The sequence below is a fragment of the Myotis yumanensis genome, unplaced genomic scaffold, assembly GCF_028538775.1.
Source record: "Myotis yumanensis isolate MYYU_CA2020_CCGP unplaced genomic scaffold, mMyoYum1.0.hap1 SCAF_4, whole genome shotgun sequence".
Taxonomy (NCBI): domain Eukaryota; kingdom Metazoa; phylum Chordata; class Mammalia; order Chiroptera; family Vespertilionidae; genus Myotis; species Myotis yumanensis.
The window spans coordinates 82636230-82887700 of NW_027223755.1; the positions used below are offsets into that span (position 1 = coordinate 82636230).

Consider the following 251471-nt stretch of genomic DNA (forward strand, 5'->3'; position numbering starts at 1 on the left):
ACCACACACAAAAATCACAAAACACTTTCAAAAAAGTACTAAATGAGGCATGTGCGGAAGGAGTGTGAGGAGCTGCATCTTAAACATTCTAATTGCTGGGGGAATGTATTCTGGTGGGTACATAATCATTTTATATACAAATCTTTGTATAAAAATCTGGTATCAATGAAAAGACCGAGATTATAGAAAATGCCAGAATTATATCCGACTGAAAACAGTAATAAAGCAATAATCTGCAGAGGGACAAAGCCAGGGTGAGGCTCCTGGGGAGGGGGAGGCGGGAGGGAGGGGAGACGATAGAGGGCTGGCAGCTCTCGCTGCACCTGCTCCCGTCCCAAAGCCTCCCTCCTGCCCAGGTGCCTCCCTTCTGCAAAAATGAAGTGGGCAACGAAGCGCCAGTGGCTGGAGCTTCATAACAACCCTGTGAGATACCTTTTTATTTTTTGAAAGAGGTCAACATTTCATTCATGATGGTCTACTGCCCCAAATGTGGAGGGCTCCCTCGCTCTCACCTGGCCCAGGCAAAGAAGGAGAACGAAGAGACAAGACAGAGAGCAATGATAGCCCCTCTTTTAAGCCTCGTGTTGTGGTTCAATGAAAGGCGCGTGCTTTGGGGAAAATGACATTAAGGATTTTTCCGTGGAGAAACGGAGACATGAAGACAGTGAAGGAACAGGACTGGAGGCTGTGGTCTCCGGGCAGACAGCTCGTAGGGTGCAAGCCTGGCTCTTGCTGGCAACGTGCTGGGTGACTGAGGTCTGAGGATACAGACGTGGGAATGCGAAGAAGCCGAGGTGTGGAGTGAAGCAGGACTCCAACCACCCCAGACTCTGCATGATTTGGCCCCTGCCCCATGCTTCTCTGGTCTCCTTGTGTGCTGTCTCCACAGCTCCACCTTCCTGCCACTCGGGGTTGGGGGTCCTTCTCTTATTTCCTCAAAACGGCCTCCCCTTCCCAACTCATATGGCTGCTCTTTCCTCTTTTACTTCCACTGAAATATCATTGAATACCCTCTCCTCCCAGAGACCTTTCCAGAGCACCTAGTCTAAAGTGGACACCTCATCTCATGGTTTTCCAATTTCATGTCCTCTTTAAAATATGTTATTACTACCATGTGTAATACTGTCTTCTGTGCAGTTGTTTTCTGGCTGTCGGCCTTGCTTTATTTAGCTTTATGATGGCTGGCACGGTGTCCCTCTGCTCACTGTTACAGCCTAACTGCCCTAACACCTACCACAGACAGGGGATACGGGAGTCACTCCCTAACTGTGAGCCAGCCACACAGATGCCTGAATCCGCTACACCTGTGTCCACAGAGAACAGAAAATCAGTACTCCCTTCACTGTACATCCTCCTTCCAATGTCTTCCTCTTTCCAGATCTTGCGTTCGCTGCATCCCACCCCCACGAACTGCTTTCAGGGCAGAAGCAAATGCAGTCCAGCAGGAAGAGACTTTTTACCTAAAACTCATCTCATAGATATGAGATGATAGAAATAGCAGTGGGAATGTCATGGGCAGAAATAGAATAGTGGGGACTAACGTTATTGTAAGAAATATTAATCTTGCTCTGTTCATTGTGACTGCTCTGTTCTCGTTAGAGAAAGCACATTCTAACCTGGCTGAGCGTTATAGGCCCCGGGACCTGGGAGCTAACCTCAGAATGCAGTCCATTCTCCTCTTCCGAGAACTGCCCATCATCTTGGAACAATTAACAACCTTGTTGCTGAAACTATCTTGTCCCTGAGGTTCCTGCCCTTTGTGACCCCCCCAGCCCGCATGGCCTGTGACCTGTAGCCATTGTACCTTGCCTACTTCCCCATGCCTGTAAGTCCTACTTTCCCATGTAATCTGTGTCCTTCTACCCAATATAATCAGCTAGTTTATGGAGGGGGAGGGGAGAGTAAGAGCAGATTTCTGTAGATGACCTGCTGCTCTCCCAAGCTGCCGGCATTATTAGAATAAACACTCATACATGATTCAACCTTGTCTCTGTTTAATTGGCTCAAGTAGTGACAGGCAGCCCAGGCCCGTTCATTGTCCGGTTTCACAATGATTCCAGACACCTTGCCCCCACCCCACCCCCAGGATCCATGTATAAGGAAACCATGACTGGTGCCTCTGCCTATATTTCCACCATTAAACTTGCTTTCTTTATTTCTGGTTAAGTGTTTGGACTCCAGAAGCTCTAGATTTCAACATCAATGTCCCCGAGACAGCCCAGGTAAGATGCAGGAAATGGGACCCAGGATACATTCTAGGGGCTGGAAGAGGCAGAGTAGGCCACTACTGGAGGTACCAAAAACATTCTGTCTTGCTTACACGTTTGCAGTTAATAGTAAAAACAACTGCTGTATACTTAATGTCTACAATGTCACAGCCATTAGGCAAGACTTTTGTGTGCAATATTAATCCTCAAGCCCTGCAAAGTAAATATTATTTCTTCCATTAACAGATGAAGAATCTGAGGTTCAGAAAGATCAAGGGCCATATCCAAGGTTACACAGCCAGGAAAAATGAAGCGTCAAGCCAGGATTCAAGGCTAGGGCCCCTGACTCAGAGATTCAAGTCACCAAGTCCCTCCCAGAATGGATTCTGCCTGCAACTTCCCTTCCCAGCAGAGATGGAAAAGCAGTGGCAACTTCAGTCTGGGGGAGAGTTTCTCTTCTGGTTTCCCCCTTTTTAAAGAAGAGAGGTACATTTAAAAAGAAGAAGAAGAAGAAAAAAAAACCCTGGCCAGGTAGCTCAGTTGGTTAGAACATCATCCCAATACACCAAGGTTATGGGTTCTTTCCCCAGTCAAGGCACATACAAGAATCAGCCAATGTGGGGGTGGGGGGTGCGGGAAGAGATTAACCAAATATCTTACCTCAGGACACAGACAGTAGGGTGGTGAAGGTCTGAGGCAGGGTGGGAACCAGGTGGAGAGGGGTCATGGGGGGAAAAGGGGGAACCAAGTGGAGGGGGGACATCTGTAGTACTCTCAACAATAAAGATAAAAAAAAAAAGAATCAGCCAATGAATTCATAAGTAGATGGATAAATGGAACAACAAATCTCTCTCTCTCCCTCTCTCCCTCTCTCTCTCTTTCTCTAGCATCAATACATAAAAAAGAAAAGAAAAACAAACAAACAAATGGGTGCCAGTCAGTTCAGGTTTTGTTCAGACCAGACACTACTTTCAATCCACAGAGAAGGGATCTCAGCAGAGGCCACAGCTGGAAGGACCGGAGGAACACACACACACACACACACACACACACACACACTCTCACACACACACATACACTCACTCATACACACCCACACACACTCTTACACACACACACTCACACACACACGCTCACACACACTCACACACACTCACTCACACACTCTCACACACACACACACTCACACACACTCTTACACACACACACTCACACACACTCACTCATACACACACTCACACACACACACACACACACTCACACACACTCTTACACACACACACTCACATACACTCACTCACACACACACACCACATTTAAAAACTGTTCATTAGAGCTGTTGCCACAATCCCCAATTACAGTACAGTGCTTGGCGCACACATATGAAGAAACTGGCACCTGAAAAAGAGCCCTGCTTGCCCACAGCTCTGACATGCCCCGACCCGGCGTAAGCCTGGCTCTGCTGGCCTCCGCTGTCCCAGGAGGAAATCCACAAGCCTCGCTCTGGCATCCAAGGCCCAGCCCCCAACAACTCACGCCTGCATCTCCCAGTGTGCCTTGGAGCCCAGCCAAACCATGTCCTCACTGTTCTCAGAACATTCTGGAGCCTCTCCTACTTCCATGCCACTGCCCACACCTTTGCCTGCCTGTCCCTACCACACACACACACACACACACACACACACACACACCGTTGTTGTTGTCTTGTTTGTTTGTTTGCTTGGCCAGGGTCTGCTCTGCTTACGATCCAGTGCTGGGTCCTCTCTGTGCTGCCTCCCCAGGTGGGGTGGCCCAGCAGGTGCTCTCAGAGCACTTAACACAATGTGCTCTTGTCCCCTGAAAAATCGCTTATTGAACATATGGCCTGAAACACAGCTCCTAATATCTCCTAAGTATCCCCAGAAAAAGGAAGGTTCTTTTCTTTCTCTTCTGCAGCCTTCCAGACCTCATGCTTCATGAGCGCTGAGACACAGGCCTTCTCTGCGCTGGAAATCTGCCGTTCCCCTCGAAGCCTCTCTTGCTCACCAGGCTGCACATTGCGCCCCCAGGACTTGCTTACTTTATAAGCGTAAGTCCGGTACCTTCTGACCGCCTTCAGCCATTTCTCACACACACCGCCACCGCCTCTGGCAACCACCAATCTGTTCTCTGTATCTGTGAGTTTGGTTTTTCTGGGGTTTGTTTGGGGCTTTTTTTAGATTCCACATATAAGTGAAAGCATATGTCTTTCTCTAACTTGTTCTTAGCATAATGCCCTCAAGGTCCATCCTTGTTCTCACAAATGGCAGGATCTCCTTTCTTTATTTCATGCCTTAATAATATTCCATCGTGGATATCACTTTTTCTTGACCATTTGTCCATTTAGAGACACTTAATGGCTTCCATTATCTTGGCCATTGTAAACATGTTGGAATGGTCCTGGTCAGTGTGGCTCAGTTGGCTGGGTGTCGTCCAGGGCACCAAAAGGTTGCCAGTTTGATTCTGGTCAGGGGTCAATCCCCAGGAAGGAGGGTGCAGAAAGCAGCCGACCAACCGATGTTAGGCTCTCGCATCGTTGTTTCTCTCTCTCTCCCTTTCCCTTCCTCTCTCTAAAAATTGTGGATGAAAAGGGGCCACGTGCTAACCTGCCAAGCTCAGGGAAGGCCTGTGTGGTGGCCTTTGAAACTCAGAGGCCTAAAGTAACCACAAAGGATGGTCTGAAATGAAAACTTTTAAAAATACATTTTTTAGCCCTAACTGGTTTGGCTCAGTGGATAGAGCGTCGGCCTGCGGACTGAAGGGTCCCAGGTTCGATTCCGGTCAAGGGCATGTACCTTGGTTGCAAGCACATATCCAGTGGGGAGTGTACAGGAGGCAGCTGAATCGATGTTTCTCTCTCATCGATGTTTCTAACTCTCTATCCCTCTCCCTTCCTCTCTGTAAAAAATCAATAAAATATATTTTTTTTAAAAAAGACTCTACCAAAAACCTCTTAGAATTAGTAAACAAGATCAGTAAAGTTGCAGGATGCAATATCAATATGCAAAAATATGGTGCATTTCAATACACTAATTATGAACTATCAGAAATTTTAAAAGAAACCCATTTATAATTGCATCAAAAAGAATAAAATACCTCAGAATAAATTTAACCAAGGAGGAGAAAGACCTGTACACTGAAAACTATGTAAGATATTAATGAAAGATAATCCATGCTCATGGGTTGGAAGAATCTATACTAATAAAAGGGTAATATGCTAATTAGACCAGACATCTTCTGGATGTCCTTCTGGACGTCCTTCCGGACAAAACCATGGTGGTGGGGCTGAGACAGAGGCAGTTAGGGGTAATCAGGCTGTCAGGGGAGAGCAGTTAGGGGTAATCAGGCTGGCAGAGGAGAGCAGTTAGGGAGATCAGGCCAGCAGGGGAGGGCAGTTAGGGGTGACCAGGCCAGCAGGGGAGGGCAGTTAGGGGTGACGAGGCCAGCAGGGGAGGGCAGTTAGGGGTGACTAGGGTGGCAGGCAGAGAGGTTAGGGGCGATCAGGCAGGCAAGTGAGCAGTTAGGAGCCAGTGGTCCCGATAGAGAGATCAAAAGAGGTTCTCTCTGATAATCTCTTATTATGGACAAGCCCCCAATTCAAGTTCTTTCAGCGGTTCTCAACTTGTGGGTCGAGAACAATGAAAATACATCCTGTATATCAGATATTTACATTACGATTCATAACAGTAGCAAAATTACAGTTATGAAGTAGCAAAGAAAATAATTTTATGGTTGGGTCACAACATGAGGAACTGTATTAAAGGGTCGTGGCATTAGGAAGGTTGAGAACCACTGTAGGTGGTGAAAGGCAGGGCAGAGTTTCTCTTGACCCTACAGCTAAAGTTGCATTTATTTATTTACTTCTAGAACAGTGGTTCTCAACCTTGGCTGCACATTAGAATCACCTGGGAATCTTTTTAAAATCCTGATTTCTGGGCCTCATCCTCCGGAAATTCTGTTTCTTTGTTATGGGGTGGGGCCACAACATTAGTAACAAAGAAACAGAATTTCCGGAGGATGAGGCTCAGAAATCAGGATTTTAAAAAGATTCCCAGGTGATTCTAATGTGCAGCCAAGGTTGAGAACCACTGACCTAGAACGATAAGACACCTTTATCACATGAGCTACGATGGGCGGGAGGAGGACTTACTTGCCTTTCTGGGCCTTGATTTTCCTCGGGTAGAACTCCAGCCCCTTGCCCTCTAGTTGAAGTTGCCTTTAACTCAAAACCACTGCACACCACAGAGGCATAGCTCCAGGTGACTAGCGCAGAACTACCACAGAGCGAAGGGGAGGAATGGGTAGTTACTGTTTAATTGTTACAGAGTCTCTGTTTGGGATGATGAAAAAGTTCTGGAAATAGTAGTGATGGCTACACAACATTGTGAATGTCCTGAATGCCACTGAGCTGTACACCTAAATAGTAAATGTTAACCATATATATATATTTATCACAATAAAAACATTTTTATAAAAAGTACTCTGACTGCTGTGTGGAGAATGGTGGCTTCTAGATTATTCCCTTGGTCATCAAAATCAAATTCCCTCCTTCCATTTTTCCTGCCATCCATATAGCTGGGTCAAGCAGGTGGTATTGACCATCCTCTCTGCCTGCCATTCAAAGACTCCCACCTACACCAGGCGATCCCAAGACCCTGGACACTTGTCTGTGGGTGTCTAGGAGACACAAACCGGCTTCAGCACAACCCGGTCCAGCTGGTCCAGGGAAAGCAAGTCCCTCCAGAACCCCTTCCTGCTCAGCAAGCTCACGGCCGCCGTCCTGGGGGCTGCGGGAGAAAGAATGGCTGCACGGGTGATTTTTTGTTGGTGTGGCAGTGCCACCGCTGGGTACTGTGAGAGGTGCCACCAAAGCAGATGCTCCCGGTCGGCAGCCCCTGCAGATTCCTGAGTGGCCACTGGCACCAGGCAGAGGGCAGGTGCAAGGCCTAGTGGGGGCCAAGGAACTCCCGGCTGAAAGAGAGAAGTAGAAATCCTATCTTCCTGGATCGTGTCTGTACCATCCACAGGCCAACTGCTGGCCAGCTGCTCAAGGGCCTGGATGTCCCACTCCTCTCTTGGGCTGAGTCTGGCACAGGGAGGGGGTTTTCGGGACAAGAGTGATGAATGAATGAGTGCTGGAGGCCAAAGGCGCCAGCCTACGAGCCAGGAAGCCCAGCCATATCCAGGGTGACCCACAAGAAGTTGGTGAAAGAGTCAGGATTGGCACCCAGTGCCTCCCCATCCCCCAGCCTGGTCCTCTCTCCAGGGGCACCTGACTCTGGGCACACAGGTGTTCTCTCAGCCCTCAGCCCTCCAAGGGGCAGCTGTGAGTCACAAGGCCTGCTCCCTTTGGGGGATTTTTTTCTCCCCCCCACCCCCCACCCCCCCACCCTACCCCTGTACCCTCTTTCCTTCCTGGGAAACCCGATTAGAACTTTGAAAGCTGAGCCATCTTAGGATCAGGTTGCCAGATTTAGCAAATAAAAACATCGGATGCTCAGTGAAATGTGAACTTCAGATAAATAACAAATAATTCTTTAGTATAAGCATGTTCCATGCATTAAGTGGGACATAACATACTCAAAAAAGTTATTTGTTGTTGTTCATCTGAAATTCAAATTGAACTAGGCTTCCTGTATTTTCCTGGCAACCCTCCCTTAGGAGCCAGACTCTCTTATCTGCAAACAGAAGGCCTTTGAGTGGGGGAGGCGGAGCAGCAGCAGAGCAGTCCGGCCTCAGGAAGATGGCTCCCGCACCGGCTCTGCGGAGCTCAGCTGGGCCCTGCCAGGCTGGGTTCCTTCCGTGGGTTCCTTTGAACAATCCCAGGGGCTCTCTGCTTGGTCCCAGCCAGACTTTCCAAGAGCAGAAGCCATCCAGACACGTGGGGCAAGATGTTGGGAGAGAAATGAGGAAGCTGCTGAGCCAGCCGGGAGGACAGGAAGCCCCCAGCTGCCACCAGAGAGGAAACAGGAGCAAGCGGGCTCTGGTGGGGAAGGCGGTCCGGGTCCAGGACCACAGCACTGGCGCCCCCACCCCCAACCGCTCGGCTGCACAGAGAGGTGTCATGCAGGTCCCGGGAAGCAAAGAGCTGCTGACAAATAGCGAGCGGATCGGCTGCCCGACTGTTTTGTGACTTGGGTGAGACACCTGTCTCCTGTGTGCTCCGGACCTGCTCAGCTGTGTGAGCAGTGGGGCCTGACTGTAAGCCCAGGCCTGTGCAGCAGGGAGGGGAACAGCCCTGCTCCTGAAAGCAAGAACCCAGCTCTGGGGAGCTTGGGGCCAGTCTTATATGCCACAGCTGTGCTGGGCCACAGATCAGGCCCCTGCATTGCATCCCCTCACCCGCCCGAATCCCAGCTTCCCCTGGTCCAGCCGTGGGCAAACTACGGCCCGCGGGCCGGATCTGGCCCGTTTGAAATGAATAAAACTAAAAAAAAAAAAGACCGTACCCTTTTATGTAATGATGTTTACTTTGAATTTATATTAGTTCACACAAACACTCCATCCATGCTTTTGTTCCGGCCCTCCGGTCCAGTTTAAGAACCCATTGTGGCCCTCGAGTCAAAAAGTTTGCCCACCCCTGCCCTGGTCACTGCTCTCCTCTGCCAGGCTGCACCTGCCCCTTGCGCCTCCTGCCCAGGTGGGACTCTGATAGTCTTCTGGAGGCCTGCAGTGTTCAGCTGATGGGCTGGGGCCTGAACCTCACACCAAGGCCGGCAGATCAACTCTGAAGCTGGTGCTGGTGGTTCCAACTACAGGGCTCTGCCAAACCTTCCATCCCTACCTGGCTCTCCCCACACTCAGCCCAGTACCCACCCAGTCACTGGGGCACAGCTTGCCTTGAGCCTGAGCTGGCTGAGTGATAACAGGTAATTCCAGAATGCTGTGAGACCCTTTTTTCTTCCTCCCTCTGTTGTTTAAAAATATATTTTTTTATTGATTTCAGAGAACAAGGGAGAGGGAGAGAGAGAAATAGAAACATCAATGATGAACGAGAATCATTCAATGGCTCCCTCCTGCATTGCATACCCTTCAGTGGGGTTCAAGCCTGCATCCCGGGCATGTGCCCTGACCGGGAATCAAACCATGACCTCCTGGTTCAAAGGTCAATGCTCAACCACTGAGCCACACCAGCTGGGTTGTCTTTTCACTTTCTTTATGGTATCTGTTAAAGTATAATTTTAAAAAATTAATGATGTCCAATTTATCTATTGTTGCTCATGCTTTAGTTGTCATATCTAAGAAATCACTGCCTAATCCAAGGTCACAAAGATTTACTCTGTTTTCTTCTAAGATTATTATTTTCCTTCTTACATTTAAGTCAATGTCCCATTTTGACTTAATTTTAAAAATATATATATTTTATTGATTTTTTACAGAGAGGAAGGGAGAGGGATAGAGAGTTAGAAACATCGATGAGAGAGAAACATCGATCAGCTGCCTCCCGCACACCTCCCACTGGGGATGTGCCCGCAACCAAGGTACATGCCCTTGACCGGAATTAAACCTGGGACCCTTCAGTCTGCAGGACAACGCTCCATCCACTGAGCCAAACCGGTTAGGGCTGACTTGATTTTAGGATATGGTATACTACAGGGGTCTAATTTTATTCTTTTGCATGTATATATACATACAATTGTACCAGCCCCATTTGTTGAAAAGACTTTTTCCCCATTGAATGATCTTGGCACTTTTGTTGAAGATCAATTGATCAGAAAAGTGTTTATTATTTCTGGATGAGCACGTGATACTTTTACTTTAATTGAGGTTTTCCTTAATTTTTTAAAAATATATTTTATTGATTTTTTACAGAGAGGAAGAGAGAGGGATAGAGAGTTAGAAACATCGATGAGAGAGAAACATCGATCAGCTGCCTCCTGCACGCTCCCTACTAGGGATTGAGCCTGCAACCTGGGTATGTGACCTTGACTGGAATCGAACCTGGGACCCTTGAGTCCGCAGGCCGATGCTCTATCCACTGAACCAAACTGGTTAGGCCTAATTTTTTTTCTTTATTGTTATTGAGAGAAAATTATTGGACAGGCTTTTTTTTTTAATGCCACATTTCTTAAACCTGAATTTTTGTATCCTTCTTTTATAAATATACTAGAGGCCTGGTGCATGAAAATCATGCACTGGAGGGGGCGTCCCTCAGCTCGACCTGCACCCTCTCGCAGTCTGGGAGCCCTTGGGGTATGTCTGACTTACAGCTTAGGCCCGCTCCCCATGGGGGCGGGCCTAAGCCATCAGTCAGACATCCTTAGCGCTGCCATGGAAGCGGGAGAAGCTCCCGCCACCACCGCTGCACTTGCCAGCAGTGAGCCCATCTCAGGGCTTCTGGCTGAGGGGTGCTCCCCCCAGTGGGAGTGCACTGACCACCAGGGGGCAGCTCCTGCATTGAGCGTCTGCTCCCTGGTGGTCACTGTGTGTCATAGTGACCGGTCATTCCACCATTTGGTCTATTTGCATATTAGCCTTTTATTATATAGGATGTAAAATGATTTTTTATATTTAAATATTTTATTTTGAAACTCCTCATTATTATATAGATAACCTTAGTTATATCATTCTAGACAGCTTGCTGTGCAGCAGATAGATAATATTTTAAATACTATTGTTATTGTAAGCCTATCTGGGCCTGCATCTCAGTAACTGAATAGAATTGCTTGTGTCTATATGTGCATGCCAACTCTGACATCTTAACAGGAAGAACTCTTTAATTTCTTTAATGGATGTATTGTAGTCCTCAGTATAACACTCTTACATTTCTTTATAAAAATTTATTCCTAAATATTTTATTCTTTTTGGTGCTATAATAAGTAGAATTATTTTCTTGATTTTATTTTTAGATTGAAATACAATTGATTTTTTTGGTATATTACTCTTGTATCCTGCAACCTTGCTAAGCTCATTTATTAGCTGTAATAGAGGTGTGTGTGTGTGTGTGTGTTTATGGGCTCCTTAGAATTTAGATATATATATGATCATGACATCTGCAAGTAGAAGTAACCTAATTCTTTCTTTCCAATCTGATGTCTTTCATTTCTCCTTCTTCCCTAATTGCCCTGGCTAGGACATCCAGTAAGAGGTTAAATAATAATGGCAAGAATGGATATCCTTGTCTTGTTCCTGATTTTAGGGGAAAAGCTTTTAGTCTTTCACCATTAAGTATGATGTTAGATGTGGGGGTTCTGTAGATGCATTTTGTAAGGCTGGTAAATTATAACTTATTCTTAAATGATAATTTTCAGATAAAGTCATTGGCACAGTTTGTTATCATCATCATCATCATCATCATCTTCATCATCATCATCCACTTAACCATTCTCCTTCTGCGGGACATTTAGATCTCTTCTATTTGACCATTATAAATAACCCAGCAGTGAACATCTCTGCTGATCCCTATGCCCTTTTAAAACCAAACAGTATTTCACAATATGTGTAAGTCAAGTCATTATGCTGTACACCTTAAACTTATACAGTGTTACAATTTACAATAGCTAAAATCTGGAAACAACCCAAGTACCCATCAGAAGATGAGTGGATAAAAAAGCTGTAGTACATTTATACCATGGAATACTATACAGCAGTAAAGAAGAAGAATCTCTTACCCTTTGAGAAAGCATGGAGGGACCTGGAGAAATCATGCTAAGTGAAATAAGTCAGTCAGAGAAAGACAAGTACCACATGATCCCACTCATATGTGGAATCTAAGAAAATAAACTGATGAATGGAATAGATCCAGAGGTATGGAAGCATAGAACAGAGTGTGAAATCTCAGAGGGAAGGCAGGGGATGGGGGTGGCAGGGAGAGTGGGGGAGAAGGGTGGGTGAGTGGGAGGTAATTAACCAAAGACCTTGTATGCATATATGCATGACCCATGGCCACAGACAATGGGGTGGGGAAGGCCTGGGGCAGGTGAGGGGGGTCAATGGGAGAAAAAAGGATACATGTAATACTTTCAACAGTAAAGAATTATATATATACTAGAGGCCCGATGTGTGCAAGAGTAGGCCTTCCTTCCTCTGGCTGCCAGCACCGGCTTCCCTCTGGCACCCAGGACCTGGGCTTCCCTCACAGACCCGGCTTCCTCTGGAAGGTCCTCCAGAAGGATGTCTGGTCTAATCAGCATATTACGCTTTTATTATTATAGATATACTTACATATCAATTACACCTCAATAAAACTGGGAAAAAATAGTAGCCCCCAATCTGAAATACTCTATCACATCAGCTACAACTTCACTCATGAAGCTTAAGAATGTGACATTTCTGCCAATCCTCCAGCAGTAATATCTCCAAATCTTCTCTAAACTCTTATGGGTTCACTTGTGTTGTCCCCAGAAAAGACACATTGAAGCCCTAACCCCTAGTTCCTCAGAATGTGACCTTTTTGGGGAATAGGGTCCTCATAGAGATAATTAAGTTAACATGATGTCATTACCATGGGCCTTAATCCAATATGGCTTGTGTTCTTATAAAAAAAGGAAATTTAGAGAGAGGCAGACCCACAGAAGGGTGAGGCCATGTGAAGCGACATGGGAGAATGCCACGTGAAAGCAAGGGAATGCCTAAGATTGCTGGGACACCACCAGAAGCTGGGAGAGAGGCCTCGAACAGAGCCTCCCCCTCCCCCCTCAGAAGGAACAACCCTGCTGACATGTTGACCTTGGACTGCCAGTCTCTGGAACTATGAGACAATAAGTTTCTGATCACTTTAAGTCATCTAGTTTATGGTCCCATGTCATGGCAGCCCTAGGACATTAACATAATAACGGAGACAGGGAAAATGGAGAAATTGGGAGGCACCTGGCAGTGTCTGTGGCTCGGGGTTTGTAAGGCAACCTCACTTCCCATGTCGGACTTCTGACACAGATGCATTCCCATCAGGTGCACATTACCGGTTCTGCCCTGCCTTACAGATTAGCCATTGTCAACTCGGCATGCCTGAGGTGCCTCCTCAGCCTAGTACAATGCACACATGTTGGGGCTGGACTTGGCATGTGGAGCTAGAACATGCTAGGGCAGTGGTGAGAGAGCTATGGCTCCAGCACACACACACACACACACACACACACTCTCTCTCTCTCTCTCTCTCTCACTCCGAGATCATCATTGTGGTAATATTTGTGTGGGAAATGAGGTTTTAAATGTCTCATTTGTGCACACCTGCATCCATCACACACAAGGGAGCACTGCTTGACACTGTTCAGCACGGGGGCATTAACGATGAACAAAGCCCCTCCTTCTCTGCAGGAGCCCGTCTGAGGGGAGAGACAGCCCGGCTCACGGGCAGTTACAGCGTGGGCAGTAGCAGCGAGAGTTCACACCTCCACAGTGCTCCCTCTGTGCCAGGCCCTGCTCTCAGCACCTGGTGGATGCTAACTCATTTAAGGGTCACTACAAACAGCCCTTTGAGGTGATACTACTATCTCCCTTCTGCAGCAAATAAAACTTGCCAAGGTTACACAGCTAGTAATAGGAGAGTCAGGATTTGGAGTGGGAGCTCTTAGCTTTCTTGTTATTCATTCCCTCCACAAAACTACCACAATAAAATGCTTTCAGCGCTCTGGCGGTAAATATGACAACAGTAAATACGACCCTGGCGATGGGCAGAAAGTTTTGCAGGAACCCACTCCACCAGGATAAGTTGAGGATGTTCCCACGGGGGAGCCCTTCCTTAGCTGACCCTTGAAAAAAGAATTCACTCGAAGCCAACAGTGCAAAGGTCATTTCAGGTCTGCGTGAATGCAACAGGCATGAAGGGGCTCGCTGTGTCCAGCTAGCATCGGTGTGTTTGTTACAGAAGTGTTCTCCTTAAAATAACAGGGATGAAGAGAGATAGAGAGCAGGGTTCTTAATCATTATGTCCTCTCTGCACATTTCAACGGCAACTGAAATGATAGTTCTTTGAAAAATAAATATTTAGGGGGGGTCAATTGGGGAAAAAGGAGACATATGTAAAACTCTAGACAATAATATATATATATATATATATATATATATATATATATTTAAATTTTCAATTAAAAATATCAACATTTAACATATTTTTAAAAGAAATATTATTTCTTGATTTCTAATCACATTGTTTCTCTGATATTCTAACCACTTTCAAACTGGCCCACAGAACATAAAAAGCTGCCCTTTGCAGACCAAAGACGCTCAGAGGTTTTGGTCTGAGAGACCATCACACAGGAACAGGACTAGAGGAAGACGGGAAGACAGCAAACATGGATTCTTGGCTAAACTGGAAGTTTCTAAAATGTTTCCATGAGGTGGCAGCAGTTCTTCAAGTAGTTGTGGAAAACGTGACCTTACTCGAGATTTCCTTTTTCTTTTTCCGCCACTAAAGAGATCACTTTCCTACATTTGACCTTTGCTTGTTTTGAAGGAAAATCTATTCTTTAAAATCCCCTGGTTTAAAAACGGAAACTGTTTTCAAGTGTCACTATTTTCTTGATATTTTCCACCAACTAATACAAACTGAGTTTCCTCTGTCTTTCAAGGTCATTTCCAACCGGTCTAATGAAGATACAAAATTCAATTCCCCCCACAGCTACCGGAGAGCAGGGTTTAATCTGAGCCCTGCCAGGCAAAGTGAAGCTAGCAGTAAGTGATTCTGGCATCTGGAAGTGTTTCATGCTTCAAGGCCCATTGAGTGTGTCCCTGACTTTCCACTCCCAGGCTGGCTGCCCTGTTAATTTCTATTTTCTCAGAAATTACACTGATCTCAATTTACACTGCGAGTAAAAAAAAAGAGTGAAAAGAATCAAGCTAGCTGAATGGCCGCAGAGAACAAAAAGCAGAATGGATAGGCCCTTACAGAAGAGAATTGTTTCAGACCGAACAAAGGGGCAGATGGATTAGGCCAAGTCTGAGCTTTGGCTCCGCCTCTTACCAGCTGGGCCCCTCACCTGATCGCCCTAAACCAGTTTTTTTCAACCGTCAACATAATGACAATACCTATTCACAGGACTGTAGAGTGCCAAGGGGAGAATGTCCTTGAAAACACTTTTAAAACTCTTATGTTTGGTTGGAGTTACAGCAAATATTTATCAGGTCACTAAAAGATTTTTACCCACCCGCTTTTCTTCCCCTTTGCCTGTGTCCCATACAAGAAAGACTTACATGGAAATAAAATCAAAGTTATCATCCTCTTGTCAATCAAGTCTTGGCTGGTTCTCAAACCTGCCTGGCTGCACATCAGAATCACCAGGGAGCCCTCACCCCACCAGGGGGCAAGGGACACAGTCCGTCTGGGCTGGGGTGATCTTGACGCAGCCACTTGGTAAATCCCCTGGACGTCCTTGGAGGGACTCTGCCTTACGCTGAGTGGTCACATGGTTTCCTTGCTGAGGACACTGCCAGCCGTGAAACCAAAGCTTTCGCTTAAATGAATCTGTTAAACAGCTGCTTCAGATTCCACCTAACAGATCCCCTGGGGTACAAGGCTGGCCGGACCTCACTGAGTTAAATGGGCATGCTCTCATTCTGGGATTCGAGCAGCTTTTTAACTAGCATCTTCGTAGAATTGTCCAACATTGAAAGTGGTTATCTGTGGCCTATAATTTGAGAGATCGCTAATATAATTATAAGGACACTTCTGGAATTAATGTCCAAATAGCCAAAGGCACCAGATGACTATGCCAGTACACGATTTTAACACCTTCCTTCTTTTCCTCTTCCAAATCTACCCCAGCTCTTCCCCAAAATGATGCTTAAATTCAGAGGGTTTTTTTAGTAACATAAGTAATTTATTTGTTTCAACTGAGTTTATTAAGCCTCTCTAATGAAAATATTAGCAAATTTTAGTTCATTTTAAGTCAAGGGCATTCATTATAAGGAATCTCCAAATGTGAATATTGCACAAATTTCCTCCATTCCATCTGATCAGGAGTAATTTGCTATAATAGTACCTTTCTCTGGAAGGTATCTGCCTACGTTTGAAAATAAGCCCTACATAAAACAAACAAAAAACTATTCTCGATGAAAGCCCAAACAATTTTCATAAATCTTTCCTTTCCAGGAATAATAGCAAATGAAACAAGGTCTTCTTGTAAAACGTGGTCCTAACATGTCTTGGCAGAAAATAAATGTGCACTGAACTTCCTCTCTTCAAAACAGAGTCACTCTCTGTCCTGCAGCCTTAGAACCGAGAGGAAGGGCAGTCCATGGCAGCAACCTCTGGCCCAAAGCGAAACTCAGGCTGCTGGAGTCTAGGTGTGTCTGTTAGAGGCCCCGTATCCACTGGGATGTGCCACACTGCGTGTCTGTAACACCTTTGTTACATCGCCCTGACCACATCGATGGCCCATCCCAACTTCTGATTATATTCTGTCCCTGCAAAGAGCTTGTATTTGATGACTATCCTTAGACACAAACTTGTCCACTCTTAGGTCTTACAAAGCCACAAAATATTTACCATCTTCTATAGACCAAGCAAATTGTTGTTGAATTTTTTAATAAGAATATTCATTCATATGTGTGCTTGCATTTTTCTTTTTTAAATATATTTTTATTGATTTCTGAGAAGGAAGAGGGAGAGAGATATAGAAATATCAACGATGAGAGAGGATCATTGATGGCTGCCTCCTGCATGCCACACACTGGGGAGCAAGCCTGCAACCCAGGCATGTGCCCTGACTGGGAATCGAACCGTGACCTCCTGGTTCATAGGTTGATGCTCAACCACTGAGCCACGTTGGCCGGGCTAAAATTGATTTTAGAGAGAGGAGGGAGAGGGAAAGAGAGAGAAATATCAATGTGAAAGTGAAATATCCATCAGCTACCTCCTGTACACCCCCAACTGGGGATCAAGCCCACAACCTGGACATGTGCCCTGACTGGGAATCAAACCGGCACCTTTTAGTGCACAGGACAATGCCCAACCAATTGAGCCACACCAGCTCAGGGCACAAATTGTTTTTTTTGTTGTGTTTTTTTAAAAATATATTTTATTGATTTTTTACAGAGAGGAAGGGAGAGGGATAGAGAGTTAGAAACATCGATGAGAGAGAAACATCAATCAGCTGCCTCCTGCACACCCCCTACTGAGGATGTGCCTGCAACCAAGGTACATGCCCTTGACCGGAATGGAAACTGGGACCCTTCAGTCCACAGGCTGACGCTCTATCCCCTGAGCCAAACCGGTTAGGGCACAAATTGGTTTTTTGTTGTTGTTTTTTTAATGGTACTAGATTTATTATTATTTTTTATTTTTGTTTAATGTATTACATAAGTCTCCTTTTTCCCCCATTGACCTCTCCCCGGCCACCCCCTACCCCCAGCACATCCCCCTCGCCCCCCAGTCTGTGTCCATTGGTTATGCTCATATGACAAATTTTTTAATTGTGGTAAAATGCATGTAACATAAAATGTACCATGTTATCCTTTTGTTGTTGTTGTCAATCCTCACTCAAAGATATTTTTTTCCATTGATTTTTTTGAGAGATTGGAAGGGAGGGATGGAGGGGGAGATAGAGAAAGAGAGAGAGAGAAAGGGGAACTTCAATGTGAGAGAGACACATTGAATGTTGCCTCCGGCACATGCCCCGACTGGGCCAGGGAATAAACCTGCAACCCAGGTATGTGCCCTTGACCAGGAATCAAACCCAAGACCCTTCGGTGCATGGGCCAATGCTCTAACCACTGAGTAACACTGGCCAAGGCACCATTTTACCTATTTTTAAGGTATAGTTCAGTAGTGTTACATGCATTCATATTATTGTACAACAATCTCCAGAACTCCTTTCATCTTGCAAACCTGAAACTCTATGTTCATTAAACAACAACACCCCATCCCTCCCACCCCCCAGTCCCTAGAAACTACCCTTAAATTTTCTGTCTCAATGAATTTAACTACTCTAAGTACTGCATATAAGGGAAACCATAGTGTTTGTCTTTTTGTGCGAGCAAACGTTTTTAACTAAAGTTGTGTCACATCAAGTTCACAGTCAGAAAGCAGACCTGAAAACTTGAACTTTGTGAACAAGTATGTAAAACGCACCCATACACCCTCTCATGCATGCACATATACTCCCTTAAACACACGCTTTACAGAACGAAGTCCATCTGTGGGAGCCATGGCAGCCTGTTCTGTGAAACTGCTGCTCCAGGTGTTTATCTGGATGAGCAGAAAAGAAAAGTGTGCATGTGGCAACTGGGAAAGGTCAGGGTCTTTCAAGTCATACAAGAATGGACCTGCAGAGAGAGAGGGCTCTCGGGATGCAACCTGGAGCTGAAACCTGACATGAAACCAGTTGCAAAAGGGAACAGCAACCACCTCAGAGATCAAACCAGGGCCAGGTGCGCCGAGAGGCCTGGGGGCTCAGAGCTCTGGCCTGGGAATTTCACAAAAGACTCAGTCTGGTTCTGCAGGTTTGCCTTTGAGGATTTGTTCCTAAGCCTCCCAATGTTATCTGCGCCTCCGGTGCCAACTTGGCTCAGGGTCAAGGCAGGCGGGATCCAGGAGGAACTTGCAGGGAGCAGGTGTCCTGAGGACTGGGACAGGAAGCCCATTAACAACAGCTTCTTAATGTCTCCACGCGGAAAGCATTCTTATTTTACAAAATGTTTTGGAAACTTTGTTCCTGGGTGGAAGGTGTTCCTGGCAGAATGGGGCCCAGCACAGGCCTGCAGCCTGAATGCCCTGAATGCGCAGGACTGCCAGGGGCCCCGGGACAGCAGCACAACCTCCGGCTTCTCCCACATTTCTAAAGCATCAGGAATGTGGTGGGGAGGGGCCTCACTGAAGCCTCTGCACTGTTATTCTTTCCCGCTCCCTTTGCTTTTGTTACTGTGCAATTTATTCGGATAGTTCCACCCTCCCTTTTGCAACTCAAAGGTCTGCAAGGAACGGGCTGCCTGTGCAGGGCTGTGAGTATCCTGGGGCTGCACCAACAGGCCTCTTTCGGAGCCTGGCAGGGGGCTCACCAGGGCGGTGCCTCCAATCAGAGCCCAGGGCCCTGCGAGCTCCCACCCTGTCCCACCTCCGGCCTTCCCTAGGACTTATTCCCTGGAGGCCCCAGACTGTCTGTCCCTAGGCCTCCGAGGATTCCTAGCCCTACCTGCCCTGGCATTTTCATGAGGGGTCCTTGGGTCCTATGTACAATTCTGCGTGGCTTATGCGTTAGGAGAGGTGGTTTGCTCAGGTTGGTGGCCTGTGCTAGAATGGAGGTGTGGGTGCATGGGTGAGTGATGAGGGAATGCCCACGTCTCCGCCCCTCACCTAGATAACCTGGCTGCTTTCCTCCCACCTTAACTCCCCTCATTGGCCCTACGAACTGAATGTCACTGAATGTCGGCTGCTGGCGTGTGCTCTCCCTCCTCCTCCTCCTCTTCCTTATCTTCTCTCCTCTCTATCTCTCTATCTCCTCCCTCGCTCCTCCCCCCACTCTCTCTCAGTTTGGCAGTTTTTTTAAAGTTAAGTGTACATTTACCCTAAGAGAAGTGGACAATTCCACTTCCAGCTATTTACCCAAGAGAAGTGAAAGCATAGCCACACAAAGACTTACATAAGAACATTCATAGCAGCTTTACCCATAACAACCCCACTGGGCACAAGCTGATGTTTATCATGGTTGAACAAATTGTGACACATCCATGCAAAGGAATACCACTCCAGTGGTAAAAAGGATCCGGTTACTGATACATATGCATACCATAACAAAAATTAATCTCCAGAACAGTAGGCCGAGGGAGTGACTAAGGCCGACACGAAAGCTACAGACTGGATGAGTCCACTTATATGACATTCTGGGGCAGGCAAACTAGTGAAAGCAGATCAGGGATTGCAGGGCCCAGAATGTAGGCGAGGGGCTCACCGAATATAAAGGGGCACAAGGGAACTTTCTAGAGTGATGGAAATGTCCTATATCGTGATTGTGGTGGAGGGAAATACATTTGTCAAAACTCATTTAAAGGAAACACAGCTGTAACCGGTTTGGCTCAGTGAATAGAGCATCGGCCTCCGGACTGAAGGGTCCCAGGTTCGATTCCGGTCAAGGGCATGTACTTTGGTTGCCGGCACATCCCCAGTGGGAGGTGTGCAGGAGGCGGCTGATCGATGTTTCTAACTATCTCCCTCCCTTCCTCTCTGTAAAAAAATCAATTTAAAAAAATATGTAAAGGAAACACATAAAATTGCATCATTTTATTCTATGTAAATAAAATACTTGAATATAAGTGTGTTTGTGTGTGTGTGTTTAAATAAGCTTATTCCAGCTTCCCTGAGTGGGTGAAACAATTTCTCCTGGAAATGGAGGCTGGAATGATAGGCATCCCGACTAACATGTTCAGCACAAACTACTGCAGTGGCACAGAAGGCTCATTGTGATCAGACCAAAGTCTTTCTCCAGCCCTGAGCCCTGATCTGCTCCTGGCTCCGAGCCCCAGCCAGCCCAAACTCTGCCATTCCCTCTGTGAGCTGAGCATTTTGACATTTCCATTTCTTTGACATGCTCTTCTCTTTGACTTCAAGACCCCCGACCCCACCTCCTTTGCTAGGTAAGTTCCATGCATTTTTCAAAACCTGACTCAAATGTTTCTCCCTGGGCTCCCATTACAGTTGCACTGGTCCTACTGTATTTTAACCTGTTTACTGCTCTGTCCACCCACAGGTCTGTAATCTCCTTGAGGCCAAGGACAGTGCCATATTTCTCTCTGCACCCCCCACAATACATAGCACGTCTCCCAAAAATAGCAACGAAGTGTTCCTTGAATGCCTGTTAAGCAATATGGTAGGCCGAAATAAATTTGCTAAATAAATTCTCACAGCCTCCCTAAGAAATAAATGTTCCTCCCAACTTGTAGGTGAGAAGAATGTGACTCAGAGAGTTTAGGCTGAAGATCTTAAAGGCAGGATGTGGCAGAGTCAAATCTAAGGTTTCAAAGCCTATGCTCTTGGCCTTCATTTACTCAGCCAACAAACACTCAGTGATACTGTGCACCAGGTACTGTCCTAGGCTCACAGGGAAGGACAATGAATGAAGCTTGGTCCCTCTCTTCAGGGAGCTCATATAGGAGAAAAGCTCCCAAACAGTGTGAAACATATACTGGATGGGAACATGAATGAATGAATGAATGAATACAAACTGCCTTTCTCTTTGCCCTCAATACCTCTACCCACACCTCCTTTGCAAGGAAAGTTCCACTCATCCTTCAAAGCCTGACAAGTGTTTCTCCCTTGGCTCTCATTAAAAAAGCCCCTCCCCTTTACCCCAGAGGGACCTAGTCCATGGAACCTTAGTATACCCCTTTTCAGAGGAGCCAGCCAGCTATGGATCGAAGGGAATAGTTTGGCCAATGAATTTATAGTCCCTTGGTGGGCTTTCAGTCACAGCTGTGTTTTGTATTTTATCATAAGCCCTAGTCGGTTTGGCTCAGTGGATAGAGTGTAGGCCTGGAGACCAAAGGGTCCCAGGTTCATTGCTGGTCAAGGGCACGTACCTTGGTTGCAGGCTCCTCCCCAGCCTGGGCCCTGGTCGGGGCTCATGCAAGAGGCAACCAACCGATGTGCTTCTCTCACATTGATGTTTCTCTCTGTCTTTCCCTCTCTCTTCCAAGCCCTAAAAACCAATGGAAAAATATCCTTGGGTGAGGATTAACAACAACAACAGAAATCTGGTTGGTTTCCTGAACTAGGTGCATGCCAGCACGGCTTGCACTTTCACTAGAACCTGAGTCTGCTAGACCACGTGGCCATCATGTATGTAAGGAGCTAACCACAAAGTTCTCTGTCAGTTTATAAACGTAATGTCTCTGCTGGTCCCTAGAACACAGCCGGACTGTAGTAAATGTCCGGATCTGGGTGGTGACTAAGGTTTGTCCGTTTTGTTTTCTGAAACCTGGTTTTGAGAGTGAACTTTCCTAGTCATACTTAAAAAAAAAAATCTTTAACTTACCATGTCTGTCCTCAATCTGTCAGGAAGCAGATTATAGGTCATTTCACCTCACTTGAAAACAAAGTAAACCTTTTATTTGCAGCCAAGTGTTACTTGTTTTCTCCTCCTTTCCAAGTGAGTAGTAGAGCAGATAAAAATTGTGCTCTCTATTTTACTTCATGGTACCACCCAGAATAATACAATTTAGAAATTAGAACCTATATTTTACCTTATGTTTTTTAAAATATATTTTATTGATTTTTATAGAGAAGAAGGGAGAGGGATAGAGAGTTAGAAACATTGATGAGAGAGAGACATCGATCAGCTGCCTCCTGCACACTCCCTACTGGGGATGTGCCCGCAACCAAGGTACATGCCCTTGACCAGAATCGAACCCGGGACGCTTCAATCCTCAGGCCAACGCTCTATCCACTGAGCCAAACAAGTTAGGGCTACCTTATGTTTTTTTTATTGTCTAAAGTTTTACATATGTCTCCTTTTTCTCCGATTGACACCCCCCCCACCAGCCATTCTCACCCGGGCAAGTCCCCACTGCCCCTGTGTCTGTGTCCATTGGTTATGCTAATATGCCCTTTGGTGGCTCTCTAACCCCCCCTCCCCTGCCATTTGTCTCGGGATCTATTCTTGTTCATCAAATTACGTTGATCATTATATTGACATGTGAGTGAGATCATGTGATATTTATCTTTCTCTGACTGGCTTATTTCGCTTAGCATAATGCTCCCCAGTTCCATCCATGCTGTTGCAAATGGTAAAAGTTCCTTCTTTTTTATAGCGGCGTAAATGGGGAGGGTAACTCCTGAGCAAGTCACAAAGACTCAACTATAAAGTCAGAATATCTATTCACAGTTTATACTGAGGAATAGAGTTGCCGGAAGGTCCAACCTGGCTTTTGTTCAAAGCTGTATGAAAATGCCTAAGTAGGCATTTCCCCACTAGTTGGCTAGGTGCCTGAGATTGCCACAGGATTCAGGAGGATCGTGGGTCCTTTTCCCCACTCCCCTCAACCAGTACATAAGTACTCACCAAAACACTCCACTGGCCATGTGCCTGTGCCTGGGATTTCTTGGGCTTCCCAGAGCCACTGCAATCCCAGGCATCGAAGAAGTGACAAGTTGGTGTTGGGAGCCTGTGGGAAGCGTGGAGTTCCAGGTGCAGGGTAGAGGAGGACTTTCACTCTGGGTTGGGAAACGATGGCCCCGAGGCAGCCAGGGAAGTGATGAGCTTGCGGGTTCTGTGCTGGAAAGCAAGCAAGTCATAGGCAGCTGCCCCGCTCCAGGAGGGGACGCAGAAAGGATGCCCCGGGAGCAGGAGTGCATGGCTTTCCTCAAGTCAGAGCCTTAAAGGGCCCCTGAAATGGAAAGTCCCAGACAGCTCACCCAAACAAGGAAGATGCTAGAGATAGAGAAATGTAGAAATCTTGCTGTGAAAAGAATATGTATGTATATTATATACATACATATAATATACTAGAGGCCCGATGCACGAAATTAGTGAAGGGAGGGAGGTCCCTCAGCCCAGCCTGCACCTCTCGCAATCCAGGACCCCTCGCTCTTAATTACCTGCCTGCTCACTCCTCACCGCTTGGCTCACTGCTCCTTAGTGCTGCCGCAGAGGCAGGAGAGAGAGGCTCCTGCTGCCACCACTGCGCTCGCCAGCCGTGAGCCCGGCTTCTGGCTGAACCGCTCTCCCCCTGTGGGAGTGCACTGACCACCAGGGGGCAGCTCCTGTGTTGAGTGTTTGCCCCTGGTGGTCAGTGCGCGTCAAAGCGACTGGTCAGTCGTTCCACCGGTTGTTCCGCCATTTGGTCAATTTGCATATTAGGGTTTTATTATATAGGATATGTCTGTCTCTATCTCTTTATCTATCTTGATGTAAGGTAGGCTTTTCTCACCATTGATTTTACAATACTGAAGACTTAAAAAAAAAAAATTGATAACTTTGACTATGTAAAAATGAAACCAGTATAACAATAACATAAAAAAGATGTCACAGCCCTAGCTGGTTTGGTTCAGTGGACAGAGCATTAGCCTGTGGACTGAAGGGTCCCAGGTTTGATTCTAGTCAAGGGCACATACCCAGGTTGCAGGCTCAATGCCCAGTAGGGAGCGTGCAGGAGGCAGCCAATCAATAATTCTCTCTTATCATTGATGTTTCTCTTTCTCCCTCTCCCTTCCTCTCTGAAGTCAATAAAAATATATTTAAAAAAAAAGATGTCACAGTCAAAAGGCAAACCAGGGAAATCTTTGTAACAAACATAACAAACAAAAGGCGATTTTCTTTCATTTATAAAGGACTTATACAAGAGAACAAGGGAAAACCACATAGGATCTAATTGTGAAAATGAAATATTGTTTGCAGAAACATAAATGCAAATGGATAATAAAAATGTGAAAAGATACCTAATTTTTCATAACTAATACGTATATCAAAACTGCTAAAAAATGCTGCTTTCCACCAGAATTAACAGTGGTGCAATTTTTTGGAGGGTAAATTGGCAATGTGCATCAACATTTTAGGTGCACAGATGCTTTGTGATAATTTTACTAAGAATTTACTTTAAAAATAATACTCATAAAAATATGCCAAGCAATAATGTAGCAAAAATAGAAGAAACTGTTGTAGGCAGTTAGACAGATATGAGCAGAGCAAGAATGATGGGCCAGGCACAGAAGGTCACCAGGATGGAAAGCCTCAGGTGCCTAGCAATGGACAATCAATTGTAGGGGGGGACCTTGCCCTCAGGGTAACTTTTCCTCCCCTAGCATATCCCTGGTCATGAGGTTTGGACCCCCTGGCCTTTCCTTCCTAGAGATAACACCTAGGCCTCAAGGTGTATTTCAGCTCCAGGCCCCGATAAGCAAACAACATCAGCCATGGCAGAGGTCAGGACCAGCTGCATGGAATAATGACCTCCTCCAAGGTCATTTTTATGAGTATATTTTTAAATCCATCAGTGGAGACCACAACCCTAAATGGACACACCTGGAAAGCTACTGAATATTCTATTGAGATCTTCCCCTGGGACCTCCCCTAAAATCTCCACCCTTAAAACCCGTAGAAGGAAGGACCCACTGCACTCTCCCTCCACGGAGCACACCAGTGCCTTTCTTTTCCCTTCCCTTCTCCCCTTCCCTGCCCCAGGCAACTTACCATTAGCTTCCTCACTTCCAAGCTCCAAGGACCCTTCCTTTACCTCTATAACTTGTTTCCTAAACCAATTTCTCCTGTGAATTACTTTTTCTACCTCTGTAATTTACCCAATAAATGCTCTCTTACACTTGGGGTCTGGACTCTGAATTCTTTCTTAGCCAGAACCCAAGTACCAAGGTTGTTAAACCCAGATTTGGTCTGACCCCACTGGTCTAACACCTGGCGCCATTCCTGCTGCCTACAGCAAAACAACCTAAATATTCATCATTAGGAAACTGATAAGTATAATATGCATAGCCCGGCCAGTATAGCTCAGTGGTTGAGCATCGACCCATGCACCAGCAGGTCACCAGTTAGATTCCCAGTCAGTGTACATGCCTGGGTTGCTGGCTCCATCCCCAGTGGGGGGCATCCAGGAGGCAGCTGATAGATGTTGATGTTTCTCTCTCATCCGTATTTCTCTCCCCCTCTCTCTAAAATCAATAAAAACATATTTTAAAAAAAGAATAATATGCATAGCATGAACTCATTTCTATGATTTCAGAGAGGAAGGGATGAGGGAAAATCATTGATTGGCTGCCTCCTGCATGCCCCACACTGGGGACCGAGTCCGCAACCTGGGTGTGTGCCCTGACTGGGAATCAAACCCTGACCTCCTGGTTCATAGGTAGATGCTCAACCACCGAGCCACACACTGGTTGGGTGTCTGTCTTCCTCACTCTTAAAAACAAAACAAAACAAAACAAAACAAGAAACCTACTGGAAATATTGAGGGGCACACTTTGTAAAGTATATGATTGCCTAACCACTATGCTGTACACCTGAAACTAATACAAAGTAATTTTGAAGTGAAAATTGTAATTGGGAAAAATTTTTAATTAAAAAAAAAAAGAATAAAGAAACAGAACTTTGCCCCTGCAGGGTGGCTCAGTGGGTTGGAGCATTGTCCCTTACACTAAGAAAGTTGCGGGTTCATTTCCCTGTCAGGGAGGCAACAATTGATATTTCTCTCTCACATCAATGTTACTCTCCCTCTCCCTTCTCCCTAAAATCAATAAACATATCCTTGGTTGAGGATTTTTAAAAAAAGAAAAGAAAAGAAATAGAACGTTAAGTTTATATTGGAAATAATAAAAGAAAAATGTTTAAAGTAAAATTTTAAAATGAGCAAGATATTTTTTTAGTTAGAAATGAGACATGGAGCCCTAGCTGGTTTGGCTCCGTGGATAGAGTGTCGGCCTGTGGACTGAAGGGTCCCAGGTTCCATTCCAGCCAAGGGCACATGCCCAGGTTGTGGGCTCGATCCCCAGTGCAGGAGGCAGCCAAACGATAGATGATTCTCTCTCATCGTTGATGTTTCTATCTCTCTCCCCCTCTCCCTTCCTCTCTGAAATAATAAAAATATATTTTTAAAAAAGAAATGAGACATGGAGCCCTGGCTGGTGTGGCTCAGTGGCTTGGGTTTGATTACAGGTCAAGGGCAGGAACCTGGGTTGCAGGTTTTATTTCCAGCCCAGTAGGGGTGAGTTTGGGAGGCAACCAATCCATGAGTCTCTCTCACATCGATGTTTTTCTCTCTCTCGCTCCCACTTCCTCCCTTCCACTCTCTCTCTAAAAAAAAAAAAAAAAAAAAAAAAAAAAAAAAAAATCAATGCAAAAAATATCCTTGGGTAAGGATTAACAAAAAAAGAAAAAAGGAGAAGAAGGAGAAGAAAAAGAAACAAAACATGGACATTTTGTTCATAAGATATTTGTAAATAATGTTTTGAATGTTAACTTATTACACCTAATATTTATATAACATTTAATTAAGAGTTTATAAAGTACTTTAATTTGCATATCATCTGATCCCCCAAATCCTTGAGGGAGGCAGAGAGAATATACTACAGAGATTTTACTTTTTAAAAATTAAGTTACAGAACAATCACAAAAATATAATCATAATACTAAATAGGAAATAATGTTCATCTAAATCTGGTTAACTCAACAAATAAAACTATTTCAACTGGTGTTAAATGATTAGGTTTACTGCATAGGGCAGATATTTGCACAAAAGGCATAGTAAGAGCCGGAAGGTCTATTTAGATCACTTCTACATTATTAATTATTATGAATAAATTATAAGTTGGATTTATTTTCTCTCTACCTTTGGAAGAGGTCATTTATCCAGGATTCTAAATATGATCTGAATATTATTATCCAAACAAAAACTGTTCAAAAACAGTGTTTTGTAATCGGTTAAAAAAGCATCCTTGTAATAATAACAAAGATGTTACCTCCTGGAGTCCAGACACTATTTAACAGCCAAAGATGTTACTGTAACCTTACCCATGTGATGGAAATTAGGCATACAAATCCTAACTGGGAACATTGATCTAAAAGATCAAACTGCTATCTTACAAATGATATATATTTTATATCACATTATATATATTATAAAGAAAAACCAATAAATTGAACGCAGGACATATTGGGACTGCATTAGGAAGTGTTGGAAAAAGAGTTCTGTTTAGTATTTATCAAAATACTGATGTGTTGCAAAAAATAATTGTGCCAAGAGCTTCTCAACTATGGTTTTGGGCAATTTAAACTATATGGCAGAGTGGCAAAAAGATTATTCAGTTTGGATTTGCAAGAGCATCTTTAAAAGGAGCACTGCCATAAATGATCTCAACAGCAATGACCTTGGCCAAGTGGTGTAGGTGTAGTTCTGTCAGAATGGGTGGTCAGGGGTTCCTATTCTGGGTGGGTCACATGATAATGGAGAAGGTCCATTCCTGACACCAAGTATTGAAAACCCAAGGAGAGGATAATTATTCTTCAGGACCCTTGGTTTTTATTGTCGCTGTTTTTTAGTTTAAATTTTATTTATTGATGAGAGAGGGGGAGTGTGGGGGCGAGAGAGAGAGAGAGAGAGAGAGAGAGAGCCAGAGATACATTGGTTAGTTGTTTTACTTATTATTATTTTTTAATTTAAATTCTTTATTGTTTAAAGTACAACATAAGTCTTCTTTTCCCCCCCATTGACCTCTCCCTAGCCGCTCCCACACCCTAGCACATGCCCTCACCCCCCCTACTGTCTGTGTCCATTGGTTATGCTCATATGCATGTATGCAAGTTCTTTGGTTGAGCTCTTACCCCCTCTTCGCGCCCCCCCCCCCCCCCCCCCGCCCCGCACCTTCCCTCTTAGGTTGGACAGTCTGTTTGATACTTCTGGCTCTATTTTTGTTCATCAGTTTATGTTGTTCATCATATTCCACAAATGAATGGGATCCTGTGATATTTATCTTTCTCCTACTGGCTTATTTCGCTTAGCATAATGCTCTCCAGGTCCATCCATGCTGTTGCAAATGGTAAGAGTTCCTTCTTTTTTACAGCAGCATAGTATTCCATTGTGTAGATGAAGCATGTCAAACTTGTGGTCCACAATGAATATTTTTGTGGCCCAGCCAATATAACGGTATGCAAGAAACATTTTAATAATAATTTTGTAACTTGCCCTGGCTGGTTTGGCTCATTGGATAGAGCATTGGCCTGCGGACTAAAGAGTCCTGCGTTCGATTCTGATCGAGGGCGCATGCCTGGGTGCAGGCTCAATCCCCAGTGGGGAGCGTGCAGGAGGCAGCCAATCAATGATTCTCTCTCATCATTGATGTTTCTATCTCTCTCTTCCTCTCCCTTTCTCCCTGAAATCAATAAAAATATATTTTAAAAAATTTTCATAACTTAATTTTTACAATATCCTGGTATACATATTCTATATATATAAAAGGCTAATATGCTAAGTGTCCAACTGTTTGATCGGTCGCTATGATGTGCACTGACCACCAAGGGACAGACGCTCAACGCAGGAGCTGCCATGATGCGCACTGGCCATTTACAGAGAAATGGCACTGTTGACCTGGTGCCCACAAAGCAACACTCGGCTTCCCCCAAGTGGGACACAGGCCCTGCCACCACCCTGGGGCAACACCCCACCAAATCGCAGCCGAAGCTGCCGAGACCCCATGGCACAAAATGTGGCCCATAGCCCAGTCCCGCCTGGAAACGGTCGCTGTGGGCGTCGGCTAATGATGTCACGCAGCAACGCCTGGCTTCCTCTCCCTAGCAACGACTAGCCTCGTTGGAATTTCTTCAGCCCAGGAACATGACTTGCTTTATAGCCAGGTGCAAACATTTTACACTGTAACCAAATGTCTGTGAAGCGTTTATCTGTGCCTCATCTCATTTGATCCTCACAGAAGTCCTGGAGTAGGTAGATAGGAGACTCTGTGGAATCCTATTTTCTTTTCATTCGTCGGAAAATGGAGATTTAGAAAGCTTAGAAACTTGACCTGACTGAAAAGAAGAAATGGTAGACCTTGAAAATGACTTCAGGTTTTCTCACTGCGCAAAATATAGTCAAACACTGCTGCAGTTAAGTATTTTACCCTTTGTTCTCCCTGCATGATCTACAATAATAATGTGCTTTGTGTTGATATTTACTGCTGTGTTCCTGACAATTACGTGAAAGAGAAGTTGGGGTGCTTCACTGGGCTGGAAAAAGTTTAGCTACATCAGAAAGCAGGTCTAATTAAGCAAGGTTATCTATATATATAAAGCTTTCGCTGGCACCAATCGCATGCGTTGTTTCTGTCATTGTCGATCATGAATTTGGTTGACACTTCTATTATAGAGAAAGGGCGAATAGCGATATTAAAATATTTCTTCTAATTAATATCCTTTCAATGTACACGAATTCATGCACCAGGCTACTAGTTATTAATAATGAACTACAATGTTCGCTAATGACTGATTACTATAATCATGTTGCATTCATTTTCCTTACTCGCCTTATGCACAGGCTCACTACTTCTCTTCACTAATACTAGCAGCAAATATTTTAGCAGCCAATTGCCATGTCATTAGTCTTGTACTGACCTGTTTAGTGTGCGCAATGGGAAATATTTCACTTTCAGAGAAAAAGAAAAATAGGTTTACTTGCATTGCACTTATTAATTTGTACAGTTATTCAGTGTCTGGTAATTTAATGTTCAAGAAAAAATATTAATTTTTATTAAAATGTTCTATTATTTTGTTAACAATTACTCATTTATTTCAGCCCTTTGTATTCAGCATGTCTCTATTGAAATAAACTTACGTTTATATGAATATTGAAGCTTTTGTTTTTTTGCAGCTCACATAAACTTAAATCTTGTTTATTTGGCCCATGTTAGTCATTGAGTTTGACATGCTTGGTATAGATGTACCACTGTTTTTTAATCCACTCATCTACTGATGGGCACTTAGGCTGTTTGCAAATCTTAGCTATTATAAATTGTGCTGCTATGAACATAGAGGTGCATATATCCTTTCTGATTGGTGTTTCTGGCTTCTTGGGATATATTCCTAGAAGTGGGATCACTGGGTCAAATGAGAGTTCTATTTTTAATTTTTTGAGGAAACTCCAAACTGTTTACCATAGTGGCTGCACCAGTCTTCATTCCCACCAGCAGTGTTTAAGGGTTCCTTTTTCTCCGCATCCTCTCCAGCACTTGTCATTTGTTGTTCTGTTGATGATAGCCATTCTGACAGGTGTGAGATGGTATCTCATTGTCATTTTGATTTGTTTCTCTCGGATAATTAGTGACTTTGAGCATGTTTTCATATGTCTCTTGGCCTTTTATATGTCCTCTTTCAAAAAGTGTCTATTTAGGTCCTTTGCCCATTTTTTAATTGGATTGTTTATCTTCCTTTTGTTAAGTTATATGAGTTCCCTGTAAATTTTGGAGATTAAATCCTTATCGGAGATAACATTTTCAAATATGTTCTCCCATGCAGTTGTTTTGTTGATGGTTTCTTTTGCTATGCAGAAGCTTTTTATTTTGATGTAGTCTCATTTATTTTCTTCTTAGTTTCCATTGTCCTAGGAGTTGTACAGGTGAAGATATTTCTATAACATATGTCTGATATTTTGTTGCCTATGGATTCTTCTAAGATTTTTATGGTTTCCCGTCTTACATTTAAGTCCTTTATCCATTTTGAGTTTATTTATTTATTTTTTTAAAATCTTTATTGTTCAGATTATTACATTTGTTCCTCTTTTTCCCCCCCATAACTCCCCTCCTTCCAGCTCCCACCCCACCCTCCACCCTCACTCCCCACCCACTGTGTTCATCCATAGGTGCATGATTTTTGTCCAGTCACTTCCCGCATCTCCCACACCCCTTTTCCCCCCAAGAATAGTCAGTCTATTCCCTTTCTATGTCCCTGATTCTATTATAATCACCAGTTCATTCTGTACATCAGGTTATTTATTCACTTGATTCTTAGATTCATTTGTTGATAGATGCATGTTTGTTGTTCATAATTTGTATCTTTACCTTTTTCTTCTTCTTCCTCTTCTTAAAGGATACCTTTCAGCATTTCATATAATACTGGTTTGGCGGTGATGAACTCCTTTAGCTTTTCCTTATCTGTGAAGCTCTTTATCTGACCTTCAATTCTGAATGATAGCTTTGCTGGATAAAGTAATCTTGGTTGTAGGTTCTTGGTATTCAGCACTTTGAATATTTCTTGCCATTCCCTTCTGGCCTGCAAAGTTTCTGTTGAGAAATCAGCTGACAGTCGTATGGGTATTCCCTTGTAGGTAATTGAGCCTCTTTCTCTTGCTGCTTTTAAGATTTTCTCTTTGTCTTTTGCTCTTGGCATTTTAATGATGATGTGTCTTGGTGTGGTCCTCTTTGGATTCCTTTTGTTTGGGGTTCTCTGCGCTTCTTGGACCTGTAAGTCCATTTCTTTCTCCAGATGGGGGAAGTTTTCTGCCATTATTTCTTGAAATAGGTTTTCAATATCTTGCTGTCTCTCATCTTCTGGCACTCCAATAATTCTGATATTAGTCCGCTTAAAGCTGTCCCAGAGGCTCCTTACACTATCTTCACACTTTCGGATTCTTTTTTCATTTTGCTTTTCCAATTGGGTGTTTTTTGTCGAATCTTTGGTTTGATTATTGTGCTCCTCTGGTCTGCTATTGGGTATAATATTCTTTATTTCAGTCCGTGTATGCTTACTTTCTAATTTCTTTATTGTAGCATCGAGGGTCTCATTAGTTTTCGTGAGGCTCTGCACAAATTTATGGCAAGCCCTCAAAATTGCGATTCTTAGCTCCATATCCTCCATTTCTGTCATGTTTTTTTGTCTCCGCATCTTTTATGCTTTCTTGGTGCACCCCCTTGTGGTCTCTGTGCGCAGTCTTGTTCTAGCCAAGCCTTAATTGTTGTAGTTAACACTAGAGGGATTTGACCACCAGGCCGACTGGCTGTAGGAAACAGCCGTGTGGAAAACTTCAGTCCTCTGGGGAGGCGCTAGTCCAGCCCTTGCCTGAGGCGATTGGCAAATGGCTGTGCGCAGGGCCTGGGCGGGGCGGGATCCACAGGGCGGGGGGAGGGAGCAGTTATGGCCGCTCTCAGTCCGTCCCCAGGGGCTCTGCCTCTCTGTCCCCACAACCGCTGCAAACCTCGGAGGGACCGTAGCCAGACAGTCCCGCTTCTCCCGTTTGAGTCTGGGTCCCTAGAGACTCGCCCGGATCTGTAGCACAGAGTCTGAGACTCACTCCTGAGTGAAAACGACAACCGAGCCCTCAGCCACCAGCCCGCTTTGCGCGCGCACCGCTGCACCACCGTACCTTTAAATTTTCCACACTGCGCCTCCTCTGTGCGTCGGAATGCTGTTGTTTTTGCTTCTAGTTGAAGAGTCTCTCCTCAGCCAGCCTTCCTGTGGTTCTGGTTGATGTCCATTCCGACTTTTAGTTGTATTTTTGAAGTCCATTTTGAGTTTATTTTTGTGTATGGTGTAAGTTGGTGTTCTAGTTTCATTTTTTTTGCATATATCTGTCCAATTTTCCCAATACCATTTTTTGATGAGATTGTCTTGACTCCATTGTATGTTCTTGCCTTCTTTGTCAAATATTGAGCATAATGGCTTGGGTTGATTTCTGGGTTCTCTGTTCTGTTCCATTGGTCTATGTCTGTTCTTGTGCCAGTACCAGGCAGTTTTGAGAATAGTGGCTTTGTAATATAGTTTGATATCTGGTATTGTGATCCCTCCAACTTTTTTCTTCTTTCTCAGGATTGTTGCTGCTATTCGGGGTCTTTTTTTATTCCATATGAATTTTTGGAGAGTTTGTTCTAGGTCTGTGAAATATGCTGTTGGTATTTTAATGTTCCACTTATTTATGGATTCATTGGTTGCTTCTTATATGTGTCCTGACTGGGGATTGAACCCAAAACCTTAGTGTATTGGAAGGATCCCAATTGAGCTACCCAACCAGGGCCCAGATCCCTTGTTTTTTAAAAGCAGTCAACAAGACTGTAAATTCAGAGTCTATGTGAAGATGAATTTGAATTGGTGGGAGAGCTCACATTTGATTTAAGTTCATCTCTAGCCTGGTCTAGACTAGTTGGACTTGGCTTTTGATTCCCAAGTATACAATAGAATGGAAGTGTCATATTATACGGACACTTATCTGCAGGATTACATACACTAGGTTAAACATAAGCAACAGAGCCCAGCAAGCATGGCTCAGTGGTTGAATGTCGACCTATGAATCAGGAGGTCACAGTTTGATTCTCTGTGAGTGCACATGCCAGGATTGTGGGCTCAATTCCCAGTGGGGGGCATTCAGGAGGTAGCCAATCAATGATTCTCTCATCACTGATGTTTCTATCTCTCTTTCTCCCTTCCTCTCTGAAATCAATAAAGATATAATAAATAAAAAATAAACATAAACAACAGAAATATTTGGAATAATTTGAAATAAATAACACGCAAGATTCTGCCACCTGTTGTTATCTGTGCACTGAGGTGAGAATGAATAAAGAGCTGCGAACTTGCTCTTCCTACAATCTTAGTCATGGTACACATATCTTGTTATGTTGAATGGTATTCTAAAGAAGTGGTTCTCAACCTTCCTAATGCCGTAACCCTTTAATACAGTTCTTCATGTTGTGGTGACCCCCAATTTCATTGTTACAAATTGAACATAATTAAAGCATAGTGATTAATCACAAAAACAATAGGTTATTATATATGTGTTTTCCGATGGTCTTAGGCGACCCCTGTGAAAGGGTCTTTGACCCCCAAAGGGATTGCGACCCACAAGTTGAGAACCGCTGCTCTAAAGTAAGTTGAATATGATTTAAACAAAGGAGGATTCCATACTATACCATTCTTAAACACAAATCAATAATTTTCCTTTTCATTTGTTGCTCAACCCAAAAGACATCAATTCAATCTGTGCGGGGGGGGGGGGGGGGGGGGGGAATAAGTGGCTGTGCTGAGAGATGGTATCCAAAGTGGCTTATAACATGATCACAATGAACAAAGTATCCGTACCAATGAGGTGAGGGAGAAACTGGCTAACAAATAGCAACAAGTATACCAATAACAGCCAGGATGGTGAGCCAGGCCTTAGGGAAGACTGAAAAGCATATTTAATGACTAGAGACTAGCAATTTTCAACTGGTGTGCTATGTCACACTAGTGTGCCAATTTTTAAAACATGTTAATACCTGACTATTTAGCCAGGGAACTTTTCCCTTAGATTGTCAAATTAAAAAATGACAACAGCCAACACCATCATAGCCATCCAGCGTGACTGAATCAAATTATATCTATTTTTTTTGGGTCAGATTAACCAAAAAAAAAAAAAGTATGCTTTTTTTTGGTGTGCTGCAGAATTTTGGTAATTAATTTATATATGTGATGAGATGAAAAAGGTTGTAAATCACTGTTATGGACATAAATTTGAGGGTTACACCCATCAACATCAATCAGTACACTGAGAAAAAGGCTTGGCTTTCACTTGCTATTTAAACCACACACCATTCTATATACAGTACTGTTCATTGTCCCCAAAGGGCCAGGTTTATGTCTAGAGGCAATTCAAAACCAGCTAAAGTTTTAGAAACTGCTTCGGATTTAAGAGTTTTAGAAACTTGTTTCAACATCAAAGAAGTTGGAGTCGTTCATGAAGAAGGAGCACAGTTCCATTCTGAAGCCTTAAACAAATTCACAGAAGCAGAGAACTATCTCCCAAACAAAATTTTTTTTTAATGATGACAAGGGTAATCGTGACTAAATGAACTTTTGTCTAACAACTCACTTTCTAATGCTTTGTCTAGCGTCTCCACGCTAGAGGCTCCCGCCCATGAGTCACTTTGTAGCGGTCTCCCTTATCAGATCGACGGTCTCGGTATCTCAGTGCTGGTGTTCAAGTAACCTTTTCTTTCTTTCTTTTTTTTTTTATATACTTACTAATGGCCCCAAGGCGCAAGAGTAGTGATGCTGGCAATTCAGAGATGCCAAAGAGAAGCCGCCAAGTGCTCCCTTTAAGCGAAAAGGTGAAAATTCTTGACTTGATAAGGAAAGGAAAAAAATCCTATGCCGAGGTGGCTAAGATCTACAGTAAGAACGAGTCTTCTATCCGTGAAATCGTGAAGAAGGAAAGAGAAATCCGTGCTAGCTTTGCGGTTGCACCTCAGACTGCAAAAGTTACGGCCACCGTGCGCGACAAGGGCTTAGTTAAGATGGAAAAGGCATTGAGTGTGTGGGTGGAAGACATGAACAGAAAACGCGTTCCGGTTGACAGCACGGTGCTGCGCCAGAAGGCACTGAGCCTGTACGAAGACTTGAGCGAGGGACCCTCTGAGAGGAGGGACACCAAGCCATTTACTGCAAGTAAGGGCTGGTTGCACAGATTCAGGAATAGGTTTGGGCTGAGAAATGTAGGAGCTCCTGCAGGGGCTGTGCCTGCTGTTGAAGAAGCTGCTGCCACATCTCCCGCAGAGGTGCAGTGGGTTAAGGAGGAAGGTATGTATGCAGAGGAGAAAACCGTCCGTCTCCAGAGCTTGGTACTATCTGGGGTTTTAGGCGCCCATCGGGGGGTCTGGAAAGGTGTTTCCCGCGGATAAGGGGGACCGCTGTACACCAAAAGAATGGCTGTTTGCAAAGTTTTCTTGCCAGCGACGGAGGCTGGAAAAGACGATGTGGTCGCCGCCTACCGAGGAGGGGGAGGGGAAGGATGGCCGGCGTGGCTTGAATCCCCCATGGGGAGGGAAATCACAAAACCACTCGACTTTGCGCTTTACATTCACGTCTGAAATCTCAAAGTTTCTAAACTTTAAGTGTACAGTAATGTCTCAGCCTTCTGGAAATTCATGAGCTAATGAAAGTTGAGAAGCAAAAGAAAAAACTGGGGGGGCGGGGGTGATGGATGTGAGTCGAAAGCCTTAGTGGTTGACAGAACGAACCTGGCTACAAATCAGGTTATCTGCTCCCGCTCCATGGCTTTTTCTCAACTTTTCTTTCTAAATGTCGAGTGTACACACGTGAGCAAAGCCTCTGGGGGGCACCGAAGAGTCCCACCCCCTCCCCCGTCCAAAGTCCGGGCACACCGTCTCCTCGGAGGCTCGCTCTCAAAAAACTCAGTTCTTTGTGTCCCCGCGGGCGGTGCAGGGCGGAGGAAATCCCTCGGCGAGCATGGAGGCCCGCGGGCCGCTCGGGGGCTCCCCGGCCTTCGCCGTGTTCCCGTCTCGCAATTTTCAGGGAATCTGGGGTACAGGAGCAAGCGCGAGCCTCGCACGGCGGCTGAGGCCGGCTGGTGCTCCGCAGAGAGGAAGCTGGAGCCCCCCGCGACCTCGATTTTCGCCCCTGCACCCCAGCTCCCCTCCCCCACCGGGCGGCCGCACAGGCCCCAGGTGCAGCCATGTTCTCGATCCCACCACCCCGCGCCTCCATTGACAGTCCTTGCAGGAGAGGGCCGGGCGTCGCGCTCTCGGCGTCCCCCGGGCTCGGGGTTCGCGGGCGCGATGCTTCCTGGGACTCGTAGTCCACCGCCCCCGTTAGCGCTTTAATGGGGAAGAGTCAGAAACTACAACTCCCGCTGGGCGGCATTGCGGGTGCGCAAGCGCAGCAAGCCTTCGAGGAACAAAAAAAAAAAAAAAAAAAAAAGGAGAAAAAAAAAAGGAGGAGGGTGAGAGAGAAGCTCAGAGAGCAGAGAAAAGGGGCCACCGATCGCCCCCCCGCTTCCCCGCACGCGTTCTCTAGCCGCGGCCGCCCGCCTGCTGCGGTCACCCCGGCCTCTCTCTCGGTCCCTGGCCATTGGATCTAGGCGCTGAGCGGGGCCCGGCTGGGCGGCCATGCGGCGGTGACAGAAGCTCGGCGGAGACGCACGGGCCCCTCGCCCTCTCACCTCCTGCCCGCTACCAGCTCGCCTCGCCCCGAGGCGGCTCCTCCGCGGCCGCAGCTCGCGCACAGCCCACTCTCGCTTCCCTTCGGCACCCCTACCCCGGCGCTGCCTGGAGGCGGCTGCACTTGGGTGAGTCCCTGTCGCTTCATCCCCTGTCCCTCGCCCCAGTTGCCATTGGAGCCGAGCCTTTATTTGAGACGACCCCTCCGGGCCTGCACGGTCGGAAGTCTGGGGACCGTGGGCGGCCGTGTTGGGGTACCCCGGGCCGCCGGCGTTGGGGGTGGGGCAGGAACAGACGCGGTCGCGGGGGACGACAGTTGCACGCGCGCGCCTGGGTACTCATGGGGGAGGGGCGCGCGCGCTGGCGCCGCGAGACGGGGGGGGTCTCACGCGTGAGGCCCGCGCGCGAGCGAGCCTGCGGCTGCGCATGCCCGGACGCTGATTGGCCGGCTCGGGCGTTGCGGGTGCGCGCGCGGTGCCAGGCCCGAACGGTGGGGTCGCGCTCTGCTTGGTGTCTCCGGGGCTGGTGCGCCTGGGCAGCAGACTCGCCGGATTGGCCCGCGGGCGGCGGGGGCGGGGTCGGCGCCACGCTGCTCGGTAACTTCGGCCGGCGGGCGGGCGGGCTGGGGAGCGCCGCCCCTCCTCCTCTGCGTCCCGGTCCTTCCCTGCCTTCCCTCAGGTGGAACTGGGAGCGGGCTTTGTCCCGGCCCGGCGGGCGCGCCAGGCCCGCGGGGCCGGTTTTTGTGGTGGAAATAAACACAATGACCGGAAGGAAAACCTCTGCCTCCAGGCCGCGAAAATAAGCCGTCAGGATTGGGCCGGCACCCAGATGGGTTTCAGGGGAGGAAGAGGACAAAAAACTGCCTTTTTTCCCCTTCCCTCCCCCTTCCACTTTTGCTTATGCAAGTTTTTCCTTTAGTAAAGCGAGATTTTTTTTTTTAAGTGTTATGGTTTTGCGCTGATTTGCGGCGGAGCGTGTTCAGATGTCGGGTCCTGTGCAAGTCGTGCTCGCTCCTGCGACTGCTAGTCAACCTCTCTGCATTCAACTTCGCTGCAGACTATGGCTTGGTAGCCCACAGTGCCTAAGAGCAATCTCTGGGTGCTGAGGAAACAAAAGGGGGAGTTTGCAAGTCAGAATGTGCGTTGGAGTGCCCGGAGGAGGCAGGGCTTCCCCTCCCTCTCTCCCTCTAAAGCAGCGGTTCTCAACCTGTGGGTCGCGACCCCTTTGGGGGTCCAACGACCCTTTCACAGGGGTCGCCTAAGGCCATCGGAAAACACATATATAATTACATATTGTTTTTGTGATTCATCACTATGCTTTACTTATGTTTAATTTGTAACAATGAAAATACATCCTGCATATCAGACATTTACATTACGATTCATCACAGTAGCAAACTTACAGTTATGAAATAGCAACGAAAATAATGTTATGGTTGGGGGTCACCACAGCATGAGGAACTGAATTAAAGGGTCGTGGTGCCCTAGCCGGTTTGGTTCGGTGGATGGGGCGTCGGCCTGCGGACTGAGGGGTCCCAGGTTCGATTCTGGTCAGGGGCATGTACCTTGGTTGCCCCCACGTCCCCAGTGGGGGGTGTGCAGGAGGCAGCTTATGGATGTTTCTAGCTCTCTGTCCCTCTCCCTTCCTCTCTGTAGAAAATCAATAAAATATATTTTTAAAAAAGGGTCGCGGCATTAGGAAGTTGAGAACCACTGCTCTAAAGCCTATGATTTGGGATGACTGATTTAATTTTCTACCACAAGTAGGCCCCGCCTCCTTATCCACGGTTTCACTTCCCGCGGTTCCAGTTCGAGGTCAGAAACTATTGGGTGGAAAATTCCCAGAAATAAAAAATTCATAAGTTTTAAATTTCTCGCGCCGTTTGGAGTAACATGATGAGGTCCTGTTCTGTCCCGCCCTGGATGTGAATCATTCCTTTGTCCAGAGTATCCACGCTGTGTAAGCTACCAGCCCATAGTCACTTTGTTGCCATCTCGGTTTTGATACTGCAGTGCTGGTGTTCGAGTAACACCTGTTTTCCTTCATGGCCCCGAGGCGCAAGAGTAGTGATGCTGGCAATTCAGAGATGCCAAAGAGAAGCCGCCAAGTGCTCCCTTTAAGCGAAAAGGTGAAAATTCTTGACTTGATAAGGAAAGAAAAAAAATCCTATGCCGAGGTGGCTAAGATCTACAGTAAGAACGAGTCTTCTATCCGTGAAATCGTGAAGAAGGAAAGAGAAATCCGTGCTAGCTTTGCGGTTGCACCTCAGACTGCAAAAGTTACGGCCACCGTGCGCGACAAGGGCTTAGTTAAGATGGAAAAGGCATTGAGTGTATGGGTGGAAGACATGAACAGAAAATGTGTTCCAGTGGATGGCAGTATGCTGCGCCAGAAAGCACTGAGCCTGTACAAAGACTTAAGCGAGGGATCCTCTGAGAGGAGGGACACCAAGCCATTTACTGCAAGTAAGGGCTGGTTGCACAGATTCAGGAATAGGTTTGGGCTGAGAAATGTAGGAGCTCCTGCAGGGGCTGCGCCTGCTGTTGAAGAAGCTGCTGCCACATCTCCCGCAGAGGTGAAGGAGTTGATTCAGCAGGAAGGTATGTCTGTATAGAAAAAAACATGGTATGTGCAGGGCTTGGTACTATCTGTGGTTTCAGGCATCCACTGGTGGTCTTGGAACATAACCTGCTGTGGATAAGGGGGGGACTACTGTACATGTTTTTGTTTTGTCCATTCTTTAGCCACTGTAGTCTGCTGCCTGTGCTTTCCTTTGGCCTGCCTCTGGGATCTTGTAGGCTGGAATGATTTTTTTCTTTTCTTCAGGCTCTTCTTGCTTAAAGCCTGTATTGTTCGGTCAGAATTTGCTGTTCTTACAGTATCCCAGTCAACTTGATTGCCCCGCCTAGGAGGGCATCTTTATTTCCTCTAAGAGTGTGTTTGTTTCTGTTTACATGTGTCTGGCCTCGTCACTAGGTATTAAACGCCTAGATGGGTAAGGATTAGGCTTTTCTGCCTTTCTTCCCCTTCCAGTCTACAACTGTCAAGGTGCTTTGACTATAGCTAACATTTGAATATTTTTTTATGTGCCTGGAATTGCTCTTAAGCTTTTTTTTTTAAAAAAAATATTTTATTGATTTTTTACAGAGAGGAAGGGAGAGGGATAGAGAGTTAGAAACATCTATGAGAGAGAAACATCGATCAGCTGCCTCCTGCACACTCCCTACTGGGGATGTGCCTGCAACCAAGGTACATGCCCTTGACCGGAATCGAACCTGGGACCCTTCAGTTCGCAGGTTGATACTCTAGCCACTGAGCCAAACCAGTGAGGGCTGCTCTTAAGCTTTTACTGTATATTTTCTTATTTAATCTTCAGAACCACCCCATAATTCCATTCTATAGATGAGGAACAAGCAGAGAGAAGCTGATTAATTTACTCTTGATTACCCAGTCAAGTAACTCTTGATCCAAGATTTGAATCTAGGGGCAGGGGTCCTCAGACTTTTTAAACAGGGGGCCAGTTCACTGTCCCTCAGACCATTGGAGGGCCGGAGTATAGTTTAAAAAAAAACTATGAACAAATTCCTATGCACACTGCACATATCTTATTTTGAAGTAAAAAACCAAAACGGGAACAAATACAATATTTGTATTTGCATGTGGCCCACGGGCCATAGTTTGAGGACCCCTGACTAGGCAGCCGGAATTTTAACCTCGAAGCCAGTGGTTCTCAAACTCCTGTAAGCATCAGCATCCTCCGGAGGGCCAGTTGCTTGGCCCCTCCTTCTGATTCTGCAGGTCTCGGGTGGGGCCTGTTATTAGCATTTCTACCCGGTTTCCTGGGAGTGTTGATGCTTGAGAACTATTCACAATGGCAAATTAAGGTTTTTTTGGGGTATGTATATATTTATTTATTTTTATTTTTGAGAGAGAGAGGAAGGGAGAGATAGAAACATCGATGAGAGACATTGATCTCCCTCCTGCATACTGGGTATCGAGCCCTGATCAGGAATTGAACTGATGAACTCTTGGTTCATGGGTCGATACTCAAGCACTGAGCCACACCTGCCAGACAGCAAGTTAAAGTTTTAAGTGAGGAAAATTTATTGTAGATATTTGCTTTTCATTACTTTAAAAATATATCTCTAAAAAAATCAAAAACAATTTGAGCTGTTTACTGTAGTTTGGTTGGAAAACTGAGAGTTAAGAATTTTTATTAGCCATGATTAGAAAATTAAGAGTTTAAGAAATAAAGTCTCCAGTTTAAAAAAGAGTCAAGGATATTTAAGTACAGAATAAAATTAGAAATCTAATAATTTTGGCTTTTCCCCCACTCTCATTCAATTATTAATTTGTTCACGGCACAGGCATTTATCTCCTTCCAGGCATGTCTAAAGCATCCCATCTACACCTTTGAGTATAAAGTCTGGGACCCCAGAATAGGTGGGGGTCATAGGGCCTGAGCATGGCACTGAGATAGGTTGGGCCAGGCTGACGCTGGGAAGCTCTGGGCTCCTGCCCTACTTCCCCCAGACGCTTGCACATCCAAGGATTTGGTTTACTATTTTGTTTGTTTTAATTGTTGACAATATTACAGATGTCTCCCATTTTCTCCCTTTTTGCTCCCCTCCACCCAACCCCCACCCCAGGCCTTCCCCATACTATTGTCTGTGTCCGTGGGTTATACATATATGCATATATGTTCTTTGATTAACCTCTTCCTGTCCCCCTGTTGTACCCTCTCCCCCCAACCGCTTATTGGGCCACAAGTCTTGTTGAGAAAGATTTTGTTTTTTAAAATTATAATAGATTTCTTTAAAAAATATATTTTAAATATATTTTTATTGATTTCAGAGAAGAAGGGAGAGGAGAGAGAGAGAAACATCGATGATGAGAGAGAATCACTGACTCGCTGCCTCCTGTACACTGGGGATCAAGTCTGCAACCCAAGCATGTGCCCTGACCGGGAATCAAACTGTGACCTCCTGGTTCATAGGTCAATGCTCAAGCACTGAGTGACATGGGCCAGGTTCTTTTTTTTTTTTAATATGCTTTTATTGATTTCTTTTTTTTTAAGTACATTTTTATTGATTTCAGACCGAGGGAGAGGGAGAGAAAGATAGAAACAACAATGAGAAGAGAGAATCATTGATTGGCTGCCTCCTGCATGCCCCACACTGGGGATCAAGCCTGCAACCCAGGCATGTACGTACCCTGACCAGGAATCAAACCGTGATCTCCTGGTTCATAGGTCGACGCTCAAGCACTGAGCCACGTGGGCCGGGCTGCTTTTATTGATTTCAAAGTGAGGAATGGAGAGGGAGAGAGAGAAACATCAGTGATGAGAGAGAATCATTGATCGGCTGCCTTCTGCACTGCCTCCCACTACTGGCAGAGCCCAAAACTTGGGCATGTGCTCTGACCAGGAATTGAACCTCACTGAGTGGAATCAGCTGGGCTGGATTTCTTAATGGGGAAAGTAATCTCAAATTAGGCAGGAGGGATGGGATTAATGGACAATTATGCTCTGTCATTTTTGATGATCCATAGGTTGATGATGTAAATAAAACACTGAAAAATCACTAACCACAACCTTTTCTCTTATTACTGGTGACTAGCTATTTGCATTGCATTCCACCTAATTCAGTTCTTCTATTGTTTTACTCTTCATTGAAAACATGAGTTTTTATTTTTTTTATTTTTATTTTTTAATATATTTTATTGATTTTTTACAGAGAGGAAGGGAGAGAGATAGAGAGTTAGAAACATCAATGAGAGAGAAACATCGATCAGCTGCCTCCTGCACACTCCCCACTGGGGATGTGCCCACAACCAAGGTACATGCCCTGGACCGGAATTGAACCTGGGACCTTTCAGGCCGCAGGCCGATGCTCTATTCACTGAGCCAAACTGGTTTCGGCAAAACATGAGTTTTTAAATATTGCAATCCCTTTCTAAACGATTGTGGTTACAATTAGCATGAAATTGTCTTAACCTTTGGGTTCAGCAGATGCTAATCAAGTAATTTTTATGTAGGTCTGGGGAAAGCATTTTATTGAAGAATAAGTTTGAGAATACTTTGCGAATGGTATTTCACTTTTCAGATATGCATTAGAAGCAATTTATTTAAAAGATAATTCCAAGAATTTTATTAACAACAATCTATTAAAGCTCATTCATAGCATTTTCTTTAAAAGGTGTATACATTTATTTGAGCTTAAACTTATTCATTGTTACTAACTGAAAGAACATAAGAAATTCAATTAATCAGTTGTAATTGTAGAGTTGGAATTTGTTTAAAATGGTCTAAAGGGGTAAAAGGAGATTTATTAGTTCCGTTTTTTCTTCTCGTTCTTTTTCTTTCTGATGTGCCATTTTAGGTATTTTTAAACATTTTTAATTCACTGGCATTAATTACATTCACAGTGTCAAAACCATCACAACTACTTCTAAAATTTCATCACTCCAAATAAAAACTCTGTACCCATTAAGCAATAACTCTTCATTCCTCCCTCCCCCTAGTCCCTGGTAACCTCTAATCTATTTTCTGTCTCAGAATTTGCCTATGTTAGATATTTCATATAAGAGGAATCATACAGTATTTGTCGTTTTGTGTCTGGCTTATTTCACTTACAGTGGTTCTCAACCTTCTGGCCCTTTAAATACAGTATCTCATGTTGTAACCCAACCATAAAATTATTTTCGTTGCTACTTCATAACTGTAATGTTGCTACTGTTAGGAATCGTAATGTAAATATCTGATATGCAGGATGGTCTTAGGTGACCCCTGTGAAAGGGTAGTCGGACCGCCAAAGGGGTTGCGACCCACAGGTTGAGAACCGCTGACTTAGTATAGTTTCAAGGTTCATTTGTATCATAGCATGTATTGGAACTTCATTCTTTTTTATAACTGAACTAGAGGTCCGGTGCATGAATTTGTGCATGGGTGGGGTCCCTCAGCCTGGCCGGCAATTGAGCCAATTGGGGCCCCGCAGGCCAGGGGGCAGGGACCACTGGAGGTTGGCTGTGGAAGTACACTGACCACCAGGGGGCAGCTCCTGCGTTGAGCATCTGCCCCCTGGTGGTCAGCGCACGTCATAGCTACCAGCTGGTCTTCTGGTTGTAACGATTGCTTAGGCTTTTATATATATAGATAGATAAGGTTCCTTTGTATGACATACCACATTTTATTTATCCATTCATCAGTTGAAGACATTTAAGTTGTTTCTACTTTTTGGCTGTTGTGAATATTGCAGTTATGAACATTGGTGAACAAGTGTATTTTGAATCCCTGCTTTCAAATTCTTTGTGTATATACTTAGAAGTGGAATTGCTGCATTGTTGTTTTTTTCCTTTTTAATGCTTTTCTTGGGGCAGATGAATTTGGATGGATCTGGAGAAATCTCTCAGTAGTATAAAAATCTTGACATTCATTTCACTTAGCATAATGTGCATGTTGTAGGATGTGTCCACATTTCCTTTTTAATCCTCATTATGATTTTGGGTTTTTGAAGTTTTTGTTTTTATTGTATGGCAAAGGAAATAATTATTTTTTAAAAGATTCTAAGAATTGATTTAGAGAGAGAGGGAGAGGAAGAGAGAAACAGCAATATGAGAGTGGAACATCAATTGCTGCCTCCTGCAAGCTCCCTACTAGGGATGGAGCCTGAAACCCAGGCATGTGCCCTGACCAATAATTGAACTGGCAACCCTTCAGTACATGGGACGATGGCCAACCAATTGAGCCACACTGGCCAGGGCAGGAAATAATGTTTGAAAAAAATTACTGTATAAGATTATATTATAATTGTAGAAGTGGAGAGTAGTGAAGAGTTGGTTAAGATGAGTCGTGATTATGCCCACCTGGTATGGCTCAGTGGCCCTATGAACCATGGTTCGATTACTGGTCGGGGTACATGCTGGGGTTGCAGGCTCTATCCAGTGAGGGAGGGGCATGCACTAGACAGCAGATCAATGATTTTTCTCTCATCGATGTTTCTATCTCTCCCTCTCCTGTCCTTTCTGAAATCAATAAAAATATATTTTTAAAAAATGAATCCTGCCCTAGCCAGTTTGGCTCAGTGGATAGAGTGTCGGCATGCGGACTGAGGGGTCCCAGGTTCGATTCCGGCCAAGGGCACATGCCCAGGTTGCGGGCTCGATCCCCAGTCGGGGGCGTGCAGGAGGCAGTCAATCAATGATTCTCTCTCATCATTGATGTTTCTATCTCTCTCTCCCTCTTCCTTCCTCTCTGAAATCAATAAAGAAATATTAAAAAAAAAATTGAATCCTGGTTAGACAGCTTGTGAAGATTTCTGATTGTATAAGTTCCATACTTTTGAGAATTACTGTGTGTTTTTATTGCATTTGCATACATAGGCCTTAGTATTTTTATAGTAAGTTAATTATTTTCTGATTATATATTTTTGTCAGGTTAATTGTTTGTAGCTTTTAGAGAAATTTATAAGAGTATGTTGTAAAACAGTGAGGTAGTTAGTTACTTTACCCAACTAAATACTCACTTTTTGAAAATATTTCATAATTTTATCTTTCATTTGTAGCCTTATCTACAGAAAAAAATAGCAAAATGAGTAGTTGAGCTATTGTTCACTATTCATCTTTATTTTAAGATTTGAAAAAGAAGGGATCCTTTTTTACATCTGGAACAGTATTCATTTATCCATTTACCTAACATATTGAGGGCCTTTGGGATAGGTATTCTGTTAGGCCCCAGAACACAATCTGTTTCTTGAACATAATGGTGAGGACAAATTATATAATATTTTTTTGTTGAGAGCTTCAGGATAAAGACTAGTTTAGTTTATATATTCAGTCTAGTTAACTTGTTTAGATATTTGGAGTAAGATAACTTTATTTTTTTATATATTTTTAAATATATTTTATTGATTTTTTTTACAGAGAGGAAGGGAGAGGGATAGAGAATTAGAAACATTGATGAGAGAGAAACATCGATCAGCTGCCTCCTGCACACCCCCTACTGGGGATGTGCCCGCAACCAAGGTACATGCCCTTGACCTGAATCGAACCTGGGACCCCTCAGTCCGAAGGCCGACGTTCTATCCACTGAGCCAAACCGGTTAGGGCAAGGTGACTTTAACTTAAATTTTAAAACATAATCTCGAGTATATTAGATGTAAGCAAATTTTCATGGTTGCACATGCATTCTTCAGTCCACAGGCTGACGCTCTATCCACCGAGCTAAACCGGCTAGGGCTCACATGCATTCTTTAGAAGGTGTACGTGCCCTAACCGGTTTGGCTCAGTGGATAGAGCGTCGGCCTGTGGACTGAAGGGTCCCAGGTTCGATTCCGGTCAGGGGCATGTGCCTTGGTTGCGGGCACATCACCGGTGGGGGTTGTGCAGGAGGCAGCTGATCGATGTTTCTCTCTCATCAATGTTTCTAACTCTCTATCCCTCTCCCTTCCTCTCTGTAAAAAAATCAATAAAATATATATTTTTTTAAAAAAGGTGTACGTGCTTTTTATTTCAAAGCAGTGATTTATTGTATACCTTAAACTTACACAACATTGTGTCAACTATATCTCAATAAAGTTGTGAAAAATAAATAAGTAAAAATAAATATGAAAAACCCCCACTGATTTATTTTAACATTTTACTGATTAATTTTCCTGCCCCATCAGAAAATAAGTTATTTTATTTTGTAGTGATAATTAAAGCAGTTAGTTGGGAAATTTTCATTTTATTAAACTTGGATTTAGGGAGTTTATATGTAAATCAATAGATAAATATAAATGTGTTCTTAAAATAGCCATTTTAATAAAATTTTAAATTTTAAATGCTTTCTGAATTTTAAAAATTTATTGAATGCTTGTGTGAAGTACTCAGCACTAAATACATTCTGAATATCTCCTCCTAATCATGTCAGTGTACATCTCCAAAAAATAAACACATTTTTAATATATTCACAAGAATGTTATCACAACTAACAAAATTAATAATATCTTAATGTCTTCTAATACCCAGTTTATTTTTTTGTTAAAATATATTTTTATTGATTTCAGAGAGGAAGGAGAGGGAGAGAGAGATGGAAACATCAATGATGAGAGAGAATCGTTGATTGGCTGCCTCCTTCACGCACCACACTGGGGATTGAGCCTGCAACCTGGGCATGTCCTCTAACTGGGAATCAAGCCATGACCTTCTGGTTCGTAGGTTGATGCTCAACCACTGAGCCATGCTGGCTGGGCCTAATGCCCAGTTTATAATAAAGTTGTCTTTATTGTCTCCCTACCCCCCACCCCCCAAAAAAGTAAATAAATACATTCTGATAACAACCTTGTGAGGTAAGTATACATATTACTGTCTTTTTCTAGACTGGTAAACTTAGGATTAAAGAATCCCAAGGTGAGCCCTGACCCATGAAGTTCAGTTGGAGTATCATCCCATGCACCGAAAAATTGCCAGTTGATTCTCAGCCAGGGCACATATCTAGGTTTTGGGTTCCCAGTTGGAGTGTGTATGGGGGGCAGCCAATTGATTTTTTTTTTCTCTCTCTCTCTCTCTCCACTTCCTCTTTCCCTAAAATCAATAGAAACAATAAAAAATAAAAAATAAAAGAATCCCAAGGTCAGCCATATCTCGTATTGCAGATCGAACTTGAATTCAGAACTTTGGCCTGATTCCAAAATTGGTGTTCATAATAGCTTTGCTCTGTTGCCTGCCTTCTGGGAACAGTACATTTGAAAAAATAAAGATGGACTTCTAAACCATAATTACTTGATTTTCATTTCTGCTTCCAATTCATACAGTTAGAAAAAGAACAAGTGATCCAGCTTTTCTAATACCAAATGATTTTTAAACTTGGAGTAAGGTCAAATGGACATACTCTTTGTCTATTGGCAGGACAAGCTACTGCTTTTTAAAAATCCGGATTGTCAATTTAAATGTATAATTTACAATAATTTGCAATTCAAAGATTTTCTCTTAAACTGTAATGCCAAGAAAAGTGTGGGTGTTCCTGAATAGCTGATAAGGTTTTTTAATTTGTCTTTCAAGGACATTGTTTTGGCTACTGTGAAACTCAGAATTGAACATGTGATCCTCGAATTGGGCAAATCCTCTTTCCCTGGCCTCATTTATTTTGTCATTCTTCCCTTCACCAGGCTTACATTTTTTAGAAATCTATTGCTGTTAGCTCTTTCAAAATTTTTGGAAATGGGTTGGAAAAGGGTATAAATTTTTAAGTATTAATACTTTCAAATCTTAACCTTTTAAGTATATTTTGTTTCTTTTTGAGGGAACACTTGGTTTTTATTGATATAATTACCAGCTTTATTTCAGCAGATAGAATTTAAGAATTTAGTATCTTAAAATAAATGTAAGCATAGCCTGCTATAAAAACTTAAAATTCTTGACTTAAAAAATCAATCTTGCCCTACCGGCATGGCTCAGTGGTTGAACATTGATCTTAAACCAGGAAGTCTGGGTTTGATTCCCAGTCAGGGCACATGCCTGGGTAGCGGGCTCGATCCCCAGTGTGGGGTGTGCAGGAGGCAGCTGATTGATGATTCTCTCTCATCATTGATGTTTCTGTCTCACTCTTTCTCTCTCCCTTCTTCTCTGAAATCAATAAAAAAAAAATAAAAAAATAATCTTGCCCTGGCTGATTTTCTCAGTGGTTAGAGCATTGGCCTTCAGACTGTAGGGTCAAGGGTTCGATTTCTGGTCAAAGGCACATACCTGGTTGGGGCACATTCGGGAGGCAACCAATTGATGTGTCTCTCTCATATTGATGTTTCTGTCTCTGTCTTCCTACCTCCTCCCTCCCTTCCACTCTCTAAAAATCAATGGAAAAGGTATCCTCTGGTGAGGCTTAACAAACAAAATGAAACAAAAATCAGTCTTGATGAGTTTTGTCTTAGGGATTTCTAATTTTATTTTTAAGTACTTGCCATCCTATATAATAAAACCCTAATATGCAAATTGACCGGATGGCAGAGTGACCAGTGGAACAACCAGTTGCTATGACGTGCACTGACCATCAGGGGGCAGACGCTCAATGCAGGAGCTGACCCCGGTCAGGGGCAGCTCCTGTGTTGAGCGTATGCCCCCTGAGAGGGAGGTGGCTGGTGGTGGCGATCAGGGTCGGGGGGGCAGGGGGGGCCCAGGGCGGGCTGGCGAGCGCCCTGCTGGTCACCTCCCGCAGAGGGAGGCAACTGGCGGTGGTGGTTGGGGGGTGGGGCCGGCCAGGGCAGCACCAGGCTGCCAGCCAAGGTGGGGGGCCCCCCCCCCCCAATCTCTCCGCCTGCTGGTTGCCCCACAGATGGCCCTGATCACTGGCCAGGCATAGGGACCCTACCGTATATATTGGGAACAGTCTCTTGCTGGTAGATTTAAAACTTAAAACTTGGCAAGGCTACTCTAACACTGAAAAAACAGGATGATGCAGCGATGACAGGCATGGACTCTGGCTTGCACATTTTGTGGTCAGCCCTGATTCTGACACTTACAACTGTGTGACAAAGCCAATTACTTAACTTCTCTCTGCTTCAGTTTTTCCACCCATAAGATGGGGGAAATGGTACTACTGCCTCAGAAGGATCATGTTATGTACTATGTTTTATAATTAGGGCAAAAAAATCTAGCTGCCTATACAACAGCAAGGTGCCTTTCACCTGTATGAAAAGTATGGTCACTGCAGTGTCCTGGATTGCAAGAGGGATGTCAGACTGCCAGTTTAGGCCTGACATCCCTGAGGGGTCCTGGATTGTGAGAGGGTGCAGGCCGGGGCTGAGGGACACCCCCTTCCCCCGTGCATGAATTTCGTGCACTGAGCCTCTCGTTATATATAATTTCTAAAAGTGAATGAAAGTTAAATGAACTAAAATGGGCTATATGGCTCTATTTTTCCTGTTTGCTGAAGTGTATATGTTAAATATGTATGTTAACATATAATTAACACATTATATGTTAATATAAATGACACATTATATTCCGTTACTGTTTTGTTTTCTGTTTTAATCCTTACCTAAGGATGTTTTTCCATTGGTTTTTTAGAGTGGAAAAGAGAGGGAAAGACAGAAATATTGGTGTGAGAGAAACACATCTATTGGTTGCCTCCTGCACACTTCCTGACCAGGGCCCAGGCCGGGGAGGAGCCTGCAACTGAGGTATGTGCCCTTGACAGGAATCAAACCCGGGACCCTTTGGTCCACAGAACCAAACTGGCTAGGGCTATGTTCTGTTATTAAATACTGTACTGGAGGCCCGGTGCACGGATTCATGCACTGGTGGGGTCCCTCAGCCTGGCCTATGCCCTCTTGCAATCCGGGACCCCTTGGGGATGTCAGACTGCCAGTTTCTGCCCGACATTCCCCGAGGGATGTAGTAGTGCTCGAAGTGGCAAGCGGCCGGGGAGGAGCCCGAGCCTGGGCCTGGCGCCGCAATGCTCCCGCTCATCCCAGCCCTGCTGCACCTGCCTGTGCCCAGTCAGTCCCGATTTGGAGAGGCGAGCACCACTGCAGCCGTGAGCCCGACATCTGGCACCCATCGGTTAGCTGAGCGGCACTCCCCCTGTGGGAAAGCACTGACCACCAGGGGGCAGCTCCTGCATTGAGCGTCTGCCCCCTGGTGGTCAGTGTGCATTATAGCAACTGGTTGACCAGTTGTTTTGTTGTTCAATTGACTGGTCGCTTAGGCTTTTATATATATAGATTTATAAAATGGAACATCTCAATGAAACACCAGCCTAATTTATTTCCCTTTGGAAAGTATTTATTAAGTCTATGGAGATAATCTCTTAGAAATGTGAATTAAAATGTTTTTCTGTGTTAATCGGAACAAGGAAAGTATGGGAGTTACAAGTCCTAGTGTAGTCTCTGGTGAACTGATCTTATCCAAAATGTTATGTCCACTTCTGGGACACTGGACAAAATAGAGAATATTTTGATGCTATTGTGGCTGAGAAATGTTTTGGAAATCATGTTACAGGGAAAGCACAAGACAAACTGGGCATGCGTAATTTAGAGAACAGAATTGTGAAGGGAACACAGTGCATTGAAAGGCCTTTTTTGTACAAGAAGGTTCTTCTCATTACAGGGACTAATTTTAAACTAGTCCAGTAATTGCAAATTGTTACTTTAAAAATAGCAAGCTCTCTACTGGAGGACATGTCAAAACTGGGGATGGTGGTGGGAGAATTAGGCAATAAAACCAGTGACAAATATTTACATTTTTTGAGAGCTCATAATGAGTTTACTGTTCAAGGTGCTGCCTACATTACTTCATTTAATCTTCACAGCAATCCTGTGTCCTAAAGCAGATGACTGTTAGGATTACCATTTTAAAGTTGAAATAAATGAGGATTTGAGATACTAATTAATCCAGAAGAACTATTGTGAAGGATAGTTTTAATATAAACCTAGGCAGTTAGAACCCATGCTTTTAACCAAGTTATACTAACTTCCAGTTCTGATACTAATGTTTATATTAGATAATGATATTAACTAAATAAATTGGAGGAGCATCGTCTTTATTAATTTTAACCTTTTGTTGTTTAATCTTCATTGAGGATATTTTTCCATTGATTTTTTTTTTCTAGAGAGAGAGTGGGAGGGAGGAAGGGAGAGGGAGAAAGAGAGAGAGAGAGAGAAACATTGATGTGAGAGTGACACATGTATTGATTGCCTCCCGCATGTGCCCCCACCAAGGCTTGGGATCAACCAGGGCTGAGGATCGAACTTGCAACGCGGGTATGTGCTCTTGATCAGGAATCGAGCCCTCAATCTTTTGGTGCTCCGGCGGATGCTCTAACCATTAAGCACACCAGCCAGCTGGTGGCTGTCAGCAGCATTTTGTGAAGTAAGTTATGTGTTCATCTAGATCAGTGGTTCTCAACCTTGGCTGCACATTAGAATCACCTGGGAATCTTTTTAAAATCCTGATTTCTGGGCCTCATCCTCCGGATTCTGTTTCTTACTAATGTTGTGGCCCCACCCATAACAAAGAAACAGAAGTTAACTGTATGACCTAAGCAGGATGGCTAATCTTCCTGGGTTGGGCTTCTCATTTCTAAAATAATAGAATAAAGTGATTGCACTAAAATATCTTTTTTTTTTAATATTTTGATTTAAGATTGCATGTTGTAAGATTGAAATGGAAAGATGTTTGTTGAAAACAACATAATAGCACAAGAAAGAAATAGGACATGAATATAATAAAAAAACAAGATCATGGTGATGGTGTCTCCTCTACTTACCAGTCTTACCTGAAGCTTACTTGGAAGCAGATATATGTTGAAAATTTAGTAATATTTTAGAGATTAGCATAATAAAAAATATTAAGAACATCGTTTTTTTTTGTTAGAGTGATGATGGTGTGTGTGAAAATCCTCAAGAGTTCTCTTTCACTCACTATAATTGTTGTTATTTTGCTGTGCAGTATTAACAACAAGGATCAGTAAATTCAAAGCAGAAGTATGGGGAAATGAAAAAAATTATGTGGAATTAATTATTGGTATATTTTGAGGTAGAACAAAATAGTAAAGACACAGATAAACCCAATCCCTGAAATGGATCTCCAACAAGAAACTCAAGGAGATTTTAAAGAATGGCTGGAGTCCGTTTTCAGAAAGATAAATGAAGGCCATCGCATCTATGAAACAATAGTTGACAAAGATAAAAGATAAGGAAATGAAACAGGAACAGTCCAATTTGTTCATATTTGAAACTCACAAAAGTATTAAAATCAAAGTTAGGGTCACAAAAGATAAAAAAACATTCAGAAAGGAAGAATTAAGGGAATTGAAAGATGATATGGCAGGCTCAGGTAGCTGTTATGTTTTGTGTTCCTGGCATGCTTTTCTCATCTCTTTCCTCCAGATAAGTGTCCTGCTTTGCCTTTTGAGTAGCTGCCTATCTTCCTATTTCATGTGGTTCTAGCTGTAGTGCTAATCACAGTGTATCCCAGGTAATCTTTTTCTGACTAGTCATAGTTAATTGGGTTTGGGTAGGATAAGCTTGTGACGCAGACCCCTAAAACGTTTGTGCAAACAGTAGCAGGAAGATATGATAGTCTGTTGCCTCTGGATTATATAGTACAGGTGTGTGGTAAACTTAAAGAAACATGGGTCTGTATCTCTGTTTTAGGGAAGAAACCCATCTGCTCAAGAAGTGAGGCAGGTCCACAGGGAGGGAAGGGAATAGAGATAACTCTAGTGATGTCTTATGTTCCTGGGTCTAGCAGTGCAACTTTTAAAGTGAAATGAATAATAAACAGACCAATAAATATTCCCTTCTTTACTTGAGATGGTCTGAATTGAGAATTTGTAACCTTGTAATCTACTAGTTCTGGCTAATTCATAACTTGTTCTTGAGAATAAATAATGTAAGGTGTGGTTCCTGGAGTTGGTGGAACTCATAAGCATGTTATAAAATTATAAAGCAAAATGTTGGTAAAAATACCAGAAAGTTGATAAAATAGAGATACATTTTGGAGGGATAATGTGAAAAGGCTAATATTAAAAGAAAAGTGGGAATTCCGATACTAGAATTCAGAATTACCTTTGTCCTGTGGGCGTTTGCCAGTTTCACCACATGAACTTGAGTGGTTTTGTTTTTGTTTTTTAAAATATATTTTTATTGATTTCAGAGAGGAAGGGAGAGGGAGAGAGACATAGAAACATCAATGATAAGAGAGAATCATCGATTGCCTGCTTCCTGCATGCCCCACACCCATACCCACACTGGGGATTGAGTCTGCAACCCGGGCATGTGCCCTAACCGGGAATCAAGCCATGACCTCCTGGCTCATAGGTCGATGCTCAGCCATTGAGCCACACTGGCCAGACATGAACTTGAGTTTTGAAAACATTGTGAGATGAGAGTCTTAGAAATCAAAGTTCAGAACTTGTACAAAATTCAGGGGTCATATAGGGACCCTTCTCTTCAATAAACTGGGAGTGCAAAAAAGGAGTAATTGAGAATTAAACCAGCCTACATCCCCATTTGTGTTCTGGGTTAACATTTCCTTGGTGGTCCAAGGAACCTGAATCCTTGAACTGGGATTGTGGTGATCCCAGGCAGGTAGTATTCCCAGATACCTAGAAGAAGCTGTTTTTAGCATGGGCCTCACATTTAAAATAATTAAAAAAAATATTTTTATTGATTTCAGAGAGGAAGGGAGAGGGAGAGAGAGATAGAAACATCAATGATGAGAGGGAATCATTGATTGGCTGCCTCCTGCACGCTCCCTATTGGGGGTTGAGCCTGCAACCCGGGCATGTGCCTTTGACTGGAAGTGAACCCAGGACCCTTCAGTCACCAGGCTGACGCTCTATCCACTGAGCCAACCTGCTAGGGCAATGACCTTGACAAGTCATTGCATTTGTAAAATGAGAACACATTTCCTTTTTCTTTTGCTGGAGAATTAAAGGAAAAGTTAGATTATTAAGAAATACAGCCCTGGCCGGTGTTGTTCAATTTGTTGGGCGTTGTCCTGTGCACCTAGGAGAGCGAGACAAACATCAATTTGAGAGAGAAACATGCCTCCTACTTGTCCCCTACTGGGGATCAAACCTGAAACCTGACTGGGAATTGAACCAGGGATCTTTGGTGCATGAGACAATGCTCAACCAACTGAGCCATACTGGCCAGGGCTATTATTAACTTTTATTTCCTCAGTATATATACTTTATTATATGTTGATGCCTAATTCTAGTCTAGCAGTTGATTCACGTGGTAGCAGATGGGAAATAGATCAGAGTTTTTAATAATAAGGAAATAGATCATCCTGTTTAAAAATAGGGAAAAGATTCAGGTACATTTTTAACCAAGATGATTTTCATGTTAACAGCTCTGTATGTTTCCTGGAATATTGAGCTTCAGTTAAGGGATACCCAAGTATTCAGTAAATTAAATATATATAGATGTGTTTTTTAGAATTCCCATTTATACTTCTAGTCCTTAATTTTTAAAAAGTTGATTTTAGAGAGAGAGGAAGGGAGAGGTAGAGAGAAAGAGAGAAACATTGATGTGAGAAACATCGATCAGTTGCAGCTTGAACATATCCTGAATGTGGACTGAACATGCATCTTAGGTATGTGCCCTGACTAGGTATCGAACCTGAGACCATTTGGTGCATGGACGATGCTCCAACTAACTGAGTCACACCTGCCAGGGCTAGTATGAGAATTTTTAAAAATTTGCTTTAGATTTTTGCCTTAGAGTGTCTTATGTGGTATGTTTTTGCTTTTTAATTTGATATCAAAATTTACAATTTTAACCATTTTAAAATATTCTATTCCTCGCATTAAGTACATTCTCATTATTATACAATCATCACCATTATCTCCAGAACTTTTTTACCATCCCAAATTGAAACTATATGCATTAAATAGTAACTCCCCATTACCACCTCCCCTTAGTCCTTGACAACTACCATTCTACTCTCTGTCTCTTTGAATTTGACTGTTACAGATGTCTCATGTGAGAAAAGTTATACAATATTTGTCCTTTTGTGTCTGGCTTATTTCACTTAGAATAATGTTCTTATTTTTTATTCATTTATTTTTAAAAATAGAATATTTTCAATATTCATCCATGTCCTATAGCATGTATCAGAACTTCATTCCTTGTTAAGGTTGAATTATATTCCATTGCATCTATAGATCACATTTTGTTTATCCATTTACCTGACAGTGGACATTTGGGATGTTCCCATCTTTCGGCTATTGTGAATAATGCTGTTATGAAGATGGGTATGCAAATGTCTGTTCATGTCCCTGCTTTCAGTTCTTTTGGGTATACACACAGAAGTGGGATTTTTGCAGCATGTTAATTTTGTGTGTGTGTTTTTTAAATTTACCATTATTATTATTATTATTAATCCTTATCCTAGGACAGGGGTGGGCAACCGCGTGCCAAACATGGCACACCAGTAACTTTTGCTGGTACGTGAAACCCTCTCTTATAATCTTCCATTTACAATTTTTTTCTTAATATCGACTTTTTTATTTTTCAGATAAATTCAGTGTAGGTGCATCTTAGATAAATAATTTTACATAACAAGTTATCTTAAAGACCATAGACATGGATTGACGAGAGAGGGGAAGAGCAATCTCTATGCCTCTGCCTTAACTCTCCCTGCCTTCCTAGATCCGACCAGTGTTTTGGTTTCATCCACATACGCTTGTGAATCTTTGTTCTCAGTGATGAATTTTGTTAAGTCTCGTAATAGGAGTAGCCTGACGGATGAAAGTAGTAGCTCGTGCATATCTCTGAAGGTCACGAAATATAAACCTGATATAAAATTAAGATTTCTGTCATCAGTGATGCAGCAGCAAAAGTCCCACTGATAATATCAAATGGAGTCATAAAGCTTTCTGTCGGATTATCAGTGTACATGTATACATTAAAAAATAAATGTATTTTTCATCATCATATACTGTGTTTTTGTCGCTCGAATGAATTTGATTATTTCTTCAAGGTTCTTCACATATGTACACCTTAAGAGATATCAAGTAGGCGTAACATTTTCTCAAAAAATTAGGGTTGGCACGCAGAAGAATTTTGAGTCAGAGATTTTGCTGGTTTTGGCACGCACTCACAAAAAGGTTGCCCACCCCTGTCCTAGGACAAGCTTAGAAGGGAGAAGGGAGAGAGGGTCAAAATCACAACCCAGTCATGTTCCTTGACCAGGAATTGAACTGTCAACCTTTCGATGTACAGGACAATGCTCAACCCACTGAGCCACTCTAACAGGGTGGTAATTTTGTTTAAATTTTTTAGAAACTGCTAAATGGTTTTCTACAGTGGATGCACCATTTTACATTCCTAACAGCAGTGCACAGGGGTCAAATTTTCCCACATCCTTGTCAGCACTTACTATTTGATATTTATGTGTTATATTTTTACAGTGCTTGAAATTCAGTTGAGGCTTTTTGCTGATATCAGAGTATCAGAAATGTTTTCTAAAGAGAATAATATGCAGTATTGTAAAGGAATCTTAGATGGCATTTGTTCTGCAACCTATTTCCTCTTTAATAAGAAAGAAGAAATAATCTTCATCCAGCTTCAGTCTACTTTACCCCCTCTTTTCTATAATCAGTGTGTATATGGGACAAAGGGAATTTTGCATCTGTTTTCTATGATGTAATTTGATAAACTACAGCTCGGCTGTGACGTGTATCTTTGTTTTACTTGGGAGAAATTTTAACTGGTTCGGAATTTATTTTGGGGGATGATGCTAAACTAATTTTATGGAAATAAAACTAGATGGAAAGTTATGAGATAGAAGCTCTATTTTATGAAGTAGGAGTTTTTGGCAAATAATACTTGGTTTTTGAGCCTTATTTTTCTCTTATGCGATATAAATGAAAGCAGTTTGTGGAAGACCTTACATCTATTACCTTACATTTAGCAGAACACTGTATTTCAGTTACTCACTTTCTTCTTAATTATCTTGCACAGGGATCATGGCACAAGTAGCAATGTCTGCCCTGCCGGTTGAAGATGAAGAGTCTTCAGAGAGCAGAATGGTGGTGACGTTTCTCATGTCTGCTCTTGAGTCCATGGTGAGATGGCTTTACACTTCTGTAAACTTTCCATGTTTGGATAAGATTGGATTTGTGGATGAGATTGATTTGTTCTTAAAAACATATACTAGTAATATGTTTCTAGTTTTTCTTTTTTAAAAAACACACGTTTTTGTTTTTTAATAGATTTTCGTTGATTTCAGAGAGGAAGGGAGAGGGAGAGAGAGATAGAAACATCAATGATGGGAGAGAATCATTGATTGGCTGCCTCCTGCATGCCCCACACTGGGAATCTAGCCAGCAACCTGGGCATGTGCATTGATGACCTCTTTGTTCATAGGTCGATGCTCGGCCCTTGAGCCATGCCGCTGGGCCAGGATATTCTTAACTTCTCTAAATGTTTAATATTTTACATTTAATTTTAACTGTTTACCTATAAATATCTTAGGCAATCCCTTGTTTTACAGTGATTAACTTTGAATTTATGTGTAATATTTGAAGTTTCTCAGAATGAGTTGGTATATTATAATGTGGTACTGTTGTTTATAGTATCTGTATAAAAAACATCAGAATTTTGGGTCACAAGAGCATATTCAGTATTTTATACCCTTTATTTTATTGTGCTATGCATTAATAATTGTCCTTACCCTGCCACCTGATACCTAAATATGTAGTGTGTTAGCTCTTTATTTTCCAAAGACCTATATCTTATATAACTATAGCAAACTATTAGTATAATTTACTTATCATGTTTTTATGGATATGTAGCTTGAAACCTATTATTTGAGCTCATCCTGTATAATAAAAGGCTAATATGCAAGTCGACCTAACAGTGGAACGACCAGTTGCTATGACACACACTGACCATCAGAGGGCAGATGCTCAATGCTGGAGCTGCCCCCTGGTGTTCAATGTGCTCCCATAGGGGAGCGCCGCTCAGCCAGAAGCCGGGTTCACGGCTGATGAGTGCAGCAGAGTGGTGGGAGCCTCTCCTGCCTCCACGTCAGTCGGACATCCCCCCCCCCCCCCCCCAAGTGCACGGATTTCTTGCACCGGGCCTCTAGTAGATTTATAAAACATCAGATTTAGGTATTTTTTGACACATTGAAATTAAATATTGTAAGTAGGAGGAAGCTATGCATTTTCTTCTTTTTAAAAAAATATTTTTATTGATTTCAGAGAGGAAGGGAGAGGGAGAGACAGAAACATCAATGATGAGAGAATCATTGATGGGCTATTTCATGCATGCCTCCTACTAGGGATCGAGCATGCGATCTGGGCTTGTGCCCTGCTGGGAATCAAACCATGATCTCATGGTTCATAGGTTGTAGCTCAACCACTGAGCCACGCTGGTAGGGCAGAAGCTATGTATTTTCTGTATTAAGTGTTAACTGGTATTAGATAGTGTTTAACTTCACAGGTCTCAGTATGACATAGTTTGTAGATTCTTTTTTGTTTTCCCCTTAGGGCAATTCTTTTTTCTGCTATTTAAGAATTTAAAAAAGTATCTCCTCAAAGAAAGAAATTTCAGAATGGTTAGTGGCTATTTACTGTTATTTTCTGAGAGTCACTATTTCTGCCTTGTGATCATAAAATCAGCCAAATTTGGCCCGTAATGTTAAATATTAATTTAGAGATTAAATCCTATTCTGTTGATACTAAAATATTTTCTTTCCTACTAATCTCTACATAGAATAATATAGGGTCACATAGGATCCATTCTCTTCCGTCGAATATCTTTATAGCTTTCTCATCTTTGGCAGTCACTTTATTATTCTTAGCTTTTTTTTAATCCACATCAGCAGGGTAAAAGTATCTCTCCTTATGTTCCTAGTTGTATATTATGAAGTATATTTATAGGTGTTTAGGTTGACTTCATTCTTTGCTTTGCCTATAGGTTTTTTTTTGGTAATCCTTAGATAGTACATGAACTTTGCTTTGCTGTTTAGTAAATACTGCCTTTGGTGACAGGGCTGTCCAACTAAGAGGGTGAATAATGCAATAAAAATGCACTCTTATTTATCACAAAGTAAGTAATATACTATTACAGTGAGCAGCTTAAGTACATCTGATATAAATGTAGTGTAACAAAATTATAGTACAGCATGATTCTTCCTACTAGAAACAACTTTTGTTTCACCTCTAGGTAGGAAGTTCTCTACTATGGCTTTATAATACTTCAAAAGATTTCTGATCATTGCACTTAGTGTAACATTTATTTAAGATGATGTTTTATTATTTATTTATTTTAAAATATTTTTATTTTTATATATATTTTTAGACTTTATAGTTCTTTTAAAAATTTCACACATTGGTAATTCTTACTACTAATTAATTAAGGGAAAGATAAAATGAGCAGATTTTTTTTTTACATTCAATTTTGAATATTTAGTGTTTTTCAGTTTTTTATTTCATGAAAAACTTTTAAATATGTTAAATGCAGTAAACCTTAATATTTCAAGAAAAACGATCTTAAATATAATGTTACATGCAATAAACATTAATATCTCAAGGAAAACGATTTTAAAGATGATGTTACAACATGCAATAAACACAAATTATTCAATGAAAATGATCTTACATACAATAATATTACATGGACTAAACATTAATATTTTAAGAATAAAAGGATTTTAAGTATAATATTATTACCAAAACTGTACTAACATAGTATGATATCACAAAAGTTGTAGGAAATATTAAAAATCTGCAAATAAAAGGATTACTTCTGTGATATTCTAGAATATTTTCCCCCCCACCCCCGGCTCTATTTTTGTTCATCAGTTTGTGTTGTTCATTATATTCCACAAATGAGTCAGATCATATGATATTTATTTTTCTCCGACTTGCTTATTTCACTTAGCATGATGCTTTTAAAGTCTATTTTGTCAGGTAAGAGTATTGCTACTCCAGCTTTTTTTTTTTTCTTTTCCATTTGCATGGAAAAATTTTTCCATCCCTTCACTTTCATCCTGTGTGTGTCTTTTGTTTTGAGGTGGGTCTCTTACAAACAGCATATAGTTGGGTCATGTTTTTATATCCATTCAGCTACCCTACACCTTTTGATTGGAGCATTTAATCCATTTACATTTAGGGTTATTATTGAGAGGAACTTATTTATAGCCATTTTAATTCTGTATGGCTAGGTTTCTGTCTCTGTTTCTTCTTTTCAGCAATCCCTTTAGCATTTCTTGTAATGCTGGCTTGGTGGTGATGAACTCCTTTAGCCTTTTTTTTTTGTCTGGGAAACTGTTTATTTGACTGTCTATTTTGACGGATAGCCTTGCTGGATAGAGTAATCTTGGTCTCAGATCCATGCTTTCCATTACCTTTGAGTACTTGATGCCATTCCCTTCTGGCCTGTAGAGTTTCTGATGAGAAATCATTGGCCTGTAGACTGAAGGGTCCTGGGTTCGATTCCCATCAAGGACACATGCCTGGATTGTGGGCTCCATCCCCAAGAAGGGGGCATGTAGGAGGCAGCCGATCAATGATTCTCTTCATTGATGTTTCTATCTCTCTCTCCCTCTCTCTTTCTCTCTGAAATCAATAAAAATGTATTTTTAAAAATACACATAAAGATTTTGATTATTGGTTCATTGTTATTTTTAGGAGTGCTAATTGGAATCAGGAACATTTTCAATAAGGTTAACATGAAATGAATTATTGTATATCCATAAAATGGAATATTATGTTATATACTCTAAGATTTTAAATAATATTTAATCTCTTAGGAATATACTTAGTAAACATCATTCTTAGTAATAAGTATCGCACCTAAAAGTTATTCCAGTTGTGTATATATATGGAGAAACTTCTAGAGGTAGGATTAAGTAGTGGGTGTTATGCTATGGCTTCCAGACCCTTCTAAAGGCACCAATCACCCCAGCTGCGTGCATGTTAGAAGATCCCTTCACCAAGATCTCTCCCCTTCTTTGGGAAGGACCATTCCAGCTCCAGAGCTCCCCTGATGCAGGTGCCCAGTCCTGCTCCCCTCACACTTCACAGATGTTATTATTATTGAGAGTACTCTCCAGTAAGTCTGTGTGCATATCTGAGTCCTTTTTTGGGGGGTGGGGGTGGGGATTCGGCCTTTAACAGATTACAAGAGGTCTTTGCCCTTTGTCTAATAAATTTTGTGTTTTCTTCTGTTTAAAATCAGGGTAAAAACTATTAAAAAAGAGAAGTACCTTAAAAAAATTGGGACTTGTTTTTGTGTATAACTTTAAGGCCAGAAGCTAGGAACTTTATGTTTCCAGATTATATATTAAGAGAGATTAAGTGATAAGGTGTTTTTTTTAGAATATATTTTTTATTGATGATTATAAAGAGGAAGGGAGAGGGAGAGAAAGACAGAAACATCAATGATGAGAATCATTGACCAGCTGCCTCCTGCATGCCCCCTACAGGGCATCAAGGCTGCAACCTGGGCATATGCTCTTACTGGGAATTGAACCATGACCTTCTGGTTCATAGGTCCACACACCTGAACCCTGAGCCAAGCCAGCCGGGTGATGAGATTTTTTATTCATCCAGCAGAAACAATGTTTTTAACTTATATCTGTATATAACACTTTATTGTTTCTATCTCAGTGTAAAGAACTGGCCAAGTCCAAGGCAGAAGTGGCCTGCATTGCAGTGTACGAAACAGATGTGTTTGTCGTTGGAACGGAGAGAGGACGTGCTTTTGTCAACACCAGAAAGGATTTTCAGAAAGATTTTGTGAAATACTGTGAGTATTGTATTTTCATCTTTTGTATTTCATAAATATTAAACCTAAATATTTATGCATTAACACATGTGGTATTTTAAAGCAGAATGAGATTTATACTAAAAAAAATACTTTCTGAAATGTCCATAGAGACATTTCAAAAGGCTCAAAACAAATCACTGACATGGAAATATATAAGGGTAAATACTGAAGCGTTTAAGAAAATGGTTAATTATACTCTGCTCCTTGCTAGGCATTACTCTGAATTGGTGAAACAGATTAAAGAGAAGGTAAATTTCAAATTGAGTGAAAGTTCTTACTCACATAAGGAGTTCTTTTCTTGATAGATAATAGGTGTGTTGAAAACAAGTCTGTGCATTAATTTTTTCTAAGCATGATGGAAAGTTAAACAGGTCACCTCAACTCCCTCAATGGAATCAACTTGTCAGTCTTCATTGAGTTCTGTGATCCTCCAATTGGGAGTTCATCCAGTTGGTAAACTTACTTGACACTGGAACCAGTGCAGTAGAGAAATTCACTGTAGGGTATTTATACCTATGGCCTTTTACAGTATGACAATTTTGTATCTGTGTTTAACCTAGCACTGTCCATAGATTTTATATTAATTCTGTGATATAGCATTTTTTTTTAAACACAGAAAGAAAACAACAATGGTTGGTATATCTATCTATATTGGCATCTAAGATATATGTTTTTAAGATCCAAATTTAAATTTCTATTATCAACTTAGATTAGGTTTCTTAATTCATTAATTTCATTTCTTGTGTTTTTAGTCCTTTTTAAAAAAATGTATCTTTTCCCCTTCGCTATATGCCTTCCTCCCTACCCAGCTATGATCATTTAAATTTAATGGTAGTAATTTTTTTTTTCAATGACTCAAGAATAGTGGTGTAATTTGGCAACACTGCTAACAGAATACAAATTTTGTGATAATGTTCATTACAACAATATAACTCATAATTCTGCTGAAATGAAAGCAAGAAAAAGAAACTATGGAATAAACGTGATAATTTATAAATTACATATGTTTTTATTTTATTACTCTTCCAAACATAACTAATCCATCATTATAACATCCAGATGTGCAATAATAACAACTGAATTTAGTTGTCTTTGATATTTTGCTGACTTCAGCTATATAAAAATCAGAGTTTTACATGTTTTTTCCTGTTTTTTTTTTTTATTTCAAGAAAAATGATTTAAAATATAATGTTACCTGCAATAAGCCTTAATATTTCAAGGAAAACGATCTTAAATATAATAATGGTTCATGCAATAAACATTAATATCTCAAGAAAAATGATTTTAAATATGATGTTACATGCAATAAACACCAGTTATTCAAGAAAAATGATCTTACATACAATAATATTACATGGACTAAACATTAATATTTCAAGAATAAAAGGATTTTAAGTATATTATTATTACCAAAACTGTACTAACATAGTATGATATCACAAAAGTTGTAGGAAATATTAAAAATCTGCAAATAAAAGGATTACTTCTATGATATTCTAGAATATTTTCCCCCCCACCCCCGGCTCTATTTTTGTTCATCAGTTTGTGTTGTTCATTATATTCCACAAATGAGTCAGATCATATGATATTTTATCTTTCTCCGACTTGCTTATTTCGCTTAGCATGATGCTTTTAAAGTCTATTTTGTCAGATATGAGTATTGCTACTCCAGCTTTTTTTTTCTTTTCCATTTGCATGGAAAAATTTTTCCATCCCTTCACTTTCATCCTGTGTGTGTCTTTTGTTTTGAGGTGGGTCTCTTACAGACAGCATATAGTTGGGTCATGTTTTTATATCCATTCAGCTACCCTACACCTTTTGATTGGAGCATTTAATCCATTTATATTTAGGGTTATTATTGAGATGAACTTATTTATAGCCATTTTAATTCTGTATGGCTAGGTTTCTGTCTCTGTTTCTACTTCTCAGCAATCCCTTTAGCATTTCTTGTAATGCTGGCTTGGTGGTGATGAACTCCTTTAGCCTTTTTTTTTTGTCTGGGAAACTGTTTATTTGACTGTCTATTTTGACGGATAGCCTTGCTGGATAGAGTAATCTTGGTCTCAGATCCATGCTTTCCATTACCTTTGAGTACTTGATGCCATTCCCTTCTGGCCTGTAGAGTTTCTGATGAGAAATCAGTGTCAGCCTTATGGGAACTCCTTTGTAGGTAACATTTTTCTTTTCTCTTGCTGCCTTTAAGATTCTCTCTTTGTTTTTAATTTTTGGCATTTTAATTATGATGTGTCTGGGCGTGGGTCTGTTTAGGTTCTTCTTGTTTGGGGTTCTCTGTGCCTCCTGAACTTGTGTGACTTTTTCCTTTACCAGGTAAGGGAAGTTTTCTACCATTATTTCTTCAAACACCTTCTCTATTCCTTTCTCCCTTTCTACTTCTTCTGGCACACCTCTTATTCTAATATTGTTACGTTTCACATTGTCCCACAGTTCCCTTAAGCTGTCCTCCTGTTTTTTAATTGTTTTTTCTTTTTGGTTCTCTGAGTGATATTTTCAACTCTGTCTTCTCATTCACTGATTCGATCCTCAGCTTCCCCTAATCTGCTGTGCATTCCTCCCAATGTGTTCTTTATATGTGTTATGTCATTCTTTATCTCAGACTGTTCTTTTTTCATAGTTCCTATATCTTTTTTTCATGCTGTTGAGCGTTTTTAACATCATTACTCTGAACTCTGTTTCAGATAAATTTCTTATCTCTGCTTTATTTATCTCTTCTGGAGAATTCGCTAGTTCTTTGATTTGGGGTTTGTTTCCTCATTTTGGTTGTCTGTTTGAGTTTGTGACTGTTTTAGGTAGTTCCTCTACACCTCTCAAGTCACACAGTGGTTCTCAACCTTCCTAATGCCGTGACCCTTTAATACAGTTCCTCATGTTGTGGTGAACCCCAACCATAAAATTATTTTCGTTGCTACTTCATAACTGTAATTTTGCTACTGTTATGAATCGTAATGTAAATATCTGATATACAGGAAGTATTTTCATTGTTCGTGACCAGAGGTTGAGAACCACTGTGTCTAGTGCAGGACAGTGTTAAAGGCTGTTTCTGACTAATTGGATCAGGGAAAGACTCAAAACCCCCAGAGACTGCTTCTGTCTACGGACTTCTAGGATTCCGACTTGAATTGCCCCCAGCCAGTCATCCTCAGGTGTGGCATGAGTTTTTTCAACAGGGTGGGGCAGTTGTTTCTGTCTGGAGGCTAATTGTTACTTTTAATCTCTTAAGTGGCCTCAGGGCAAGGTGTTTTCCAATAGGGTGTGTTGACTGTCTTCCCCCTCAGGCAAGGCAGATGTCTATGTGGGAAAGATGTCCTCTGCTGTGTGAGGGAATGACTCAGTCCAGGAAACTTGGGGTGTCTGCTTTCTGAGCTCTATCCCCGAGTCCCCAATCCTGGGTTCTGCTCTCACAGCTCCAGTCCACTTCACTCTCCCTCTGCCAGAGCACAAGGTAGGTGGCTCCACAGGGAATTTTTGTGTGTTGGCCCTTTAAGAGGGTGCCCAAACTTTCAGCTGCCACTCCCTGGCAGACAGCACCCCACTGCTTTTCATAGCCAGATGTTATGTGGGTACCCTCCTCAGTTTGGTGCTCTCAGCTTCGGGATAGATCCCAGGGTTCTCAGTGGAAGCCTCGGACAGCTGAGACATCTCTCTGGAACTTCAGTTGCTGTCTGTGGGTGCCCCTCCAGCCCTTTCGTGCCTCCGCTTCTCCTCCCAGTCTCTATGCCGTCTCCACCTTTGGTCCTTGGGTATCCGGGTTCTCTCCTGTGTGTTTTTCATTGATTATTCAGGAAGCCTTTCTGTATTTCAGTTGTAATTCCAGCTTTCCAGTAATCTATTTTTTATTTTTTTATTTAGTATCATTTTGAGAAAAAAAATCATTTTTGAGAAAAAAATTTTCTGTTGTTAATCCTCAACTGATCATATTTTTTTTAAAAAAAAGAAAATATTTTTATTGCCCTAGCTGGTTTGGTTCAGTGGATAGAGCGTCTGCCTGCAGACCAAAGGGTCCCGGGTTCAGTTCTGGTCAAAGACACGTACCTTGGTTGCAGGCTTCTCCTCGGGACCGAAGCCTGGTCAGGGCTTGTGTAGGAGGCAACCAGTCTATGTGTTTCTCTCACATCGATGTTTCTGTCTTTCCCTCTCTCTTCCACTCTCCCTAAAAATCAATGGGAAAAATATCCTTGAGTAAGGATTAAAAAAAATACACACAACACACACACACACACACACACACACACACACACACACACATACATATACTAGAGGCCCAGTGCGCGACATACGTGCACTCCGTGGGTGGGTGGGGGGGGTCCCTCAATCCAGCCTGCACCCTCTCGCAGTCTAGGAGGCCGTGGGGGGATGTCTGACTGACAGCTTAGGCCCGCTCCCCATGGGGGCGGGCCTAAGCCGGCAGTCGGACATTCTTAGCGCTGCCGTGGAGGCGGGAGAGGCTCATGCCACCGCTGCTGCGCTTGCCAGCCATGAGCCCAGCCTAGGGCTTCTGGCTGAGTGGTGCTCCCACTGTGGGAGTGCACTGATCATCAGGAGGCAGCTCCTGCATTGAATGCCTGCCCCCTGGTGGTCAGTGTGCATCATAGCGACCAGTCGTTCAGCTGTTTGGTCAATTTGCATATTAGTCTTTTACTATATAGGATATTGATTTCAAAGAGGAAGGGAGAGGGAGACAGAGATAGAAGTATCATTGATAAGAGAGAATCATTGACCAGCTGCCTCCTGCATGCCCCACACTGGGGATCGAGCCTGCAACCCGGGCATGTGCCTTGACCGATAATCGAACTGTGACGTCCTGTTTCATAGGTCAATGCAGGTTGGACCGAGGATATTTTTTCCATTGATTTCTAGAGAGAGTGTAAGAGAGGGAGAGAGGCACAGAGAAAGAAACATGACTGGTTCCCTCTTGCATGCACCCCGACCAGGGCCAGGGATCGAACCTGCATGCACCCCAACCAGGGCCAGGGTATGTGCCCTTGACTGTAATCAAACCCGAGACCCTTCAGGCTAAGGGCCAACAATCCAACCACTGAGCCAAATCAGCTAGGACTCATTTTGATAATTTTTAAGAATATGATTATGTTTGTGTATTTAAATTTATACTAATGTTGCTTTGATTATGTTTATATCAGCTGCCATCTGTCCCATGAATACCATAATTCCACTGGCAGCTGTATTTATATTCTTGTTTCCTTTATTGCCTTGCTTATGTGGTTCTCCAGTGGTTAGAACTAAGAATTAGGAGAATTGTCCTCAGTTGTAAATAGTAGTCCCTCCCTATTAGTATTCATATTTTCTTTTAAAGATCCTTTTTTCTTTATTAATAGAGAGAGAAAGGGAGGGAGAGGGAGAAATATCAATGAGAGAGAACCATGGATCAGCTACCTCCTACACACCCCATACTGGAAATCGAGCCTGCAACCTGGGCATATGCCCTGATGGGGAATTGAACTGATGACCTCTTGGTGCATGGGAGGCTAGCTTTTATTTATGTATGTATATATGTATGTATGTTAATCCTCACCCAAGGATATTTTCCCATTGATTTTTAGAGAGTGGAAGAGAAGGGGAGAGATAGAGAGAAACATCAATGTGAGACACACATTGATTGGTTGCCTCCCACATGGTCCTGACTGGGTCCAGGGATTGAAGCTGCAACTGAGATACGTGCCCTTGACTGGGAATTGAACCAGAGACTCTTCAGTCTGCAAGCCAATGCTCTACCAGTGAGCCAAACCTCTTAGGGCCTAGTTTTTTAAAAATATATGTTTATTGATTTCAGAGATGAAGGGAAAGGGAGAGAGAGAAACATCAATGATGAGAGAGAATCATTGATTGGCTGCCTCCAGCAAGTCCCACACTGGGGATTGAGCCCGCATCGTGGGCATGTGCCCTGACCAGGAATCGAACCATGACCTTCTGGTTCATATGTTGATGTTCAACCACTGAACCACACTGGCTGGGCAGCTTTTTATTTTTAAAGATTCCTTTCTTCCCCTTTTTTCCCTGTCTTTATGTAATACATAATTAATGTTAGAATATAGGAAAAATATTCTTACTAAAAGCAAGATATTAAAGTAATGGATACAGGCCCTTGTATATCATTAATTATTTTACAGGTGTTGAAGAAGAAGAAAAGGCTGCAGAGATGCATAAAATGAAATCTACAACCCAGGCAAATCGGATGAATGTAGATGCTGTAGAGATTGAAACGCTGAGAAAAACAGTTGAGGACTATTTCTGCTTTTGCTATGGTGAGGTTATACACTTGAATTTTCTAAAAGATACATTATTTAATTGAGTTTTCTAAGAACATACAATACACTTTCACAAATTGAATGAATGAATTTCTAAATATTGGATTAACATTAGGATCAGCCTTATTTTCTATTTTCAGTTTGAAAGAACTCAGAAATAAATATAGCTATTAGAGCTGCGCTTTTTTTTTTTTTAAGAGCAGGTTTAGATTTATATCCAAATTAAGAGGCAGGCACAGAGATTTCTCATATACCCCTTGCCCTCACACATGCATAGCTGTGTACTATCACTATCCCCCATCAGAGAACCTGCATGAGCACATCATAATCATCCAAAGAGAATTGTTTACTTTTATTTTTTATTTTTTTATTTCTTAAAGTATTACAAAGAGTATTACACATGTCTCCTTTTTTCTCCCCCTTGACATTCCCCCGGCTTCCCCCACCCCCCGAATGTCTTGTGTCCATTAGTTATTCTCATATGCATGCATGTAAGTCTTTCGGTTGATCTCCTACGCCCCCAACCCTCCCCAGGGTTCCCACTGTAGTGTGACATTCTGCTCACTGCTGCTCTGCCTCTGTATCCATTTTTGTTCATCAGTCTATAATGTTTCGAGAATTGTTTATTTATTTTATTTTATTTTATTTTTTTTTTAAAATATATTTTATTGATTTTTTACAGAGAGGAAGAGAGAGAGATAGAGAGTTAGAAACATTGAGGAGAGAGAAACATCGATCAGCTGCCTCCTGCACATCTCCCACTGGGGATGTGCCTGCAACCCAGGTACATGCCCTTGACCAGAATCAAACCCGGGACCTTTCAGTCCGCAGGCCGACGCTCTATCCACTGAGCCAAACTGGTTTCGGCGAGAATTGTTTATTTTTGACATGGGCGCCAATTTCCTGAAAAACCACCTTTTGTTAATCCAATTATGTGATAAACAAAGCTCTTCTAAGAAAACAAAAATGGGCAGAGGGCGAATATATAGGTTATACTGGATTTTATGTAAAATTCTACTCTGTGTAATGGAGTTTCTATCATCTATGGCAGTGGTTCTCAATCGGTGGGTTGCGACCCCTTTGGCGGTCGAACGACCCTTTCACAGGGGTCGCCTAAGACCATCCTGCATGTCAGATATTTACATTACGATTCATAACAGTAGCAACATTACAGTTATGAAGTAGCAATGAAAATAATTTTATGGTTGGGTCACAACATGAGGAACTATATTTAAAGGGCCAGAAGGTTGAGAACCACTGATTTATGGACTCACTGCCTTGTACTCACTGGCAGCCTGACAGAATACAGTTCATTAGTAAACGTACGTTGTGTTCATCTAATAAATTTTCAGTAAGAATATTAGCCCCAAATTGCCTAGTTTATGGTAACAGTTGTATTTGTTGAACTTCCATGTTCTGGGGCTGAATTGATATGGAAAGATTGTGTTATGCCAGAGTGAGGCTATTGTGAAGAAAGAGAATAATGCAAGAAATCAGCCATTGATTGTTCCTATCCTTTTGTGTAGGTTTTATTTTTTTATTTTTTTATTTTTTTAAATATATTTTATTGATTTTTTACAGAGAGGAAGAGAGAGAGATAGAGAGCTAGAAACATCGATGAGAGAGAAACATCGATTCAGCTGCCTCCTGCACATCTCCCACTGGGGATGTGCCCGCAACCCAAGTACATGCCCTTGACCGGAATCGAACCCGGGACCCTTCAGTCCGCAGGCCGACGCTCTATCCACTGAGCCAAACCGGTTTTGGCTGTGTAGGTTTTATATAAATATCTTATGTACTTTCATTTTGGCCCTTTGGATTTCTTTCAGGTTTAGAATTTCTGCTAACAAGAGAGCAGAGCCGAAACCGGTTTGGCTCAGTGGATAGAGCATTGGCCTGCGGACTGAAAGGTCCCAGGTTCGATTCCGGTCAAGGGCATGTACCTCAGTTGCGGGCACATCCCCAGTAGATGTGCAGGAGGCAGGAGGCAGCTGATCGATGTTTCTCTCTCATCGATGTTTCTAACTCTCTATCTCTCTCCCTTCCTCTCTGTAAAAAATCAATAAAATATATATATATAAAAAAAAAGAGAGTAGAGCCCTATAGTTTTTCAAAGTAGTTTGGAAATCAGGTATTACAAGATAGCATGAATGCCATTTATTGAGTCAAGATAAACTGATGGTTTAGTTATTTATATCTTAACATTTAATGATTTTTATCTTCTTTCCCTCTCACCTCACCACTGTCCCTCACCCCAGGGAAAGCTTTAGGAAAATCAACAGTGGTGCCTGTTCCATACGAGAAGATGCTGCGAGATCAGTCGGCTGTGGTAGTGCAGGGGCTTCCAGAAGGAGTTGCCTTTAAACACCCTGAGAACTATGATCTTGCAACTCTGAAATGGATTTTGGAGAACAAAGCAGGGATTTCATTTACCATTAAGAGGTAAAGTACTATTCTCCCTTGCCCACCAACAGTTTATTTATATAAAATGGAATATTCAGCTTATTTTAATATATTTTAACAGTTCATGTTTACTGTAGAAGTCATTTAAATTTATGCTTCACAATAATTTTTGTTTGTGTATTCATCTATCATTTTTTTTGTTTTGTTTTAATGCAGACCTTTCCTAGAGCCAAAGAAGCACCTAGGTAAGTGATTGCTTTACTTACCCAATAGCTGGATGGGTTCCTAAACCTGTTTTTGCCAAATTTAATACCTTATAATGATTTCTCTTTTACTTTGTTTGAGAATATGATGTAAGACATTTTGGAGTGGGGTATTCTGATATTTATATAAACCAGTGAAAAGTCTTTGAGCTGAAAAAGTAGAATTGATTCAGTTCTGCTTCTTGCTTTATGATGTGTATTCAAGGTTTTATGTTTGTAATATATAAGATCATATACTGGCATGTGCCCTCATTTCTAAGAATTATGAGTATGATTTAATTTACCTAATGTTTATAGACCAGGCATGGAATTATTAGGCACAATATTGGATGGGGAGGGAATACACAACTCTGTGTAAGCGTTAAAGCTTTTAAGGTCTGGTAGTCTAATGGAAAAGATAAAAAGTCCATAAAGTCATCATAGCAAGAACATAAGGTACACACCACAGGAATGGTTAGAGAAGGTACTGTGGAAGTGTGTTGGAGAAAGGATTCTTTCATAGCCCCAGAAGGCTTTCATGAGAAAGGGCATTAAGAGGGGCCCTTCAAACCCTGGCTGTTGTGGCTCAGTTAGTTGGGGGGTATTCTCTGCAGGCACTTAAAGGCTCCTAGTTTGATGCCAATCAACGTTAGGCTTTTACATTGATGTGTCTTTCCTCTCTCTCTCTCTCTCTCAAAATCAATAAACAAGAGAGAGAGAGAGAGAGAGAGAGAGAAAGAAAAGATAGGCTCTTGAAGAAATGAGGATGGCTTTTTTTTTTGGGCGGGGGGCGGGGAGGGTGGGGGGGAGTGGAAGTCCAGCCATTCCATTTGAAGGGAAAAGTGATATTTAGAAGACTGACATTCTCTGGAGCCAGGCTTATTTGAGACTTTTGAAAGGAAATAACCATTATTATTGACAACTTCTTACTGATGTAAGGATGAAAGGACAATAATGTATAGATACCCAAACATATTTTGTTTTCTCTTAAATAATCTTTATTTTGTTTTCACCATGATGAAAAGATTATCTTTTTAGAAGCTTTATTGAGGTATAATTGACATGCCAAAAAATTCACCTGTTTTAAGTACATAATTCAATGAATTTTGGAAAATGTACAATTAAAAAAGTTAAAAAAAGAGATTTCTAACCATTGTCACAATCTAATTTTAGAATATTTTCATCATCCCATCTCTTATTTCATGAATGTTATATAAATGAAATATACAATGTTTCCTTTTGTTAAAAAATATATTTTTACTATTGATTTCAGAGAGGAAGGAAGAGGGAGAGATAGAAACATCAATGATGAGAATCATTGATCGGCTGGCTGCCTCCTGCATGCCCCCTCCTGGGGATCGAGCCCACAACTAGGCATGTGCCCTTAATTGGAATCAAACCCAGAACCATTCAATCCCCAGACTGACACTCTATCCACTGAGCCAAAGCAGCTAGGGCAGTATGTTTCCTTTAGAAATTGGCTTTTTCACCCAACATAATTAATTCATTAGCAATTCATCCAGGTTGTTGGGTATATCAAATAGTTCTTTCCTTTTTATTGCTGAATATTAAGTACTAGAGGTCCAGTGCACAAAATTCATGCAAGGGGCTCAGCCCTCGCAGCCCCAGCTGCCTTGGCCAGCCCTTGCAGCCCCTCACAGCCCCATCCGGCCCTCGCAGCCCCGGCTTCGTCCAGAAGGTCTTCCAGATGGTCCTCTGAACAGTTGTTTGGCTGTTCGATCTAATTAGCATATTAGCTCTTTATTATATAAGATTCCAGCATATAAATATACCACCCATTTATCCATTCATCAATTGGTAGACATTTAAATTTTTCCCACTTAGCTATTATTAACAACTAGAGTCCCAGTGCACAAAATTCGTGCACTGGTATGGTCCTGAGCGGCTGCCAGCTGGGTACTCCCTTCCCCTGGCTGCCTGCCACTGCCACCACCAGCCGGGGCCTCCCTCCCTTCCCCTGGCCGGCTCCGCCCCCTGGTCAAACTCCTGGACCAACTCCAGGTCGAGGGGACAATTTGCATACTATGCTTTTATTATATAGGATAATACTATTCATGTAATTAAACAAGTTTTTATCTGCATGTGTACTTGAATTTCTCTTGGATATGTATACTTAGGAGTAGAAGTGCTGGGTCATAGTGTAATTTTTTCATTTAACTAAGAAACTGCTAAACTGTTTTCCACAGTGACTGTACCTCTTTATGTTCTTACTAGCATCATTTGAGGGTTGAAGTTTCTCTACATTCCTTTGGTTTTTGCCATCCTCATGGGTGTGAAATGGTATTTCATTGTGGTTTTGGTTTGTGTAGCCCTAATTACTAAAGTTGAGTATCTTTTCACGTGCTTATTGGCCATGTATGTATATTCTTTGGAGAAATGTCTATTTATATTCTTTCTCCATGTTTTAATTGGTTTATTTGTATTTTTATTATTGAATTGTAAGAGTTCTTTATATATTCTTCCTATAAATATTTTCTCTAATTCTACAAGTTGCCGTTTTACTTGCTTGATAATGTTCTTTGAGGAAGAAAAGTTATTAATTTTTATGAAGTTCATTTTACTCTTATATCACTTGTGCTTTTGACATCAATATCTAAGAAACTGTTGCCTAAACCAAGGTCATGGAGATTTCTTATGTTTTCTTCTGTTAAGTTTTATAGCTTTAGTTCTTACATTTAGATCTCCTTTTAGTTTTGGGATAATTTTGTTATATGGTACCTGGTAAGGGTATACATTCATATTTCAATTGTGCTAGCGTAATTTGCTAAAAAGACTATCCTTTCCTCCAGAATTGCTTTGGCATCTTTGGTAAAAGTTAGTTGACCATAACTGTTTATTTCTGGACTTTCTACATGGTGAATCGTACTATATGTGACTCAAGACAGTTTATTTATTTGCAATCTGCATGTTTTTAAAAAATAATTTATCTTTAATATTGAAATTATTGCAGTGTTCCTTTTTTTCCTCCGTTGACCCCCTCCCTCCCAGTCCCTATCCTCCCTTCCCCCCAGGCCTTCACCACACTATTGTCTGTGTCCATGGGTTATGCATATAAGTTCTTTGGTTAATCTGAATACTTTTTATTTTTTAATTCTGTTGCTTGGGCTAGAATAGCCAATACAATATTTTGCCTTGTCCTAGATACTGGCTGGAATACATTCAGGCTTTCACCATGATGATGTAGTTGTTGTTTTTTTGTATGTGACTTTTTTTAAGACTGAGAAAGAAAAGTTTTCTTTGTCACGTTTAAAATTAAAATTCAGATGTTTTCATCATCAGTATTTTTTTTCCTTTAAGTTTTCTAGGTTAGCCTTAGTCTGCCATTTGTATTCTGTGAAATTTTTTATTCTAGAAACTTGTTTTGAAACGTTGGGGCCTGGTCATTAATTAAAGATTATTTCTATAAGGTGTTTTATAATGAGTAGTCCGAGTGGATGGGTCTGTATGGTTCGGCTTCTTTGCCATACCAACTGTCAAAGTAATTGAAAAGTTGCGATTGGTATTGTTCAGTGGTTAGAAGGTTGGCCTGTGCACTGAAGGGTCTTGGGTTTGATTCCCGGTCAAGGGCACGTACCTGGGTTGCAGATTCGCTCCCCAGCCCTGGTTGGGGCTCGTGTGGGAGGCAACCACTAGATGTGTCTCTCTCACATCAATGTTTGTTTCTCTCACTCTTTCTTTCTCCCTCCTTCTTTTCCCTCCCTCCCTTCTGCTCTCCCTAAAAATCAATGGCAAAAAAATATCCTTGGGTGAGGATTTAAAAAAAAAGTTGTGATTGTAATGGGATTATATTTTCTACTTTAATATAATTTATGTCCAATAAGCCACACACATTTAAAGTGTACAGCTTGATAAGTTTTGACACTGTGAAACTATCACTACAATCAAGATAGTGAACATACCTTTCATCCCAAAGTTTTCTTACACCCCTTAGTAATTCCTCCATCTGCTCCTACCCTTGTCCCCAGGCAACCACTGTGCGGAAATTCTAGATTTGTTTGCATTTTCTAGATATTTTAATATAAATGGAGTCATATAGTATGTACTCTTTTCTTGTTTGATTTCTTATTTTGAGATTTATCCAGGTTGTTTAATGTATCAATAGTTATTATTTTTCTATTGCTGAGTAGTATTCCATTGTATATACACTACAATCTGTTTACTTATTCACCTGTTCATGAAAATTTGAGTTTCATTACTTAGCTATTATAAAGAAAGTGCTATGAATATTTGATTTCAGATATTCATGTGGAAATATATCTATCTATCATCCATCTATCTATCTATCTATCTATCTATCTATCTATCTATCTATCTATATATATCTCTATCTATCTCTATATCTAGAGGCCCGGTGCATGAGAATCGTGCACTGGGGGGGGGGGGGGGGGGGGCGGGGGGGTCGTCCCTCAGCCCCCAGCCTGCACCCTCTTGTAGTACTGGAGCCCTGGGGCATTATTCAACAGAGCCAAATATCAACAGTACAATGATTGAAATTTCTTTTGAGAGCCAAAGTTTTTAAACTTAAACTATATAGGTAGGTACATTGTTATTAACTTAATTAGGGTACTCCTAAGCTGGCCTTTGCTAAAAACATCCTCAATCTGATTGAGGTGCGTTCGCTGAGGTCGACCCCTTCCAACTCTCCCATCCACACTCGTCTTGTATATCTTTTGTCACCCGTGCGCGAGTTGCAGATGCGACTAGCTCTAACCACTGCACAATGAGACTGCTGACTGACTGGCTCACTCAACTCGAGCATGAATCGTGCGCACCTCCCCCATGCTGCATATCCCGCAGCCTGCCTACGCCGCGTCTCCCGTCGCCCGACTGACCGACACCCACCACTTCTTCTAACGCCACTTCTTCAAAATAGACTTGCCTAGGCCGAAAACCGACTTCTGCGCATGGGCCAAGTAGTTTCAATCGCACTGTACGTGCGCACCCACATGTGGTATTTTGTGGAAGAGCCACACTCAAGGGGCCAAAGAGCCGCATGTGGCTCGCGAGCCGCGGTTTGCCGACCACTGCCCTGGGGGGTGGGAGGGATGTCCGACTGATGGACAGTCAGTCAGACATTCTTAGCGCCGCTGTGGAGGCTGCTCCCACCTGCGCCGCTATGCGCTGACCACCAGGGGGCAGCTCCTGCATTGAACGTTTGCCCCCTGTTGGTCATTGTGCATCATAGCAACCAGTCATTCCCCATGTGGTCAATTTGCATATTAGCCCTTTATTATATAGGAGATATATATATATATATATATATATATATATATATATATATATTCATATTCCCCCCCCCCCAATGTAATTAAAATAATATTGTTGAGGGTATTACAGATGTTCCTTTTTCCTTTCCCTTCCCTCTTACCCCACTCTACCATGTTCCCACCCGAACCCAGGCCTTCACCACCCTATTGTCTGTATCCACAGGTAATGCATATATGCATATAAGATTTTTGGTTAATCTCTTCCTGCCCCCACCTTTCCCCTGAGATTTGTCAGTTTGTTCCATGTTTTCATGCCTCTGATTCTATTTTATTCATCAGTTTCTTTTGTTCATTAGATTTCTTGTTCATTTACTTTGATTTTTAGATTCAACTGTTGATAGATATGTATTTATTGCCATTTTATTGTTCCTAGTTTTTATTTTTTCTCTTCCTCTTTCCTTCATTTCCTGTATTACTGGTTTGGTGATGATGAACTCTTTTTTAGCTTTTTCTTGTTTTTACCTGACTTTTAATTCTAAATGATAGATTTGCTGGATAGAGTAATCTTCAATGTATGTCTTTGTTATTCATTACTTTGAATATTTCTTGCCACTCCCTTCTGGCCTACAAAGTTTCTGTTGAGAAATCAGCTGACAGTCTTATGGGCTCTCCGCTGTAAGTCACTACCTGCTTTTATTCTCTCTTTGTCTTTAAACCTTGGCATTTTAATTATGATATGTCTTGATGTACTTTCTTTACTTCTCTAGTTGTAGGACATTCAGCCAGTTCTGAATGATGGTGGTTCTGTATTTTAGTTGTAATTTTGATGTAGTTGTAAGAGGTGGCAAGTACCAGCATTTATCGACGCTGCCATCCTGGGCATACATACATTTTCGTTCTCTTTGGTAAATATATAATGTTTGAATGCTTAGCTCATGTGGTAGTTTTACATTAAACTTTTTAAGAAACTGCCAGACTTTTTTTTGCATAATTTGTTTCATTCTCACTAGCAGTATATAAGGCTACATTTTCATCAGTATTTGAAGAAGTCAGTCTTTTTCATTTTTTTTTTAAAACTTAAAGTTCACAGTGTTAAAATGTACAATTCATTGAGTTTTAGTATATTTACAAGATGTACAACTATCACTGCTATAGAAAATAAGAACATCTTCATCACTCTTAAAAGAAACCATGTACTTGTCAGCAGTCCCTGTTTTTCAGTTCTTCAGAGCCAGATCTACACTTAATAGAAATCTTTATCTTTTATACATCAGTAGAGTCTTATTCTCATTATTAGAGTAATAGTATATTGCTGTATTTGTTTCATTCATTGATAAAAATAAGATTATTTTTATTAAAGGGAGGCTGCTGTGGGTGAGGGGATAAAAACTGTTAGATGATTGTCATCTCTAATTATCTTCCTTATAAAGGAGAACAAAGGACACTTCTATAAGCTAAAGCAATATTCAGTCTAGTATGACCCAGAGCTGTGAACTCGCCCTTTCCCACTGCATTCTATATTTAGGTCCTTTGGGAATATTAGTCATATTTAAAGTGTTGGAAGAACCTAAATCTAATTTTTTTTTTGTATATATAGGTGGTCGAGTGATGGGAACAGATGCTGAAAGGTCAATGCTATCTCCAAGTGGAAGGTAAAACATTTCACCAAGTTTTAGTTTTTAGATTAATGAGGTATTAGAATATTAAAAAGGCCCATGTCACACATCTTAAAGTTTAATACGTAGTTGAATCATTTGGGAATCCTGTGAAAATAGCAGCTTTTGACTTACTAGTTCTGAATGACAGTAGTAACTGGGGGAAACTGATGTGATAGTAAGGCCTTATAGTAAAGTAGAATTTGAAAGTTAATTGCTACTCCATATTTTTTTAATTACCCCCCCCAAAAAAATTCGATTGGTATTAAAATACTAAATTCAGTTGACAAGTCATGTTTATGCAAGAAATAAAAATGTAAATTTTAAAGTTGAGCCTTTTTTTTTCAGCTTGGTCAGGTGGGTGATTTTATACAGAGATTCAGTGCATTTGAATGCTGTGTGAGTGGCCCTCACCAGTTATAGCTTCATCAGGGTTTCCTTTTCCTTTCAGTTGTGGCCCCATCAAAGTGAAAACTGAACCCACAGAAGATTCTGGTATGTACTAGTTCTTTTATTTTTATTTTCTTTTTTTCTCTTAATAGTGGTAGGTTTTTATTTAATTTTAATTTTTTAAAATATATTTTTATTGATTTCAGAGAAGAAGAGAGAGGGAGAGAGAGATAGAAACATCAATGATGAGAATCATTGATTGGCTGCCTCCTGCATGCCCCCCACTGGGGATGGAGCTTGCAACCCAGGCATGTGCCCTTGACTGGAATTGAACCCGGGCCCCTTCAGTCCACAGGCTGACACTCTATCCAGTGAGCCAAACCAACCAAGCTGTACTACTGCTTTTAAAAATAATTATGAAATTTAAGTAAGAAATCCTTTAATTTAGTAGGTTATATTTTGACTCATTACTTACTGTTTTGATGAGAAGTGGACAAATTTATTTCAGTGGTGACATTATTTGTTATATGATAGAAAACCTTAAAAGATAACGTGTTTGATAAATAGTAGCTAGGAATTTGTTGCTAATTACACATTTGTAGACAACATTTATTAATAGTTTTTTTCCCAGTTATAGAGGAATAATAGTGTAAAATGTCAGCTAATTCTATTGTCCTTTTTACAAAACTCAATATAATACTCTCTTATTCTCCTTTTCTCTTTGCACACCCATTTTCTACTTAGCAAGGAAACTTTTTAAGTCTAATCTTTGTTTTGTTATTCAATTCCTTATTTTTAAATGTTATGTTTATAATGTTATTTCATATAGGTTTTGTTGGATAGCTTTATTGAGATATAATTTATATGCCACAAAATTTACCTGTCTTAAGTATATAATTCAATGATGTTGTGTAAGTATACAAAGTTTTGCAATATTCACCACAATCTACTTCTAGAACATTTCCATCACTGCTTCTAGAAACCTAGTTCCAATTTTCAGTCACTCCCTATACCCACCCTATTATAGACATTTAATACAGGTGAAATCAAATAACACATTATTTTTTACATTTTGCTTCTTTTAAAAAAAATATTTTTATTGATTTCAGAGAGGGAGAGAGAGATAGAGACATCAATAATGAGAGAATCATTGATCGGCTGCCTACTGCACTCCCCCAACTAGGGATCGAGCCTGCAACCTGGGCATGTGCCCTTGACCTGAATCGAACCTGGGACCCTTCAGCCCACAGGCCGTTGCTCTATCCACTGAACCAAACCAGCTAGGGCACATTTTGCTTCTTTTACTCTGTATCGTGTTTGAGGCTCATCTTTAAAACATGTTGTAGTGTGTTTAAGTAGTTCAGACCTGAATGTTATTCCATTGTATGGATATATACCTTTTTAGAATCCTTGGACTGTTTGGTAGACATCTGAGTTGTTTCCACTTTTGGGTTGTTTTGACTACCACTGCTGTGTACATCCACATATGTGTCTTTGTATGGAAATACATCTTCATTTCTCTTGGGTAGATACCTAGGAATGAATTGCTGTTTTATGGTCATTCTCTGCTTAATTTGAGCTACTGACAAACTGTTTTACCAAGTGGCTGCACCATTTTTTTATGTTCTTAGCAGCAGTGTATGAGGGTTTCAGTTTCTCCATATCTTGGTTAGCACTTGTTGTTCTCTTTCTTTTTTTATTATAGTTGTCCTAGTGGGTTTTTCTTTCTTTTCTTTTTTTGCTTTTAAATAGACATTTTATTTTTAGCGTAGTTTTAGTTTCACAGTAAAATTGGATAGAAAGTACAGAGTGTTCCTATATACTTTCTTTATTTATATATTTTTTATTGATTTCAGAGAGGAAGGGAGAGGAAGAGAGAGATAGCAACATCAATGATGAGAATCATTGATCGGCTGCCTCCTGCACACCCCCTACTGGGTATTGAGCTCGAAACCTGGGCATGTGCCGTTGGCCAGAATCAAACTCAGGACCCTTCAGTCTGCAGGCTGATGCTCTGTCCCAGGGGTCCTCAAACTTTTTAAACAGGGGGCCAGTTCACTGTCCCTCAGACCGTTGGAGGGCCGGACTATAGTTTAAAAATAAACTATGAACAAATTCAGCAACAGGCAGCGGCGGCAAAAACACCCGGCGGGCCGGATAAATGTTTTCAGCGGGCCGCATGTGGCCCGCGGGCCGTAGTTTAAGGACCCCTGCCAATGAGCCAAACCGGCTAGCCCGTGTACTTTCTACCTCCACACATGCTCTGCCTCCCCTGGTATTAGCAGCCCACCTCGGAATGGTAAATTTGTGCACATTGATGAATCTACTTTGACACATCATGATCTCCCAAAGGCCATATCTATTTTTAAATTGGATTGTTTGTTTTCTTGCCTTATTTTTTTTTTTTTTTGAGTTAATGGTTTCCTTTGAAGCCTAAAGATTTAAAATTTTGGTGCAACCTAGTTTTCCGTGTGTGTGTGTGTGTGTGTGTGTGTGTGTGTACTGTTTTCTCAGCACCATTTATTTTTTAAAATATATTTTTATTGATTTCAGAGAGCAAGGGAGAGGGAGAGAGAGAAACGTCAATGATGAGAATCATTGATCGGCTGCCTCCTGCACGCTCCCTAATGGGGATCGAGCCCACAACCTGGGCATGTGTGCCCTTGACCGGAATCAAACCCGGGACCCTTCAGTCCACAGGCCAACGCTCTACCAGCTGAGCCAAACCAGCTAGGGCTCAGCACCATTTATTGAAACGATTTCCTTTCTTCTATGATTGCCTGCTTTGTCAAAGATCAATTAGCTACATTTGCTTTCATTTCTATTCCCTTGAACTCTAGTACTTATTTTTATGACAATACCACATTGTATTTTGTGTAGTTTAAAGTTTGTTTTTGTTGCCTGTGAATATAGGGAAAATGAGGATATCATTATTATACTATTTACTTTCAATCCTTCTTTTCTCACTTTTACTATATAGTTTAAATGTTGTTTTTGAAAATTTTTTGTTAATTCTCACCCAAGGATATTTTTTCCATTGATTTTTAGAGACTGGAAGGGTGGGTGGTGGCAGGGTGGGGTAGAGAGAAAGAGAAACAAGCATGGATGTGAGAGAGACACATTGATTGGTTGCATCCTGCATGCTTCCTGACGGGGTAGGGATACCCAGGTACAGGGATACCCAGGTACATGCTCTTGACCAGGAACCCGCAACCCTTTGGTGTGTGATCCACATCGGCAGGGTTATAGTTAAAATGATTTTTACTGTTCAAGTTCTTTCAGATATGAGTGTGATCTGTGAAATTTTACTTAATGTTTGCTTTCTTGCAATGTTCCATTTCTAGGGCACAAGTGTTTTTGCTTATTTAAAGAGGACATAGCTCTTCCTAACTTGATTATAAATTTTATTTTTACAATTTTTTCTTATCCTGCTTTTATGATAAAACTCAGAATGAAAGCAATTTCATCCTTTAAAAATAATACATAATTTTAAAAGATCATCTATATATACAAAAGCCCAGCGACCGGAATGGCAGAACAACCGGTGGCTATGACGTGTACTGCAGCAGCCAACCAGCCTGATCTGGGCCCCGATCGCGCCCCTGGCCCCCCCACCAGCCACTCCGGCCCCCAACACCCCGATTAGGGTGGGGCCGGCTGGCCAACTCCTGCGGCCCCTCCTGCCCCCTGCTTGTTGGGCCCCCATCAGGGCTGGTCAGCTGAACCCCACCCGTGCACAAATTCATACACCAGGTTTCTAGTCTATATATTTGAAAGCCTAAGTGACTGAATGACCAGTTGACTGGTTGGTATGACGTGCACTGACCACTAGGGGGCAGAGGCTCAACACAGGAGCTGCCCCTGGTGGTCAGTGAGCTCCCACAGCCAACCTCTCGTGAGTGGCCAACCTTCCACAGTCCCTCCCCCCGGCTGGCCAAACTCCCTCAGTCCCTCCCCCTGGCTGGCCAACCTCCCACGGTCCCTCCCCCTGGCCGGCCAGCCCCTCCAATCGTTCCTGACCACCAGCCAAGCCGAGGGAACCCACCCATGCACAGATTTGTGCACTGGGCCTCTATTTGTATGTATTTTACAATTAGCCTCTGATTGGCAAAGAAAAATGGATATTTACAGTATTTCGTTATTACAGGAATATATATTTTTAAATCATTATTGTTGAGAGTATTACAGATGTCCCCACCCTCCCCCCTAATACCCCCCCTCTACCTGGTTCCTGCCCTGCCCCAGGCTTTCACCACTTTATTGTCTGTGTCCATAGGTAATGCATATATGCATGTAAGATCTTTTGTTAATCTCTCTCAGCTCCCCTTCACTCCTCCCCCTTCCCTCTTGCCCTCCTTCCCTCTGAGATTTGTCAGTCTGTTCCATGTTTCCATGCCTCTGGTTCAATTTTTTATTCATCAGTTCCTTTTTTTTTTTAATATATTTTATTGATTTTTTTACAGAGAGGAGGGGAGAGGGATAGAGACTTACAAACATCCATGAGAGAGAAACATCGATCAGCTGCTTCCTGCACACCCCCTACTGGGGATGTGCCCACAACCAAGGTACATGCTCTTGACTGGAAGCGAACCTGGGACTCTTCAGTCCACAGGCCGACGCTCTAGCCACTGAGCCAAACTGGTCAGGGCTCATTAGTTCCTTTTGTTCATTAGATTCTTTGTTCGTTTATTTTGATTTTTAGATACAATTGTTGATAGTTATGTATTTATTGCCATTTTATTGTTCATATATTTGATCTTCTCCTCCCTTTTCTCCTCCCCCTCCTCCTCCTTTCTTCTCCTCCTCTTCTTAAAGAATACCCTCAACATTTCATGTAATATTGGTTTGGTGGTGATACATCATTGGCTGCTACCTACACACCCCTTAGCGGGGATCAAGCCTCCAGCCCAGGTATTTGCCTTGACCGGGAATGGAACCAGCTACAGGACGATTCTCAACAAACTGAGCCACATCAGCCAGGGCCATATGTTTCTATTTTATTCAATGCATTCCAATCCATTATCATTATTATTTATTTTGATTTGCAAATAATCCTCATTCTGGCTATTGGGAGCCATTTCAGGATGTCCTCTGTGTCCATTCCTGATCTTTATGTCATTTGAAAATATCACCATCAGCTATATAGAACTTTTCATTTTTAATTTCTTGGAAAACAGGGTGGTCAGGGTTTATCTTATTCTTTCTCTAATTCAGCCCTGGAGCCATCTGTTTCATAAGAAGCCCCAATTTCTTTCTGAGGACAGTGGTATTAAGGAATCAGTATCTTGGTGCTGGATGTGCTGTTGCAATTGGGATGTCACTGCTTCTAAGTGGACAAGACAAAGCTAGGGAATCTGTGTATGTACGTGTTTACATACACATACATACATTTACATGTATATTTTTTCAGCCTATAACTTCAGTTTCTCTCTTACCTCTCAGGACTGCTTTTGCTGTGTCCCAGAGATTTTGGGTTGTTGTGTGTTCATTTTCGTTTGTTTCCAGGAAGTTTTTTATTTCTTTCTTGATCCCGTTAGTAACCCATTCATTGTTTAATAACATGCTATTTAGCCTCCATGTGTTTAAATGTTTTTGGGTGTTTTTACTATAGTTGATTTCTAATTTCATCCCACTCTGATCTAAGAAGATGCTTGATATGATTTCAATCTTTTGAACTTGTAGAGATTTGTTTTGTGTCCTAATACGTGGTCTATCTTTTGAATGACCCATGCATACTTGAAAAGAATGTATATTCTGCAGCTTTGAGGTGAAATGTTCTATAAATGTCAATTGAATTCATCTGATCCAGCGTGTCCTTTAGAGTCACTGTTTCTTGGTTAATTTTTGTCTGGAAGATCTATCCAGTGAAGTCAGAGGGGTGTTAAAGTATCCTACTATGACTGTATTGTCAATTTCTCCCTTAAAGTCCTCTAGAAGTTTTTTATATATATATTTAGGTACTCCTATGTTGGGTGCATATATGTTTATCAGGGTTATATCCTCTTGTTGGATCGATCCCTTTAGTATTATGTAGTGACCTTTGTTGTCTCTTGTCATGGCCTTTATTTTGAAGTATGTTTGTTGGATATGAGTATTGCTACTCCAGCTTTTTTTTTTTTTTAATCTATTTGCATGAAAAATTTTCTTCCATCCCTTCACTTTTATCCTATGTGTGTCTTTTGTTTTGAGGTGGGACTCTTGTAGACAGCATATGGTTGGGTCAAGTTTTTGTATCTGTTCAGCTATGCTGTCTTTTGATTGGAGCATTTAATCCATTTACATTTAAGATGATTATTGATCGGTATTGTTTGTTGCCATTTTAATTCTGTATACCTAGGTTTTTCTCTCTCTTCTCATTACAGCAATCTCTTTAATATTGCTTGTAATGCTGATTGGTGGTGATGTACACCTTTAGCCTTTTTGGGGGGAAACTCTTTATTTGACCTTCTGTTTTGAATGATAGCTTTGCTGGATATAGTAATCTTGGTTTCAGATCCTTGCTTCCCATTACCTTGAGTACTTCATGCCATTCCCTCTGGCCTGTACAGTTTCTGATGAGTAATCAGGTGTCAGCCTTATGGGAGCTCCTTTGTAGGTAACAGTTTGCTTTTCTTTTGCTGCCTTTAAGATTCTCTCTTTGTCTTTAATTGTTGGCATTTTAATTATGATGTGTCTGGGCATGGGTCTGTTTGGATTCTTTTTGTTTGGGGTTCTCTGTGCCTCCTGAACTTGTGTGACTTTTTCCTTTAACAGGTTAGGGAAGCTTTCTGCCATTATTTCTTCAACACCTTCTCTGTCTCTTTCTCTTTTTCTGCCTCTTCTGGCACACCTGCTATTCGAATATTGTTAAGTTTAATGTCCCAAAGCTCCCTTAAGATGTTCTTCTGTTTTTTAATTGTTTTTTCTTTTTGGTTCTCTGAGTGATTTTTTTTTCAACGCTGTCTTCTAATTTGCTGATTTGATCTTCAACTTCCCCTAATCTGTGTATTCCTTCCAATGTGTTCTTTATTTGTGCTGTGCCATTCTTTATTTGTTTTCATAGTTACTGTATCTTTTCTCATGCTGTTGAGCATCTTTACCATCATTATTCTGAACTTTATATTAGATAAATCTTTTTTATTAAATATATTTTATTGATTTCAGAGAGGAAGGGAGAGGGAAAGATAGAAGCATCAATGATGAGAGAGAATCATTGATTGGCTGCCTCCTGCATGCCCCCTACTGGAATTCAAGCCTGCAACCCATCATGTGTCCTTGACCAGAATCAAACCCAGGTCCCTTCAGCCCCCAGGCCAATGCTCTGTCCACTGAGTCATGCTCTTTCCACTGAGTCAAACCAGCTAGGGCACAGATCAATTTCTTATCTCCATTTCATTTATCTCTTCTTCTGGAGAATTCTCTTGTTCTTTCATTTGGGTGTTGTTTCTATGTCTCCTCATTTTGGCTGCCTGTTTGGGTTTGTGACTGTGTATTAGGTAGATCTGCTATGCCTCTCAGTCTCTAGTGCAGACAGTGTCAAACACTGTTTCTGTCTAATTAGATTAGGCAAAGACTCAATACCTCCAGAGATCGCCTCTGTCTACGCAGTGGTTCTCAACCTTCCTAATGCTGCGACCCTTTAATACAGTTCCTCATGTTGTGGTGACCCCCAATTTCATTGTTACAAATTGAACATAATTAAAGCATAGTGATTAACCACAAAAACAATATGTAATTATATATGTGTTTTCTGATGGTCTAAGGCAGTGATGGCGAACCTTTTGAGCTTGGCATGTCAGCATTTTGAAAAACCCTAATTTAACTCTGGTGCCGTGTCACATATAGAAATTTTTTGATATTTGCAACCATAGTAAAACAAAGATTTATATTTTTGATATTTATTTTATATATTTAAATGCCATTTAACAAAGAAAAATCAACCAAAAAAATGAGTTTGCTTGTCACCTCTGACACGCGTGTCATAGGTTCGCCATCACTGGTCTAAGGCGACCCCTGTGAAAGGGTCATTTGACCCACAAAGGGGTCTTGACCCACAGGTTGAGAACCGCTGGTCTACAAACTGATAGGATTCTGTCTTGAATTGCCTTCAGGCCAACATCCACAGAGGTACTTCGATTTTTTTCTACAGGGTGGGGCAGTTACTTCTGCCTAGACGCCAATTGTTATTCTCAGTCTCTTATTGGGCCTCAGAAACTTTTTTTTACCGTGGGGCTAGGTGTTTTCTAGTATGGTGGGTCAAAGGTCTTCACCTCAGGCAAAGCCACCTGTGTAGCAAATGTCTGTGTGAGAAAGATGACCTCTGCACAAGAAACCAGGGTGTCTGCCTTCTGAGCTCTTACCCCAGAGCCCCCAATTCTGGCTTCTGCTCACACAACTCCAGTCCACTCTGCCCTCCCTCTGCCGGAGCACAAGGTGAGTGGCTTCACAGGGAATTTTGTGTCCTGGCACTTTAAGAGGGTGCCTTCCAGCCATCTCTCCCTATCAGACAGCAACCCCACTGCTTTTCCCAGCCGTATGTTATGTGGGTACCCTTCTCAGTTCTGGTGCCTCTGCTGGGGGGCTTAGCTTGGCGATTAGATCCAGAGTTCTCAGTGGCAACCCCCCACAGCTATCTCTCTGGAACATCAGCTGCCGTCTGCGGGCGCCCGATCAGCCCTCTCGTACTTCCACCCATCTAATCTCTATGCGGTGTCCACTTCCCATCTTGGTTATCAGAGTTCTCTCCAGTGAGTCTTTTGTTGATTATTTAGGAAGTTTTTCTGTATTTTACTTGTAATTCCAGTTTGGTCCTGGGAGCGGTGCCACACCCACTTACTCTGCCGCCATTTTTAATCTCTCCTTGTTCATTTCTTAAAGATGTTTGAGAGTATTATCTACTCCCGCATATGCAATCATATGATGAAATCTTCCTTTCTTGAAAGCTCCTGTAGTCTAGCCCTGTGAGACTGCTTAGCAAGGGATACTTATTTGTTTTTATTAAACATTTTTTTCAATTACAATTGACATTCAACATTGTATTCGTTCAGGTGTATAGCATAGTGGTTAGACATTTACATACCTCATGAAGTGATCCTTCCCATAAATACGTCTAGAACCCTCCTGACAGCAGACCTAATTATTACAATACTAGAGACCCGGTGCACGAAATTCTTGCATGGGTAGGGTCCCTAGGCCTGGCCGGTGATCAGGGCTAATCGGGGCCTTCTGGCTGCCGGCCGGGGCCTGCCTTTCCCCGGCTGCTGGCTGCTGGCTGGGGCCTTCCTTTGTTCTGCACCACCCCCTGGTGATTTTATAAAATATAAAATCAATATTTTTATATTGACTTTACTCTCATTACTCTTCCCAAAGTCAGCCACTTGCTTGAGTATTTTTAGCCAGAGTTTTGTGCATTTTAGTTTATTTTTTCTTCAATTTTATTGAGGTATAATTGACATTACTTGAGTTTTAATCACAAAGATTTCTTTTCTGTAATTCTGACCTTTTTATGCGTGGAATTGTATACTATGCACTCGTTTACAACTGGCTACAAAGGTGCACTTCAAATTATCTGTCCTGATTGTGGGCAAAGGATTATGCAGAAAAGTGTGCTTTGTACCTGTTAACAAAGGGATTTTTTAGGAGGAAAAAAACATTAGTGTATCTCATTATAATATGGGTAAAAATTATGCCATCTTTACTCTGAAACATTGAGTTTTTAAAACTAATGTTTATGAGTAATTTCCATTGGCTGGCAAAGTATTTTTAATAGTGAATGAATATAGAGTTTGATTAATGTTCTTTAAATCCAAAGGTAAGCACTGTCAGAGAAAAAATCTGGCAGTAAATGATCCCAGAATATTAATGGTGGCTAAAACTTTGTCTTGGTTGGTTGGGTTTTAGGTGATTCATACCTCTCCCCTGCCTCCCCTGCTACCTAGCATACTTTTGTCCTTTCAAAGTCTTTAAATTATATATGTGTTATACGCATTATTAGGAGGGCAGAATAGATTTCCCTGCACCATTTAGCTGAGTGCCCTGAAGTATAATTGTGTAATTTTATTTTCTTTTACAGGTATTTCTTTGGAAATGGCAGCTGTGACAGTAAAGGAAGAATCAGAAGATCCCGATTACTATCAATATAACATTCAAGGTAATACTATCTAATAGTTTTTCTTTCCAAAAGTTATTAGTGGTGAAAATTTAAATTTATCAGTTGCCTGAGTTCTTGAAATGCTTTTTATTTATTGTTCCTTGATTGGCATGTATACTTGTAATTTAGCACTAGAATAAAACAGATTTTAAAAACAGGACAATATAATAAACTTAAACAATTACAGAGGAAATGTAAAGTAGCCATTAAATTTATATGAAGGGAGAGGGATAGAGAGTTAGGAACATCGATGAGAGAGAAACATCGATTAGCTGCCTCCTGCACACCCCCTACTGGGGATGTGTCCGCAACCAAGGTACATGCCCTTGACCGGAATCGAACCTGGGACCCTTGAGTCCGTAGGCTGATGCTCTGTCCACTGAGCCAAACCGGTTAGGGCGAGCATATTTTTTCTTATTGCTTTTCAGAGAGAGTGGAAGGGAGGGAGGAAAGTGGGGAGGGAGAGAGAGAAACATCTATGTGAGAGAGACACATTGACTGGTTGCCTCCCACACATGCCTGGACTGGGAGCAAGGAGCCAACCTGCAACCCTTTGGTGCACTGGCCGATGCTCTAACCATTGAGCACACTGGCCAGGACTAATATTCTTAAAAGAACAAAAGTGGCACAATTTAGAATTCAACTCCAGTTTCTAACATTATTTAAGGCATAAATGGTCTTCTGAAACTTTAATGGTTCTATTTGTGCAATAAAAATAACTATCATCATCTTAGAAATCTATAAAAGGTGAGACAAATTTTAGCTGTTTTTTATTTTGTTACCTTTTGCTCAATTATGAGGAAGGAATTAAAGGTTATAATTTCACAATGGAGTTCTCTTTTATGCATCAATGGATTTTAGTTTAGAATATTTTCTAGATTTAATAATAAGTTTAATTTTTATAGATGCATAAGGTACATCAAAACATTTAAAGAGTGAAATCTAATTAGTTTTTTATATATGCTTATCATGCTATTTTCACTGCAATCGAGATAATGAAATGTCCCTAACCTCCAAGTTTCCTTGTGTCCCATTGTCATTCACTGCTCTCTCTAACCAATCATTGCTCTGTTTTCTATTACTTTAAATTAGTTTCCATTTTTAAGAAATTTATATAAATGGAATCATCATCAAGAATGTACTATTTCTTGGGGTAGGGTGATGTGAATTCCTTCATCCCACATAATTGTTTTGAAATTCATCCATGATGTTGCATATATCACTAGCTAATTCCATTTTATTATTGAGTGTTATTCCATTGTATGGCTATACAGCAATTTGTTTATCCCTTTCTATTTGTTTATCCCTTTCTATTTATTGACATTTGGTTGATTTCCAGTTTGGGGCTATTAAAAAATAAAGCTGCTATTAATTTTTGTGTGTAAATTTTTGTGTGGAATATGCCTTCATTTCTCTTGAGTAGATTCCTAAAAATGGAATAGCTGGGACATATGGTAGGTATTCAACTTTTTAAGAAATTGCCAAACTACTTTACACAGAGCATATAGTATTAACATTTCCTTCCCCAGGGTATGGGAGTTCTAGTTGCTTCACATCTTTGTCAACACTTATACAGTCAGTCTTGTTCTTTTTAGCCATTTTAGTGAGTGTCTTAATGAAACCTCATTTTGTTTTTAATATGCATTTGTTTAATAGGTTTAGTTCATTTAAGAAGATAAGCGTTGCTCTAGCCAGTTTGGCTCAATGGATAGAGCGTCGGCCTGCGAACTGAAAGGTCCCAGGTTCGATTCTGGTCAAGGGCACATGCCCAGGTTGTGGGCTCGATCCCCAGTGGGGGACTAGCAGGAGGCAGCCGATCCATGATTCTCTCTCATCATGGATGTTTCTATCTCTCTCTCCTTCCTCCTTCCCCTCTAAAATCAATAAAACTATATTAAAAAAAAAAAAGATAAGCCTTTATCAGTTCTGTAACATAAAAATATTATGAATAAATTTATTCTGGTTTGTAATCATGTGAATGAATAACTGATATATATATTAAACCATTTCATAGTGAATTTTATCTGTCAGTTTTGAACATTTTATGTGACATTTGGAATTGCATAGTTGAAAGGTTGAGATAATTTTGAGGATTTTTAATTAAAAAGTTAAAATTTTAGAAAATATTTAGCCTTTAAGCAGTTGTTGGTACCCTAATAACATTTGTATACATTTAATATTGTTTAATATTCACTTTTTTATGATTAATTTTTAAAATAGGTTTATTTTTGTTTTTGATATTGCCATTTTAAAAAAAATTGATTTTGCCCTAACTGGTTTGACTCAGTGGATAGAGCATCGGCCTGTGGACTCACGGTCCCGGGTTTGATTCCGGTCAAGGGCATGTACCTGGGTTGCGGGCACATCCCCAGTGGGGAGTGTGCAGGAGGCAGCTGATCGATGTTTCTCTCTCATCGATGTTTCTAACTATCCCTCTCCCTTCCTCTCTGTAAAAAATCAATAAAATATAGTTTTTTAAAAATTGATTTCAGAGAGGAAGGGAGAGGGAAAGAGAGATAGAAACATCAATGAGAGAGAATAATTGATTGGCCGCCTCCCACATGCCGCATACTGGGAATCAAGTCCGCAACCCGGATATATGTCCTGACCGGGAATCCTCATCGCTCAACCACTGAACCACTCTGGCTGGGCGTTACTGCCTTTTTAACATTTCCATTATGTCATCCATGATTATAGAAGCTTTTTTTCTGTCCCCTTTTGAAATTGGGAGTGATGATGACTGAATAGTTAAGAGTTGGAAGTCAGGGACAGCCGCTTGTGACATGCGCAGACTGCGGGGACTCGGGCGCTGCAGCAGCTGCAGAGCCAGCGCCTCCAGCTCTGGCTCCCGGGCATGTAAAGGGGACGCGTGGTGGCCCGGGCAAGGGGATGGAAGGCAGGTGGAGGGGACGGCCCAGACGCACATCATCCACGGCCCCTCCAGACCGGAGGCACTCATGAGCCGGAGCCCCGAAATCCGAGGGAGGGTAAGATACCTCGTCCCCTCCAATTCCCGTAAGCACCCAGGCTTCATCCTGCGCCCGAATACCTCCGCGAGCCCCTCTCTCCACTCTGCACTTCAGACTCAGCCGGGACAGACTTCTGCAGCCGCCGCTCCGCACCCTGATGGAGAAGCTCAGAGAATCCTGTGCCCCTTTTATTTGAGGAATTCTTTTGGACGACACAGAATGATTTGATCATTCTGCACAAAACTGCCCTACAGGAGCTCTGGATGAGGGCTGGAGACCAACAGTCCCTACAGGTAGTACTCGGGGTGATGTACCAACCATGACTGGGTGTTTTCCGTTGCTGGCCTCTGATGCCCGTCTAGGGCATGTCGGGGTCTGGCGTGGGAGGCTCCTACCTCCCCAAGCTCCATTGCTTCTGCTGCTCGCTTGCTTCGGACTCTGGCACAAACTCCACCCGCTGACACGGTCCTTCCGGGGAATTGGACGGCGGGATGGCGGTGCGGGGCACGCTGCGCGCTTCCTCCTGACCTTCGAGTTTGACGAGACTATCGTGGACAAAAACAGCGGCGACTTGATAGTGCGCGCCACGCCGGTCCAGAGGCTGCTGGAGGGCCGGTGCGCCACCCACCGCGAGAACTTCTATGAGTACATGCAGCGGGTCTTCAAGTACCTGGGTGAGCAGGGCGTGCAACTGCGGGACCTGCGTGCCGTCTATTAAGCCCTCCCCCTCTCCCCGGGCATGGACGACATGCTATACAGTTTGTGGCCCAGTAGGGAGCCTGCTTCGAGGTGATTCTCATCTCAGATGCCAACACCTTCGGCGTGGAAAGCGCTCTGGGTGTGTTCCGCCGCATCCTCAGCAACCTGTCGGGGCCCGATGCACGGGGCTGCTGCCGCTGCGGCCCTTCCACACGCACCAACATGGTGCAAGCACAAGGTGCTCAGCGACTACCTGTGCGAGCGGACCCAAGACGTGCACTTCGAGCGCCTCGCCAATGATTTCTGCCCCTTGGGGCTGCTGACCAGCGGTGACGTGGCCTTCCCGCATCGCGGCTATCCCAGGCACCTCCTTATCCAGGAGGCACAGAAGGTCAAGCCCAGCTCGTTAAGTGCTATGGTGGTGCCCGTGGTGTTGGGGAGACCGCCCACGACGTGCGCCTCCATCTGCAGCAGCAACCCCAAAGGAAGAAAAGCCAGATGGAACAGTCGCTTCCTGGTGGTGGAACGAGGAAGCACACTGTCCGGTTTGGGTCGGACCAGCCAGGAACCTCGCAGCTGGGCCTCGGTGTCTTCTTGTACTCCAGCCTCGTCTATGCAGCAAGACCAGGGACTTAACCAGTCACCCCCCTGGGCTGGGCCCTCTGCGGTCCCCTCCTCTCTTATGGAACAGAAAGCCATGATGTTTTTAAAGCAGAGCCAGTGAAACCCAAGCCCCTGTTCTTCGGTGTTTAGAGCTATTTAAGCAAGTGAAGGGGGAGAGGAGGAAAGGGTTGGAAATCAGATATTTTGAGAGGGTAAAAGATTATATGAAATGATATTTTAAGTGCAATTGAAGAAGATGAGAGCTTGACAACTAGTTTTTTACCTAGTAAAGATATAGTTTGCATCTTACCTGAGATATAGTTTGCATCTTTTTCCCAATAATTGAATTGACAATTCTTTGTATATTCTGAGTAAAAGTTCTTTGTGGTGTGATTTGCAAATAGTTTCATTTGAAGTCAAATGTATGTATTTTCTGCCTGGCTGCCATGGCTCAGTGGTTGAGCATTGACCTATGAACCAAGAAGTCACAGTTCGATTCCCAGCCAGGGCACATGCCCAGGTTGCAGGCTCAATTCCCAGTGGGAGGAGGCAGCTGATTGATGATATTCTCTCATCATTGATGTTTCTATCCCTCTCCCTTCCTCTCTGAAATTAATAAAAATATGTTTAAAAAAATTTTAATGTATGTTCTTCCCCTTGTATGGATTGTGCTTAAGTATCATAGCTAAGAAATCTTGGCCTGACCCAATGTCACAGAGATTTTCTTCCATATTTCATAAATGTTTTTATAGCTTTACACTTAGGTCTGTGATTAATTAGACCTGGGTTTTGTATAGTGTTCAAGATACTGAGCTGACACTTAATGCCTTTGGATGTTCAGGTTTTCCAGTATCATCTGTTGAAAAAATTGTCCCTTTTCCAATGCATTACCTTTACATCTCTCTGTTTCTTGAGTATATTCTCTTACATTGATCTGTGTCTGTCCTTTTGCAAAAATTACATTGAGTACTGTAACTTATAGTAAGTCTTGAAGTTAGACTGTGAGAGTCCTTCAAATTTGTTCTTTTTAAAAATTATTTTGCCTATTTTAGCTCCTTTTCATATGAATTTTTAAAATCAGCTTGTTGATTGGTTAAAAAGTCCTTTGGGGATCTTAATGACAATTTTGCTGAATCTATAGACAAACTTGGCTTGAATATCTTAATGCGGACTAGTAGTTTTATTGCTAGCTTTACCCAGTGGCCAGATAAGTTTCTATTGAACGAGTATTAAAAAAAAGTTTTGCATAAGTATTAAAGGCATGCCTTAAAATTAAATACCCATTGCATTTTATAGTTATTTATTACATGTTCTTACAACTAATATCTTTTTAAAGTATGATACTTTGTAAAACACTGTAATATGAAAACACAAGAATTCTCGTGATCCATCCTCAGTGTGTTAATATAGACTCTAATTAATGAGCATGGCATATATATCATTTTAGCTCTTCCTTGATTTCCATTATCATTGCATTATTTTCAGTATAGAGATCTTGTACATACTTTGTTAGATTTATATCTAAGTAGTTAATGTTTATTGTGTTGCCTTAAGTGGTACTGTTCTTTTACATTTCAGCTTCCAACTGTTTATTGCTAATATATAGAATTACAATAGGTTTTTTTATGTGCTGACCTTGTATCTTGTGACCTAGTTAAAATTCACTTATTATTCTAGCAACTTTTTGTAAAATCTTGGGGATTTTCTTAGTAGATACTGTTATTTTTCCTTTTTTTTAATATATATTAATTGTACTGGCTCGATCATCTAGTGTTATGGTGAATTGGAGTAGTGAGAGCAGACATCCCTACCTTGTTCACACTTTTATAAGGAAATCTTTCAGTATAATAGCTGTGGGTTTTTTGTTGATGTTCTTCATCAGTTTCAGGAAGTTCCCTGTGTCAGTTTGTGAAGAATTTTTATGCTGGGTATTTGTAAATGTCCTTTATTGTATCTGAGGTGATTAAATAATTTTTCTTGTTTAGAATATTCAAATGGTAATTGATATTAATTTTCAAATGTTGAATCATCTAGGTATCCCTGGGATAATAAACCCTACTTGGTTATTTTTAAATTTCTTTTAATCGATTTAGGACTGTTTATAAATTTCTTCTTGATTGATTTGACAAATTGTATCTTTTAAGGAACTTGTCTACTTTGTCTTGTTTTCTTTTTTATTTTAATATTTGTAAAGTTTATCATTGATCTCCCATTTCCAATTTTGTAATTTGTGTCTTTTTTTTTTCCTTGGTAGGCCTAGCTCATGTTTTGTCAAGCTTGGCAATATTGATATTTAGATCAAACAGTTCATTGTTGTGGGTATGTGTTGTATGCTATGCATCATAGGATGTTTAGTAGCCTCCGTGATCTCTAACCACCAGGTATCAGTAGCAGTTTCTAGTTGTGATAATTAAAACTATCTCTAGAGACCATTGGTCCAGCTCTATAGTTTTCTCAAACAATTTTTTTCCTCAATGACCCAGCTTTTACTTTGTGATTTTTGCTCTTAATGTTTTTTTTTTTCTGCTTGCCTTAATTTTATCTGTTTTTATTTTATTTCTTAAGATAGAAGCTTAAATCATTGATTTGAGATTTTTTTTCTAATACAAGCATTTAATGCCATAAACTTCCCTCTTAAGCATTACTTTTGCACTATCCCATAAACTTTGATTTGTATTTTCATTCCATTCAAAATATTTTCTACTTTCTCTTGTGATTTCCTCTTTGTTCTGTGATTTATAAAGAAGTGTGTAGTTTTAATTTCCCTATACTTGTGGACTTTTCAGATATGGTTCTGTTACCAATTTTTAGTTTATTTCCATTGTGTTTAGAGAACATTCTTTGTATAATTTTGGTTATTTTAACTTTGTTAAGGTTGGTTGATACAGTGGTACGGATCTGCTGTATCCTTACTGATATTTCTGTCTACTTGTTCTATAAATTGCAAGAGTATTAAAATGTCAAATGGTCTCTGTGGGTTTATCTGTTTCTCCTTTCAGATTTGTCACTTGTGCTTTATGCCTCTTAAGTGTATCTTAGAAGTTCTTTCCCTTGGACTACTTTCCTGGCAACCAACTCTTGTCCTGACTTGTAACAGCCTAGATTAGTTTTTCTGTTTTGTATTTCATATAAATAGAATCCTTCAGCGTGTACTCTTTGTTTTAGGCTTCTTTTGTGAGACAATTTGTGAGACATATTGTTAGGTATACTTCATTTATTTGCATTGCTGTATTATAATTTCTAAAGTGCTTTTTAAAATGAAATGTCTAAAATCTACAAGCAAAATGTACATCTGCTCAGGTTTACTGAATCTTAATATTTTCTTGTCCCCATTCCCACATGACATAACATGCCAAAAATGTAATTGACACCCTTCTTTGAGCTCTCCCGAATTCTCACTTTCTCCCCTGTTCCTCCTGAGTTAGCCATTGTCATTGAAATGATGGTCATCCTTCCTCATAATGATTTTATACTTTTACTGTGTATATATCCCCAGAGAAGTATCTATCTATCTATATCCATTATATGTATAATATTTTCTGTTTTTAAGCTTGATACAAATGGTATCATACTATATATGTTGTGTATATGTTCTCTTTTCTTTTTGAAACACCTCAAGTTTATTAATTTATTAGTAGTATATATCTGATTCTTAGCCAGAATGTGAAGCTGGAGGGTTGCTCTCGTATACTGGGAAATCAACTATATAATACAGTACAGTATGTGCAAATGTGTACATTGAAGAACTTTGCAAAAGTTTAATCAAGAGTATCTTTGCTGGAGGACAGCAACCTCATGACCAAGTCACAGATCTCTTCAGAATTAATTCTTATAAAGGCAGTTTTGATTACGTTGATCCAAGTTATGGGGGTGTGGCAGGATGGGTAAAGGTAAAGTTTTATTTTTAGTCTTCCTAAATGCTGTTTCATTTGATTTAGGAGGGCTTGGGAGTACCCAAGAATTATTTTCCAGAGAATTTCTGTCATACGAGTAGTGTTCCTGAAAGTTTGAATAGTCATGAGGAATGGGTCTCTCGTTATCTGTCCATGATTGCAGAATTGCTTTCTCTGATAAAATCTTTACAGCAAAGAGTTTTACCATTTGGTGAGAGAGGGGGTGTCTTTTGTTTTTTTGTGTTTTTTTTTTTAATATATTTTATTGATTTTTTACAGAGAGGAAGGGAGAGAGACAGAGAGCCAGAAACATCGATGAGAGAGAAACATCGATCAGCTGCCTCCTGCACATCTCCTACTGGGGATGTGCCCGCAACCAAGGTACATGCCCCTGACAGGAATCGAACCCGGGACCCTTTATTCCGCAGGCCGATGCTCTATCCACTGAGCCAAACCGGTTTCGGCAGGGGGTGTCTTTTGTATGTTGCAGTGAAATTCATCAAGAGCAGTTTTGTGCTGTCTTTCCCAAGGTCTTCCATAAATCCTACAGGAGTGCAGGCTTTCTTGATCGCAGTTGGGGTTTTCAGTTTTCTCAGTAGTTCAACTTGTACTTGAGTCCCCAGATGTAAATTAGACATTTCTCTCTTCAGCTCCCAGTATACATTTTGCATATCATCATTTGAAATGCTTAGTCTTTGGAGAGCTCTGCTCTGCAGATTGTCTTCCTGAGATGGATGCGTTTGTTTGGCTTTTTGTAGCTCTATTCTGAGATTGTTAAATTCTTTCTTCATCGGTTCTAGTTCTTGTTCCAAGCCATGGATCTTCAGGTCACAACTCAACTTTTCCACCTCCCAGTTTGATGAAGGTGGATTTAAATTCCTTATCACCTGTTGAGTTTCCACCTCTGTTCTTAGCTGGAGGAGTTCTACTTCTTTAGATTGCAACTGTTCATTCAGTACTTTCAAAGTTTCAGAGTTGTCTGTTCATTTTATCCAATTTGCTCTTTTAATTAGCTCTATCGGTGCAAACCTCTTGATATGCATATAGGCCTTATTTACTTGTTCTCGTCCCACAGAACTTGTTTCTTCATCTAATAGAACGCCTGTAAGCCTGTCAGGCTACATAGGGCCTCTGAGTTTGGATTCCCCAGCTCCCCAGCGTTCCAAACGGGTCGCCAGGGGTCAGCACCGGCTTCCGGTTTCCTCCAAAACACCGCTGCCTCCCCAGCAAAGGCCGACTCTCGGGGTACATCGCGGTGGGGAGCAGGCCCGTTACCCAGCAACATGCCCGAGGCTGGGCCTGGCCCCCTCAGCGCCCGCACAGGCTCTCCCCGCTGGAAGGGGGCTGCCGCCGCCCCCGCTTGGCGCCCAGGCCACCTGTATATGTTCTTATGTATCAGTCCTTCAATATATGTTCCCAAGGTATATGTATTTTGTCACATGTAGATTTAATATTCTTATTGTGGTGGTTATATTGTGTGGTCATATGTTCATTCTTCTACATAAGGACATTTATGTTTTCCTCCAAAACTTTCCGTATTCCCATGTCAGTCTTCTTCTAAGGTAGTGGTCCTCAGATGTGACTGTTGGTAACACTCGATTTTCACAATGCCTGGTAGACACTACTAGCATTTTGAGCGTGAGGATCAAATTCCAAATGTATGCCGGTAAAAGATACAGAGTAAGCCCTGGCCCTGTGGCTCTGTTGGTTGGGTGGTTCCATTCCAGGTCAGGCTCAATCCCCAGTTGGGAGTGTGCAGGAGGCAGCCACTCTCACATTGATGTTTTTGTCTCTCCCTCTCCCTTCCTTTCTCTCTTAAAAAAAAAAAAAATCAATGAATACATTTGTTAAAAACCCACCTTTATAGCTAAAATGAAACATCATAGATAATTAGAAATTTTAATGACCTATGTCAGTATGCTAAAGGAAATTGAAAAGAAAAAGTAACAGGTATAAAGAGTAAGACTACAGAATATATATAGTAGCTAGAGGCTTGGTGCACGTGTACCCATAGGGGTCCCGTGGCCAGCCCCAGTTGGCCAGATGGGTGGGGGGCCACTAGCCGTTGGTTGGCCAACCCCATCCCCAGGTCGAACTCCCCTTCGAGGGGACAATTTGCATATTAGCCTTTTATTCTACATAATAAAAGGCTAATATGCAAATTGACTGAACAGCAGAACAACCAGCTGAACCAGGTTGCTATGATGCACACTGATCACCAGAGAGCAGACCCTCAGCGCAGGAGCTTCCCCCAGCCTCAGGCCCCAGGCCAGCCAAGGCGGGTGCCAGTGGGAGCACCCTGATCGCCCTGCCGGTTGCCCTGAAGAGGGAGGTGACCAGTGGGAGGGGGAGCGGGGCCAGCCAACAGGCAGTGCCAAGCCAGCCAAGGTGGGTGCCAGCGGTGCCCTCCTCCCCCCCCCCCCCCCCCCCATCACCATGCCAGTCACCCCACAGGTCGGCCCTGATGGTCGGCCAGGCCTAGGGACCCTACCCGTGCAGGAATTTCGTGTACCGGGCCTCTAGATAGGATAAGTCACTAAGTTGATAAAGTCATCATTAATTTTATATACCTAACAATGTAGCATCATAATACAAATAGAAATAAAGAATTGACAGAATTAGGATATATTTACAGATCTCTAGTCATTGAGTTACTTATAAATGATAGAATATTTGAACTGTACAATTTAAAAACATGAGCTAATTGATGTATATCTAGAACTCTAGCAAATAAGTGTTTACAAAGCATGGATCTTTCACAAAAATTGACTTTATACTTGCTCACAGATAGCCTTTAAAAATTCCCTGAACATAATGTAATTTAGAAGTCAGTAATAAACAGGAATTCTGTATAATGGAAATCCTAAGAAATATACTTTGGGAAGAACCAAGATGGCGGCGTAAGGTACAGACCTGTGCGTGCTGCCTCCCACAACAACATTGAAAATACCAACTATAAGACAAACAGCTATCATTCAGAACCATGGGGAAGTTGGCCCAGTGGAAGCTCTACAACTGGAAGGAAAGAAAGAAGCACATTGAGACTGAGTAGGATATGCAGAGGCGCCAAGAACAGAGGTACGGAGTCATGCGCCAGGCAGGCTGCAACTGGATGCGCGGTTTTTTTCAATCGAAAGGGGTTACAAACTCTCGAATCCACTGAGCTTGTTTGGGGCAGGATTCTGAGGTCCCAGACCCCTACGGGGAGAGGTGGGACAGCCTTGCAGTGGGTTGGAAAGCGAGGGCGGCTTTCTCACAGAGCTGCTCGCTGGCACTCGGGGACACGGAGACGTGGAGTCGAGGAGAGTCCAGGAGTCACGGAGACGCCATTGCTGTTTGCTCCGCCCTGGTGATTCCCTGAGACCCCGCCCTACTCAATTTACATCACCACCCAAGCTGTGCCAGTGGCACAAAAGGAACCACCGGCGCTTTTACAGCGTAACCCAACAAACTGCAGATTTCAACTCCTTGCATCCATAAGGGACACACTCAAGAAGCGGTTTTTTTTTCAATCAGAAGGGGTTACAAACTCTCAAATCCACTGAGCTTGTTTGGGGTGGAATTCTGAGGTCCCAGACCCCTATGGGGAGAGGCGGGACTGCCTTGCAGCAGGTCGGAAAGCGAGGACGGCTTTCTTTTGGAGCTGCTTGCTGGCACTCAGGGACGCGGAGACACGGAGTCACTGAGACATGGAGTCACTGAGAGGTGAGGAGTCTCGGAGACGCCATTGCTGTTTGCTCCGCCCTGGTGACTCCCTGAGACCCCGTCCTACTCAATTTACATCACCACCCAAGCTGTGCCAGTGGCACAAAAGGAACCACCTGCGCTTTTGCAGTTTAACCCAACAAACTGCAGATTTCAACTCCTTGCACCCATAAGGGACACACTCAAGAAGCAGAATCAGCCGAAACCAGTTTGGCTCAGTGGATAGAGCATCAGCCTGTGGACTGAAGGGTCCCAGGTTTGATTCCGGTCAAGGGCATGTACCTTGGTTGCGGGCATATCCCCAGTGGGAGATGTGCAAGAGGCAGCTGATCGATGTTTCTCTCTCATCGAGGTTTCTAACTCTCTATCTCTCTCCCTTCCTCTCTGTAAAAAATCAATAAAATATATTTTAAAAAAAAAAAAAAGCAGAATCAGGTTCGGAGGAAGCCGGAACTGGACCCGGCTGGGCCAGCAACATGGAACCGCTGTACCAGCAAACGCACAAACAGGTCCACCAGATCCAGTCTCACATGGGACGCCGGGAGACGGCATATAAGCAGTCTGTGCACTTAGTAGAAAACGAAATCCAAGCAAGCATACCAGATATTCAGCCAGCAAGAACGCCTGGAGATTTTGTCCAGCAAGGAGCCGCCCAACAAAAGACAAAATACCAAACTTCGTGTTGACCAGTTAAAGTATGATGTCTAGCACCTGCAGACTGCTCTCAGAAACTTCCATCATCGGCGATACGCAAGGGAGCAGCAGGAGAGACAGCGAGAGGAGCTTCTGTCTCGCACCTTCACCCCCAACGTGGGATGCGGCGCCCCCTGTGAGGCTGCGACGGCCCCTGCGAGGATGCGCCAGCCCCTACGAGGCCAAGACGGCCCCTGTGAGGCCGTGGCGGTCCCTGTGAGGCTGCGGCGGTCCCTGTGTGGCCGAACACAGGGACATGTCACGGATGGAAATAGCTACATTTTCCATGTGTATGACCCGGCAACAAAAAGCGTACACCTATAGATGAGGACAGTGAGGGGGAGGGGTAAGGGCAGAGGGTGGTGTGGGAACTGGGTGGAGGGGAGCTATGGGGGGAAAAAAGGGGAACAACTGTAATAATCTGAACAATAAAGATTTATTTAAAAAAAAAAGAAATATACTTTGACTTAGAGAGGACCTCATGAAAAAGAATTTAGGAACAGATCAATATTGGAAATAGCACATAGCTCAGCGGTTCTCAACCTGTGGGTAGCGACCCCTTTGGGGGTCGAACGACCCTTTCATAGGGGTTGCCTAAGACCATCGGAAAACACATATATAATTACATATTGCTTTTGTGATTAATCACTGTGCTTTAATTATGTTCAATTTGTAACAATGAAAATATATCCTGCATATCAGATATTTACATTATGATTCATAACAGTAGCAAAATTGCGGTTATGAAGTAGGAACGAAAATAATTTTATGGTTGGGGGTCACCACAACATGAGGAACTGTATTAAAGGGTCGCTGCATTAGGAAGGTTGAGAACCACTGACATAGCTAAACTTACGAAAAAGTGACTAAGCAGTATTTAGAAGTTAGTTACTATCCTTAGCTATAATTTAATTAATTTTGTTCTCTATATCTTTGCCCAGGAACCCATGGCTAGGAAGCAGTGAATCTGGCATTTGAATTCAAGTCTCTTTCATTCAGTTTCTTGCTCGTAGTTGAGATTCCAAATATAAATAATTTTGTATTTTCTATGAAATTGTGTTCCTCTATGATGTATTCTTTGCTTAATAATGTGTGGGTTTGTGCCTCTGAAATTCCTTACGCATTCCAAACCTTTTAAGAGTCTTAGGATATTTTCCAAATAATATTCAGATAGTGAGATGGTTTGTATTCATATTCATGCAAGAACATGTTTTATGTTAATCATTGAACACACTTTTTTTTCTGTTTTAAATATGTTTCATTACTAAAATGCTTGAATAATACATGCAAATGTGTTACCTTAATTTCTATAGCATTTTGTGAAGGCTTAATGAGTCCAAAATATTTTATATGTTAATATTGGGAAGAACCATGTTAAGTTATTAAAAGGTGCTTATGAATCTGCAGGAAAGGGAGATTCTGAATTAACTGTTAGTTTGTCATGTTTCAATTTCAAAGGAGATTCAGGTGTACTCATAGTTTAATTACATGATTCTAGAGATCCTAAGAAAGGTTTAACAATTTGACTCTGCACTTTTCTTCAGTATGACAAAAAATTAAACAAATATTTGTCAAGGAAGAAACAAATATGCCTTGTAAGATAAACCTGCACTTATAATCTGTATAACATAAAAGTTGCAGTTTGCTGTTATGAACCTGTTAATGTTTTAAAAAGCCACATTCACCATTTTAGACATATCATTCCCATTCAATTCATATGTCTAGTCATTTTCAAAATGTCTTTTCACTGTCTAGATATGAATTTGCCTGAGCCCACTTTTCCCACTCACTGAGACCATAAATTGGCACCACTCATTTTGTCAGTCTTTTTTTTTTTAATTGTGCCTTTTTTCCCCCCCTTCTTCATGAAAAGGCTGTGTTATTCCATATCTTTCACCCAAATTTCTTTACTAAAGTGACCCAAAATACATTTTTGGGATTACTGTTGAAGTTCTATCTTTGTATTCCAAAGCAGGCCCTTCTGAAACTGATGATGTTGATGACAAACTCCCCCTTTCGAAGTCTTTGCAAGGTATATATAACTTTTCACTTCCATTTTTCCACATACTGTTTTTATTTGTTTCTTTATATTGAACAGACTGTATTTTAGTATTTATATCTGTATTATTACTTTTCTAAATGGAAAAGGAAAAAAATGTATTGGCCTTTTTTTTTTTTTTTTGAAAAACATATAAATGAACTTCACAAGCAACAATTTTTCAAAACCAATTTTCCCTTTTGTGAATCTAGTAATGAATCTCGAAATGGGTACATGACACACTTTCATATTTAAGGTAAAGTACACATTTATACCTTATATCAGAATAGTCAGAAGTAAGGTTCTTATTGTATAGTGAGTAATGTAAATATTGATAAGGTCATGTTGATACTTAGCTTTTTAAAAAATTGTAAAATTTCACTTGTAAGTCGCTAAGTTTATAAATTGAATACTTCTTGAGAATTTTTGTATCGTGTTCCCTGACGTGATGGTCATAGGCTATTTGGGATGGCTTTTGATTCTGTCTGTTCTGGCTTTGAGCGCATAAGTTTTACTTTCTTTAGTTTATTTTTTAATGTAAATATAATTGCTTATTTCAGATTTAAAAAGAACAAAAAGGACACAAAGAATCATTGTTTACATGTAATACTGTGAAAGTGGAACAACCACCTTAAGTGTTCTTATTTTTTACCTAATGTTTCCTTTTTTAAGTACTGGTTTCTTACTCATTACCTCTCATTACTTTGACCTCACATCTTTGTTTTCTTCGACATTGGAGTCAAGGAACCTAATACTTCATAAATCCAAATGTTGACGTTTTAAAAACTGAGGGAAGGGACTGTGTGTTGAGAAAGTATATTGAAAAGTTAATTAAAGAATAATTCATGGCTCTAGATTTATAGGTTTATCTAGTCTTTTGAGTTCAGGTGAGTTTTCATAATATGAAGTGGAAAAAAATCCCAAGATAATTATGGCATTTTAAATTCAAAAGTACTAGACACTGAGTGAGAGTTTTTGAAACTGTAATCAATGCTTTTTAAAAATCAAGATAAAATATATTTAAAACTAATGTCTCAGTGTTGTATGTTTAGTTGTATGTATAGTTTCTGAAATTAGTTATCAGTGGATGATAAATTCAATTTTGTTTCCCTTTCCCCCATGGGATTTACTCATAGGTAATATATTTATACACAAAGGCGGTGACTTTCAACCTTTTTCATGTTGGTAACTCAGACCTTTTAAGAGCAGAGGATGAGTATTTGGGGGCAGTTTGGGTACTTAATCCTAAGTGGCTCTCTAATATTTTAGTGGACTATTTTCCTATTTGTGCGTAAAGCTTCTGCTCTATTAGGGTGAGCCTATTTACCTTGTGACTGCCTAACTTGATACATTGCTTTATGTTCCAGTTTTTAGAAGCAGGCAGAGTATATTACCTGAATTAAAATGCTTTTGAGACTAAAGGTAGTATCTTAAATTTTAACTTACAAATGTCCTTTAAATACAACTTGACTAAATAATGAGGATTGAGTTTCCATAGCTCCCACAATAGTAAAAATGCAAAGTAGGAAACATTTCACAGCAAAACCTGAACTTGTTTATCTATATTTAATAGTCTATGAGCAAAGAAAGACTTTACTCTGATTTGTGTGTTTCTGTGTGTGTGTGTCATTGGCGGATGAGCATGGTACTTTGAAACATAATTGTTTTATTTCTCAAATTCTAACATCTATTAGTAATTATATTGTGTAGTTATAGTAACTAACTATAAATCCCCAAGCCTACTTAGGTGGACACTATATGTTTTACATTTTAAAATAATTTTTTGAGTTTTCAAGTGAAGTGTTAAATGTTATCTGAATTAGATTGCATTGTTTGAAATAACTACTCAGGAGTTAAAGAATTAGTTTGTATATGTTGTGTTATATGTTTTAAATTTTTTGCACTGTTACCTAGTTTCTCTTCTTTCTATGTCAGTTTTTATTGCTTTATTATATGTGGTTTATTTTCATTTTAGGAAGCCATCATTCTTCAGAGGGCAATGAAGGAACAGAAGTGGAAGTACCAGCAGAAGGTTAGAAATAAAGGGATTTTTATTTTGCTGTATTTATCTTATGTTTGTTTTATATTATAGAGATACTGTCTTTTTAAAAAATATATTCTTAATAATTTCAGACAGGAAGAGAGAGGGAGAGATAGAAACATCAATGATGAGAGAGAATCATTGATCGCCTGCCTCCTGCATGCCCCCTGCTGGGGATCGAGCTTGCAACCCAGGCATGTGCCCTTGACCGGAATCGAACCTGGGACCCTTCATTCCATAGGCCGACTGCTCTATCCATTGAGCCAAACAACCTAGGGCTAGAGCTACTATCCTTAAAACACCTTATTTGGAAGAAAAAATATGATTATTTTGGTATGCTTTCTTAGCCAACAGGTTTTTTTTCTTAGTCCTAAGATGTAATATACCTCTTTTATTGTACTGAATAATAAAGCATATGAGATGAAAACTTAGGTAAGTAAAACTTCCTGATGCAAAATGCTGACTTTTTTTTTTTCTGATCATCTTGTGCCATATTAACATTTTTTAAAGAAGGAAAGGTTTCAATATTTTAGAATTACAATTATTACTGGCTCGGTTCATATTTCCTTTTTAAACATACTACTTAATGATGCCACTAAAACAAATATATTTTTATTGATTTTAAAGATAGAGAAAGGGAAAGGGAGAGAAAGAAACATTCATGAGATGGAGAGACATCGATCAGCTGCCTCCTTCATGTGCCCTATTGGGCCTCAAGCCTGCAACCCAGGCTTGAGCCCTGACGAGGAATTGACTTATCCGTGCATGGGACGATGCTCTACCAACTGAGCCACATTGGCCAGGGCTAATGGTGCCATTTTTTAGAGTAGAGTAATGTATTCTATATAAGATTAATAAAAGAAAGATTTCCTCTGCTTATTTTTACACCCACAACTACCCCATGAACTACTTTTTCTATTTACTAGCCATCCTCCTTTGCTCTCAGGATTGAATGAATATTTAACTATGGTACAGATTTTTAAGTTACTGGACTCTTGAGTTAAACTGTTAGCATGTAAAATGGGTTCCTATTTCTAAGTGGTTTATATAGTTTGAAAAAAGTTTTTGTAGGTTGTTCCCAAGGAAAATGACTGGTAATGTAACTGAGTCTTATTTTAGAATTATTATTTCTCTCATAAACTAATTGTATTGTACTTTATTTTCTGGATAAAAATTGAGTCTATTTTGTAACTTTTTACTCCGTATATTTGCTTTTTCATTTAATTTTTAAAAATTATTACTCTGATATTTTACCCTGTCTGAGTGGAGGGAGTTCTTAAGGTCTCTCAAATGTTAGCTAATCTTTCTAAATTCAATTTTAGAATTAGGGTTTCTAAATGGAATACATTTCTTGCAGAAATATTAAGATGCTCATTTTAAACAATACTTTAGTGGGGTTTTTTTAAAAGATCTATTTATAGAAGATAATGTGCATGAATTTTTTTTTTTTATGTTTTACTGTGTGAAGGTAATTATGTGCTTCTCTGTAACAAAATCTTCTATTTTGAATAGGTAGTATTTACCATGAAATACCTGTATATAAGATACATGGGACAGGGTTCATCAGGCAGTATGAATTACTTCATAATTTACAATTCTGTCATTAGATACTAGGCTTTTGAAATACTGTATTTTTGAGGAGATTTTTATTGTATTGCAATGTTAATAGAGTTAAATCAAACCTGGGTTCTGGTCTTTATTCTTTTACTAACCAATAAACATAATCTTTGGCAAATCAATTAATCTCTCAACCTTTGCAAAATCAAAGAGAGTTGATAAAAATACTTTCTAGCTTCTAGCACTAACATTCTGATGTACATATATTTGTTTTGTGCAGTAACAACAAATATTAATAAAATATTTTATTTTAGAAAGTATCTTGCATATAAAATTAGAGGATATAGTCCTATATGCATTTTTATAGTCATTTTCTTGGTCTGAAGGGCCCCACTACAAAAAATTGTGGTTTTATTTAAAAATATAAACCACTCAGATTTCTGAAAGCAGAGGAGAAATAGGTTTTTTTTTAAGCCTTAGTTTTTATTCTAGCATTTTCTAGTTACAGCAGGAAAATAACTGTGACTTCATTATAACCTTACTCCTAAAAATGCAAGGTTTTTTTTAGTCCATTAATGCAGTTAACTTGGTATTATGTAATAGTTTTCCAGAATTTTTCTATTTTTATCCCTATTTATAATTGAAGGGATCATATATCTTAATAAATATGAGATGAATTAAAATGCCAGTAAAATCTTTTAGTAGGCTGCTTTTTGAGTATCAGATCAATAAAATGTTGGAACATATAGAAAGTGCTTTATAAAGAATGTCATTTTAGAATTTTATTTTTTTCAAGATTCTACTCAACATGTCCCTTCAGAAACAAGTGAGGACCCTGAAGTTGAGGTGACTATTGAAGGTTAGTTATTGAAAAGCCTTGATTCCAAAAGTTTACTTCTGGTCATAAAAACACTTGTCTCATTCACATTTCTAAGTATGCATTTCATTCATTCTTAAAGGAAACATGTGATAAAAATTGAAGTATATATGTGTATGTGTGACCAAAGCAGCCCACTTCTCAACAGTGCACCCAGTGCTTTGGGAGTTTTAGACAAGAAAAGTAAGCCATGAAAATGAGCGGTGGACCAGACTATACTTCCTATCATTGAGAATTGAGAATAAAAAACCAAAACTATGACCAGACTAGATGCACATGAAACCAGATTCTGTAATCTGTTATCAGGCTGTGATAGCTAGATCTAATATCAGTAACACTGATATTTACTTGAGTAAAGTAGAGGAAGAGAGTGTTGATAGTTCAGTCAGTTTTTAAAGCAAGTTTTCCCCTTAAAATACTATTAGAGGCTAACATATAACCTGCTCTTAAAAACTGTTTTTGAATCAGTAGCTATAATATAGTCTAAACTAATCTCTTTAGCTCAGGTTGCTTTAAACCTAGTTTTTTCTTCTTCATAATGCATGAATGCAGATGAGCCAGTTTGTCCTGAATTATTTAAAAATTCAGCTAATAGAATTATTAACAGTATCATTTCATAATTATTAAGTGCATATTGATTTTTTTCCTTTTAAATTGTCTCGCACTACTCTATAAATTTTTCCCCTCAAAATAAGTTCTTCTTAAGGAAAAATATTGAAACAATAAAACAAATGAAACTGTACTAAGTTATATTTACACCTGCCCTGCTCTAAAGCCCCTGTACTCATTTCATTGTGTATTAATCTAAAAATAATTTGATGTATGTATACACATGTATATGAGTGTGTATATACGTACATATAGTTTTATAAAAATGATGTGCAACATTATAATGAACATTTAAAATACACATATATCACATTTCTCATAGGTTTGGCTTTTTTCCATAATACATCTTGGTACTTCATCTTTTTTTTTTTTTCTTTTTTTTTAATGCTGCATAACCTTCCTTGGTTTTATTTCTCTCTTTAACACCCTGTCTTCTCCTGGTGTCACTTGGTTATGGTGTTTGGCTACTTACAGCTAACTATTCAAAATGTGTGTCTTCATTGCTTCTAAAATATAAGTTGATTGGTAGCTTTCACATAACAGAATTTTTCTCATCTTTCATGTCTCAAAATAATAAATACATATTTTTTATCATTAATATAATTTTACTAATCTAAAAACAATTTTGAATTGTTTCTAGTTTAGCATTAAATGATTGTATTTAATTGTGTGTGTTTTTAGTTATAAACCTCATTAACTATCAAAGAAGAAAAATCTTAAGAAGTTATAAATATTATAAATACTGAGAACTTTGTTCCTTCTATACAGATAGAAAAAATATAGATTATTATTTAAATTTATTAGGACAAAACTTTAGGAAAATAACCAGGTTATTTTTATCAAATTTTAGAGGAGATAAAAACTGTATTAAACTTGTTTAGAAAGTAAATATATACTTTCATAGTATAAGACCTTTAAAGAGATGTTAATGATAAAATAAATGGCTCATGAACCTGAAATGTGTCTATACTTTCAATTTTAAGACTTCGGAGGGAGTGATGTCTTTTTTTTTTTAACTAAAACAGACTATAAAAAGCTTTATTATCTAAATTTGTCAACAAGTAATATGATTTTGCTATAGGTGGCTATATGTTCAGAAGAGCAGTGAAATACAGGTCTGTATAAGTAATTACTTTACAGCGTAGCATTTTCTATGGCATGTATGTTTGTGAACAAACTATAATGAGCCTCAATTAAATTGCTAATTGTTTTTTATCCATACATTAAGGAGGATAAAGTTAAGTCTGATATTAACAAGGAAGGTCAAATGAGAACTTGCACATCTATTTGATAAAAATTGTTATTGTTTTCTGGAAAGATTATTGTAAAATAGTAGAAACTCATTTAATATTTATTAGTATATCCTTATAATAGAAAAAAACATACAGGCACTGACAGTGTGGTTTTAAAAAAATATATAAGTGATCCAGAAAAAGACCCCTATTGTCATTTGTTTAATTGGAGGAAAAGTTCCTGCCCTTCATGAACAAGGCAAGTTTAAAACAAAAAGTGTATATAGAGAATGATGTCAGTTTTGTTCAGAAAAATACTGGAAGAAGATAAATGAAGATAATCCTGCATGCCCATGGATGACTTTTATTTTCTCCTGTTGTATCTTTCTGCATTTTGCAAATAGTTTGTAGAAAAGATAAAAAAGAACTTGATCATCACCTAAGTTTGTCAGATTTTTCACAGTACTTGAACTCTGATATCTTTATTTGAAACTAGTGACCTGTCGTGCGAAATTGCGTGAGACCCGGGACACACCCCCTCCCACCACCAACTCCCCCCTGCGCGCCAGGGACCGCCCCGAGTCCTGGAGTGCCACCCTGATGCCCTGCCTCCGGGCCTCGTGGAGTGGCCGCCGGGCCCTGCCCCCACGGCGGGCACACGGGGCCACGGAAACCCCGGCAGAAGTTGCGCAGAGCAGCCGCCAGCCCCGCCCCTGCTGGGCCCGCCACCATCTTGTGACAGTATTACGATGTGAGGGTCAATTTGCATATTACCTCTTTATTATATAGGCTCATGTGGAGTTATGGCATTGAGCAGATGCATTATCTCTGCAGGATAATATTCCTTATCCATTGCCGGTGGTGTGCTCTTCCATTTGTAGTGGTCCACTTGTACTTAAATTAGTGGTACACATTTATAACTTGTGCAACTTAGGTTTGAGAAAGAGCCCTTGGAATAATACCACTGTGCAAGCCTTCATTTCATAAACATCATGACTATATTAGGGTAAATTCAAGTTGCTGTCAAATCTTTGATGCATGCAGAGAAAACCTTACCTCACATTTGTTTGAGGTTTAGCTATTTTGGGCAAGCTAGTAATGGGAAGTCTTTTGCTTTCAAAGAGGTTTTTGAATCATGCAGTTCTCTTAGGGCAGTGGTCGGCAAACTCATTAGTCAGCAGAGCCAAATATCAACAGTACTTCTTCAAAATAGACTCGCCCCAGGCTGAAAACCGACTTCTACACATGGGCCACGAAGTTTCAATCGCATTGTACGCGCACCGCACATGGTATTTTGTGGAAGAGCCACACTCAAGGGGCCAAAGAGCCGCATGTGGCTCGCGAGCCGCAGTTTGCCGACCGCGGTCTTAGGGCATTGTTTCCCAAACCTGAGTCATTCACATATGTTCATTCTGCTGTGGCCAAACCTTATCCTGCTCATTACTTGAAGGTTTTTCTTTCAGTGGATTTTAAATGGATTCATTTAAAAATTAATTTTGCATCTTCCAAAGTGAAACTGTCTTTGAAATTTTAAATTGTACTTCTTTTTTATATACATTGAAAAATATACGTAAATATTTCAACAAAATATTGCATATAGTTGGTTCACATTACCATATATGGTACATGGACTGCCGTTTAGATAATTTCTGATTTAGAGTTTCAGTGGTTGTTTACCTGTCATCTTCTGGTGGTATCCTTTTGTGTGAAATTCATGTTAAGACCTTGGTAAATATTTGGCTCTTGCATATAATTAAAAATTTTACTATTCAAATGTTCATTTATTTATTTATTTTTTAATATTTTTATTGATTTCAGAGAGGAAGGGAGAGGGAGAGAGAGATAGAAACATAAATGATGAGAGAGAATCATTGATTGGCTGTCTCCTACACACCCCCTACTGGGAATTGAGCCTGCAACCTGGGCATGTGCCCTTGACCTGAATCGAACTTGGGACTCTTCAGTTCGCAGGCTGCCACCCTATCCACTGAGCCAAACCAGCTAGAGATCAAGTGTTCATTTAATCATTATGCAAATAGCCAGCAATTTGTATGTACTTGGGAGGTACTAGGTGACAGAGATTTAGGAGTGATCAAGGTAGGCAAGGACCATTGCAGAGTTTTAAACAAAGGAGCAACAGGTTCTGTCCTTTACCTTGGAGAAGCAAGGCTGCTATCTTGCAAAAGTTTGAGAGGAGAGCATAATGGCAGCAAGAAATCCAGCTTGCAAGGCTATTCCAATTGTCTAGGGCAGATAACATGGTGCTTTAGAGGAGGCCGGTGGAGTGGACATAAGGAGTTGAATTCTGGGTATGTTCTGAAGATAGAGCCCATAAGCTTTGCTGTTTATGTCATTGTTTAATTATTGTACGTATCTTATAAATGTAACTGGACAGTTCATAGAATCTGTAGTGGAGTAGGTTCGCATTTGAATGTTTTTTAAAAATATATTTTTTATTGAACTTAGAGAAAAAGGAGGGAGATGGGGGGAGAGAAACATCCATCTGGTACCTCCTGCACACCTCCTACTGGGGCTCAAGCCCACAACCCGGGCGTGTGCCCTGACCGAGAATCAACCCAAACGGTGACTTCTCAGTGTATGGGATGACACTCAACCAGCCAAGCCTCATGGGCCCATTTGAAGATTTTGTGTTTAGAAGAGTTATGACCTGGATTAATTTGAAATGTGTAGGGAAACTAATAGCTTTGAGTAATTTTAAAGGAAATACAGTGTCTGGCTGATTTTAATTTATTTTTTTTGTTTACTTGGAATAAGTGTCAGATTATCTGATAAAACATTACCAATTTGATTATATTGAAAACTAGAGTATCAGAAAATGTTTTATATTCTATTAACGCACTCACCAATAAGATTGCAGTAATAAATTTTAGCTCCGAAGTCTGTTTCATTGATAAGTGTATTTGTAAATACGATGCTAAAAGAAAAACAGATTTATTTCTAAATACAAATGTCGAATTAGGAATTGTTGCTGCCACTTTTTGAGGTGTGGAGTCACTTGTGTTAGTACTGGCAGAATAACTGTTATATAGTCCTGAATAACAGTTTCTGCATATTTAAGTATTTTGAAACTTGTTTTATAAGCTTTTAATTTTGATGCTATAAATAGTTTGGGCTAAATTTTGAAGCATCCTGAAATAGTGTCTTTTTACACAAAAGTGGTTCATAATGTTAAAACACCACTCATTTAGAAAACAGTATTATCGCTGGACCCAATTATTAGAAGTAACTCTTGGAGCTTTATTTGATATTCTCTGATACAGAGAAATGATTTTGATTTTGAGGTCAATAAACACATTTTCTCCTTTCTCAACACCAATTATAGTTGTTTTTTAGCAGAAAGTGGAGAAAAAAATGGAAGGTGTGGCTAAGTTCATTGCTATTATGACTTAATTCCATGTTTCATATGATGTGTGGTGTGATATTTTATCAGCACGAATAATTAAATTCATCTCTTTGTATTTGTTCCCATTTAGTAGATTGAACTTCATTACTTATCACTTTTTCATGTTTTATAATATTGATTAAAGATTGTAAATCTTATGTTGTCTTGTTAAATACTCTTCCAGGTTTGCCTTTTTCCTGTTTATGATCACTGAGGTTACTTTTGTAAATATATTTATAATTTTAAATTCTTTCTCTTGTAAAATAGACTGAAGAAGTGAGGTATTGACACTAAAGAAAAGCACTCTTGGCCTTTCATCTTGGCCTCAATTTTAAACAGTTTAGATTATAATTGAGATTAATAACTGCAATTCTTCATTACCATCCTACAGCTATATTTTTATTTTATATGCTTTCAGCTTTCATTTTATGTAATTCAATTAACAACCTGTTTAAGTGATGATCTATAGATATTTTAGATGACATTATCCTATAGGGAAAATACTTTTATTTTAAATATCATTGCTTAATGTTTGGGCAGAAATACTGATATTGAATGTTTAAAATACTTTGATAATATTCGTAGGTGAAATGTATATTTCATTTTATCTTTGGAAACTAGCATATAAATACTCTTAAGCCTCTAAAAATCTGGACAATGGAAAAAGGTTTATTTTTCTCATCATGTTTTCAGAATTGAAGGCCAAATGTTTTATTTATTTGCTTGTTTATTTATTTATTTATAAGTGTTTTTATTGATTTCAGAGAGGAAGGAGGAGGGAGGGAAAGAAAGATAGAAACATCAATGATGAGAGAGGATCATTGATCGGCTGCCTCCTGCATGCCCCACACTGGGATCGGGCCCACAACCTGGGCATGTACCCTGACCTGGAATTGAACCGTGACCTCTGGTTCATAGGCTGATGCTCAACCACTGAGCCACGCCAGCCAGGCGAAGGCCAAATGTTTTAAAGATACCTAATGTTTTCTCAAATGTTTCTATTTAGGGTTTGAATCTAATTACTTAATAATCTATTATAGATCTTTTGACCACTTTTAATTCTTGTAGTAATTTAATAATTATAGGCCCAGGTGACAGAAAAAAGTTTTATTTTACTATTTGTCATTTTTATTTTTATTTTTAAAAAAAGATTTTTATTGATTTCAGAGAGGAAGGGAGAAGGGAGAGAGAGAGATAGAAACATCAATGATGAGAAAAAATCATTGACTGGCTGCCTCCTACATGCCCTCAACTAGGGATCAAGCCTGCAATCCGGACATGTGCCCCTGACCGGAATCTAACCTGGGACCCTTCAGTCCACAGTCTGACGCTCTATCCACTGAGCCAAACCAGCTAGTACAGTTTGTCCTTTTTAAATAGTTTTCTACCATAGATGGTTTTTTTTTTCCTTCTAAATTTGAGCATGCATTTCTACAGTGGTATTCAACACATAAAAAACAATTTTTTAAAATATTTTTTATTGATTTCAGAGAGGAAGGGGGAGGAAGAAATAGAAACATCAGTGATGTGAGAGAATCATTGATTGGCTGCCTCCTACATGTCCCCTGCTGGGGAGCAAGCCCACAACCCAGGCATGTGCCCTGACCAGGAATCAAACTGTGAGCTCCTGGTTCATAGGTTGGCACTCAACCACTGAGCCACGCCGGCTGGGCAACACATGAAAATTTTTATAGTGTCATAAGTTGTCTATATGATGTTTTCCTGAAATTGGCATCTTTGTCTTTCCTAGCACATAGATGAGTCATAATAACACCTTATCTGGTATTGGTGACTTTGGTACCTTTTTCTTCTGTTGGTTAGAATAGTCAGTAAATAATTACAGGTTCCCAGAATATCTGTTGGCATTATAGGAAGAACCCAAAGTCAGGGCTCCAGGGCAACAATGTCGGTTACTCTGATGCAATGATAGCAATGAAATACAAGTATTTTAGGCATTAGTCAGATTTTTTCCTTGATTAGTATCTATTGCTCTCTCAGGCAACATTGTATATTAGGCTGATTTTGGATTTCATGTTATCTGTTTGATAGTTTACCTGTTAGTTTAGGAAGAAAAGTTTTGCTCATAATCTAATCTCAGGTACACTATCTAATGATGTGACATGGTTAAGTCACATAACATTCTGAGCCTATTTCTTTACCTATAAAATGAGAATGAAAGTTATACTGATCTAAAAGGGTAGTTTGTATTTTAATGGTATCTTTTTGTTATTGCTAGTGTCTAACACAGTAATTATGTTCTTCTCTGTCATTTATTTTTAAGTACAGATATCTTAAATTATATTTTCAATAATTTATACATGGTGTTTAAGCAGAAATCTTAGTAGTGTGCCCCTTGACATTTTCAGAGACTATACGATGGCAGTGATAACTCTTCTTATTTGAGCCAAATGTCCTTAATTCTAGCTTTAGCTATATTAAGGTATCATAGCAGTGTTGAGTTACAGACATATCCATGAGGAAATTAGTGTGAACTCTTACTACAAATGTCTTGAAAAGTCTGTATTCTGTGCTTAAATATCTGATTGCTCATTTCTACATAGGTTTTATATTGACCAAATCAATATTACCTGTTTCACAAATAATGTAGTACTATTTCTTTAATTCTATACATTTTGTGTGTAAGTTGTTTGATATATAGTTACTCAACCTCCCTTGTTTATATATGCTTGAATTTTATATATAAGTTTAAATATTTTCCGCTCAAGCTGTATTTTCTCTCCCCAGCTAGCTGTCTCCATTAAAATCCTTTTTCTTGACAGATAAATTGAATATAATTCTAGCAGCTATCTCAGAGCAGCTATGAGAGGAAAAGGGGAAGTTTATAATGACAATTCAAATGAAGCAAAGTAAAAAAATGAAGACAACAGGGAAAATGAGATATATTCACTTGAGCACATCTCAAAAGAGTAGGAAAACTTCAAATGTAACTGGGAAAAATATGATGAAAATGACAACAGTAAAATATTTAATGTCCCCTCATATCTTTCGATTGTTGAGGATTTAATAGGTGGTGGCTGTCAATCATTTAGTCTGTTCCTCCAGTGATGACAGTTTTCTTTTTCAAGATGATGATTATTCTCCACCGACCAAGAGACCAAAGAGCAACGAGCCACCCCAGCCGCCAGCCGCCGAACCTGCCAACGCCGGAAAAAGGAAAGTGAGGGAGTTCAACTTTGGTAAGTTCTTGGTTAAATACAGGCCTGTTTTCTTTGATTCTGAACTCTTTCTGTTAGTGATAAAAGTTATAGCATTCTTTAGGGGCATGCTTTAAAATGCATTACTGTCTTGTAATCTAATCTGAGGAAAACTACAGGCAGTTTGAAGTAACTTAACATTGTTTAAACATAGTTTGGGTTTACCAAAGCATGAGACATTGTATCTTATGATGTTATAGGTAGACTTTAAATCAGTATTAATGAGTTAGTAATTCAATTATTTTTTTAGCTTTAAAACCTTCTTTAAGATATATTTTAATATCTTCATTTTTCTTATTCTGTGTAACTGCCAGCAGCTAATATAACCAAACTCCAATGGATGATGTATGTAGCCTTTTGAAGGGACTAAATAAAATATTAGTGGTGAATTGTGCTGTGATCTCTATTTTGAATAGATAAAACATTTAGCTTATGTACATTTTTAAGATAACATGTTAATATTTTAACTTGTCATAAAGTCTCATTTCCATACTACTTAGAGTTTCCTGAATGACCTTGGAGACCTCCCCTTTTTTGGCCTCCATTTTGTAGTATTGTATTATATTGGTCTTTTCTGCTCTTCTACTTTTCAGAAATATTAGGCTAAAAAGATGTACTTGGTATGAAATGTTTAAAACCTTCCCTATAATCTCCTATTGAACCAATTCTAAGAACTACCAGATTGGAAAAGTTCTTAGGAAAGCAGTAAAATTATATAGATGAAGATGGATTATTAAAAATTAGGATATATTATGTAGAAAACATCATTAAATGTTGGGTTATCTTAAGAACTTATTAGTGCCCCCAAACAGGGATTTATTATTGAGATTTAACTTTCAATTTTCAGAGAAATGGAATGCTCGAATTACTGATCTACGTAAACAAGTTGAAGAGTTGTTTGAAAGAAAATATGGTAAGTCTAAACTCAAAAATTCTTGTAATATTTTGTTTATAAGCTTTTTAACAATGGAGTTACTGTTCCTCTAACATGAGTAAGCAAGTCCAGCTCTATTAGTGAATTGTGCCTTACTTGTATATCTGTCCCTGGAAAGATCGTTGGATAGTATCTGTCCAAATATTTGAATCTTTGTTTAAACTTTCAGCATGTATATTTGGGGGGTTATTTATATACAGGCTAGGGCAAAAGTAGACTTACATTTGTGAGTATGTGAAACAGTTTATTCTTGTATTATTTATTAAGTATTGTATTATTTTCTATACGAATAACTGTAAACCTACTTTTGCCTTACCCTGTATTTGTTGCGAAGTCCTGGTTCTTGGAGATTTAATGGAAGATTATTTTCTTAAATAATAGTCTATCTTAACAATTATTTTATTTTATTTTGTTTTTTAAAATATATTTTTATTTTTTTCAGAGAGGAAGGGAGAGGGAGAGGGAGAAACATCCATGATGAGAGAGAATCATTGATTGACTGCCTCCTCCACACCCCAACTGGGGATCAAGCCCGCAACCCAGGCATGTGCCCTGACCAGGAATCAAACTGTGACCTCCTGGTTCATAGGTTGATACTCAACCACTGAGCAACACTGACTGGGTGCAACAATTACTAGTATTTTAAAAGATCATGTTTTGCTGGGGGGTTTTTGTTGTTGTCATTTGGAGGATTCTTTGCAGTCAGTTGTGAAATTGTATAATGTTCTGAATTTTAACTTGACAATCTCGTTTCTGTGGTGCTCTCCTGTATCACTGAATTTTCTAAGAGAAGTTTTTAACTGATAAGTCACAATGGCATTATGTACTTTAATAAACTTAAAGTGAACATTTCTCTCTTTATCACAGATGATTACTTAACCATCAATGAAGATTTAGAGCAAATTTAATAATAAATTAAATAGCTTTTCCTTAATATTTTCAGTCATTTTTAAAAGTTTTTTTTAGTAGTTATCCCATTTTTCAATAGTCAGAGCCTTTGCCAGTGATTTTAATTGGTCCACTTGAAAGCAACAACAGATAACATATTCTACACCGGAAGCACCACAACATGGGGATTGCCTTAGGGCAGCGGTTCTCAACCTGTGGGTTGCGACCATTGGAAAACACATATAGCATATCAGATATTTACATTACGATTCATAACAGTAGCAAAATTACAGTTATGAGGTAGCAACGAAAATAATTTTATGGTTGGGGGTCACCACAACATGAGGAACTGTATTAAAGGGTCGCAGCATTAGGAAGGTTGAGAACCACTGCCTTAGGGGAAGCTATTTTCATTGTTATATGTGACATGATTTTCAGATGTATATCAACAAAGGATGTTAAATCTATCTCATTGTTAATGTGTAATATGGTATACTCGAAACTATAGTACAAATATTAATGTTTAGCAAATAGACTTTTACGTAAAGTACCAGCAAAATAAAGTGGGGCTGTTCGGATGGCAACTCCTGAGGGAGGAGAGGTTGAAGGGAATCCATAGGAGTCACTTTAGCTTTGGGACCTTGTTGGCAGTGTCATTAGCACCTCTGCTGTTCTTTTAGCGTACTTAGCATTTTAGGTAACTGCTGTGTGGATTAAAATATAGAGAAGTCTTTGAAAGAATAATGGGATGTGTCTGATATGTGTCTGTAGTCATAGAAAATGTGGCATTGCTTTCGTTAGTGACAAAAGGCTTACCTGTGAAAATTTCAGTACTAAGTGTAAATGTGCCTGTGTTATAGATGAACATAATTGATATTCTTAATACCTTTTTATCATGAAAATTTCCAAACAAAAACAAAAGTAAAGAATCAAAGACCCTCTAAGTATCCATTACTCAAGATCAACAACCTTTAACATTTTACAGTATTTTCTTTCTTGTTCTTTTCTGTCCCATCTCTTTTTGATGTAAGAATATTTTAAAACTCCGGTATCCTAGCGTCATGTCATTTCACCTCTCAAAAGGATTTTGTGTTTAATCCTTGTCATTTCAAATGGGGAGTTGGGTGAGAGGAAGCCATTGTCTTAATCTCAGTTCCACTATAACAAATAAAAACATTTAATACTCAGTGATATTTAAATGTCTCCTGTTGTTCAGAAAAACTGACCCTTCAGAGTTTGTTTAATAAAATCAATGTCTACTCATTATAGTTTATTCTTTTCTTAAAGTATAGTTGACATACATCATTATTAGTTTCAGGTGTACAACGTAATGATTTGACATTTATATCTTTCAAAGTGATCATCATCATAAGTCTAGTAACTATCACCATATAAAGATATTACAATATTGAGTATATTTAATTCTTAACACTCCCCATGCTTTCCACTTTTTTGCAGCTGTTGCATTATTTTCTTCTTGGATAAATAAATCTAGCAGAATTTTTAGGTAAATCTTCTGCTTCAGTTTTTTAAAAGGAAGTCCTTTTACACTAATGTTTTAAATGTTTAAAAATACTGCTCTCATTGCATATTGTGTTAGCTGTTATCAACTGATTTGTTTTTCTGGGTTCATTTATGTTCAGATTTCAAGAGAAAGTCTAGCTAGGTCTACATTACTTCAAAATATACATTAGTTCATTGCAGATTTGGTTAAATAGACCATTGGCATCTTTGGTGTTCTTTTCTTTTTAGTTCTTTTGTACTGTTTTATTGATTCAATTATAATAAACGAAAGTAAAAATCAATTATATAAGTTACAGAGCAATACATATTCAGCTATTTTGTGCTGAATCCTTATCATTTAATGATTTTTCTCTTTCTCTTTTCATCCTTAAAGCTCAAGCTATAAAAGCCAAAGGTCCTGTGACGATCCCATACCCTCTTTTCCAGTCACATGTTGAAGACCTTTATGTAGAAGGACTTCCGGAAGGAATTCCTTTCAGAAGGCCATCCACTTATGGAATTCCTCGCCTGGAAAGGATATTACTTGCAAAGGAAAGAATTCGTTTTGTGATTAAGAAGTAAGACTCTTGCACTCTTCTTTGTTCATGATTAGTGCATTTTTTAATATTGTTGACAACTATTAACCACTAGGCTATATTTATATTAAGTTTTAATTATTATATATATTATTTTATTTTCCACTTGTCAGTGTGTCTGTCAGTCATGTCAGAGTTGGCTTTCAGAACATAAACACCTGCTCATATATGATTGCATACAAATATAATTTTCTTTTCCAGTTTTCTGCTAAGTATGCTAAAGAAGGTAGTAACAAAGTATTAATGTCTTGTTTTTTTTAGCGCTCTCTCTCTCTCTCTCTCTCTCTCTCGCTCTCTCTCTCTCTTTCTCAAATCAATAAATATCCTCAGGTGAGAATTGAAAAAAATTAGTGCAGCTATTGAATTGGAAGTGTAAATGCTTCCATTTAAAAATGGCAGCCAGATCACCCATTTTTATATTTTCTACTCTCTTACATTCTATGAAGAATACAATAAAAGTTTAAAAACTAAGAGGGCATTTATTAACATATTTTTGCAATGTTAATTTCCTATTATACCCATGAAATGAGTACTAGATATATTTGTAAAGGAGAACAATTGGAGAATAGTTTGGAAATGATAAAATGTAATTGCTAAACAAAAATTTTCAATGACAGGGCTAGAGGGTTGGTAGTCCTCATCTAGTAACATCTGACTTAGAACGGAAAGAGACGTATCAAAAATGAGTCACCTCATAAAATTTCAGTGCTCTAACTAAGGATAGGGGAAAAAAATCATTTGGTTCTAGGGAGTAAAACCAGGTCATCCACAAGGAGGAACTTGTTGCTAATAGTTTATTTCCCCCCAATATATTGTGATTTAAAGATTTAGTAGTCTTGCCCTAGCCAGTTTGGCTTAGTGGATAGAGTGTCAGCTTACAGACGGAAGGGTCCCAGGTTCGATTCCGGACAAGGGCACATGCCTGAGTTACAGGCTCAGTCCAACGTGCAGGAGGCAGCCAGTCAGTGATTCCCTCTCATCATTGATGTTTCTGTCTATCTCTTCCTCTCCCTTCCTCTCTGAAATCCATAAAAATATATTTTTTAAAAAAGATTTAGTAGTCTCTTATGAAATCGAATGGTAAACAAAATGGCTTGTTCTAAAATCCTGACACTAGCCAAGAGCCATAAATAAGAATCAACCTCCCCCCTACATATTGATGTATTAATAAGTTTATTGTTTTAAGAACTCTTTTGTATTGTCATTTTATTAAATTGTTTTAACTTATTTGAAGTTTATTTTTAATAACAAAATAAATGTATAACTTATTTTAACAGGTTTTGCTTATGTTTGCTAATCTTAAAGCATGTAAAACCCTGTTTGGATGTTTAAATGTTTATGCAAGCTTATCACAAGTTCCTTTATGCTTTGTACATCCTGTTTCAAGGCCTTTCAATTTACTCAGTTATGGGAAACCATCTTCCACATTTGGAAAGGACTTTGTAAAGCCTTTCTTTCCCCAAAGGATAATGTGGTTAGTCTTGATAAGCAAAAACTATTTTGTTTATTTAGAAGGGTAATTCTATAGAGTTTAGCAAATGTTTTATTTCACAGCTTACTATTGATCAAATATTATGTATATCATTGACCTAATCCTGTATTAGATTCTATCATTTCTGGAATTATTGTTAATATAGACATGGTTATGCTTATCTTTGCTGCTTCCTCTCCTCTCCCCCTCCTTCCCACACACACACTCCCAATTACTTTAGGCCATTATAATAAAATAGAGTGATATGGAAGTTAGATTGTGAAAACTATGTGATCTCGAGATTATGTTTTATGAGCCATTTGTGTATTAGGAAAAACTTTAAAAGCAAGTATATTGTCCTACAAATGTTAGTATTGAAATATATTTAGGATTTTTATCATTAATTTATAGATATGTTGAAGTAAGGTAGTCTTGAATGAAATGTAAAATTAAAGGTGCTCATTTAAAATGTTTGTAGTTTGCTTTCTTTGGTGTTATGCTTTTATAAAATGCCTTTGGCTTGCAAAGTTAACTCTTTCTGTCAGGACGCAGGCTATGAAGCATCTTATTAAATAATGTGTAATTACCATTGAGTTTTATTACTCTGAGGGAATCTCAAGAAATTAGAATTAAATTTTACTCGGGAGTCCAGATTGTCTTTTTCTTTAGAAACTGGTCTTAATGACTGAATATTAAATAAGTACTAGTAGTTACTACTTTGATTAATATTACCTTTTGAATATTTAGTACTGTTTCTTACCTTGCAGACATGAACTTCTGAATTCAACACGGGAGGACTTACAGCTTGATAAACCAGCTTCAGGAGGTAGGTCTCCAGTCATGTCAGAACCTTATGTATAAGAAATATACAATGTGCCGTAGCTGGTTTGGCTCAGTGGGTAGAGCAGCAGCTTGCAGACTGAGGGGTCCGGGTCCCACCTTCAGTTCCACTCAGGGGCACATGCCCAAGTTGCAGGCTTAATCCCCAGTAGGGTGCATGCAGGAGACAGCCAATCAATGATTCTCTCTCATCATTGATGTTTCTATCGCTCTCTCCCTCTCCTTTCCTCTCTGAAATCAATGAAAATCTATATATATAAAAGCCCAAGTGACTGTCCAACCATCCGACCATTTGCTATGATGCACAGTGACCACCAAGGGGGGGCAGACACTCCGACCAATAGTTTTGACGTGCACTGACCACCAGGGGGCAGATGCTCAACCCAGAAGCTGCCGAGCGACAGCAACTTTGCAGAGTGCCCTCTTGCACACCAGGACCCCTTGGGGGATGTCAGACTGCCGGTTTCTGCCTGAGTCCCTCAGGCCAGGCTGGGAACCCCACCTGCTGCAGGGACCCGGCTCACTCCACAGACGCCCTTCAAGCCCTGGCGCCGCCCCAGGTGCAGCTGCTGGGGCGGGACCACGGGAAGATGGCTCCAGGACATGTCCAGCCCATCTCGCCCCACCGGCCACCTTCTAATTAATTTCCTTTCAGTGTTCACGAATCTGTGCACTGGGCCTCTAGTCTATATATTTAAAGGCTAAGTGACTGACTGACCAACTGACTGACCGACCAGCTGGTACATAGGACATGCACTGGCAATTTAAAAATAAACATTGACTCGCACATGCACAATACATATAAAGCTCTCGCTGGCGCCAATCGCATGTGTGTTTTGATCTGTCATTGTCGATCGTGAATTTGGTTGTTTTTGTTGACATTCTGAAGCTGAAAGAAAGTGGCATCGTCGACAGAGTATGTCTGAAGACCAACTATATTGGCACAACATACCTCTGAAGCCAAAAGAAGCCGGTGTTGTCGACAGAATATGTCTGAAGAACAACTATTGGCACAACGTACCTCTGAAGCTGAAAGAAAGTGGCGTCTTCAGCAGAATATGTCTGAAGAGCAACTATTGGCACAACGTACCTCTGAAGCCGAAAGAAGCCGGCATTGTCGACGAAATATCTCTAAAGAACAACTATTGGCACAACGTACTTATGACGCTAAAAGAAAGTGACAATGTTGACAGAATGTATCAGAAGACCAACTATTGGCACAACGTACCTCTGAAGCCAAAAGAAGCTGGCGTCATCAACAGAATATGTGTGAAGAACAGTCATCAACAAGTACTACCAGTACTGGTAGGAACTGCCTTCATAGTGAAAATGAAATAAATGAGGATGCAGTTATCGAACATAGTTGTGGTGGAATGACTGTTACATGACAATTTTGCCTATCACTAAATTTCTCCGATGAAAAACCAACTGATGGAAAATTTACTTGATGTTATTGTTTCTTTATTAATCAATTTATATATTATATTATTTTCATATACATTTTACCCATTTTCTTTCATCTCTGACACTTCTATTATAGAGAAAGGGTGAATAACGATATTAAAATATTTCTTCTAATTAATTTCCTTTCAACAATGTGCATGAATCTGTGCACCAGGCCACTAGTATATTAATTAAAAAAAAGAAATATACAATGTCAAAATATTTCCAATACTCTCTAGAACAATAAACTCATTTTCTTAACAGTAACCCATTATAAATAAGTACAAATCAGCATCATATTTTTGGGTAGACTAAAAGAAGCATATCTGTTCTTTTGAGATACAAACATTATCTGGGATAAAGTATTGAACAATTTTTATTTTTTTAATATTAGTTTCTTCCATTTCCTGGAGTTATACATTCTTTTTTTTAATATATCTCTTTATTGATTTCAGAGAGGAAGGGAGAGGGAGAGAGAGATAGAAACATGAATGATGAGAGAGAATCATTGATCGGCTGCCTCCTGTATGTCCCCTACTGGGGATTGAGCCTGCAACCCAGGCATGTGCCCCCAGCTGGAATCTGAGACCCTTCAGTCTACACGCTGACACTCTATCCACTGAGTCAGTCCAGCTAGGGCTATTGAACAATTTATTGCCCAAGTATACATTAGCCAATTAAATAATTATTCATCATTATACCTAGGACATAAAAAGATATACTTCTTAAAGCATATAGGCAACAGTATTATCACTTGTTTGTTAGTTGTGTTTTGAAGGAAATACAATCGTGATTTGTTCTCTTGCTTGCTTTTGCAGGAGAGTAGACTGGGGTGGGTATATAAAATAAAATTTGAGCCCTGGCCGGGTAGTGCAGTTGGTTAGAGCATCATCCAGATACGCCAAGATTTGATCCCTAGTCAGGGCACATACAAGAATCAACCAATGAATGCATAAATAAGTGGAACAACAAATCAATGTCTATTTCTCTCCTCTCTCTCTTTCTCCCCCTCTGTCTGTCTCTCTGTCTCTCAAATCAATAAATAAAAATTTAAGCCCAGTCAGTGTGGTTCAGTGGTTGAACTTCAACCCGTGAACCAAGAGGTCACCAGTTTGATTTCCAGTCAGGTCACATGCCCAGGTTGCTGACTCAATCCCCAGTAGGGACTGTAAAGGGGGTAGCTGATCGATGATATTTCTCATATGTGTTTCTATCTCTTTATCCCTCTCCCTTCCTCTCTCTCTAAAAATCTTTCAGAGAGGTAGAGAGAGATAGAAACATCAATGATGAGAGAGAATCATCGATCGGCTGCCTCCTGCATGCCCGCTGGGGATCGAGCCTGCAGCCCACGCATGTGCTCTGATTGGGAATTGAACCATGATCTCCTGGTTCATAGGTCGATGGTCAACCACTGAGCCATGCCAGCCAGGCAATAAAAACATATTTTTAAAAAAAATTTTTTTAAATACAATTTGCATCACTTAGAGTTTGTGTAGTGGAATGCTTGCGAGTAGTCTTAAATGCCTAAATTTATCATTGCATAAATCTGCTAGCTGTTTCTGAGTAAACTGAATTGTATTATTTTCTACCTTTCTACACTTTAGAACACCTATTACCTATGTAAAATTATCTTAAATTATAAATTTCCATTTTGTCAATTGTTTATTCTTACTCTTTTTATTCAGTGTTAGTACTGTTTTAATAAAAACATTCTGAAATCATATGAATAATTTTAGTCAGAATAGAAAAATGATATTGCCTATTTCATAATTATATTAATGGCATCAAATTGAGGAAATTTGTATACTTTTTATTCCTACAGTAAAGGAAGAGTGGTATGCCAGAATTACTAAATTACGAAAGATGGTAGATCAGCTTTTCTGCAAAAAATTTGGTAAGTCTAATTTTTCCCCCAACTAAAGTATATTATAGAATAATTTCCCCAAATTTTGCTTTAACAAAGTAAATACAATAAATATGACTCACTTCTAGTTTTTCTCTATTGTTTTCAAATATATATTTATAAGCCTGTACCAAAGGGGAGAGAATAGTGTAACAAACTCCCAGATACTCTTTATTATGTCATAGTTTTCTTTTTTTATTTCTTTCAAAAGATACAGAAAAGTTTTTTATAACAAGATCTTAATGTTATTAAGATGGTCTTAGGATCAGGAAACATTAAGTCCACCACAAGTAACCCTTGATCAGCGGCCCTTTATACCTGCAATTGCTGCTTTAAGTCTATTTTGTGGTTAGTGTATTGTTTCCAGAGTGTACTTGGCTTTCTAAAACATTGACATGTACACTGATTTGGATTGTACCAAAATATGATTGCAGCAGGAACTTAGTCTCCTGAATTGTTTTTCTTTTGTAAAGCTGAAGCCTTGGGGAGCACTGAAGCCAAGGCTGTACCTTACCAGAAATTTGAGGCACATCCTAATGATCTCTATGTGGAAGGACTACCAGAAAACATTCCTTTTAGAAGTCCTTCATGGTATGGAATCCCAAGGCTTGAAAAAATTATTCAAGTGGGCAATCGAATTAAATTTGTTATTAAAAGGTAAGATTATAATCTACAGAAATAAATTTAATGTTGTCTTAAATATTAATTTCATGAAAATGGATGACTTTTTGTTCGCTTCTCAGTTGGACTTATTCTAGTATTCAGAATTAAGGTGTTACATTTAGATTCATTTATGGAGCAAATGTTTATTTAGTGCCAGGTACCAGATGTACAAAATTGGGTATGACAGTTCAGAAGACTTATTACAGAGATAAATTCAAGAAAGTATTACTAAGCACTTTGGGGGAGAAGACCAGGGGTAGCATGTAGATTGGTCAGTTGTACATAGAAATTGGAGAATAGGTGTTTCAAATAAAGGAAATAATGTAAGTGGGGCAAGAGGTATCGAATGTACTTTAATGTTTACCTAACCTCACCATTCTGTGCGGAGTGGGTTGAGATGCCTTTTGCGCACCGAGTGAAAGACAGATTGAGGCAGCCAAGTGGAGGAAAGGCCTTATGTCTTATATAATCAGTGGAGTAATTAAACAGTTTTAAAGCTGATTCCCCTTAAAATAATTTGGATTTACATTTTAGAAATGCTGTTTTGGCTTGGGTTTGAAGGATAGCAGAATGGGCAATTTGGGAGCAGGGAGTGTAAACAGAAGGCCTGTTTTTAATACGGAAGAATTGTGGTGGATGTAGACTCTATTACTTGCTTATTACTGTTTGGGGGTTGTGCATTTGTGTATGTTTGTTGGGACTAATTGTATAAGGGAGAGGCAACTTTAGGATGACATAGCTAGATATTTCTAGCTATATTGTGATATAGTTCATTCAGGATTTAAAAAAAGAAGGTTGAGCTGGTTGGAGGGAAAGGTTTTGTACATTTAAGCTTAAAATGCATTTGAGGACATACAGGTAGTTCCACCTGAATCTGTTAAAATTGCCATTTTCAAAATAATCCGGAGTCACCAGAATGGTACTTTCCATTGCACAAGAAGGCAGAATGAACCATATTGAAAATCAGTGGCCCTGCACATATGTGTGGAGAAGGCCTTTAAGGCATTCCTAAATGCTCTGTTACTAATGTCAACTTATTTTTACAGACCAGAACTTCTGACTCACAGTACTACTGAAGTTACTCAGCCAAGAACGAATACACCAGGTAAAATGATAGTGAATTTCTTTTTTAAAAGCTTATGAAGCCCTGGCCAGATAGCTCAGTTGGTTAAAGTGTTGTCTTGATACGTCAAGGTTGCAGGTTTGATCCCTGGTCAGGAACATACAAGAAGCAACCAATGAATGCATAAATAAGTGGAACAATAAATTTATCTCTCTCCCTCTCTTTCCTTTGTCTCTCTCTCTTAAAATCAATAAATAAATAAATTGAAGGGAAAAAACCTTATTAGATAAATTGTTTTTAAGCTTTTAAAAAACCTTTTAAAGCAATGGAATTCCTCTTCTTTCTCCAAAAATATATTTTGAGGAATTTCAGTACAGACACTACTTGATTTATCAATATGAACATAAGCTGTTTTAGAGAATTTGAGCTTTGAATTTGGACCAGTGGTGTTCAGTAGAAATAAAATGTGTGTCACAAATGCAAGCCACATATGTCATTTTAAATTTTCTAGTAAACAAATCTGTTTCAACCTAATGAATATAAAATATACATGAAAAAGGAATTTGCATTTTTTATTTCATATGTTTACTAGAGGCCCAGTGCACGAAATTTGCAGTCCAGGAGCCCTCAGGGGATGTCCGACTGACGGCTTAGGCCCGCTTCTCCTGGCGGGCAGGCCTAAGCCATCAGTCAGACATCCTTTGCGCTGCTGCAGAGGCGGGAGAGGCTCCCGCCACCCCTGCTGTGCTTGCAAGCCATGAGCCTGGCTTTTGGCTGAGTGGCGCTCCCCCAGTGGGAGCGCACTGACCACCAGGGCGCAGCTCCTGTGTTGAGCATTTGTCTCATGGTGGTCAGTGTGTGTCATAGCAACTGGTCATTCTGCCAATCGGTCAATTTACATATTAGCCTTTTATGATATAGGATAGGGTATTCTATTTGAAATGCCCATGTGTATTTTATACTCTTATCTCAATTCAACTTGCCATTTTTTAAGTGCTCAGTTGTCAGATGTGGCAAATGTTGCAGACTATGCAGATTTAAACTTTAATCTTTATTTATACAAACCCTGTTTTTTCATCTTTTTTCCTTCCCTCACCTGAGATATGCTTTTTATTGATTTTAGAGAGAGGAAGGGGTGGGGAAAGGTGGGTAGGAGAGAGAGGGAAGGAGTGAGGGAGAGGAGAGGTGGGGAGGGAGGGAAAAGAAAAGGCAGAAGAAAGAGAAAGAAAGAAACATGAATGTGAGAGAGAAACATAGATCAGTTGCCTCCCATATGGACCCCAACTGGGGATCACACCCGCCACTTTTTGGTGTGCAGGACGTTGCTTCAACTGATCCACACTGAACAGAGCCATACCCTATTTTTCAGATGACAAATACTGTAATTCCAGCAATTGCACTGGCCAATAGAAAGATATATGAAGTCTCAGTTTTAATTATATGAATGGTTTTATTTTCTTTATTTAAGCTATAAGTCTGCTTTTATTTTCCATCTTTTTTTAAAATATGTTTTGTTTTTTTATTGATTTCAGGCAGAAAGGGAAAAGGGAGAGAGAGAGATAGAAATATCAATGATGAGAATCACTTATCAGCTGCCTTCGGAACTTCCCACACGAGATCAATCCTGCAACCCGGGTATATGCCCTGACTGGGAATCAAATGGTGACCTGGTTCATAGGTCTATGCTTAACCACTGAACCATGCTGTCTGGGCTCTTTGTCATCTTTTTGTTTACCATTGCAGAGTGTCAGAAAAGTGACCACAACTTGTATATCTTTTACAGTCTTAGGGACTTTGTTGCCAAGAACCAATGGCTGTTTCTCTGTGTGTGTAGTTAACCATTCTTGTAAATACTAAGGTGAATGAACTATTATACAAGATGGAATTATTTTCTATACTAAAATACTCATCTTTCAACTCTTAGGGTACCTGGAGCAACTGGTGAAGGTCAGCCAGTATGCCAAATAGGTTGTATAATGTTGTGTTGATCATGGCATGAAAACTGGTTGAGAATTACTAAACTAGGGAAACAAAATTATCCTGTGCCAGGAATCCTGCAGGTTGAGCATCAAAATCAGCACAGCAACTGCCTCAGCATGCATTTTTGATTTAGGCAAGAAACAATGTATTGATGATGAATTGAAGATTGGATAGGACACAGCTTTTGCTAAGGGAAGTATTCCCAAAGGTAGAGCTTTAATATTGATTAGCCAGAATATGATGGAAGTCTATGAATGACCTTTCATTTCTCAAGACAGACCTCAAATTCAAGTTTGTGATTAATATGATCACTGCTTAATATTGACTGCAAACTGAGAATGTTAAACATGCATCATTGAAAGGATATACAGGCACCATAGATGTCACTCCAAGGATTGAGTAATAGCATTTTCATCAGTACTTGACCTGCTGTCTCCTAGCATAGATAATTCAAGTCCTATTATCAAAAGAACTGATTCTCTGAATCATTAACAATGTTTGGCCTCCTATTAGTCATAGATTTTAGAAAGAATTAAAGGTTATCATTCTTCATCCCAACAAAATGTTAAGTTGGTGTTCCAGTGAGCCAACTTGAGTTGCTGGGCCAACTCAAGTTTAGACTATACAACAAAAGTTTTGTTAGTCACTATTGCCATCAGCAATGTCTTTTTAATTCTTGGCATGACCTGGGATTAGGTAATAGTTGTATGCCTAAATACACTGTGGGTGTACTTCACCTTCAATTTGATAAAAGACAATATGTCAACTGTGAGAAAGTTGTGGAGCTAGCCAGGTAATTGAGTTTTGAATGAGAAGAATGGGGTGGTATTACTTGGCTCTTCTGAGGAGTAGTTCAGAGATCTTTTGTAAAACCAGAAAAGGAAGTGTAGGATGAGGTGAGGTGGAAGGGGTGTCTGAGCAACAAGTTAACAGAAGCTCTTTACCTTGGAGAAGGAGAAGCTAGATACCTTTATAGTAATAATTCAGATTTTGTTTTTACCAGAGTTACTCTGGCTGAATGGTTACACTACCATGCTAAATCCTTGAGATGCTAGTTTTCTTTTAAAGCAAAACTTTTAATGTTCTTTTACAGTAAAGGTAACGAAATATTAAGAGACTTTCTGAGGCCACCAACTTTTAGCAATATTTTCAGAACCTCTCCAACATCTCCTACTGCCTTTGTCAGTAAACACAATGACATTCACACTTAATTTTGTCACACAAGTCCTGATTATCTGTCCCAGTGAGTGATATCCTGCACGTCTTTTTAATGACATATTTTTCTTTATTTTTACATCACATTTAAAAGGGAATGTTTGTCTTATAAATAAGGGTTAAGGAAATAACCAGTTGTAGATGTGAGTAGTGTTGAGTGACAACTCTCAAATCTCTTTAACATTTATTTCTGCCATTTATTTCCATTTCTTTACCATTTATTTCTTGCTGTGATTAGTGAAGTTTGCTTTGTGTGGGTTTCTAGGCACATATCTGTTCAATAAAACAAGGAATGCCTGTATGGAAAGCAATTGCAAGTGAAGTTGTTGGTTGAACCTGGTATAGGCCTTCCCAATCCCCACAGGATTCTCTGATGTGACTCCAAGGAGGAATGTTTGAAAACCACTTATTTAGCCCTGGCTGGTGGCTCAGTTGGTTGGAACACCGTCCTATACATCAAAATATTATGGGTTCCATTCCTGGTCGGGGCACATACCCAGGCTGTGGGTTTGATCCCCAATTGGGTGTATATGGGAGGCAACTGGTAGATGTTTCTCTCCCACATCTGTGTTTCTGTTTCTCCCCCTTCCTCTCTCTCTCAAATAATTAAAAACATACTTGGGTGAGGATCAAAAAACACACAAAACACTCATTTAGAGCACTCTTATGAACAAGTTCTGTGTTGTTGTTTTTCAAGTATGTTTTTATTTATTATTTAGAGAGAGGGAGAGGAAAGGAAAGATATAGATAAAAACATTGATGAGAGAGAAACATTGATCAGCCACCCCCACCAGGGACTGAGCCCAAAACATGGGCACATGCCCCATCCAGGAATCAAACCAGCTACTTCTTGAGTCATGGATTGACACTCAACCACTGTGTCACACCGGCTGGGCTGAACATGAACAAGTTATTTGTTTACAATGTGAACTTAAATTTGAACCCTGTCTGTCTCAGTTCTGATATTTGACAAGTGCAGGAAATCGTTCCTTTTTTCTTTCTTTTTTGTTTGTTTGTTGTTAATCCACACCCAAGGATATTTTTCTTAGAGAGAGTGGAAGGGAGGGGTAGAGACGGAGAGACACATCAATGTGAGAGAGACATATCAATTAGTTGCAACCCACATACCAGAATCGAACCTGGAATCCTTCAGTCTGAGGCCAACACTTTATCCACTGAGCCAAACTGGCTAGGGCAGGAAATCATTATTTCCTTAAGATCCAATGTTTTTGTTCTTAAATAAAATTGAATTAAGAGTATCCCTGGACACCCTAACTGGTTTTGCTCAGTGGATAGAGTGTTGGCCTGCAGACTCAAGGGTCCCGGGTTTGATTCCTGTCAAGGGCCTGTACCTTGGTTGCGGGCACATCCCTAGTAGGAGGTGTGCAGGAGGGGGCTGATCGATGTTTCTCTCATAGATGTTTCTAACTTTCTATCCCTCTCCCTTCCTCTCTGTAAAAAAACAAAATATATTTTTTAAAAAAAGAGTATCCCTGGATTATACACCTAAAACTAATATAATATTATATGTCAATCACATCTCAATTTTTTAAAAAGAGCATCATCACTGGAAAGAACAGCATTCAATCTAATTTTGTGTCAGAACCAATAAGGAGCATTATTAATTAGTTTTATTTTTGTTTTGTAGTCAAAGAAGATTGGAATGTCAGAATTACCAAGCTACGGAAGCAAGTGGAAGAGATTTTTAATTTGAAATTTGGTAAGTAAAACTCAGTGATTATGTCTTAATTGAAAAACAAATGAAAGGCAGTGTTCTGAATGAATTATATCAGTTCATGACCTAAAGAAGGATGGTCCCAGAAAATGGGTTTTGGTTTATTTCTGCTACTAAATTCACTATTCAAACTGAACAGTTTATTTTTTCTTGGATTCAGTTTTCTCATATGTCAAAATGGGAGAGCAAGGGAGGAATTGGGCTAAATCTCAGTTCCTCTGCTGTACTTCTAATCTGGCTAACACCGAATGGCCACTAGGTTTCACCATGTTTCAAAGTAGAGTTGTGACAGCGGTTTCCTGGAGCGCTGTCTGGAGAGGGATTCTGAGGAGGATCAGCAGGAGAGTTTCCATCGACTGGGTGTGTGTCGTGGAGAAGGAAGTAGGGAGTGGGAGAGATAGCAGTATTCCCTGGGCGGTCCCATCGTCCTTTTAATACCTGGTATTGACGTTTGTGTCCTATATCAGGAATCTTATTTACTCAGCCTCTGATCTCTAACTTGAGTTATGCTTAGATACATCATATGCAACTTATTTTTTAAACAGCAAACTTGCATCTAGGTGACATACAAAGGCTGGGTACGTGCTATAGTTCATTCTGCCCAGAGCACAGAGATAATTTTGACTAGTAATATAATTGTCCCTTTGATTTGAAGTGTTAAAATGTTCATCTTAAAAGTACTTATTTTTCTAGGCTTGTTCTTCAGTTTTGCACAATATACTAAGCCTTCCTATTGAGTGGATATTAATAGATTGTAGGGAACTTTTGCATAACATATTTGAGAATGTCCAGATGTTTACTGGGTTAATTGTGGTAATTATTTTGCAATATGTACAAATACTGTATTGTTATATTATACACTGGAAACTAATATGATGTTATATGTCAATTACACCTCTAGAAAAGATAAAACATGAAAAGAAAATGCTGTCAGACAAAAATAAAAGATTGTAAAATTTTATTTTCCATATGTTTGTTTGTTTGTTTGTTTGTTTTCCCAATTTCAGCTCAAGCTCTTGGACTCACAGAGGCAGTAAAAGTACCATACCCTGTGTTTGAATCAAATCCTGAGTTCCTTTATGTAGAAGGCTTGCCAGAAGGAATTCCCTTCCGAAGCCCTACCTGGTTTGGAATTCCACGACTTGAAAGGATTGTTCGTGGCAGTAATAAAATCAAGTTTGTTGTTAAAAAGTAAGTTCTATTTGCCAATGTAGTCATTTCTGGAATTACGATAAAGTTATTATTTCTATTTAAATTATTTTCTAGCTCCATGTGACAGCTAAGCCTTTGACATCCAGGATGGAAAAGCATAGCTCTGAGCTACAGTCCTGGCATTGTCCATTGCCTTTGCAAGTTCTTTAACTTATACTTGATTTTCTTCATTAGTACAAAAAGAATTATAACACCTGCCTCACAATGGTGACATTCAAGTTGGTTAGAAACAACTCTCTCTTAATATGGCTGAATATTTGCATGGAGGATGAAAATGCTCATTTTTATCCTTTCTCTTATTCCTTGTTAAACTTAGGGGCAACTGAATCTCAATGATTAAGTTCCTTATTACTTGTCTGCATAATTTTAGTAGCTGCAGAAACTAGTGTTAATTTTCGTTTTCATGAAAGAAGCTATTTATTTTTCCTAAAATCATTTAGTAGATAGTTGTGGGAAGGAAAAGTGAGTTTTTTTAGGTTCAGTAAAGTAGACAGACAATATTGTTGCATTACAGAATGATCCTGTGATCACCTTTATTAAAAATATTGGTCATGATCATTTTTACTAACTGTGAAGACCAATATTATTATACTGGTTATTGTAATGTTTCTTTGTTTTTTCTCTAGACCTGAACTGGTTATTTCCTACTTGCCTCCTGGAATGGCTAGTAAAATAAACACTAAAGGTAAGAGATTATATATACTCTTTATTATACTTCAGTGCATTAAAACATTGTTTTTCAACATTACCTAAATCATACTGAAACATTGACCAATATTTTTAAGGTATTTTATTTAATGGACCTTTTGTTTTTCAAACATTCATTTAAAATTTCATGTTTGCAATCCTCCGTTCATGTTTTCACAGCTTTGTTGAGACTCATGTGGAGGATAACACTACCAGTTTAATTCTTCAGGTTTCTTTGAAAAGAGCCAAACTGTATGAATTTTAATACTCCGCTCTTATAAAGCATCCCCTTCTGTTTTTCTTACAATATGCAAAAATAATTATGTGCTTACTTGACAGCCCTGCAGTCCCCAAAAAGACCACGAAGCCCTGGGAGTAATTCAAAAGTTCCTGAAATTGAGGTCACCGTGGAAGGTGAGGCCACTCTGTGGCATGCTTCTGTTGATTTTCCACTTCACTAGTTATGTTTGTTGATTCTTCAGATTCCTATATATATTTTTATGCAAATGAGTTTTTATAATACTGGTTTTAGATGTGAATATACTAACTGATTAAAGCTAAATTTCTGAATGTTTCTGATTGAAATTTTCAAAATGGTTAACATGATGTTCATTGAGCATATTGTAAACTGCTTGCAAGAAAATCCCTAAAATTTTTTTCTGTCTTATTAAGGTGACAGGAATGTGTGGAATTTTTTTTTTTCTGATATCCTTTATTTCCTATTCATTTCAGGAAAAAAGTTTAGGGATGGTATAATAGGCAGCACTTGTCAAGGGCACATACCTCAGTTGCATGCTTGATCACCATGTGGGAGGCAACCAATCAATGTGTCTCTCTCACATCGCTGTTTCTCTCTCTCTGTCTCTCACCTCCACTCTCTCTAAAATCAATGGAAAAATATCCTCAGGTGAAGATTAATAAAAATAAATAAATAAAATGTATTCTAAAAAATAAAATAAAAAGCAGTACCTTGGATTAAACTAGTTCCTTCTACATCCTCAGGTTACTTCCTTTTCTCCACTTCCATTAGGTTTGTGGAATTCATACCTTTTCAGGATCACATGTGAAAGTACTTCATTTAGTATTAAAGACAATCCTCAACCTATATCTTAGGTGTGGCTATGTCCTTCCATCTTTTCATTAATACAGAAGAAAAAGATAACTTCATGAGGGTAATTCTTTGTTGTCATATAACCTCAAGTTTTGTATTGAGTTTTCATGTTGATATTAAGTGGAGCCTTAGTCCATCCCTATTTAGTTATCTTGTATATTCACAGAGAACCTGTTTTGTCACATGAAAGGCATCAGGAATTCTTGTTCTATTTATGGATAGCATACACCAGTTTAGTAATGTCTGTTAAAAATTGAATTTAAGCGCCAAAGCCAGTTTGGCTCAGTGGATGGAGCGTCGGCCTGTGGACTGAAGGGTCCCAGGTTCGATTCCGGTCAGGGGCATGTACCTTGGTTGCGGGCACATTCCCAGTAGGGGGTGTGCAGGAGGCAGCTGATCGATATTTCTCTCTCATCGATGTTTCTAACTCTCTCTCTCTCTCCCTTCCTCTCTGTAAAAAATCAATAAAATATATTTATAAAAAAAAAAAAAATTTGAATTTAAATATGGCCTGACCAGTGTGGCTCAGCGGTTGAATGTTGACCAAAGAACCAGAAGGTCACTGTTCGATTCCTGGTCAGAGTACATGCCCAGGTTTCTATCTCTCTCCCCTCCTCTCTCTGAAATCAATCAAAACAAATAAGCAAACAAGTTTAAATGTACTCAATCCTTTACTTTCCTCTTTTTGGATAAGATCTGAGGAAGATTTCTCTAATACACAAATTTTCCATGCTTTCCTGAAGGAACTCAAGTAAAAAGTAAGATGCTTAGGGTGTTACTTTTATTTTATTTTTCTCTTTTTTAAAATTAAATCTTTATTGTTCAGATTATTACAGTTGTTCCTCTTTTTTCCTCCATAGCTCCCCTCCACCCGGTTCCCACCCCATCCTCCGCCCCTCCCCCACTGTCCTCATCAATAGGTGCACGATTTTTGTCCAGTCTCTTCCCGCATTCCCCACACCCCTTTCCCCCACAAGAATAGTCAGTCCACTCCCTTTCTATGCCCCTGATTCTATTATATTCACCAATTTGTTCTGTTCATCAGATTATTTATTCACTTGATTTTTAGATTCACTTGTTGATAGATGTGTATTTCTTGTTCATAATTTGTATCTTTACCTTTTTCTTCTTCTTCCTCTTCTTAAAGGATACCTTTCAGCATTTCATATAATACTGGTTTGGCGGTGATGAACTCCTTTAGCTTTTCCTTATCTGTGAAGCTCTTTATCTGACCTTCAATTCTGAATGATAGCTTTGCTGGATAAAGTAATCTTGGTTGTAGGTTCTTGGCATTCATCACTTTGAATATTTCTTGCCACTCCCTTCTGGCCTGCAAAGTTTCTGTTGAGAAATCAGCTGATAGTCATATGGGTACTCCCTTGTAGGTAACTGACTGTCTTTCTCTTGCTGCTTTTAAGATTCTCTCTTTGTCTTTTGCTCTTGGCATTTTAATTATGATGTGTCTTGGTGTGGTCCTCTTTGGATTCCTTTTGTTTGGGGTTCTCTGCGCTTCCTGGACCTGTAAGTCTATTTATTTCACCAGGTGGGGGAAGTTTTCTGTCATTATTTCTTCAAATAGGTTTTCAATATCTTGCTCTCTCTCTTCTTCTGGCACCCCTATAATTCGGATGTTGGTGCGTGTGAAGCTGTCCTAGAGGCTCCTTCCACTATCTTCGTATTTTTGGATTCTTTTTTCATTTTGCTTTTCTGGTTGGGTGTTTTTTGCTTCTTCATATTTCAAATCTTTTACTTGATTCTTGCAATCCTCTAGTCTGCTGTTGGAACTCTGCATAATATCCTTTATTTCAGTCAGTGTATGCTTAATTTCTAGTTGGTCCTTTTTCATAACCTCGAGGGTCTCACTACATTTATCGGCGGTCTCACCAGTCTTTTCGAGGGTCTTACTAAATTTATCGGCAGTTTCTAGAAAGTTTTTGAAAAACCTTAAAAGTGTGGTTTTGAACTCTATATCCAGTCGATTGCTTTCCTCCATTTCTGTCATTTGTGACCTGTTTCTTTGTCTCCGCATTTTTTATGCTTCCCTGTGTTGGTAGAGTGCCTTTGTGTGCTATGTGTCCTATAGGGCCCAGTGGCTCAGCCTCCCCATTTACCTGAGGTGGACACTCTTGGTGCATCCCTTTGTGGGCTTTGTGCACAGTCTTGTTAAGCCTTGATTGTTGTAAGTATCACTGGGAGGAATTGACCTCCAGACTAATTGACTGTGAGAATCAGCTGTGTCTATGGTGGGAGAACTTCTGTGCTGAAGACATAGGGTGTTACTTTTAGTAAAAAGATCGAGATGCTGAGGAACCAGACAAACCTGGGTCTGAAACCATATAGATTTTGACAATATGAACAATGATTCTGCATAAGATGGTGATGAAAGCTTCACAGAGAAGTTTACATGTGAACTAGGCTTTGCTGAAAGAGCAGAATATCTCCAGGCAGAGACAGAAATGCCATTCCAGAGAGAGCATAGCGTGAGCAAAGGTACTGATTACTAGTAAATACAGTAACACAGTTTGAGTGATGACAAATAATCTCATGTCTTAGGGCGCATCGTTTTGCATCTTGTTTCAACTGTACTTGTTATCTCAGGACCTTTTAAGGCTTCAATGTCCAGAAAAGTCCTGGAACCAGCTGATTCTAGGGTCATAATAGTTGCATTCTTGATATGATTGATCACTGCTGTCTTCATTTGATATTAATGAGTAAAATCAATAAAGGAGTAATGGCCCCAAAATGTCACTAAGGTTGTGAGATTAAAGGTCACGAAAAGAGAGTAAGGTTCAGAAGGAAAGGAGGGATGGTACATGACAAAGAATCAGGAAGTTGAATAAAACGCTCAAATCAAGAGATAGAAAGGATATTTTACAATATAACAATATATTCTGATAGGAGTAAAGAAAGGTGTTATAAGAAAACTTTGTACCTCAAAAAAGGAGAGATTGCTGTCAAAAAACCCTGGTAGAGTTACAAACTTTCTTATTTTAAAACATTCTGGATATTAAGAAACATGACTCAATACATAGAGGACAGACAACATGCAGTAAAAGTCACTACACTGCTAACCTTTTTTTCTCCTGTTTGACTAGTGTAAAGTTATATTGTGTATATACTAGTGTCCTGATCTCAAATTAATCTGTGAATGTTAAATATTAAAATCAGGAGATAATCAAACATCCAGTTAATACACACTGTTTTTATAGGCACTATTCTATAGAGCAGGGGTGGGGAATGTCTGGTCCGCAGGCCGTATAAGGCCCGAGAAATCATTTGGCCTGGCCGTGCCAAGGCATTAGGGGTGAATTAATTAAATGTTTGGCCAAATATAGCAGGCTAATTTTTTTAAATATTTTTATTGATTTTTTACAGAGAGGAAGGGAGAGGGATAGAAAGCTAGAAACATCGATGAGAGAGAAACATCGATCAGCTGCCTCCCGCACATGCCCGCAACCAAGGTACATGCCCTTGACCAGAATCGAACCTGGGACCCTTCAGTCCACAGGCCACTGAGCCAAACCGGTCAGGGCCAGGCTAATTTTTTTTTCTGTGGCTAAAGTATTTTATTAAATTAAATATGTAATTTGTAAATGGCTTCATAAGAAATTTTTTTTTTTGGTGGCAGTGGTGGGATATGAGAAATTTTTAAGGCAAAGTTACAAAACATTTTCAATAAAAAAGTAGAGTTAACAGCAAAATTACATTTTCTTTATTTTATATAATAAAGCAGTAATATGCAAGTTGACCATCACGCCCTCGTACAAGATGGCCACTCCCCTGTGGTCAAAAGATGGCTGCCACAAGATGGCCTGCAGGGAGGGCAGTTAGGGGTGACCGGGCCTGCAGGGGAGGGCAGTTGGGCGCGACCGGGCCAGCAGGGGAAGGCAGTTGAAGATGATCGGGCCGGCAGGGGAGCAGTTAGGTGTCTGTCAGGCTGGCAGGCAGAAGCGGTTAGGGGCAATCAGGCAGGCAGGCAGGTGAGCAGTTAGGAGCCAGCAGTACTGGATTGTGAGAGGGATGTCCGACTGCTCCTAGGGGTCCCAGATTGGAGAGGGTGCAGGCTGGGCTGAAGGACACACACACCAGTGCACAAATTTCGTGCACTGGGCCTCTAGTACAAATAAAAACATTGAGTTTCTAATGCTAGTATACTGTCTGAAATTTTTACTATATATTCTCTAACTGATAGTTGCAATGATGTATTTAATGAGAAGTCCCACAGTTAACTCAGTCATCTATATATATAAAAGCCCAAACGAGAGAAGCCAAGATGGCGGCATAGGTAAACACCGAAAATTGCTGCCTCCCACAACAACTACAAAAATACAACTAAAAGCCAAAACAGACATCATCCAGAACTACAGGAAGGCTGGCTGAGTGGAAATTCTACAACTAGAAGGAAAGAGAAAAGCACACTGAGACTCAGAGGAGGTGCAGAAGTCAAGTGCAGAGGTACAGAGGCGCACGCGGCAAGGGCTGGCAACTGAGAACGCGGCTGTCTTTTTGAATCGGGAGGGAGTCACAAGCCCCCGACTGCTCTGAACTCCAGTTCCGGGAAGTCTCTGGGGACCCAGACTCATACAGGGAGAAACTGGACTGTCTGGCAGTGGGCAGAACTCGGAACTCGAGGGCGGCTTTCTCTCAGAGGTGCTTGCAGGGATTACGGGACACTGAAACGCGGGGCCTCTTAGGGCAGGGCTGGGGATCAGCCATAGCTGCTTGCTCCGCCTTGTTGATTCCCTGAGATCCCGCCCCACCCAAGCTGGGAGCAGAGGCTTTTGCATATAAATGCCCTTTGCAATCTGAAAATTACCTAACAAACTGCAGCTGGGCCAGACAGACCCAGAACTTCCAAGAGAAGGCCCAAGGCCGCACAGCAGCTTGCATTGCTTCACAGCTGGGCCTCATCTGGGCACCTCCAAACCCCAAACAAGGAAGGGGAATCTGCAGATCTCTTCGTAGCTCCTGCTGGGTAGTCTCAGGCAGAGCTAAATTAGCACCTCCTTAGATCCAAGAGCCAGTGGTCAGAGTGAGACCATCCAGATTACAACTCCTCAGATCCATAAGGGACACACTCAGGGGCAGACTCAGTGAGCACCAAAGCCCCACTGAAGCAAGTCTTGCCCCATAAGGGTGTCTTCAGCACAGAAGTTCTCCCTCTGCAGACACAGCTGATTCCCACAGCTAATTGGCCTGGAGGTCAATTCCTCCCAGTGATATCTACAACAATCAAGGCTTAACTACAACAAGACTGTGCACAAAGCCCACAAAGGGGTGCACCATGAGTGTCCACCTCAGGTAATTGGGGAGGCTGAGCCACTGGGCCCTATAGGACACATAGCACAGAAAGCCACTCTACCAACACAGGGAAGCATAAAAAATGCGGAGACAAAGGAACAGATCACAAATGACAGAAATGGAAGAAAGCAAACGACTGGATATAGAGTTCAAAACCACAATTATAAGGTTTTTCAAGAATTTTCTAGAAACCGCTGATAAATTTAGTGAGACCCTGGAGGATATGAAAAAAGACCAACTAGAAATTAAGCATACACTGACTGAAATAAAGAATAATATACAGAGATCCAAAAGCAGCAAGAGGATCCCAAGAATCAAGTCAAAAATTTGAAATACGAAGAAGCAAAACATGCTCAACCGGAAAAACAAAAAGAAAAAAGAATCCAAAAATATGAAGATAGTGTAAGGAGCCTCTGGGACAGCTTCAAGCGCACCAACATCCGAATTATGGGGGTGCCAGAAGAAGAGAGAGAGCAAGATATTGAAAACCTATTTGAAGAAATAATGACAGAAAACTTCCCCTACCTGGTGAAAGAAATAGACTTACAAATCCAGGAAGCGCAGAGAACCCCAAACAAAAGGAATCCAAAGAGGACCACACCAAGACACATCATAATTAAAATTCCAAGAGCAAAAGACAAAGAGAGAATCTTAAAAGCAGCAAGAGAAAGACAGTCAGTTACCTACAAGGGAGTACCCATATGACTGTCAGCTGATTTCTCAACAGAAACTTTGCAGGCCAGAAGGGAGTGGCAAGAAATATTCAAAGTGATGAATGCCAAGAACCTACAACCAAGAGTACTTTATCCAGCAAAGCTATCATTCAGAATTGAAGGTCAGATAAAGAGCTTCACAGATAAGGAAAAGCTAAAGGAGTTCATCACCACCAAACCAGTATTATATGAAATGCTGAAAGGTATTCTTTAAGAAGAGGAAGAAGAAAAAGGTAAAGATAAAAATTATGAACAGCAAATACATATCTATCAAGTGAATCTAAAAATCAAGTGAATAAAAAATCTGATGAACAGAATAAACTGGTGAATATAATAGAACCAGGGGCATGGAAAGGGAGTGGACTGACAATTCTTGGGGGGAAAGGGGTGTGGGGGTGCAGGAAGAGACTGGACAAAAATCGTACACCTATGGATGACAAGGGGGGGGTAAGGGCAGAGGGTGGGATGGGAACTGGGTGGAGGAGACCTATGGGGGGAAAAAGGAGGAACAACTGTAATAATCTGAACAATAAAGATTTAATTAAAAAATAAAATAAAAGCCCACATGACCAGTCGACCAGTTGCTATGACGCGCACTGACCACCAGGGGGCAGACTGTCAATGTAGGAGCTGCCCCCTGGTGGTCAGTGCGCTCCCACAGCCAGGCAACCTCCTGTGGCCCCTCCTCCCACCTGGCTGGCCCCCCCTCCTATTCTTTCCCCACTTCCCATCACTGGCCAGGCCTAGGGACCCCACCCATACACAAATTCATGCACTGGGCCTCTAGTTTGTTAATAACAGGTTCATTATTTGGACCATAAAAGTCAATTGCTCAACTTTTTGAAAAATCATAAAATTTCTCATCATACAATGTGAAGTTCTAAAAGGCTCTTTGGGATGTAGATGTAGTCTAGCCATGTTTTTCTATTAAATTTTCTAAAGAAAGAAAGGAAAAAAGTTCTCTAAAGAAGCATTAAGTAACACTGTAAACTTGAATTACATTTTAAAAATAAGCACCATTAACAAACATTCTACATAAACTTACTTTACTTTTTTTTTTGCCACACAAACATTTAAATTTGTTTCTTTAACATGTAATTAAAAATAAACATTATTTAACCACTAGCAAGCTAATTTTTAAGTTGATAATTTTGTATGGCCCACAAATGTTGGACAAATATCCAGAGGGCCCTTTGCAGAAAAAAAGGTTCCCCACCCCAGTTTAAGCACTAGATGACCCAACATAAAAAAGAGTTAGGGGCCTGGGGTTTATAAGAATAACTGAAATTAACAGCCATTTTTATTTAATGGAAAACAACTGATTGTTTCTACGTTGTGCTAAGAATTCAAAGAATGGTCAGTTAGAGAATCCAAAGGAAAACTTAGTAGTGAAGATAATACAATTGTACCTAAAGTTGTACTTGTGTTCAAGGATTGAAAGGAAAACATATAAGCTAACATAGGTAACCAAAAATTACATGTTTCCAAGAGGGCATGATGAAGCATTAAGTGAATTGAATATAACTAAGATGAGCCAGAAAGCTAATTCTGTTTTGGGGAGAATGCCTAATTGTCGGGATAGAAATAGAAAAATGGGTGGGAGTCTGTGCAACTAGCAGCAGTGCCCGTTTTCATTGCAGGGTGCTTATATACTAACTTTGAATTCAGACCTAACTTTGTATTCCAGTACAGCAGGGGTCCTCAAACTTTTTAACCAGGGGGCCAGTTCACTGTCCCTCAAACCGTTGGAGGGCCGGACTATACCTTAAAAAAAAAAACTATGAACAAATTCCTATGCACACTGCACATATCTTATTTTGAAGTAAAAAAACAAAACGGGAACAAATACAATATTTGTATTTGCATGTGGCCCACGGGCCGTAGTTTGAGGACCCCTGCAGTACAGGCTAGGCTTCAGTAGCATGATTAAATATGTGTGTTTATTATGTTGTTGTTTTTTCATTCTTCTTTAGGCCCTAATAACAACAGCCCTCAGACTTCAGCTGTTCGAACCCCTACTCAGACAAATGGCTCTAATGTTCCCTTTAAGCCTCGAGGGAGAGAGTTTTCCTTTGGTAAATATGGATTTTATTATTCTTGATTTTTGTCATTTTAAATAAAAGGAATTTACAAAAATGCTTTCTTTTACTAGGGGAATTTTTGTTTTTATTACTATATTATTAATTAGTACTTAAAGGCACAGATTGTAGTCAGACAGCTTGTTCAATCTGCTGCCAGTACTATATAATTCTGTAACCTTGGGTAAGCTGCTGAACTTTTCTGTGCCTCAGTATCCTTATTTGTAAATGGGGATGACATTACTTCCTGGCTCATTGGGTTATAATGAGGATTATAAATACGAAATCATTTTATAGGGTAGAATTATACCTGGTACATAGTAGATACTATAATTGTCTTTTGGGAGGTTTGGGGGCTTTATTTGTTTTATATTTGCTTTAGCATATGTCATTTATTGGTAGCCAACATATCAATGATATAATAAAACAGTTAAATAATGTGTCAGGATTAGAGTAGTTGTCAAACCATGACTGTATTAACAACCTATGAATTTTCTTATTTTGTACTTAAAGATGTACAATAAAATAAGTCCCTGACCATGGAAGTATATTGGTAAATATTATCAACAAATTTACTATCTTGGTTTTTTTATGTACAGAGGCCTGGAATGCCAAAATCACAGATCTAAAACAAAAAGTTGAAAATCTTTTCAATGAAAAATGTGGTAAGTTTATTTTGAAACATTATTATTAAAATATAAAGCACCTTTTTAGCAATAGAAAAATGTGCCCTGGCCCATGTGGTTCAGTGGTTAGAGAGTCAGCCCATGCAAATATGGTCGCTGGTTCAGTTCCTATTCAAGGGCAGGTACCTGGGTTGCAGGTTCAACCCCCGTCCCCAGTCATCCCTGGTGGCAACCGGTTGATGTGTCTCTCACATTGAAGTTTCTCTCTCTCTTCTCCTCATTGCTTCTGTCCCTTTCACTCTCTCTGAAAAACAATGGAAAAAAAATATCCTTGAGTGAGGATTAATAACAAAATTGAAGAATGTAAGCAGAGTAAAATGTTCAACATTTAAATTATGCTGTTCATTATTGGAAGTATGTGGGTCTTGCAGGCATGAATTTCATAATTTCTCCCACTTACCTGAGCATCAAGAATTTTTTAAAATGTAATTTTTGTTATCACAAAATGTAATTTAAACTGCATTTTTAAGTTATAAATGTAAGAAATATATGTGTGTTTTGTAGGTGAAGCTCTGGGCCTTAAACAAGCTGTGAAAGTGCCATTTGCATTATTTGAGTCTTTCCCAGAAGACTTTTATGTAGAAGGCTTACCTGAGGGTGTGCCATTCCGACGACCATCTACTTTTGGCATTCCAAGGCTGGAGAAGATACTCAGAAACAAAGCCAAAATTAAGTTCATTATTAAAAAGTAAGGAAATGAGATTGGCCATGAGTTGATACTGTTTGACACTGAGAGGTGGTTCATGGATTCACCTTTGTAATAGGGCCATTTTAGCCCTCGTGTCAACAAAGCTCTTTAAGCTATACTTTTGTATATGTTTAAAATTTTTCATAATTGGTTAAAAGAGGGAAGGAGGGCTCTAATTCATCAGAGGGATAACAATTTTATTTTGTTAAATCTACCCACAGTTGTATTTTTAATGGTTGATGCAGCTGGAATTTAAGCAGTGATTCGGTTTTATAAAACCATTTTATTTCTCCAACATACACAGTATTTTAAATTTCTCTCCTGTTGGCTTGGAGATCTTGTAGCACAATTGAAACCGATGGGAATAGTTAAAATTAGAAAATACATAACGATGCTCAAGAATTATTTGAAATGAATTTTAGGTTTTGTTTATTAACACTTACTTTTGAGTCGCCCAGAGATGCTGTTACATAATCAAAGCTGACATTGCCAACATAATGGTCACCTTTTGTACTTACATCCAAGTTTGTTGGAGGTATGGCTCTGCTTTGGCTTCCTAAGAAGACTCTTTTGCTCAAGTTTTCACAGCCTGTCTTACCTTTCCATGGTACCTTCATAAGGGGCATTTCCTGTTCCCATTCTCAAGTCTAACACTGAATCTCTCCAGGTTATCTTGAAATCACAGGAAGAAGAAGCTATTTAAAGTAGATAGGGCTGGATGGATGTTATAATCACAATTATAATTAGTCTTTTTGCATGTGTTCCTTTAGATAATCTAGCTTTTTCTGTTTTTCCATTACTAAGAACCTAGTATATATTTACAGAGAATTACTGGTTTTAAAATCTTTTACATGTTTAATTTTTAATGTTTTATTATTGGATACTTAACAAATGTTTTTTCTCTTTTCTTGTTTTTAGGCCTGAAATGTTTGAGACAGCAATTAAGGAGAGCACCTCCTCCTCTAAGAGCCCTCCAAGTAAGTTGTTGCTACAGAAAACATGTGATTGGAAATTTATTTTGCAGCAGTGATTTTAAAAATTGTTTAAAGACCAACTATTGGGCTAAAAGCAGGAAAGCTCATTCAAAATTGGGGGTTGTAGAAACAATAATAAAAGAAAGGAAAAAGTAAAAACCCTACAAAATTAGAATTGTGACTAGTTTATGGTTTTTAGTTCTTTAATAATTGAGAATCTCTATGTGTCTGCTATCCTAAGCTTAACAAGTAAGAGAAAAAAGTAAAAAGCCGCCCTGACTGGTTTGGCTCAGTGGATAGAGCATTGGCTTGTGGACTCAAGGGTCCCGGGTTCGATTCCGGTCAAGGGCATGTTCCTTGGTTGTGGGCACATCCCCAGTGGGGAGTGTGCAGGAGGCAGCTGATCGATGTTTCTTTCTCATCAATGATTCTAAATCCTTCTCCCCCTCCCTTCCTCTCTGTAAAAAATCAATAAAATATATTTTTTTTAAAAAAGTAAAAAGCCTTTTGGGAAGCTTACTATCGCAAAATGACAAAACATTCCATGAAAAAGGAACAAACCTTAAACAAAAATTGGGTTAAAATACTATTTTGCGTAGTCTGAATTATAACACACTAGAGGCCTGGTGCACGAATCGTGCACAGGTGGAGTCCCTTGGCCTGGCTGGCGATTGGGGCCAATCAGGGCTGTCGGGGGAGGGGAAAGGGGCTACAGGTAGACTATGGGAGTGCACTGACCACCAGGGGGCAGCTCCTGCATTGAGCGTCTGTCCCCTGGTGGTCAGTGCGCATCATAGCAACCGATCTTTCAGTTGACCGGTCATAATAGCCACTTAGGCTTTTATATATATAGATTATTAGAGAAGATTTAATTATTTTATATCTGTTGTAATTTTAAGGAAAAATAAATTCATCGCCTAATGTTAATACTACTGCATCTGGTGTTGAAGATCTTAACATCATTCAGGTGACAATTCCAGGTATGATTTCTCTGCCTTTATCATAGTTTATGGGGTGGTTTCCTCTTCAGTTTTTTTCACTTTCAGGATATGGATTACTGGAGATATTGAGTGTAAGGCACATTGTGTGTTCTCCTTCCCATACCTTGCAGAAATTAACCAAATACATCATCTTCTCAGTTTTTTTTGCTAAGTATCTCTAGGCAGTTCATTGTACTTGGTGTGAGCTAAAACCTGGTGACCACCCAGATACCTAGTGTCTTGTTTTAAAAAATTTGTTTAGCTCTGGCCAGTGTTTCTCAGTGGTTAGAGCATCAGCCCACAGACCAAAGGGTCACAGGTTTGATTCCTGGTCAAGGGCAGGTACCTGGGTTGCAGGACTGGGGCACATTTGAGCAGCAACTAATAGATCAGCGGTTCTCAACCTGTGGGTCGCAACCCCTTTGGCGGTCCAACGACCCTTTCACAGGGGTCGCCTAAGACCATCCTGCATATCAGATATTTACATTAGGATTCATAGCAGTAACAACATTTCGTTGCTACATGAAGTAGCAACGAAAATAATTTTATGGTTGGGTCACAACATGAGGAACTGTGTTTAAAGGGCCAGAAGGTTGAGAACCACTGCAATAGATGTATCTCACATCGGTGTTCCTCTTTCTCGCCCTCCCCTTCTCTCCCACTCTCTTCCCCTTCCTTCAACTCTCTAAAAATCAATTAAAAAATATCTTTGGGTGAGGATTAATAAAAAATAATAATAATAAATAAATTTGTATGAAATAACAGGTAAACTTCTTGATAACAGGAATAAAGTACCATTTTCAATTTGGTTTTATTGTTAAATCATTTTTATGTAAATCATTTCAATCTTGATTAGTTTAAAATACTTGAATATTCAAAAAACAAAGTGAGTTACAAAGAGAACATAAACATTTACTTGGAATTAAAATTGTATTATTAAAGTATTATGAGTTTTCTTTTAACTTTTTTTAGATGATGATAATGAAAGACTTTCAAAAGTTGAAAAAGCTAGACAGCTAAGAGAACAAGTTAATGACCTCTTCAGTCGCAAATTTGGTAAGTTTCATTTCCATAGTACAGCTTGCAATAAGCAAGGAAATTTTGTTTCAATAAGAAACAGCAAAAACAACCATGCTGGCACCTTGATCTTGGACTTCAAACATCAAACTTGTGAAAAAAATGAATATATCTGGTTTAGGCCACCCAGTCTGTGATATCCTGTATAATAAAGGGCTAATATGCAAATTGTCCCCTCAGGAGTTTGACAGGCCAGGAGTTCGACTGCTCACTATGACATGCGCTGACCACCAGGGGGCAGCGTGGAACCAAGGAAGGCCCTGGCCAGCCCTGATCGCCGGCCAGGCCTAGGGACCCCGCTGTGCATGAATTTTGTGTACAGGGCCTCTAGTTTTGTTATAAAAGCCCAAGAAAACAAACATAAATAGTACTCAGTGAATTATGATTGAGAATATCAAATGAAATTGGAAAAAATAAAATAAATATCTTTAAAAACAGAACAGTAAATTATGCTCAGATAATTATAATCTTATATAAAAGGAAATAAAGTTATAAAATAAGTATTTTGGTTTTGCTAAAGTCCTTTAGTAAGAAAACATTAAATGTATTACATTATTGATAACTAGGGGCCAGGTGCACAAAATTTGTGCACAAGGGGTGGGTCCCTCAGCCCGACCTGCACCCTCTCCAATCTGGGAGCCCTCAGGGGAGCCCTCTCCAATCCAGGAGTTTCTGTCTCTCTGCAATCATATGAGAGAATTGTCTGAGACCCCAACCCAGTTTGGTTTGGTGCTCACAGAGTAATAGAGGTCTTTTTTTTTTCTTTGCTCCATTGGTGGAGATTTCCTAGAAGTTGCAGGATATCTTCCTTTTAATTTTTCCTCAACATTCTGGCTTTACTTATGTCTCTCACCTTTGCTTTCCCTCCATCGTCCACCTGCAACAGTAACTTGCTCCAGGCTCACTTTGCTCTAGTGTCTAGGACAGGGGTGGGCAAACTTTTTGTCTCGAGGGCCACAATGGGTTCTTAAACTGGACCGGAGGGCCAGAACAAAAGCATGGATGGAGTGTTTGTGTGAACTAATATAAATTCAAAGTAACCATCATTACATAAAAGGGTACGGTCTTTTTTTTTTTTTAGTTTTATTCATTTCAAACGGGCCGGATTCGGCCCGCGGGCCGTAGTTTGCCCACAGCTGGTCTAGGAGATCCCACAACACATCTGCCACCAAAACTATGACTCCCAGCATTCCTGGTGCTCCCCACACTCTGGGCTTCCACTTCTGGTCCAGGGGCTGCCACCAGAACTATGATTTCCAGAATTTCTGGTGCTCCCTGCACTCTTGGTTTCCGCTTCCAGTCCAGGGGCTGCAGAAACCAAAAGGACTGGGAACTCCAGCTGCCCCCAGGCCAGGCTGACAGGACCGGACACTCCAGTGGCATCCCCAGGGCCCTGACCACTCGGTGCGCGCATGCACTGGCCACAGGTTCGGGGCGGGCGGGGTCCCGGGGACGCCTGCCGTGTTGCCCCGGCTATGCAGTGGGTAGGCAGGCGTCCCATCCTGGCCGTTTGGAGCCTGCGTGCATGCGTGCTGTCCATAGGTCTGCCATCTTTGTCGGGTTAATTAGCATACTCACGGCTGCTTGGCTGTGGGCATCACGGAGGAACGGTCAATTTATATATTTGTCTATTATTAATATAGATGGTCAGTATTAAAGTGAATAAAACTAAGGTTTATATGTGGTTGTTTGAAATGTACAAAGACCTTAGTTAACCCTTTGCACTCCGCTGTCCCCTCTCAGGGGACATCGGAATTCTAGCATATCACTCGGATGTCCCCTCTCAGGGGACATTGCAGTTTATTAGTGATTACGGGGAATTGAGTTATTTCAACGCAACTTTTTGAGACATGCATGTTTCCCTGAAGTTTTATCTTGAAATGGCACAAGAAATTAAATCAAAATATCGTAAAATTACTAAGATATATACAAGAAATGTCAGCAGGTTTTGTGTCGGATTAAACAATAAACTACATATTCCCGAATGTGAGACAAAGAAAACGGGACTGCATTGTGTGTTCTAACAGGAAAACACCTGGTGGCAGGCGTCAAACCACTTATTACTGTCAAACATGCACTAATCAGCCTGCAATGCATATTGGGGAGTGTTACAAAACTTATCATACTGTACAAAATTATAAACAATAAAATATTGTTTTTTTGCAAATATACATTCCTCGATGTCACCCAATTCATATAAGTCCAATATCATTATAATACGTTACTTGGTTCCAAAATTATACTAAATAATACGAGGGTCTGTAAATGCACGTTTCCGCCGCAAAGTAGCGTCGAGTAGCTGGTAGCCAATGTCCAGAATGGTTCGGAGTGCAAAGGGTTAATAGTGGAGACTGTCTTTAAAATTAATGTTGGTCATGTGCTTTTAAAACATTCACTAAGGTGGTATGTTAATCTATGCTTTTATGCTGTTTCTGTCACTACAGGAGAAGCCATTGGTATGGGTTTCCCTGTGAAAGTTCCCTACAGGAAAATCACAATTAACCCTGGCTGTGTGGTGGTTGATGGCATGCCTCCTGGAGTGTCATTCAAAGCCCCCAGTTACCTGGAAATTAGCTCCATGAGAAGAATTCTAGATTCAGCTGAGTTCATTAAATTCACAGTCATTAGGTAAGTGAGAGTTACCTGTTTGCTCATAAGAATGAATGCATCTGCATCCAAAACATAGTCATATGTAGTAATAGAATCAAGTCTACCATGTAATGAACAAATAAAATACTTTAGTTATTGTACTATTAGATTTTCTCCTCCCTGAGTTGATTCTTCATTCTCTGGAGGTAAGGCAAAGGGTGAGGTTGTAATTGTTCCCTTTGAGAACATCAGCTCCTTATCTACAAAGCAGGAATGATGATTATACCTACCCTCTAACAGCATTATGAGAATTACATTATTAATATGTGCTTGTCACGATAACTGTACAACAAATGTCCTCTTTTCCATCCATCTACCTAAAAGTCCCAAGGTGTTTTTACTCTTCTTTTGCAACTCACAAAAGCTTAGCCATCACTAAATCTACCCCAGTCAGTTCATTGTCAAGTTCCCACGGTCTCTAGTGTACATGGCTTAGGACTAACACTGAGAAATAGCTAAAAGCATTACCTTCCAAAGCTTTTTCTCATCCACTCATCTTCTCCCAATACCCTTTCCTTACAATTTCCATATTTTTGTCCCACTTAACCAATGTTTATTTTCCATGCCATTCCCTGGGATATAGGAAAACGCCTTCTTCCATTGGACTGTTTCACTAGAATTACTCTTTTCCCTTTTCTTTGTTCCTATTTTTTATTTTCCTACCATCTTTACTGTAACATTTTCTAATGTTCTATTTTAACTATTCATCTATATATAGGGTGTCTCCAAAAAGGTATATACTTTAACAGCTGATAACTCACTTAATTTTGAAAATGAACTGTATGTTATAAATACTGATATTATGCAAAGTGTGTATACATTTTTGGGGGGACGCCCTGTATATCTAACAATTGACTGATCAAAAAGTATATAAGATTAAAAAGTTACAGATAACATTTCTCATTCTAGCACATAAGTGACATGGTTTAAAAATTAGTTGTATAAGCTGTGTGTACCTGTAATTCTTGTAAAGTTAAACTGTTGTATAATTTATTTGTTTCTTTAGACCGTTTCCAGGACTTGTGATTAATAACCGTGAGTATTTCGTGAAGTCTTTGATCTTTTCTTTTTTGGAATATGAGAGGGTGTGGCTGTGTGTGCCCACATATTTAGCTCACAAGAATGTAAAATTTTACTACACCCATAGCAGTAACCATGTAAAGTCATTGTTAATTTAGCCCACAGTGTTAAAGCACTAGGTACTTTCTAGATATAATATTGAGCAAGTTTGCTTAACTTTTTAAAATCTCAGTTTATTCATTTATAAAATGGTAATAATATTAGTACTCACTTTGAGAGTTTTAGAACATTTTAAATGACTCATTATATATGAGATCCATGGCATAGATCTATGGCCCATGTTTGTAAATAAAGTTTTATTAAAACACTGCCAGGCTAATTTGTTTATGGCATAGTTGACAGAATTTGCAACAGAGACTATGTGACCTGAAAAGTCTAAAATATTTACTAACTGGCTCTCTTTATGAAGAAGTTATGGACCCCTGACCCAAAACAATGCCTGGCCTTACAGTATGTCCTCAATAAATACAGTCTATAGTTGTTATTTTTATTACTTTTACTTATTGTTATGTAATTACTGTGCTTGAATAAGTGTGTCTTTTTAATCTGATTTAGCTTGCTTCTATTAATATTAAGCAAAGTGTCTGGTAGACATTGGGCTCTCAAATACTATTGTATGAACATATATGTGTTCTTCCATTCCTCTGGTGTTCATATTTTAAATAGCCTTTTTTTTTTTAGCAAAACTTAATTATGCTTGCATATTTTGTGTTCTAGTAACTTTTTAATTTTTATTTATTTTTTGTTCTGTTAACTTTTTATTAAAAATTTTGTGAGAATGATCCTTTTCTAATACCTTTGGCATTTCAGTCTTTTCCAATTAGCATTATTATTCTAATTTTTTAAAAATCCATTCAGTTCTATAGTTTATTCTTTAGGAAAGTGTAAGACTCTTCAGTTTCATGTTCAGGATTTATCAGTGACCATTAAATGACAGCCTTGTGAGTAGTTGATTTGCCCCCCTGACCTAAGAGATGTCCCCTGCCATTCCATCCTGCTTCACTCTATTGGCCCTGTCCTCTGACTTTCACTCTTCAGCATCATTGATTTGGTTACATCTCTTCTGCTTCCAAATTTTTGAGTTTTGATTTATCATAAAGTTTATTCATTTGCTTATACCCCTAATCCATGAGTTCTTTTTTTATAGATTCTGTTTTAGTTTACACACTATCATGGTCAAGTATGTTAATATCTGGTAATGTCAGTATAAAAGAGAAGTATATCTTGCTTCATAGATTTTAAATAATCTTTGGGACATTCAGCTTTAATCACACCAGGAAACTTCATTATTTAAAGAAATCCCATGATAATTATTTTTCTTTTTTATTGAATTCAGAGAGGAAGAGAGAGGTAGAAACATCAATGATGAGAGAGAATCATTGATCAGCTGCCTCCTGCACACCCCTACTGGGGATTGAGCCCACAACCCGTGCATGTGCCCTCGACTGGAATCGAACCCGGGACCCTTCAGTCCGAGGCCGACGCTCTATCCACTGAGCCAAACCAGCTAGGGCATCTTTTCTTTTCTTTTTTTTTTTTTTTTTATTAATCTCAATTCCCCTGACTTTTGTATAAGTTTCAAAGAACACTGTGTTTTCATTTTTTTCTGTCCTTTTACTTTATGTTAAAATGTTTAATTTTGTTCTCATCTTGTGCATGTCTATAATAAAATGTTGTGGTGATTACTATGAGTTAGTTATTTATGGGACATACCCGAACTCTTAATGTTTGTTCCCTTCTTGTCATAAGGAAAATAGTGCCCATTATGGCAAAATTAGAGCATCAAAATATAGAATGTATATAAAAATGCTTGTCAGATGTAACAATGTGCCATCACATTATTAAATGAATTTGCTTTGTTTTCAGAGTTGGTTGATCAGAGTGAGTCAGAAGGCCCAGTGATACAAGGTAAATTAAATTAAAGAGGGTAATAAACATAGAAATATTCCTACCTTTTTAGTAAAACAGATGAAATAAAATTGTGTGGCCTCACATGCTTACGCCTGTGTAACTTTAAAGAGTCGGTTACGCAGCACACCCAGGTATACTTGCACCAGGCTTGTTTCTTCGGCTCTTGTTTGGAAGCCTGGATAAGCTCAGTCTGTAGATCCTAACTGAGAACTGTGGACCACATGCCATCTGAACCCACTGTCTCAGGGAAGGTCTAAGGTCAGGAACCCTGAGTCCATGGCATAGAATACAATTTTTCAGTGAGAAGGTTGTCTTTTTAAATTTATTCTTCATGCCTTTTGTTTATAATGGTAATTGTAAGCCAAATTGTATTGGGTGGAAATATGTGTATTGTGGTTTTAAAAAGTTCCTTCGAAACTAGTGTTTAGGCCTGCTACTGTGATTCATTGAAAGTAATAAAAGGCTTTTTATTAAAAGGGAACTCACAGAAGAAAGGGCAGGGAGACAAAAATGGAACTTACTTTCATTTTAGAGCTGTGCTCATTAAGATTGTAATTTAAGACTTTGGTTATGCAAGCTAACAAACATATTTCATAAAAGTAGATTTTTGAGAGTCTAGTTGAGTAATTGTGTGTTTAATCCCAAGAGTCTATGGCTGTTGTTTTATTCTAGCCTTGTGATTCGAGTACACTGCTGGAGAGCTTCCTCTCCTTTTTTTCCCTCTGGTCTCTTCAAATAATTGAAAGCAACTTTTGGACAATGTTACAGTAAAGCTACATGTGTTTCTTTTCAGAGTCAGCTGAGCCAAGCCAGTTGGAGGTTCCTGCAACAGAAGGTAAAATCTGAAGTTCCTTAAGACTTTTATTAGGACAAAGGATTAATTGTGTTTTTACAGCTTTTACAAACTAGAACTGTGGTGGTTTGGTTCTTTTGTTTCTGGGTGAATTGGATTTGTAGTTTATACCCAGAAACATTGTATTCAGAGTTGACTCATGGGTTATATTGCTCCGTCTCCCCCAAATGACTTTTTTTATTATTATTATTTTCACCCAAGGACATTTTTCCCATCTTTTTTTTTTTTTTTTTTTTTTTTTTAGAGAGAGAGGGAGAGACTCTTTGGTCTGTTGGCTGATGCTCTAACCACTGAGCAGACCAGCCATAGCTCCCCCAAATGACTCGTAATGAATTCTGAAACCATGGAATGACTGACTGCTACATAACCTGGATAGTATAGGTCATTTACATACGTATGTAATTAAGATGTTTGTTGCTTTGAATATGTAAGTAGCAAAATTTAGAACTTATAGCTAGGAAAACATTGTTATCTCTGAAAATGTAATTATTTTTAGTATCTTATTCCTGTTGAATTATGTTAGTAAATAGTTTGGTATGTGTGGATTTATAATTGAGCAGATTTGCATTAATGGTGCTATTAAACAGTTCCCTTTTGTTTTCTTGATAGAAATAAAGGAGACTGATGGAAGCTCTCAGATCAAGCAAGAACCAGACCCTACGTGGTAGACCTCTTCCCTCCTAGGGTAACTCGGCTTCTGTGTCCAGGATGTGTATAGTGACCGTCTGAGCCCACCTGCATGTTTATAAGCTAGTGTGTTTTCCCTGCTTCAGCCATAAATGTGGCCCCACCTTCAGGGGCCAAGTGTAAGCCATAAGGGGTTGTTTTTTGCTAGAAGATTCAAGTAGGATTTTTCCTTGGATCAATATATCTGTCAGTCAAAGGTATAAATGCACTTTTGCCTTAAAAGGAAAATTTTATTTTAATTCTCAGGGTAAATCTTGTCCTCACATTGGAATTCACTGAGATAGTATCACTTCACTGACTTTCCCCCTAATCATAATGATAGTATTCACAGTCTGGCTGAGCTGTGCGGTTCATTGTGCATCTTACATAGTTAAGTTACAAGCCTGACCCTATTATTCCAGACTTCTTCAACTTAGCCAGGTTAGTGGCAGGAGGGGCAGCCTGGACCAGGAATCAGCAAAACTTGGTTCACACGTCTGTTGTATCTCACTACACCTGAACTGTCCCATGTCTCGGTGAGAGTTCAGGACAGCTTACCACTCCCCACCTGCACCTGGCAGTGTGCTTTTTATAGATTCTTTTCTCATGGGGTCTGCCCCGTACTGTCAACTCATGGATTTAAGTACTAAGTTATGGTGTTTGTGAATGTTTAATTCCTATAACCAGATTAACTGTTTTCTTGTTCGTTTTCTCTCCTATTTTAGCTTAAAGTATCAGTGGGTGAGAAGAGCTTTTCGGACCTGTTACTGCCCCAAGCTGTGTAATATACTTGTATAACAGAAATACCTTCTATACAAACCTTTTTTTCTACTTTTAGATAGAAATGTCTACTTTTTCAGCAGTTCTGTGAATTGAATTAAAGAGCAGAGTGACTGTAGATTTGGAATGGCTGGTTTACTTTGGAATGTATTTTAAGGATTTTACAGCAATGCTGGAAAACGACAGGGAAAATGACAGGGATGAATCTCACCAGATTTTTTTATGGATTCGGCAGAGCCTTCAGCTATGGTGTTTATTTTCCAACCAAGTGAAGATATCTCCTACTGGAACATCTCAGCTTCTGCAGTGAAGAAGACACCTACGATAGTTTAGTTCTTTAGTTTTTCTATTTGAAAAATCACTTAAATGATCCTTTTGTTCACGGCTCTCCTTAATGACTAAGTGAACAGTTAGTATCTGTATATTTGACTAAACCTTTTCCTAAGCTATCTATCATGGTTTATACGTTTTTTATCATAATTAAAAAAAAAAACTATCTGGAGTACCTAATAGCCAATAAGAGATGAGTATCTCAGCGTGTGGCTTATAGATGGAATACAGAGAACCTCTTCCCCATTTACTTTTCACCCAAATAAAGTGCATGGTGTACCAGAAGTTTAAGACCAGGTATGAGCGTTTGGGCAAGCTAAATGACACTAAAGCCTCACTGTCTTGTAACCTATTGTGGTGTGGATTTTTTTGGAACACTGTTCCAGTTTGGATCAATCTCAAGGGGTTTTATTGCCTTCATTATTTTATAATTCTACTTATAACTTGAGGCTCCAGTGTGGGGAGTGAGGGGTCGTAAGCTAATTATGCACCCGCTGATGTTCTGCGCCATTTGTAGGAGAGTCTTACATGTGTTAAGATTTCACAGACAATAAGAGTTGTAAAATACCAGCTATATGAAAAGCTAGAGTATGTGATGGCATAGAGTGTTCATTAGCTTTATCACAATATTCATAATGGAGAATTATATTACATGGTAGCAAAAATAGGCATTTTTATGTGTTGCTTATATTTTACCTCAAATTAAAATGTAGATATAGGGTAATAAATAAACTCCATTCATGCCTTTCACACACTAATTCATTTCTTTCTAAGGTGTTTTCATGATTATGTCTGGGGAAACTGGTGGGTGTGGTTCGGTGGTAAGTGGAATGCACATGAGGGTTAAGTTGGCATCTTCAGAGGCTCGGGTGCTCATAAGGACACCAGCGTTTATGGCAGTGATTCTCAACCTGTGGGTCGCGACCCCTTCGGCGGTCAAACGACCCTTTCACAGGGGTCGCCTAAGACCATCCTGCGTATCAGATATTTACATTACAATTCATAACAGTAGCAACATTACAGTTATGAAGTAGCAACGAAAATAATTTTATGGTTGGGTCACAACATGAGGAACTGTATTTAAAGGGCCAGAAGGTTGAGAACCACTGGTTTATGCTATTTCTGAGACCACTGCGTCTCGTTGGAACTGAGGCTAGAGACCCCAACTTTTTATCTGTACATGCCAAGTGCATGCAGCTAACGGATGGTTGTGAGGTCGGAACCCCTCCCAGACAGAGCACATACACACCTGAAAATGACACTGGCTCAGGGTATTCTCCCAGCACAGCCCTCTGCCTCTTCTGTACCCTACAGATTTGTGCTCAGGGAAACCTACTTTGTTATCTTCCAAATGAAATTAGGGGATGGCTTTTACAGTAGAATCTCATGGATCTTTCATTATTATTAAACAAAAATATTGTGGGATCACAGACTTACCAGAGATTTATTTGTGTTCCTATCCAATATAAAATGTCAGTGTACATACACACTCATTTTTATATATACTGTTAGCATTTTCTTAATGTTCTCACATCTACCAAGTAGACAAGATTCTGTGCTCTGGATAACAGCACAGAATCAGTGCTGCAACCTCTCATAACTTTCTCATGGTTTAAGGCAGTGGTTCTCAACCTGTGGGTCGCGACCCCTTTGGGGGGTCGAACGACCCTTTCACAGGGATCGTCTAAGACCATCGGAAAACATATAATTACATATTGTTTTTGTGATGAATCACTATGCTTTAATTATGTTCAATTTGTAACAATGAAATTGGGGGTCACCACAACATGAGGAATTATATTAAAGGGTCGCGGCATTAGGAAGGTTGAGAACCACTGGTTTAAGGAATGCTCTCCTGAAAGAATGTTCTGTCTCTCCCCTGAACAAAACAGGCTTAATTCCTTCAAGAAAGTGTTGAGCCTCAGGCAAGGATGCTGTTGCTGCACCATCCATCAGTCTGTCCTCTGGAAGAGCTGGGGGGGAGAGGGATGGAGCAGGTCATTTCTCTTAACTCACTGTCCCCCGAAGCGTTTAACATGTCGTCCTCAGTCTCCGCCTCTACAGTCCAGTCGGGCATCTTAGCCTCCGTAGAACAGTGTTGTTTCCTGGTAGGTTGTTGCCTCCTTACCCGCATGGCAACGTTCGCCCTGGCCTCAGCGCCAGCCAGGCACTTGCTGGCAGACGGGTGGCAGTGTCGCCCTGGCTCCCCCCACCTGAGCCCCGTCTGTAAGATGACGCCTTCAGCTCCCGGGGTAATGAAGAGCGGGTGCGTCCGTAAGCGAGATGATCCTTCCGGGGTGGGGGTTAAGCTTGCCCACCAAGACCTTTATGCGGTCAGTAAGGACCAGACATAAAAGCGAGGTGCTGTTCAGATAGGTCTTGCCAGTCATTTCAATGTGCTTACTGTTTGTGAAACATCCTGATTCCATAACAGTTCAGGTTAAACGTTTTACCAGGGAGTAGAGTGACTAAGAACATAGGCTTTGTGACCAAATTGAAACTCCACTTGTAGACAGCTGTTTTCTTGAGGGACTTTCCATCGAAAAAAACCATAAAATCAAGGAAATGTCTACATGGTGTTAATTGAATACTGTCAACTGCCACCCCAAGCTCTGGACCTCCAGCAGCTGCCTGGAGCAGCCTCTGCCCTCGGGGGGTGGGGCAGAGCAACTGTGGCAGCGCTGAGAGGCTGAGAGCGAGTCTGCTTTCTGTGGCTGGCCCAGCCTGCCCAGACTTGAACTTCCCAGTGCACATAAGCTTACCTTTCCAGCAGCTGGCACACCATGAGACCTGTATCTTTCACTGGTCTAAATCTCCAGCACACAGGAAGTGAGATGTGTGTTTACTGTGCTCCGTGTGTCTCAGCCTCACTCCCAGGCTGGGGGCCAGGACTTGAGCCCAGGTCTGTGGCCCTCGTCCTCCCATAACGCAGCTGTTTACAGGAGACAGCAGTTCCCTCCTGAAGCAGTTGGTCATTCTGAGCATCCTTCCTGCCTCCGTTTCTGCTTTCTTCCCCCCCAGGGACCGAAAGGTCTGCTTGAGAGGAAAACTGAACAGGCCTTTCCAGTTTCACTTTACACCCCAGCCCCTGACTAGAATTCCAGGAACTCGCTTGGCTTAACTGTTAGTGGGCAGATCATTGCCACACACCAGTGGGCATCTCTGGAGTGCACGGCCCAGTGCTTGTCCTCAATGGAAGTGTGAGTTTGGAAGAAGAGCCCTTCTCCCAGGGATGCCTCAGGTTCTTTGTGAGGGGGAGGGGGAGGGGTGGCATGTTAGGAATTGAGATGGCCTGTAGGCCACTCGCTCTAGTGTATGGGCTCTTCACTGTGCTGCTCAGACCTGTGAGTCTGCTGGGATGAGCACAAATGGGGCTGTTCATCCTTCTGTTTGCCCTCCCCCCGGCCCCGCCCAGAAGTTGCTTTCCCAGCCTCTAGTTTGGCTTCTGTTTTACTCCAATATGGGATAAGAGGTAATTAACTTTGTGCTTCACCTCCTGGCTGCCAACCTTGGCTCAGAGCAGTTTAAGGCAGCTTGCAGCTGGCTTGTAGAAATGACTCCCTAGGAGCCTCATGACCTGTTGACTTGAAAAAAAACAGAGTGGACTGGCCTAGCCTGGCTGCCCCAGGGTCTTCCTCACCCCTGGAGCTGAGAAAAACAAAGCAAAGCAGGATTAATAGGGTCTTGTGTCACTTTACCTCCCCCTCCTGCCCTGCCTCACCCCCAGCAAAGCATACCTCTTGGTTTTGTTTTGAGGAAGTGTCAGAAAAGTTAGTGCTGAAAGCAAGCTATGATACAATATCCATTTGCAAAGGTGTTTCCTGCCAGATTTCCTTCTCAGAAGCAAGGTGGTTTACAGGCATTTAGTAGCTTCCACTTCATGCGTGGTCTCAAGGCTGCTCATTTGAAGTCTCCAGTGCCTCAAGCTCCATAAAGCGATCAAAGACCATGCCCTGGGCAGTGCCCGAGAGGACCTGGTGAGGGTGTCCCCACGTGTTTCAGTAAGAGTGGGGCAGACCCACCAAGAGGCAGCAAAAGAATAGACAGCCCACATCCTAGGTCATGAGATCAAGATAAATCCTGAAAGGGCCTATTGAATTGATGCTCTGCAATTTAGGCTAAAAGTGTCCTCTCCCTTATGGTGACCAGTCTAGATCCTCTAGGAAAAACCCTTGGTAGAAGATGGCAAGCAAGTGTGGACTCGCAGGCTCTCAGGGGCTTCAGTCCCACAGGTGGCATCATTGTGATCCTGGTGCTTCATGCAAGACCGGCCACTTCACATCTCTGTTAGCTACCTGTCTACAGGAGACCCACCCCTCCAGACCTATGTGTTCCTGTGTGTCTTTCCTGTCCTGTATACCCTTGGAATTGCCAAAGGTTCTGAGCCCTTGGCAAATCCCAGCCTGACCTCATCATGCCGCCAGCTGACTCCTGCACTCAGGGCTGGAGAGATGTGGAAGTGCCGCCCAGCCCTGGTGACTGGATCCAGAGGCAGGATTTCCCCGTTACTGGACTTCATTTCAAATTCAAACATCGTCACAAGACTCCCTGAGGCCTAGCTTGCTGCTGGATTAACCTTGGGTGGGTGGTTGATGAGTTTCACATAACTCTCACTGCATGCCACATCTGGGCCCACTCAGCAAGGAAGAGCCGGGAGGTGGGTCTGGAGCAGGGCACAGCAGGCCCTGGGAGACAGTGGGAGGAGTTGGGGCTCCTGGTTTTGGAGTAGGACTTGCTTGCAGAATCCCCATTCATTAGGTATTTGCCAAAGGCCCTTTTGGTGTCAGAAGCTGCATTGCAGTGGGACAGAGCCCTGCTCCCAGGACTCCCAGGCTTCTTTCTGTTTGAGGCCTTGCCCTCTGCTCTGTCCCCGCAGAGGAAAGGCTGAGCTCTGCCAGCTCTAGACCCGAGGCTGTATCCCACAGTCCCACCCACCTCTCCACCAACAGTTCTCACATTGGGACAGACTGGAGGAGAGGTGGGGCCCGTGGTCCCAGCCTGGCACAGGTGGTCCCAGCAACCTGAGGGCCTACTCTCATGGGACACAATGGCCCAAGAAATAGGTTCACTGTTAGTGTTAACTTGCCAAAGGACACAGAAATGAAAGAACCAGGGTTCAAAGCAGGTCCATGTGGTTGTCAAGCCACCGTGCCCACAGCCAGTGGTCAGTGTGCGCATGCCCTCCACTGTCCAGAGGCCAAGGCGGGGAGAAGGCTCCAGGGCGTGTGGTTCCCAACACTGACTCTGCCCTGAGCCTGTCTCCTAAGTGCAGGCACCTGTTCCCTTCTGAGGAGGACTCGAGGTCCACCCCAGACCTGGCCAGAGCCCATTCCTAGTCTGATTTTGCCAGAAAGGAAGATTCAGGGTCCCCTGGGAAGCGGATAGTGAGCGGCTGACATTTCTGCATAGAGTCACCAGCTTGCGGTTAGAGCCTCAGCCCCACACAGCTGGCATCACCACCCAGGGGCCCCTCTGCCTGCCTGTCAGCAGTGACTCGGGGCCCATCTACTCTAGGCACCAGGCGAGAACTGGCCCTGTGGGCTGGCCCCCGAGGCCTTATTCGCTGGGCCTGGCATGGGGACCCAGGCTGCTCGCTTGAGAGGGGGCAGGAGGGCTTCAAGGTAAACTCGAGGAAAACTCCTAAGCAAGGGCTGACTTGTTCCAATTCTAGGAGTCCCTTGGAAGCACTGCCTGGGCCTCAGGCTAAGATGCCAAACACCTCTTCACACAGCCTGTCTCCATGGCCCGCCTTGGGGATTTCCCAGTTGAGGAACTGGTCAGCCCAGCCCAGCTCCTCTGGGTAAGGCCTCCGTGTGGAGAAAGTGGCCTCTAGAGAGAAGCCAAGACTCTTGAGGCCACACTGGGAAGCCCCACCTCTCCTCCAGTCTGTCCCAATGTAAGAGTTTCCCTCTTTGGGGCGTTCATGCAGGCTGGCGTGGCCTCCCGTGTGAACCACCAATCAGCATTCATTCTCATGTTGTTCAAGAACCAAGTAGTGCTAGCTGGGTGGCTCAGTTGTCCTGTGTTCCAAAAGGTGATGGGTTTGATTCCCGGTCAGGGCGCATACCTAGGTTGCAGGTTCCATCTCCAGTCCAGGCCCATACAAGAGGCAACTGAGCAGTGCCTCTCTCCTCCCCCCACCCTCCACTTCCTCACACATAAACATCCCCTGGAGAGGATTAAAAGAAAAAAGAGCCGGGCTGAAATGGCTCAGTGTTTGAGCATCCTATGGACCAGGAGGTCACAGTTTGATTCCTGATCAGGGTATATGCCCGGTTGTGGGCTCAATCCCCAGTAGGGGTGTGCAGGAGGCAGCCGATCAATGATGCTCTCTCATCATTGATATTTCTATCTCTCCCTCTCCCTTCCTCTCTCTGAAATCAAGTTTAAAAAAATGTTAAAAAACAAAGCAGATGATCCCAGTGGTTAGGAGCAGGGACCTGGGATCCAGACTGCCTGGGTTCAAGCCCCAGCTCTTTGCTTACCAGTTGTGGCCACCTTTTTACCTCTTTGAGCCTCAGCTTTCCCATCTGTAAAGTGGGATGATAGTTGTACCTACCTGATCACCTCATTGTGAGGATAAGATGTGATCATAGATATAAAGCCCTCCTGACCCAGGGTAAGTCCTTCACTAACACACACTTCCCTGGGAAGTGGGGGGATTCCGGGGACTCAGTATTGTTCTCAGACCAATAGAACCTAGCTCTAGGTGACACAGAGCTAGATATCTACTTTATAAGAAACTGTACATTTGCCTGCAATTTTCTATGTATTTCAAAATTTAAAAGTTTTAAAAGTTGGTATCTCACACTCCCCAATCTGATATTTATTCATTACCTCCTTCCTTCACTTCCGTTTACTCCTTTTCTAATCATTTGGTCACCGGCAGCCAGTGCCTACAACTCAGTCCTATCTCATGGTGACAAAAGGCTATCAAGTCTGCTGACGGGTCACCACAGGGTAATCACTTCGTGCCTTGGCCACTTCTCTGCTGCAGGCCATGTGAGGGGCAAGGCGAGCCATGGGGAGGCCACAGGAGGGAAGTGGAAAGGTAGCAGCTGCCAGCTCCCGGCTCCAGCCCAGCCGCTGTGGCTGGTGTCCTCTGGCCAGGGCAGCCCAGCCAGGCAGTTATGCAAGAGTGGAAAGATTTCTGGGAGGAAGGGGAGGAAGTGCTAGGGCCACGGACCCTGAGCTCAGGAGGAGGTCCTGCTTGCCCTTCCCCTAGACATGCCCTGGTAAGCAATGCTGTGAGTATGACCTCTGCAAAGGGATCTCAAGCAGCACCTGAGGGACAGGGCAGACCAGAGACTAACAGAGTCCGTCAGGGAGGGGCCATTTACTGAATAATTAAAGGGCAGCCGCTCAGCAGTGAGCCCAGTGCTCTGTGCCAGGCCCTCCCTCCTGATGTGAAGTCACTCAGTCTATTCGTTGTTTTCAACTATTTATTAAAGTAAAACAGACCCAGAGAACAAAGCCATCCACAAATTTCCTTGCCTGAGGCTACATTACTTTTCAGGAAGTGCGCACACTTGTGGAACGAGCATCCTTATCAAGAAAAGGCCCATCACCTGCGGCCTCCTGCTCCCCCGTCAGTACCGGCTCCCACCAGGTCACGCTGTCTTCCAACCCCCCAGACCGGCGTGGGCAGCTGGCGCTGGGTAGACACGTTCTGCAGTGTGCTTTCCCCCTGCCGTCCCTCCCACCACACTGTCGGAAGGTTCGCCCCTGTATGTGGCGGTCCGTTTCATTGCTGAGCAGTGTATCCTGCTGTGTGGGAAGGTCCTTCATGCGTAATGGAAAGGACTTGCAAGGCTTGCCACACCCAGGGCTGGTGACCTGCAGGTGGGAGGGAGCAGCAGCGACTGAAGGGGACCTCCCCAACAAGTTCTTCTGAGCCAGACGCCAACCCAACCCTCGCCCCCAATAGTCCAGGGGGGCCCATGGCTCGCGGTGCCCACTGCCTTTGTCATGTCTCAATTTTGCAATCTGCCTGCCTGGGCCACAAACTAGCCTCTCGCAGGTGTGCTGCTCCCCTCCTCACCTCTTCCTCCCAAATCCCCTTCTGGGCAGAGATGGCCCCATCACCCAGGAGGACACAGCCAGCTCTGAGGGCCCATTCTTTGACAAGGATTTGAACTCAGGTCAGAAAGTCTGTCCCAGCTGCCACTGGCCCTCAGCGGGGCTCACACAGGGATGTGCTCCTGCCCTTGCGCACACGGCCCTGGAGGCGTCCATTCATTCAGCAGTAAGTGAGGCAGCCACTCTCCAGATGTTGAAGGGGGTCCACTGGGTGCCAGAGCAGGCCACGTCCTGTGCTCATGGGGCTCACACTCCGGCAAACATGAAATGGTAATTTGCCAGTTGTGGGAAGTACTCTGAATAAAAACAGAAAGGCGGCCGGGGAGGCATGAAGTTTTGCTATTTTATGTGTAGTTATCATGGAAGGCCGCTCCGAGGAGGTGCCATTGGAGCAGAAACCTAGAGAACGCGAGGGAGGGAGTTCCAGGTCTGTGGGAGATGGGCCAGGGGGCGCGGGGGCAGCCGGCTGTGTTTGGGGGCGGCAGAGGCCCTGGGGGTAGGAGGGGGCAGAGGCCGCCACCAGGAGCGGTGGTGAGGGAGTCCCCACCTGCGAGGCCTTGCGGGCCACGGGAAGTCAGGACGAGGACAGGCTTGTCCCCGCACCCATGCGTGCGAGCGGCCGTCCGCGTCCCCGCGGTGGGGCCCGGGGAGACCCAGACCACGAAAGAAGGAGGAAGCCCGTTCTGCGCCCTCCGCCCCTCCGGCCCCAGCCGGGCTGTCGGGGGCCACTTCCTCTTTCCAGCCCATTTAAGGCCCAGCCCGGGGCGCCCGGGCCAGAGCGGCCGCGCAGCCCGCCATGGGGGACACCTTCATCCGCCACATCGCCCTCCTGGGCTTCGAGAAGCGCTACGTCCCCAGCCAGCACTACGTGAGCAATGGATGGGGGGCGGGGGGCCCCGGACCGCGGGGGTGGCAGGGCGAGACCGCGGGCGAACGGCTCCCTGTCTCCGGGCCTCAGTCTGCCCGTCGGGGTCAGCAGTGGACGTGGGACCCTGAAAAGGATGCGCGCCCGGGCACCCGGCCCTGCCAGCCCACCTCACTCCGCGCCCCAGCCGAGTGAGTCCCCTCTCCACTCCCGTACCCTTCCCGGCAGCCAGCCCGCGCTCAGGCCCAGGGCGTGCGCCCCCACCTCCGGGCAGCCCTCCCGGACCTCCCCGGCTTTAGGGAGAGGTCCTCCCGGAGCGGGGCGGGCTCTCCATCCCCGCAGTCTCCCCGCAGCGGCGTGGGGACCTGGGGGAGTGTCTGTCCAGACATCACATCCCATATAGGGTCCCCAAGCCCAGAGGAAGGCCAGGGACGATCTGCATTCTCTTTTCTCTGCTCCTCCTCTCCCTCTCCCCCTCCTCTCCCTCTCCCCCTCCCTCTCTCCCTCCTTCCCTCCCTGGTCCCTTCTGTCTCTTGAATATAAAGTTCCTGAAACACTTGAGAGCTGAGTTGGAGTAGTTGTTTCATAACCTCCGAACACTGTGGTGTGTATTGCTTAAAATCGGCGACTTTCTCTTACAGAGCCAGGGTGCAAATGTGTCAAAATGAGGAAATGAACATTGATAAACACTGTAATCCAACCCACACGTCTTATTCAGATGTCACCTGTCCTCTGTGCTGTAAGACTAATTCAGGCCCAGGATCCAATCCCAGATCACCGGTTCCATGTCAGTTGTCCTGTCTCTTCAGCCCTCCTTCATCCGGGTCAGTCCAGTCTTCCTTTGTCCTCTCGACTTGGCCATTTTGAAGAGATGGGACCGGTTATTTTGTAGACTGTCCCTCGATTTGGGTGTGTCTGATACTTCACTCGACTCAGGTTATGCACAGATGGCGCTGGGTGATGCTGGGTTCTCATGGACCCTCCCAGGTGGCAGGGGACTGTGACTGGTTCTGATACTGGCCGAGAGCATTGGGCACCAAGTCCTGGACAGGTCCTCCAAGTTCCTCTGCTGTACAGTTACTTTCCCCACTTTGTTTTAAATAGACTAACCTGTGGGTAGAAATTTGAAGTTATGTGAACATCCTGTTCCTTATAGTAACTGATGGCTGAATTAGATGACTACAATGATTGCTACATGGTGATTTTTACACTCAGTCATTCCTTCTGCATTTATCACTCAACATTTTCTGTAAGGGCCTTCCCTTCTCCTTTTATTTGTTTACTTCTGCCGATATGGATCCATGGATTCTGATTTTATTCAATGGATTGTAATCCATTACTATCATAACTTATTTTGATGCTCAGATTTGGTCAGTGGGAGCTCCTTCAAGCTGGCTTCTGCGCCTGCCATTCTTTGGGCACATTCTTACTTCTGGCACAAGGTGGTCCAGGTTACTCTCCCAGGCCCAGCCCTGGACTCAGCCATGTTGCTGAGGACCCCTGATTCTTTTTAGCGGGAAGTGATATTAGAACCCAAGATCTGGAAGCTAGGTGTGCTCACTGCCACTGAGGTGTCATCGCTCGTGTCCTTCTAGAACAGCCGTGGGCAAACTATGGCCCGCCGGCCGGATCCGGCCTGTTTGAAATGAATAAAACTAAAAAAAAAAAAAAAAAAAAGACCATACCCTTTTATGTAATGATGTTTACTTTGAATTTATATTAGTTCACACAAACACTCCATCCATGCTTTTGTTCCAGCCCTCCGGTCCAGTTTAAGAACCCATTGTGGCCCTCGAGTCAAAAAGTTTGCCCACCCCTGTTCTAGAATCTAGTAGACAGACTGGGGAAAATAGCCATTTCATTTCATTCTTGCCTTTCACCATTTTATATTTGTAGCTCCTTTCTCTCACTGTGAGAAGCCTGGCTCCCAACAACATCCATATATTTACTTCTTTGCTCAATTCAACAAAACACATCCACTTGTTTCAGAATTACTATGCCCATATCTCTATTGCAATAAACCTACTAACCTATTAAGTCAAATGTAAGTTTTCTTTTTAAAAAAAATGTATTTTAAAAATTGATTTTACAGAGAGGAAGGAAGAGAGATAGAAACATCAGTGATGAAAGAGAATCATTGATCTGCTGCATCCTGCATGCCCCACACTGGGGATCAAGCCCACAATCTGGGCACGTGCCCTGACCGGGAATCAAACTGTGACCTCCTGGTTCATAGGTTGACGCTCAACCACTAAGCCATGCCAGCTGGGCAAGTTTTCTTTTTTTTTAATCCTCACCCGAGAATATTTTTTCCATTGTTTTTTTAGAGAGAGTGGAAGGGAAGGAGGGTGGAGAGAGAGAGAGAGAGAGAGAGAGAGAGAGAGAGACAACAATTGGTTGCCTCCTTTGCAAGCCCCTACTGGGGTTAAGGATCAAACCTGCAACAAGGTACGTGCCCTTGAATGGGAATGGAATCCTTGACCTTCCGGTGCACGGGCCAATGCTCTAACTGCTGAGCCACCAGCCAGGGCAAATTTAAGTGGGTTTTTTTTGCAGTTCTTTTTTTAAAAATATATATTTTATTGATTTTTTACAGAGAGAAAGGGAGAGGGATAGAGAGTTAGAAACATCAATGAGAGAGAAACATCGATCAGCTGCCTCCTGCACACGCCCTACTGGGGATGTGCCCACAACCAAGATACATGCCCTTGACCGGAATCAAACCTGGGACCCTTCAGTCCACAGGCCGACACTCTATCCACTGAGCCAAAGCGGTCAGGGCCTAATGTATTCTTCATTTCAGTTATTGTATTCTTCATTTCGGGCTGGTTCCTTTTTGTGGTTTCTATCTTTGTTAAATTTCTCACTGAGTTCATCTATTCTTCTCCTGAGTTCATTGAACATCCTTACAACCAGTGTTTTGAACTCTTTAGAATGTTTTGTCTCTGTCTCATTTAGTCCTTTTTCTGGGGTTTTGTCTGGGTTTTTCATTTGAAACACATTTCTCTGCTCGTTTTGGCTGTCTCTGTGTTTGTTTGTATGAATTAGGTGAACCAGCAACCTCTCCTGGTCTCGAACGAGTGGCCTAGTGCAGGAACTTCCCTTTTGCAGAGTGTGTGAGCCAGGTGCACTTGGCAAGCCAGCTGGTGCTGGAACCTGGAGCTGGAGCACTTGTGGGCCTTAAGGGAGTCCTGGGGGCAAGTTCACTGGGGCCTGGAGCTGGAGCTGGAGCTGGAATGGGTATGGGCCAAGGGAAGTCACTGGGGCAGGCTGCAGCAGGACTGCCTTGGCTGGCTTAGGCTTCATGTAGGCCCTGGGGAGAAGCTGAACCAGGGTCTGGAGCTGAACAGGAGCAAATGGGAGCCTCAGGGGCTGGAGCTGGTGGTCCGTGAGGTCTGAAAGGTTGGCAACTGCTGGTCCACAGCAAGTTCAGGGGCAGAAGTAGTAGCTGTGGCAGGTGTGAAGCTGAGGAGAGTCTGGAGGCAAGCAGTGCAGTGGGCCTGGGGTGCACTGGGATGGCCCTGGCCTACAGCTGGAGTGTCTGGATCAAGAAGTGGGGGCACACGGCCCAGCTGAAGAAATAGAGGACCAGAGAGGTTAGGAGCTTTGCCCACTGCCACACAGCAGATAAAGAGGGAGGGCCATGTGGGGTCCGCTGCTGGGCCGCCCACCCCTGCCCACCTGCTCCCCCCGCAGGCTGCAAGGGCAGTAACCCAGGCATCCCGTTGAAATCCTCTCCCTGACTCACAGGCAGGAAATCAAGGCTCAGAGAGGGGTGTCCAGGTGCTTCTCACCCGCACGGCTCTATTCCGGGCCCTCTTTTTTCTTGAACTTATTTTGTTAATGAGGTGAAATTCACATAATATAAATGTAACAATTTCAAGTGAGAAAAAAAAAAGTGGGGCACAGCCCTGGCCAGTATTGCTAAGTGGTTAGAGCGTTGGCCCAGGCACTGCAGGGTTGTGGGTTCAATTCCAGGTCAAGGGCATGTACCTGGGTTGCAGGTTTGATCCCCATCCCTAGTCAGGGCATGTGTGGGAGGCAACTAATCTTATGTCAATGTTTCCCTCTCTCTCTCCATCCCTCCTTCTCTCCCTTCCACTCTAAAAAGCAATGGGGAAAATACCCTCAGGTGAGGATTAACAAAACGAAAGAAAGAAGTGGGGACACACGTGGTGCTCTGTTGCCCTCAACCCCAGAGAGAGTCTCTGCAGTTCCTCTCCCACTTGGCAAACGCCCTAGGGCAGCGGTTCTCAACCTTCTGGCCCTTTAAATACAGCTCCTCATGTGGTGACCCAACCATAAAATCATTTTCGTTGCTACTTCATAACTGTAATGTGACCCCTGCGAAAGGAAGGGTCGTCGGACCACCAAGGGGGTCGCGACCCACAGGTTGAGAACCGCTGCCCTAGGATTAGTGAATGGATTTCCTTCCTGTGTGGCCTGGGTATCCTTTAAACCAGCGGTCGCCAGCCGGTGGTCTGCGGTCCTTTTGGTGAGGTCCAAAAGGTGGGCAGCCGCTGCCTTAAACGACCGTTTTTAAGCTGTCCCTCCGGGGAGGCGCCCGCAGGCCAGTGTGCTGGGCGGGGTGCCACCTGCCTGTACCTGTTCTCCTCCCTGTTTCTGGGTGGTGTCTCTTGTTGGCTGTGCGGAAGCTCTTCAGTCAGCCCTCAGCTCTTCTTCAGGGGGAGCCGCTCCGTCTGTTGGTGTAAATTTGATGTGTTCCCGGGAGGAGGCGAGCTCAGCGTTGTTATCTTGGAGCAGAAGCCCCTCCTTGTTGGTTTAGTTTTATTTTTAAATATGTAAAATATTCACATGTGATCAGACATCAAAATGTTATAAAAATATGACCAAACACTCATTCTGGTTCATCTGTATTTCTCTTTACAAAAATAAGTGGAACTATGTGAAATTTTCTTATTATTTCTTCCTTACGACCACAGATAACAAACCAGGTGACATATGTTCATTTTTCATTTTCCTATAACATCCTGGAGTTACCTCCAAATTCATTGAGTCTCTTGGGTATTTTTTTTCATCTTTAAATATCCCATTGTATGACTCTACCATTGTTTCTTCAAACAACCATTTAGATTGTTTTCACTAATTTGCAATTACCTAGTCACCCTGCGTTTATGTTGTTATGAGAAAAGCCAAACACCTCTTTATGTGTTTAAGGGTCACATATATACACGTGTGTGACATGAATTGTCTGTTCATACCTTTTGCTCATGTTTCTATCAGATTTTTTTGGTCTTTTTTTTCTTCAAATTAAAAAAAGTTCTTTATATATTGGAAATATTAACCCTTTATCTGCGATGTGTATTTTTTTTTACACTCAATTGATTTAGTTTTTTCAATTACAGTTGACATTCAATACTATATGAGTTCAGGTGCACAGCATAGTGGTTAGATGTTTCTGTTGTATGGAGTGATGCCCTGAGAAGTCTAGTGCCCCTGACACCATACGTATTTATGACAATATTACTGACCACGCTCCCTGTGCTGTACTCTTACATCCCCGAAGCTATGTAGTAACTGCCAACCCGCTGTCATCTTAAAGAGGCGCGTTGAGGAGAAACCTGAGAGACTGACAATTTACCTGAAAGCTGTTTCAGTTATTGCATCAGACGAAAATTCCTGCATTGGGTTAAATCTACTTCTTTTCTAACTTTACCCTTTGTGTGTGGGGTAGATCAAGAAAGTTGGATTGCGGAATTAACTACAGATAAAATAATTCTCCCCAACCCCGAATAAATGGGCGACCCTGTGAGACTTTGATAAAACTGTCAATTTTTAAAACGTTTCCCTTCTGTGATTTCCCCCAATCCTTGGAGCTGTTTCTATGGAAGTGTGATGGTGCTGAGTGGCAACTCACCTGCCCAGCTCACCTGCCCAACTCACCTGCCCAGCTCACCTGCCCAACTCACCTGTCCAATTCACCTGCCCAACTCACCTGTCCAACTCACCTGCCCAGCTCACCTGCCCAGCTCACCTGTCCAACTCACCTGCCCAGCTCACCTGCCCAACTCACCTGTCCAATTCACCTGCCCAACTCACCTGTCCAACTCACCTGCCCAGCTCACCTGCCCAGCTCACCTGTCCAATTCACCTGCCCAGCTCACCTGCCCAACTCACCTGCCCAGCTCACCTGTCCAACTCACCTGCCCAGCTCACCTGCCCAGCTCACCTGCCCAATTCACCTGCCCAGCTCACCTGCCCAACTCACCTGCCCAACTCACCTGCCCAGCTCACCTGCCAGCTCACCTGCCCAGCTCACCTACCCAGCTCACCTGCCCAACTCACCTGCCCAGCTCACCTGCCCAGCTCACCTGCCAGCTCACCTGCCCAACTCACCTGCCCAACTCACCTACCCAATTCACCTGCCCAGCTCACCTGTCCAACTCACCTGCCCAGCTCACCTGCCCAACTCACCTGTCCAATTCACCTGCCCAACTCACCTGTCCAACTCACCTGCCCAGCTCACCTGCCCAGCTCACCTGTCCAACTCACCTGCCCAGCTCACCTGCCCAACTCACCTGTCCAATTCACCTGCCCAACTCACCTGTCCAACTCACCTGCCCAGCTCACCTGCCCAGCTCACCTGTCCAATTCACCTGCCCAGCTCACCTGCCCAACTCACCTGCCCAGCTCACCTGTCCAACTCACCTGCCCAGCTCACCTGCCCAGCTCACCTGCCCAATTCACCTGCCCAACTCACCTGCCCAACTCACCTGCCCAGCTCACCTGCCAGCTCACCTGCCCAGCTCACCTACCCAGCTCACCTGCCCAACTCACCTGCCCAACTCACCTGCCCAGCTCACCTGCCCAGCTCACCTGCCAGCTCACCTGCCCAACTCACCTGCCCAACTCACCTACCCAATTCACCTGCCCAGCTCACCTGCCCAGCTCACCTGCCAGCTCACCTGCCCAGCTCACCTGCCCAGCTCACCTGCCCAATTCACCTGCCCAGCTCACCTGCCCAGCTCACCTGCCAGCTCACCTGCCCAGCTCACCTGCCCAGCTCACCTACCCAGCTCACCTGCCCAGCTCACCTGCCAGCTCACCTGCCCCGGCTGCATTTCCTGTGCTCTCTGGAGGAGAGTATTTATTCATTATATAATGTTGCCATAAAGAACAATGAAGATAAACCTCTGTGATGTGTATTGCAAATATTTTCTCCCAGTTTGCCATTTGCATTTTGGCATTGCTTATGGTTTCACACACAAAATTTGAAAGAATGTTAAGGTATTTGAAATAACAATCTTCTAATGCCTTTTGGTTTTGAGTCCGTTAGAAAGTCCCGTATACCAATGTTTCCTTCTTGTTTTACTGACTAAAGTTGGTGGGTCCTTTGCCCCAGCACACAGAAAGGCCAGACACCGAAACAGCAGGTTTTTCACAGACAAAAGGGAGTTTTATTCCTGAGGTAGACAGGTGAGGAGACAGGGAGAAAGCCCAAATCTGTCTCCCAAATAAAGATTTGAAGTAAATTTAAATTTAAAGAATTAAGGTGAGGAGGGGCCATGCATAGTCATCAGTTCTAATCCAGGGTCTGAATAGTGTGGGAACTAAGCCATCTAAGGTAAGGAGCGTGGAAGGGCAGGACAGAATGAGGTCATGTCAGCCCGGCAGAGTCTATTGGTTAGTCCTATACGTGTCCATATTTGGTCTAGACATCCCATCTTCCTGACTGACAAACCTCGAGCTTCTTCAAGGGTCAGGTAGCAGCCCAGCTGTTGTCGCTCAGTGGTTGAGTGTTGACCTATGAACCAGGTAGTCACAATCCAATTCCTGGTCAGGGCACATGCCTGGGTTGCAGACTTGATCCCCAGTGTAGGGCATTCAGGAGGCAACTGATCAATGATTCTCTCTCTCATCATTGATGTGTCTATCTCTCTCTTTCTCCCCCTCCCTTCCTCTCTGAAATCAATAAGAATATATATATATTTTAAAAAGAGTCAGATGGCCAACAAGGGTGCTGTTACTTGAGTTCTGAGGACTTGGTTCCGTGGTGCTCTACAGGTCTGCCGAGGGTCATTGGACTGCTAACTGCGCCTGCTCCAGCCTCTGGGACCAGCCTAGTCTGGTGGTCTCTGGAGGACTGTGAGGAGGCCTGGTGTTAATCTGCTGAAAAACACTAAAAATAAACAGAGAAAAACTATTATGGTCCGGTTTCAGTCTGAGGTCCCCGGGGGCCACCTGGTTTCAGTGTAGGGGGCCCGGTTTCATTGCACTCACATGGTTTCAATTTTTACATTTATGACTCTGATCCACTTGGAGTTTATTTCTGCTGTGTGGTGTGAAAAACAAATCCACTTTTCCCTTTTCCTAAAAGGCGTGGCAGTTGTCCCAACACCAATTTTGTAAAAACCCACCTTTACATCTGTGATTGGAATTGCCACTTTTTTCATATCCTAAATTTCCATATGTACTTGATCTATTTCTATTTTGTACCATTTTTATTGTTCATAGTATCACATTGCTGTTTTTTTAAGTTTGTGATTAAAAAATATATATAATAAAATTTACCATTTCACCTTTTTGTTGTTGATCCTCACTGAGGACATTTTCTCCATTGACTTTTGGAGAGAGTGGAAGAGTGGGAGGGAAAGAGAGAAACATTGATGTGAGAGAAACACATCAATTGGTTGTCTCTCACATGTGCTCCAACCAGAACAGGCCTGGATGAAGTCTGCACCCCAGTAATTGACCGGTAATTGAACCTGTGACCCTTCGGTGCTCCAGCTAATGCTCTAATCAGTGGTCGGCAAACTGTGGCTCGCGAGCCACATATGGCTCTTTGGCCCCTTGAGTGTGGCTCTTCCTAAGCCTTAGGAGTACCCTAATTAAGGTAATAACAATGTACCTACCTATATAGTTTAAGTTTAAAAAATTTGGCTCTCAAAAGAAATTTCAATCGTTGTACTGTTGATATTTGGCTCTGTTGACTAATGAGTTTGCCGACCACTGCTTAGAAACACCACCCAGGGCCCATTTCCACCATTAAAAAAATATTTCTTTAATTGATTTTAGAGAGGAAGGGAGAGATAGAAACATCAATGATAAGAGAGAATCATTGATTAGATGTCTCCTGCACACCTCCCACTGGGGATCGAACCTGCAACCCGGGTATGTGCCCTGACCGGGAATCAAATTGTGACCTCCTGGTTCATATGTTGACGCTCAACCACTGAGCCACAGCAGCCAGGCTTAATTTTTTTTTAAATAATGGCTTTATTGAGATATAATTTCCATGCTATACAGTGCACCTATGTAAAGCATACAATGGTTTTTAGTACTAGTATGTGCATAGAGTTGCGCAATCATTGCAATAATCAATTTTAGAAGATTTTCATCACGCCCCCACCCCCCCAAAGCCTATACCTGCTAGTGGTTATTCTTCCCCCTTACCTGGCAACCACTAATCTACTTTCTGTCTTTATGGACTTGTCTATTCTGGACATTTTATGCACATGGAACAATACAATACCTTACTGGGTTCTTGTATTGTTTGAGCTCAGCGCTTTCTGTATCTTATCTCCTGACACTCTCTCATACCAGCCCTATGGTGAGGTCCTACTTTTATCTCCAATGACAGGTGAGGAATTGGAGAGAGGCAATCATCTTGTCTTGGGTCCTAAAGCTGGAGCATGGCAGCTCTGGGGCCCCTGAATTCAGTGTCTTTTCTATGGTCAGGGTGCCCCACAGAGCGCTCTGTCCCCAGTCCTTCAGGCTTCACTGGGGGGTGGGGGCTGCCCAGCCGCACGGCGAGGCCTCCTTGGAAGCTGAACGAGGCCCTCCCACCCCCAGGTGTACATGTTCCTGGTGAAGTGGCAGGACCTGTCCGAGAAGCTGGTCTACCGGCGGTTCACCGAGATCTATGAGTTCCATGTGAGTGCCTGGGGTCAGGGGGTCAGGGAGGGACGGCACAGCCAGTCCCAGCTCTGCCTCTGGGGGAGGAGAGAGACCCAGGTGCTGCCTGGGAGCCGAGGCGCCCGGAGTCTGTCCTCACCAGCCCACAGTTAAGGGGGAATTTCTTAAACTTTAAGAAACATTTTACTTAATATATTTTTACTGTGGTAAAATGTGCATAACATAAATTTGCAATTTTAACCATTTAAGCACAGCTCGGTGGCATTAAGTATATTCACAATGTCATATGCTGATCATGAGCATCCATCTCCAAAATGTCTTCGTCTTCCCACACAGAAACCCTGTGCCCATTCCACACGAACTCAAGAGAGTATTCTTTAGGGACATACTTGATATACACTGAGTGGCCAGATTATTACGACCACCCCATCAGTACAATGAAGTGAATTAGTTATGCAAATAATAATAATGATAATAACAAAACCTTGAGAGTATTTGCTTAGGAAGTTTTCAGTATGCAGTATTTTTGGAAGTGTCAAGGAAGTACTGATGGGGTGGTCATAATAAACTGGCCACTCAGTGTATGTGGGGTGAGAATGGGAATAGCACGTGCAAAGGCCCTGGGGCAGGAGTGGGCCTGGAGTGTTCAAGGTTGGCTGGAGCACAGTGTACCAGGGGGAGCGTGATGGCAGAAGGGGTGAGTGGGGTGGGCAGGGCCAGGTCTAGCAGGGCCTTGTAGACCGACATGAGGCCTTTGGCTTCCACTCTGAGGGAGCTGAGAGGCGGGTAGCATTCTGAGCAGAGGAGGGACAGGATCCAACTTAGGTGTTTTTGTTTTTTTTTAAATATATTTTATTGATTTCTTACAGAGAGGAAGGGAGAGGGATAGAGAGAAACATCGATGAGAGAAACATCGATTAGCTGCCTCCTGCACACTCCCTATTGGGTATGTGCCTGCAACCAAGGTACATGCCCTTGACCGGAATCGAACCTGGGACCCTTGAGTCCCCAGGCCGACGCTCTATCCATTGAGCCAAACCAGTTAGGGCGAACTTAGGTTTTAAGAGGATGCCTCTGGATGCTGGACTGAGAGGATCCCTTAGGTTTTAAGAGGATCCTTCAAGGGCAGAAGGGGAAAAAGACATAAGAAGGACATAAAATCCAGGGCTGGTGGAAGCTCGGACCAGGGTGGTGGCAGTGTGGGTAGTGAGAAGGGTCAGATTCTGGGTAGATGTTTGCAGTAGAACCGAAAGGATCTGCTGGTGGCTGGCTGTGGGGTGGGAGAGGAAGGAGGAACGAAGGTCGTCACCAGAAGTTTGTGGCCAGAGCGATTAGAAGGGTATTTAGGTCGTTTCTAATGTTGTGCTTTTACAGTGTTGCAATGAAAAAATATTCCTTCTCATTTTCTTTTCTGTCTAGAAAACCTTAAAGGAAATGTTTCCCATTGAGGCGGGGGACATCAACCCAGAGAACAGGATCATCCCCCATCTGCCAGGTGAGGGGCTGAGTCACCTGGGTGGGGTCACCTGTCCTGGCTCCCCTCACCTGCCCTCCACGCTGCCCCCTCTGCCCTTGCCCCTGCTTGGACTGGACCTTGAGAATGTGCTCACTGTTTCTCTGGTGCCCCTCCCCGATCCGGTCAGCACCGAGGTGGTTTGATGGGCAGCGGGCAGCCGAGAACCGCCAGGGCACACTCACCGAGTACTGCAATGCACTCATGGGCCTGCCGGTCAAGATCTCCCGCTGCCCGCTACTCCTTGACTTCTTCAAGGTGCGCCCCGACGACCTCAGGCTCCCCACCGACAGCCAGTGAGTGGCCTCCTTTCCTGTTCCGAGGCAGGTGGGAGAGGAAATGGGGTGGTAACCCTCCGCCCCCCCCAGCAGGGTGGGACTTCCCCCAGGTTACAGGTTAGGAGGCTGAAGCTCAGAGAGGGGCATTGACTTGCCCGAAGTCACACAGCCAGAAAGAGAAGGAGGCAAAATTCCAACCCTGGCTCGTGTGACCTGCAGCCACTCAGCATCCTTTCCAAGTCTCCACTTGGACCCCTCTGAGCGTCAAGGCTGCAGGAGGCACTGGGGGGCGGGGGTCCAAAAGCCTTTTGAAAACAGTTTTGTTTTTTTTTAAATATATTTTATTGATTTTTACAGAGAAGAAGGGAGAGGGATAGAAAGTTAGAAACATCGATGGGAGAGAAACATCGATCAGCTGCCTCCTGCACACTCCCCACTGGGGATGTGCCCGCAACCAAGGTACATGCCCTTGACCGGAATCGAACCTGGGACCCTTGAGTCTGCAGGCCGACGCTCTATCCGCTGAACCAAACCGGTTAGGGCCTTTTGAAAACAGCTTGCCCATGTGTGATGGGGCAGTGAGGGCCAAATGTAGTCCCAGGTGCTACGGAGAGCAGCGGTTCTCAACCTGTGGGTCTCGACCCCTTTGGCGGTCGAACGGCCCTTTCACAGGTGTCGCCTAAGACCATTGGAAAACACATATATAATTACATATTGTTTTTGTGATTAATCACTATGCTTTAATTATGTTCAATTTGTAACAATGAAAATACATCCTGCATATCAGATATTTACATTACGATTCATAACAGTAGCAAAATTACAGTTATGAAGTAGCAACGAAAATAATTTTATGGTTGGGTCACAGCATGAGCAACTGTATTTAAAGGGCCAGAAGGCTGAGAACCACTGGCTTACAGAGAGTGAAGTGTGAGAGGATGTGGGGTCCGTGGCCTCTGTGAATTGCTGAACAGGTCTCGGGACCCTGGCTCCCTTTTGTCACCTGGTTCTCTGGCAGCCCCACCCCAGGGGTCTCCTGTCCTCAGGGCCCTGCCTGGGAGCACCTGAGGCTGAGTGCGACCTCAGGGGACAGGCTGGCAGGACCCCCTCTCTGTCCCTCTCCGCCCACAGAGTGTGGGGGGAGACCGGAGGGAGGACAGGGCTGCCGATGACCATCCGGTGCTCACTGAGCCCTAAACTCACCCCTGCTGCCGGGAAGGGCAGCTCCCAGCGGCGGGGAGGGAGCCCTTCCCATTGGCTGCTGGTCCGGGAGCTGAGCCTTTCGCAGAGCCAGGGCCTCGCTATGCAGCTGGGAGGAGGCCCTTTCTGTCTTTGACGGTTGGCGCCTTCTCCTTGGGGTCCCCGCCTCAGGCTGGAGGAACAACCCCCGAACCCCCAATGCCCTTTCCTTGCCAGTCCAGTCTCGGCCTTCTCTCTGCAGCGGCCCCATTCCCCACATCCCCATTCCCCGGGGAAGCTGAGTCTAACCCAGACTGTCCTCTGCTGCAGGGTGAAAAAGCCGGAGACCTACCTGGTGCCTAAAGATGGCAAGGCCAATGCTGCCGCTGCCGGTGAGGGGGCCGGGGGGCAGCCAGGGCAGGCCACCCTACGGGGACCGTTGACACGATCAGGGAGCCGGGCTCAGGGTGCACAGGGAAAGAGCAGCGAGAGCAGTTGTGGAGGGTGTTGGTGGCTACACCCTGGGATCTTTGGGGTTCACTGGATAGCGAAGGGAGCTCCTTGCAAATAAAGGTACCTCCCCGGCCTCCGCGGCTGCAGAGCCCAGCACAGATGCTGGGGGAGGTTGTGGCTGAATGAATGAACAGGGTTGAGGGCAAAGGTGGCCTTCGGGGTGACACAGAGTCTCCTGTCCAGCTCTGGCTGCCATAACAGTACCACAGGCCGGCAGCTTGCGTTTATTTCTCACAGTTCTGGAGCCTGGACGTCTGAGGTCAAGGTGTGAGGGTTGGTTTCTGCTAAGGCCTCTCTCCTGGGCTTGCAGACGGCTGCCTCCTTGCCGTGTCCTCACAGGGCCTTTCCTTTGTGCACACACATCCCTGGTGTCTCTTCCTCTTTTTATAAGGACACCAGTCCTATTGGGTCAGGGCCCCGCCTTGATGACCTCATTTAACCTTAATCACCTCCTTAAAGGCTCTATCTCCAAATACAGTGGGGCCTTGACTTAGGAGTGTCCCGACTAACGAGTATTTTGAGATACCAGCTGTCTCTCCTCCGATTTTTTGCATTGAGTTGATAGAGTAATTTGAGTTAACGAGCTCCTTAATGAGCTCGGTCTCGGAACGAATTAAACTCGTAAGTCAAGGCCCCACTGTACACTCTGATTCTAGAGTCCTGGGGGTTAGGGCTTCATTATATGAATTGGGGTGGGGGGCGCACAATTCAGCCCGGAACGGCAGCAGCAGAAGCAGCCCCTGGGACTGGTTGAAAACACGCTCTCTGGTCTTACCACAGACCTATGGAATCAGAAACTCATTTCAGCTCGATCCCTGGGCGATTTGTGTGCAGTTAACGTTGAGGGGGACGGCTTGCTAACCTCATCAAATGAGAAAGGGAGCGTGTGTAGTGTGACCAGTGTCTGGAACACACTAGGCGCTCACTAAATGCAGGGCCGCAAAGCTCATCTCTGCTGCTTTCTCGCCGGCAGGGCGCAGCCACCTGTGGATGCCTGGAGCTGGGTGGGGATAGGACACTGGGGACCACAGGGAGAGCCAGGAGGGGCAGCTCACCCCACAGCATCACTCACCCTGTCCTCCCTCTGCCCAGACATCACCGGCCCCATCATCCTGCAGACGTACCGGTCCATTGCTGACTACGAGAAGAGCTCGGGCACCGAGATGGCTCTGGCCACGGGCGACGTGGTGGACGTTGTGGAGAAGGGCGAGAGCGGTCAGCCTCCTGCCTGCCCTGCCCGGACCTCCCTCCCCCGCTGCTTGGGCCTGTGGCCACAACTCCCCTCCAACCTCCTCCAACCTCCCCCACCCCACCTCCCTCCCCCGCCAAGGCTCTGCCCTCCAGGCAGCCTCGGGCCTCCTCCCTGCCTGGCCCTGGGGCCCTGACTGTCCTCCCCACGCTGCGGGTCACCCTCTCTCTGAGCATGCACCCTGGGGCGGCCGTGGTATCTGCACATATTGCAGGCTTCACTGTGCATCTCTGAGGGTCAATTCCCGGGGGGGGGGGGCAGGCCAACTCCTCACCGTGTGTGTGAAGTGGGTCCCACGCTGTGATTCTGTGACCCTGCGTGTGGGGGATGGGGGTGATTTTGGTGTGGGGTGTGGCGAAGGTGACATTTCTGAATCCGAGTGTTGGATGTTTGTGTGTCTGTCCAAGTGTCCTCACCACCCAGATGGCTGAGGGAGGCTGCCAGGCCCAACCTGACTTATTGTCTCACACCCCGGCACAGGCTGGTGGTTCTGCCAAATGAAGACCAAGCGAGGCTGGGTTCCAGCCTCCTACTTGGAGCCCCTGGACAGTCCTGATGAGGCAGAGGACCCAGAGCCCAACTACGCAGGTGCCCCCTGTCCTCCGTGGCCATAGGGTGTGGGAGGAAGAGGGGCAGGGGCAGGGGCATATTGAGAAGCCAGAAGTGACTCCTTTGGGGTTGGATATAATGGGGGCTGGGCAGAGGGGGAGTCAGGGCTGAGACCCCACAGTTTGGCTTGGGGGTTCTGGTAGGCAGCGGTCAGGGCAGGGAACCAGGAGGAGGAATAGAGGTGGGGGGTGATGAGGTCAGCCTGGGATCCTGGGTGGCAGTTGGCTAGGGCCAGGTCCAGTGCAGTGGGAAGCTGAATGGTGAGCAGACCTGAGGCTCAGGAAAGAGGGCTGCCTGGAGGAGGGGGTATCATGCTGACTGGAAGGGAAAATTGGCAGCTCCTGGGCTGTTTGGAGCCCTTGTGGAGGTTGTCAACAGTTAGAATTGGTTACCCGTATTTTAAAACGGAGAGATTTCACAATTTTATGTGGATTTATGCTTCCTCTTTAAAACTGGAAAAGGTGTGTATGCGGGGCCTGCAGCCCCACATGCCTACAGCTGGCCGGAGTTGAGTGGCTCAGGTGCCCTGTGGGCGGCGCTGCAGCCCAAACTTCCGGCAGATCCACTCCTCTGCATACCTGCCTGACCAGGGCTCTGAAATCGTGGGAGCTCCTGGCCCCTGGTGTGGATGGTGGGTCTAGAGCAGGGGTGGGCAAACTTTTTGACTCGAGGGCCACAATGGGTTCTTAAACTGGACCGGAGGGCCGGAACAAAAGCATGGATGGAGTGTTTGTGTGAACTAATATAAATTCAAAATAAACATCATTACATAAAAGGATATGGTCTTTTTTTTTTTTTTTTTTTTAGTTTTATTCATTTCAAACGGGCGGAATCCGGCCTGCGGGCCGTAGTTTGCCCACGGCTGGTCTAGAGGGTAAAGAGGGCAGAACTCCAGGATGTCCCCATAGGGGCTGGGAGGAGCCTGCAGGAGACCAAGAAGGACCAGCTGGAGGAAGCCCCAGGCCCAGAGAGGAGAGGAGGGGTGATGAGTCCTGTGCAGGGCAGATCCTCACACCATGCTCCTCCCTCCCCCTCTCCCTCTCCACTGTGGACCAGGTGAGCCCTACGTCACCATCAAAGCCTACACTGCTGTAGAGGAAGACGAGATATCCCTCCAGGAGGGCGAAACCATCGAGGTCATTCATAAGCTCTTGGACGGCTGGTGGGTCATCAGGTAGGAGAGCACCCCTTCCCTCCCACTTCACCAGCCCTGGCCTGGGGCAGGGTCTGTTTGGGCTCAGGGTGGACCTGGGTTGACTTAGCTGTGTGACCCTGGGTAAGCGACTGTGCCTCTCTGGGCTCAGTGTCCATAATGGGAGCCGATGAATGCTGGTCCCACCCTACTTGTCTCGGGTTCAGTGTCCTCCTCAGAGTGGGCACATTTTTCCTTTGTGACTTGGGGTCACTTCCCCTGACCAGTCCATCTATTATCCCTTCTCCAGCAACACAACTATTTTTAAATCTTTCCCTGAAATTCCACACTAATTCCTCCCTCTGGGTCCCTGCCTAACCCCCCTCCCTCAGCCTCCTCCCCTCCCGCCCAGTTCTAGGGGAAGCAGAGACTTCTCCCTGGAGCCACTGGGCCTCCCCAGGTCCTTGACATGCTTTCACGGCCTCGGGTCACAGGGCCAGCCCATGACTCAGCGAACTTGTGGCCACAACACCCATCTTCAGCATGGTCCTGGGCTGGAGGCTTTGAGACAGGGTTTCTTTCTTTTCTTTTTTCTTGATTTTATTATTTTTATTTTTTCCCCATCCCCATTTATCCCCCCTATACCTTCTTCCACCTCCACCCACCCAAGACAGGTTTCCCAACCTTTTATTAGATCCACACGTAGTTAACCCCATATCACACACCCCTGAGAATCTGCTTGTGATTCTTCCACCATCCAAGAAAAATCAGTTTTACTGAGTGAAGTTTGTATTATGTCAAGTTCCCCCCCACACACACCCTAAATATAATAGAATAGGGGGAAAAAATCTAGCCAACAAACGGTGCTGGAACAACTGGATATCCATATGGAAACAAACAAACCTAGAACCCTACCTCACACCATACACATTTATTTGGGATGGATCACAGGTTTTACAGAGTTCAAAAACCCCAAACTCAAATGCTTTTGGAAGAAAGCATAGAACGTGATGAGTGGAGTTACTTAGTACACACAGGCAACCACCAGAAAAGAAAAACTGACATGTGCAATATTGCAGATGTTTGATAGCAAACACGTGTCCCTGGAAAGATCCAGACCTGCTAATTTTCTCCCCCTCCCAACGTCTCAACCCGGAGGGCCTGTGCTGCACAGATGAGGAAACTGAGGCCCACAGGGGCAGGGTCTGGTGCTGGCCAGCCGGGTAGTGGTCACCTCCCAGCTGCCTTGAACCCAACTGTGTAGAGGGAGCCCCCACCTTCCCACTGACTGGACTTCCATCTCTGTTGCAGGAAAGAAGACGCCACAGGCCACTTCCCGGCCATTTACCTGCAGAAGGCGGGGCAGGACATAGTTCAGGCCCAGCGCCAGATCAAGAGCCGAGGGGCGCCGCCCCGCCGGTGAGTCCTGTGGGTGGGGGGCGCCGGGCGGGGCTCAGGAGGGTGCACCACGGGTTCCCTCTGTGGGCCTTGGCTTGGCAGGACTGGGGCGGGGGACACAGGGCAGGGTTCCGAGCCTGGCGGGGAAGGCAGCACCCTCCCCGGGGCGTAGGAGAGCAGGGTGTGCGGTAGGGGTAAAGGCATGATGTCTAGAGTCGTTGGGGATGGTCCGTGGTGGCGGTGGCCGTCCGGGGGGCTTCCTGGGGAGAGGGCCGGCTGAAGGCTGGTGAGGGCGTGGGAAATGGACCTGGGCTCTGAGGCCCCGCAAGGGTCCGCGCCGGACCTCCCTCTCCCCGCCTGCCCCTCCCGCCCCCACTTCCTCGGGCCAGTCGTTTGACCCCCGGGGGGCCAGGCGAGTCCCCGCGGGCAGGGACGCGGCCGATGCCGGGCGGCGGGGACGCCGAGGACGCCGGGGCCGGGCGATGACCTACGTTCCCGTCCCGCCGGGCCCAGGTCGTCCATCCGCAATGCACAGAGCATCCACCAGCGATCGCGAAAGCGCGTCAGCCAGGACACCTATCGGCGCAACAGCGTCCGCTTTCTGCAGCAGCGCCGCCGCCAGGCGCGGCCCGGGCCGCAGAGCGCAGTGAGCCCGCTAGGTGAGTGCCCGGGCGCCCGGGCGGGGCGGGCGGGGCCGGAGGATGCGCAGAGGCGGGCGGGGGCCGGGGGCCGGGGGCGGGGCGGGGCGGGGGCCGGGGGCGGGGCGGGGGCTGGGGCCGGGGGCGGGGCGGGGGCCGGAGGCGAGGCGGGGGCAGGGCCGGAGGCGAGGCGGGGCCTCTTACCCGGCCGCGCCCTCTGCCAGCCGAGGAGACCGACCGCCCGAAGCCGCAGCCCGCGGTGCCCCCGCGGCCCAGCGCAGACCTCATCCTGCACCGCTGCAGCGACAGCACGAAGCGGAAGCTGGCGTCCCGCGTCTGAGGCCGAGCTCCACCCTCGATGGCGCTCGGTGCCCTCCGCCGGGATCCCTGTCCAGATGTGATGAGAGCCTGAGGTCTGGTTACCTAAGGCACTCCGGGCCCCGCCCCACCTCGCTCTCCGCCACCCTCAATAAATGTTGCTTAGAGTGGACAGTGGCTCCGCTGAGACTCGAGGGGGTGCTGGGCTAGAAATCGGACAGGGCTCTGACCTCTGCTGGGCGCGGGGAGGGTGCGGGGAAGTTGCAGAAGCCGAGGTCCGGTTGCATACTGCCCTGGCCTTGGCCAAGATCAGGTTTGCACAAGGCCAAATGCAAAGGGAATTCGTGGCTCCCGCTGGCCGTTTGTTTGGTCAGCCGTTTGCTAGAACTCTGGCTCCACCACAGAACAGCCCCGAAGAAGGGCTGGACACAGTACGCAGGGAGGGGAGTCACGGCAGTGAGTGACTTCGTGTGTGCGCCTTAGTTGACAAACCATTTGCACTTTAGGTAGAGGGAGGAGGCACCTGCTCAGTTAGCAGATATTCAGATGAACAGCTCCCAGCCACTTACCCCAGCGTTGTTGCTAGCCCATGGCCTCAAAGGCTTTGCTGGTGGGTCTTTCCCAAAATGCAAAGACTCTAAGGTGCACATTGGAGCTGCAAATCTTGCAGATCTTGGCCAAGGCCAGGGCACTATGCAATCGGACCTCGGCGTCTGCAACTTCCCCCACAACCCCCCAGCGGAGGTCACAGCCCTGTCCGAGTTTTTCATGAAGGCCATGGGTAGCATGAAGAGCTGCACCTGTGGGGAGTGGCTACCCGAGGTTAGACAAGGCTGCCACCCTTAGAGATCAGAGAAAATTGGCAAGGGGATAGGTGCTTCAAAAGAGAACAATTGACTATCAAACGATGGAGAGAGGCCTTGAGAAAACCACTGGGCCCTTAACTCCGTTTGCTTTTTGCAGACCCTTGTTTGCTGAAAAAGTCATACAAAGCTGTGGAATAATTAACCACAGGCAGCCCCAACCTTTTAGGTTGTTCAGTGCAATTATAACTTTAAAAAATTAAATACAGTATAAGGCAAAATATTTATTTTCATAATTTTTAGTTTCATTTTTTTCCTTTCTTTTCCTCTTTCTTTTTTCTTTTTGGTTAATCCTCACCCTACAATATTTTTAAAAATATATTTTATTGATTTTTTACAGAGAGGAAAGGAGAGGGATAGAGAGTTAGAAACATCGATGAGAGAGAAACATCGATCAGCTGCCTCCTGCACACCTCCTACTGGGGATGTGTCCGCAACCAAGGTACATGCTCTTGACCGGAATCAAACCTGGGACCTTTCAGTCCACAGGCTGACGCTCTATCCACTGAGCCAAACCGGTTAGGGCTACAATATTTTTTTCCATTTATTTTTAGAGAGGGTGGAAGGGAGGGAGGAAGGGGGAGAGAGCGAGAGTGAGAGCAAGAGCAGAGAGAGAGAGAGAGACATCGATTGGTTGCCTCTTGCATGCGCTCTGACCTGGGCAGGGATCGAACCTGCAACCCAGGTACATGCCTTTGACCAGGAATCAAATCCATGACCCTTTGGTTTGAGGTCCATGCTGTAACCACTGAGCAACATCAGCCAGAGCAGTTTCTTTCTTTTTTTTTTTCAAGGTAAAGTCCTTTCCCCCACATTTTCCTGTATTTCTGGTTCCCTCAAGTTGGTGTTGTGCTGGCCCCACAGCCACCTGCCAGTGTGGAGGACCCGGTTGTGGGTGTGCCCGAGGTCAGGAGGGCAACCCCGCAGTTCTCTGCCATCACAGGAAAGCTGACTAAAGCTGCCAGTGGGGCGTGAGGCAGGCGCCAGGGTCTGAGCTAGCCCGCACTGTCTGTGCAGCCAGTTTTCTTGAGTCCAAGCATAGTGCTGAGCTCTTCACACTGTGTCTAGTTCTGAGAACTACTCTGGCAGGTACTTTACGGATGAGGAAACCAAGGCTCAGAAAATGTGGGTGATTTGTTTAAGGTAATTGGACAAGTAGGTGGCAGAGGTGGGAGGTGGAGCCAGGCTTTCCTTTTGCTGATTCCAAAGCCCCACGGGACTCTGCAGAGCTCGTGATCTGTGCGTCAGTCCTGGTGGGCGGTGCTGTGGTTGAGGGATGCTCAGAGGAGGGAGTGTGATGTGGGACAACTTCCAGAGCCCCCCCTCCCCGCAGCCCCCCTTCCGTTTCCTGGGTTGAAGGAGTAAGCAGCTCTTTCCTCTGCCCACCCTGGATGGGAATACAGGGCCTCGGGTCAGATGCAGGGCCTCTTCACCCCGAGAACTCACAGGCACCCACCAGTTCCAGGCCCCAGCTCCTGGGCTGGGCCCTTCCCTATCTCTGTGACCACAGCACTCCAAAGTGTTCCCATCTATAGACACCGCCTCACCAGGACCGCTGAAACCAGCCCACTCCTTCAGTCATTTCCCCAGTCATGTGAGTGACGGGTGGTCAAGCCACCCTGGTCCCCACACACACTGCGGAGTAAAGAAGGAATCCAGGGGCCTCAGGAGTTGATTCAGAGCACCCCATGAATGGTCCAGTCAACAGAAGGCAGGCTGAACCCTGCTGTCCCTTCCTGTCACCGATGGGCTAGCCCCAGGGAGCCACACACAAGCAGATGAGCTGAGGCTGCACACCAGGTCAGGCACAGTGGCCACTTAGAAAAGGAAAAAACAAAACAAAAACAAAAAAAACCCTGTGGACTTTGGAGTCACACGGACCTGGGTTTGAATCCTGAAGACCCCTCTACTGGATGTGTGGCCTGGGCAGGCCACTCACCCACTCGGAGCCTCAGCTGCCTGTCTATAAATCGAGGAGGCTGAGCTTTTCCTGCCGGCCATCCTGTGTTGTTTGAAGACCACCCAAGTTCCCAAATCTCATATAGTCTGTGAACACTATCAGTTAGGTCTCAGGCAAGCCTGGTTGATGCAGGGCCCCAGCTCTGATATCCGGGTGCACCAGGAGCTGGTCCCCCATCCCTCTGTAAACCAGTTCATCCTGGATCTCTTCCCCAGGAAGTGAGCCTCTGAGCTAGCGGGACCCAGCTGTGCCTGCAGCCAACCTTCCAGGGACAGGAGCTGCCGGGCTGGGTCATTTCCCTGGTGTCTGCGGACAAGCGTCAGGCTCCAGCAGGCTGGGTGCCTTGAGCAGGCCACCACCTGGAGGCTGGTCTCCCCCTCCTGCAACCTGCCTTCACTCGTATTGAAGCCTTCTCTCCATTGCTTCCTGAGGGGGCACCAGGACAGGATCCTCGGCCTTTTTGCATTCTAGTCAGATTAAGTCCTCCAACCTGGAAAGTATTCACAATTTTGGGTCCTTAATTCCAATGATGAATAGAGACTAAGAACACAGGTATATATATATATGCTCTCAAATGACAACCCTCCAGGGGAAATATGCTATAAAAGAGGACATCTTGGCCCTAGCTGGTTTGGCTCAGTGGATAGAGCGTCGGCCTGCGAACTGAAGGGTCCCAGGTTCGATTCCGGTCCAGGTCACGTGCTGGGTTGTGGGCTTGATCCCCGGTGCGGGGCGTGCAGGAGGTAGCCGATCAATGATTCTCTCTCATTATTGATGTTTCTCTCTCTCTCTCCCTCTCCCTTCCTCTCTGAAATCAATAAAAATATGTTTAAGAAACAACAACAAAAAACACACACATTACTCTTTAAAAAAAATGAGGACATCTTGGGTCAACTGACAAAATTGGAGTATGAATGGTAAATTGGGTGAAAGTATTGCATCAATGTTCGGTTTACGGGAGTTGGTAACTAAATCCTGGTAATGTTAAGAGAATATCCCTACTCTTAGAAAATACTCCATAAAGTATGTAGGGGTAAATGATGTGTACAACTTGCCCTCAAATAGTTCATAAAGAAATTATGCATGTATGTCTACATACATGTTATATACTCATTCATTTATACACTTATAATGTACACACATGAAAGAGAGAGAGGGAGAGAAAGCAAACAAATAATAACACATGGGGTAAAATGTTGCAATATGAGAATCTGGCTAAAAGGCATATAAATGTTCTTCATACTATTTTCATTTCTGCAACTTTTCTATAAATTTGAATTATTTCAAAATTGTGGAGAGCGGCGACAGTGTTTGGACAGGTTCAAACCTCGGACTAATGAGAGGGCACAGTCCTCTCATGGCCACGTGCAAGTCCCAGCTTGGAGGACAGAGCCCTCCCAGCACAATTATAGCCAACAGCTATAGTTGTAAGCTTGAACCTATGGTCCGAACACGTGGCCCCACGTGCCTGAGTGATGTGGGCTTGATAGAGTTCAGGTGCAAGTAGTTGAGTAGGATCAAAACCCACGAGAACGTTGTAAACATCTTGACCACGCCCTTACTTTACCTCGTGGAATCTGGCTATGAAATAAAGACATGGCTTGTAGTCCGTGGTGCTGTCTCTCCATCAGAGAGGGCAGCATCCCATTCAGACCCAGCTTTATTCTCTTGTTTATCTTTTCTAAATCCTTCACCGCCCCGACTCAGGGTCACCCTTGGCCGTGCTGGCGCGGTACACAAAATAACGTTGAAAAAAGAGACAATCTCCAAACCTCAATTTTTTTTTTTTTTTGCCTTTTCAAGGCAAATGTTATTTGTTTTGGGGTTTTCCATTTTAAACCCTCACTTTCTGGGTTCATGTGGAGGCAGAGGCTGATAACACAGTCATACTACGTCTCCAACCAACTCTGCTTAAACTTGGAATCATGTTAGGTCACAAGGGACACCACTCAAAAGGGGTGTGTGTGTGTGTGTGTGTGTGTGATAAATGTGTGTGCATACATGCCCCTCAATGAACACACACATCTGTCTTTCTCCCTCTGGTCTCTGCTGACTGATTTAAACCTGGAGATGCCAGCCCCAGTGCCTACAGGGGCCAAGCAAGTACCATGTGAATGAGTGACAAGGGCTAGGCGTAAGAAAAGTCAACTAGAAATACAAGAAAACTTTCTCGATTTTTACTGGACTATAGTGAAGCAAAAAATGTTATAAAAACAGGTATGGTACTGCAAATCAAATTTGTGAGTCATAGTGAAAAAAACACACAGAAAAACAGAAACATTTAATAACTCATTTCCCCATCTCAAAATCCCTTGGGTCTAGAGCCGTGGTCGGCAAACTGTGGCTCTCGAGCCACATGCAGCTCTTTGGCCCCTTGAGTGTGGCTCTTCCACAAAATACCATAAAATACCACATGCAGGCGCGCATGTACAGTGCGGTTGAAACTTCGTGGCCCATGCGCAGAAGTCGGTATTTTGTGGAAGAGCCACACTCAAGGGGCCAAAGAGCCGCATGTGGCTCACGAGCTGCGGTTTGCAGAGCCGCAGTTTGCCGACCACTGGTCTAGAGGACTCTAGTCTGATAGCCCATGGGGCATTGCCGGGAGCATGCTCTTCATGTTGAGATGTGGAGGACGGAGTCCCACTGGGAGTCCTTCAACTCCGAGCAGTATTTCGTTTTGCTCAGTTTCATAATGGAAAACAGCTGCTCACAAATGTAAGTACTCCCGAACATGGAGAGAATCTTTGCACAGTGGCTCTTATATCTCGGGTAGCTACTCCAGAGGTGCTTGTAGAACTCGGGGATCCCCACCTTGTCGTACTTGGTTTTCAGCACCATGTTGCACTGCAGCTCAATCACCTCCATCTGCAGGGCTTCGTGGATGCTCTCGATCTTCACGGAGAAAGGGGAGCTGAACAGGGTCAGTTCGCTCTCGTAGAGTTTGAAGTCGGACAATCTTTTCTGGAATTCGGTCTTTAACTCCACAATTTTGGGAATGTAGTTCAGGCTGTCACTTTCATTTCTGGAAACTGATTTCAGGGTGGGAAAGTGGGCCAGATTACTTCTTGCCAAATGAGTTTCCCAAAGGCACAGTTTTGCCAGAAACGCCCGAATCAAGTCGTACATTTGCGTAACGATTTGTGAGTGGCCTTGGAGAGAGAGGCTCAAAGTGTTCAGATGCATTGTCATATCGACCAAGAAGGCCAAGTCTCTGACCCAGTCTTGAGAGCTCAGTTGAGGCAGGGGCTTTCCTCTGGATGACATGAAGGAATCAATTTCTTCCAACGATTCAAAAAACCTCTTCAGCACCAGCCCACGACTGAGCCACTTGATCTCCGTGTAGTAGAGGAGGCTGCCATACTGGCAGTCCAGTTCATAGAGCAAAGTTGTGAACTCGCTGTGGTTCAGGCCACGGGAGCATATCCAGTTCACGGAGTTCACTACCACATTCATGACGTGGTCCATCTTTAACCACTGAGCGCAGAGCAATTCCGGGTGAATAATGCAGCAAACGGACTTCAGGTCCGAGCCCTTGCAAACCGTGGCCACCTTGGACTTCAGCTTTGTCACAAGCCCATTGTTCGCATCAACCATGGCAGGGGTGCCCGTGGAGGCCACGCTCACTAATTTCGACCAGTCGATATTAAACTTCTTAAGACTTTTCTCAACACGCAAAAATACTTCATTTCCAGATTTTGTACCTGTCATGGGCACTGTATCCAAAAGTTCTTCCGACACATCAAAATTCTCGTCGACACCACGGATGAATATGGCCAACTGGGTGATGTTATTAATGTCTGTGATCTCATCGATCGCAATCGAGTAGGCCACAGATGATCTGATTTTTTCACGTAACTTCTCCCATAAGTTCCCAGTCACATCTTCTGCAGCCTGCATGGCAGCGTTGTCGTTTGGACTCGCATTTGCAAACAATTGTTTTTGCTCAGGACACACAGTCTCTGATGACCCTAAGAGATACTTTCTGAGGCCTTTTTTTAACTCATGAAGCTTCTCATCGCGCATCTTATCAGTGTACTGGTCATAGTGCTTACTGTGGTTGGTCTGATAATGGCGCCGGAGGTTGTATTCTTTTGACACGGACATGCTCTGTTTGCATATTAAACACGTAGGAATATTCTGCACTTCCACGAAGAAATACGCTCTCTCCCACTTTTCTTGAAATACACGGCCCTCAAGGTCTATCTTTCTTTTTCCCACTTTTGATAAAGACAGAGAATAAAGAAATAAAGAAATAGTTCACTTTTCTTTTAACTCTGCTATTAGAAAAGCAGCAGCAAAAGCATGATGATAAGCGGAACAGAGAAAGTGGGTAGGGGGTGTGGTTAACTGGAGAGTAACCCGCCCCTGCAGCCAGGATCGGTGGACACTCAGCCCCAGCAAAGGGCCGCCAGAGGGAAATGGGCCTCTGAGGCCAGACCTGCAGATTTCTAAAGAAAACCTGGAAATCGGTTTTCAGGAAAAAGTCCCAGGCTTTTTAATAGTGGCCAGATTACCATTTTAAAAAGGTACCAGTATATGAGCCAAACAAAAGACATCCTGGTGAAGTTCAGCAAGGAGCTCTGTTCGCCACATCTGGTCTAAAGAGGAATGATTTGAAAGTACATTTGCATTGAACATATTTTTTCTTTTGATTCTCAAGAGGACTTTATAGTCAGAGAAGGGAACAAGCACAGAAGGTGTATGAGTCACCTGCTGAGCGTCACAAAAGGCACAGGTGATGGCTAGAGGACCGCACAGAACTTAACTTGTTTTAAACTGAAAGAACCTGGCCATGATGCAGGTACGCTTTACTTCGAAAGAACACAGACATGAAAACTCACTTTTGGTAGGCATTCATAGCAAATTAAATGCTTGAACTTTACATCAAATTTATATATATATATATATATATATATATATAGAGAGAGAGAGAGAGAGAGAGAGAGAGAGTCAATTTAGTGGTTGGTAGGCCTGGGCCTGGGGGTGGGAATGGGAAATGACTGGAAATCGGTAGGAGGAATGTCTGTGGGGCAAAGGAAATGTTCTTCTATCAGACTGTGGTGACAGCTGCACAACTCCCTATACAGTATTTACTAAAAATCAATCACTGAATTGTGTATACTCTCCATGAGTGAATTTTCTGGCATGTGAATTGTGCCTCGATAAAGCTATTACAAATGTAAAAATCATTTAGCAACCAGGTGAGTTTAGGACTAATAATTGAGCATTTCAAAAGAATACTTTAAGTGAGGAGGTTCCCTAGGGATTCAAGCTCTTGAGAACATCTCTACACCTTCTGCCTCACTCACCCTATAGGATAGTAGCTTGTTTGTAAGAATCTAGGGGAGACATTAAAAATATTTAACCAGCAGAGTGTCTGGGGCATTTGCTCAGTCAGAACAGATGTCACTTGCAGCACTGGTAGGGGAGCTTGGAGGGTTCTGGGAGCACTGCTGTGCCAGGTGGTACAACTTTTAGTTCTGAACTGTGGGAGTTGGGGGGTAGGGGCCCCAGGGAGTGGGGCTGGGGTGGCCAGGAATCACTGTCTACCAACTGAGATGGACTAGTTCAGTACAGTGGTGCCTTGACTTACGAGTTTAATTCGTTCCGTGACGGAGCTTGTAACTCAAATTACTCGTATGTCAAATCAATTTTCACCATTACAATGAATTGAAATGCCATTAATCCGTTCTGGACACCCAAAAAACACTGCAATTGTTTTGTTAAATGTTTTTAAATAAGAAAAATGTATTTAAAAATAATGAATATTGTATAAAAACACAATACCGAACAATAGAATGTAGTGCAATAAACTTGTTTTATTAAGTTTAATGTACAGCATTTCCTTGGAGATCAAATGACTTAAAGATGCTGATGGAGTTGGAGGAGAAAGGCTGAACTGAATAACTGAATCTTATTTGCTGATTTTTGCTCTTTTCGCCACGCTTTCATCACTTTCATCTACAGGAGTTTTCGATAAAAACCTGTCCAATGAGATCTGTTTCATCCTCCCTTTCAGAATATTTCTGAAATGAGTTAGGCAAGTGTCATTAAATAGCTCCATCGCACGCCCAGTTGCAATTTTTTCTAGGTGTTTCTTTTGAATAAAGTCTGAAAGTTTCTCCCACACTCCCAACATTTCCTTTATCTCACTTACAGAGATAACCTCCTCCTCCTCCTCCGTGTCATCTATTTCCTGCAAAACCTCCGTGTGCTGCTGCGCCTGTAGCTCCTTTAGCTCCTGCGTTGTCAGTTCCTCGGAGCGCTCCTCGATGAGCTCGTTGATGTCACCTTCATCCATGTCCAGGCCCATGGACTTGCCGAGGGACACAATCTCCTCCACCACCGCCGCTTCGGGTTCGAGTCTTTCAAAATCCGTTTCAGACACTACCTCAGGCCACAGCTTCTTCCACGCAGAAGTCAAGGTCCTCTTTGTAACACCCTGCCAGGCCATATCGATAATTCTGAGGCAGATCATGATGTTATAGTGGTCCTTCCAGAACTCTCGAAGGGTGAGGTTTGTGCTCTCCATCACCTCAAAGCAGTGGCGGAACAGGTGCTTGGTGAAGAGCTTCTTGAAATTAGAAATCACCTGCTGTTCCATTGGCTGCAGGATAGGGGTGATGTTAGGTGGAAGGTAGAGAACCTTTATAAACTTGAACTCTTCGAGGATGTCATCTTCAAGGTTAGGTGGGTGAGCAGGTGCACTATCCAGGACAAGAAGAGCTTGCAGGGGTAGGTTATTTTCCTGGAGATATTTCTTAACGTCAGGACCAAAGACCAAATTCACCCACTCCACAAAGATCTGCCTGGTGACCCACGCCCTCGGGTTTGCCCTCCACATAACCTGCAGTTTTTCTTTCAGAATCTTATGTGAGTTGAAGGCTCTGGGGTTTTCCGAATGATAAACGAGCAGCGGCTTAATCTTGCAGTCGCCGCTGGCGTTGGCACACAGTGCGAGGGTTAGCCTATCCTTCATGGGTTTGTGGCCTGGCATCCTCTTCTCTTCTGCCGCTATGTAAGTTCTCCTTGGCATCTTCTTCCAGAAGAGTCCTGTCTCGTCACAGTTGAAGACTTGCTGGGGGATGTATCCTTCTGCTGCTATAATTTCAGCAAACGTTCTGAGGTGATCCTCACCTGCCTTTATATCCGCACTCGCTGCCTCACCATGTCTGACAACGGAGTGAATGCCGGTCCTCTTTTTAAAATTTTCGAACCAGCCCCGACTGGCTTTAAATGGCTCGCCCGATGCCTCGTCCATTGAAGTGCCTGGGGTCTGCTGCAGCAAATCAGCGTAAATAGCTCGTGCCTTCTCGCAGATTATAGCCTTCGTCACGGTATCTCCTGCGAGCTGCTTCTCCGTTAACCACACCATTAGCAGCTTCTCCATATTTTCATGGATAGATGTCCGCTGTTTAGAAATTATTTTAATGCCCTTGGCTGGAGCTGTAGCCTGTATCGATTCCTTCTGCTTCAGTATGGTGCAGATCGTAGAAGTGCTACGCTCGTACTGCTTCGCCAAGTCGATTACACGCACGCCTTGGTCATGTTTTGCGATAATTTCTTTCTTTAATTCAATGCACATCATCCGCTTCTTCTTCTCAGCACTGTCCTTCGTACTTACTTTCTTCAGATCCATGGTTGAAAAACCGAAGTTTTGCAAAATAACTGCAAGCACAAATGCGAGCACAACACTGATGCTTCAACTAAGAGCTAACTACCGCTTAAAGTGAACGAGTGAGACGTGATGCTGGGCTGATGTTGTGGCGTTCACTGTGACGTTCGCTGCGCCAACTAGCGGTGGGGTATCGGAAGCTGGCTGGTAACCTGAATTTTAGCTCGCAACTCAAAGCAAAAAATCGGCCGAGAGACGGCTCGTATCTCGAAAAACTCGTTAGTCGGGACACTCGTAAGTCAAGGCACCACTGTATTATGATATGAGCCCCAACCATAAAGGGCTCACGTATCACACACAGTCTGCTGTGCAGCAAGGTCCATCAAACTCATGTGTGAGAAAAAAAATGCCTAAGGCCCTGGCTGGTTTGGCTCAGTGGATAGAGTGTCGGCCTGCAGACTGAAGGGTCTCGGGTTCGATTCTGGTCAAGGGCACATACCTCAGTTGCAGGCTCCTCCTTGGCCCGGGCCCTGGTTAGGGCTCAGGCAGGAGGCAACCAATAAATATGTTTCTCTCACATCAATGTTTCTCTCTTTTTCCCTCTCTCTTCCACTCTCTCTAAAAATCTATGGAAAAATATCCTCTGGTGAGGATTTAAAAAAAAAAAAAAAGCCTGGCTAAGAAAATTCAAGGAACAGAATTAAGAGACTTTGCAACAAGCAGGAAAAAGAAAATGCGTATAAAGAGCAGCATGCTTTGCGCTAAGGTTCAAGAAGCAAGGACCCCGTGGTCAGTTCCCACCAAGACACTTTCCGCTTCACAGCGGCTGCTGGAATGATATCACCTCCCGAATACTCACCATTGTTAAACTCGAGGCCTGGAAGTGGTCTGAAGAGAAAGAGATATTGGTGAATGCAACATCATTCATTGTTCCTCTCCTGTCTGCTTAGTTCTATTTGACAAACTTTTGTGAGTGTCAGCTCTATGCTACTGCAGTGAGATATAAAACTGAGACAGCTGCCCATGATCACCAAGAAACAGGAACAGGGCCCTGGCCGAGTACCAAAGGGTTGTGGGTTCCATTCCCGGTCAAGGGCATGTACCGGGGTTGCAGATTTGATCCCCGGCCCCTGCTCAGGGTGCGTGCAGGAGGCAACCCAACAATGTGTCTCTCTTATATCAATGTTTCTCTCTCTGTCTCCTCCTTCCTTCCTCCCTTCCATTCTCTCTAAAAACCAATGGAAAACATATCCTTGGGTGGGGATTAGAAATAACAGTAACAAAAGAAACAGGGACAGGGACACACAGCTCACAGAAGCAGAATATGATAAAATGAGTTGAGAGGCAGCAGGGCACAGCCGTTGACTGCAGGGACCCATCGCCCACTCCTGGGGGTAAAAGTCCCGCGCTCACCTACTATCCCCCCCTCATCTACTGCAGGCAAGTTACTGTCTGCAGATGCGTTCTCGTGACCGAGAGGGGAACTCTCACTTACCTAATGACTGTGAATTTGATAAATTCTGCAGCCTCCAAGATCCTTCTCAGGGAGCTGACTTCCAGGTAACCAGGGGCTTTGAATACCACCCCTGGGGGCATGCCATCGATGACCACGCAGCCAGGGTTGAATGTGATTTTTCTGTAAGGAACTTTCACGGGGAAATCCACTCCAATGGCTTCCCCTGTGATGAGACAAACAGCAAAAAATTAATTGCATTCATCATTTACTTAACGCAAACTATGCTTTATCGTTAATGTTAAGATTTAAAAAGCATTCACATCAAGTGACAACAATGGTGATGAGCCATTATTATTTTAATTTCCAGGAGTACTATGATGTAAGAATAATCTTACTGATTCTGAAATTGCCAGTGGGTAGTATAGCAGACTCAGTTTCTCAATCCATCAAATAGGGATTATCACAGTATCTACTGAAAAAGGTTTTTGTGAAGATCAGATATTTAATCACGTGTTCAGCATTAAAAACAATGCTCAGCAATGGTAAGAACTCAGTAAATCAAAGATAGCTATTATTATTATTATTATTTTAATTAGTGTTCCTATGTAAAAGCTTTTCAGTAAAAATACACATTCATTTTGATTATAGCTCCTTCACAGAAAGATCAGTTTCTCAGATAAAGTATTCGATTAAAAAGAACTATTTCAAATATATAAATTTTGGATATGTAACGATATAAAAACTTACCAAATTTTCGACTAAAGAGGTCATTAACTTGTTCTCTTAGTTGTTTTATCTTTTCTATGCTTGATAACCTCTCATTCTCATTATCTAAAAGAATTAAACAAACAAGCAAACTAGGATTAATAATGTATTTGCCCCCAAGAAAGCTGTTAGAAGAAATGCTTGTTAGCATATGAAAAAGCACTTTAAGTGGTTTATCATTCAGTTTAGTTTTGGCAAAAATTAAGCATCTTGGAAATTTGTAAATGGAAGCCATTACATTACAAAGTTATATTTTCCAAACTATAACTCCATATAAACATACTACATACTACTCTCAGGAACATTTTCAATATTATGAAAGACAAGGATGTCCACTTTCACCACTACTCTTCAACATTATAACAGAAATCCTAGCCAAAGCAATGTGACATGTAAAAGGAATAAAATGTATTAAGATCAGTAGGGAATATTTTTCAATACTTAAAATTTTAATTCTATTTAATTTTGAATAAATAAAGCAACAACATGGTTCAAAATTCAAGAGATATAAAATAGTACATAGCGAATGTCTCTCTTCCATCATCTCAGTTTCCTTCTCTGGAGGAACTATGCAATTAGATTCTGTTGTAGCTTTCCAGATATCTTTTACATACACTTACTCAGAAAAGGAGATTACTTGATGGGCAGCAAGAGAAAATTTCACTTCTGTGGCCAAATCCAATTCAATCGTAGCTAGTGTTTGGAGTTATCTGCTTTGAGGTGTATTTTCCCATTAATGCCAGGGCATGGCTGGGAGAACAATATATTTGATTAACAATGTTTGATACAGGCAAGATATTCAGTGAGTGGGGATCTGCAGCATATTCTATATTCCTGAATTGTCATCCCATAATTAATAGGATGAACTAAGGAAACAACAACAACAAAAACACAACTCCAAGAGACTAATTCATGCCAGGAAATGTTTAAAATATAACAAAATAAAAAATCTATAATAAAAGCATAATATGCTAATTAGACCAGACATCCTTCTAGACGACCTTCTGGATGAATCCGGAGCTGCAAGGAAAGCCCGGGTCCCAGGTGCCAGAGGGAAGCCGGTGCCAGCAGCCAGGGGAAGGAAGGCCTATTCCTGCACAAATTTCGTGCATGGAGCCTCTAGTATAATATAAATTATGATGAAGCCAGATAAACTTCCATACCTGGAATTGTCACCTGAACGATGTTAAGATCTTCAACACCTGCTGCAGAACTTGTAGCACTGGATGGATTTGTGTTTCCTTAAAACAGAATTGAAATTTAGAACTTACAGAAAATTAGGCCAATTCTCCTCTAAAAATGTGCCATTACTCAGAAGTCCAGAATGAATTTTTTAAAACCTTGAGAACATTTAGCTGCAGGAAAACAAGATGGCTTGGCATCAGATGATATTTGAGTCTCTGCAGTTTAATGGTCAAAAGGGGATTTTGCAGATTTTAAAAGAAGGGTGTTTAAAGGTATATTACCTTTGTTGTTATTCTCAGTTTAAAAGGGGGAAAAGAAATAAGACATATAAGTGTGTCCAGGAGGACATTTAAGTAGTAGACAGACATCCTATGAAAAATGATTTAACAGAGTCACAGAAACGCTCAACAAGGGCTGACAGTAAAAGCAGAGTTGATGTTATCATGTTTGTGGTCAAATGATAAATACAACATTCACTTAAATTCTAGGTGAGAAATATAAATGAGCCTGTCTAGTCCTATCCCAGGAACTCAAAGCTCAGTTCATGTGTTGTGTGAATGATCACTCGGGAGTTTGAGATTATGCGTCTGAAGAGCAAGACTTCAGACAGACACAAGGAGCCACAGAGGCAACAAAGTACAGGTGAATCAGCACCAATCCACCCTTACAAATGGAGTGCTGTGCAGGGGCTAACGCCATGGACCAGGAGACACTTTGGCAGGGCCTCTGGTGCCTGCCGAGTCTGTCCTTTGGGTGTCATTTGTTGAGGTGTTTGGGTGATGCTCTGGTGTGGTGTGAAGCTGGCCACCAGGTGCTGGTTCTGGGGCCTCTTAGGAGGGATTTTGGGTGCAGGCCAGGTTCAGTCACTGCCGAAGTCCTGCCCGGGGACCCTTGGTATGAGCTTCAGTGATCTGCAGATGGCTGTCACTTGTGCTGTGCGCGGAGCTGCCCGGGAGAGGCTGGCTGCAGCTAGTCCAGGCTTACGGCTGCTTAGCGAGCGGTACAGTGCATGGTGAGGCCAGATGCTGCTTGTATGGGGTTTGTGAACCTTTTAGAGACTTTAGTAAAGCCCGCAGTATGAGCCAAGATGGGCCGTTTGTATGGAAAAGCCAGTGAAAGCAGCTTGGGTGGGCCTGCAAGTTGGGTAGGGTGGGGTCTCAGGGAATCAACAGGGCAGGGTGAAGGGTGTTAGTCAAGTTGATGGGGACTCAGATATGGCACTTGTCTGAGCCTGCAGGCTTGGTAGGAGGGAGGGCTCAACAAAGGAGCAATGGTGTCTCCCGGCACTTGTGTCTGGGAGAAGTGTCCCTCTAGCCCTTGCCCTGAAACCAGACAATTCAGTTTCTTTCCGTATGTCCCTGGCACCTTTTGAGCTGCTGCCCCAGCACAGGAGCTTAGAGTAAGTGAGTCCCAGTAAGTCCGTGCGTAGGCCCTTTAGGAGGAGCCCCTGGGACTCCAGCAGCCTCCGTCTCACTCAGCCACGATCTCCACTGGCCAGAAGCTACGGGGACTTCTCTTCCCAACACTGGAACCCTGGCTGGGACCCCTGGCTCCTCATGGGGGACCTCTGAAGCCAAGAAATCCCTCCAGATTTTAAACTGTCACACATAGGTGTGGGATCAGCCATCTGCATGTCCGCCCCTCCTACCAGTCTCAATGTGGCTTCTTCTACATATCCTTAGTTACAGGACTCCTGTTCAGCTAGACTTCAGGGGGTTCGCAATGATGGCTGTTCTGTAGTTTAGTTGTAATTTTGATGTGGTCCTGGGAGGAGGCGAGCACAGCATTTTCTTACTCCACTATTTTGACTATTTTAATTTTTCTAAACAAAATTGAGATCCCACTGTAAACTGTGGTTTCTTTTAGTCCCCCTGTTTTGGGTATAACTTGTCTTGAGCCAGACAAGCGTGTTTCTCACTGAGCTTACTGGGAGCATTTTTCCAAATGGATCACCACGATCCATTCTCTACCTGCTGGACACTTAAACGGCACCACGTTTTCTCTGTTATAAATAATGACGAGAGGTTTCCTCCCCATAAAATAAACAACTTCATGAAACCATTTTTAGAATTCAAAAAAGTGAAGTATGATGGAATTATCAAATTAGGATGGGAATATTCATTCAATCTCAAAATTCCCCTAATCATGGGAAAACCAGTTCAGACCCTGTGATATTTCAAGGTAAGTAATATCTCTAAGTAAAAAGGACTCACTCAGAAAAAAAAATACAACTTCAAGGGTATAAATGTTTATTTTAAAAGTATAATCTGTATAGTTTATACACTATGGTCCAAATATTACTGTCTTCTTGTTAAATCATTTCGGATTGGAAAAATGATAAAACTCCAATTTTATAATTCCGATTTTACTAATTCAAAATCCCATCTGTTCAGATAAGTGACATTTTATTAAATGCCAGGATAGAATGATATACCTTATTTATAGACATAAAATAAAAGAACTCATATTAAAAGGACACTATGGATCAGCTCACATTTCAGCATCAGAGCTAAAAATATTTTTAGCAGATTACTAAATGAAGCACAATAAAAAAAAGTATATTATTTTAATTAAATGAGCTGAAAATCCACAAACTCCAGAATAAATGGTCAAATTTCTATGAAAAATAAAAAATATCTTAATGATAAAGAATATCCTTAGAATATGTTTGTACCTACTGGGTATAGCATTTAAACAAACATTGAACAATAAAACCAAACAGTTACCCCAATAAATTTAATTTTAATTTAGTTTTACTAAAATATTATGCCACATTGAAAAAACCCCACAAAAGCGCTGGCCACTGTGGCTCAGTGGTGAAGAGTGTTGCCTGTGCACTGAAGGCTCGTGGGTGTGATTTCTAGTCAAGGGCTTGTACCTGGGCTGCAGGTTCCATCCACGGCCCCCTGTGGGGCATGTGTGGGAGGCAACCAATCGATGTGTGTCTTTCTTTTGCTCTTGCCCCGTCCCTTCCTTCTACTCTTTCTAAAAATTAATAAAAAAAATATCCTCGGGTGAGGATTAACAAAACAAATAAAAAAAGAATTTCCTAAAATACTTTTCGGCTCAGTTCAAAAAAATCTGGGCATGCCCATCCAAAAGACAAAATGAAATAAGACAATAAATGGCACCAGTATCAAGTTTTCTTACCACTTAACTTCTGCATCCAGGTGCGTTAAGCAAAACCACGTTTTACAAAAGTAAAAGAGTGGGAGAGTCCTTAAGATGACATTTTAGGACTAGAACTCAGGCAGCTCTCTAAAAAAGCATGCCAGGACGTCCCCTTCTTTATTTTCATACATGTGTGTTCTTTGTAAAATACTGTAAACTAAAATACACACACACACACACACACACACACACACACATGAAATTAAATGCTTGGTGTTTCTAACCTTCCATTGGCAATTCCATTTCTATTACTTCATTGATCGCAGAAGAATGATGGCTTTCTGAAAGGAAAGCAAACAATATGTAAAAAAAACTGGAAATACAAAAAGAAAAATCATTTAAAACAATGCAAATAATTCCAGATCCGCCCAGGGATGTACAGTACATGAAATATTTTGACTCCTTGTACAAGTGACCCTTTCTTTACATTTTTTCATTGTTCCTTTATTTGTCCTTTGGGAAATTTTCAAACAGACATAACAGAGATGGTATAATGAAGCCACGTGCCCATCCCCCATTGCCAAGAATCATCAACTCCTGTGCCCCTGTTCCCTCTGTGTCCACCCCACCCCACCCCAACCCCGCTGGTGGTTCAAAGTAAATCCCAGATATGGGATTCAACGCGCAAATACTGTGTAGGTACCAGTAAGACAACAACTCTCTGCCTTCAGCATCACTCCAATATCATGATGACTCCCCAGGTGAACAATTATTCTTTATCATCATCTCATATCTAGTCATTGTTCAACTTTTCTTAATTGTCTCAGAACCGTGTTTTTCTAAAACAAGCTTTTTATTTTGAAATAATTTAAAACTTACAGAGAATAAAATACAACAAAGATCTGTATACCTTTTACTCAGATAACATGTTAACATTTTACCACTTCCTTTATAATTTGTAATCTTTCCCTTTCCTCCCCCCAATCTATTGATATGGGATATATATATATATTCCCTCGCCCCAACCATTTGAAAGAAAGTTACATACACCATGGCTCTTTATGTCTAAACACTTTAGTGATTATTTCCTAAGAATAGGGATATTCTCTTATATGATCACAGCATAGTTATAAAAATCACAGCATTTAACATTGAGGCAATTCTTTTACTTAATCTATCATTTGTATTCCCATTTTTTAAATTTTTTTTTTTATTGATTTCAGAGAGGAAGAGAGAGGGAGAGACAGAAACATCAATGATGAGAATCAGAATCATTGATTGGCTGCCTCCTGCATGCCCCACACTGGGGATCGAGCCCACAACCCAGGCATGTGTCCTCAGCCGGAATCGAACCTGGGACCCTTTAGTCCGCAGGCTGATGCTGTACCCACTGAGCCAAACCGGCCAGGGCTCGTATTTGCATTTGGTTGGTTGCCCCAAATGTCCTTTGTAGCTCTTCCCTGTTCCGTAAAGGATCCAGGTTGTGATCAGGATGGTTTTTGTTGTCATGTCTCTTTAGTCTCCTGTAATCTGGAACAGTTCCATAGTGTGTGTTTGATATTTATGGCATTGCCATTTTTTAAGACTAGAAATCCCTCTCTCTCATTCCCCCACAATAGATTTTCCTCATTTTGAGCCTGTCTGATGTTTCTTCATGATAGGATTCAAGTTTTGCATTTTGGGCCAGAATACTGCCTAGATGATGGGCTATCCTTCTCAGGGTATCACATCTGGAGGCATATGATGTCTGCTATAGACTGAATATTTGTGTTTCCCCCAAATTCAAATGTCAAAATCTTAACCCCCATGTGATGGTACTCGGAGGTGGGGCCTTTCAGAAGTGATTAGGTCATGGGGGTGGAGCCATCAGGATTGGCATTGGTGCCCTTATAACTCCCTTGGAGGACACCATGGGAGGATACAGTGAGAAGATCATCTACGAACCAGGAGGTGGGTCCTCACCAGACACTGGACCTGCCAGCACCTTGACCTTGGACTTTCCAGCCTCCAGAACTGTGAGAAATAAATGCCTGTTGCTTCTAAGACCCCCAATCTATGGATTCTGTTATAGCAGCCCAGACCAACTAAGAGTTCATTTGTCTCCTTCTGGTGATGTGAATTTTGATCATCTGATCAAGGTGTTATTGGATGTCTCCAATGTAAAATTACTGTTTTTTTCCTCACTCTTGCAACTGGCCAACAGCCTGTGGGGAGAAACTTTAAGATCACCTAAGTATTCCACTCCTAAATTTCTCTCTAGATTTAGCATTCACTGATGATTCCTTTTCTTTAATCTTCACCTGAAGATACTTTTGCCATTGATTTTCAGTGGGAGGGAGGAGGCGGGGAAAGAGGGGCACATCAATTGGTTGCCCCTGCACACACCCCATGGGGCTGGGAATCAAACCTGCAACTGAGGTATGTGCCCTTGACCGGGAATTGAACCCAAGACCCTTCGGTCCGCAGGCTAATGCTCGAACCACTGAGAAAAACCGGCTAGGGTTGATGATTCCTTCTTGATCCAATCTTTTATTATAACGATTACAAATGGACTTTCCAATTCCTGCCATCAGTGATTATTTGGTATTCCACAGGAAGCAGTAATTGTCTTTTCCCAGTTGGTTTGCCTAAATCAGGATCCCAACAAACCCCACACATTGCATTTGGTTGAAATGTCTTTTAAATCTCTTTTACTATAAAACAGGTTTCTCTCCATTTAAAAAAACCTTGCAATTATTTGATGAAGAAATTAGCACATGCCCTAGCGGGTTTGGCTCGGCGGATGGAGTGTCAGCCTGCAGACTGAAGGGTCTCGGGTTCGATTCTGGCCAAGGGCACATGCCCGGGTTGTGGGCTCGATCCCCAGTAGGGGGTGTGCAGGAGGCAGTGATCAATGATTCTCTCTCATCATTGATGTTTCTATCTCTCTCTCCTCCCTTCCTCTCTGAAATCAATAAAAATATATTAGAAAAAAAAGGCAAAAGAAATCAGCACATGTCTTGTCGAGCTTCTACCACTCTGGCGTTTACTGCCTGCGACCTTGGAGTGTTGTTTTCCTATGTTTCTGTATCTCCCACATTTCCTGAAAAGTGGTAGGTAAATCTAAAGACTGCATCAGACGTAGGTTTGATTTTGGAGGGCAAGAATCCTGAAGGAGTGCTTCTTACTAGATCCCACTCGGAGGCACATAATATCTGGTTACCTCTACTTTATGAGGTTAACATTGGACCAGTGAGTGAGACAGAACCTGTCAGCCTGATCTACTCGTGATAAAATCCTATTGACATTTAACAACTGGTTTTAATGGCCACTGGTGATTACAGCCGAGATGCATTGTTACAAGAAGGGTTGCAAAAAGGGGACATCTTATGCTTCTTTTTGTGAGAGAGACACATCGGTTGGTTGCTTCCCGCACGTGGCTAGGGTTCAAGCCTGCAACCGAGGAACGTGCCCTTGGCTAGAATCAAACCCAGGATACTCTATCCACTGAGCCAAACCAGCTAGGGCCCCAAAATTCTTTTAAGCAAAAATAGAGAGGGAGGGGAGAATCCAGCAATACTTTATTTGCAAGGCAAATTACTGAATCCCAATACATTTTGGTTTTTATTATCAGTGACTCTACTAATCAATATTTGTGTGCCAGCAACAACAAAAAAAGCATTTCTTTTATGCTTTTCTTATAATTTTTTCTTCATTGTGAAGTACAGACGTGGGCACAGAACTAACTGATATCAAGTTTGTCTTCCAATGAAGAAACCTGTCACATGATCACTTATCCAGTGTGTGATGACTAACACTGTGGGGCTTTAATGCCCATTCTCAAGACTGAAACCAGAGCAAATGAGGTCAGAATGGAAGACTCCTCACATATTTCAAGTTGGACACTCACAGCCAACAGTGTTGTAGGAGGGCCCACAGCCTGATGACAGTGTTAACCTTTAGTTTATTTGTCAGTTCTGCAATTACCTGAAGAAAGCTTTTTTCCTCTCTCCAGCCTCTTGCCCATGCGTGGTCATACTGGAAGGGAAGGAGCAGGAGGGAGTGGGCGGAGAAGAGGCTATTGGGAAGACAGCGAGGGGCAGTCCACACAGGTGGGTGGCAATTACAATTTTTCATCCCGAATAACTTTGGGAGGAGAAAAAGATTATAAAATAGTATTACCTTGCATATTATATTGATAGTAATTAGGATCCTCTGATTCTTTCTTGACTGACGCAGCTGCTGCTTTCAGAGAAATGCCTTTGAATGCAATGGAAATGACAGAATTACATGGGCTGCCCCTCACCGTCTTCCCAATAGCCCCTTCTCCGCCCACTCCCTGCTGCCACCGCCGCCCTCCTGCTCCTTCCCTTCCAGTATGACCACGCATGGGCAAGAGGCTGGAGAGAGGAAAAAAGCTTTCTTCAGGTAATTGCAGAACTGACAAACTAAAGGTTAACGCTGTCATCAGGCTGTGGGCCCTCCTACAACACTTTTGGCTGTGAGTGTCCAACTCAGACCCAGGAGCCAGGCCTCCCAGGCGATGCAGCCCCACCTGCGCCAGCCCAGACAAGAAGCAATGCCAGGCCAAACCCATCAACACAGCAAGATGACCAGCTGATAGAACGTCAGGGTTCTGCATCGATGAACACAGCACCATTATAATCAGCAAAAGAACTTGTAGCTCATCACTGTGAACAAATGGCTTATCCATATAAAAAATATAAATAACATATATATTATATAGGTCAATATATAAGGAAAGAAGGAAGGTGGGAGAGACAGATGAAGGGAGGAATGGAGGGAGGAAAGATGGGAAGGAGAGAGAGACCTAGTGTGGGGAAATGTCCTGTTTTAAGAAGGCTGAATATATGCGTGCATTTACGTGAAATACGTAAACATTCTTCTGTAATGGGTTCTGATAGGCACATATAATCTTAACCCACTACAATGAAATGGACTTGAAAACCTGGAGAAACCACATTAGTAAAACCAAAAGCTTTTATCAGCGAAAGGTGTGGCAGATTGCCAAAAACAGCCACAATATGCGCCCATCCTGTATGCACACCTGTTTGCAATGTGACTTGCCCACTCCTGTTCTCTTGAAGTGAGGCCACTTCTTCCCCCTTTCAAGCTGGGCCTGGCTACGTGACTTGCGTTGGCCAATGGGACACAGCAGAGTCCTGAAAGCGTGTGCATGGGAGCCTGCTGGTGGTGGAGTTCAGTGGCCCTGTGAACACGCCTGGGCTGGCCTCCTGGAGGCTGGGAGGGGAGTGGGGTCTAGCTCTCCCGCTGAGGCCTCAGACCCAGGAGCCAGGCCTCCCAGGCGACGCAGCCCCACCTGCGCCAGCCCAGACAAGAAGCAATGCCAGGCCAACAGACAGAACTGTGACAAAATGGAATCGCTGAGCCACTAAGTTTTGGTGCCTTTTAATACAGCAGAAGGTAACTACTACTGAATCACACATGCAAGTTTACCACGAATGTTAACAACATCAAAAGCACAAATTGTGGCACAGCTCGGGCTTCACTGTTTAGCATCAATTGACAAGCTCTGAGGGCCTTCTGAAAAGTAATAGCTGTTGGTGTAAGGACAGTGAGACTGGATATTTAAAGTGTGAGTAGCTCAGTTAGCGCATCATTCCCGTAGGCCAAGGTTGCAGGTTCAATCCCTGATCAGGGCACATACAAGAAGCAACCAATGAGTGCATAAATAAGTGGAACAGCGAACCGATGTTTCTCTTTCTCTCTCTCTCCCTCAAATTAATCAATAAAACATTAAAATGTGATTATCAAAAAGGAAAACTTGTTAGGACAACCGAGAAACAGAATGGGCAGGGCTGATGGCCATATTAGTGAAATGGTAGATTAAGTTGAGGAATTTGCTCAGAAATGGGACAAAAGGGTAAGTTGATGGAAAGATCAAAGGAAAGTTGACAAAGGGAGGTCCACTTAAGCATAAAAAAGAAAAAAGGAAAATGCCATTTACGTGCTTATTTGTACAAGATGTGAAAGAATTTTCACCAATGAGTTAAAAGTTGTTGCCACCTCATGGGGGAGGGATTGGAGGTGTGCAGGGAGACTTAGGGGGATGGAATTTTGAAAGGAAAGAGTGAAAGGGTGAAAAGGGATTTTTCTTATTACTCTTATAAGTCTGAGTTTTTAAAAATTTGAACATGCCCCAGCCAATTTGGCTCAGTGGATAGAGCATCAGCCTGTGGACCAAAGGGTCCCAGGTTCGATTCTGGTCAAGGGCATGTACCTTGGTTGTAGGCTCCTCCCCAGCCCTGGCCCTGGTCAGGGCTCCTGCAGGAGGCAACCAATCGATGTGTTTCTCTCACATCAATGTTTCTCTCTGTCTTTCCCTCTCTCTTCCACTCTCCCTAAAAATCAATGAGAAAATATCTTCAGGTGAGGATTAACAACAACAAACAAAGAAAAAATAAATAAAGGTGATTAAATGTTTAAAAAAATTTGAACATATATAGCTTACGTAATATTTTATAATAAAATTTTAATTAAAGTACACATTCCAGGTTGATTAGGCACTAAAGTCCCTACTAACTGAAACAACTGATGAACAAGGGACAGCTGGGCTGTCAGGGAAACATTCCTTTTTCACCCAGGCAATTGAAACCAGATTGGACAGCGCAGAATTCGTTTGACATGCTAATGAGACAGATTTACCGCTGTCTTAAGAAAGAGAGGGGGAGGGAGAGGAGGGAAAGGGAGAGACAGAGAAAGGAATTCAAAATTCAAAATTCAAAATCAGCAAAACATTTGTTCTGTGTATACAAATATCACCAGAAATAGGCCGATGGATGGCCAGCTCCCGAAGCCGGTGGGCAGCTGGAAGCAATTGTATTGCATCATGAAATCCACAGCAGAATTCATTCATCAGGAGCATATTTTTGTTTAAACAGAACCACATCTCCAAAGAAAGGCCTCAACCAGACGCCTGTTTTAAAGCGGGAGGGACACGCTCACACCCAACAGCTGTGAGGGAGGCGAGGGAGGTCTGGGTTTGGATCCGTGAGCGGGCCCCTGGGAGAGCGGACCATTCCCTCTGCCCCCACTTGTCTTCCTAAGTGGGGGCTGCAGGCAGAACATATCTGTGCCTTGAAAAGCACTCAAGGCTAAGATTAAGTGGGTGAGAGTTGAAGGCATGTCATGTGTGAGATTAAGACTCAGCGCAGCTGAATGCTGCTGGGCTCATTTCTCTTCACTGACTTGTTGGTTTTACCTACAATAACTAAGGTGGACAAGCACCGATGTAGGGAGCGGCTCCAGAGTTAAGCCTCAGATTGACCTGTGGTAGAGCCACAAACAAGTCCCAGCTTAGAGGGCAGAGCCCTCTTAGCATAGTTAAGCTTGACCTTATGGCCGTCCCCTAGATCCTTCCTAGGTAGCTAATGGGCTTTGGGAGGTGCAGCAAGTGCTGTCAAAACAAGTGAAACACACAAGAACATTGTACCTATGTTGACCACTACCTTGTTTTTTCTCTGACTATAAAATAAAGCCTCAGCTTGCTGGCTGGATCCTTCTCGGTGGCCTCATCCAGGCACAGGAGATCCACCGAGCCCCAGCTATATTCTCTTCATCTGTCTTTCCTTTAATCCTTCACCGCCAACCCCCGCCCCCCCCCCCCCCCCCCCCCCCCCGCCCCAGGCTCACTGAACCCTTGGCTGTGCTGGCATGGCACACACCATTACTTTTCAGACTCTGTCACTGAAGGTGGAGCTTCTACTAAGCACATATTTACATGTGACTGGGAGGGACACAGACCCTGTAGCTGTGGGGGGGAGACCCGTGGGTGTAACAGGAGACTCGTCCACTCATGTCCGGGCTCCCCTGGTGCCTGGGGGTGGCGGAGGATAAGCCACACCTGGAAGCTTTATGGCGCTGGTGCTCTGCCTCCTGTTCTATCTGTGGCAGGTCTCTATTTTCCCTTTGTCTACATCTTTTCTTCTTAGTATTGACTAGTGCTTTTCTTTTGGATTATCTTAGATTTAATTTTACCTTCACATTCTGAAACTGTTTCATTTCATATTCTAGGTTGCTTTTGTGAGCATTGTTAGATTCTAGTTTTAGTCTTTTCTAACCAGCTGGTGTCATTTTTACCTTTTTGAGGTCTGAATGTTATGAACTTGATTATTTGGGGTTTTCTGACCTTTCCATGAGGGCTCTCATCGATGTTTCTAACCGTCTATCCCTCTCTCTACCTCTCTCTCTAAAAATCAGCAAAAACATGTATTTTTTTAAAAAGTGGAAAGGTCAGCCCAGCTGGTATGGCTCGATGGTTGAGCATCAACCTATGAACCTGGAGACCACAGTTCAATTCCTGGTCGGGGCACATGCATGGGTTGCAGGCTCGATCCCCAGTGTGGGGCATGCAGAAGGCAGTCTATCAATGATTCTCTCTCATCATTGATGTTTCTATCTCTCTCTCCCTCTCTCTTCCTCTCTGCAATAAAGAGAGAGAGAGAGAGAGAGAGAGAGAGAGAAACTAAGGAGAAAATAAATAAATAGGACTACATCAAAATAAAAAACTTCTGCACAATAAAAGAAACCATCAACAAAACAACAAGAGAGCCCAGTGCATGGGAGAACATATTTGCCAATGTTATATCTCCGGTAAGGGTTTAATCTCCAGAATTTACAGGAAACACATACAACTTAACAAAAAGAAGATAAACAATTCAATCAAAAAATGGGCAAAGGACCTAAATAGACACTTTTCTAAAGGAAATACAGAAGGCCAAGAGAAATATGAAAACATGCTCAAAGTCACTAATCATCTGAGAGATGCAAATCAAAACAACAGTGAGGTATCACCTCACACCTGTCAGAATGGCCATCATCAACAAATCAACAAACCACAAGTGCTGGCGAGGATGTGGAGAAAAAGGAACCCTCGTGCACTGCTGGTGGGAATGCAGACTGGTGCAGCCACTGTGGAAAACAGTATGGAGTTTCCTCAAAAAACTAAAAATGGAACTCCCATTTGCCCCAGTGATCCCACTTCTAGGAATATATCCCAAGAAATCAGAAACACCAGTCAGAAAGGATATATGCACCCCTATGTTCATAGCAGCACAATTCACCATAGCTAAGATTTGGAAACAGCCTAAGTGCCCATCAACAGATGAGTGGATTAAAAAATGATGGTACATCTACATAATGAAATATTATGCTGTTGTAAAAAAGAAGGAACTCTTACCATTTGCAACAGCATGGTTGGACCTGGAGAGCATTATGCTAAGCAAAATAAGCCAGTTGGAGAAAGATAGATATCACATGATCTCACTTCACTCATTTGTGGAATATGATTTGAACTGATGAACAAAAATAGAGCCAGAAGCATCAAACAGACCATCAAACCTCAGAGGGAAGGCAGGGGAGGGTGTGTGTGGGAGGGTAAGATATCAATCGAAGGACTTGTATGCTTGTATATAAGCATAACCAATGGACACAGACAGTATGAGGGCATGTGCTGGGGAGTGGGAGCGCCTGGGGAGAGGTTAGTGGGGGAAAAAGGAGACATGTAATACTTTAAACTATAAAGAATTTAAATTTAAAAAATAATGTCACCGTAACTGGTTTGGCTCAGTGGATAGAGCATCAGCCTGCGGACTGAAGGGTTCCGGGTTCGATTCTGGTCAAGGGCAAATGCTGGGGTTGCGGGCTCGATCCCCAGTGGGGGGCTTGCAGGAGGCAGCCAATCAATGATTCTCTCTCATCATTGATGTTTCTCTCTCTTTCTCCCTCTCCCTTCCTCTCTGAAATCAATAAAAAGTATATTTAAAAAAAAATAATGTCTTCACCAGCCATGAATAAAACCAAAAATCTACATTAAAAAACAACAACCATTGATGAGATCCCTACTGGGGATCGAGCCCATAACCTGGGCATGTGTCCTGACTAGGAATCAAACTTGTGACCTCTTGGTTCATGGATTGATGCTCAACCACTGAGCCACACTGACCGGGCTGACCTTTCCACTTTTAATACTTTCAATATTTTCCCATCTCTTAACTAAACATTTGAGTTTTTAAGAAATTCTATTTTTTTGCCCTGACCAGTTTGGCTCAGTGGCTAGAGCGTCGGCCTGTTGCGGGTTCAATCCCCAGTAGGGGAGTGCAGGAGGTTCGATTCGGTCAAGGGCATGTACCTTGGTTGCGGGCACATCCCTAGTAGGGCGTGTGCAGGAGGCAGCTGGTCGATGTTTCTCTCTCATGGATGTTTCTAACTCTCTATCCCTCTCCCTTCCTCTCTGTAAAAAATCAATAAGATATATTTTTAAAAAAAGAAATTCTATTTTTAACCTTTTAACATTTCCCCTCTAGTCATTTACTGCATTAGAAGGCTCTTTTCTAGATATTTGAATAAAATATGATTATTCTGCAAATAAGGTCCCATTTGAGATTAATTAGTGTCCTAAACCCCATATTTTGGTTGATTCTTTCAGATTTTCTGCATAGACAATCATGCCATCTACGACCAAACAGTTTTATTTCTTCCTTCCCAATCAGTATACCTTTTATTTCCCTTTCTTGCCTTACTGCAGGAGCTAGGACTCCGGTATGAAGGTGAAAAGGAGTGATGAAAGGAATAGCCCTGCCTTGTTCCTGCGCTTAGGGGGAAAGATTCTAGTTTCTCACCATTGAGTAGAATGTTAGTTGTATTTTTTTTTTTTGAGATTTAAAAAAATCAAATCAAGTCAGTTTCCCTCTATTCTTAGTTTACTCAGAGTCCCATATGTTTTTTTTTTTTTTTAAGTAAAACAAAAGAAAGGAGTCAAATGATAACCTGCTAAACACTGGATTCTAAAAGCATCGGTATACATACCGGCATCTTCCATGGGTTCCGTTTTCACATGGATGGGGCCACCACTGAAAGGAGAAGGGGACCCTGGTCAGGACGGGCGGTGAGGACTGCCCACAGGTGTCTGGACCCCTGAGCTACAACCCCCACATCTCCGTGCTGCCGAAGCCCCTCACCACGCCAAACTGAGAGCAACACTGCCACAAGTTTAACATTAACATTCTTAATGGTTTGTTACAAAACCACATGTGTTAACTGACTGTAGCGATAGAATCCCAAACATCTTACAGAATAAAGAATATACAGCTGACTCTTGAACACTTGGGGGTTAGGCGCACTGACCTGCCACACAGTCGAAATCTGAATATAATATATGTCGTCCCTCCACATACGCGTATTCCCAGCTGCAGGTTAAAAACACAGGTGCCCCTTAACAGCACGGTCTGAACTGTGCTGGTCCACTCTCGGCATAAAAAGAGCCATGTGGTTCAAACCCATGTTGTTCAAGGGTCAGCTGTATAACAAAATAAGGAAGGCTTTCCAGTCTAAAAAGGATCACTTTGGGGCTAGATGTGGGTTGTATTTTTTATTGATCCCTTACCTTTCACTTGACAATGTCATTGCTCTCTTAGCATCTGTTACCACCCCAGGCCCACCTGTGCAGGAGTGAAAAGACACACATTAGCCCCTTTCCGAATCTTGAAATATGACAACATTCAAAGACATATAAAATGAGCCCTGCTGGTGTGGCTCAGTGGTTGAGCATCGACCTATAAACCAGGAGGTCATGGTTGGATCGGTCAGTGCACATACCCAGTTGCGGGTTCAATCCCCAGTAGGGGAGTGCAGGAGGGAGCAAATCAATGATTCCCTCTCATCATTGATGTTTCCATCTCTCTCTCCCTCTTCCTTCCTCTGAAATCAATAAAAAAATATTTTTTTAAAAGGCATATATAAAATGAAAGCCAATAGAGAGAACAGAACTCTCATCTCCAAGTCAGTGGAGGGAAGAGACCATCTCAAACCTGACCCCATGATCTGGGGCCATTCGTGTGGGCAGAATGGGGGCCGAGGAGCAGACCGGAGCTGGAGCACAGGTGTGGATCCCATGTTGCTGCTCACCAGCTGGGTGACCTCCAGCAACTTACTAAACCGCCCTGTGCCTCAGTTTCCTCATCTGAAAATGGTGGTTGGGTGAGAATACATGCAAAGTGCTTAGAATAGTGCCTGGCACACTGTAAGCACTAAATAGTCTCTAATGAAAATGCAAGTCCTCTGGCACAACAATCTCCTGTCACCTGCCACCTTCACCTTCAAATCCTTCCTTTGAGGAGTCCAGGAGCTCGCACTGTTCCAGGAGCAGACTTTGCTCTGTAAGTAATCTATGCTCAGAAGAACCACCTCACGGTGTGCCTTCTGAACTGTGTGTATCCCACCCTACGCCCCCCTGGGCCATCCCTACCTATGCAGTCCCAGTATGACATCCTCTTTAGATCTGATCTTTCATAAACAGCTATGGTTTCCAATTACATTCAGAATAATAATCTGAGAAAATAAGAAGTAAGCATAAGTTGATCTCTAAACACTTCTGCTAAATTATTATCATATTTTTGGTCCCCTCGGAATCCTAAGTTCAGGAGATTATAAGGGGTCCTTGGTTCCCAAATGCGGCCTCAGACACCCTTCCCCATTGCTTTCTGTGTGGTCACATGGCATGGGCTTCCTGGAGGAACAGCCTGTTGACCCCCTGCTTGACCCCCACGTCTCCATGAAGCCCTTCCAATCACACAATTCTCACCCCTTTGCAGGGCTCTCAGGATTTCCTCCCGCCATTCTGAGAGCACAGGCCACACCCAGTTCCCTGCTGGACAGTCTCATTCCTCCTCCTAGACTGTGAGTTTCAGGAGCATGGGAACAATCACGCCTCCTAGACCCACTCCTGAACCCAACCATGCCTGGCCCGTGGCTGTGGTCAAAGACCAGGAGGGGACCCCACGCTCCTCACACTGCTGTGCACCAGGACAAGGGGAGTCTACCGCTATCTGAGGTCTGGGTGCAGAAACTCCCCAGCAGGTGAGCTGCGAGGAGGGTGGTGTCTCCACTTTCTAGGCGGGGTGTGTCTCTCCCTGAGCTGTACACCCTGCACACACCATGACCACCCACCCTGCCATGTCAGAGGCCGCCTCCTCAGTGAGAATGAACAAGCTTTAGAATGTGCCGAACTTGCATTTTAATTAGAAAAGCAGAACTGGTTTAGCAGCCAAGGGCAGTCACTAAGTATGAGAAGCTGTCACTTACCTTGCTGATCTGCTGGACCTAGGAAAGGTCTGCAAGAAAACCAACACTATTACCCAACGTGAACACACAAGAAAGTCAGATTAAACAGCCGAACAACAACTTCTAATGGAACAGAACATGATGAACTGACTGAAATGAAGCTCTCAGCTTATCTTCAAATATACTAACTGCTGTGAGGGGACAGAGCCTGTCACCTGTTTATGATGAATGAAATCCCGGCTTTGTTCTCCAAAATCCACTTCAGAGTTTCAAGATCATAGTTCTCCGGGTGCTGAAAGGCTACTCCTTCTGGAAGCCCCTCAACTCCCACAGCCGACTGATCTCGCAGCATCTTCTCATACGGAACAGGCACCATTGCTGTTGTTCCTAAGGCTTTTCCTAGGAGAAGAGGCAAAATGATTTTAAATGGCAGGTGCGTACCACCCCTACTGGCCAATTTCATTTAGTGTAATAAGCACAGGTGGTGACATCATTTGAAGATACATTAGAAGCATACGGTACCCTATTTCTTTATATCGGAAATTAGAAAAACTACCAACCAAAGGGCCAAAATAAAATATTTATAATATTTGAACCTTCATAAAAGAAAGAGAAAAGAATAGGTCTTTATCTCCATTCGCTTGGAAGATGTGCAATTTGGGGTACTCGGTCTGGCACACCCAGGGCTGAGAGAGCACACGTGGTTACGCAGGCTGCTGGATAGAGCCTCCACTCAGAGTGTAACTGTCCCTGTGTCACACCGAACAAGTCAGGCCAACTTGCCTGTGCAAAAGTTATGAGGTCAACATGGCCTCATGTCACCATTGGGGCTGTGTATCATTCTATACTGGCCCGCCAGCCCAGAGGTGCTGGAGCCCTATTTCTCATAGACAAGTGTAGCCTGAGATCACAGGATCCCTTGTGCTGGAGGTCCCCAAAGTCAAGTGCTCACGGGGACCTGCAGGTCAATAAATGTGTGCAGCTGTCTAGGAATGATAAACAAGGCCCTAAGATGCTAAGGTGCTTATATCGCAAATAAGTATATAAAACCTGTATAGTACTTGGTTAGCTAGCTTTTTTGTTTGTTTGTTTGTTAATCCTCACCCGAGGATATTTTTCCCATTGATTTTTAGAGAGAGTGGAAGAAAGGAAGAGAGGGGGGAAAAACATCGATATGAGAGAGACACATTGATGGTTGCCTCCCATATGAGCCTTGGCTGGGACTGGAGCTTGAACCTGCAACCCAAGTATGTGCCCTTGACCAGGAATCGAACCTGAGACCCTTTGGTGCAGGGGCCGACACTCTATCCACTGAGCCATGCTGGCCAGAGCTTGTTATCTAGCTTTTTAAAACATTGTGTAGGTATTTAAAAAAAAATCCTTGTCTTAATGCCTGTGGAAAGATGTGGAAAGATGTGGGTAGGTTAGGGTTAGGGTTAGGGAGAGGCTGGTGACCAAGCAACAATAAAAACCTTTAATAACTGGGTTGGCCAAGGAGTGGGGGGCAGCTCGGGCCCGCCCCCCAAATAGGAGCCAACACTGAAGTCTGATCAATCCAGAGGTTTCGATGGACCAGAAGAAACCAAGTTGTCTTCTGTAAGAAAACCTGAGCTGGTGCTTAATTAAGGACAGCTCTTCGTTTGATGAGAATGTGGATGTTCAGATGTTAGAAACCATCTAAATAATCACACCAATAAGATGACCTAACACTCCACAGTGAACTACTCGGAGAATTAATGCTTCACATGAATGCACTTTACCATAACACAAGCAGAAGTAGTCCTCCACTGCTTTCCTGAGTATTTCCGTTTCTCCCGAGTTGAGCTGCAGCCCTCTCACAGGGCTCGGGGGTTTGGTCTCAGGCAGGCCTTCCGCAGCGCCTGTGAACGAGTCATCGGCACGGTCAGTACCCAGGCATTTGTACCGTGCACGTCCTTGATCTCTGTGCTTCTGGCATAAGGAGAGGGAAAAGAGTAATAGCCATAAAACAAGATCTTTGTTTATTTAAATAAAAACAAAGAATAAGCTACTTAGGATGATCAGGATAACATAACATGATGAGCATTTTTGAAATGAATCTATTGCTAAAGAATTATAAGTGATTCATCGCACAAGGAAATAGTAGTAGATCAGAGGAAATTACTTTCAAGCAGACCTGGTGTTTGTTATAGTTATATTTGCTATCAGTCATTATGTAGGACGACCCTCACCACTGCACACGTTCAGGACCAGCTAGGTCCCTATCCTCCTTGCAACCGGCCCCCTACAGCTGCTATTCCAAAAGTTTTGAAACTGGTGGTTTTAGTCAGGGCTAGTCAGGAGAGAGAAACCGCATGTTAATTTGAACGGGGAAGTGTAGTAAGATTCATTAACTAGCAACAAGGGGTTGACTACTAAGGGGTAATGAGAACTCAACACACAGCAGCTTGGCGTGGGAGCAGCTCTACCGCTGCTGAGGAAGGAGCCAATCGGGAAGAGGGTCCCCCAGGGACCCTGTGGATCAGGAAGAGAGATGCAGAGCTCTGGGGTGGATGCAGCCATGGCCTGTCCGAGAGTGGGAAGTGGCCTGGGGTGCAGCAAGCTGGAGCCAGCCAGCAGGGACCCACCCTCTGGAGGTGCTGAAACCATGGGCCAGTTGCCCCCAGGGGCCTGCAAGGCTTGCTGGGTGTTGCAAAGAAGCTGTCCTCCGGGATGCTGGTGGAACTCTGAAACCACCTGTGGGGGATGCCACTCTCTGGGGCACTGAAGGGCCTCCCTGGGAAACTGCCTGGGGCGGGGCATGGGGGGGGGCATGAATCAGTGGCGAGGTGTGCCGCTGATTCACTGGGAAGCTTCCTTCTGGAACTTTCTAAGACTTCTGTGAGACTTGCTGGGAAGCCAGCAGGGGTGCCGATGGAGCTGACTGGACGTTGAGTGCGGTAGGGGAGTTACTGGGAATCCCAACTGCTGTTGGTCGCCAGGGGCCGCAGGCCCAGCAGGCGGGAATCCTGCGGTATCAGGAAGAAATGCTCCCTCCCCAGGGCACCTCCCCGATCTCTTCTCCCCGTCCAGCTGCCCAAGGGCGATGCTTACAGGGCCCAGCTCCAGTTCCAGGCAGGGCAGAGAAGGACAGACTCGGAGAGCAATAACCTGACAGCTGTCACACAGCAATGTCTTGAGCTAGAGAGGCCCATACGATGGAGTCATGTCCTAAGGTCGAATGTAAAGCGAGAACTGTGGCCGGGCAAAATTATACCTGAACACCCTCCGTCACCCATTAGGTTCAGAGTATAGAGTTTTGTGTATACAATTCTGCAAAGCAATTCTTATGCACATTTACATGTTAGAACCAGCCAACGGGGCCCAAAGCAGGAAGCAGCTGAAAACCTGTGTGTTTGGTCATTGAAACAGTTCTGGCTCACAGGTGAAGAGGGGAACAGAGTGGCAGAGACGCGAGAATACTTCCTGCAGAGTTCACTCCGGGGGCCAGGAGACAATGGGCCAGGTCCCGCACACTCCCTGCCTGGCTCTGCATGACCTGTGAGCTAACAACGGTTTTATATTTTGAAATGGTTAAGAGAGTTTGAAAGCAGAAAATCATTCATGACACATACAAATCATATGAAATTTGAAGTTCAAATTTCAGGGTCTGTAACTAAGGCTTTCCTGGCCACGCTCATTCATCTGACTATTACCCAGTTTTGCTTTCCCACCACAATAGCAAGCAGAGTGGCTGCAACAGACTGTAATACCCCACAGAGACTAACCTGTGTCCTCTCTGCCCCATTAAAGAAAAGATTTGCCAATTCCTGGTTTACTCTGTATTGTTTCCTATTAAGCACCTACAGCGCAAATATAGGTTGAGTCTAAATTTCTGTTGTTTTGAGTATTCAATTAGTGAATGAACACTTATACCATAGGGAGTTGGTTTCTAATTTCAGAGGGGAGGTAAATGTGTTCTTGCTTTTTTGCTATTCCACGGTAATTTTTCCTTACTTCCATGACAACTTCTAAAGAAATAAACATCACCTATTCAAGAATCACACCCAATATTCCAGTTCCAGTAATGGCAGAGAAATGTGTACTTGCTAATAACAGTGATAGGCTCTGGAGAAAATACTAAAACCAAGTATCTGAAGGCACTGAAGCACAACCAAAACCAGGCAGAGACTTTGAAGAAAGGGAAGCTTACACAGATGGAGAGTCTCGCTGAGCTGGCTATTCAAATCTATGTCACATGTCAGGACTGCCACCGTGGCCAGACACTGATGGGGAAATCCTGGAACGGAGTGAGTCACAGAGGTGGGGGACCCAATGTCTTAGTAGAAATTTCCCTCTAATTCTTGATTGGCCCAACTGTGTCAGCATAGGGTGAGACTTTAAGGAAAAAGCAACAAGCTAAAGGGCTGAGCAGAGATTTAAACAGCTGTGTGGTACTAGAAAGACAGAGTTTAGAATTCAAGTTCTGCTAAGTTAGAGAAGCTTGATAAACACCTTGTGAAACTAATGGGTACACCCCAGGAGTAAGGGCCACACTCCAAGACTAAGAGTGATGCCGTAGGGCAGTGATGACGAACCTTTTGAGCTCGGCGTGTCAGCATTTTGAAAAACCCTAACTTAACTCTGGAGCTGTGTCACATATAGAAATTTTTTGATCTTTGCAACCATAGTAAAACAAAGATTTATATTTTTGATATTTATTTTATATATTTAAATGCCATTTACCAAAGAAAAATCAACCAAAAAAATGAGTTCACGTGTCACCTCTGACACGCGTGTCATAGGTTTGCCATCACTGCCGTAGGACAAGGAGCTAAATCTACACTGGCTCCCCACACGGTCAAGGTGACCTGCCAGTAATTTAACTGCCTTCCAAAAAAAGAGAGCAAGACTAGCAGACTTTTATAACATACCATACACAATACCCAGTATAAAATAAGAAATTAGTAGAAATATGAACAAGCAGGAAAATATGATCCATGATGAAGAGAAAGAAAAAAATAGAAGCAGGACCTCTAATGACCCAGATGTTGAAATGATCAGATAAGGACTTAAAATAACTGCTATAAATACATTTAAGAATTTGCAGGGGAGCTGAAAAAATGGGTGAGTATATGGGGAATCCCTAAAGAGAAATGAAAATGCTAACTAAAAAGAAAGAGAGAGAGGAGGAAATAGAATTCTAGAAGTAAAAAATGATCGGAGATGAACTTTTCACAGGATGGACTTAACAACAACACACCGTTGAAGAAAGAATCAATGTCCTCAAAAAAGGTAATAGAAACAATTCAATCTAAAGCTTGAATGGAAAAAAGAAAAAAAAAGGGAACAGAGCCTTACTGACCTGCGGGACATCAAATTTTCTTCTACGTGTGTGAATGAGGAAGACACGGATCAGAATAAATATTTGAAGAGATAATGGCCAAAATGTCCACAATTGATGGTAACCACAAATAGACACATCATGGTCAAATTGCCGAAAACCAAAGATTAAACAACCTAAGGGAAACAACACATTACCTTCAGAAGAACAAAAGTTAGAATTCTAACCTGACTTTGTATCTAAAACAACGGAAGCCTGAAGGCAATAAATAAAACTTTTAAAGGGCTGAAAGAAAAAACTGTCAAGTTAGAATTCCATACCAAGTAAATACATTCTTCAAAAACAAAAGCAGGAGAGTGATGTTGGCAATATGGCAGACAAAGAAGCAACAGCAAATTAACAAAATATAGAACAGAACATCTCTGTGAGAACTCCACTGAACAGCTGAGAAGCCACAGCACCTAAGCCAGTGGTTCTCAACCTTCCTAATGCCGCAACCCTTTATTTTATTTTATTTTTTTAAAAATATATTTTATTGATTTTTTACAGAGAGGAAGGGAGAGAGATAGAGAGAAACATCGATGAGAGAGAAACATCAATCAGCTGCCTCCTGCACATCCCCCACTGGGGATGTGCCCGCAACCCAGGTACATGCCCTTGACCGGAATCGAACCTGGGACCTTTCAGTCCGCAGGCCGACGCTCTATCCATTGAGCCAAACCAGCTTCGGCTGCCACAACCCTTTAATACAGTTCCTCATGTTGTGGTGACCCCCAACCACAAAATTATTTTCATTGCTACTTCATAACTGTAATTTTGCTACTGTTATGAATCGTAATATAAATATCTGATATGCAGGATGTATTTTCATTGTTACAAATTGAACATAATTAAAGCATAGTGATTAATCACAAAAACAATATGTAATTACTAGAGGCCCGGTGCACAAAAATTTGTGCACTGGCGGGGGGGGGGGGGAGGGGGTGTGTCCCTCAGCCCCATTTGTGCCCTCTCACAGTCTGGGACCCCTCAGGAGATAACGACCTGCTGGCTTAGGCCCGCTCCCGGGTGGCAGAGGGCAGGCCCAATCCCTAGGCGCAGCCCCTGGTCAGGCTCAGAGCAGGGCCGATTGGGGAGTTGCGGCGCCGCCCACCTGTCATGCACAGAGCAGGGCAGATCAGGGGGTTGGGGCGCTGCCCCCTGTCACCCACAGAGCAGGGCCGATCAGGGGGTTGGGGCACTCCCCCCTGTCACAGTCAGGGCAGGGCTGATGGGGAGGTTGCAGCTCCACCCGGTCACACACAGAGCAGGGCCCATGGGGGTGTTGGGGCGCCGCACCCTATCACACACAGAGCAGGGCCAATCAGAGGGTTGGGGAGTTCCCCCCTATCAGGCACAGAGCAGGGACGATCAGGGGGTTGTGGTCCCGCCCCCTGTCACACACAGAGCCGCAGGGCAATCAGGGGGTTTGGGCGCTGCCCCCTGTCACTCTGCTCCAGGGGCCAGGAGGTCTCTCGGCTCCGCTGATCCCGGTGCTGGGAGGCCTCGCTGCTCTGCTGATCCCGGTGCCAGGAGGCCTCGCGGCTCTGCTTATCCCAGTGCTAGGAGGCCTCGCGGCTCCGCTGATCTCAGTGCCAGGAGGCCTCGCAGCTCCGCTGATCCCGGGGCGTGAGGCCTCGTGGCTCCGCTGATCCCAGTGCTGGGAGGCATATTACCCTTTTACTATATAGGATAGAGGCCTGGTGCATGGGTGGGGGCCGGCTGGTTTGCCCTGAAGGGTGTCCTGGATCAGGGTGGGGGTTCCGCTTGGGTGTCTGGTCAGCCTGGATGAGGGGATGATGGCTGTTTGCAGCTGGTCACACCCCCCTTCAGGGTGGGAATCTCCACTGGGGTGCCTGGCCAGCCTGGATGAGGGGATGATGGCTGTTTGCAGCTGGTCGCACCCCCTTCAGGGTGGGGGTCCCCACTGGGGTGCCTGGCCAGTCTGGGTGAGGGGCTGAGGGCCGTTTTCAGGCTGGCGGATGACTGAAGCTCCCAACCTCTCCTTTTTTTTTTAATTCTGGGATTTATTTACTTTCTATAGCTGTCACTGGAGCTGAGAGCTGGCTTTAGCTCTGAGGCTCAGCTCCAGCTCTGAGACCTCGGCTGCTGAAAGCAGGTATCTGGTTTGTTTGGGTTCTATAATTGTAACACTGTTGCGGTCCTGCTCGCTCCAGCTCTGACGGCTGAAAGCAGGTTTCTGGGGTTTGTTTAGGTTCTATAATTGCAAGATGGTTGCTTAGAGTGCAAGCTCAGAGGCCGGCAGCGGCAGGCGGGGAACCTTGGCTTCCTCTATCACTGGAGCAAGCAAGCCTCCTGTTCGCTTCAGCTGCCTGGCTGCCGGCTACCATCTTGGTTGGCAGTTAATTTGCATATCTCGCTGATTAGCCAATGGGAAGGGTAGCGAAGTTACAGTTAATTACCATGGTTCTCTATTATTAGATAGGATATGTGTTTTCCGATGGTCTTAGGCGACCCCTGTGAAAGGGTCATTTGACCCCCAAAGGGGTCGTGACCCACAGGTTGAGAGCTGCTGACCTAACCCATTGTAAAACCAAGAAGGGATTCCAGTATACGGGTAGGAAAATTCCTGGCATTTGGTGTGTCTATTTGAGCTTGGCACCACATAGTTGCAGAGCAACTGGGAGGAAACCCCCATGCTGGGGCTCCTCCTTTGGGATGGAAACAAAAGAGTGGACCCTGTGGCTTGTCTGGGGGCTAAAGAGGAAGTGGCTTCTGTCTTGTCTCAGTCTGAGCACTGGTGGGATCTGTACTACGGTTTGGTAGCTGCTGAAAGCACGTCAGCATGTTAGAGCTGCAGTTCTGTGGGCAGACACCAGGGGGAGAAAGATACTTAAAAAGGTTAGGGAGGACCTAGAACAGCCCGCAGTATTATCGGTGAAGGTCTTCCCCTGCACAGAGCCAGGATGCAAAGCCTGGGAGGGGTGGTTGTTTTTTCAAATGCCCAAATTCCAGAAAAGAAATTACAAGGCATACACAGAAACAGGCCCAATCAAAGGAACAAAATAAAAATCCAGAACAATCCTAAAGAAATGCAGATCTCTGGACTGCCTGACAAGGAATTCAAAATAACTGTCATAATGTCATAACACAAAGATGCTCAATGAGCTGAAAGAGAATACATACAGACAATTAAATGATACATGAACAAAATGAGAATACTGGCAAATACGGAAACTATAAAAAGAACCAAACGGAAATTCTGAAGCTGAAAAATACAATAATTGAACTGAAAAATTAATTAGAGGTGTTCAACAGCCTACTTGATCAGGCAGAAGAATAAACAAACTCAAAAACAAGTCTTTGAAGTCATCGAGTTAGAGGAGCAAAAAGAAAAAAAAGAAAAAAAAGTGAAGAAAGGATAAAGAACTATGGGACATTATGCTATCTTCAACACTCACTTTAGATTTAAGGACATATATAGACTGAACATGAAAGGATGGAAAAAGATATTACATGCAAATGATAACCAAAAGAGATGCAAAAGGTAATGGCAATGCAAGTGGTAGCCAGGAATGGCTTAAATGATGTGCTAAGATATAAATTAGGTCTTGATAAATTAAAAAAGATTAAAATCACATTGAGTAGATTTTTGGAACACAATAAAATGTAATTAGAAACAAAAACAAATAAACAAACAAAAAAATCCCCAAATATTAAGAAATTAAGGCACATGCTCCTAAGAAAATATGGGTCAAAATCATTTACTAGGGTTATTAGAAAGTATTTTTAACTAAATGATAGTAAAAGCACAATATTCAAAGTCTCTGGAATACAGCTAAAGCGAAATCTAAAGGGAAAATTATAATTTTAAATGAACATTTTTTTAAAAAGTCAATGACTTAGGCAACCAAACAAAAAAGGTAGAAAATCAAATAAAGCCAAGGAAATTATAAGTAAGGAAATAATAAAGATAAGAGCAAAAGTAATTGACAAAGAAAAAAGACAAACAATAGAGAAAATCACAAAGCCAGAAGTTGGCTCCTTGGAAAGATAAGTAAAATAGATGAATTCCTTTCAAGATTATCAAGAAAAAGAGAAAAAAACACAAATTGCCAATATCTAGAACTAAAATAGAGACATCAATACATAGATTAAAATTATAAAGCAAATGTTATAAACAATTTAATGAGAAATTTGACAACTTAGCTGAAATAAAGTCATTAAAAATAAAGTTTAGCAAAATGGGTACAAGAGGAAATAGAAAACATGAATAGCCCTATATCTGAAAAATTAGCATGCAATTGTGAAATTTTAAAAAATGCTGTAATTAAATTTCAACAATTAGAAATCCAATTGCCAGTTGACATTAATAAACTGAGACTACCCTTCTTGTTCATCAATCACATACTCACCATACTCACTGCTTCATTTTTTAATCTATCTTCTTGATAGTAGAGACCCTAAATTTTGGTTTTAGAAGTCAATTGGAATCCATCTCACATATATGTGAAATTCTCCTGGTGGACAAGTCCCACCCCAGCCTGTTTCTTAATGTCCGAGTGGGCATCAAGTCTCTTCCCCAGGCCCGGAGCCCCTTGATAACATGTCCTGCCTTTCTGGCTTCTGAGAGACGGCTCCCAGGGAGCTTGCTCTCTCCTTTCATCACACTATGCATCTCTAAGGTCCCCTCCAACTTTAGTCCTGTTCTGTGTTCCCCCAGATCTCCTCGAGCTGCTCCCCTCAGGAAACCAGGAAACACTGCACTGAGGGGCTCCTTCAGTCTGACCAAAAGCATCCTCCTCAAAAAAAATATTATATATATAATTTTATTACAAAACAAATGTATATCTATCAAATCAAGATTTTATATATATATATATATATACACACACACACACACACACATCAAGATCATATATATATATATAGATATATATATCCTCTGCTAATTCTTGAAGACATCTACATATCTATATATCTATATCTACATATCTATATCTAACCTTTGATTAAACTTTCCTTTCTTGATTCCAGGAAATATAAAATTGCTAACTCAATACTTGATAGATGACTTATAGTGGTAAAGATAACACCTTAGAGCAGCAATTTTCAACTGGTGTGCTGCAGTGTTTTTTAAAACATGTAATAATTGATTTCTTTTCCCTTAGATTGTCAAATAAAAATATGCCAACAGCCAACACAATAATAGTCATCTGGTGTAAATGAATCAAAATTATACCTATTTCTCTTGTCAGATAAGCAAAATACATTTTTTGACATGCCGCAACATTTTAGTAATTAGTTTATGTGTGCCATGAAATGGAAAAGGTTGAAAATCACTGCCTTGGAGTATAATTTCCCTTGAATATGACCACACATGCTCATGAATGCCCCCGGGCACTCGAGCACATATTGGCATATTGAAGGCTTGAAAGTAACATAGTAAAAAAGGGGGAAAGGAGCAAAATGGTTATTAACCAAAAATAATACCCAACAAGCCCCGAAGGAGTTCTATCCTTCCCTTCAGGAAGGAGTAAAATAAGAGCATTTTTTTCAAATGTAGGTTTATTTTAGGAATCAGAGACAACTTACTTTATATACTTCAAATTTAGTCTACAAAACCAGAGTCCCGCTGAGGACCCGTACAAAATACACTATGTTTCTTGTACGCGCCAGTGCGAAGTAGTTATTCACTGGTTTGCCAAGTCAAAGGAGATGGTCAGAAACATTTTTAGAATGCTTATGATGTCTTAGAAGAAAACATGACACAAGACTTGCCTGCAAATATTTTACAGTTTATGAATACAAAGGATAAAATTATTAACACCTACAGTATTTTGCAAAATCCGCCTGCAAGTCCATTCTGGCACTGGCAAAAGCTCGTCCTTTCTCGGTTCCAGCGACAAACACTTCTGCTTCATACATTGCGATGCAGGCCACTTCCACCCTGGACTTGGCCAATTCTTTGCACTGAAATACAAGGAATGAAGTGTTTGTTCAAGGGCAGATCCGGATTTTGTGGGGCCTAAGAGGTCTGCTTAAGAAAGTACAAAATTAGGTACAACATTTTTTAGAATGAGAAAAATCACCCAGAAGAAACCAAAACTAATTTATCAAGCAAATACCATAAACACCATAGAACCCAGAGAAGAACATGTTTTTATTAACTACCTGTGATACTGTGATTTACCATAAGAAATATATATTTGGTCCACTGTTCCTGGCACACAACTCCTAACACCCTTGGGATTTTCTAAGTGAAGAGAGTGATAAAGGTGAGTTCTGTGAGCCACTCTAGTGAATTAATCAAACCTAAGGGGGGGGGGTCTTGGGAACCCCGACTTAGGACAAATCAGATACGATAGATGAGAAGCACAGGTGACAAACCTGATGCAACTGGCATCTGAAGGGGGCAGTCCTTTGTGACTGAGCCCGTGACCTGTGGGACTGGGTGCTGCCTCTGGGTTGACAGTGTCAGAACTGAGTTGAACTGTGAGACACCGGTGAGGGTGGGGGTGGGGAAACCTGCCCCAATACACTAGAATTGGGTGCAGGGTCTTTTTCCCCTACATTTTTGGCTATATTCGCTTTGATTGCCTCTTCCTCTGATAATAGTATTTTAAATATCGTTTTAAGAGTCTCATGTTCTACCGACTGAGCTAGCCGGGCCTAAATATCATTTTAATAATTTAATATTTCCTCCAACATGGTTGATTACATTTTTACTACTGATGGTAGGGCCCCATAAAACCATGAAAAATCATACATAGACAGACTTGCTGGTCATCGTAGTGCTACAGGTTTATGGCCTGCAGACAAGCATGATACATTCTACTGAGTGCAATTCCTTTCAAAAAGTTAAAAGAATTTTGGTGTATTTGTAACTACATTTGCTACATTATTGGGTATATTCCTGACCAGAGAGAACTTTGGTTTCGACAAGGCATCAATGAAAAACAAATCCTCTATTTACAATTTTACCCGTTCAATGATTAGAAGAATTTGCCACAGACTCGCTTCTGGCTCTGTACATTGAAAACCTCGTTTCAGCCCTGGCTGGTTTGGCTTAGTGGTTAGAGTGTTGGCCCACGGATCGAAGGGTCTCGGGTTTGATTCCCAGTCAAAGGCATGAACCTTGGCTGTAGGTTTCCCAGCCCTGGTCAGGGTGCATGCGGGGGGCAGCCAATTGATGTGTCTATCTCATGTTGATGTTTCTCTCACTCTCTCTCTCCCTCCCATTTTCTCTAGAAATCAATGGAAAAAATAACCTTGGTGAGGATTAAAAATAAATAAATAAATAAAAAAATAAATAAAAATAAAACCTTGTTTCATCTCTGCTATCCAGACATGTTCACACTACAATATGACCTCAGGCTCTGTCCTTGAAATCATGTTACCGGATGAATTGACACAGTGGACTATAGGAATATTCCTAGAAACTATTCCTACACTGGGATGTCCAGCAATCACGTACCCAGACATAAAAATAACAGCAAGCCACATACTACCACTAAATGTATCCCCAGTCCAACTTCCCCTTATCGAGACCCCAAAGATGCTCTATTCGCTACAACATCACCTGACAGTGGGTTGCGGTCAGCAGAATAATGACCCTGGAAAGATGTCCATGTCCTAATCCCCAGAGCCTGTGAAGAGGTTACCTTACATGGCAAAAAGGACTTTGCAGATGTGATTGCACTTAGGATCTCAAGGTGGGGAGAGAACTGTGGATTAACCATGGTGGCCCAAGGTGATTACAAGGTGCTGATAAGGAAAAGAGAGGCAGGAGGAGATGTGCCAGTGGAATCAGAGGGGAGAGTGGTGCCCTTGCTGGAAGGGGCCGCCAGCCAAGGAATTCGGGTAGCTTCTAGAAGCTGGAGAAGGCCAGGCACAGATTCTCCAGAAAGAACGCAGCTCTGTTGACACCTTGATTTCAGGCCTGCATAACCCATTTTCTGCCTTCTGACCTTCCGAACTGTCAGGCAATAAACATATGCTGTTTAAAGCCACGAAGTTTGTGTAATTTGTTACAGCAGCATCCGGAAACTAGTACAGGAGCTGTGGCAGAGAGAAAGTCAGAGTAGAAGGAGACAGCAACCTTAACTGATGTGGTTAAATGCCTTATTCTAGCAAATTTTACAAAAACTAAGTACACATATTGCTAGGACTCTCCCAGGACCACGGAAGGGGTCCGCACCAGGGGGAGCCCAGAGCTCAGGCTCCACTGGCTTCAGGGCAAATCTCTTTTTGTGTCAAATGAGTCCCAAATTCAGCAGTTAATTTGACATGTCAGGTGAAGTTAGCAATTTTTAGCCTTTGAGCATCATCAGTAGAAAAGATATTTTTAAAAAGCATTTTTTTCATGCATATTATAAAAATTTTAGCAAAATAATCCCCTAGAACCCCATTACCCAGAATTAACCACTAACCACATTTTGAAATAAGCACATACACATATATACTTTTTAAAAACAAAGTTAGAATCGTATGCTGTATATAGGTTGGCCTCCTGCTTTATTCACTTATTATTATTTTAATAAATATTTTTATTGATTTCAGAGAGGAAGGGAGAGGGAGAGAGAGATAGAAACATCAATGATGAGACAGAATCATTGATCAGCTGCCTCCTGCATGCCCCCTACTGGGCATCGAGCCCACAACCCAGGCATGTGCCCTTGACTAGAACCGAACCCAGGACCCTTCAGTCCACAGGCTGACACTCTATTCACTGAGCCAAACGGGCTAGGGCATTCACTTATTATTTTTGAGCATTTCTAATCCTGAAACGCATGATTTTAAAATAAATATATAGCCCAACCTTCCTCCATTTTTTTGCTCTAGTTGAGCCCTCAACAGAGTGGAGGATGCACATCCACGCTGGGAGGGCCACCTGCTATACTCAGCTATACTAAATTCAAGTGCTAATCTCTTCCAAAAAACACCCTCACAGACACTCCCCAAAATGTTATTTAACCAGCTATCTGGGCCTCCCATGGCTCAGTCAAGTTGACACATAAAATGAATCATTATACCACCTTGACCAAGTGACCAAGGTGAACCTTCCCAGTGATTAGACATGTTGATGTCATGCACCCGTTACAAAGTAATGAAGGGGCATTCACCTCTGTGGTTTTCTTTCTAAAAACCCATCCCAGTCTAGACAAGAGGGAAACATCAGAGAAACCCAAATGGAAGGAGATTCAATAAAATAGCTGAACAGTACTCTTCAAAACTGTCAAGGTCATGAAAAATAAGGGAAGTCTGAGAAAGTGTCATAGATCAAAGGAGCCTAAGGAGATATGATGACGAAAAGCAATGTGGTACTATAAGGTAGATCCTGAAACAGAAAAAGAACATTAGTAAAAAAACGAATGAAATTTGAATAAAGTCTGGAGCTAGTTAATAGTGATGTACCAATGTTGGTCTATTAGTTTTGTTGTTGTTTTTTTTAGATTTTTTAAATTAATTTTTAGAGAGGAAGGGAGAGGAAGAGAGAAACATTGATCAGCTGCCTACTGCACGCTCCCTACCTGGGATGGAGCCCGAAACCCAGGCATGTGCCCTGACAGGAAATTGAATTGACAACCTTTTGGTGCATGGGACAACGTCCAACCAACTGAGCTACATCGGCCAGGGCTGGTCTATTAGTTTTGATAAATGTGCCATAATTATGTAAAATGTACCATAGTTTATAAGTTATGGGTAAGGAGTGTATGGGAACTCTCTGTACTCTTTCTAACCTTTTGGTAAATCTTTTTAAAAAAAAATATATATATATTTTATTGATTTTTTGTAGAGAGGAAGGGAGAGGGATAGAGAGTCAGAAACATCAATGAGAGAGAAACATCGATCAGCTGCCTCCTGCACACCCCCCACCGGGGATGCGGCCGCAACCAAGGTACATGCCCTTGACTGGAATCGAACCTGGGACCCTTCAGTCTGCAGGCCGACGCTCTATCCACTGAGCCAAACCGGTTAGGGCACCTTTCGGGAAATCTTAAAAGTATTCCTAAATAAAACTTTATTTAAAAAAAGAAAAAAGCCGAAACCTTCTCAGAGCATCATACCAGGAGGCACGAGCTGTCAGCCTGACCCTTATTGCCAATGGATGTAAACAGATGCATGCAAGTGGCGCATTAATTTACCTTTGAATTTAGACAAGACATATTCTCAAACAAGGTAACACAGGTGCCTTCTTTAAAATGTCAGATCTGGAAAGCTTAAATTTACATCATTATCTCCATCATGTAAGAAAAACAAATTATGACAAGCCCATTATCCTCTATGAAGAAGGGTATGCTTATACAGATAGGACGTGAAACTGAACTTGAATATTAAAAATGAAGTGTTCCCCAGTTCTGTTATTTCTACAGTGATCCAACCACGGAATGTTCGATGGAACTGCAACCATCTCACCATGGACTCCAGAGCAGACATGAGGAACGTCACCACCATCCTGCTCTCTGAGGCGGCCTCATTTTCCAGGGGCAGGGAAGACATTGCTACTTGGGCCATGATCCCTGTGCAAGAGAAGGAGAAAGAAATAAGTGGTAGAAATCCAGTGTCCTGCTCACATTTAGAGCTGTGGGGGTCCTCCACATGACCTGCTTCAAACCTTCCTGTAGAGCTGAAGAAATTGACACTTAACACATTAAGTGATCTACCAAGACCTCTGTATAATAATGCTAACTTGCATATAGTGCATGTCCCACGAAACCTAGACCCCGCCTTCTCATGAAGTAAATTCAGGTTTTATACTAGAGAAAGAAGCATGTTAACCATTTCCTAGATGAGGAGGGAAGGAAATGAACCCTACCGATCCAGCGATGTTTTGTCATATTTCAGCATGGCAGGGCAGACACCGCATTCCGTCTCACATACACAGAAGAAGGAGAGAAGTGGTTTTGTACACTAAAGACGGGAAGAGAAAATCCCCTTTCCTTTCCTGCTAGGACTTCTCCTGCATAAAAGCTCACTCCAAATTTTGCCAAACTCTGTATCAAGTTAGCATTAAAACACTTCTTTGAAAAAGTTTCTCCAATACCATAGAAAGCTTTTGTTAAATAAAGCATGTGTTATATAAATACTTGTCATGCCCCTGCCATAGTTGGCTAATTACATTTGTAAGCAAAGGGTAAATAAAGCAGCCCAGGCCGGTGATGTAAGCTTATGCAGCAGGAGGCATGAGGCACGGGTCCCCACAGAGCTGGCAGCCACGAGAGGCAGGTTATGGTTTCCCAGACCATTCACCAGCTCCCTGACCCCTCTTCTATGAAGGATACACTAAATCCACCACCTTCACTCTGACCATTTCTGAGCTCCCTCAATTTAAAATGAAGGGAACCACATATTTTATGAGTCATCCATATGAAATGTCCAGAACAGGGAAATCTTGGAGACAAAGATCAGTGTGGCGTAGGGCTGAGAGGGGGAGCTACAGGGTTTCTTTCTGAGGTGATGAAAATGTTCCCAAATTGACTGTGGTGATGACGACACTAAAAACCACTGAACTGCTTTAAATGGGTGAATTGTGTGATATGTGAATTTTATCTAAATAAAGCTTTGTTGTTGTTGTCGTTGTTAATCCTCACCCGAGGATATTTTTCCATTGATTTTTAGAGAGAGTGGAAGGGAAGGGGAGAGAGAGAGAGAGAGAGAGAGAGAAAGAGCTACATGAGAGAGACACATTGATTGGTTGTCTCTTGCACTCGGCCCTGGGGATCGAGCCTGCAACCAAGGTACATGCCCTTGACCAAAATCAAACCTGCAGGACCCACTGTGCTCTATCCACTATCCAAACTGGCTAGGGGTAAATAAAGCTATTTTTAAAAATCAAATAAAATCAAAGAGAGGTGCCAAAACCGGTTTGGCTCAGTGGATAGAGCGTCGGCCTGCGGACTGAAGGGTCCCAGGTTCGATTCCGGTCAAGGGCATGTACCTGGGTTGCGGGCACATCCCCAGTGGGAGATGTGCAGGAGGCAGCTGGTCGATGTTTCTCTCTCATCGATCTTTCTAACTCTCTATCTCTCTCTCCCTTCCTCTCTGTGAAAAATCAATAAAATATATTAAAAAAAAAAAATCAAAGAGAGGTTGGATAGAGAAAAAAGAAATTAACACTCAGAGAACACATACTACTAGGTGCCAGTGCTTTTCCAATAATCCAATTTAATGCTCCAATTATTCCCATGCAAGCACTCAGAAAGGGAAGAAGCCGGTTCACGCCCCGGTGCCTGGAGGACGCATTATAAAATGCTCCCATGTGGCTGGTTTGTGAAATCAAAAAAACATCAGGAGGTCATGACGTTGTGTGTCCTTAAAACAACCTCCAAGCTCAGAGGTCTCTCCATGAAGCTGACCAAAAAGCTTGGGACGCTCACGTCTGAGCTCAATCAATCATTGTTTATGTCTGCATATTTTATTTAGCAAGAGGAAAAATGGTCAAACAGACCATTTACTCTTTCCTTTAAAGTAAAGGAACAAGGTTTCACTATAAAAATTCTTTCAACTGATGTAAACTTAGACTCTCATTAGAATTACATTTCATTTCTATGATTATTAGATGTGAAATATCTGCTCATGTCATAAAAACTTTTTAAAATTAAGGTATAATTTACATAGAGTAACTTCACCTTTTTAGTGCATAGTTTTATGTTTTAACAAATATAACATCTATAGTCACCACTAAAATCAAGGTATAGCAAAGGCAGTTGCATCACCCCCAAAACTCCTCCAGGCCTCTTTGTAGTCGATCCATACCCTGCACCCCAGCCTCCGGCCATAACGGATCTGTTTCTGTCCTGTAGTTTTTTGGTATCCCAGAATGTCATATAAATGGAACCCCATGCTGTGCTGTTCACTGTGTCAGTTTTTTTTTTTTCTTTTCACTAAGTACACTGTTGTAGGGATATACAATTTACCTTTTTGCCTCTTAAAGAACTTCTGGGTTATTCACAGGTTAAGAACTTCTGGGTTATTCACAGGTTTTTTTTTTTTATGATTATGAATAAAGCCACTACAACCATTCACACGTAGGCTTTTGTGTCAACCTAAGTGTTCTTTAAAGCAAAATATTTTTATTGACTTCAGAGAGGAAGGGAAAGGGAGACAGAGATAGAAACATCAATGACGAGAGAGAATCATTGATCGGCTGCTTCCTGCATGTCCCATGAGCCCACAACCTGGGCATGTGACCTAACTGGAATTGAACCGTGACCTCCTGGTTCTTAGGTGGATGCTCAATGGCTGAGCCATGCTGGTTGGATTAAACTTAAGTTTTCATTTCTCTTGTGTAAATACCTAAAAGTGGGATTGCTGGGACATAGCTTAGGTATATTTTTAGCTTTATAAGGAAGTACCAAACTGTTTTCCAAAGTGACTGTACCATTAGTGTTCCTATCACTAATGCATGAGAACTCCAGGTGCTCACACCTTTGTCAACTAACAATATTGTCAGGTTAGGGAAAAAAAAAACCTTTAGCCATTCTAATATGTTGGTAGTGAAATCCTTTGTGGTTTAAATTTTCATTTTCTTTAAATTCTCACCTGAGGATATTTTTTCCATTGATTTCTAAAGAGAGTGGAGAGAGGGAGGAGGAGGAGGAGAGAGAGAAACATCCACGTGAGAAAAACACATTGATTGGGCTGGGGAACCTGCAACTGAGGTAGGTGCCCTTGACTGGGAATCAAACCCAAGATCCTTCGGTCCACGGGCCAGCGCTCTAACCACTGAGCAAAATTGCCAAGGCTAAATTTGCATTTTCATAATGACTAATGATGCTGGGCATCTTTTTTTTTTTTTTTTTTTTTTTTTTTTTTTTTAATATATTTTATTGATTTTTTACAGAGAGGAAGGGAGAGGAATAGAGAGTTAGAAACATCGATGAGAGAGGAACATCGATCAGCTGCCTCCTGCACATCCCCTACCGGGGATGTGCCCGCAACCCAGGTACATGCCCTTGACCGGAATCGAACCTGGGACCTTTCAGTCCGCAGGCCGACGCTCCATCCACTGAGCCAAACCGGTTTCGGCGATGCTGGGCATCTTTACATGTGCTTATCTGCCATCCATATATCATCTTTGGTGAGATGCCTGCTCAAATTTTTGTCCATTTAAAAACTGGATTGTTTGCTTATTTTTATTATTGAATTTACTGTATTGAATTACTAGAGGCCCAGTGCATGAAATTTGTGCACTTGCGGGGGAGGGGGGGGGGTGTCCCTCAGCCAGGCCTGCACCTTCTTGCAGTCCAGGAGCCCTTCGGGGATGTCCAAATGCTGTGGAGGCAGGAGAGGCTCCCACCACCACTGCTGCGCTTGCCATCGTGAGCCTGGCCTCTAGTATGTGTGTGTGTGTGTGTGTGTGTGTGTGTGTGTATGGTGTATACCTAAAATGAATACAATGTTATATGTCAATTATATCTCAATAAAACTGGAAAAAATTTTAAAACAAATAACAAATTTCAAGACAATAAAATATTCTGGCATTCAAGGAGTATGGAAGAGAAGTAGAAATAACATGTATTTTCAATAAGATGTAAATGATTAACAAATAGTCAAGAACTTTAGCCTCACCAAATAAATTAATAAAAAATTTAAAAACAACAACAACCAAAAATGTATTGAGCACCTGCTATGTGAAAACAACACAGTGTCAGGAAGGGCAGGGAGGAAACAAAGGTGGAAAAATCCGCCTCCTGCACTCTCAAGTGAGGCAGGCCGACATGGCAGAATAGCAGGTAATAAAGGCAAAATGAAAAGCCAGACATCCTTGAAATGGTCCAGGGCATGTGGGAACACAGAATCAACAACTGGGGTGGGGGTGGGGGGCACTTGAGCAAGTTCTGTGGCCTGAGAATAAGGAAAGAAACGGTCCAGGCTGAAGATGTGGGCAAAAACTCGGAGCTGTGGGCAGCAAACATCAGGGGCTAAACAACAGGCAGGCAGGAAGAACACTCCAAATCGCCACTGCAGATTAACACCTGCTGCAGCTGGCACCAAGCCCTGTGTCCACTAACGTCCAGGTGGCCAGTCCCACTGATCAAGCCTTCCTCTCCAAGTGGAAGGAAAGAGGGAGAAAAGGCTGTTGAATCCTTCAGTTGCAGCTCTGAGCAATATCCAATCTTATACCTAGACATCTGTTTACTTCAAATTACCAGCATGAAATTAAAACACAAAGTTTGGCCCAGAAATGTCATTCCTTAGTATATACCCAAGAGTTGAAAACATATGCACACAAAAAAGTGTACAGGAATGCTCATAGCATTTATCCACAATAGCCAAAAAAATGGAAACAACCCAAATTGCCATAAATTGACAGAAATGCGGTATACCCATACAATACTTATTCAGTCATAAAAGAGAATGGAAGAAACCAGACCCAAATGGCTCCTTAGTCCATCTACAGGAAATGTCCAAAAGAGACAGAGCAATAGAGACAGAAAACACATTAGCGGTTGCCAGGGGTTGTGGTGGGAAATGGGAAATGACTGTCTAATGCAGTGGTTCTCAACCTTCCTAATGCCGCGACCCTTTAATACAGTTCCTCATGTTGTGGTGACCCCCAACCATAAAATTATTTTCGTTGCTACTTCATAACTGTAATTTTGCTACTGTTATGAATAGTAATGTAAATATCTGATATGCAGGATGTATTTTCATTGTTACAAATTGAACATAATGAAAGCATAGTGATTAATCACAAAAACAATATGTAATTATATATGTGTTTTCCGATGGTCTTAGGCGACCTCTGTGAAAGGGTCGTTCGACCCCCAAAGGGGTCGCGACCCACAGGTTGAGAACCGCTGGTCTAATGGAATCCGGGTTCCTTTTTGGGTGATGGAAATGTTCTGGAATTAGTGGTGATGGTTGCAAAACTCCGTGAATAAACTAAAAACCAATGAATCATGCACTTTTAAAGTGCATGAATTTCATTGGGGTATCTCAGTAAACAGCAAAGGTTGGGTTTGAAGGGCGGAAAATACAGCCTTGTGGGTCTTTTCCCCCCCTTTGTCTCTAAACTACACGTGGGCCATAGGCTCTTCTTAGGGCCTCCGGGTTTTCCTGCCAACAGGCCGCTGGAGACAGCCCAACTGGCCACACCCCCGACAAACCCACGCCGCGGGCCACTTGCAAGGCGAGCGGCGGAGGCGCCCGAATCCATGGAACCGGGCAGTTACTAGGCAACAGAGGAAGCCCGCCTCCTAACCTAACCAATCAGGCACGTCTGCCCCACAGCGCGAGAGCCCCGCGTACGTCAAACGGGGCGGGGCCTCACGCACCCCGGGCCCCCGAGAGCCCAGGGCTTGCAGCATCCGCCCCCACCGCTCCGCCTGGCCAATCGGAAGGGAGAAGGAGGCGCGTTCGGTGCGTGCAACCGTCACCCCCGCGGCCGAGCTTCCTCGCCCCACCCCCACCCCTGGGGCCCTGCCCGCCAGCAGCGCGGTTCGGGGCCCGCTGGGCCGGCGGCGAAGGGGCGCTTCCCTCCAGGCACCTGGGCGGGCGGCCCCCCTAAGCCTCCCCTTCGGCGGGCCCGGGGGAGCAGAGAGTTCTAAGGAAAGCACCCGCTCTTAATGGCGGCGGAGGCGGGGTACGCACCTGAGGTCCCCGGCGGCGGGCAGTGGCCGGCGGGCCGCGGCGTCCGAGGGCTGGGCCACCAGGGAGCGGCCAAAGGCCGAGGGCAGCAGCCGGGAAGGCGAAGAGGTGGGGGCGCGGCGCGTGCGCGGCGGTCGCGGGCCTCTTCCCCACTATCCCTCCTTTTTCTCTTTCTCCCCTTTTTTTTTTTGGCTTCCTGGAAGGCAGCCTCAACTCTGTCTGCAGAGCCCCAAGTGGGAGTTGCCGTTTCCGGTGCTGCCGAATCCAGTTCTGCTGCCCGCTCTTAGTTCCGGCAGGGGTGGGGAACCCTCCTTCTGCCAGGGGCCTTTTGGATATTTATAACATCGTTCCCTTGACATACAAAATTATCAACTTAGCCTGCTATATTTGGTCAAACGTTTAATTAACTCACCCCTAATGCCTTGGCAGGGCCGGACCGCATGATTCTGTGGGCCTTATATGGCCGGCCGGCCAGACATGCTCACCATCCCCAGCCTGTGAGTGAGTGGCCGGCACAGGTCTGGTCTCAGCCCTAGAAACCGCCCCCAAACGGGACCGGTACTTTCTGGCTGTAATTTAATACTTGAGCCTGATTGCAATGTGTCGTTTTGGAGGGGGTGAGTCCGCCCTAAAGCCATCCAGTTGTTTGCTGTAAACTGACCTTTCCCATGTGGTCAGTGACATCGCCAGCTGATCGGGAGCTGTCCATCGGTTGACGGTGGCACTTTAGCCAATAGTCAAATATTACAATAGTGTGATTTAATCTGATTAAGTCATAGTTACATTTTAAACATTCCAAAAAGACTAGGATAATAAATCATTTACCCATGGCTCAAGTGTAAGATCATATGCCTTATTTCTATTTTAGAGAAATATTAGACACAAGTGAAGGCAGCAGTCTCACTCCCCTGCCTTTCCTTGACCAGAGATCACTGCTGTTTTGAAGTTGATGTGTTCTAATACATACTTCCTTTTGCACAAACATACGTGTCCCAGATAGGCTGCTGTTTTTCAAGTGAGAAATATGTCCCGGCAGATGGCTTTTTTAAAAAATTGGGACTTGCAAGGTAAAGGTAATTCAAGAACTAGTGGAGTAAGTGCCTGCCTTTCTGACATCGTTTTAAAAAGAGATGTTTGAAAATATTTCTGTTAGTGTTGATTCTCCTTCAGTAGAGTTACGTTCTTTTAGGTCATAGCAAACACTGACCTAGCAAGGTTAGGTTTTTGCCAGACTCTGGTCATTCCATTTTTGTGACACGCCTCCCCCCCCCCCCCCCCCCCCCATCTATACATACTCTTGCTTTATGTGTGTATCTATTTAAAGATAACTCACTTCCTGTATATTGTTTGATTCATTAGTTGAACTCATGACCAACAGCATTGTAGCTCATGCCTATAGAAGCTTATCTAGCAAGTGTTTCCTACATAAGGCACATTGTAGCCTCCTTGTGCTTAGGAACACTAGACAACTCCTCAGCACTATACTCGAGGGGCATTTAAACAGCAAAACCCACAAAAATATTAAAAATACAGCTTGAAACAGACCAGTGCAGTAGTTGAAATAAGATGGTTGCTTTGTTCTGTCTCATTTGGGAACAGGTGCTGCATGCAACTCACATTTTTGGCCAGGCTGCACGTGTCTGCAAAAGGCCAAGGAAAGCAGTGTGAGTACTGGTTTTGAGTTTACCTACACATTTTAGTGAGTAGGTGAATTGACAAATACGACATTTCTCCCATTCTTTCTTGAAACCATTGCAGTTAACCCACACGATTCCAAGGTCACAAGTGACCTCCTCGTTGCTAAATCCTATAGTCATTTTTCAGTCCATAAATTACTTGTTCTATCGAGTTTGACATAACCAATCACTGCACCCTCTGAAATACTTGTAGGCTTCTAAAAAAAAAAAACCACATTTGACTGTTTTCTGCCTACTTTTCCAGCTGTTCTTAGTCTGTTGCATGGAGCACTAACTCAGGGTTAAGTCTTGGATCTCTTTCCCGCCTCTTCTCACTCCTTTGATGACCTCATCCAGTCTCCAGTCTTGGGGCCTTAAATACCGTTGAAATGGTTATGACTCTCTATGTATCTCCAGCACCGACCAGTCCCCTCGACTCGAATCTATGTAACCAACTGCCTACTTTGAAATCTTCACTTGGAGGATGAATAGGCATCTCAAGGAAAACATGCCTCACCCTACCCGTGGTCGGCAAACCGCGGCTCGCGAGCCACATGTGGCTCTTCGGCCACTTGAGTGTGGCTCTTCCACAAAATACTACTTGTGGGCACGCATGTACAGTATGATTGAAACTTCGTGGCCCATGCACAGAAGCCGGTATTTTGTGGAAGAGCCACACTCAAGGGGCCAAAGAGCCGCATGTGGCTCGCGAGCCACGGTTTGCCGATCACTGCCCTAGCCAGTTTGGTTCAGTGGATAGAGCATCGGCCTGTGGACTGAAGGGCCCCAGGTTTGATTCTGGTCAAGGGCACATGCTTCAGTTGCGGGCTTGATCCACAGTGTGGGGCATGCAGGAAGCAGCTGATCCATGATTCTTATCATTGGTGTTTCTAACTCTCCCTCTCCCTTCCTCTCTGAAATCAATAGATACATATTCTTTAAAAAAGGAGAACGTGCCTCACCCTCTCCTCAGTTCCTCCTGCAGTCTTTCTTCCCTTTCTCAGCAAAACTCCATTCTTCCAGTTACTCAGGACAAAAGCCTTAGAACAGCCGTGGGCAAACTACCGCCCACAGGCTGGATCCGGCCTGTTTGAAATGAATAAAACTAAAAAAAAAAAGACCGTACCCTTTTATGTAATGATGTTTACTTTGAATTTATATTAGTTCACACAAACACTCCATCCATGCTTTTGTTCCGGCCCTCCGGTCCAGTTTAAGAACCCACTGTGGCCCTGGAGTCAAAAAGTTTGCCCACCCCTGCCTTAAAGCATCCTTGACTTCTCCCACACCCCACACTAATCCTTTAGACAACCCAGTCAGCTCAAACTTGACTAAGATTCTACCACTTTCTGACTGACCACCACTACCACCACACTGGTCCAAGCCAATATAGTCTCTTGCAGTTAACTACTAATTTGTCTCCCTGATTCTGCCCGTAACCCTCTTCAGATTACTCTTCACACAACAGCCAGAATTTTGTAACTAGTAACTCATTTCACAACTTTGCTCAAAGTTGTCCAATGACTCTTATCTCAGAGTAAGAGTACAGGTCCTGACTTATGCTTCTGGCTAAGATGAAGTAACAAGGATTAGAGTTATCCTCTTGCCTGAAGCAACTAAAAAACAAACAAGCAAAATACATGATAAGGGAATATTATGAGCAAGTTTTTGGCACTAAATTTGCCCATGTAAGTGAAATGGACAAATTCTATGATAGACACAAATTACCAAAGCTCACTCAATAGCAATAGATAACTTGAACAGCCCTATATTAAAGAAATTGAAATTTAATTATAAACCTTTCCACATAGAATATTACAGGTCCAGATGGCTTCACTGGTGATATTTACCAAACATTTAAGATAAAAAGAAATCTTCCCAAAAGGTGAAGGGTAGGAAATACTTCCTAACTCATTCTATGAAGCCAGCATTGCTATGACATTGCAAGAAAAGTAAAGCGCAGACCTGTGTCATGACCATAAATGTAAAATTCTCAATAAACTTTTTTCATTTAAAAATTGTTCGAATTGTAAATTTTGTTTATATTTTACCACAATAAATTTTTTAAAAAATATTTTTACTGATTTCAGAGAGAAAAGGAGAGGGAGAGAGAAACATCAGTGATGAGAGAGAATCATCCATCAGCTGTCTTCTGCACACCCCTAACTGGGGATCAAGCCTACAACCCAGGCGTGCCCTGACTAGGAATTTATCCGTGACCTCCTGATTCATAGGTCGATGCTCAACCACTGAACCACACTTGCTGGGCCAACCACAGCGATTTTTAATGAGAGCAAATGTTTTAACAAGCAAAATAAGACATTTATTTTAAAATCAGTTTAGCCCTAACCAGTTTGGCTCAGGGAATAGAGCATTGGTCTGCGGACTGAAGGGTCCCAGGTTCGATTCCGGTCAAGGACATGTACCTTGGTTGCGGGCACATCCCCAGTAGGGGGTGTGCAAGAGGCAGCTGATCGATGTTTCTACCTCTCTATCCCTCTTCCTCTCTGTAAAAAATCAATAAAATATATTTTTTTAAAAATCAGTTTATTTCATCTTTATCCCATTTAAATAATTACTTTGTATATATAAACTATATCCTCTCTATATTACAAAAGGCCGATGGCCGTAAAGCTGTAACGACCACCAGGAAGTGCATTGAGCACCTCTCTGTCCCCTCACAAACCCTCTGCCCTTGAGCCGCGGCTCTCATGGCAGGCGGGGCGGGGTGTGAGCTACTAAGAGCTGTGAGCGGCGGAGGGCGGGGTGGCCAGCTGAGGCAAGTGGAAGCAAGCTATTCGCGCATGATTTTGTGTGCCCTGGGCCTCTAGTATATAATAAAAGCCTAATATGCAAATCAACCGAATGGCAGAATGACCGATGGAACAACCGGTTGCTATGACACACCCTGACCACCAGGGGACAGACGCTCAACACAGGAGTTGCCCCCAGCCCACAGGCCTGGGATTCAAGATAAGGTAATATGCCAGTCCAGCCAAGGCTGGTGCCAGCAGGGCCCTCCCCCCCATCGCTCACCAGCTGGCCCCACCTCCCCAATCGCCCCACTGGTCACCCCACATATGGGCCCTGATCGCTGGCCAGGCCTAGGGACCCTACTCATACATGAATTTTGTGCACTGGGCCTCTAGTATTAGTATAATGGTGTAAGTCAAGCATGTCAAACTCGTGGCCCAAGGACCATGCAGCCCACAACAAATATTTTTGTGGCCCAGCCAATGATATGTAAGAAACATTTTAATCAAAATTTCGTAACTTAATTTTTACAATATCTTGTTTAGGCATAATTATTAATAATGAACTATAACATTGGCTAACGACTGATTACTATAATCATGTTGCATTCATTTCCCTTACGCGCCTTATGTGCAGGCACACCATTTCTGTCCACTAATACTAGCGGCGAATATTTTAGCAGCTGATTGCCACATCATTAGTCTTGGACTGACTTGTTTGGTGTGCGCAATAGGAAATATTTCGCTTTCGGAGAACAAGAAAAATAGGTTTATTTGCATTATGCTTTTTAATTTGTGTAGTTATTCAGTGTCTGGTAAGTTAATGTTCAATGCTGGGGTCCAACCCCAGCAGGTCCAGGGGTCCCCAAAGGTGTGGACGGAGTCGGCGAAGAAGGAATGGCACAGGGTCAGCATTCAGTTGATCAGCAGCCTAGCCAGGTTCTCTAGCCAGGATCTCCAGCCAAGTTCTCCAGGTTCTCCAGCCAAGTTCTCTCTTGCTAGGTTCTCCAGCCAGGTTCTAGCCCGGATCTCCAGTCAGGTTCTGTCGCTAGGTTCTATCCAGGTTCTGTAGCCAGGTTCTCCAGGTTCTCCTGCCATGTTCTGTCTAGGTTCTCCAGCGAAGTTCTGTAGCTAGGTTCTGTCCAGGATCTTTTGCCATGTTCTCTCACTAGGTTCTGTCTCTAGGTTCTGTGTGTAGGTTCTGTATCTTGTTGTCTTGTTACATCTGTATTTATACCAGTTGATTTTAATCCTGTCAATTTCTATTGCAAAGGTTAGGGCGTTTCTTATCTCCATTCCAGGGAGTAAAGATTATGTAGCTTAAGGGTGATTGTTTGTAGTTAAAGTGATTAACTACCCGCCTGGCACTTAGTTAAGAGGTTTTATCCCCTCCTTAACTTCAGGGAAAAATCCCTACCTGGGCAAACAACCTTTCTCGGAGAGGTGACCTTGGTTAAACACATAGTGCTAAAGGGAGCAAACATATTAGGAACAGTATGCCATATACGCCAGGTCCCTTGAAACAGCAAGGATGGACCGGCTCCCGGCAGTTCAAGAAAAATTAATTTTTATTAAAATGTCCAATTATTTTATGTTAACGATTACTCATTTATTTCAGCCATTTGTATTCAGCATGTCTCTATCAAAATAAACCTACGTTTCTATGAAAATTGAGCCTTTTATTTTTTTGCGGTCCACATAAACTTGAACCTTCTTCATTTGGCCCATGTTAGCCTTTGAGTTTGACATGCTTGGTGTAAGTAACGTGTGTGTGTGTGTGTGTGTGTGTGTGTGTGTGTGTATTTATTTTCATGCTCATGAATTTTACTCATAGGGATATATAATCAAAATAATTTGGAGACTACTGCCCTAAAAATTTGGAAGATCCTATTCTCAGAAAACTGAAAAGAAGAATTTATAAGCAGAGATTTGAAACTATTCAAGACTATGATTGAAACCAGTGAGGTAATATTAGAGTATACCACATTTATGTGATATAAGAAGACTCAAGATTGTAAAATATCATTTTTCTCCTAGTTAATTCCTTTCAATTAGCTCATGAATTTAATGCAATTCCAATAAAAACCCCAGTGGGATTTTTTAATGCAACTTGACAAGATGATTTTAAAATTTATATGAAAGTAAATGTTATGAATAGCAAAGACTATGTTGTAAGAGAACAAAGAAGAGCAATTTGAATAAAAATCAGGGCATGTTATAAAGCTATAGCACTTGAACCCTTGTCATATTGATTCAAGAATCATAGAAATAGTTCCCAAAAATTGACCCATGTATATGGAAATTTATTATATGTTATAAATGGCATTTCAAACCTTCAGATAAAGTCTGTTAATAGTCAAATTATTTTCAGACAATAAAATACCTGTTTGAAAAAAATAGTGATATACAATCCTGTCTCATTCCATTCATAAAAATCAACTCCAACCTGACCAGTGTGGCTGTGGTTGAGCATCGACCTATGAACCAGAAGGTCATGGTTTGGTTTGATTTCTGGTCAGGACACATTCCCAGGTTGCAGGCTCAAACCCCAGTAGGGGGCGTGCAGGAGGCAGCCCATCAGTGATTCTCTCATCATTGATGTTTCTGTCTTTCCCTCTCCCTTCTTCTCTGAAAAAAATAAAAACATTTTTAAAAATTAAAAAAATATCAACTCCAAATCTATATATAAACAATAAAAGCATTAGATTAAGTGTTTTACAACTATTATAGAATATCTTTATATCTTGAATGTCTTTCTAAACAAGACACAAGAAAGAAAAAGATCTAATGGATAAAATTAATAAAACTGACTACATAAAAATAAAATTTTGTAGGTCAAAAGATACTACAAGTGAAGACAATAACATTTCAATACATAAGGGTTTGTATGCAGAATATAGATATAAATTACTCCCTTAAATTAATGAGACAACCCAACAGAAATGTGGCCAAGGATATGAATAGTCAATTCTCAGTAGAGGAAACATGAAATGCCAGTTAACTTAGATGTTCAACCTTATTGGAAATTACAGAAATACAAAATAATTGAGATTTGCTTTAGGTATCAGACTGAAAAACATTTTAAAAGTTTGTATCAGGGGTTGGGAAAATAGATCCACTCATAAACTATTTGAAGCACAACTTTTGGAAAACAAATTAAAGACATCTATTAAGTTTTTTTAACATGAGCATTTTCTATAACCTAGCAGTTCTTATCACTGCCTACCCAGGAGATACCCTCACTCAGGTGCAAGAGAAAACTTGTACAAGTATATTCCTTATAAAAGCAAAAAATAGAAATGACCCTAATGTCTACCAAGAGAATGGTTAAATAGGATATAGTTTACTCATACTAAAATGCAAGAGTGAAAAATAGTGGGGTAGGCCTAAAAAATATTATAAAGTTATCTCCAATATAGTTTTGAGTGAAAAGACAAGGTTGCAGAATGAAATACATATTATTCCAATTTTCTTTAAACTCTCACACACACTAAAATAATATTTTTCTGTGGCACCAGATATATGTGGGGCTGTAGTTAAAGAGACCTTTCGACTTATCCATATATCGTGTTGTATTAATTTTTTTACAAAGATAAAAATCATACATTAATTGAATAATTGAAAGTTAATAATTAAAAAATAAGACTAAGTTCACTCTTTCCCAAATTAGAGAATTACAGCTACTCCAAATTAACAAATAAATGAGAACATCTGTAGGAACATGCCATTACACGTGATGGGGAAATTTAGCTTGGCTAACAGCAGACATTTTAGTACATTGGGTAGCTGATACTCTGCTGTATCAGAGTATTAGCAACAAATTGGACAAAAATATAAGTACTGTATTTACCAGCATACAGCCAGTATATAAAACCAACCAGGCTTTGATGGTAAAATATGAAAGCCCAGTCGTGACTTTAAGTCCAGTTCTTCATTGGAAGAAACTGGCTTTTAGCTTCTTTTATCCTATTTCTCTGTTAACAGGCGCCACAATATTGATAGGCAAGCATCGCCACCCAGTGGCTGTAGTTCACATTGCAGAGTTTGTCACTGCACCCTTTTGTCCTCCAAATCTCAAACCAAAGGTTCTGTATTTTGGATATCCATGAAAAGTAAAATGTTTTAGAAATTCAAGAGACCCACATACAGTTATAAATTTTAAAATTCTGACAAATTTTTTTAAATTAAATCTTTATTGTTGAAAGTATTACATATGTCCCCCTATACCCCCAATGACCCCTCTAGCCTGCCCCTGTCCATCCCACTGCCAGGCCTTCACCACCCTATTGTCTGTGTCCATGGGTTATGCATATATGCATAGGAGTTCTTTAGTTGATCTCTTCCCACCCACCCACCCACCTCCATCTTCCCTCTGAGATCCCACTCTGTTCCATGCTTCTATGTCTCTGGATCTATTTTGTTCATCAGTTTATTTTATCCATTAGATTCCACATATGAGTGAGATCATATGATACTTGTCTTTCTCTGACTGGTTAATACTCTTCAGGTCCCTCCATGCTATCTCAAAGGGTAAGAGATCCTTCTTTTTTACTGCTGCATAGTATTCCATGGTGTAAATGTATCAGAGCTTTTTTATCCATTCATCTACTTATGGGCGCTTGGGCTGTTTCCAGATCTTAGCTATTTCTGACAAAAAAATTTTTAAAAGTCTACCTTCTACTGGCATTACTAGTTTGTAAAAGAACAGATATTTAAAGCCAAAAAATCAGAGAGGGCGTAAAATACACAGGGACAGTCCTGCTTACGGAAAAAAAAGTTGACAATTGTATATGTATTTCATACATATATAAATACCTCATAACTTAATAATTGAGATGGTTAATTTTTAAAAATATATATTTTTGTTGATTTCAGAGAGGAAGGAGAGAGAGAAATATCAATTATGAGAATCATTGATTGGCTGCCTCCTGCACGCTGCCCCCCCTTCCCCCCTTGGGATTAAGCCCAGGCATCTGCCCTTGACCAGAATTGAACCTGGGACCCTGTAGTCCGCAGGCCGATACTCTATCCACTGAGCCAAGCAAGCTAGGGTGAGATGGTTAATTTTATGTGTCAACTTGACGAGGCCACAGGATAGATACCCAGGTAGATAGGTATCTATTATTTTTTAGTGTTTCTGTGAAGGTGTTCCTGGAAGAGATTAGCATTTGAATTGGTGGACTGAATAAAGAATATTGCTCTCCCCAATCTCATGGGCCTCATCCAACCCACCGAGGGCCGAGGGCCGAATAGAAGAAAAAAGCAGAGGAAGGTTGAATTTTGTCTCTCTGCTTGACTGTTTGAGTTGGAACATTGGTTATCTCCTGCCCTGGGCCTGGGACTTACTCCATTGTTGCTCCTGGTTCTCAGGCCTTTTACTTGGACTGGAATACACCACCGGCTTTCCTGAGTCCAGCTTCCAGAGAGCAGAGAGTGGACTTCCTCTTTCTCCTATTGGTTCTGTTTCTCTGGATAATCCTAATACATATTTACCTAATTCTTCCATAATATTTACGTAACTCTCCTGAATCAATATATGTCGCAGCTTCATCAATAGAAGCAGAGCTGGAAACAGTCTTGTACAGAGATGCTTCACTTGGGAGGTATCAGAAGTGACAGCAGAGAGAATGAATGAGTGATATGGTCCTTCCCGTGTAGAGGCAAACTGCCTTTCATCCACTTTATCATTGGCGTTGAGAAGAACCTGTTCATCAGATCAGTAGCCCTAGGAAGGTCCCAAAGCAGTGTGGATCTGTTCCAGCAGACTGCTGCTCCTGACACAGCAGCTATGCTCGGGCTGTGCACCTCGCTAAGTTTACCGTAGTTCACAGTCATCTGCCATAATCCATCTGGTTTTTGCAGGAGCCAAGCAGGTGAACTGCATGGGGATATGATGGGAACTACCACTCCTGAATCCTTATATCTTTGAAGATGGTGCTCCAGGCCACAATCCCACCTGGGATGCAGTATGTTTTCTGATTTAATACTCGCTGGGTCAAGGCAGGGTGAAGGGACCAATGTAAGCTGCACAGTATGTCCACCTTAATCGTGTCCTCGGGAACCAGGGACATTTCCACATGGTGGTGCATGGACACATCTGACCCCCTGTGAGACATCTGGTGCCTGGCTCCCCAAGCTCCCACTCCAACTGGGGCCTGGCTGGTGTTTCAGGTCCCATGGTGTCAGTGTGAACGCAGACCCTGTAGCCAACTCTGGAAGATCTGGTGTTCTTATCCAGTGTCTAGTTAACTCTGGTAAATAACCACAGGTTCCTTTGGGAAATGATAAAGGACATATTTACTGACTATGCTTTCGGTGGCTCTGCAGGGTCCTTAAGTGGACTCAGCCTTCCCTACAGTTGTTGGACTCTGGTTTAAGAACTGGTTCAGCCCTAGCTAGTTTTGCTCAGTGAATAGAGCATCAACCTGTGGAATAAAGGTCCTGGTTCGATTCCAGTTAAGGGCACATACCTCAGTTGTAGGCTTGATCCCTAGCCTTGTGTGCGGGAGGCAACCAAGTCAATATGTCTCTCTCACATTGATGTTTCTCTCTGTCTCTCCCCCTTCCTTCCACTCTCTCTCTTAAAAAAAAAAAAAAATCCTGACTGGCTTGGCTCAGTGGTTGAACGGTGACCTATGAACCAGGAGGTCACCGTTCCATTCCCGGTTGGGGCAGATGCCTGGGTTGGGGGCTTGATCCCCAGTCGGGGGTGTGCAGGAGGCAGCCGATCAATGATTCTCTCTCATTATTGATGTTTCTATCTCTCTCTCCTTCCTCTCTGACATAAATAAATATACATATATATTTTAAAAAAAGACAATGGAAGAATATCCTCAGGTGACAATTAACAACAACAACAACAAAAAACTGGGTATGAGGATCCAGTATGGTCTTCACTCTTAGTGATGGTACCTGAAGTTTGATCCCCGTGTGGTCTGTCAAGTATAATGCCAACTGCTGTTAAAAGGGAAACGAAATTCTGTTTCTGGAATGTTCTATCTGCTTTGAGAAAATCTTTTTGTGCGCAAAGGACAGAGAGCTAAAACTTTCCTGAGCTTACAGGTTTTAGGGATCATATGATCCCTGCTTCCTAATGAATGTTTTAAATATCTGTTTGTGTGACAAGATTTGTTTGAGACTTGAGTTTATTATAACCTAGTAATTAAGTTGTGGGGCTTAGCTAACCATGACCAAGGCAACGATTTTGGTGGCTATCATCATCTACCAAGAACAACCTATGAGTTGCGCAAGGCTTGGGTCAGTTAGCAGTACATGCCCCCGGCAGTCTCTCACCTCTGGGCCTTTGTACTTGCTGCACCCCTTGTCTAAGAGCACCCTTCCCACGATACCTAATGGCTCACACTTTCATTTCTTTATGCCTTGGCTCAAATATTTCCTTATATGTTAGTTGTGTCCTCTAAGAACAAAGAGCTAAACAAGGATTTTATTAGGGAAAATGCCTCTGTAAGGGAAAAATGGAGGTGGGCGGAGCCTAGGAAAGCTGGGAGAGCCATCAGGCCATGATGCAAGTCTGACCCTAAGTGAGTGAGAGAGGCAGGGGAGGCTGGATAAGAGTCCTAGTGCCATATAGGCCAAGGAAGGCTTGGGAAGGGCACTGGGGAGTCCTCCAGCTAAAGGTGACGGTCAGAGGAGTCCACGCCTCCCAGGAACAGGCCTGCCTGAGTGTGTGCTCCTGCCTTGCTCGGTCACTGGGAGCAGTTGAAGGGAAGCATGACCTCCGTGTAGACAGGATAGAGTTGATAGCCCAGCCGACTACTGATCGCATAGCTTTGACTACTTATATTCCCTGTAGCTGGAGGCCTTCGAGGAGCAGTCTTGTGGCTGCCACATTTTATCAGTTTCCCGCAGTACCCTCTATAAAACAGCCCCGCAGAATGGTAAAACATCAACCACATTTCTCCGGAACAGTAAAAACGTTTCACAGACTGAATACAAGGCACATTCCAGGACAACCAAGTAACATGAACTGGTCTTGGGAGTATATTCAAACTGGATTAGTTCCAGGTATCAAGCAATAGAAAGAGAACGAGAAAAAAAGGAAGCAACGGAGGAAAGAAATAGTTTTGCCTTCAGCATTTGGGACTAGTATTTGGGAACATCCTCATGGATCATAGTGGGCTTCAAGAGATCCTGCCAGGCCATAAAGTCCAAACACCTTATTTATGGGGGAAAAATTCATTTAATCTATTAATTTTTTTTAACCTTCTTATTTTGGAGGTGAGATCCAGAGAAGGGAGACAATTTCCTAACACCATGTAGCAAGTCAGTAGCAGAGTCAGGACTGGAACCCAGGTCTCTACACACTTTGAGTTATTCATTCACGAGGGTGTCTCTTGTTCCTGGCCGCATGCCAAACTAATACAAAATTGTTGAGGATTAACTGAATAAACTGAAGTTCCTGCCTTCATGGAACTTCAGAGGAGGTGCTGGAGCTGGATTTTTTTTTTTTTTTTTTTTTTTTTTTTTTTTTTTTTTTTTATTTTCCTCTTAAAGTATTACAAAGGGTATTACATAAGTATCCTTTTTCCCCCCCCCGCCCTTGACAAACCACTACCCTCCCTTACCCCCCAGTGTCTTATGTCCATTAGTTATGCTTATATGCATGCATACAAGTCCTTCGGTTGATCTCTTACTCCCCTCCCTCCTGCCCCCCAACTCTCTCTGGCCTTCCCACTGCAGTTTGACAATCAGTTTGAGGCAGCTCTGCCTCTGTATCTATTATTGTTCAAAAGTTTGTAATGGTCTTTATTATCCATGAATGAGTGAGATCATGTGGTATTTTTCCTTCATTGACTGGCTTGTTTCACTTAGCATAATGCTCTCCAGTTCCATCCATGATGTTGCAAATGGTAGGAGTTCCTTCTTTTTAACAGCAGCATAGTATTCCATCGTGTAGATGTACCACAGTTTTCTAATCCATTCATCTACTGATGGGCACTTAGGCTGTTTCCAGATCTTAGCTATGGTGAATTGTGCTGCTATGAACATCTGGGTGCATATATCCTTTCTGATAGGTGTTTCTGGTTTCTTGGGATATATTCCTAGTAGTGGGATCACAGGGTCAAATGGGAGTTCCATTTCCAATTTTTTGAGGAACCTCCATACTGCCTTCCATAGTGGCTGCACCAGTCTGCATTCCCACCAGCAGTGCACAAGTGTTCCTTTTTCTCCACATCCTCTCCAGCACTTGTCGTTTGTTGATTTGTTGATGATGGCCATTCTGACAGGTGTGAGATGGTACCTCATTGTTGTTTTGATTTGCATCTCTCGGATGATTAGTGACTTTGAGCATGTTTTCATATGTCTCTTGGCTTTCTGAATGTCCTCTTTTGAAAGGTGTCTATTTAGATCCTTTGCCCATTTTTTGATTGGATTGTTTATCTTCTTTTTGTTAAGTTGTATGAGTTCCCTATAAATTTTGGAGATTAAGCCCTTATCCGATATGACGTTGGCAAATATGTTTTCCCACGAGGTGGGTTTTCTTGTTGTTTTGTTGATGGTTTCTTTTGCTGTGCAGAAGCTTTTTATTTTGATGTAGTCCCATTTGTTCAGTTTCTCTTTAGTTTCAACTGCCCTAGGAGCTGTATCAGTGAAGAAATTGTTTTGGCATATGTCTGAGAGTTTGTTGCCTTTGTATTCTTCTAGAATTTTTATGGTTTCCTGTCGTACATTTAAGTCCTTTATCCATTTTGAGTTTATTCTTGTGTATGGTGTAAGTTGGTGGTCTAGTTTCATTTTCTTGCATATGTCTGTCCAATTTTCCCAACACCATTTATTGAAGAGACTATCTTGGCTCCATTGTATGTTCATGCCTCCTTTGTCAAAAATTAATTGAGCATATTGGTTCGGGCTAATTTCTGGACTCTCTATTCTATTCCACTGATCTATATGTCTGTTCTTGTGCCAGTACCAGGCAGTTTTGAGAACAGTGGCTTTGTAATACAGCTTGATATCTGGCATTGAGATCCCACCTACTTTGTTCTTTCTCAGGATCGTTGCAGCTATTCGGGGTCTTTTTTTATTCCAGATGAATTTTTGGAGAGTTCGTTCTAGATCTTTGAAGAAGGCCATTGGTATTTTAATGGGAAGTGCGTTGAATGTATAGATTGCTTTGGGTAGTATGGACATTTTAATGATGTTGATTCTACCAATCCAAGAACATGGTATGTTCTTCCATCTGTTTATGTCTTCCTCTATCTCTTTTTTCAACGTCCTGTAGTTTTCTGAGTAGAGGTCTTTAACCTCTTTAGTTAAGTTTATTCCTAGGTATCTTAATTTTTTTGGTGCGATGGTAAATGGGATTGTTTTTCTGATCTCCCTTTCTGAAAGTTCACTGTTGGTGTATAGAAATGCCTCAGATTTCTTGGGGTTAATTTTGTATCCTGCTACATTGCCAAATTCATGTATTAAGTCTAGTAGCTTTTTGATGGAGTCTCTAGGGTTTTGTATGTATAATATCATGTCATCTGCAAATAAGGACAGTTTTACTTCCTCTTTTCCAATTTGGATGCCTTTTATTCCTTCTTCTTGCCTAATTGCAATGGCTAATACTTCCAGTACTATGTTGAACAGGAGTGGTGAGAGTGGGCATCCCTGTCTTGTTCCTGTTCTTAGGGGAAATGGTGTTAGTTTTTGTCCATTGAGTATGATGTTGGCAGTGGGCCTGTCATATATGGCTTTTATTATGTTGAGGTATGATCCTTGGAGCTGGATTTTAGAAGATGAGTTGGAGTTTGTCAGAATCTGCAGGGAGAGGAGGCAGTGGGCAGGGTGTTCGAGGCAGTGGGCAAAGTGG

The 251471-nt window shown here is 42.5% G+C and overlaps 3 protein-coding genes and 2 pseudogenes across 12 annotated transcripts; 3 read left to right on the plus strand and 2 right to left on the minus strand.

The window, feature by feature from the left end:
• The first annotated feature begins 35948 nt into the window (after positions 1 to 35948).
• Positions 35949 to 157404, plus strand: GTF2I (general transcription factor IIi). Of its 7 annotated transcripts, XM_070412821.1 has the most exons (35): positions 37266 to 37637; positions 57957 to 58060; positions 62615 to 62753; positions 68918 to 69052; positions 71314 to 71497; positions 71675 to 71703; positions 78526 to 78580; positions 79035 to 79078; positions 89025 to 89102; positions 103637 to 103696; positions 105678 to 105734; positions 108097 to 108159; positions 116508 to 116618; positions 117484 to 117549; positions 120356 to 120539; positions 122796 to 122854; positions 126134 to 126205; positions 126688 to 126871; positions 127924 to 127982; positions 132784 to 132855; positions 133878 to 134061; positions 134709 to 134767; positions 135109 to 135183; positions 143868 to 143969; positions 144572 to 144637; positions 145163 to 145346; positions 146265 to 146323; positions 147220 to 147300; positions 148273 to 148356; positions 150822 to 151005; positions 152033 to 152061; positions 153973 to 154014; positions 154811 to 154852; positions 155480 to 155555; positions 156262 to 157404. In XM_070412821.1, the coding sequence occupies exons 2-34, from the start codon at positions 57962 to 57964 to the stop codon at positions 155536 to 155538; spliced, it is 3000 nt and encodes a 999-aa protein (XP_070268922.1). In that variant the 5' UTR covers positions 37266 to 37637; positions 57957 to 57961; the 3' UTR covers positions 155539 to 155555; positions 156262 to 157404. The 7 variants fall into 7 exon arrangements, with proteins under 7 accessions (XP_070268923.1, XP_070268922.1, XP_070268917.1 ...); XM_070412816.1 differs by lacking the exon at positions 37266 to 37637 and having other exon boundaries at positions 103640 to 103696; XM_070412818.1 differs by lacking the exons at positions 37266 to 37637; positions 108097 to 108159.
• On the plus strand, positions 91278 to 93975 carry LOC139008980 (phosphoethanolamine/phosphocholine phosphatase pseudogene; annotated as a pseudogene).
• On the minus strand, positions 97704 to 98517 carry LOC139008388 (5-azacytidine-induced protein 2 pseudogene; annotated as a pseudogene).
• Positions 157405 to 165396: 7992 nt separating the features above from the next.
• On the plus strand, positions 165397 to 185402 carry NCF1 (neutrophil cytosolic factor 1). Its single transcript, XM_070412823.1, has 11 exons — positions 165397 to 165593; positions 175404 to 175484; positions 176886 to 176961; positions 177110 to 177275; positions 178767 to 178828; positions 180042 to 180164; positions 180679 to 180786; positions 181864 to 181981; positions 183251 to 183358; positions 183851 to 183996; positions 184200 to 185402. The coding sequence occupies exons 1-11, from the start codon at positions 165522 to 165524 to the stop codon at positions 184313 to 184315; spliced, it is 1176 nt and encodes a 391-aa protein (XP_070268924.1). The 5' UTR covers positions 165397 to 165521; the 3' UTR covers positions 184316 to 185402.
• A 3497-nt stretch (positions 185403 to 188899) lies between these two features.
• Positions 188900 to 236741, minus strand: LOC139008982 (general transcription factor II-I repeat domain-containing protein 2B). Of its 4 annotated transcripts, none has more exons than XM_070412828.1 (15): positions 236230 to 236741; positions 230050 to 230153; positions 225465 to 225603; positions 216089 to 216208; positions 214544 to 214727; positions 214350 to 214378; positions 212653 to 212707; positions 212076 to 212119; positions 205410 to 205487; positions 201533 to 201589; positions 198116 to 198193; positions 196935 to 197018; positions 196227 to 196410; positions 195591 to 195619; positions 188900 to 191333 (listed from the first exon to the last, which is right to left on the minus strand). In XM_070412828.1, the coding sequence occupies exons 2-15, from the start codon at positions 230146 to 230148 to the stop codon at positions 189730 to 189732; spliced, it is 2784 nt and encodes a 927-aa protein (XP_070268929.1). In that variant the 5' UTR covers positions 230149 to 230153; positions 236230 to 236741; the 3' UTR covers positions 188900 to 189729. The 4 variants fall into 4 exon arrangements, with proteins under 4 accessions (XP_070268929.1, XP_070268925.1, XP_070268927.1 ...); XM_070412824.1 differs by lacking the exon at positions 188900 to 191333 and adding an exon at positions 192916 to 194784; XM_070412826.1 differs by lacking the exon at positions 188900 to 191333 and adding an exon at positions 192916 to 194784 and having other exon boundaries at positions 236639 to 236735.
• Between the last annotated feature and the right edge of the window lie 14730 nt (positions 236742 to 251471).

What these genes read in the sequence shown, in the direction of transcription:
- GTF2I (XM_070412821.1), top strand. Translation starts at nt 57,962, where the DNA reads ATGGCACAAGTAGCAATGTCTGCCCTGCCGGTTGAAGATGAAGAGTCT. An exon ending in AGTGAGGGAGTTCAACTTTG is followed by an intron (nt 116,619 to 117,483) that starts GTAAGTTCTTGG and finishes TTCAATTTTCAG; the next exon opens with AGAAATGGAATGCTCGAATT. An exon ending in GCTTTTCTGCAAAAAATTTG is followed by an intron (nt 126,206 to 126,687) that starts GTAAGTCTAATT and finishes TCTTTTGTAAAG; the next exon opens with CTGAAGCCTTGGGGAGCACT.
- NCF1 (XM_070412823.1), top strand. Translation starts at nt 165,522, where the DNA reads ATGGGGGACACCTTCATCCGCCACATCGCCCTCCTGGGCTTCGAGAAG. An exon ending in AGGCTCCCCACCGACAGCCA is followed by an intron (nt 177,276 to 178,766) that starts GTGAGTGGCCTC and finishes CCTCTGCTGCAG; the next exon opens with GGTGAAAAAGCCGGAGACCT. An exon ending in GGCCAATGCTGCCGCTGCCG is followed by an intron (nt 178,829 to 180,041) that starts GTGAGGGGGCCG and finishes CCCTCTGCCCAG; the next exon opens with ACATCACCGGCCCCATCATC.
- LOC139008982 (XM_070412824.1), bottom strand. Translation starts at nt 230,148, where the DNA reads ATGGCCCAAGTAGCAATGTCTTCCCTGCCCCTGGAAAATGAGGCCGCC. An exon ending in AGGTCCAGCAGATCAGCAAG is followed by an intron (nt 212,708 to 214,349) that starts GTAAGTGACAGC and finishes ACTCCTGCACAG; the next exon opens with GTGGGCCTGGGGTGGTAACA. An exon ending in ATCAAATTCACAGTCATTAG is followed by an intron (nt 195,620 to 196,226) that starts GTAAGTGAGAGT and finishes CTTTCTCTTCAG; the next exon opens with ACCACTTCCAGGCCTCGAGT.